The following is a 288,358-nucleotide window of genomic DNA, read 5'->3' as shown; positions in this document are numbered from 1 at the left end:
CTATGTGCTTATATGATCATTTATTTTGAGTTATGATTTCACTCTCAAGTCAGGCAAGCTTAGAAAATAAGCAGCAAAGAAAGAAAAACTTCATAAGCAGAAGCGGTATGGAAAATGAGAAAGCATAAGAGATGTATATGATGATGGTAAGCAAACAGAAAACACATTAAAGCTAATTGATTTCATTTGTTAATTTAAGAATTACTCTGAATATGAAAAGCAAAGCAGTTGGCTATCACATATTCATATTAGTAAAAAAAGTCTTCAAATAGATTAAACTGGGATAAGTGGTTAATTTACTTTTACAAAGATGCAAAATATTTGTCTTTATTTAACATGAAAACCACTATGGTAAAGAAGAATTCTGTCTCTCTCCACCACATACACTATAACAATTCCTGTTCTTTCTTTTTTTTGTTTAGGTTTTTTTTTTTTCCCCTTTTTTTCTTTTTTTGGAAGTGCATAGAAAAAAAAACCCAAACCCTAGGAAGTTATCAGCCAAAGACTGTAGCATCATAGTATTACATTTCTATTCCAGATAAATGCAGGGAGAGTTAGACAGCTATTGTGATATGGCAACCTTTTCAATATTAAAGTTTTAGCCATTTAAAAGTTAAATTATGTTTATTATGTTAAACACACCAATTGCTGTCTTTCTGTTCCTAATTAAATGTAATAGTTTTTCTGTCATTGAAAATGGCCTTTTCAGAGAGGAAAAATAGCAAGGTTATTTTCTGTCCAGACAGGCAACAATGTTGAAAAAGTGTCTAAAGTAACATTTCCTCTGTAAACAGTTCCAAGTATCTTGTAAGCTGTTCCAAGTAGGAGTCTTAATAAAAGAACAAACCTCTTAAATAAAAAAATGTTTAAATTTCTTTAATCTAGAAGACAATATTTCATTACAATTATTTTAAAACAAAATCATAGAATCATAGAATAGTTTGGGTTGGAAGGGACCTTTAAAAGTCATCTAGTCCAATCCCCATGTTTCCAGGTCTTTTCTATTAGAAAATACTACTGAGAGCAGAGACTATCATTACATCTGTTTCAGAATTTCTGAGTAAAAAATTTTGATGTGGAAGTCAAGAGCTCCAAATTTATATACAAATACCTGAAGAAGTATTTGATATTAACAAGGTTTCAACATGGTCTCCCATAGCATCCCTGTACCCAAGTTGGGATGTTACAGTTTAGATGGGTAGACTACAACACAGGTAAAAATTAGCTAGATTGTTTAGCTCAACAGGTAGCATTTAACAGTTCATCATCCTTGTGGATGCAAGAGGAGTTCCTCTAGAGTCTATTCTGGGACCTTTCCTGTTTAATATCTTTATCAACGACCTGGACAAGGAGACGGAATGAGGCCACATCAAGCTTTCAGATGACAGCAAACTGTGTGATGCAATCAATACACTCAAGAGTATGGCTGCCATTCAGGAGGACTGATTGCCAGCCTCTGGAAAGACTAAGGGCATGGGCAAAAAAGAACGTCATGAAATTCAATAAGATCAAAAGCAAAATCCTGTACCTCATACAGACTAATCCACTGCAGGAGTAAATGCTACAGTATGGCTGTGCTAAAAAGGACACGGGAGTCATACTAGAACAGAAGATGTCATTAGTTGCCTGTGTGCCTTCTCAGCAATGAAGGCTAGCAGCACATGGAGCTATAGCAACAGGAACTGAGCCAGCAGAACAAGGGAAAGAGATTATTCTCCTTTACTTGACACTTGTTAGATCACACCAGGAATACTGCATCCCATTTTGGACCCAACTACAACACTGACAGATCTGAGCAAGTCCAGCAGAGGACCATCGAGATGGTCGGGAGGTTAGAGCACACACACTGTGCAAGAGGCTGAGGAAATTGGCTTGTTTAGCCTAAGAAGGCTTGGGGTTGGAGAGGAACCTAACAGCACTTTTCAATACCTGAGAGCAAGTTATCAAAAAGACTAAGCCAGGCTCTCCATCGAGATGCACAATGGGAAAAACAAAAGACAACAGTCAAAAATTGAAACAGGACGTTCCAGATGGACTAGAGGCATAGGAAAACAGGAACCATGAAAAAAAAAAAGTACACTGTGTGAATAATTAAACATTGGAACAGACTACCCAGAGAAGTTGTGGAATTTCCTTCCTTGGAGGTTTTCAAGACCTGAGTGCACAAAGCCTTCAGTAGGATGGTCTTTCTTCACAGCTTACCCTCCTTCGATGAACAGGCTGGGCTAGATGTCTTCCTCAAGTCCCTTCCAACCCAAACGGTGCTAAGATTCTAAGACAACAGGGTGACTTTTGCAGAAAGCATGCATATAAGATATACTCCTGAAACATTAAACTCCCTATGCATTTCTAATGCATACTTGAGTACCAAGAGTTCTTCTGCCTTTTTCATACTCAGAATTTAGTTGCCATGGTAACACATTCTGACTTGGGAGGCTCTCTCCAGTGGTATTCTGATTTCTATACACTGAAAGCAGCTACTACCCTTTTTTCAAAGGCTCACGTATTTACTCTCTCTGATACAAATATATTCAATGGCATATTCATGCCTCTGAACTTAAAAGATGTGTACTTTAATTCCCAATTATTCACTTAGAATCCAAACTCACAGGTCTAATGACTTAGTTTCTGGGGTAGAGCAATTCATGTCATTCTCCAGTCACAGTGTACAGCCAGCCTAAAGAAAATGCTCCAGAAAATTTTTGTCTATTAGATGGGAGGGTGAAGTCAAGGGAGTTTTCAACCAAGGAAACAGCAGGAAAACAGGCAATGAATACAGTTCAATCAGTTGTGGAAAACATTCTGTTCAAAAAAATCTCTTGCTTTCATTAAGATGAAATATTTAGGCTTTTTACTCTAATCTATGTTTATATGCAATTTGATTTCTGTACCAGTCACAGATTTCCTGGTGCTAAATAAAGAGACCATTGTCACCATCTTTAGCATTGCACAGTACAGGACATGTTCTCGACCCTACAGCCAAAGCTGTAGCTGCCACATAGTGAAACCTCATTTCCCCACTCAAAAGGGCATCTTTCCCTTGGGTGCCTATGATCTGCAACAGACATGGCTGCAACTCAAAACACTTGTTTTTCTAGGCAGAATGCAAAAAGGAAAAGATGACATAGTGCTAGAATTTCTGTCTCTAGGTAATGCAGGTAGTCTCCTCTGTCAGAATATACCCTAGACAATGGTGTTTATTATTGTTGTTTTTTAAGGCAAGTTATTCATCTTGTTTGTACTATACATGCAGGAAAGCTGACAAAGAAAGATGAGATTCTGATCCTATACCTGTACAATGAAATACCACATAAATCACTAAATGCCTCTTAGTTTTAAATTATGTAATGTTTGGGGCTTTTTTTAATTTGCTCTACACACTTGCTGATTATACAATTATCATTTCTTCGCAACCAGAAATCTAGTTCACCTAACACACTCTTTAATAATGAGACTTATTAAAAATCTTCTGCTCCAGAATAAACACTACCATAGTATTTAATATAGAAAAGTAATTTTTTTTGCACTGACTTGAAAAGATAGTATGATTCACCAATTGAAAGATAGCAGAAAATCGTAAGATAGGAAGACAGAGACTATGAACTGAGAAACCATGCATTTTAGTTTTATATATTCTTCTCTTACTCCTTCATGTGGCCAAAGCTTCTGCTGCTACCTAAATTTAAGTTTAAAGTGGCATGAAAATGATGCAACTACATTTTCAATTACCTCTTAAGAAATCTGAGTACTGTGTGTTCCTGGTTTTCTACCTGAGATGCAATACTTAATTGAACATTAAAAACACCAAACTCAAAAGCATAAAACATTGAGCATGGAAAGCTGCCAACTATACTTATTCAACTTGCTTCACACAGTGAGAACAATGCTGGACTTGCACTATGCATAACATTTATAGCTAGTATACAGACAAAACAGTACTTTTGTTAGGTTAGAGATTTGCCTAGATGTCTGATTTTAAACTTTATCTTCAAAGTTTTATAACCATATTAGCAATGCCATAAGCCAAAACCAAAGTACACCAAACAGAAATTGGCAGTTATAAAAGAGCTTTCAAGTCTCACGTGCTCATCAGTCAGTTTGAAGAGGCAACTCTTACCAGGCAGATGGCACCAAGCTAGTTCCTAGCAATACGTACATATGTACACTGTCTCTGTTGCAAGCCAGTACCTCACCTGAGGTTTCAACCTTTGCTCACTGGTACTCTAACTTCAGAAACCTTTCTCTTTTTTTCCATTGTCACAGAGAATACAGATTAAGTCACTGACAACATATTCTAAATTTACAAAGAATGGGAAGCCATTTAGACAAGGTTTTGTATGCCTTTTATGAAACCAAAAAAACAATTTACAGTCAGAGAATCTGAAGTTGGCAAGAATAATCTTCACCTGTGAACAATCCCACTCTCCAATCTATTTCCAAAGTTTCTACATTAGCCAAAAGTTTGTTCTTCATATGTATACAGACATTCACTGTAGAAATAGCTTAATGAACTCAAATCCAGATCTGAACACATTCATTAATCCAACACTGTAAAGTAATATTCAGGTTACTGTACCGTTATTATACACTCCATGTTCAAGTAAGAATAGGTACTAATTGTATAGTGAAAAGGAAACCTGGCTTACTCGAGATGATGGCTTTCTTCAATAAATGTTTCTGTTTTCACAATGGGGTGGATATGAGGAACTGCACCTACTTTGACCACAAGTGAGGCTGCAATTAGATTTCTATTTTAATATAAGTATATATCTTTAATCTTACAATTTGACTATTACTATTATTATGCATTTGAAATGTAGCATCTTCTGGAATTACACTGCTGTATCTTGACATATAATTCACACATTTAATTTTTAACATGCCAGTTATACTGAAGTAAGAATCCAAATGACAACTACTAAACTAGCCCCCTAATTACCATCATTTCCAAATGTCATATACTCTAAAGAAAATAACTGTGCTCAGCAAAAGTTTCACTGTTGCCCTTAATTTAGAGAAAAAGAAACCCTCTTACCGTATTGATCCAATCATGTAGGGCTGTGCTAGCTGTACTACAATAGCTCCACTCCCAAGCTGATGGCATGTGTACCCAGAATCCCAATCATAGTTTTTTGTGTCTCCATTCAATAAGGCATTGCGACTGCGACTTACACCCTCAATCACACTGGCACAGTCTGCAATTGTTGCAATGTTTTCAGTGGGAACTGTGAATTAAAAACACAAAGACAACAGACAGTCAGAAAACAGTTCAGATACCAACGGTCTTTAATTCCGGCAAAGAATTGGGAAAAAAAAAAAAAAAAAAAAAAAGGATGAAAGTATAATCAAATATGGAAATATAACTCTTATTTAACATGAACTATGAAGCAGAATCAAGAGGTACAGATAATTTTTATAGCATTGATCCCAGAATAGCTTGGTAAATTAACAGATGGATTTCTGTCTTGGTGATATGAAAGCACTCTTTTAATACAATTGGGGAAAAAGACCTTGTCCAGCAAAACTTCTGAAATTTTCAAACAATTTCTTCCTGTTTTCATGATAAAACCTCACCCCTGCCACTCCCCTACCCCCCCCCCCCCAAAAAAAAAAAAAAAAAAAAGAGAGAGAGAGAAAAATAAGTGGGAAATAGTTTAAAGCACTGATCTGGACTGTGGGAAGTCAGGACTCAAAGTCTTCAAAACCAGGGCTTGAAGTCTTACAGCTCAGGAGGCTATTCTCTACACATACCTGATGGTACTTCTGACAGTCTCTCTGACTGTGATGAGAAATTGCACCCCAGAATTTAGAAAGTGAAAATGCTTTTTAATACTTGCAAACCCCTTCAACACAAGTATTGGACTACAAGATGGAAGGAGACACCAATAGGCCTGCCATACAAATGGAACAGCAAGCGCAGAAGTACTTCTCATTCCGTCAAGAGACAGGAAAAAGGTATGACTGACTGCCACAAAAAATAAATTATAAAATCCCAATAGCAAAAGAAAAGATACTACTTAAAACCCATCCTCTTGAAAAAAGGAAGGCCAAAACACAGGATAATGATTTTCCTCCAGGAGATAGGAATTATACAGTACTTCCCCCCCCCATGTTAATTTCATCAAAGGTATTTGCCAGATAATTCTTTTTTCTATCCTATATGCAGCCATAAAAATGCCAGCATGCAGCAGCCTGCTATGCCCAAGAAAGTCAAAGGTGTTACTGCAGAATATCAAATTCGCCTTCTTTTATTATGCAATATAATGAAATATAATATAATATCATATAATCCTTACATGCAGTTATTTGAATATTACAGGGATAATGAGCAAGTTGGGGAACTCAAAGAACTGTCAAATTAGTAAAAGCATTCCTGGCAAAATCATGACAAGAAGAAGGGAGTTTCAGTAAAAAGAAAAAAAAAAAAGTGAGATTACAATTCTAATTGCACAGGCCAGTGTTAAACCGCTACCTTGTGCTGGAACATCTGTAATGAACTCTTTCTTTCACTTCTACAACCCCTCTTGCAATCAGTGTACATATCCAACACTATGGTCCATGTGCCAGTATCACCTAAATTCAGTTCTTCCTCCTCCCTGATACATCCAAAACTGAATGCTCTAGCTTGGAAACTGCTGTTATAAACCAAATTAGATAAAGCATAATATAACCCTTTAGTAGGCATTTTTAGAAGCAGAGGAACATTACACACTCGGGGGAAAAAAAACCAAAAAAAAGTAGCGTTGGGAGTTGTTATTCTTTAGCAAAGGATGTAACTTTAGTGTTGGTTTCCAGAAAACTTTCTAAGGAGAAGAATGCTCTTCTTGTACTTACATAGTCCTGCTTAATGTGATTTAAATCCAATGCTAAGTAGTTTCCCCCTTCCTTTCAAATCAAACACAATTCATAGTATAGTTAGAACTTGACATAATTTCAGCAATTTCATCAAAAATCAACAACAGCAGCTCATCTGGGAGCACGCTGTAAGAAGGAGGTGTATTTTCTTGTGCATAGAGTACTTTTCCAGCACTGTTTTACAAGTGTTTCAACACTTGTTTTTGGAATTACCTATTATTTCCCTTTGTTAACATTTAATCAAGTATGGTACTTTCTTTCTGTTTGTAATTCAGAGAGAACCCCAAGCTTTTTGAACGTCACCTTCCAGCAAGATGATGGATGAAAAAAAAAAAAAAAAAAAAAGCTATTTAAGACACACTAGTCATGTCCAGCACTTCCCTAAAAAGCTCAGTTTTTAACTAACATCCTCAACTTTTCAAACTCTCCCTATTCTCTCTCTCAATAAAAAAAAGAATATTAACAAGGCTGAAAAATGATGCTCTCTGAACATGTAAAAATCAAGGTTGCCTGTTGAGCCTTTGGTTTTTTGGGGAATGTGTTGAAAGCACTGATTGTTTTATCCAAATGAGAACAAAAATTCTTTCAGCACAGGCTGTATTAAAAAAAAGTTAAGATTTTGTGTGTCAGCCTCTGATAAAAGACAACCGATCTGTGTGGTAATTCAATTTAAAAGAAAGAGGAAAAATAAGTTACCAAAAATTATCTGAATAACAACGATTAACTTAATAAAATTTCCAAATTCACAATATCTCATACCAAAAATTTTTGAAAATCAGAAGAACAACAAACAAGCCAAAACAAAAATGGCACAAAAAAATTGGAAATACAGAAGATGTAAACCCAACACTATTAGAATTTTCACAAAAAACCAAATCATGTATAGTACAGATGTAAATGTACCATTTTAAGCCCTCGGCACACTGATAACTTAATTACATACTTTTAATAGTTGTCTGTAAAATATGTATTTAAAATACTACAACATCTGAAAATGGCTGAAATATAGCTATGTGAAATTTCAGAGCTAATTGTAAGAGTCTCCAGCACCCAAAAAAAGAGAAAATTTTCCACGAAGAGCTAAGATTCTGTGTTTTAAGTGTGCTAGTGGTGTCAGGAGCATAATCTTAAGAAAACCACCAACCAACCAAAACACCATAAAACACACAGCAGAAAAAAAGTGTAAGCTTGTTGCTAAGTAATAGTCCAAGGCAGTGGAAAAGCAATGGTTTCTGAAAAATCTACTGCACTATCAAATGTACTATCACCTCTGCTCAAAAACAGTTGCTAAAACCACCATATTATTATTCTAGAAACCTCTTGATTCCCTACTACTGAAGAGACATTCAGAAATTCCAGATTAGAATCATAGAATCGTTTAGGTTGGAAAAGACCTTTAAGATCATTGAGTCCAACCATCAACCATGCCCACTAAACCACATCCTGAAGTGCCTTGTCTACACGTTTTTGTGAACACGTCCAGGGATGGTGACTACACCACTTCCCTGGGCAGCCTGTTCCAATGCCTGACAACCCTTTCAGTAAAGAAATTTTTTTCTAATACCCAATCTAAACCTCCCCCGGCACAACTCGAGGCCATTTCCTCTTGTCCTATCACTAGTTACTTGACAGAAGAGACCAGCACCCACCTCACTACAACCTCCTTTCAGGTAGTTGTAGAGAGTGATAAGGTCTCCCCTCAGCCTCCTTTTCTCCAGATTCTTATGGAGGAGCAGGTGGTAGATATGAGAAGTACTTCACCAGGAACAATCTGAATAAAGCAAAGACTGACAATGCAAACTAAAAGTACTGGCATCAAAATAAAGTTTGCCTTGGCTTCCTTTTCTTCCCCTCTTCCCTGGTAGTAAGGGAACTTCTCTGAGTACCCATTTTATATAGGCATTAAAGCATCTTCTATATATTGCTGCTTTTTGTAGGAAGAGGAAGCTACTGAAATCTTGGTTAAAAAAAAAAAAGTGAAAGATGAAGTGTCAAAATCAGTGTTCAAGTTGAGGTTCTATCGCATGCTCTGGACACCCTCTGAGCTATGTAAAGGCATTAATTGAACACAGTACAGCTCAGTTCATCCAATATTTTACCTGCATGCCCTCTGAGCATCATCCCACTCCTTCTCACATTTAGATTTCTGCACTAATTGTGACCTCCTAAGAAGATGTTACCTTGATTTGTCAAACTCCTTAACAACCGCACAGGAACTGTCTTAGTGTGTTTTTAATACCATTCTGGTCTTCCCTACAACGGTTAATTAGAAAGTGATTCTAACTAATTGCAGTGTGCAGAAGGTGCCATTCTGTTCCTTCTCTCTAGGAAGCTCTGCCACTCCCTATTTTGAATGTTATCATCTTTTATATCAGCTTGATAAATTTATTAAAAATACCATCTGGTGGGGAGTCTGCTCTGTGCTGTATTTTCAAGTCTTCTGGTTCTCTTCCTTTTTTGTGATAGAATTTCTGCTGCAATTTAGGTCACTTGTTTACAAAAAGATACTGCCAAAACCAACAGTCTTGTTTCTATTTTTTTTTTTTTTTTTTTAATCTGCCAGCTATCCAGCTTTTACAGTAACCCATGTTGTAAGAGAAAACAAAAGAGGGGATTACAAATACAGAAATTCTTTTTTTCCACTGTTCATACAGCAGTTTTGCTCTGACAAATCTGATTTGCTTTTATGGAACAGAAAAGTTGTGTATGCTTTCCTGACGCACATTCTGTAAGCAGACAAAAGATGATCGAGGGCACAGGACAGCTGCATCAAAACATTCATTAAAATGTACTTTCTTGTCTCCTGGTCTTATGCTGCCGTATGGAGCAATGAGCGGCTTGGCAGTATATTTAATTCTAGTAATAGTATTTTTATAAAAGTTTGTCATTTTCAAGGCATGGCCTAAGGGCTATCTATTCTGGCTATACTTAAAGATCAGACAGATATGTTATTCAACTGTTCTTAGATATCCCCCAGGAGAAAAACATACCAGGAGTCTGTAGTAGCCTCAGTCATATATATTTATTATTCCTTAAGGTTTTGGTTGGGTTTTTGTTTGGTTTTGGTTTTCCTGCCCTGCCTTAATTTTTAGCATACTTGACTTTCCATAGGAATTATTTTTTATTCCTGAAGTACTCAGGAAAAAATTAATACAGCCATTATTAACTGGCTTCCATATCCAAGTGTAAAGTACTTTCTTTCATCTCCCAGTCTGGACAGGTCAGATTTTGCTTTCTGCCCATCCACTGTAACTTCACTGCAATTGATAGGCTAACATGGGGGAAAGAAAAGACAGAAAATCCTCAAATAACTCTGTGCAACACAGGAAGGAACAGAACGGAGTGGGCTCCTGCACCAGCTCACAAAACCAGCCATTAACAAACCTTAATTTAGTTACTAAAATAAACATACAGAGAAAGTGCAGATCTACTAAGCAGTCTTATTTTATTGGGAAGTAGTAATTTACAGAATTATGGACTGTTGAATATATTTATACTGCAGTCTAGGCAACAGTCAAGTCAATGGTTCTCAGCTAAGTGTCATCATTGCAATACAACTGTTCATTTTACTGAATTCTCTTAAGACACAAAACCATCACTTTGTGAAGGAACTATAAACAAGACATTATACTAGAAGAAATAAATTTTTGTTTTAGTTAATACAAATAAGTCATTTTTCTGTCATGTTGACATCCATTAACTGCTCAGCTTTCAATTGCTCAATTTTTAATGGTAAAATTGCATTCCTTCTCTACCTGAACATCTACTGAGCTGACAAAAGTTTCCTCACTACGAAGCAACAGTTAGAAAAAAGAAAGCTGAGAGCAAAGGAAAAAAAAAAAAAAAACCCAAACAGAATTAGGGATGTCACTATTATTCCAGGGTTTGATTTTATTGTATTAAATAATTAAAAGCATGTTGGGCATTTTGCTTTCATTATTTTCCACATGCCAAAAGATTTGTTAAGTCTAGTCTTTATTCAGTATATGAATTAGCACTTGTTCACTTGCTACATGGTAGAAAATATTAAGTCTACGGACTTTTCAGTTAATTAGAAGTACAGTCACAAAGTCCTGTCTCCTCTTCCACATACTCTTTCTTATGTTCTTGAGCTGAAACTTGCTGATGACATTGCTACATTTCATTTGAATCTTCAATCAAGAAATCAATCAAGAACTCAAGAAATATCAACTTCAAACAGATACAAACAGCATTTCCACTTGTTTCAGTGAAAAGCTTTCTGCAAGCCATATTTAGCTAGAAAAGAAAACCCCACTAATATTTGTCTATGTCCACCTCTCAGTTTGGATTAGAATAACTTCAGAGAAGGCTGATTTTTCAGTTGATATCTGCTAGAGCTTGTGATTTCTGATCCAAAAATTAGAATAAAAGTATTCAAGTCATTAGAACTGGCCATACTTTTAATTGCCAACCAACTGGCTCACTGTAGGGCTCTTTCCTTAAACATTCTGCCTGAAGAAGGCTTCCAGAAATAGCAATTGTTTCAGAAGAGCCCTAGGAAGTATGCATCCTTCATCGTGGCACCGGAAATGGGAAGAAAAGAACAAGAAAAAAAAAAAGTGTCCTGGTTTCAGCTGGGATAGAGTTAATTGTCTTCCTAGTAGCTGGTACAGCGCTATGTTTTGAGTTCAGTATGCAAGAACTTGGTAATGCTGATGTTTTCAGTTGTTGCTAAGTAACGTTTAGTCTAAAGTCAAGGATTTTTCAGCTTCTCATGCCCAGCCAGCAAGAAAGCTGGAGGGGCACAAGAAGTTGGGAGAGGACACAGCCAGGGCAGCTGACCCAAAGTGGCCAACAGGGTATTCCATACCATGTGACGTCCCATCTAGTATATAAACTGGGGGCAGGGGGAATCACTGCTTGGGGACTAACTGAGTATTGATCGGCAGGTGGTGAGCAATTGCATTGTGCATCAGTTGTAGATTCCAATCCTTTTATCATTACTGTTGTCATTTTATTAGTGTTATCATTATCATTATTAGTTTCTTCTTTTCTGTTCTATTAAACCATTCTTATCTCAACCCACGAGTTTTACTTCTTCTCCCAATTTTCTCCCCCATCCTGCTGGGTGAGGGGGGAGTGAGTGAGCGGCTGCGTGGTGCTTAGTTGCTGGCTGGGGTTAAACTATGACAAAAAGTAACTGGAACCATATGAACAGATCTCTGTTGAAGAATGTGTACCAGTAACTAAACTGACCACGTGGCTGTCCTTTCCTGTAGAAAGGGGGGGGGGGGGGGGGGGAAATCCCTGCAGTATTTAGATCATCTTCAAATTTTCATAATTTCCTAAGGCTATGCTTGCAGCAGAGCTGACTTACATTGCTGGGTAAACCTGCATGGTTTTGAAAGAAGGCTAACCTTTTAAAAAGAGAACAAACAAAATATGATAGCTTTGTGTGAAGTCAACATTAAACTAGACACAAAAATAGCATCTCTCATTGCTTCCTTGGACAGAGAGAGCAATCTTCTACAAAGCTGAACCACACACTAGGAAACTGATATGAGTGGTTTCTCTCTGTTATACATTTAATTTTTAATTTTTTTTAAATAAGTGTCTGAGAGTAAAAGACAATTGAATGATTATTTATTCATTTCATCTTTTCCCCTTTAAAACAAATTCTCCCAAGGCATTGAAGAGCTCACAAATGAAGATTCACAATGATTCATAAGTACTGAACAGCATTCCCCAGAGGGTGACTGTCCTGGGTTCAGCTGGGATAGAGTTAATTTTTACAGGAACCTGGGAGGTGGGTGGGGGCATAGCCGGGGCAGCAGACCTGAACTAGCCAAGGAGCTATTCCATACCATGTGACACCACGCTCAGTATATAAATGGGGAGCGGGCGGAGCTCTCTCGACTTTCGGTGGGGTAAGTGGCAGAGCATCGGGTTCCAGGTGGTGAGCAGTTGCACTGTGCATCACTCCTTTTGTATATTCTTTTATTAGTACTGTTGTTGTTGTTGTAACTTCTCTTTTTTTTGCGTTGTCCCAGTAAACTGCCCTTATCTCAACCCTGGAGGTTCCGTGTTTTTTTTTTTTTTCCCTTTTCTCTACTCCGATTCTCCTCCCTATCCCACCAGAGGGGGAACGGGAAGAGTGAGCAAGTGGCTGCGTGGTCCTTTGTTACCGGTTGGGCTGAAACCACAACAGTGACCAAGGACATTCCAGTGTTTTACGTCCATCTCCTGCTCTTCAGTCATTATTCACTGTTCTCCCTTCTGTGTGTAATGTACAAGTTACAAGATAGTCTGACAGACTGAGACAGACTACAGATAAACACAACTTCATATAAAAGCCTTCTACACTGCACTCCCTATGACCTTAACCAGGCTCAAAATAGGACAGTAGGCTGGTCAAAGCCACCCGCCTGCATAGTCCTTGACTGCCCCTCAGCACTGCATACTGATTAAAGGACTAAGTGAGGTTATAAATTTTTTCCCTTTGAGGCAGAAAAGAGGAATTATTTCCTATATTTAGGTGGAACACCCCCCCCCCCCCAAAACCAAAAGCAGCATTGCATAGAAGCAGCCCCTTACCCACTGTTGTACCTTCTTGCCACTGGGCACATTAAAAGCTTTTACAAAACATCACATCACACCGGGTACCACTTCTGCCTCCAAAGGAGTACGTCTCTTGCTTGTGAAAAATTTCATTTGTTTTGGATTCTAGATTAAATATTAATGACTAAAGACCATCCAAAATTTCAGAAGCGAAGTTCATTAAAAGCAAACACTATGCTTTTGAGATGAAAAAATATTTACATCCTTGTTAAATGAAACAGTTATGTCAGTCTTGTGAATATAATATGTAGAAGTGTTAATTTACTTACACATTGAGAGATAATACTATGCCAAAAGGAAAACTACATCTCAAATCTAACACCTGTGTTAATTTCTGTTACTTACCTCATTTCACAAGACAACAAAGTGTAAACCAACACTAAAACACCAGACAGTGATAGAAAGAGCATTTCCTGCTACTTTTACTTCAAAACTGCTACCAATGGGTTGTGTCAGTACTGCATTCCGTATTGTATAAAGTAACTGTATAAATCATCTTTCATATTAACTTTTAATGTAGTATGTCAAGTTAATAATTTGTCATGAAAACCTTGTAAGTATAAGCACAGCAACATAAAATTGTTGTTATCATGAAACAGTGCTTCATTTTTATTATTTGTTTACCAGCCTTCTACTCTACACTTTACAGTGACAGCCATTACATAGATACTATGTATCAGTAGTAATATATCTGATAAACTACCCTCTTTGTATATACAGCTTTCTGATCAAGTTGAATAGGTCTCAAGAAAATTAAATAAATAATTACTCTTAAATCTCTGTATAAGATCCCTAAACAAATACCTCAGTGGCCTTATATCTTTGGAATGAGGCTTCAAATGACAAACCCTTTGCCTATTATCTTCAGTGTTATTTTGGTAGAAGTAAGGGTCACAAAGTCTTTCTGAAAGGACCATATGGCCTTCAAGGGCTGACCAACATTTTCTTAATAAAACAGGATATAGAAATAGCAGTTGTGTTTGTTCTAACCTAATTTAATACCATACAAGATAAACAATGAACCCAAGAGTATTACCTAATACTGCTTTTCAAGGGTTGAGGATGAAAGCTTCTGTACTCAGTCAAGCTTAAAAGCAACCTACTCTGATTACTGCACTTTCATATATTTTGTGGAGCTTTCCTAACTGCTTTCAGTTCACTTTACCCTATCCAGTCACTGCTGGAATAGAAACAAACATCACAAATACTCATCAGAGCAATAAATAAATCTTTGCCGACTAATCCATTGATAGTCATATAGATTTTTTTTTTACAGAAGTGGAACTGCTTGATCAAGGGAGCCAGACAACACACTACCTTACAGTGACTATCACAGGTATGTAAAACAAAGTACTAAATAGATATAAGGTCACTTTCCTGGGGCACAACTGTTGAGAATATTTTTGAATAAGTAATTTGATGGCCATAAATTCTGGTGGAACAGCCATTGTGCCCCTGCTCCATTTCACAACTGGACTGCTGTCAACTAGTCCCAAAATCTTTCCATTTGTCCCTTTCTCACCATAAATTCTGCAGGGTCATGTATCTGACTTTTGCTGCCTCATTTACAACTGGAAGTTAGTCCACATCCCTCTTCAATTAACTACTCACTGAATTCTTACTCTTTTAATTTTCTATTAATTGTATTGACTACCATCCCTTCAATATGAAAAGCTGTAGAGCCCTACAGGCCTCTCTTTGCTTATTGTAGATCACTTCAAATGACTTACACGTACAACAGTTTGATTGACCCACACTGAATGACAGCATCACTCCACTGATCACCCTGAACAACAATGGATACTTACTATTATGTAGTCCAAACCCTGTTTGCCTGTAAGATTCTGTAACTACAAAAAAAAATTTCATAAATGGATAAATTTTAATCAAGCCATATAAAGTCTCCATCCCCTAGATTATCTTTGAAACTCATGAAATGCTGAAACAGATCTAATAGTTTGCCTCACCAAAATGCTCACTAAACCACAAAACATCATTGAGTATCTGAAAGACAAGTCAATTATGGTACAAGTACACTTCCACTAACACACACAGATTCACTACCTTGCCTGCTGTTACAACCAAAGAATCTCTGAGTTAACACACACACGCAAAAAGCTAATATGTTATTTAAGTCCTAAATTGAGTATTTGCTAAATGACTGATAATCTTCAATCAAATACATACAGATATATACACCACTTGTTTGCACACAATAACTCTGATTTTGTATGAAGTTTTTAAAAATTCATAGCTGGCAGTGCTAAATATGAAATTTAGCTCAAAGGTTATAATCAAACTTGAAATATTTTGTTTCTCTGCTAACTAGATGTTGTGGTTTAACCCCAGTCAGCAACTAAGCACTACGCAGCCACTCACTCACTCCCCCCTCACCCAGCAGGATGGGGGAGAAAAAATCAGGAAAAGAAGTAAAACTCGTGGGTTGAGATAAGAATGGTTTAATAGAACAGAAAAGAAGAAACTAATAATGATAATGATAACACTAATAAAATGACAACAGTAATGATAAAAGGATTGGAATCTACAACTGATGCACAATGCAATTGCTCACCACCTGCCGATCAATACTCAGTTAGTCCCCAAGCAGTGATTCCCCCCGCCCCCAGTCTATATACTAGATGGGACGTCACATGGTATGGAATACCCTGTTGGCCACTTTGGGTCAGCTGCCCTGGCTGTGTCCTCTCCCAACTTCTTGTGCCCCTCCAGCTTTCTTGCTGGCTGGGCATGAGAAGCTGAAAAATCCTTGACTTTAGACTAAACGTTACTTAGCAACAACTGAAAACATCAGCATTACCAAAGTTCTTGCATACTGAACTCAAAACATAGCACTGTACCAGCTACTAGGAAGACAATTAACTCTATCCCAGCTGAAAGCAGGACACTAGATTACTGAAGGTGGATGTTTTCTTTAACCACAGTTCTTCCTTATTCTATTTTCTTGTCAACAACAATTGCAATACTACTTGCAAACTCCCTAAAACAAAGGGTAAACTTTCTATTTGCATTATGGAAGAGCTTGTACATTTTGGGGCTATATAACATAAAAATTAGTAAAGTGTGATTTGTCAGGCTACTTATTCTATGCTTCTAAAAAAACATCATGAAATTACACAGCAAAACTCATGAGATCAGGTGTAACCATGCGACGCCTTTGTGTAACGCATGGGGAATGGGCTGAAGGAGTTGGGCCTCAGTTTTTCACAGCTAAATATTATAGTTTTCACAGAAAAAATTTTAAAAGAAATATGTCTTACTAAAATCTTCCCTCTCATTCTTTCTTGAAATCTGTTTTCCCTTCCATCTATCATAGGTGCATACTTAAAATTTAAATATATGTTTAAAACCAGCATGAACTCATGAAGAATTTTGCTGAAATACTCAATTTTCATGCCAGAAGTAACAAACTGTGGGAAATCCCACCTAGACAACTACTGAAAGCTGCACAAAAGTATTCCCAATGAATTTCAGGATCTCACTCACGTGAGTTTATATGGAAGAAAGCAGAGAAATCACCCTGTTTGAACTATCAAAAAAATCAATATTAAATCTTACTTTGACATATTTTATCATTCAGTATTGTTGGTCTGTTGGGGATTTCTACCTTAAGTAATTCAGAACTATGTAGAAGAACTTAAATCAGTATTATACAAGCTATTGGGAGCTCCAGAGGTAACAGAGCTCCATCAGTACAGTGCTCTGAGAATAAGAGTAGCCAATATAGTGTTCTGCCATGGCTAAACGTGTCTATGGCTCTTTGGGGGAAAATCAACACACGAGAGTTTACCTTGAGCAGTTGGAACTAGGCTGTATAATAGGCCCTAAATGCCCAAATCCATCTTCACTGTAATAAATAGCTCTGGTTACTCCATCCTCATTACAGAATTCAGGCTAACCTACTGGGAAGCAAGTGCAACCATACTATGACATGCAAAGAAGAATTGGATTAGCAGCACTGCTAGCAGTAAAGTTACTCAATTACTGGTATCAGCAGCAGTTGATTTAATTTGAACTTTAGGATTCCTGTAACATCACTAATTAATCCACAGATCTGGAATATCAAAGGAGTCGCAAGGACTAGCCAACTAATTCTATGCTTACAGCATCATTTAACTCAAGTTAGAGATTTCCGTGTGGAAACAGAAATAGAGTAAGAGTGCAATGACGGCCAGTCTTAAAAGGCACATGTTCGCAATAGTTCATATGAAAGGAAAACAGTTTTATCTCTTACCTATCAGGCCTTTCTCAAGAGTAAAGGTTTTGTTTGTGAACATGCATTCAAACGCCACAATATGGAAAACTTTGTTCACTGTGTTGTGGGTCCCAACAATTCGAATATACCTATAGGGAAAAAGAAAAAAAAAAAAAAAGGTAAGTAGCACAAGTTAAGCATGACAAACTTCTATGCACTAAAATATAAATAATTCAGTTGGACTATATTGTGCAGACCTGTAAGAACCAAGCAACTGTTAAAAAAATAAAATAAGAAAAGGAGTAAAAAGAGCATAAATTTCACAGAAAGCTTGCATCTATTCAGGATGCTGGCTCCAGTACAATTTAAAAAAAAAAAAAAAATTTAAAGAGCTGTGAAATCTGTCAAAAATCTTTCTGGACTAATTTGCCGAGAAAAGCAAAATGAGGGACCTTCTGATTCAGAAATGGAGAAATAGCCTGTTAGTGCAAGTGTGTGCTCATGGAAGCTTTAAATAATAATTTAAAAAAATCCCTCTACCAACTACTTTTCACCACAATGAAAGATTTCATACAGCCAGGACAAACGCAACAGATCAGTGAGGCTTCTCTGCAGAAGCCAAACATTAATTCCATTTTAATATGGCTGTTTCTAATTCTAACACTGGGTGTACAGGACACCGCTGTCTTTGTTGGTGTATCTTTTATTAATAACAACAACAACAAAAATATCTGAACAGTCAAATGTTATGAAACAAAGCTAGCTCTGGGTTTCATTCCTGGTTGTATAACTTATACTTCTAGACTCTAATTGAAAAATCAGATAGAGTTGCTCTTGAACACTGTGACCTATTCACCTTCTGTATTACCCTGGAGGCTTCACGGTCTATAAACAGCCATTAACCTTGATTCAGTCTGATTCCTGCATTTTCTGAAGAGATCTGACAGTTCTTACTATAAATTTTGAAAAATCCTAAACGGAATATTGTATACCGTCTCCATAAATGTTGAACAAGCAACACAGAAAACTACCTAAACCAAATACCATTACCCCACAAAACGGGTTACCCACACTGCAGAAAGCTTTGTATTAAGTGAACTCCTTCAATTAAGAAGTATCAGAATGTATGCATCTTAAGCAATATCCTCAGTCTGCGGTACAAAACAATCTTTCACTTATGTAGTATAATTATAGTTCCAGCATAACAGCCGATCACCAACAGCATAATTTTGGCTTGTGTTCTTCATCATGCCAAGTTGAAAAGATACACAGCTTTCAGTCCTGAGATTTTTTTTTTTTTTTTAAGCAATAAAAAAGCCTCATAGCTATTTACCATACTAATGTTCAACCTCCTCCTACACTTCAAGACTTGAGTGCCTTATGAAAGAGCTCTTATAAGCAAGCCTCAATGACTGTTATTACTGATACTCATTTGTCTTTACCACAAATAGAAAAAACCTTCTAAAAAAATAATTTAAAAAAAAATACACCTATTACATGCAAATGACTGCAAGGGACAACTAAGTTACCCGAATATCATGACATCGCTAAATTGCCAAAGTTTTTGACCTCTGCTCCTTTTAGCTTATATAATAGTTTAATTTAAAAAAAAAAAAAACTACTGTAAATTTTGATTAAAATTACAAAACTGATATACGATATGCTCAAAATGTCACTTAAGAAAATTACCTTAACTATCATGACTTGAAACAAAAAAGAATGATATGCTATTCCCTAATTAATATTAACTCACAGATCAATTACTTTTCACAGTAGCAAATTTTCTGCAAGTCATTCTATGTAGAAAAAGTAAAAGTAGCAAAACTGGAAAAAAATTTATTTTCCATAAAGAAGGTGAACCTATATTTTAAGAGTAAAGCAGAACTTAGCCCTCATTGTGCAACTGTGACAAGTGCCTGCAAAGAGCATTGCAGGAATCTTGGTTGACAGTCAGAGAAACAGCAGTTCTTTCCCCAGACCTGCCCATGTGAACCAGTCAGTTACTGCAAGGTGATACACAAAATGCCTTATTTTGGGATTCACATTATGAAGGCAAAACCATATCAGCCTCAGTTTTTCTGAACCTGCTGAGGATAATTTGTGGTGCTTTTGCAAGTGGCACAGTCAGGTACAGCCATAGTAAAAGCACAGCAGACACGCAGGAGCAAGACCCCAAGGTTTCTACTTGCAAAGCTGACTCTGCAAAACTGACACTGAAGATCCACTGAAAAGATTATAATCAAATTATTCAGGGGACTAACAGTTTGCTGTTCAGAGAAAGTTAACCTGAAATTTGAAAGAATCTTTCAGTTTTAGGAGGTCTGGTAGACATCTTCAGTTAAGGGTGTATCTCCTCCTTGAAGTTATAGGCACAGACATATTTGGGCCAGTCCTCTCAGATTATTTTCTTTTTGTCGATTTGTGAGCACAGTATGAACCCTAAATACACAGGCAATGACAACAGTAAGTGTTCTGGTTCTATCCAGCATCAGAAGCACAGAATTTGACTAAACAGAGGAACAATCTTGGAACATTTATAAGTGCACATGGAGGCTGGCTCACCATAGAGACTCCCTCGTCTCTCTCAGGCAAGAAAGGTATTGATTGAGTTGTGCTGCTTAGACAAAACACGCTCCAGGCTAACCAACAGAGCCTTACTAATGGAGATACTTTGACATATTTCTGTTATGCTTCCTTGCTTTAAAGAGTTTAGAGAATAAACAAAGTAACAATATTAATAGGAACACAAGAAGCTGCTTCTTAATTAGCTTTAAAAGCTAATTTATTTAGATTTTGTGGTATGAAATTGTAAAACTAGAGGAAACTTCTTGATTGTTTTTGGCTTTTTTGGTTTTTTGGTTGTGGTTTTTTTTTTTTTTTAATATATCAAGAGGGTAGAAGACACACAAGACTTGAATAGTTTGCCATGGGAAAAGCATCTTTATCATACAGCACACTTAGCTTAAATAACATCTCACTCATTGGTTAGCAAATTTCTCTGCCAACAGGTAGAAAGAAACAAAGCTTATTCTTGTATGCTAAATAGCCTATCGGTTATTTTGAACAATAGGTGACAATGTTTCACATTGCTGGAAAGCTGAAATTTTGTGGTAATATAAAACAAAATCCCATCCATTAAAATAATCATGTATATGTTAATCTTCTAAAGTATATTATTTCAATGTTGCAACGTTATTGCAAGGTAGAACATGATATGACAAACCCCATTCTTTCTCCCCAGTACAATACAAATATTTTATTCTTTCCTTATCTCTCTCAAGGTAAATGATCAGCATGATTTCCTGCCTGAATTTTGCATTCTTCTACTTGGTGGAAATGAAAATAACGCAATCTTCAAACTTACTTTAAACACCCTAACTTCTAAAATCACATTCTCAGATTTTGCATAAAAATTGTAGCTTATTATTCCACTTGATGCAAGATACTAAAGCTGCCATAGCCTAAGACTGTAAAGATAATCTTCCTTCAAACAAGGCAGAATTTATTAGAAATTCCCAGTACTGCTAGGTAAACAAGCTGTATCTGAATTTCAAATATCACCAATGAAGAGCAATATTGAACGTACATAACCTATTTCAGAAGAGTCAGATGAAGATATTGTAAATACTGAAACAGTACATCTTAATGAGAAGAACACTAAACAACAGGCTGAAAACAAAGAGTTGGTTCAGAAATATGATAGTGAGGAAAAACTGCAATGTGGACAACTTCAATACAAGCAACAAAGTCTTAATTCAAAGCATACAGATTTCAGAACTTTAAAATGCCTATTATAGCTTATGGCACACTTGAAAATGTGTAAATTTTCCTAAGCAGTTTTCTACCAGATGGAAATGCAACTGAGCCATGATTAAAAATAAAAGTATCCTTCAGGCAATCAGACCATGTGTACCATCTCATCATTTTCCTGGAGTGATTTGTTAGCTGGAATATAAGAATACATGCAACAAAATTAATATGAACAATTATTCGGCACATGCAACTTTGACAAATGCTTAAAACGCATGGAACGTGTTCTGTGTGATTGCTCACTAAGTTTTTAAAAAATACTGTAGTGGTTTTGGCTGGGATAGAGTTAAATTTCTTCACAGTAGCTTGTAAGGTGCCATTTTGTATTTGTGCTGAAAACAGCGTTAACACTGGGACATTTCAGTTACTGCTGAGCAGTGCTTGCACAGCGTTCAAGGCCTTTTCTGCTTCTCACCCTGTCCTGCTGGGGAATAGGCTGGGGGTGCACAAGAAGTCAGGAGGGGACACAGCTGACCCCAACTGTCAAAAGGGATATTCCCTACAAGGATGAGGGGACATTCAGAGTGATGGTGTTTGCCTTCCCAAGTAACCGCTACGCATGATGGAGCCCTGCTTTCCTGGAGATGGCTGAACACCTGCCTGCTGATGGGAAGTAGCAAGTGAAACCCTTGTTTTATTTGCTTGCGTGCACAGCTTTTGCTTTACCTGTTAAACTGTCTTTATTTCAACCCACAAGTTTTCTCACTTTTACCTTTCTGGTTCTCCACCATCCCACTGTGGGGGAGTGAGCAAGCAGCTATGTGGGGCTGAGCGGCCCACCAGGGTTAGCCCACAACACCATGATACTGCTTTTGGCTCCGAATGGCAGAGCAGCAACAGGTAAGGCTCTCCAGCTTTGTTAAAAGGGCTAAGGTACAGACAACTGAGAATTAAGCACCATAAGATCTAACAGCCTTCTGGTTCCCACAAGCAAATCTGCATCATACCTGCAAGAGTATCATACCTGGAGATAACGAGGTAACATTGACAGAGATGAGATCAGTGAGCAGGCTCTGTATACAACTGTCTACAGCAAACTAGGAAGAAAATGCTCGGGCCAGATGTATGTTTGAAAATCCATCTTTGCCTCCATCAAGTGTAGGAAGATCCTTCTGTCAGCTTGGACGCCAAAGCTGGGACCCTTTTCTGCAGAACCGCTGTGAATACTGGTACTGATAATCCCTCTTTATATAATGATCTGTTCTATATGGCATTTGCTCAGAAAGAGGTTGAAATTCAACTCCTTTTTTTAACAGGACTTCAAACCAAAGGAGAGCTCCCTATCCATGTGACACAATATCCTCTCCCGCTGTGCTATGCACAGCGGACAAGGTGTGAGGCCACTCAGTGAATCAGAGAAAAGTATCCAACAGCTCCTCACTCAGGAACCATAGTTCACATCCTGCCCCCTCCAAAGGCTCTTATTATGAAATCACTATATTATAAGACACCATCAAGAGATCAAAGGATACTTAATTAAGACTGCAGGAGTGAACAATTTCAGTAACCATGTATTTTTCAGAGTCCAACTTTGGAAGTTTAACTGTCCTAACATTTGCTTTCTATTTACATATTTATACAAAAACTATACCCCATAAGAAAACAAATAAATCTTGGTTAACTTAATATTTTCTGTCTTGCAAGTAAGGGAAAAAGAAACAAGCAGTTGCGTAATTGGAAGTGCTGGAGCAAGTTATCTCTCCACTATCTGTACCCTCTGTATGCTATGAGCAATAAATCAACTCATATGGAAATAAAATAAAACCTCTAACTGCATAATAAAAGATTTGATTTGATCTCGATTCTTTTAGATACTTAAGAATAAGGTCAAACTTCGCATAGTTTTGCAATTACTTTTCACCTGTTCAAGTAGCAAGAACAAATACATTCACCTCTAAGATGAGTGGTATTCTCCCACCTCCAACACTACCTGCTTGCAATTATTGTAGTCCTCTAAATCAGAAAAAACAGGAAACAAACTAAAGATCATATTTTTAACAGACAACGTTTCCTGAAATACAAGTATCTTTTGTGCTGATTAAGTCAACATAAGTGTGTATACTAATTATTTTTGATAGCCACACAGAGTCATTCTTCTGTAAGTTCCTGTGCTTGGCAAGCATGTCATTAATTAAAGAGGACCACTGACCAGACTTATGTATGCTGAATTATAAGATAATTTAAAAGCTTTGATTACAACAAGACGGAAGGGGTAAAAAGCAGCAGAAAGCCCAAACCCTAAATGAAGAGAAAAAATTTAGAGCACCTTGTTAGTGGGTGACACAAGCCTGGGCAAACCTGATTAATCTGAGACATAGGAATGATGAAGAATTAACTCTATAATCAAAATCCTAGTGCCAAACTATGAATTCTAATTATATTGCTCACTGAGGAAGAGACATGGCAGACAAAAAAAATGAGGAGGACAGACATTAAAAACACTACAGGCAGTTTTTCCAGTGAAATTAGAAATTGTTCGCTTTCCTGTCAAGAACAAAGCAGCTTTATACAACACAAAGTGATCTATAAATCTTGGTGTGATAGCAGAGTAAAAGAATCACAATTCAAGGGGCTAGACTAGCTCCTCTGTCAATGGAATTTAGACTCAACTGATAGACTGGGGGGAAGACAAAAAGAACCCTGAATCATTCTTTAAAGAAAAAACCTTGATCACTCTGGGGGGGTTAAAAGTACTTCCCTGGCAGGTGAACAGGACTGCAGCATGAGAATTTTGTCCCTTTAGAAGACATTTTATTTTGGTTTCTGGCCCTGTTTGAGAATAATGGATATTCATAGTATTTAAGTGCTGGAAGAGTTCCATCCACATGTCACAGACTTCTCTAGTCACAGTTAGTCATGCTACACTTGGCCCTGAAACTCCCATGACAGGAATACTAGAAAAATCTGTATTATTCTTTCTTTTTGTTTTTCCCCACTAATGAGAAAATTATTTTAACTAGAGGGAAACAGCATGTTCTACTGGATCTTAGTAGAATTTTAAACTACTAAATTTGAATGAACTACCTGGGTTGATTAATTAGGCACCCACATGGCAATGGCCCTCATCCATCCCCTATTTTTCCCAGAGCAATTCTTCACCTTTACATGAAACTATGACTTGGGAACTCTGTTGTGACTACAAATACTCACGTTTCTGAACAAGTACATTATGTTTTACTTCTGCTCTTTACATTTATACAGCTGACACATTTAATTGAGATAACAGCTGCTGCCGAGTGTATCACTGATTCAGCTGTGGATACCCTGGAGGACTACTAATACCAACGCTCAGCTGCCTGCATCAGAACAGTACTTAGGACATATGTGTCAAAGCATAAAAATATGCATACTCTAGGATCCATTTTAATCCTTCATTATAATAAAACCAGTAAGATACAGACAAACTCTAGAATATATTAAGTACAAATTTCAATCCTTGAGCATATTGAGAGAGAAGACTAAGTAAAGAGGTAAAGGAAATTAACTGGTATTTTGCACTGATACCCACTTTAAGTTACTATCAAAGCAAACCAGAACAGGTACAGCGAACTAAAATAAAGAACTAAATCCAATATGTAGAAACCGAGCTCTTAAGAACTTGGAGTTTCATTTTCCTTCGTGGAGCATTTGGCATGAGATACCAGTGCTAGTCCTACATACTCTGTATCTCCTCTAACTGCTTAGAAACCACCAACATTCATATTCTGATCACTGCCACAGAGATGCATGAGATACAGCCCAGCATACAAGGGCATTAGAAGACATTCTGTTTGTCTTTTAGCGGAAAAGGAAACAGTGCTATTCACCACCATCTAAACCCCATTTATTGACAACTCTGTAAAACGTATAATCCGTCAGGCTCATACAGCTGAATCAACAGACTCATGGCAGGAGGACAAAAAAAACCAATGAGGAAAAATTCATTGCCAGAATTAAATCATGTGGAAAAACAGTGGACATAAATACATAAAATAAAGAATTAAGCCAGAACAAACATGGAAAGTATTTCTTTCTTTTCACAGGAGACAAGTTTTCCTGCACTTAGACTAGAAAGTCTAATAGATTCTATTTTATACCAAAGGAAATCCCTGCTTCAAATATAGCAAACAACAGTGACAAATCAAATAAAACACTTACATGAGACAAAATCATTGAACTCTAGTAGGAAAAGCATACATAACACCTGCAAAGCCTGTACGGTAGCAAACACAGCAGTTTCAAAACACAACACATTTCTCTTTGTAATTTGCTAAAATGTGTATCCAGATATTTTATGCTGTGGCATTCAAGTGGCTAAAAATATTGATATACAATAATTACACAGGATATGTAATTGTTTGTGCACTATATATAAGCAGCATATCAACAAAGCAACCATGTTTCTGAACTTATTTAACTGAATTAAAACTGTTGTGCATGGCAACATAAGTTAACATTTGCATGATGTGATAATACATTTTGTATTCCATACATAAGATTAATGACCTTACAAATGGTAAATTTTTCATTATTGGTTTGCAATTTTTATTTTATTTTCTTTCTATTTTTAAACAGAAAACCCCAAATTTGAGGTAAACTTGCTTGAACCTGAATCTTCACATCATGTGCATCTCTAGTTCCATTCAATTTCTCACATTTGAACTTGGGTCTGCAGGTTTTGTTTCGGGTCAGATCTCAACCCAAAACAGTTCTATCTCCCAGAACCTGTCTAGATATGGGCAGGAATCTGTAATTTCACCTGATCTCACAATGGAATTCCAGCACATGAATTCAAAATCTGGTAGGAGAAGATAATAAGATTTTGATACCATGAAATCTGTATTTAAATCCTATCCCTGATTTGACTTTGCAGCCAAACCCAACTTAAATATCACCTTCATTTATGCCATCTCTGTTGAATACATAAAATGGGACCCTAATAAATTAAATTTTATAGAAAAAAATAGTTCTTATAAATAGAGAAGAAAGCATTGTTCCTCAGGAAGTCTGGTTCTAGCACGAAGAGGACATGGGATTTAGATAGCAGACATGAGCTTGCTCTGGATACCTTCCAGACTAGTGCGACACGGAGCCGGATTCTTTCCAAAATGCACATAATCTTCAACAGGACTTGTTTTCTTTGAATCACAGTATATCCTGATGTGGTTTCATGGCTTTGGGTCAATTTAGCTTAGGCTTCATTATATAGATACATTGTAGCCTCCACATTTTTAAACATATTGAATAAAATGGAATACAGAAAGTTCTCTTCCATGAAATCTGAGAATGTTTTCCATTTTCCCCAGCTTCTCATATTCCACCAGCCTATGAATTTAACATGCAGTAATTATTTCTTGCTCCAAGGACACTTCAGTAAGAGCTGTCTAGATCTAGGCTGGAATCAGACTATATATGATATGACAAAGAAAGACTTGAAAAGTATTAGAACGAAGTGATCTAGAAACAAGTGGACCAAAAAAAAAAAAAAAAAAAGAAAAAGAGATATCAACCTGCATCAAGGTAGCTCAACAAAGAAATAATTGTGGTTTTGAACTGCTTTTAATAAAGCAAGGAATTTAGAAATTCTTCCTGTAAAACTGTAGTGAAGGTATATACAGAAAATTGTATTTAGCTCTGGAGTCTCAATATCTGACAGACAGTGGTAAAGAAGGGTGTTTTTTTTTAAAAGAGGATGAAAATTATTAAAAAAAAGGATGGCAATTAATGAAAGAACCCTTTCTACATAACGTTTGTTTGGATGAATCATTGCTAATCAGAAGTACAGCAACTCTAGGTATTCAAGCACATAAGGGGAAGAGAAGAAGAGAAGACCTCCAGGGCTCTCAAAAGGGGGTCATAAAAACACATGAAGAATGAAATGTTAAACTAACTAACTAACTAACTAAGTAACACCCCCCCCTCACAAACACTGTAACTTTTTACTTACTGAGAAATATATCCAAGGATATATGCAAGGAACCCTCCCATTTGTTATGTTAAAATTACACTGGAAAAGTGCTAAGCAGTACTCGAGTGGAATCTGCTAAGTGCTGGTAACATAAAAATGACTGGATACATCTTTTTCACCAATATTTTTATGATTTGAAAATTTGTACCTATGGATACAACTCCTTGTAGTTGGAGGTGGTTAGAAAATTGATGCAAAGTATTGCTGGCTTAATTTATAATTTGCTGTGCAAACAATTTTGTAATGCTGAAATGTGGGGTAATTCATTAAGCTGAGTCTGCCTTATACATTTAAAACATTTACGATAAAGCATTTAGTGTTAATATTCAAATGGTTTAGATCTGAGGCAAGGATGGCTCTGTTAATGGGTTCCTTAAATAAAGCTATGATCATACAGTTACTAAAACCCTTGTACTATGCAGTGATTTACAGATGCCATGCCAACAGCAGCTATGTCATATACAAGAAACATCAACTTAAATTCTTCAACAGTAGGAGCAATGTTTGTAGGAGAAAACCCCCTAAAAAAAAAAAAAAAACAAAAAAAACCCACCCACAAGTAATGCCCTACTTAAACTAGTGGAATGTCAGTTCTGATTGCTTTTGGTGTTCCTTTCTAACATAATTAAAGTGTGCAACACCTCTTCTGCTCCTAACAACACACAGCTTAACCAAACTCTTAACTATGATCATTCTTTACATGCATTTTAGAAATTATTTAGCAAAGACTCAAATTCACATGGAAATACGTATCAGACACTACAAAATGGAAGAGAAGCCTCACTGGAAATTATAAGACATGTTTTTCAGATTGGTGAAAAGAAGTCTGATGTGAGAGAGATCAGTGAAAGTATCAACCAATTATTTCTAAAGTCACCAAGTTCTGTGTTTCATGAGAAAAATCTGACATGGTATCAATTAGCAGTATCACCTGCCACACATATATATGGTTGCTACCTCAATTAATCAGTGTCTCTAATCTGCATGGCTTATACTTTCCACCATATTCAAGACCTAACCGCTAACTACTGCAGGCCTGAACTGAGCTATAAAATAAAGGACAAAAGAAATGTTATTTAGGGGACTGTTCATCAGACATGGACAGTGCAGCAGGTTCAATCTCATAAGCTGCATAGATCTAGCTATTTTTAAACCAAATTGTATTTTACTGGAAATAATAGATAACATGGCAAAAGAAGATCATAAATTTGGATTACAAGTAGGCCTACATTAACCTGCACAAACAGTCCTACACAGCTCAGGAGCAATGAGATGGCAGAAGAGAAGGGCAATGACTTCCAATATCTGAATATGTATAGTAAAATCTCCAGAAACTCAAGTTCCTGTGAGAAGAGTTGAATTATATTTATTTTAAAGACAGATAACTACTTTAATGTAAGTATTTCTTGTTCATCTGCTTCTCTCTTCTTCACTTTCTTTTTATTTTGTGATTTGTTTTAGCTGTAGAGTGGAACCACATGTATTGTATACAATTTGCCACACTTCTGCGGATTTAATAAGCAATCAGGAGAAGAACTGTTTGATTAATTCAGAACAGTACTTCACATCATCTCACCAACTCAACTGATTACAATGGATATTAGCTCACTGAAACACTACCATCAGGCTGGAGCGGTACATTGGGTGCAATAGTCCCAAGAAAATTTTATCATTTTGTTAAAATGCAGTTCTTCGTCTCCTACAATATCAAAATAATTTGTTTGACATGTCTAAGAACTATGCCACTAAAACTTGTGAACAGGTGAGCAGACCTGCAGAAGACAGAAATATTTACTGAGCTACTGAATTCACAGCTCTTCAATTGGTTCTTTAACCAAAGAACAATGTGATTTAATAACCAGTCACATAGTTCCCTTCATATGGTAAAACATCTAAAAATAATAAACTGTTTTAAACCCAATGTCACAAATCCTAAAATCAATTTGGAGGCACTGGAATAAGAAGAGAATAAACGGCAACCAGAAAAATAAAGTAAGACTTTTATTTGCTCAACTTTGAGTGAACTGCAGATAGGTTTCTTCTAGGTGATACTGATCCATCATAATAAATAAGCACTGAAAATTGGCCATGAATTTTCATTCTGTTGAAACATACTTTAAGTCTAACAGCTGAAGTTGCTATGCTTCTAATAAAATTATAAAAACCATTACATTTCTGGAAATCAGTTTGGTTTTGTGCGCTCTTTGGCTCACACCTTATCTTTAAGCTAATCCTGTTTTGTACTGGAATAGTTTGCTGATAATTCCAGCTCAAATGAAAGACGACTGAAGACCTTTACCAATACATGCAGTAAAGCCAAGGTGCAATAAATCAAACTTTTACATGTAATTCTATAGTAATGTAACTCCTTCAAACATTCACCAAAAAGCTTCCACTATTTCTGTCAATATATGCAGCTCAAACAATACAAGACAATCTGGTGCCAGAAGTACCTATAAAAGAGACCTGAATGAAGGAATTACCTTTCATTCTGTCTCAAAACATTAAACAACTTATTTCCACTGAAAAACTAAGAACTTAGGATGTATTTACATTCAAACAATGTTTCACCACAGTTACTGGATTTTTTCAGGAAAATGGAAGAGTTATAGGTTGTCACACATTATCACCTATATCACTGGTAGAAGAAATATCTCACTAGGGTGAATGCAGCAATTTGTCATTTATACAATACTTTCAGGTCACCACAGCTTAATGTAACAAGACACAACAAAATACACTCAGACTGCACTGCAGTGAAGGGCATTACCATTGTGAACACTCCGACTGAATTTTATGAAAGTAACTGAGCACTGATAAAAGAGGATCATAATGCATATTTGTATCAATAACAACAACAAATCTGCCTTGATCTTCCTTTGTAATGCCTTTCAAATGCTTAATAACAGATCCCACAGAACATTGGAAGGACATGAAAAAGTCAGTACCTGCTTGTGCACAAATATTTCCAACAGTTGCAGCATGACTGGTTCTGCAGTGAAATAAATTTTATTGCCATGGAAAAAAACCCAAAGTAATAACTTGCTCTGGTATAAACAAAGAATCTTTTATCTGGGAATCAAACAGAGCTTTGTCTGGATACCTACTTAAAGATAGAATGCATTAAGCCATCATCCTTTTATCTATCTATATATTAAGGAGTGCCAGCGAGAGGTTTCATCAACTGTTTCAAAAAAGTAACAAACTCACTGCCTATAAAAATTGTACTGAAAAATGCTGAAAGTTGCAAATTGATAGGCTTAGAGCCAAGTTATGACAAAATAAAGGCTCCTTAAATAATTTTAATGATCTACCTAGGATCCTCTAATGTAACAAACTTACTGCTGTATAAACCTCTGCCTTTTTCAGTTCAGAAGACATGTAGTACTCAGAAAGGATAAGCCTTCTTTTCCCAGCTTAATGCTGTCACTGAAGTATTTCCATTACTTATAAAGGTATTGTATTAGGCCCCAATTCAAGTAAATCTCCTTGATGTTTTTCCTCTATCATTACATTTGGTACTATGTTCAAGATGAAAACCACTCAAATGTAGCTCTAAATAACATTTTTTTTCTCTCTATAAAAAGAAAACACAAAAGAGATTTTTTAAGTGCTCTGATCCACCTAAACTCTTACCACAATATCCCTGATACCACTTTATAAACTTGGATCCCACATCTGTTTTCACCTTGATAGCAGCTAGAAGAATTCTGCCCGTACAGCACATCTCTAGCACTGACAAACCAGAGCTCCCAAGACAAACCCACCATATTTGGTTTAATGGGAAGTTGTTTTCTTTCACTTCTGTCTGCTTTGGAGTGTTGCTGAATTTACTTAGCTAACACTTTAAAATGTGACTCCTCAATGAAGAAATAAACTACTATACTTGAAGCAAAAAGTCAGAAGTAGGGGCGGGGGTGGGGGGAAGTCTTTTCAGTAGTCCCTATCCTGCCTAGCACGTGAGATGGTGAGAATGAAATTAGTGATTTTAGGATATTAGCTCTAACAATTGTACAGCCTATCAGAAACCTGCAGTTACACATTCGTGTTGGAAAAAAAAGTGCTGAGCTGGTATATTCATATGCTTGTTTCACCATACCTACCCTCAGGATATCTGATAGCTCTCAATTGTTATTACCTTGTATCTGGCCTTCCCAAAGTGGCTATGAGCATACGCAACTCTCATATTTGAAATCCAATTAGATCATTACAATATTACATTGGAACAACTGCCATTGAAAGGCATTAGGTTGTATCGTATCATCTTCAAGAAGATTTTTTTCCTCTAAATGACATGATTCTTGCCTCAGAAGAGATAGCAGTGCTCTATGGTAAAAGGTATCTTTTAAAGGAATCCTACCATGCAGTTCTGTGAATGTTGATTTTGTAGACATAACTTTCATTAGCATATCATTTCAATTTACCTGAATGTGCTGTATTACCTTTTAAACCACCTACTTCCCTTTATTAAGCTGATAATTTGAACTCAGTACTGCATTATTTTGATATGCAGCTAGAAGAGAAGTTTATGTATTTTATTCTAATATATTATGTAGTGAAAACCTGTTTCGGGTGGCAGTTCTTCATTATACTTCAATGTTTTATTCCTAGCTGTAATTGATGTCAGTTATGACTAGGAGGCTATTATCAGGCTAATACTATCTTTTACTCCATAATATTATTATTCGCAGTATAATGACATAAATCTCTGTTTGGAAGTAGAAGCAATCAATACTACTTATTGCTGTATTTTCGTTAACTAGAAATTTACAGGGAATACAGGACTGTGACTTATTTTTGTCCTTTATGTAGTGGAACCTTTGAACTTCAGAATGAAGATTCCCCTGCCACATGCCCCTCTGGCCTTCTTTACCTATGCCCAAAGTGAAATTTTCACACTTCATTTTCAGATCTCTTACTATAATTCCTCATCTCAGCCCATGCCCACTTCCCTTCGCCTTGGCAGCTCACTTAGTGTTAGTGTTTCCCATCTTCCTACTAAGTCACATACCCTGAAATAGATGATATATTTGACACATTCAGAATGAATCTTGATATACTTGGAATACAACCTCCAAATTTTAGTTGAAATCAATAACCTGTGTACTTTTCAGCATAAAATGTTTAAGAACCCTACTGCCTCCATATTTAGCAGGTAATCGTGGTATTGATTTATGTAATGTATGTCCTTTCACGTATACCCTATCCATCTATTTCAATTCTGATCACAGAGCTTTCTTGACTTCCTACAACTCCCAATGGCTCAACTATATCAACCCCAAACTTCCTGATCTTTTTTCTTATTACTTTACATTGCCTTTTTTTTTTTTTTTTTAAATATTACTCCAGAGAACACTGGTCAGCATTTCCACCGAAATACACACAGCTGACTCTCAATATCTCACTTTCAGATTCTTAATGTCAACTCAGGAAAGGGATGGATAAGCCAAAAGAAGTCAATAGTACCAAAATGTTAGTGAAACATTGGTTTATAGAAATCTTTTAAACTGGTTTCAGGGAACAGAGTCTAGCAGCATGCTTACTTAGCAAAAGTGACTGAAGCATAAGGAAACAAAGTCATGGTAATTTTAATGCCACAGTACCATTGGCTTTACATCCTACATTGTGGATTAAAGCACATACAAGTCTTACAAAGAACTCTCGATCTCAGTAGCTGAAATCTGCATCCCTACAATTCACCTGCTATGATTATCCATGGTAGCCAGATTAAAGTAAAAATGTGTCTGCCTAACTCATGTTAGGATCACATTTTCATTTTGTTATACACACAAACCATGGAAACAGGATGTCTACGTGACCAAACTGCATTTAAAAATGATCTCATACTCAGGGATTCTACTATATGTGCTGATTTTCCAGAAATAAATAAATAAAACAAAAATATAGCAGTTGGACATGAACAAATTTCAGCTCTAATAGTTTCATATAGCTGGAATACTAAAAAACATTTGCCCAATGTCTGATTCCATTTCCTATATGTAATGATCAAGTCCATATATTAACCTGTGTGTGAAAATGTTACAATTAGATACTATGTAAAGATGCATGACTGTACATGACAAGCAATTTGGGCAACAAACAGATAACAAAATGCATAATGCTAAGAGAAGATCAACAAGCGTAAGAGATTTCACATCTACTTCTGTTTCAGGAGAGGTATTCAAGACAAACAGAAAAAACAAAACTACAACAACAACAAAACCCTTAATCAACCAAACAACCCCAAAGCATGACTATAACTAAGGAAAGCATAGAAATAGTAGGAAAAACAAGAAAAAGAGAAAAAAAAAAGAAAAAATGCAGTGATGTCCTGGTTTTGAATGGGATAGAGTTAATTTTCTTTCTAGTAGCTGGTACATTGTTTTGTTTTGGATTTAGTATGAGAAGAATGTTGGTAACACACATTTTAGTGTTTAGTTGTTGCTAAGTAACGTTTAGACTAAGTCAAGGATTTTTCAGCTTCTCAAAGCCCAGCCAGCAAGAAGGCTGGAGGGGCACAAGAAGTTGGGAGGGGACACAGCCAGGACAGCTGACCCAGTGGCCAATGGGGTATTCCATACCATGTGATGTCATGCCCAGCATATAAACTGGGGGGAGTTGGCTGGGGGGCAGGGGCGGATCGCTGCTTGGGAACTAACTGGGCATTGGTCAGCAAGTAGTGAGCCATTGCATTGTGCATCACTTGTTTTGTATATTCAAATTCTTTTATTATTATTGTCCTTTTTATTATTGTTGTTATTATTATAATTATTATTTTCTTCCTTTCTGTCCTATTAAACTGTTCTTATCTCAACCCATGAGTTTTACTTTTTTTTTCCCCAATCCTCTCCCCCACCCCACTGGGTGGGGGGGAATGAGTGAGCAGCTGCATGGTGCTTAGTTGCTGGCTGGGATTAAACCACGACAAGTGAAAATTAATAAATAGGCAGTTCCATATTATTCTATACTTATCTCATTCCAACACATCTTTTTAAAGGAACTTGCTTTTAAAGCAATATTTAACCTCAAAGCAAAAAGTAACACCAAAAAAAAAAAGCCTTTCCCCACACAAATGAGATCTGATTTTACTGTGACACCTCCTAACATATTTACCTTCAGACTTTAAAAGAAAATATTCACCATGTTTTGTGAAGGGAGGAGGGGGGGAGCAGGGAGGGAAGAGACTTTTCAGCAGAAAGGCTTACCCCCATAGCCCAACAACCTTGTGTTTGAGTTTACCTATTTGGAAACCACCTGTGCCCCATCAGGCCATTATGCAAAGCATAAAGGGCTATTACTACACTCCTTTTGTTTCTCATCATACAAAACTTTGCTCTCCTGCACAAGTGCAGCATAATTTTGAAAACATCTCATCAGGTGTCCATTGCCAATGTTAATTTGTAAGAATTCAAAGATTATTTTTATTATAAATAATACACTACTATTGTAGAAAGTCAGTATTCTAAAAGGTAAACCCTGTGCATATGCTTTTAGTCCCACACCTACAGCTTTGGTTTTCCACCTCTGTTCAAAGCAGTAATGTTGCACATACATAGACAGAAAAGGACATCTACAATGAATAAATAAAATGCAAAAGTGTGTTTTATTACACTGCAAATGGAAAGCACTGTAGCTGCACCTGTACTATGACTCCAGCCATGTTTGTTCTGCATTAGTGAAGTCTATGAACATGCCTATTCTACACCAAAAAATTCAACCTTGAAATGACTCACATTCTCATAAATACTAATGTTAAAGGCCTGAGACACATTTAAATTAGAACTCAAGCCTTCAAAACTTTTGAAATATTAAACCATCATCATAAAAAATACAATTTTAGAGGTATTACATAAATTTTATGCTGTGATGTTCCTTTCCAGAAAGAGACATTCCAGACCTGCACTTCAATAAAAGGTTTGGACTATAGACCAAACTTTATACAAATAAAAGCCTGAGACTCAAAACCTGGTGAACCCTTTGGCCTGGAAAAAGCAGCCTGGCTTCCACAAGAAACAAACAATTTAAACTACTCATTTTTGAGACTGAGTTCATACATGGCTAATGTACCCCTTCCTTTTAAAACAGAAAGACTACTTGAAATATTCTGTTACCAATTTTCTTCCACATTTATACACATATTATTGTTAGTGCCATAGGATCACAATTAAGCTCTGCACCAGTAGATCAGGATAAGCAAACCTGATTTTCCTTACTGTCAATGGATTAATACTCTTTGGCTCTTCTTTTTTAAAAACTGTCTGTTCAAGACCTCTTTAACATCAGTATTCTCCACAGTACAAAGAATTCACTATACTATTGATAACCAATATAGGCTTACACTCAATGTTCTTACTCTATAATAAATTCAGTCTGAAAATTAATATTAAACCTGTCCCATGCTGTATGAGCATGTAGTTAGCAAAAAAAAAATGAAAACATTTCTGTATCAGTGGAGATCAGAATGATGATACATCCTAAAAGAGGATACAGTCAGGACAGAAGTCATCAGCACTAGCCATCATTAGCACACTCCCTATGCAGAGGGCAGAAATGCACCAATTCTAACAACCACCTTTGAAGTCCCCACCCTTGATATTTTGTTTTAAAGTAGAACATGTACTACATGGTCAACACATTCAAACGGAAAGTTTCTACAATTGTACCTGAAAACTACCTGGTGGAGACTCCTGAAAGGGGAACAATTATGTCAAAAAAGTAGCACATCAAAAAATAGCATCATAAAAATTTCCACTTCTCCCACCCATTATAGAAAACATGATCATATGCACTGACATTCCCTAATGAAAATTAAATGGTGTACACATATGTATACAAACACATATATGTACATATATATACATACACCTAAAATCACTAAAGAATTCAGCACAAAGCCACAGTTAACAGCTAGAATGCTCTTGACATTAGCTCATGACCTTCAGATTTCAAAATAAGAAGTTGATTTAACATAGCACTCAATTACAAAGATACAATACAAATGCTTTAAAAGCTTGAAAGAATAGGATTACGCACCTCATCTGCTCAAGGGCAAGCATAAACTAAAGGATGCTCACGTGAAGGTTAAAATGACAACATGCAATTGATGATTAAAGGAACTTTATATATATTCAGCCTCTCGGATGTTTTTGAGGTAGAAAGAGGGGAAGGTTAACTTCCAGAGAAAAGTGGGTCAATCAAGTAGAACTCAGAATATCAGATACAAAGATAAATCATACTTGAATGTTACTGTTTTGGTATCATACTTCTAAAATATTTTTTCAAGATTTTTGGTTTGCCTGTAGGGTTTTGGTTGGTTGGGGTGTTTTTTTTTTGTTGGTTTGTTTGTTTTTGTTTGTTTTTTTTTTTTTTTTAATAGAAATGTCTTGACTCAAAATGGATGAATCTTACAAAACAATGCATTAGCCTCTTCCAAGCAGGAAAGAGGTATAGAAAGGATTCTGGCATTTAATTTGATATCAACAATACTGCTAGTTAATGTTCACATTCAAATTTGTAAGTTAAAATATGGAGTAGGTAACCACCTAACATTTGATGCAAGTTAGTTCCAACTTGCCAAATATATTGGTTTTGACAATGCCAAAACTCTTACAGGAAACAAATTCATTCCCTTTTAAGGACATCCACACAAGGCAAAAAAAAAGATTTGCCAGAGTCATAAAAACTTCATCTTATTTAAATCTTAAAATATATGACAAACTTCCTAAATCTACCACTTGACAAGAACAATATTATGATTATTTACTAAGGGTTTGGGCTTTTTTTATCCCACCCAACTGAAATGAATCATTTTATGAAGGTACACAGCCTGCAAGTTTAATAGTACAGAATACAACAGACAATGAAGGAGGAAGTTTTCAAGTACCAATATGAAATTTCAAAGCACACTGCCTCCTCCAAATACACACATTACATTGTGCAGAAATCCCCAGTCACAGAAGCAGGACCAGAGATTATCAAATTTAAAGGACAAATGACAACAATCTTGTCATTCCCATTCTCACACAAAAGAGAACATGATAATGATTTAATTCTTTATAACTATATTGGGCTGGGGGAGGGGTGCCAACCTTAAAATATCAGTGTAGCTCTTATTCAATTCAAAGTCTCAGGCCCTTTTTTTTTCTTTATAACCCTTGCTCTGCTGAATTTAATTGCCTTGGCAATGCCAGAACACTGCCTGATCCTAACAGGTCAGCATTGATCACTCTAAACCAATTGCTTCCTTCATCAGAGAGAAAATGAAGTAAAGAGAAAAGGCAGATGTGCTCTTGCACAGTCAGCTGGACTTCAGCTTCTCTTGCCCTTCTTCTCCCTCATTAACTAGCAATGAATCAATCAAGGACCTGCTCAGAACCCACAAAAACTATTCATCACTTCTGACATGGAATGGTTTTAACAGGTCACTAAAATAAAGAATATTTGAGGTATCTATCTTTAGAGCCTTTAGAGCTCATAAGGTTTTTAAACCAACATCCAAGAGAAAGGAAAATTGAAATGTTACACTCCTATATAGTTCTAGTCTAAACCTTGAATCCAAAATAAATTCTCTGTTAGTTATTTGCCCAAGATAAGAATCTGTGGTGTAGGGTACCTAATTTTAATTGTTCTTTATTGTGAAGAACTTAGATAGAAAGGCCACAGCTGGGAGAAAGAGCATAGATAGCCCCAGCCCCTACTTCCAGCTCATTCTCTTCTGCACTTTCATGATCTTTCGTTGAAAATGCTCGTGAATGTTCGTCCTAAAGCTTTACACACCATGTCTACCTCCAACTTTTAAAACAGTTAAACACTGCTTGTATTTCCAACCATTTCACATCACTTTTTCCTAATAGTCCCTTTCCTATCAAGCTCCACACTTCATTTGCCCATATAATTGCAAGAGGACCCTTTTACCTCATTTGCCAAAAGTTACCAACTGTTATCTGTACTGAGTAGCTCTTACTCTAGTCAGTTATTCATATTGTTCTTCTCATTCTCTGATTGTAAACTCTGCAGAATATGCCTCGTCATTATGCTTTGTTCACTAAAATAAGTTTGTAATTTCACATTACTATCACTTCAAAATACTGCTACCAATGCAATTCAGTAGAAGAAATCAAAGACATACTGTAAGAAATATATGCACAGGGAACAAGACATTAGAAAGGGAAAAAAACCACAAACAAAACACCTCAAGAAGAGAACTAAACAGAGCATAAGGGAACATGAAATGAACAAAGGGAAGTGGCAGCAGACAACAAACTGGGTGAAGAAACAAAGGAGAGTGGCACTGCTTTGATTACGTAAAAGAAAATTCCAATGAAAGGTATTGCATAAAAAATTTCACTTACCTCTACTAAAAGACCCAGAAAAGAGAAACAGAGAACCAATATGTCACTTTATGGTACACTGAACGGGAGGAAAAATTTAAGAGGGCAGCAGAACATAGAGGTGTAATCCTTTTATTTGCAAATCAGCATAAGAGCCATTTCTCTACTAGTTATGTCTATCGTCTCACAAATTAGAAGAAAAGGTTTAGATTTTTATTTTGAACAAATCCATGGAAATGAATTGACTGAATCTATAGAACATCATAAGGAAAATCAGGTGTTTCATATGTGTTCTTTGTAACAGAAACATGATGTGACCAGTGAAACTTATTTCAGTTGGGAAAAATTTTATCCATTATATCCTATTCATCCCAGACTATTATAACAATTGTTAATTATACAGTAAAATGGAATTACCAAGGACAAATAAACTAACTAGTTCTTTTGCTAAATGTTTCCTCCCCTATAGTGACATACAGAATCAGCTTGCTTTCTGCTGTTGTTTTTTACCCTCTTTCCCCTACCCCCTTCTCTTTTTAAACCTTTGAAGCAACCATCCTGTGTATCATTCAAAGGCCATGATTTCTGAAAAGATGATATGGCTATTCAGGAACACAATCTCCTGTGAAGCAAATCAATTTACCCATACAGTACATTATATAAAGGCTATTCACATGACCTAAGTTAGCAATTTGGATTGTACCTGAGCTCCAGAGGATGACTCGAGTTCCCCAAGTCTGGCTGGGTTATCCTTTGTCATTGAATCACACACACACATTCATGAGTTGGTATCTAACTTGGACAGAAACTGGATGATTACACCTGCTTTGACTATTTGGGAACACATAAATAGTCATACAGATGTCTAAAAAGAAGTATGAGCATGCTCAACAACTATTTTAAAGACTGTATGATGAGGGAACTTAACTGATCTTTCCCATAAACAGTCAGAAATTGTCTTCTAATGGTAAAAATACATTCCAGTAGATTTGTGACAACCCTAATTTAAAAAAAAAAAAAAAAAAAATTAAAAACTTGACATACTTCTGCAGAAAAAAAATTGAAGGACCATTTTTCCTTTGGCATTTTAAAAATCATTTAAATCAAAGGTTCCCAAATTCTTTGGACAAAATGCCAGTGGCAATCCTCCAAGTTTCTCAGACCTCTGGATACTCTAACAAGTATTTTAAAAAATTATCTTACGAGTACCAGAATAAAATAAGCCTGTTTTTCTACTGATGTGTGTCATAGACTTAATTGGTTTTGACACATGCAAATTAGGTTTCTCCAAAACTGGGGTATTTAAAAAGTTTTTTGCTGCCTCTGTCTTACTCTTTTCTGAAAAGAGATCCTATAATGTCCGACAAGATTTAGGCCTTTTTCCAGTGAAGGTATTAACAGAATCTCTTTCCTATATTTGGTGTCTGTCAGTATAGACTTCATTTCTTTATGGAACATGGTACATACACTATAAAAGAAATTTGCTTCACCATACTATGTCCCCAAAACCAGTAATCAATAAGTCATAGTTTATGTACCATGGAGCTAGATTATCCCACGAATCACTTCCAACTCATGATACACATGCTGACAACCAGAACGCAAAAGAAACATCAGCTTTTAAGAAACAATACTGTACTGGCCTTATGGTTATCACACTGCTTCTACTCAAGCTACCAATTTGAGTCACACATAATCTAGAAATCAGAGTCCAGAAGTCACAGAAAAAAGACTTAAAAGAGAATTTAAGATATCATTTAGCCCATCCCTCCTGTCACACTGTCACAAAGAAAGATCAAATCACATTTATTACACTCCGGGCAGATAAAATATCTAACCCCTTGTTAAAATTCTCCACTTACGAAGCTTTCACAGCCTTCACAGACAACCTGTATTTAGCCAGTGTGACAGTGTTTCTTAGTGCCAAATTCAACTTTTTGTTCCTATAATTCATGCCTATTACTTCTTGTCTTATTCTTTGTGAAGATGAAGAATATGTTTATCTCTTGTTTTGTACAAATTTTTTTACCTCTTGAGAGGTTTTTCATGCCTCACTTCAGACCTCTCTTCTCTAAACCAGTCAGTCACAAGTTTGTCCATCTTTTTTTGTACGTCAAACTGTGTTGGTTCTTGCTGTTCCCTTCTAGACTCTTCCCACGCTTCTTGAAGTATGAAATGGTAATTTCCTCAAGGGTCCAGGATTAGCAATTCAGATATGACAGAACCGAATGAATGATCCTGATTCATATTACAAGTTATACTCATGTTTATATATTCAAGTACTATTTTTTTTCGCAACAGCTGATACTGCAGTCCCATGTCCAGCTTGGCATTCACTAAAAATTGCAGATCCTTGTGGTGCTGAAGTGCTATTCAGCCATTTGCTCCTCACCCTCATTCTTTAAATCGTATTCTCCTGCACATGTACAGATTCTTGTACTTGTTCTCAGGAAATTGCATTCTATTTATTTCAGACTGTGTCTCATATTTGTCAAGATCCTTTCTAACTCTAATTTTTTGCTTTCACATAACTGCATCTCATCTCACAGTTTCATGCTATCCTCAAATTTAAGAAAATATGGTGGGTTTTTTTACCATCCAAATTATTACTCATATACCGAGTAGTATGGAATACAAGAAAGACCCCATAAAAATCACACTTCTTGTATCTTTCCATTTCCATATAACTATGACTACAACAGGTGCTGCTCCAGTTTTATATCTACTTTACTATATTTTTCATTTAGACCACGTTCCCCTTGCTTGCATACCAAATACCACATTAGTGTCAAAAGCTTTACTGAAGACAAAATATAACATGTACTGATTTATTTCTTATCCACGCCCCGTTTTTCTGCCTCAGAAGAAAACTAAATTGACTATCTGTTTCTGACAAATCCAGTTTAGCTGACAGTAATTTCTTTATCTTCTAGTGTCTACAAACAATTTGGTTCAATTACTTGCTCCAATATTTTTCTGCAAACTGAAGCTGTGCTGTATGACAATTTCTCAGCTCCCTTTTTTTGCTCCTTTAAAAAAGATGGGAAAAGAACAAACTTGGTGTCCATTACCTATTTTCCATGAGATCATAAAATCAGTAACTTTTCCAAGCTAATATGTGTAAGTTACAACTACTAGTTCAAAAGCTTTTGCTTTCTGGGGATTAGAAAACAAGTTATATATTTATATAAATAAATAAAATGGGAATTAGAATATAAATGATAGGTACCAGCACAACAACTTTATTTCTTGTTCTACAACTGCTAATGTTAACTGCAACTATTACCACCAAGAAATTGTGGGCTTACATATTGTAAATTTTCAAGGACAATATCTGATAGTTAAAGTTTAGCTTATTAGTCATATTTCCCAATTCGTATAAAATTTTGTGAAAGATAGAACAAGTACTTCCCCTTCCCTAACATGATTATTGCTCCTTACAGCTTCATGGTGAAATAAATATGAAATTTTGGAATTAACATTTGCACGTCATGAAATTATGTATAGTATAAAAGTAAAAAACCTTCAAAATGGAAGAGTAAAGTCATGTCTTACTAAATAATATTCTCTAAGATGTGCAAATCAAGAACATACGAAAAGAGGTGACACAGTGACAACACCTTTTTATAATTTTTTCATTAAAAAAAAAAATCATTTGGAAACACTTAGTTTTAAAGAAAGCCTTTTGGTGAGAATATTCAGCTCTAGAGGTAAAAAGTGAATGTAAGCCATAGATGCCAACTGCTCTGTTCTCTAATTTAATATGACGCAACAGTGTCCTTAGTGATACACCACTGAGGGCCTTCCAGAAACCTCCACTGGAAGGCAGAGGAAGAGGAAAGACCTTCAGTGAGAGACTGTCATATTCTAATGTAACCTTCCTACAAAAAGAACTTAAAAAACTTTCTTCTCCTCCTCCCTCCCCGCTAAGTGAAAGATATAGGTTTCCCCACTATTTACACTACAAAAAAACCCAAGAAGAAATCTCACAGCTTTCTGACTTCTTGAGAAGATTCCACTCAAGAGAAAAACCTCTGCAGGCGAGATCACCTTACCAGAAAACCACAGAAACTACTGGTTTAACACACACCATGATAGAAGTTTTATACCTCTGAAAAACAAGCCCACCTTATTTTTTAATTTAGTGACTGAAATCACTAAAAATGTGATACCTTATCTGCTGGTATCTGCAAAGTGTCCGTAAGGATTACCCATTGTTCTCTACCCAAAACTTTGTTTGAGCACTATGGAAAACTGTCTTTCAAAGTCTGTGGCATCGTACCATATATGGAGGTTAAAATAACATAAATTAAAAAAAATTAAGAGGGGAACTATTTAAAGTATTTTTTTTTCCTAAATGTAAATTGAGTGGTGGGAGGCATAACAAACCGAAGAAAAGGAGTTAGCTCTGTCTTGTTCTTCCACTGCACATAAAAAATAATAATGTTGAAGTAAAATGATGTGGAGTTTGTTTTTATTTATTTGAAATAACTGTTTTATAACATGGCTAAATGGGAAGCAAAGAGGAATAATCTATTGTATTTGTTCGTTTCATGCAAATATCTGCATGTTATTTACACTATTGTTTCAAACTTCAGGGGCCTAAGGTAAGCGAGTAAATAGAAATTCAGCTGTGTCAGTAACAACTCCTTATATGCTTTGCAACAAAGAACTGAGAGCTGCTTTCCCACTTTAAATAAGTGGTTGTCCATTTTAAAGTGTTTTTTACACTTCAGTAACACCAGGATACAGTGTTGGTAACAGATCAGCTTATTTCATGTTGGCATTCTTAGATTATTTAGATGCAGTAATCTTTGGGTAAAAGAACAAAACTCAGAAACCTGTGAGATAAATTCTTATCCTTGTATCCCTGAAAATTATACTCTGATTAGAGAGATACCTACAATCCTGCTGGGACAGCTGAAGTTACTGCCCCCCCAGCCAGAAGTTACAGGCTCTTCATATGAAGCCATTTTCACCTGCATTACAAGAGATGCAGCACATATCATCACATCTCAGTAGAGACACCAACCCTCTACCAGAGGAAGCAGTAAATAAGAAAATGAGAGATTTAGAACAGGAGATAGTTAGACGAGATGATAATGTACATATATACTAAACAAACCTAAGTGTAAAGTAAAAAAAGCTATATTTGCTCCTTTAAACATACTAGTATTTCCTGACAAGAATAGCCTCATGAATAGCAAGAGGCTAGATAAAATCCAATAATACACCTCAGAAGAAAAGCTGAGCACTTTAGTAAGTTTAATTTTCAAAATTGTTATATCATCCTTTGATGACCATAATCAGGTAACAGAAGAATGAGCAGTACTCCACAAGAGAGATTAATTACCAGCTCTGCTTTTTTAAAGCTCAGTTTCCATTTTCTTCCATGGAAACATAAATCTTAAAAGAAATCAACAAAACATACCATGATTTTAAAATAGTATTTCAAAAATTGTCAGTCTGAAAAAAATAGAATGTAAAAATTCATGAAGTTAAAATTGTGGGGAGATTTCTATCTTCTGATCTCATGACCTCAAGGATACCTCAAGTTTTCCTCTTGGCACTGAGTGATGGGCCTGCCACAGAGACATTGCTTGGATATTATTTTCTTTGAAATATTCCAGTCCTCCTAATGAGGAAGGATGTTAGGTGAGACGCAGTAACAGAATGACAGTGTAAGTTTTCAAAGATGACAGGAGGAAAAGGAATAGTTTCCTGTTCCGCTCAAATGAAGTGCATCATCTCAAATTTCAGTAAATATTGTATTTAAATGAAATTATGTACTGATAACTGTGGATCATACTGAACAAGTATTAAGCTAAGTCTTCAAAGAAAAAAATCTTTAAGCACACTTAAGTTCTTACTTTTTGACTATTAGATCCCTCAAAAGCAGTCATAGATAGAAGTTTCTATCAATGCCCATGTATCAAAAAAAAATAGCCAAACACTAAATATTTTCTCTCTTATTACTAAAATACACTACAGCAAACCACAGCTTACATAAAATTATGAAATACATATTCTATGATCTAATTATATGGAATACGAACCTACGTATACACATTTTACTCTCCAACTAGTTTTCCAGTAACCTGATGAACATAGTCAAGAAGGATCAGGAAAACTCCCCGCCAAAACTTAAACAAGCACAGAAACAAGTATTTCTAACTAGGGAACAGAACTTGAATGTAGTGTTTGGAAACCATGGTTTTCTTTATTGAAAGACCAGTGGTATCCTTACTACACAGAAAAGTCATGTTCTTTAAGTAGTTGTATAATTTATATCTTTTTCAGCATAAAAAAAAGCTAAGGAAGCAAGGATATCAGTATCTTTTATTACATTCATTCCCATTTTATCTTTTAGGCAATCACCCCTTACTTGAAAATTTTGCTTGTAGCAGCTATTTGATGTTTCTAATTTAAAGGCATCTATTGTATCTCAAAACACGATTCCAAACATACATATTATAATCAGAAGCAGCAGTACACACTACACTCCAAAGAACATCATAGTGGAAAATGACCAATAGATATTTTGGGCCTAGCCCAGACGCTAGTCATGCTAAAGAACAACTGTTTGCAAAACCTGTCCCAAAACCCAATACTACTACTGGAACCACACTGAATAATGTTATTGCTAACAGAATGACACAAGTTTGATTTTAAACAAAAGAAATGAAGTAAAAAGATTAAAAATCAGAAGTAGTACTCAACTCTCAGTAACTTCTGTTCCCCCTCTTCCACCAAGCAGATTAGCCATATTACAGACTTAAACACTACTAACCCACTTCTACGTGCAGCGTATTGAGCTGAACAAACCACATTAGACTCAAGCACCCCATCACATAAATGCCACTGTACTGCTTGCATATACTTGCATCTTCCTGATATTGAGTCCCAAATGAAAGTCTCAAACCCAGTTCTGCACTCCAGTGTCTTGGCACTGCAATTCAGGAACTGTGGCCAGGAGAAACTACAGTGTGGGAAGAGCAGTACTTCTACGTGGATTTAACTCAAAGTCCATGAAGACTGTTCAGCCCACATCCACGCTAACTTCTGCAGGGCTGCTCAACTGTTTCCCACCCAAGTTTATTATACTGGAACAGGCATAACACTAGTACAGCTATTATAAACAAAGTAAAACAGAAAAAGGAAAGTGACTGACTGCACAGTGGGAGTGGGCATTGTTCTCTACCTGATCAGCTGGACTGAGATGGAACAGAGGGCAGAGGCTCCCAGGCAGGTCTGCAGAAAGCAAGCTGAGCCTGAACAGGGGCTGAGATGGTGCTAATAACCCCCTCTTCCTCTGAGCAGCTCTCAAATATACATCTTGGAGATGTCTCCATTGAACTTTGCAGCAAAAGGAGATAAAAACCAGGCACTAAAGAATGTTATCCATGATATTACTGCCACTCCCATTTTCCTAATTGATAACTGCACTGTAATTTTAAGCCAAAGTAAAGCTATGTTCGAACTCCCACGGCAAAAAATGATGTCTCTTTCTCTGTGCTAGTATACTTTACTTCCCTGTAAGAAATAAAGTCTGCACGTTGTTAAACATAACATCTTTCCTTTGCCAACAGGCTCTTCAAACTGTAATGTTACAGTAACAGTTTTCTAGCTTCAAGGTTTCATCTTCCTTCATTTCAGACAGACTGTTAATAAAGTTTAGTACTAGCATTTCAAAGACTGAAAGTAGCCATACCCCACTGAGGAATTTATGGGATCTATTTCTCATGTCATTATGGAGAATAACACTGAAATGGAAGTCAAGACACTGTTCCATAGTTAAATTTTCATCCTGGGATCATACTTTCTTTTGTAGGAAATCTCTTCGCTATGAATTCAATGAAAACAGCAACACATATCTGTATTGGGTTTGTGTGGCGGGGTTTTGGTAGCAGGGGAGGGGCTACAGGGTTGGCTCCTGTGAGAAGCTGCTAGAAGCTTCCCTGGCTCCAAGTCGGACCCGCCTCTGGCCCAGGCTGAGCCCATTAGCGATGGTGGTAGCACCTCTGGAATAACGTACTTAAGAGGGGAAACCTGCAGCAGAGAGGGGAGTGAGAGGAACACCTATGCAGACCCCAAGGTCAGTGAAGAAGGAGGGGGAGGAGGTGCTCCAGGTGCCGGAGCAGAGATTCCCTTGCAGCCCATGGTAAAGACAATGGTGAGGCAGGCTGTCCCCCTGCAGCCCGTGGAGGTGAGCGGGGGAGCAGACACCCACCTGCAGCCCATGGAGGACCCCACACCGGAGCAGGTGGGTGCCCCTGAAGATGGCCGTGAGTCCATGGGAAAGCCCACACTGGAGCAGCCTGTGACTGAAGATCGGCCTGTGGAAAGGACCCATGCTGGAGAAGTTCGTGGAGAACTGTCTCCCATGGGAGGGACCCCACGCTGGAGCAGGGGAAGAGTGAGAAGTCCTGCCCCTAAGGAGGAAGGAGCAGCAGAGACAAGTGTGATGAACTGACCCCAACCCCCATTCCCTGTCCACCTGTGCCACTGGAGAGGAGGTAGAGAAAACTGGGAGTGGAGTTGAGTTGAGCAAGCAGCTGCGTGATGCTTAGTTACTGGCTGGGGTTAAACCACGACAATATGTCAATCAAAACATGCAAAATACACCAAGGAAAGCATATTTGGAAATGAAAAATATTGAACAACAAATTAACACCTGAGAGCCGTTTTCATGTAAGCTGCTTGACAAAAAGAAGCTTCAAGAACACTAGATCTGTAGCTTTGACACTTTGTAATTTCAAGTAACATAAACAAATTTCAATTTTGACAAAAATATTTTAAGTCCACAATATAAGAATTAGTTATATTTATTTTACTACTCTATTGGGTATATTTCTAAGACTTTCTCTGCTGCTGCTCCCATCACCCACCACCTTCAAAGGGTAGTAGAAAAGACATCGGCAGCAGATTCAGTATTGTTTTGCTAGTTACAATACTGCTCTTTTGTTTGTAACACAGACTCTGGTTTTCGAATAAGAGACCACATAACAATCAGTTCAACCTTTGCCTATCTCAAAGATTAATCTATCCTGCCCATTACAATACTATCTTACTGATAATATGGATGCAAGAATAAAATCAGAGCTAACAAAACTCATTCTGCAGCTTCTAGTCATAGTATTTCATCTCCACAAATACCATTTCCAATTAGTATAATTATTTTTTGTCTGAGACAGTAGGAAAAAAACAGGCGGGCAAATTTTTCCAATCAAACTCGTCCTTCAGTATTAAGACACTTGATACATTTGATGTACTTCCAGACCCATCAAAACATGGTTTCCAAACTCATTCAATGGCACGTTATCATTTTGACTTTCAATATGTTTGTTTTATCTCCAAGAGATAAGGACTCAGAGCTATCACCTCAAATACGTCACTTTCCTTATCATACCATCCTCAGTTGGGGGTCAGTTTTGGTGATGACATAAAAGACCATGCTATAACAGCCTCAGACACTACTGACTCAGCAGAAGTGGCCATGACTTAAACACATCGGCTTCTCAGAGAAAGAAGATAAATGTTAAAAACCAAGATGCAAAGACGACACCAGCATCACTAGCAGACTCAGAGAAGTAAGATAGCTACAAAGCTTGCACACTAAGTGTAAATGCCTAACTTAGCAAATATATTTAAACCAGCTTTATTTTTAAGCTAAAATGGATACCTTCTGGCAAAAGATAGGTACCAAATCTATTTTCATTTAAATTCTATATTCACCACATTGTTTCTGAACCAGGAATGCCACATGGAAAGAATATTTTTCATAGAATACATTTGATTCTGAAAGTATCAATGCCAATTAGAAAGCCAAAAGAAAACCCCTTAAGCCTATAGGAAAAAGGCAGGACTTTGTTAAACAGATTTCTCCTTCTGAAGGAATTGGATATTACAGCAGATACAGCAACAATCTGCAATACACAAAAAAAATCCCAAATTCACCAAATCACAGATTGTTTTATACGTATTTACATTTCTGCTCTCTTAATGTCAGCGATAGAATAAACCAAACTCTTACTATTCAAAGTGGAAAGCTTAAAAGCGTGTTAAAAAATACATCATTATTCACATTGCTAACAAAAAATTCCACTGAAAAATATTTCTAGGAAACCGTACAGGAGAAGTTTTCCATTTACAAGGAATTTAGGAAAATTAAAATTAATCTTCTGCAAGGGAATGAAGTATCCTTTGTTTGCTATCACATTAGCCTGACCAGCAAAATAATACTTAAGAACAAATCTTTTGTATGGCCATGTCAGTATACAGAAAAAATAAAACCAAACCCAAACTACACCTCTGACCAACATGTCTATACCAGGGAAGAACTGTAGAATAGGTGTAACTGCACCAGCAAAATATGGTTAGGAAATTAGTATAATATATAGCAGGAAGACAATAGTTCCTTTACAAAGGTTAGATGGTGGCATATTTATATTGCCAACTCTTAAAGACCCAAAGAAGCCACTAAAATTTAGTTGTGGGGTTAAGCAAGAGCAATCGAAGGCTACTTGATTTCTGCATGACAGAATCATCATGGTGATTTAAGATCTTTAACTACTATATACCACTCTCTCACACTTACATTGCTTTACTCTGCAGTATTCCTGGACCATTCCCATGTCTGTGCAGCCTGGGCAGGAGCTTTTTCCACCCCTCATAAAGGTTACTTTACTACACCGCATCCCACAAAGTATACCAAGTTACACCATATAAAATCTCTGCCAGAAAGAGAAAATGCTGCTTACAAGATACACACTACAGTAGACTGGTACTGCTGAATTTCTACCAGGAAAAAAAAAGAAAAACAATAAAGTGTAGAAATTTGGCTAGATTCCTGAAAGCAAATGTTTTCTTTCCCGTTACATTTGATAGCAATAGCTACCTGTCACTTAACTCAAATTCAGATAATTTTCCAGTGGACCTACGCCCTCTTTTCCTCTTCTCTTGCACAAAAGTGTTGGCAATAGTGGAACCTTCTATTTCTAATATACTGCTCATATTTGCCTGTCATTCATGTTGAGATTTAAATAATGAAGCCTGCAGGTATTAGCAATGTTATGTCATTTTATTTGCAGGTTCTTCTGGCTCAACAGATACACAGTGGGCTCTTCCAATATGGCATGTTTTATGAAAGTTAGGTTTAGCCATGACAAACTTCCAGTCAGTATCTTTATTGTGCAAGTTATGTATAGGCCTGGTCTAAAGCTGTGAAAATATAACTTCTGCTATCCTTAGTACCACCTTAGTCTGCAAATAAAGGTGAACAGAAGCGTTAAATCTCTGCATTGTGCATAAAAATCCTGGAAGTCCTGCATCCTTACCTGAAAAATTCCTGTGCATCTCATTCCCACACACCTCAGCGTATTTAACTAAATTTCCTCCCTATATTCCATGGGCTACATACATTCCAATTTCCCACTCCTGCCCCACCGAGTTACTCATTCACCTTCCTCCATGGAGCCTCAAGTCCTTCCACTTCTTCTCAATGCCCCTCTTCTTCTTAAGACACATGATCCATGTGCTTCAACCATTTACTTCTATGCTAAGACACATAATGCAGTACTCTAAAGGGCAGAGCTCTGAGTTCATCCCCATCTTTTCCCCTACATTTATTGATGTTTATTCCTCTCTAGAAACAGTAAGAGACTGTGTGTGTCTATACATATATATGAAACTTAGGCTCTTAGATGTATAGGCTAGATGGCAGGAATGTTCTAGACCATCGCCTAGGGAATAGGTATTAACTGTTGTTTTAACATGTGTACAAATTTTCACAGAAAAATCCAAGATTGAAATATGGGTGATTCAAGATCCAAGATTGAAATATGGGTGATTCAAGATCCAGAAAACACTCCAGTAGCATAGCCAAAGCTAAGCTAATATTAGCAATCAAACTGTGCCAGTATGATTCTCCCTCACTTACTGCACTTTTAAAAAGCATTTATAGCTCTTCTGAAAAGCTTCAGCTCAACAAGACCAACTAAAATGTCAGTGGGCAACAATTTGAAATCCACAGTGCAAAGACATTAAAGTCACATTTAGTTACATGATTCATTGCTGTTGCTTCAATAAGCAATGAACAAGGCAGCAAATCAGAAAACATGTCTACAATTTTTTCTGCTGATTTTTTTTTCGGAGGAGCTCTACAACAAGAAGAAAAAAAGTTACACCTTTTAGTCCTACTGAAACTTGCAAAACATTTTCAGCAGGGTTTTATCCCTTTTACTAAGTGCCTTATGGGGTAAAAAGGTAATCACGCATCAGTTGTGGGGTTTAGAAACTTGCATGGCATCTGCATAAAATAAAATACCTAAAAAAATACCTAAAGTACTAACAAAATGTTAAAGTTGTAGTTTTAACTGAATGAAGCCTGGAGTATTTAATTTAGAATCCTCTTAGTAAGAGTGACTAATTTCCTTTATATGTACTATTCATTTCATTTATCAAGATATTCCATAAAGCTTTGGGGAGTCATAACATTAGACATACACATGCACACAAAAATCAGTAAATCTCACAGTCTCAACTACACTTTAACTTCAATGTATTTTTAAAATTGCATAGTCTTAAAACCAGTTAAGACTAATGTATTTAATGCTACAAAAAGCAGGATATTTCCCTAGCTGGAAGGAATAATTTGATGCTTGCAATGTGATTTTGAGCCTGCTAAGTTAGCTAAGTTTATCCCCAGAGGATGGCGATTCATTTGTCAGAATGTGATGTACACTCCCTGGTTCCTCAAAGTAAAATATAATACATGTCAGCAAATGATGTACATATACAGTTGGAGCTCAGAAATCAGGCTGGTACATTAAAAACATGTAAGACTAACTGCAGGACACCTGCCCCATTATTGCTGAGGACGAAAGTAGAGTAAAAGATGAACAAGAGTGAAGCAAATAATAAAGGAAAGTTGCATGATTCAGGCATTTGAATGCTGCACTGTTGAACCGGGCACAGTCCCTTCACAGGCTGTAGAGTTCTGATGCGATGCCCAAAACATCAAGTAAAACAGGCTTTTCTCAAGTGCCCATGAAGTGGGGCTCCCCAATATTTGAAGCCTGTGGCTTCACTTTACATTCAGAAATGCAAACTGAGATCAAGAGAAGAATATGAAATGGCAACTACAGTAAACGCAATACTGTATTATAAAACATAGATTTAAGGAGCGAAAGTAAGTTTATATATATATTACCTTGATTTTGGCGTTTCTAAACATCCAATTACTGGATTTGCAACTTTGCAGAGAAAATTTACACTGAAAATTCACACAGAAAATTCAATGGTAATTTCTGAATTTTAAAGCCAATACATCTGTCTATCATATGGTACAATACTTTCATCCACGTAGGTGACAACAACATACACATTCATCATGCAAGCTTGTTAACTAAGTTAACTAAGAGCAATTAAGAACAGCAGCAGATACTCATCCTCCACCCTGATCAGCAGTACAGGTAAATGGGACACTCACAGCAAGTTTCACAGACATTTGCTGCCAACAGAGGAAAACCAACATACTAGAATTCTTGGTGCCATTTTAAAATCAACTGGATGAGGGAGACAGAGAGCAAGTCAGTCAGATGCCTCCTGGGTCTACTCCTACCCAGCCTTTTCCAAACCAGCAGCGCCTTACTTGATTATTAAAGTTCAAGATATTTCACAGTGCTATTAGTTACAAACAGAAACGTTTATTAGCACAATTAGCAGTGCTAGTTTTGATTTTGCTTCTATTTCATTTACTTATGCTCATACACACTCCAGATTTGGAAAGGTGAGATTTTTTTTAGTTTGATTTTTTAAGTTTCCTTTGCATTGAAAATCCTCCTGTTATTTTAAATGAGTATATATGCTTGGGAGGATATCACCAAGATATTTACCATTAAACCAATTATGAATAAAATATACATTATCTACATCGCTAATTTTAAACTGCAAAATAAAGGTTAAAAAATACCACCACCCATGAAGTACAAATATCTGAACTTCGTACTTAACATACTGATATTTTAACTCATTATATCTGCCCATTCTGTTATTAGGCCTATGAATTACTAAGAATCAAAATGAAACAGTAAATGATAATAAATGGTAGGACCAATTCTATTAAAAAGTGCACCTTCATCTGAAAACAAAAGATGAAGTCAGTACAGTTGGAAGGTAAAATATTTTAAGACAAGTAAAAATGAAATACAGCAAGTTTGTTCACACTACCAATGCAAGATATAATGACTTCTAGAAACCTTATGTCATTGTTTAACCCCAGCCAGCAACTAAGCACCATGCAGCTGCTCACTCACTTCCGCCCTCTCCCCGCCCAAGTAGGATGGGGGAGAGAATCAGGAAAAAAGTAAAACTCATGGGTTGAGAGAAGAACAGTTTAATAGAACAGAAAGGAAGAAAATAATAATGATAATAATAACAATAATAAAATTACAATAAAAGAATTGGAATATACAAAACAAGTGATGCACAATGCAATTGCTCACCACTTGTCAACTGATGCCCAGTTAGCTCCTGAGCAGTGATCCACCACCCCAGGGTGATCCGATCCCCCAGTTTATATACTAGGCATGACGTCACATGGTATGGAATATCCCTTTGGCCAGTTTGGGTCAGCTGCCCTGGCTGTGTCCTCTCCCAACTTCTTGTGCCCTTCCAGCCTTCTTGCTGGCTGGGCATGAGAAGCTGAAAAACCCCTGACTTGGTATAAGCACTACTTAGCAACAACTGAAAACATCAGTGTGTTATCAACATTATTCTCATACTAATTCCAAAACATAACAGTATACCAGCTACTAGAAAGAAAATTAACTCTATCCTAGCTGAAACCAGGACACCTTAATAAAATACCCTTTTAAATAATACTGATTAAAATAGGCGAAAGTCTAAGTGCTGTTCACACATCGAAACATATCCTGACCTCTAAGTGATGACAGGAAAAAAATCCAACAAACTATCAGCAGGTGATTGCACAGCTAAATACAGTGTATAGTCTTTGTGTTACCTCCTGATATGTAATTTCTAACCCAGCACTCAGAGACAGGATATTGCCTGGCTAGTCAGGTTACTCTGCAAAGCCAATTACAAAACCCTGTGAAAATATCTCATTCCTCACAGTTTTGCCAAAAGAACAAAGAAAGGGAGGGCAAAAAGGGATCACTAAAGTAAAGTGCTTACAGGCACTACAGACTACAGTTTAACAGCATTTTGGTTGGACAGGTTTGTTCCTAAAAGCAAAATTTTTGGAAAAATACATTTCCAAAGCTTTTCTCCTGTCCCTTCCTCTCTTGTCATCCATGAAAAGATGTCAACACGTCCTGGGAAAAAGAAAGTAGATCCACTAGTGCCATAAAGTTTTGAGATGAACAAGAAGTCAGGCAACTATTATTTAGGGCATTAGTCACAACAACAAAAACCATCAGGGAAGGGAGATGAAGAAAGAAAAGCAAGTTTCAAGTTGAACCAAGTAACACAGAGTAAGCAGAATTTCCTGTATTATCAATCACTCAAGTCACAAGAATCCAAAATGTTCTCCCCTTTATTTCAGGGGGTTCAAGGATGCAATATACAACCTAAGTACCAGCACCTCTAGTATACCTGAAGAAAAACTCTATTTTAACTGACTTCCCACATAAACTATTTCCATTACATTATGCAGCAAGTGACTCAATTTTTCTTCTGGCAATGCATGTGCAATGTTAACCCTTACATTATTATGTAAACATATGAATGCACCTACAATAATGCCAAACTCAGAATATAGTAATGCTGTTGTCATAAAGCAGGCTCATGAGACAAACCCAGACTATACAAAGCAAAAGCAGCTGCACTTCACTTACAAACAGCACAGCAAATGTAAAACCAGATAAGCAGGATGGAAGTACCTGTGACTTGCCTATCCTGAGTGCTTCAGGATCTTGTCCTAGAGACAAATTTTTACTACTGCCATTCTTATGAAGTCACATTGTACTGCAAGATGAGAAAGCAGATAAATAAGGAGGAGAGTATGGTTAATGAAAAGTCCTCTATCAACTTCTCAACCTACAATATTACATGGAAACTAACCAGCAGAACTGCTACTTTCTTAAGAAAAGGCTCTAATGGTAGGCTCTCAGGCAGAGTCGTACCCATGAAACTGGTCCAGGGAAACATCTTGTAGATGTGCACTGGAAGCTTAACTTATAAAAACCTGTATGCAACACTTCCATAGTTCCTGCCAATCACTTAATGAAAAAGAAGAGAGAAAAATGTATATGAAGTAGAGCTGCCACATGTTTGGGGTGGAAAGCCCTTAAATTCAGGGAGTTTGGTGTTTTCCAGGATCACATAAAACAAATTGACAGAGCTCCTCCAAAATAACTCACATGACTCAGGGGTTTCTTTTTTACTTCAATCCTAACATATACGTAATATGATTTTTATCTGACTCCCTCTTGAAGACAATCCTGGGAAGCTAGATTCCTCCTTTCTAACTTTCCTAACTTGCTCCTTCCTCTTCTTCTAATTTCCCCTACATAAAGGTGGTTGATATTTAAGTTACTGCAAATTTTTTTTTCTTCCCCCCCCCCCCCCCCCCCCCCTTTATTACTGAATCCTTTCCTTCAAAGTTTGGGAAACTACATGCCCTCAAACACCAAGAACAGAAGAGAAAGGCAGCAATGAAAACATAAGTTGGCTCATTTCTTCTAGCTTATAGCCAGCAATAACTGAAAAGTTGTCTGACACAAACATGGATTTCAAAATACAAGCTTTCAGTTAAAAGCAGAGAAAACAGTACACTAGACAATGTCCAACAATGACATACATTTCATGTTTCAATTAAAAACAAAACAAACAAAAAAAACCCCAAACAGAAACAAATGCTTCAACAACTAATGGTCAATTCATGTTTACCTGACCAACAAAAGCAAACAGTGAATTTAATTAAGGTACAGTTCCTTGAAAAGGAAATTTCAACTCTGGCTACTCTTTGCTTTTCAGCTACTTCTGTAATACACGTACTGCAGAAAAAGCAAAAGCTGGCATCTTCTCCCAGTCTCTTGGTATTCAACTGTTAAATTTAAGAACAAAGAGCTCTACCTTTCAGCTTGGGGAAAGAAATCAAATTCAAAGACAGAATTAATACAGCAGCCTAATCATCTGATAAACAGTTTGAATAAAGTGACAGGGACCAACAGCTGCAGTGTGGATTCAGTTCTACTGACCACAGATGACTGTACAGTCAAAATACATTCATTTTCAGAACAGTGTTACAGAAACATTTCACAGACAAAGACTTTATTCGAACTTGCTGAAGACCAAATACTCTTTGAACCAAGCATGTTAGATTCATAGGTATTTTCTTTTCCTTACATTCAAATTATCATAATGTGACTATTTGTTATCTCCTAATCAGGTAACTCAACTTTCTACTCCTGACATTCTGAATTAACCTGGTCATTCCCATCACCAATTCTCATCTACTAGCCTCAAAATAAAATTATTAAAAACAGTTGAGCTGGTCTAACAATTTCTCTACCATCTGAAAGGGGAGGTCTCACTCCCTTTTCAATTTTATTTCAAGCTTCCCTACCACTTTTTCTACTTGCAGCCAAGGAGTTCCACCTCTTTACTTGCAATGCTTCTGGTGCTTATCAGACAGTGCTTATTCACTTAATCAACTCAACTCATTAGGAAGTAGAAAACTACCCTGCCATGGATCAGTGAGTTGAAGCTGTTCATGCGGAGGCCAGACATGCACCAGCGCCAGCACAATGGAGAGAGGCAACTATGTTCACCCAATAATGAGGAAAAAGATCTCCCATCCTTTTCAACCTTCTTAATATCCAGCTAAGGATTGTACTTGCACATACGGCTAACCTATCTTATGAACCGATTAGTCTCCTAAATTTCTTCAAAGTAGTAGGAAACAAACATTTCCTCACTACTGAGGAGAATTACTCTAACAGTGGGTATCTCAGGACATTAAGTAAGGAGACACTGTTCACATCACCAACTTTGAGCACTTCTTCTCACAGCATTGCTTTGAACCAGGGAACGAGCAGAATTCATATGGTGAAGCTGGTGTACCGAGGTACCTGAATGATAAATGACGTACTTGAAATCACATAAGGCACGTAAAGCAAAGAACTGTAACCAAGACACTTAACTCCCACATTAGTACTTTTTAAGCAGAATAACCTGGCATCTTCGTAATGAATATGAAAGCAAAGGGTCATCAACTGAGATCTGACAGATGCAACAACATGGCTAACAGAAACCAGGCAGCTGTACTTCCAAAACCACCTTACTCAGGCCACCAGGTCATACTAAGCTGCAGAGCAACTGATCTAGATGGAACATCATATGCATCTTACATGCTTTCCAATATTGAAGCTACCCTAGCTATTTCTAAAATCCCTATAAAGTTGAACCCATATAATCCTAACTAATGAAATTTAATAAAATTATTTACAACTTTGTAAAATCCAAGTAAGCATCAGAATGCTAGACACTAGAACTGTTTTTCAGATATATTTTACTTTCTTTTTCTTAAAAAGGGAACAAAGTAGAAATTTCCTTCCAAAATTGCTAATGTGAGTGTAAGACAAACTGCAACATAAATGTACCTGAAGCAATGAAACACATACAAAACATTAAAATATATTACTAAAGAGATGTTTAACTAAGAAAATTATCCTTTGCCAAAAATTCAGTAGCAACATTCATTAGTTCTTTCCCCAAGACACAACTGTTCTTATTCATGCTATGCCAGTTCAAGTTTGATTAAGATATAAAATCTCTTTAGGAAATGTTAAGACTATATTACACTGCAATTTACAGCTTATCTGTCAAACTGTGATAATGCTGTATTTCTTATCAAACAACCTGTATGTCATCTATTATTATGTATGAAAATTCACCATAAAATATTTTCAGTTGTCAGAGATGATTGTAAAATTAAGGAAGTGCATGGTTCAGTAAGAAATGTATTCAACACATAATTGTAATAGGTTGTACTGAGCTTTATGTCATGTACCTGTTTATGGGAAGACATATGGCAACATTCACTCTTACTTAGGTTGCTCACTCTGTCCTGAGCTTTCTTAAATATTGTCTCTGTATGTGACAAGAAAAACAGAGGCATGTTGAAGTGCCCTGAGCACCTGGAAAATTGGGCCAGGTGGCTGTATCATCACTGCTGCCCCTCACCTAGACTAAAGATTATTAGTGATGACTCCAAAGGGAGCTTCAGTAAAGGCGAGTTGGAAAGAATCCTGATTACAACTTTGAAGGTAATTAAAACCGAAATAATAGACCTTATGTAAAGGCTTATACCAACATTTTGAAAATGGCAAACAAAACAGAGTAACAACAATTAAGATCAGTTTGATGATCTGGTTGAAGACGCTAGATAGGCATTTGATTACTGAGGGAAATGCTTAAGCTGGGGAAAATACAGGAAGTTTGGGCTGACGTACTGTATTTTTAAAAACACGTATCAAACTTTCACTTCAGTAAACCAAGTAACTAGTTCTCATTTTTATTCATGGGCACCCCCAGATGAGGCATCCTAAAGCTACCCAAACTGTAGTGAATAAACACGCCATGATTTCCCCCCATCCCTCTCCATGACCAAATGACCAATTTTTTTTTTGGCTGTACCTTCATTGTCAATTATGAGGTTGAGCAGCATGTTATTTTTAACTGCCATAGCTATGGACTCCTGATAACAAAATACTGTACTAGTGAGTGCTCAGACAATGAAACCTATTGAATTCCAAAGAAGAAAAGCAGCCAAGACTGTTACGGCATTCTAGCAGTTGTCTAATTTCAGTAAATTCAAACCTTTAAAAACTGCATAATAAAGTACTTTTGTACACCTTTATTAGCTGAATCTATACCAAATAGCAAAAACATTCCTGATGGATCTCTGGGCTTGAATGCTGAGGTTTTAACTTCAGCAACAGGAGATAAGAATTCAAGTATTACCACTGTCAGGTAAGTCAACATTTTAGTCCCTTGTTTGGCAGTTACACCAATTGTGTTATCTCAGCAAACACAACATTCACTTCCACTCAACAGAAGAATCATATAGATTAAAAAAGCCTATACAATTGGTCTGAAAAATCAAGATTTAGTAGAAAGAGCATCTACATCAAATCACCACTTGCTTCAAATCTTGTCTGTAAGTCTACTAAAAAAGAAACACAGGAAGAATTATAAAGAATTATAAAACTGAAGAGAAGAAAGAAAAGAATAGATCCATTGAGAAAACACTAATTTTAAAAAAGAGAATCTTCAAAACTATGTTTATCTTCAAACTTTCTTTGCAAGTAACTTCTCATGAACCTGACTGCAAAATAAGAATTAGAAAGTCTTATTTTAGGGGTTTGGGGTAGTTTTTCTGTTGGTTGAAGGGTTGGGTTTTTTAAATTTTTTTACACATGTAATTAACACTAAAAACATCAGCAGCATTTTCTTTTGATCTCATCAAATATGGAATTACATGAACTTGAGTAAATTATAACCTTAAAAATTTAAATAACTTGGAATAAACCATTACTGTCATTCAAACAAATTTCTACAGTTAAAGTCTGCATGTTAACTGTAAATTAATTTTCCATTTGAAGAATATCAATCATTTATCTATTTAATGTGAAGAAGGAAAGATGCAACTGGAGAATTTTTTCGGAAGAGAAAAAAATTTTAGTTATTGCATAGCGCTCTCTAGTGGCAAAAGGTGTTCAAGTCAACTAAGTCTTTGGAACAATTCTATCTGACTAAAGAATCTATCATTTAGGTTACAATATAATTTTATATGACTTAATAGACATCTACATTTCTTACTTTGAAGGAAAAATAGGGTTATTTCAGAAAAGTGCTTGGGTTTGTGGTGTTTTATGGTTTGTGTTGTGGTTGGTTGGTTTTTTTAGCTACTTCACAATATCTCACATGCAACATTTCTCATGGCAATGTTTCGACTATCAGCTTTGTGAAGACTACTGATGCTGAATTTAATAACATTTCAAACTTTCTTTAAATTATGTCTTTTAATTCATATCTTTGTAGGATATTCCACAAACAACAAAACAGAAAGCATGACTCTCCATTTACATTCTCTGACTTCAAGCATAGCCCTTAAATACAAAATACTTTGGACTGCTTGAAAAGAGTTTCTACAGTCTGCATGTATACTTCTTTCTGAAGTGTACTTCCATAAGGTTGATGACACACAGGTTACAAATGTGGATTTGCACACCACACATGTAACCAAGTTGTATTTTATATAATAAATTGTACTTAATGTACATAAACCCAAAGATTTCCATTAACCTGCACAAAAATGACAGGAGCTATAATATTTTATGTTATATTTTTTAAAGTAAGTAATTTTAAGATAAATATTACTTTTGCACATATCAACACAAAATTACTCATCTGTCACCTGGGAAAAAAGGCACGACATGGAAAAAGACAAGGTTTCTTCAGGAAGTGCAGAGGAATTTACTGGTCTTCTAATCAGCTCACTCCCCACCTCTTCTAACAGCAAATTTTCAATGGCATCCTTATGCTCAACAGTGCAGATTTCCCGTTATATTTGTGATACAAGCAAAAAACTTTATATTATTTTTCAAATGCAAGATCAACTCATTTCCATGTTCATTGAATACATTCATCTGAAACTCAACTGTGTTTGAAATGGAACAAACCATGCCTTATTATTTAATGACTTAGGATGTGCTGGTTCCTAAATTCTCATTTTATGCTAGAACTTCAGCTCAAACCTATTTTAGCTTTACTTTCTGGGAACAAGCATCTTTTCTGGCAGATTAGTAAAATACTAGCTTCGTTTTAGCAACAGAACAAGCACAGGTAAGACTGGCTATCCATTTTCATGACAAAATTGTAAATATTCTGTTAATAACTGTCTATAACAATTTTGAGCCATTAAAAGTGAAGTTATATTGTATTAAAAATCATTAAAAATATAAATATTATGAGCATCTGACTTCCAATACACTTTGTTACAAAAGAAACTGCAAAGCAAGACTAAAAACCTGAAGACAGACATGGATTTTTTTTTTTTCTTTTCATTTTTTTTTAAACAAGATGTAAGGATTAGGTTAGAAAGGATTATAGTCAGAGTCTAGGAGCTATAGCAATTTACCACATTTGTTAGTCCCATGTTGTTTAAAGGGCCCACTCTTAAGCATTGATCATCACATGCAAAATTATGCTTTCTAAACAAGATCTTTACACAATAGAAGAAGTTTAAAAGCATTTTAATTAAGTATGTTTGGGCCCACTTTCTATCTCATACCCAGATCTCCAAACACAAAACTAGAACTCTGCTGGTTTGGCATGGCATGTCCCTAGATCAGCTCACCAGGCTTTTTCCATCAGTTAGGAGCAGTGTATTGTAACTGCTGGCAGCAAGGGCTGAGTAGGCTCTGATCAAAGCAAACTCAACGGCCATAGATACAAAAGGCTCTAAGACAGCAGTCCAGAAGGCTTGCTTACATCCAAGGAATCACCTAGTGCTGAAGGCATGTACAACTCACTGGAAACCCTTCAGTTGGGTTAGTAAGGGACAGACATTTGTCTTAAACATTTCTTGGCACAGAAGAAACCACAAGATGCCGGTTTACAGGATAGAGACCTGCACAAGAACCCACAGCCTGGCGACACATCCGCATGTGCAACGGACTGGTGGGGCCAGGAGGAGACTTTGGGACTCGGAGTGTATAAAATGGTGCCATCAGGAGCTAGGGGTAGGAACCCCCACCACCAAGACACCAACAATCAAGAGGACTAACGGGATGCTGCTGGATCCACAGGTGGTGATGTCTCTGCCTCTGCCCTCCTCTCTTTATACATGTGGTATGGGACTTGTTTGTCTACTTGAGTTGTCCAGTTAAGTAGTTGCCATTTAGTTATTGTATCTAACCTCATGCCTTGCATTTTGTATTAATAAATAGTTAAACTGGTTGGCTGGTGTCGTTTTACCTTAATTCAGTCCAGGGGGATCACAAACTTGGTTGTTGGTCCCAAGGGGAGAGAGGTTGTCCTAAATGACTCCTTTCAGGCCACGACAGGATTAGTTTCTTTGCATGCTTAAAACTCATACACGTACAAGCTCTGAAGCATTATTGACTTCTCCTAACTCTCTCCAGCTGATGTTAAGACCCAGAGACTAGCTACAAAAGTCCTGATAAATCAGAATTTCTTAAATTTTTTAATTTTTTTTTTTTTTAAAGATATTTACATTAACTAGGAGTAAGCAACTCCTGTTGGGAATACAGGTTCTCTGAACACCCTTCTGAAGACTCATTGATTTTATTAGAAGTTCCTGTTAGCCTTTTCCAAACTTATTTACTGAAGGTAAAGGTCCATATTTACTGTTTTGAAAAGCTACCCTGGCAGTAAACAGGTACTTCTGGCACATTAGTATCTTAGTTTCACAGCTTCTGTAAAAAAACAAAGATACAAAACCAGACCTGGAGCATACCAGTTTCTAACAGGTACCCAGAATGCCAGAGAACTACCTTGAGCACAGCATAAGGATTTCTTTATGAACTCATTGCTCATGACAGCTTTGAAGTACAGCTTATTCCTTTAACACTGATCCTTGACAATGTGCAAGTTTAAAACATGACCTGTTTCCTCAAAGAACTTTTCCTACTATCTAGTCTCCGATGGAACAGTTTGTATCATTTAGTTTTCATTTTTAACAGAGTAACAACTACACACTGGAGGATCCTACCTCAAAAAAAAAAAAAAAAAAAAGTGGGCTTTTTAATGCTATAAAAAAAAAAAAAATCCATGTTAACCCTCTTTAAAACTTTACAGAAAATATTCTTATTTCAGGCTGTCATACATTTATTCTAAATTAAAAGATTTTCTGAAGCATTTTTGATCTTTGAATTAATTTGAAGTAGTACATAACAATGAACGTGCAGTTGTTTTCAGAAGTGAGAATTTAGGAAAGGAAATTTATCAGTACTTTATTCTGAATTTCTTATTACATTTTAGTTAACGAACAAATTCTAGTTCTTATATATAGCCTTCCAGATAGAAAGAACAATTTTAAGAAGTCTTGTATTATAAAGCATTTGTTTTAAAATATTATTACATGTGGTGTCTAGCTAACTAGACATTCAATATTCCCAGTTTGATCTTAATTGTAATACAACATATAATTCAAAAAGTTGCTTACACGTATAAGCCGAGTATTCCACTAGCATACAATGTGAATTTAAAACAACTATTGATTATATTTGTATAGGACCTTTATTTAATCTTCCTGAGAGTAATCTTAAAATCCTTCTATATAGGTTTCTCTGTGTGTCTTCATGTATATATAGATACATAAATGTGGGTGTGCATGTGTGTGTAAGTGCTTTATACTGCCACTGAAAACACTGTGAAATACCATGAAAATACTAAAGGCACAATCAATTCTACATTCGCTATGCATTATTTTATTACAACACCAGAGAAGAGAGTAAGGGAATCAACCACTTATATAAGAAAACCAGTTTTATTGAACTCCTACTTTATTTTATGTCAGTAAGAAGGCTTTAAATTGGAATTCAGTACCCTATGTGGGGTTAAATAGGTAAGACACACAGTTTTGTTTGCTAGTCAAAGTAAGATGTGACTGTGTACATTTCATGTTAAACCTTGAAATTACTGTAAGGATGGAACAAATAGTTTCTCACAGGCATATTGGCTTTTGCTATGAAAATACACTGTACATACATGATAGTTCTTATATGCTTACTACTCCAATATAGTGTCTTGAACTACTGTGCAGACTAAAAAGCCCAATCTCTTGCTTGCAAGAGGTGCTCTTACAGTATTTTGATAGGAATAGGAATTTGAAGTGTTAGCATGGTGTCTCAGAACTATGACTAAATGGAGTATTTTGCTGGCGTTTTCCTTACCATCAAACAAATGGACATTCTGCATACAAACTGTTAGAACAAAAGTGACTTGAGATTTCCTGCTTACATTCCCATCTCAAAGCTGATCTGCCTCTGCATTGCAAATTTTAGTATAACACTAGAGCTTAAAGAGCAGCAGTTTTTTAATCTGGTATCATCATTTTTATCAACAGGCAAGCAATATAAACCTAACAGTTTTCATCCTCCAGCCCTTGTACTCCTTTCCATGTGAGAATGCAAATGGCCCTAGTTCAACAGAAAAGCATCCAACAGCAGAGACAGAAACTCCTTTTTGGGCCCTTAATGAGGTCTCCAGAGCCCAAGGCAAACCAGTAACAAACTGTACTTTCCGCACACTGGGACATAGGGGCTGTGAGGGAGGAGAGGAAGAAAACCCCGGAGCTTGTCATTTGAAATTAATTGAACTTAGCCATGCCAGGAAAACACTGATAATAAACCCTCCCCATCTAAATTAAGGTTTTACACCATGAAAAAAAATAAACATTTATGGCAGTAATTTCATCTTGGGTTTTTCAAGAAGAGCTTGTTGTTTTTCTTGCACTCAATAGAAAAACCCCAGAGGAGCAACGCAGGCAGCAATAAGGCAGACTTCTAAAAAGATACCACTTAATTTCTCACTCCTTCCCTTGCACTACTGCTCCTCTTCCACTTTTATTTAACTGAATATTAACTCTATCACTCCAATATGCTACCACAAGGTTTCTCATTCTGTAAAGTTAGTAACTCCCATGCTTCACCATCCCCCCGAGAAGCTATTAGATCTCTGCAGGTTCATCACTCATTCCATCATCCTAACAGCAGTCCAGAGATGCTAGACAACTTGGGATTAACAAAATGGCATCAAAGATCAAAACAGAAAAAACTGTAAAATATTAAATTTCAGCTTGGGCCAGAGGACAAACTTTCTGTATAAGAGTAACTGACACTGCACATATTCCCTACATGCCACAGAAACAAAGTGATCTTGGATTTGGCAATTGCTGAATACATGTTTTGCTTCACTGGCTTATGCATCTTATATCCTACTAAAAATCCCACAACTAATATTCATTGCATCTATTTAATATACAGCATCCAAACCCTTCATTCAAGCACTAAAAATAAATCTTTGCAATTTCAGTTTGTTCTGCAAACAAAAGCAGATTAGCCAGTATCTTTTACCTTTTTCTCATCTGCAAAAGGATGATAACTATGAGCTAAAGGAATTTTTAAAAGACGTATATTAAAAAAAAAAAAAAATTATCCATGCCCTCTACAAAACCTAAAGAAATTATCAGTGACATCCTTTATTGCTTTACTCTGTATCACAACAGAAAACAAAAATATCTATACTGCTCACACATATATCTATTGTGTCATTGAACAGCTTACAGAGATGCTTTTGGCACATCAGAAAAATGACCACCAAAGCTCTCCAATCATTTAACAAGTTGAACCTCACACACAGAGCTCTCACACTCTCTAAAACACTCTGTTCAAGCAAACTGAAGCCATGCCTTTAATGGACCTGATGGCCCACAGCTTATGTCTACTACCTCCAAGCTGTTCCCCCATTCTGCACAGCAGTAACTGTGCAAAATCGCATAGGAAAAGCTCTTCCAGAATTCAGTCTTGCAATTACTCTGGCTACACTATTCATTTTTAAGGTCATCTGAAAATGGAAACAGACATAGTCTACGCTGTTGTTGAAGTGTTAGACCTGTCCCTAGCACGATTCCAGCCTAGCCCACCTGGAACTCTCTTCTCAAGCACTGCTTGAGTGAGAGTCCACATGGGCCAGAAGCTATTCCACCCATGGGCAATGAGGATGGTCAATCCGTTCTGGAAGCTGAAAGGAGTTTAATAGGATGGATGTGGCCAGTCTGTGACAGTTCATTACAGGGCTAAAGAATGGACATTGGGACTATTTAGTTCATTAATTTTTAGATGCAGTTGTAAACTACTTGAAAAGGTTTCAAAAGTTTATTACAATGGTTATTAGAAACAAACATACTTTCTAGGCAGAATGATAAATTATGTAAGTTTTTTCAGCATTCCTAAGCATTTCTCTAGGCTCGTCTTCCACAGCCATGTTTCTATGTTTTGCACATGACACTTGCTCCAAATCCTGTCTTCTGTATACAGCTTACTTTGCCCTTTGGCTAATACTCTCAGTTTAAAAGGCTTTTTTTTCACTTCAGAAGCTTATCCTCCTATTCCCCTCTTCTGTCCAGGCTTTCTAAACCTCTCCAATTTCTTCTGAGACTCACAAGCTACACAGTTCTTAAGATCTTACTTAATCCCCCCTGATCAGGCTAATATTGTGTTTTTAAACAAAGTCTGGAGAAAGCCAGCTGTCTTTATCTAGGATGAAATAACCATTTTGTTGTTTCAAGTAAGAGCCATCAATTTGTGATCAAGAAAGAAAATAGTGTAGCATTTGTTTCCCTTTAAATACAGTAATTATCAGGCTGATTTTCTGATAGTAACTTTGAGAATAAATCAGTGACACTGACAAGAACTATATTATCCTGCATTTATGTATTAATCCAATTATCCAAAGATGCACAAAACCGCTTCACAAATAATCCTGACCACCTGCCATACATATCTGCCATTTCATTTGCTGAAACAGTTCCAAATCCTATCTAGCACAAGTATCACATCATTTTCAAATCAACAAAACATCCTTTCTAATTCTGTTGACATCACTTGACCCATTTTACCTTAAGTTAACACAGTACCTACAAGCTGTTGTATCATGGTTGACCACAGAATTCACCTAGCTGTCCAAATTTTTCTAAGCGTCTTCCAACTCAGGACAGTAGTATGCTGCCAGAATAACAGCAGCCAGTTCCAGGGAGGGATTAAGGCCTGTCCTGGGCCAAGTATGAAACTTTTACTCTTCATTCTTGCCTTCCTCTTTCCTACAGTATGACCCAGGTCTCAGTTTTACAGAGATGAATCAATTATGAGCTCTGGTTGTCCTTACCACCTCTGTGTACATGTGAGAGCATGTTTAAGCAATTAAGCTATGCAGGGTAAACTAAAAACAAAGGAAAAGCACAAATGTGAGATAGCTTTGAACTGTTATTATCTGGCATTAGCTCAGCAGAGAATTAAGACCATCAAAAACACAGAAGAAAAAAAGATTGATGTGACAAGATATAGAAACCCTACCAGAAGCAGCAGAGAGAAGGAAGACAGCAGCTGTGCAAAATGAATGCTCAGCCTGCTCCAGTGAATGACAAGACCAGCACTTTCCCGCTTGACTGATGACTGGCCTGCAGACAGTCACTAGGGGACTGTGCTGAGGCGGAGGAGTATATTCACGTTCAGTCTAAGAATGTGCTTTTCTCAGTTAATTACTGTGTGTATTGTGCTGGTTTTGGCTGGGACAGAGTTAATCTTCTTCACAGTAGCTAGTATGGGGCTATGTTTTGGATTTGTGCCGAAAACAGTGTTGATAATGCAGAGATGTTTTCATTACTGCTGAGCAGTGCGTACACAGAGTCAAGGCCTTTTCTGCTTCTCACCCCACCCCACCAGTGAGTAGGCTGGGGGGCACAAGAAGTTGGGAGGCGACACAGCTGGGACAGCTGACCCCAACTGACCAAAGGAATATTCCAGACCATATGACATAATGCTCAGTATATAAAGCTTGGGGAAGAAGGAGGCGGGGAGGACATTCAGAGTGATGGCATTTGTCTTCCCAAGTAACCATTACTTGTGATGGAGCCCTGCTCTCCTGGAGATGGCTGAACACCTGCCTGCCGATGGGAAGTGGTGAATGAATTGCTTGTTTTGCTTTGCTTGCGTGCGCAGCTTTTGCTTTACCTATTAAACTGTCTTTAAACTCAGCTCATGAGTTTTTCCTCACTTTTGCCCTCCTGATTCTCTCCCCCATCCCACTGTGACGGAGGTGAGTGAGTGGCTGTGTGGTGCTTGGTTGCCAGCTGGGGTTAAACCACGATACTTATGAACAAGAACTATTCTTCACTCACAAACTGGATATGATCCTGCTGTCAAGCATCCACAGCCAGAAGAAGATACCTAACAGCGTTCCAAAGATTTGATGACTGCTCCATGTATCTCTACCACTGTGAAGAAAGTGGGGGGAAAAGCGAAAAGGAAGTCTCAAGCTAGATCCTTGCAGCTCCTGCCTATATCTAATTCAGCATATTGTTTTTCTCTCAATAAGAGGCTGGCAGAGTTTCCCATTCACTCAGCATAGGAGTACCAACTTGTCTTAGTTTCAGCTGGGATAGAGTTAACTGTCTTCCTAGTAGCTGGTACGGTGCTATGTTTTGAGTTCAGTATGTGAAGAATGTTGATAACACTGATGTTTTCAGTTGCTGCTAGTAGTGTTTAGACTAATGTCAAGGATTTTTCAGCTTCTCATGCCCAGCCAGCGAGAAAGCTGGAGGGGCACAAGAAGTTGGCACAGGACACAGCCAGGGCACCTGACCCACACTGGCCAACAGGGTATTCCATACCATGTGACGTCCCATCTAGTACAGGAACTGGGAAGTGGGGGCAGGGAATCGCCGCTCAGGGACTAACTGGGTGCTGGTCGGTGGGTGGTGAGCAATTGCACTGCGCATCATTTGTACATTTCAATCCTTTCATTATTGCTGTTGTCATTTTATTAGTGTTATCATTATCATTATTCGTTTCTTCTTTTCTGTTCTATTAAACTGTTCTTACCTCAACCCGTGGGTTTTGCTTCTTTTTCCCCGATTTTCTCCCCCATCCCACTGGGTGGGGGGGGAGTGAGTGAGCAGCTGCGTGGTGCTAAGTTGCTGGCTGGGGTTAAACCACGACATAACTCCCAGTCCAAGCACAAGAAGTTAAGAGAGGAAAGTGAGAGTCTCAGCCTCAAAAATCCCCACCTCAGTGCTAACCTTGAGCTCAGGGCACAGGAGGACCAGCAGGAACGACCCATCAACACCCAATAAGGGCTTCTGAAGGAAGATGAAGTAGTGACTGCATGGCATACTGGAGTTGTGTGTTAGTCACTAGTCCAAGAAACCAGCTGTCTTAACACTTGGTTTTCTGAACCAGAATGAATCACCTTCAATTTAGTCCTGGCCTGAAGAGGAATGTAAAGCATTAAATAAGGAATTAACAGTTTTTCTAACTATAAAGGATCACCAAAAATATAGAGGAGGAACGTGAGCATCAAGACATTGTTAATGTGCAAGTGAACTGCTACATTTAACTTGCTCAGCAGAAATTGCAAAGAGGAAAGCAGAGTGAAAAAGAAAAAAGTCTTCTAGCTGCAGATGATCAAGCATGCCAGAGAGCAGGCACCTGTTCTATTTGTACTTTTTGGAAGTTGTCAGAAACTGTATTCTAGAAAACAGGCCGCAAAAATTACACCAGTGACCCTGGAATAAATTACTATTCGTTAAAACTTTAATGTTACAGTAACTATAAATGACAATTCTTCTAACACTGAATTTTGGCCATAATTCTAAAAAAAGTAAAATTTTCAACTTTATTTTTAAGACGACCCTCCCCTGTGCCTCCAAGTATGGCACAGCATATTCTTTAAGCTCACAGAATTTCTTGCATATTTCCCTTCTACATCTTAAAAATAAAAAAATCTGCTTCTCAAAGTAAAAAGCACAACTGTATTTCAGAATATCCAAATAAGAATTCCCCATTTTTCTTCTTGATATTGGTGCTTATTGCTTTATTTTAGCTACCCATTTTAATTCCTTTATCTTTTAACTCTTATGTAGAATTTTGAAAATATTTACCTATAATTATTATGGAATAAGTCCACTCTAAAGCACCATGTCTGAACACCTGAAACATCATGCACAAGAAAACATAAACCACAAAAAAAATTTCTTTCTTCCTCTACAGTGATGCTAATTTGTACATATTCCTCTTTTACAACAAGCCTTGCATCATTAAGATGAGACACATTAGTCTACTCCATCTTCATGGAACTCTTGCTCGCTCAGTGTGAGAGTATTTTAGCCAACTTTGATGAAACCACTGTATTAACTGGGTAGGAACTTATTAATAACTGAAGAACTGACATGTTTGTACACAACCTTCTTGACCCATAAATCAAGATAACTACAAAGTCAACATAAAAGTTCTCCTTAAAAGACCGGGTGGGTAGGAAAACTCCACAGTACTGTCAAGTCATTTCTTCTAGCCAACATTTGAAGTAACACCAACTGATTCCGAAAACCAGAATTTGGAAGGAGAAGGAGCAAAGTGTGGGAGGAAGCAAACCAAAAGACTTTCAGAAGGCCCCAGCAAAAACTCTTCTCTCCTTTAAAAAGGCCACTAGAAATAGGAAAAACTCTGCAAAGAGACCTACAAAACTAAGTCCTTTCCTATCAGCCTGATCCAATACACCTTATATAAAAGAACTCTCCATTGTTTGTGACTCCTGTGGTGACCTCTGTTTTCTCTTAAGTACTGCAACTACTTCAAGTAATTTCCATGCTAACTGCATACAGTTCCTAATTTTAATACCCCAAACAAATTCTTATCTGAGCAAACGAAATAAAATATATATTTTAGCTCCTTATGCAGACGTAATTCACTAGAAGCTAAAAGGAACAAAGATATTCAAGTTCAGTTATGCCTGAAAAAGAAAAGAACGTAATTTTCCAGTCTTACAGCTGCTTTCAGAATTCTGCCTAAAGGATTACACTCGGCAGTTACTCAGCTGCAAAACATTACTTCTATTCCATAGATTTTTCAATACAAACTATTATATCTATTAGATCCATGAGTAATTCCTCGCACCTGCACTTAAGAAACTGATATAATGACCATAACATTTTCATACTGAAACATTTCCTTTTTAGGTAACAGAGAACAAATATATTCAGCTTTTTAAATTGCATCATGGCAGTTGCATACAATGTAAGCCATGAAGCTACATAATAAAGATTAGATTATGAATTTCACCAAAATGGCAATTTTGAGTAATGTACCACTGAACTTACTTTACAATAAAATGGGATAACGGATGTTCTTCCGTGCCTAGATGCCTCCTTCCCCCCTGCAATTTTTTTTTTTTTTTTTTTTTTAATAATTTGGTGGTTTGTTTCTGAACAGCTCAAATAAACACTGGTCATCCACAGTATAAAATGAGAAAAAATGTCAAGTAAGTTCAAACAGAGTAAATAGTCAGAGAAGATATATTTTAAAATCAGTTATTTTTTAAAGATTTTATAAATGATACACCAGTGAAGTCCTCCAAATACTCAAGAGGCTGGTCAAGAACAGTACTTCCTCCCACTCTCCCCACCTCCCATAAAAAATGTTTAAATGCTATCATCCCTAATTGCACAGAACAATGCATCACAATTTTAACTGAGGTCTAATAGTTGCCAAAGCTAATAGAGGAAACAGGCCAGCCTGGGCAGATGCTCAGTTTGCATTCCATGCATTGCTTTAAGCAATTTTCCTTAGCCTAGGATTTGGAGGATTCTTTAACAATTTTTGGAAGAAATGTGCACTAAACAAGCTTATAGTACAGAATAAAATGTTCAGTCAACTCCCTAGTTGCTAAATGCCTTTTTAGATTAATTTTAGACACAAATTAATATTGTGTCTAAAAATGCATCTTTTGAGAATTCCAACTCAGAAATTTTTATTTAATTCAACAAGCCCAAACATTTTGTTGAAAGTGTGTGATAATTCAGCAGACTTGTAATAAAAAAACCCACAAAAAGAAAAGATCCTCTCCAAAATTCAAGTATCTTATTTCAGTCACCTTATTTCTGATAAGGACAAATACAAAACCACCACATTACAGAAACAAACACCAGTAAAATGTAGACTGTCCATTGCCCCTTGAATAAGAAGTCTAGACTCATCAGCACTTAAAAGATGAATTCCAGAGTCCCATCATCTCCCCAGTTTACCAAACGCAAAGCTAAGAGCTATTCTGTCAAAGCAGTCATGTTTTCTCTTTTACACTTGCCTTATCTAGTGTAGATATTTGATACATAGAAATCCTAGGAGGTTATCTGAGCAGACACGCCATCCCATCACCTCTACCTCCTACCTACATCCTCTCTACTTCATTTGCACCATTTCTTCCCCCTCAAAAGTTTGTGATGCACATCTAATTAAACTCAGAGCACTGTTTCTGAAAATACCTTCCAACAGTAAATTTTTTTCCCCCAATATCAATCAAATAGTCGTTTCCCGAGCCTTACTTGCACCCTGCCCTTGTACTAACGTTCCTCCAAAGAAGTAATAATCTCCTCCATCACATGCATATCTCCATTTCATAGCAGAAACACTCCTAACAAGAAACAATTCCTAAAGGAAAAAGGAATTATTCACATCACTTAGCTGCAGCCATCCAACTTGGGGAGCTACGATGTGGGAATAGTGACCTGAGATTCCCCAGCACCATCAGTGAATATAAAAAGGCTCCTCTAAAAGGCATTCAAAACACCACATTTAGGTTCATGCTCTCTGTCAAGTCCTGGAAGAGGTTCTCCGCTCTCTTTTAATTATATGTGCAATGTAGCGAGATTAGCCTCCTCCGGCATTGTGTTACCTTACATTGGCCTCTAGAATTACTTTGCTGTGAAGTCAGCCAATCTTTATCCTTGTTAGACTAGTTCTTTAAAACGTTATACAGTTCTGTGCTGTAACAAATTTGATAGTAGTGGTCTCCAAACAATTCTTATGTACCAGAAAATTAAATAACTAGCAGCATACTTTTCTGCAGAGCATCTCACATTACATGAAAACTGAAGTGAGCATCTGCACTTCTCCAGCATTCACACTGATGATAAGAAACAGACAGATACACAAGGAAAGCTGGCTTAAGAACAGGCTCCTAAGTTTTCCATTGTAGTAACAGAATTCTTAATTAACCAGTTATGAAAAACATAAAGGAACCAATTTTTGCCAAAGAAGAATGAACTATTGGTATGTATCTTGGCATACTATTACTCTGTAAACCAAACCATGCAAGTTAGAATTGAGAAACACAACTAAAATTTCTAGAAGATAGGCACTTTCTAGTTACTTTGACACACCCATCAGCAAGACAGAAAGATGCGTCTTTTGAATGATAAGAACAGTTTGGCTTCGATTTTCTTTGCATTCATACAGGTGATAGGAAAAGAAAAGTTTTGGTGGCTGCAGATACTTTTCCTGCTAGCTTGCTTGTGTATCATTAGTTACAAACCCCACAAGCTCAACTTGCATATGGTACTGTGAACCTTTCAAGGATGTCTCATTATCTACAAAATGCCAAGAGACTGCCGGTCAGTTGTGGAAACAAAGTATTCTAAATATGCTGCTGACTCCAAACCATATTATTATATTTATTTCCAGACACCTGTGGGAAAGCCCAGTTAGGTGCTAGATGCGATGGTGCCAACACATGCCCATGTGCTAGAGGACAGTAAAGAGCCTTCAGTATCTTCCCAGAAATCAGGTGATGCATAGATGATGCAGACGAGACACAGGTAACTACAAACTTTCCATAATACAAAGGATAAAAAGAGTTGAAGAAGTCTGAAAAAATACATTTTCTAACAGTGAACAGCAGCTTCTGTTAAAATGATGAATTAAACGCTCTTCTGTGTAAATTACCTGAGAGTACGGTGAACCCCTTTTCCTTGACTGTAATTCAGTACTTGTGAATGTGTCTGACTACTGTTGATGATACGAGGAACATTCTCTTATTACTAATCTTCAGTATGTCAATCTGCACCAAGAGGATAAAATACATTTATAGTTTCTAGTTTCACCCAAGAGTGAATTATTTCAATTTCATTCATTTCCACTCCAAAGAAATAATATAGATTTGCCGTATTGAAACAATGTTTCCCTTTCATTTACACACTTATCTATGAAGGCAAGATGAAGTATGACACAAAGTCATCTCTCTTTACAGCTGTTATATATGCTTCATAATTTACTACAAACGGGAATCATCAGCAATAATGTCTCCCAGCCCTTCACCCTATTTTGATCTATCGAAGTTTTAAAATCAAGTTTTCATCTAAATATACATTAAATTCTTCCCTTAAAAAAAAGGGGATGAAATACAACCTGAATGGGAAGAGTGTCTATGCATACACATATACAGTGTTTCACATAGACTTAAGTCTTCCTCCCTATTAACTCAAAATCAAGAATACTCTTGTAAAAAAACAAAGCAAAAATAACCCTCAGCCTCCAAACAAAACATTAACATCAGAAGTTAAACTGAAAAAAAAAAAAAAAAGAAAATTGTCTGACATCAATAAAAGTCTTCATAAATACACAGAAAATTGTCCTGCTACCAATACAGTAATAAAATTTAAAAAAAAATTTAAAAAGCCAAGCTCAGTAATTCTTAGAAGATAATTTCATCTGATAAAAAAACCTTATTAATATGCACTGAAGAACATAACTGGAAACACCCTAAGGCATGGTTAAGATTGATTGTATGCCTTAAAACTATGTACTCATAATTTACTCCTAATTCTTTCAAATGTCCAAACATGTGACATTTAAACTCTTAATTTCTAGACTCTAAAAAACTTGTTACAGAAACAGCAACACATTACTCTCTTTTGAATTAATTGCTCTTTTAAATATTTTTAAACTCCATTATCCAAATTTTGATGGCATAAAAGGAGCGAGGGCATCTGATAAGTTAATGTGGAAATGAACATGTAATGTCAAATCAATTGGAAAGTTGGTATAAATCACACACACACAAATCCTATACATTTGAAAAATCAAGGTCCTCAGAAAAAAAACAAGTTCCTCAGATTCATAAGGGCTTTTCAAGATTTTTCCAATCCAATTTAATTGTAACCGCTTAGAAATAAATCTACAAAACAACCAACAAATTTCCCCCCCTCAACTCTACATAGGAGGACGTGAAAGAAAGTATTATTTTAAGAGAGTGAAACATTCTGAAGTTAAAAGACTATAGTTCTAGTCATTAACCAAAAAAAAAAAAAAAAAAAAAAAAAAAATCCTGCATGTTCATCCTCCCCCCAAAAATAGACATTGCGTAACTTGAGAAAACCCATGGATACATTTAGAGTGAAATTTTTTGAAACAGAAAAAAAACCAAAAAACAACAACAAACAAAACCCCCACATTTGATTTTACCTTCTAAAGTATATCAGAGAATTAATCTTTTTAAACAGTGCATCAACTTCAACCCAAAGAAATACTGCCAAATCTTACTTTTTAAAGGTTTTATATAAGAGTTGAACAAAACTGCAAGTCTCAACTGAGTCACATAGTTAGTCAAAGAACTGTGAAAGCCAAAGAAGTTTTCATTTGCAAAACACTGTCAATATCAAGAAAAGAAAGTAATGAAATCTGTAATCTTGCTTCTAAGTAGCCTGGGAGCTAACAAGCCTAAATTCTTGTTAGTGCAGTCTCCAAATCTGCAGATGAAAGTAAGCTTTTTGGGGTTGTCAAATGCCAGGGGCAGGGGATCACTGAAATACTGCACAACATTGGGAAGGTGCTGAGAACAAAATAGCATTGTGCTGTCACTCTGTAACAGCTTGGTGCACCTGTATCTCATGTGCTGGTGCACAGTTCTGGTCTCCACATCCCAAGGAGTGCACAGTAGAGTCACAGAAGGTACAGAGAAGATCACCTAAAATCATAAAAGCAACACAGTAGATGGAACCAAAGAGGAGATGGTTGAGGGAGCTATGCTTGAAATTGACAAAATCTTAATAAGAGTGGCAAAGGTGAACAGTGTTGTTATTCACCAGATCTCACAATACTGGAACTAGAAGACACAAACTAGTAAAAGAATTGTGTAAATGGATAAAACTACTTTCTTTATGCAGTGGCTAATGAGCTTTTGGAATTTGCTGCCACAAGAAGCTGCAAAAGCTGTTGGTAACAGCCCAATCAGAGAAGAACCTTAGACAAATGAACAGACAAGAAATCTATGAACATATGCTAACAGGATCAGAGCAGTATAAGGCAAACGGAACACAGAGGGTGGCCAGGCTCGCAGGCTCTCCCTGATTCAGCAGCTCCCGCTCTCAGGGTCAGAGACAGGACACAGGGGGAGGTGCCCATGGGGCACTGAAGTTGTTAGTGAGAATGCAGCTGGATTGGCCAACTTTGCAATTTGCTATTAAAAGAGACAGGATAATTGAATTGAACAGGATACAGATTTAGAAATCAATATTTAATACACTGTCCATCACTGCTGTTATTCCCCAATACAAACAACAAAGAAAATGGCACGAAGTAATGAAGCCACTACTTTACTGATCACGAATTATGTTACTTACAGTATCTAAAATTTCCAAGACCTTTATTACATCTCCAGTGAAGTATGGAAATATTTATCCCAATCTTACAAAAGAAAAACAAGCATGAAAGTATAAAGCTGTAAAAATTTTTTTATAGTAAAAACCAAAACCCAAATGCAGAATCTGGTGTTTTACAAAGATCAATCTTTCTCTCTTTTAGAAGACATTACAAATAATAAAATAACGGCTTCCAGGAGCAGCCTGAAAATGATAAATCACACATGGTTTTCCTATAATTATCCCTACTGTAAAAACCACTATCTTTTAAAACATTTTTCAGCTGCACTGATTTTTTTTTCCAAACATATTTTCTCTGTGTGATCTCTCTCTTCCATTGCTTGCTTTCTTTCACTCACCCATTTCTGCCAGTTGAAGATGCTTATGCGCACTTTCACATGTCTTATTTCCTATAAATTTGATTCTCTATAGCACCTAATTTGTTCATTTTTATTTATTGGTCTTTTCCAGCTTGATTTTTCATTTTCAACTGTTTGTGTCCTATATTTTTCCATATTAGGGAGTGAATATTCCTTTTGGGGAACAGAAAACTATTTAAAAGCTGCATCAAATGGAACCAGCCACCTAATCCTCCTCATTGAAACTGAGATGAGAAAGAGCAAGTACAGTCCAAGCTCAAGAAGCTTAAGTTCAACACCAGTTCTACAAGCTTCTTTTGAGGAGAAAAAGGAAACTGAATAAAGCAGTTTACTTTATGGCTTTCCCATTTATACATTGATTTATACCTTTAAAAAATGCTACACAGAAGATAACTTGAGGTTTGTAAACAAAGAACCAAGTTTAACCATAGAAAAATTTCCTTTACTGTAAAATTTTTAATGTCATCCAAATTATTCCACAACTGAGATTGAGACTGGCCTAGTGTTGGCTGACAGGTAGCTTTATAAACTTAGAAACTGAAAAGTGAATCCACATAAGTGTGTTCCTTGGTTTTATGTATACAATTTGAATATTCATAATGTGTAATTTTAAGTGTGGTACAGTGTTTCAGACACACATCAACAAACCATGCCCATTATCTGGTGAGAAATGGGGAAAAAGAAAAATACTTTATACAATGGCATCAAACAACTTCAACAGATGGCCATCACTGATCAACAAACTAAAACAAACCAGAACTCTTACAAATTTGGCAAAACAAAATTTCCTTTTGTAAAAGCCTGTCTTTGTAAATATATATGGCAAGTTTTCACAGTTAATTCTAGCTCTTGGAGCGTAACAAAAATCACAGAAGAGGATTTAAAGAAAAAAAGTGTTGAAGATGTCTTTTAAACACAGATTTGTCTTATGCAACATTAACTTTAAAATACAACTTTCTGTAGAATTATTATGAACAATATGATAATTTAGTGTTTAGATGTATCTTTATGTATCAATGTCAAGCTGAAAAACTGATAATTTTCACCTATGTTAGATCTCTTATGAGGTGAAACAGCTTGAAAACAAACCTAGAAACAATTTACAGTTTAAGAAACTCACAATGAATACATCAAAATTCAGAATACATAAAAATTCTAACCATACTACAAAAAAACCCTGCTTATTATTATGTCAAAGGTGAGAAATATGTAATCTAGATCTCTTAAAAAGTTAATGGCTTCTTCTAAACTAGAAACCAAAACAAATAAGAAAAGAATATACTATACTTCTTTATAATTCATATCCAAATGGATTGGCAGCTGTTCTCTCACATTTCTCAGGTATTTTTATACAAGCCATATTGACCCCTCTGCACACACTTTTTTCAGACAAATATTCATTTTCAGAGGATGAGCCGTCTGGCAGGTTGTCATTGACAGCTTAAATGCACACTAGCTTTTTTGATTTTCCTCAAAGCTGAGTTGGGCTCTTTAGGTTAGGATAACTGAAATTGCTACAGCAGGAGACAGAGAAGGAATCTGAGAAGAAAAAAGCTGCCTTGATAAAGTTCCTGATGAAAAATGTTATTGATTATGCCTGTAGAGAAATGAGCTTCTGCATCACTAGGACCACATTTGGGGCTGAAATTGTAAGTTTAAGCTTAAGATCAAAAGCATACATAACCTGAAATGAAGAAAGGGATCTTTTAAATCAATAAACACTCTGTCCCAGACAAGGCAATAGCTTTCTTGATCCTGTGTCAACGATCTACATTGTTTGAAAAATCTGGGACTATCACCTTATCTTAGGAAAAGAAAAAAAATGCCAGATAGAACACATACCGGGAAAAAAAAAAAAAAAAAATGTTTAAACACTGATAGATAGCAAGATAATCGAGCAGCCACTAAAATAGAGACTTCGGGAAATCATTTCCTTGTATTTCACAAAGTTAAAAAGCAAGGTATTGGAAACATGCCAATAAAGATTCCTCAATATGATCACCTTCTACTAAAAAGAGTGATAAGCTCTTCTCTCCACCCCCCAAAAAAAAGCAAAAAAGAAAACCGCATGCCTCCAGTGAAAATTGATTTGTGAAAATAACGTTAGTGAAAACCCTCAAAGGTCTGGAGTGACATTTCAAAATTGCTTTCTTTTAAGAATATGTTTCTGTAATACAAACTAAGATAATTTTTACTTATCTCTGCACAATACGTTATCACTGTATTACATACAGTATTAGTATTAGGAAAAGATTTTAACATTTCAGTTATCCAGAAATGAAGAAAAGCTAATTTGTATTGTGTAGCAAGGTGGTTTTTTTCCTAAACTCTGAAACATCAGCATATCTATACAGTTAGAAATAAAATATTTACACAACAGTCAATGCTCCCCAAAGCACAGTACAAATAAAATAACTAATCAACACGTTGCCTATGCAACCATTTGTATTTTTCAAGTGCAGTAACTAAGATAAAGATGGTTTCAGTTGCCCAAGTTTTATCATTCCCTTTGCAAGAAGTCCTTTTATAAGGATATTAATGACTTAGCGATGAAAAATTTTTCAAATGCTTTTCAGTCTGACTGAAGGCCTTACCAGAGCTCCTGCCAGCAACTCTTACTCTATGTTTTTCAGTTAGGTCAGTGATGTATTAGGGTTGCATTTTAAGTTAAAATAATGCTCAAAAGCTTCTTTTGGATGTCGGTGTGCTTTTTCTGAACACCATTCTCTACTGGGGGAGGGGAAAGGACACAGAATTACTTGCTTAAAAAAGCCAGTGATAAATTAGAACTGCAGACACTGCTTTCTTCTGTTTATTTCACGTATCTGGGACAGTGCTTCAACTGTTTTTTCCTCAGGACTTAACTTCTCACTTGTTTCAACATGTTCTTAAACTGAACCATATTCGGAATGCCTTTTGGCAAGTTATTACACTAAGTTTCGACCAAGCACAGGAAAACTGCAAAATGGATATCTACTACAGATAAGAATGTGAGACACCTACTGGTAAAGCTGAAAGTGAGACATTGCTGCTTAATCAGTAGCTAATTTCAATGAGTGACTCTCCCAAGTGAAAAGAAAAATAAAATGACTGCACCATCACTAGTATAAAGCACAGGTATCTGAGGCTGCCTGACCAAGAACAGAATTAAAGAAAAAAGCCTTGTCTAGGCTTTCATTTCAAATTATAAATTGGTCTGGTTAGGCAATACTCCCCCCATTAAAACTCAGCATCATCCAATGTCAGATGAAACATGGAAAATTAAATGAGTTTCCTTCTGATTTTTTGTACCACCTCTGTACTTGCTCTCTCTATAGCAAAAACAGCAAACCAGAATGATTCTGTAAATCTGGTAAGTTTAGTACACAAGCACAACAGACACTAGGAATAACTGCTTCACTAAAGAAGTTAAAACATAAAGAAATTAAGTCTTTAAAAAAAAAAAAAAAAACCCACCACTTTTATTATAGTGACACCTTGTGGCTACATTTGATTTATTTTGAGACCTCTCAAAAATTTTTCATATTCTTGTAATTGCTTTAATGAAGTTCTTCAAAACTTGTGGTCTAGGACAATGTAAAAAGATGAAGACACAAAACAAAAATGAAAGGATGAAAAAAGTGAGAAGGATAAACCAGAAACCAGCATTGCCTGTTCAAATATCTTTAGAAGTATTAACATTCACTTAATGTATTTGCACTTTTTTATCCCAAAAAGAGAGCTGTGGCTTAGAATCACAACTCTGACTGCTACCTCAATTTGAAAAACTGCCTTTTTCTTTTTTTTTTTTTTTTTTTTTTTCAAATGAACTATTGTTGCTGACCCATATTCAAACTGATATCCACATAGGATTATGAAAAATACCCAACAAGCAGCTCTTTTATGATTCTTATCACTGATTCCTTGAAACACAACACAATCCAACTTTGTCAGGACTATGGACTAAGTGCTATATAAGAAAGAGTTAACTTTTTAATATAATCAAGAAGGTGGTATTCATTTTTTCAGGTTAATGACAGGGTAAACAGTTGGCTTAATTAATAGCTACATATTAAAGATACTTTGAAATAGAGAAGAAAATATTCATTCAGAAATCAGTAACAAACGACACAAGGAAAACAAACACAGAAGCATTCTCTTCTACATCGCCTAACTACTAAAAGAGGAAGCTGGAATAACTCTGAACCTGACACTTGTTCCTAACTTTGACAGGAACCTGCTTACATGACTATTTTCTATCTCCCGTCTTCCCTCTAAAGAAAGTCTTCAGCTCTACATGAAAATTGCTATGTAAGTGCAAACAATGAAACTAGGACCAAAAGAAATTCTAAAAAAAAAATACAGTACCATATTAAAACAGAAAAAATTACCCTGTAATCCCACTCTCTTATTTGTTTTTTCTGCATAGTATATGGCTGTTAAATTTTTAAAGGTAGTGGAATAATGTCTTCTAAAAGCATTTAAAGCAAAAAATTAAAAGTCTAAAATACAATTATGTCAATAAAAAGCCCAAGTATCATAGCTAGCATTTTCTCTAATTAAAAAAAAAAACCACTCAAAAAACAGCAACACCCTCTCTTACCTGTTATACTAAGCTTTGATGCCTAAGAAATCTTCCTCGTACAAAGTAGCTTGTATACCTAAATCAGGGATTACATCCTACAAATCACAAATAAATCATCTTCTGTGTGTAAGAAAGCATAAACAATCTTCTCATCTCCTTTTCATCACAGAATTTCAGAGTCTTTGGTCACTGCCCTTCCATTTTCCATCTATTAATTTAGACAAAAGGTTATGGCTAGCAGAAGTTATTCTGACCCTAGTAAAACATAGACTGGAGCATACAAGTAAGTAACAGGAAGAAGAAAAAAGTGTAAATAATCTTATCACATTACTTACTTGATTCTGCCTAATCAGTTTGGATAGCTTGGTACAAGCTTTGCCAAGTACAAATTATCTTTCACGGGAAGCACAATAATGCCCCTAACTCTAACACTATTGTGAATATTCCACAATGCTCCATGTATCAAAAAATCAAAGTCATGATAGAGATTACGACATGCATAACACAATAAATGACTTGTAAAGGAGATTGAACTGGCCTTAATTCATTGTGGTATACATTACTTGTTTTAGTTAACAATTAACTGCCAGAAGGTTGCATTTTTTCATCCAGCTGGTATGAAAGAGGCACTGATTGTAGATTTGAAAATGGATAGATTCACTTAAGAGAAAAGTGAAAGGCTTTCAAAAAACAAACAAAAAACCCCCAACCTGCATACAAGCAAACAGAAGATAAACGATCAATTTTTATGCCCATGGAAATGTTTGAATAGCTTCTTAAAACTCAGGTGAACACATTAATTCAGCCTTTGACAGCTCTCACCTTGCATAACCAATATTTATGTGAAAGGTGACTCAAAAAGGCAACTAACCTTGCCTAATGTTACAGTGCTCATATTCTCTTCATAATCTATGTTTGAACAATTGCTCTAGTGTATCAGACACTAACAGGCTGTCCTTCAACAACGTGTACAGAATCTGGCATGTTCTACTCCCCTGCTTTGAAAAAAGGTGTGTAAACAAAAACCACAGTCAATAACCCTAATCTCCAATTCTTTGTTGCTCCACAAAACGTCATCCTAAACAGTGATGCCATAAAGCACTTTGAGCTCAAATAAATTTTTTTAAAATAAAAAACCCCAAGCACCACCTATGTCAAACCTATACCGGTAAGAAACTGCACTGTGAAAGATACTTAGTCCATCATCTTCTGCTGAAAATGCATACAAACCTTTAAAAAAATTGCTGCATGGTTCCCTAAGTGTTTACTTGCAAAGAGATTATTATCTGCATTACTAAGACAAAAATGGGAATAAATATTCAAAGGAAAGACGACACAGCAAAGCATGATGCTTGCAATGCATTCCTCTACTGTTGCCCACGAACAGGAAAATTTTGGCACTGGGTCTTGTCACACCAACTCAAGTATACGACAGAAGCAGTGTTGAGCAATGTGAAAACATAACTAGTTTTGGATTTAAAGAATGTATTGATTAACCTAGTGCTAATAAATGTGAGTGATTTGCTGAGTTACATTAGTCTTCCTTTAAAAATGGGGCAGGCATTTACATCTTCAAATGAAATAAATCAGGGTTTTTTCATTATGAGTTGATAATCTGATAATTTCCATCTAGATAGAGCATATAAAACACTTAAACCGTAACTGCCCTTTGACAAGCATGCAAAACTTACCTGTGAAAACAGAATATCAAATACTAAAGCATACATTCTGACATAATCTCGTATTAGCTCATACTTTAAATCTGTGCTCACAACACTGGAGATCAACTCTTTTTTAGATGACAAAAAACTGCTACATATTTTAGGATTTTTGTTTTGTGTATGTTAGTGTCCTAGAGAAAACTAGTTTAACTCATTTAAGTAAACAAAACTACTTTAAATACATAATTACAAAAACCTGAAATTAGAGACATAAAAAAAAGTTTAGTACTCCTTACTTACTTCTTTCTAAACAGAATATTAATTAAAAGCCAGATAAATAAAAGTCTTGAATACTAATATGTATGTGTACACAGCCTCCCTCACTCAAAGCCTCTCTTCTGGAGGTCATCTGGTCCAAACCCCTGATCAAAGCAGAGCCAACCTTCAAGTTAGACCTAACTATTTATGTCAATACAAATAAATAAATACGAACTTCTTAAAGTGGAACTCCTCAAAAATTTGTCAGCAATTTTAGGTCTCTAAGGACATTTTAAATAGCCTTTTCTTATTTACAAGAAAAAATACATTAAAAAACCAATAAATTATAGCCACAGTACTTCTACTTTTGACTAGCAAATGCACTTACTATAATGTAGGCTTCAATTCACTGATGTAAAGAGAGATTACAGAACAGCCTTATCTAAACTACCCTGAATTATCATGTTGACTCACAACTGAGAACTCGTATTGCCTTAAAGTTACTTCTCCTTAACAATAAATACTCATAAACTTATGCTGCTACATGATTTTCTCTTTAGCTCTTTTGCTTAATCTTCAAAGAAGCTGCACCTCCAGGGAATTCCCCACCACTCTGTGGATATGATAATGAGGAACATGGATTCATAGAAAATAAAAGGTTTACTGGGGATCATGGAACAGAACAGGAAAAATTAGAGGCATGAGGACTATGTGATAAAGAAATCTGTGCTGTAGTTACCTGGACAACTGTATATTTCAAATATCTGCTAAAATAAAACTGCAAGGGGGAGGTTTCCAGGTGTGCTTGTATTTAAGTAGAAAACATATAGCTACATATACAAAAACACCACATGAAATGAATTCCCTCCTGATAATCTGCTCCTCCAATAGAGGGCAAGTCACTTACAGAGGACTAAGAGATCATTGGAGAGCTAAAATGTACAATAGTTCCTTTTGTGCCAAAAAACCGAGTAACATACCACCTGAAACTCTGGAATAATGTTCTCCCCTCCACTCTTCCCTCTCTGCACTTTCAGGCAAGGCCTCAAAGAGCCTTCACCAAAACAGAACAATGATGCTCTCAAAACATAGCATATACACAGATGAAGACAGCTGAGGCAGGACAATGACAAACAGATAAACTTATGTTGAAATAGAAAATCACTTTTGGACAAGTCTTTGGATGGGGCCAAAGAATGACTAGAACCTGGGCCTCTTCTTGGTAACACGATGGAAGCAGAAAAGCTGCCCTTACTAACAATCCGTCCACTTTGCACCAAGTTAAGGTCACACACATGCACACACACACACAAAAATCTCCAGGAAATGTAATCCACCTACAAACTCCATAAGGCATTTCTTCATTGCTAGATGATATATCACAGACACCTTTAAGCAAAAATTTATCAGATACACACACAACCTAAGGGACAACGCCAACCATTTCAGAAAGAGAAAACAGTAAAATTAGAATCATAAAGCTTACAGGGGAAATGTGAGAATGTATTCATTTGTATCAGGAACAGTTAAGATTCAAGTTACATTCAGTAGGAGCTTACTAAAGGACATGGAAGCTGAGAAAGGGTTATCTGAGAAGGAGAGACACGCAAGTGACCCACAGGACTCTTTCCCCATAGACTACAACTGCTTACCAGCAATCCCATGTTGCAGAGCAGTAAAGATCAGAGAAAGAGGTCATTCTTTGGGAAAAAGAAAGCACTTCGCCTTCTTGGGGATTCCAAGAATTGCTGTACTGATTAAACAGTTTGTGTCTACAGAATAATTATTACAATACAGGGCATTTCCTCTTTGGGTCTATGACCCAAAACCTAATCATGATAACATCTTTGGAATCTACAGATTGTGGCCTCTCTACCAATGAGCTCAATTCAGTTTTTGGATAAGACTGCTTCAATGTGATTATAAGCTTTTTCTAGAATTCCCAGCACCTACAGTAAAAAGACAACATCACCTCAATAATGATTAAGCCCATCTAGCTGCTTTGGTTTACACAAAGCATTGCTCAAGCCTCCTTAGCCCTAACTTTCCCCTTTCACTCTTTCAATGCAACAGCAGAAAATATATAAAAATAAACTTCCAAGTTCTATAGCAAGGATGTAAACACATTTTAACCATTTTGGTAGTCAAGGAATGATGTTTACTACTGAGATAAAAAACCCACATCAGCTGCAAGAGGAAAGAGGATAAGTGAGTTATGATTAAAAAAAAAAAAAAAAAAAAAAGGAGAAAGAGATACACAGTTAGAGATGGAAGCACCAGAGTTTTCAAAACAAGATGTCTGCAATTTATGACCTATATTTATATTAAAAAAGCATCCACCAAGATAATTTTTTTTTTTTTTAAGATAGGTGATGAAAGTTGTGTATATCATAATCAGAAATACATCATGCAAGTAGCTAAATTCAGACACTTATTCTGGTGTCTACATTATTTAATGATAGCCATGCAATATTACACTGATGAACTAACCTGCAGACACGGGCAGGAAAATACAGGTTCTGCCAGGACCGACAGAGGTATTTAGAGTGATCGATAACCCGAATCCAGTCTAACTCATCCATGGACACCTCAATGTAGTAGGAATAAGACCTATGGATTGTCAAAACACACTGGTTAGAATACAAGGAGCCACATTTTACATATTAAATTTTACACTTTCTTCTCGATTTTCAGTTGTGCTCCTACCCACAGACTGGTATCTAAGATATCTAAAAGAGATCCCTATTTTCAAACTAGCTTTGAAAATAAATTCACATGCAGTTATATTAAGACAATTTTTCAGAATAACTTAAAACATCCTAACACTCACAATCTGCAGTAATTAGATGAGACCACTGTCCCTCAAAAAAGGCAATAGAGACTTTCAACTCAGTCATAAAAATAATCATTTGTATTCCCTCTGCATGGAATAAATCTAAAACACCAGTGATAGCTATTATTTCTATTGCCTTATCCATAAAGAAAAATTAAAAAAAATTTAGCAGATCAAAAATGTAAATTCAAACCCTTCACTTGAAAAAAGCAAGTTTACTTCACAATCATTTTCTCACTGATGTTGTTCTTCACTTCTGACCCTTTCAGTTGTTTATGATACATTGTTGAGCCTGTCACCACTTACTTACACACCCCAAAATTACCTCATCAAAAATAAAAAAAGTCACCAACAGAATCTGTGTCTTCCTCTTGTTTATCAGTTATGTTTAGCTTACAGTTTGCTGTTAGGAGAAAGCAAACCCAAACTAAAACTTGAAAGCCACAGCTATTTCCATATTATACCTACAACAGCGATACTTAGAATGAAGTAAAAACTCCACTTGTACATCAGCAAATTGTGAAATAAACATTTCAGAATATTTTCTTTCTGTTAATGTACTAGTCTGCAATATTCACAGACATTTCAACAGCACCATGTTAGCACTTACCCTCCTTTCACACTGATTTCTAAAAGAAGAGTTGCTCTTCCAGAGTTCTACATAGACATGTTTTGTTAAACACTAATGCCTTTGTTAATATTTCCAATTTTTTGCTGAGGACTTAGAGGGGTAGACGTCTAAAGTAGTATTGTTTAAAAATTCTTAAAATGTTAGATAACACTGTTAATACCAATTTATGCACTTAGAAAGGTAATGCAGAGTCTGTAAGATGTCAATTGCATAATCAGCTTTCACATTCACACCAACCAGATGTGTAATATTCACAACCCATATAAATACACTGTGTTTTAGCAAAATTATTATTACTAACCTATGCATACGTGACTGAACTAGGCTCCAGCATTTTAGACTTTGAGCAGGGTGGATCCAAAAGTTACTGACTGTCTCTCCTCTATGTGGCAAGAATTTAGGGATTCTCACATCTCCATTACTAGTCTAATGTAAATTTGTAACCAATACACAACACGTTATTTTTTGGTTTCTGAAGGTACAAAGCAAAGAAAAATTATCTCAAAAATACAGTTCCATTATCATATACAACACTATGCCTTTTATTTTTCTTAAGGATAGCATGTTTTTTGCAGAGGTAATTTGGACAGCTAGTCTGCTTAGCACTCCTATATCTAAGATTCATCTGTTAATAACACCTCTAAACTAGAGGTGCAATACACACGTTAGTTTGGTTTTGGTTAAGAATGTACATTATCTATATAAAGATATCCAATAGACTAGAGCTTTACAGGGACAGTTAAAATGAATGAGTAGTTTAAAGAGATGTTCAACAAGAAGCCACCATGTGCTTGTACAGTTGCTAAAACATCTCTTTTGGAGGCGTTATTCATGTATCCCATGAGAAAGATGCAAGTAAGTGGCTGGCAATTCTTAGACTAAAAAAGTACATAGATTGGAAAAGATCTCTAGACAAAGTGAGGACGATCTTAGACCAAGTTCCTTAAGGTCTCAGCTGGTAAAGTTCTGCATACCTCCAAGCGCTGATATCCCTAACCTCTCTGGGCAAACTCTTCCCAAGTGGAACTACCCCATTATGAATTCTTTTTGTAATATTTAAAAGGAATTTATCATGTTGATTGTGTCCACTGCTCTTTGCCCTCTCAGCACACAGCTGTAAGAGGAGTCTGGCCCTGTATTCTCTATATTCTTTCATTAAATAGGCAAAGACAGCAATAAATTCCACCTTCTAAGCCTTCTCCTCTTAAAACAGCAAGTTGTCTCAGCATCTCCTTGTACATCGTGTTCTCCAGCCCTCATCATCTTGGTGTCATGCTGAACTCACTCCAGTACATCAGTATCTTATACTGAGGAGTCCACAACTGCACAAAGTACTCCAAATGCTTCCTTTTCCATTTATCTTAGACAGTTGAGCTACTGGGGGGGAAAAGGCTGACAATTCAGGTACTATACCTAATAAGAAGCAAAAGAAAGTCTAATAGCGAAGTTTTCACAGAAAAACAAAAAATTCAGGATGACACAGAAACCATATCCTAAACCACTGTACCCTCAATATTTTACGAAAACAAAAAACTCTAGAGTAAAGGTCCATCTTGGCCAATATGCTGCCAGCAACAATGGCTTGTTCTACAAACTTCAGAGGAAGGGCATAGGACACCAAGCAACAGATAATTTTTTAGTAAGTTGTCCCAAGGAGAAGGGTTTTTCCCTGAGTTTCAGCAGCTGCCAATTTATGCCTTGCAGACGAGGGGCATCTTGTCAGTTACAAGCTCTCTAAAAAATTGCTAGAGAACTCCTCATTATTAATATATCTCTATTACTTTTTCAAATTTTATAAAATTGGTTGATGATTGGTTTATAAATTTGGCTGACAAGTAGTATAATATCATATGACGCAGTTCATTATACCTTCAAAGTTTTACTTTTCCATCTCTCCAAAAGGAATAGAGGAGAAGCATAAATTTCGGTCGAACTGAATCAGGAGAACTTACTTGAAACAACTGAATAGCTAAAAACTAATGCAGTTTATTTGGAATTATTAATAACTGTAATTCATGTTTAAAAATATTTTCATTTACAAAAAATAAAAATCAATAAAACATTAGTACACCCTGTTCTAAAATAACACGGATTAGTTAAGAAAACAAAATGCAACTGTTTTGCAATTCTAAACTGTTAGTCTGGAAGTAATATAAAATTAATCTTTTATCAGAAAGATAATAATGTGTTAAAAGTATAAGTAGCTTGGTTTATTGTTTTTAATAGAAAACTGCTTATGAATACCTGCATGAGCTGTCTACTAAAAAGTAAAATCTTTGTCAAGGCAAGTTATAAAATTAATATATTTAATTTGTCAGTTAAAGAGAACCTTGCAATTTTCCTACTTAAGCAGTCACTCAGTTGTTCAAATATGCATAATTTTATCTTTCATGCATTCCATAATAATCTAAAGTAACTGAGCATAAATTGGCTAAGGCATCCGTGACAGTTCATACCTCACCAGTCTCACCATGAAGCAGCTTCTAATAACTACTGTAGTTAGTTGGTAATTCACATTCTAAATAAATTTTACTACCTCTGAATTATTGTCAAAGTGTGTTATTTCTTAACAATTTTGACATATTTAAAAAAATCTGAACAAACATTCCTTCAATGTTTGGAATGTAAATATGTAAAAAATACAGTTTCTGCAGAAAAACTAGAATATTGTTTTTCTAACTAAAATAAAAACGGTTGAAAACTAAGTGGCAAATAGAAAACAAAATTTAAATTACATAAACTTTCATTAGCAATATAAACTATTTAATGAAGACATAGAAAATACACTGAAAAATTATGAGGTAGCTTAGTATCACAAAATATGGTCTGGTGTGTAAGTAACCAAAACTGCATTTAAAAAAACAGGGTGTTTTCAAACAAAACTTGTCATCTCAAACACTGTATCATGGTGTTTCTATAAAATATTTAATGAATATTTTGCATTGATATATTATCACCAGTACAAAAAGCACTTTCTTTTTTATGTCAGCTTGGCACCTACCGACTATCTCTGTCCCACAGGAGTATTCGTATGTGGTTGACTATTGACGGCTGGCCTAGTTTAATTTCAATTCCAGAACGGCAGTCATCATCAATGGGGTGTCGAGAGAAGCCATGATCCAAGTCATAGTTCTGAGTATCCCCATCTAACAAAGCAGACTTCAGCTCTCCTTTTACAACCTGCGCTCCATACTTCATTGTTGCAATATTTTCCCCTGGTACTAAGAAGAAAAGGAAATAATTAGTTAATTTTTACAGTCTTATACTGCAAATTAGATGTTCTGAACGTCAACTGTATTAGGTCAGAATAAAGATTTATTGCCAGTATGCTTGCTTGGCCACAAACACATGCTTAAGGGAAAAAAAAAAAAAAAAAGTACAAAAATAGAGGCATTTTAGAAATGTTGCTTCTTCCATTTCATTTGATGCCCCCTAGGTCTTTTACGGTAATAATAAGGAATGATAATGTACTAGTATGTAGTATCTACGTTCTCAGTCCCCTTCTGATTTTAGAGAATTCTATTGCACCTTCCTCATTCAATCATCACTTTCCTCCTGGTTTTAAAGTTTTGGTCTATTTAGTCTCTCCTTGTGATCAGCCTCTCGCCATACCTCTAATAATACTTTTGCCCTTTCTTTCCTATTTTTTTGTTCCAATTTCAACTGTTTGTGTGTTTGTTTTTAAGTGGAAGGAAACTAGAAGTCACATAAAATGTTCAAGATGTGGATGCATTATGAATTTGCAGAATGGTATATAGAGTGGTACAGCTATACAAGCTATTTTGATAGCTACACAAGTTTCCAGTACTCTGCAAAGCTAAACGAACCGGAGTGAAATGGGAAACTTTTGGCTGCTTGGGCTTTGAACCAACACGGTAAAGCAAGTTTTTTTTATCCCAGCATTTCACAGTAATAAACCTGTTATGTCCTAGGAACAGATCTTCCATCAAGATAACTGGGGATAATGATCCCTAACTCCAACTATGAAACAATATATTGAAGAACCATCCTGTTAAAAAGACATTTTTAACAGTCTGGTTTGAGAGAGACCCTAGAAAACATGATCTGAAAGCTAAATGATGAAAAGCTGCCCCTGTACTCTTCAGGCAGGTTGGCAACAGAAGTATGAATTTTAACAGGGTGTTAAGTTTAACAGAATTTGAAGTGGCAAAATTTTAACTGTATTGTAGTACTACTACATAAAAACATCAAATGCACAATCATGAAATTGTAAGTGGTTGTCAATGTTTCCACAGAAAGAGTCCCAAGAGCCTGAACTAGTACTAAAACAACACAGAAATTCAGTTCTCCAAAACCATTTTTGCTTTTGACAAGATTTTGACAAAGCTAGAAATTTTGAGATTAGGAGCATATTATTTTTGAGACATAAATATGCAGAAAAAGAAGTCAGAAAACACCATTTAACTTTTTCAGATTTATCCGCTACACTGTCAAAAGAATGCCTTGCATGACAAGACTTTTACACTATCCTAATATTAAACTCATACATTTCAATATTAATATCTGTAACTTCTAAGAGAGAACAAAGCAGAGATGCAGTTCTGAGAAAGCAGTTATTTTCAGGGCTCATTATGCATGACTGACAGCCTACAGCGCAAGCTCTCAAAGAACATTTAACTTTATTCTTTGCTGTGGGGCAAATACTCCATAAATCACACATTAGTTAGCAAACTAACAGTATCTTTCTAAAGCTCGGTGTTAGATATTCTTGTTGAATTAACAGAGAGCACAGACAAACAGAAGTCAAACAAAAGACTTCTCACACTTTTTAGGCTTCCATTAATACAATTTTGGAAGATTGGTTTATACTATTTGGGCACGCATGTAAAGAGTAAGAGAAAAATCAAAAGTAGTGAAGAAAGGATGAAAATCTTCATGAAGCAGAAAACAAGTAGCCATCAATATAAAACCATTTAAAACTCATATATCCTGCAGTTTTTATTTTTAATGTTTTTGCAAAAGTTTTTCAGTTAAACCAGCACTTTCTTTAGGACAATACACTCTTATTACAACATTAATGTTTGAGCAATATCTGAGATACAAAGCAAGAAAATATGTTTACTAATATTATTTCAGGAATAGAAATGGCAAGAACAGTACATAACAAGATATTTCATATGTAAACCTATTAAAACACATAATAATAGATAAAAACTCAAAGCACAGATTAACCATATCCTCCAGGCAACTATAGTCACTAAACGAGAAAAAAAACAAACAGAAAACCTGACGCTTACTTAACATGCCCCTGTAGTTGAGGTCCATGTCCCGACTCTCGGAACGAATCTTAATGGCATCTAGGATGGCATCAGGTGACAACAATCCTGAAGGTCTTACAACATTTAGTAGTTCTGTTAGACTCATTAGTGGCAAACGTACTGCTTGCATGATTTCAGCATGGTTTTCCTTGGGGTTATGTTTACACCAATTCATCAAAGCTTGGAAAATGTCCTTCTCAGGAGCTGCAAATGAGTCCCTCAGTACAATACTTAGAAGAGCAGCCTGGAAAAGAAAAACAAACAAAATAAACCCCAAATAAACAGAAATAAAATTAAAGGGAAGAAAAAAGTAAATTAAAATAAGGCAAAAATTAATGGGTATTTTAACTTGTAGTTAGTAAAAATAATCTCCAAAGGAGTGACTACCTGAAACTGTAGTTTTAGTTACTTATGCAAGAATTATAGAATCCATCATGTAAATAATAGGTAATATTACAAACCCACTAGGAGAAATAAGTCAGAACTGAAATGTGAACTATTCCCAGTTACCACTTCAAATTTACTTTGGAATATAAGAAGTGATCTGGGGATTTGGTAGTATAGTTCAAAGCATTCCTTTAAACTTAGGTTGGTATAAGAACACTGATGCAAAAAATAAAGTGTGGCTTGGAATCACCTTTTTAAACCATTTCTAACTACTTGGCATTTCTACTACTCCCCCCCCCCCCCCCCCCCCCCCCCCTTTCTCTCTCTCTTTTGGTACCAACTTAGAATCAGCAGGTAAAAACTTCAGCGGTTCTAATTCATGCAGAAAACCCACTGACTGCAAAATGAGAACAAAAAGAACTGAACAGCTTTTTGATTTTCACTTAGCTAGCAGAATATTTAGGAGTTTGCCTAAGAAAAGGATAAATCTCTCATATATACCAGCACTGGGTATGCCAAAGATTTCATAGAGTATGCTCTTCCATATGAATTACATTTGCTGCTTTCTTTATTGATAATATGCTCTCAGAGCTCAGATTTAACAAACTGCATGACAGAGGATAGTAGAGAGAAAAAACCTTTTTTTTTTCCCTACATAACTAGTAAGTTAGTCCACGGAGCAGTGTGTCTTGCACTTATTGAAGGAATAGACCCATCACAGCTTTTCCACTAAAAACACTTAAAAAAAATAATAATTAAACTATCATTCATTCAAGATGCTCTGCTGCTTCATATGAACACCACTTGAAAATACTCTATCATTATTATGTCCAGCTCAAAGACTAATGCAGAGTAAGTGGAAAATTTATACATCATAGAACAGCCTGACCCAGGCACAAATATTTATGCAGCTAACAACAATAACAAAACCAACACACAAAAAACCCAAACCACCCTACACCACCACCATTATTATGCAATTTCAGAACATGATGACAATCAGCAATATAAATCACAGTGAACTCCAGAATGCTTTAGCTTATACAGTAGAAAGTCACCCATCACTGAGGCAGCATATATCAAGAAATTAATAGAATGGAGTATCTTCTGCTACCTCCAAATCTTTACTTTCTATCCCCTGCGGAGCATTCAGAAGCAAAATTATATTATTTCAAGAACAGATGAAAAAAGACAAATTAAGATTAGGTTGCCTGCTCCCACCTTTTAAAATACTCCATCAGATTTACTATATTTAGCTATACTGACTGGTCAAAGTTAAATACCTAAAAAATTCAGAATAGAACACCAGGATTTTCAGTTCAGCTTGGCTTGAACACTTCCAACTGTCACAGTTTCACTAGTATAAAATGATACCTGTTAATTAACATATAAACTCATATTTTATCATGAAGTTGTACACAGATTAAAATTAACATTCCTGGGGGAAAAAGTGCAAACAAAAGATATACCTTAGAAAGTGATAGGAAGCCTTCACTGGAGAGCACCTCTTGGGCATTTCTATCCATGAACATACAGCACATACAAGTTAATTTGGGAAGGGAATAAAGACTGGCAACATCAAATGTCATACAGACATTCTGAATATTAAGTATTGTGCAAAGATACTCAGACGTGGAATCCTCCAGTTCTGGGAACCCATATTTATGTGCTAGGCTTAGGAAGTCTAGGAGAACCTCCTCTTTCTCATCTCGTAGTGTAGCACGACCAGTGTAAATATATTTCAACAGCATGGTAAATGCTTCTGCAGTGGTGTCCTGAAGAGGAATTTCTGCTTCAGGCTGAGATTCTCTCATTCCGCCATACAATAATGCTCTATAAGGAAGACAAAATTTGAGAAGTTTATATGCTGATAAAAACCAGGCAGAAAGTAGAAAGAGAAAGGAATAAATGACTATCTACAGCAAGGGGAATACAAAGGGGATATGGTTTAAGAATCTACAGAAGAAAAACCCTTCTACTTTGCATTTAAAGTGCAGCTCTGCTCTGAAAGCAGCTGCACAAGAATAATATTCTGATGCATCGTGTTTTTATCCTACACAACATTTGCTCCATCTCCACTTTGAACAACAGCTTGCAAAGCAGAAATTAAGATATGATTTCATATCTTCCTTTTTTTTTTTTTTTAAATATAGTGCTATCTGTGAGAAAGAAAAAAAAAAGAAAAATTTTCACAAAGCAAGTGAAACAAACAGTTTGCCACAATATTAGCAGTGGCAGATTAGCAAATCTTGGGATTCTTGATCCTCTATTGCTTACTCTAAATCCAGCACACGGCAACTCCAATGAAATCCTGAATCTTGAGAAAAATCAAAGTACTCACAATTATTTTTTAAAATATGATAGACAGTTTGAACACGATTTGCATTCACATTTTAGTTTAGCTATTAGTTTATCCCTCTGACAAAAGTAACTGGAAGAAGATTATCAGGAAGTTCTATTAATTACGTTTAGAGTGAAAAATGTCCAGCTCTTAAAAAAGCTGGATTAGTATTATTGCTAGTTTTAAAATATATATCCTAACCTGTACCAGCCAGACCTCTCTAAATACTCAATTCCAACACATCAAGATTAAACTTTCTAATTGAGTATATTCCATAGAAGCACACCATCCATACTCTGAGAAATCAAAATGATTTTACAGCAGAACTTTTCTGTTCTGAAGTTATCTTTCTCTTGAATTTGTGAAACCACCTTCAAAATCCAATTTAATGAAGGTCAAAAGAATAACATCATGACATGGTATTTATCTTTTTATATTTGGACACAATGATTCGATGTGCTGGGAAACATTCACACAGAAAAGGTCACACTCAATGGACAGATGATTACACCCTGAAAAGTTCATAGAGAAACACTATTTATCTTATCTGCATGAAAATTTCCTGTGAGTCTGACAAAAAACTCTACTTCACCTGAAATAATGGCACCTAGCAGCCAGGATCACTCTGTGTGCCGGAAAACGTTTCTTTTCTACAATAAAGGTAACGTCACTATATTCTTCCCCATTCATTAGAGCACCGATATGCTCTGACAGAATGTGAACGTGGTCAATCTCACCCACAGCTGTGTAAGGACGAAGTGGATGGCTGTTACTCATCTTGGAGGGATGGTGATATTGGTAGCCTAAAGGGAAAAAGAAAACAACCAGTATTATAAAGGGCACAAATATTAAAAAATGGCAAAGATCAAGCTGCGATTACGAAAAAAGTGACTAGTGTAAGCTACCATATATTACAAGAAAAATGAAGCCAAGAGGTTTTCTATTAAAGTTCATTTACAACAGGACTCGATGTAGTTTGCACCAACAATTCTAGCTGACTCTCTATCTAGAGATAGAGATAGAAATCTAAAATCGAAATCTAGAAAATATTTCAGAGAATTCCATCACCTTGTTGTTCTGTCAATCCATTTACTTAAAATAAAAAGCTTCCAACAAAAGGAATTAAAGATTAAACAATTTTAATTAAAGTTACCATTTAGAAAGCAATTTTATCTGAATTAAAAGGCACATAAATTATAAAGAAATAAATAATTTGACCAATTAAGCATAGTCTTACTCCCAAGTCTCTACTAAAATCAGTGATGAGTAAAGCCATCAGTGTTTTCGCAGAATTCCAATCAACTTTCCAGAAATGGAAGAAAATACACAATTAGGATAACTTTTAATAAATAACAGACAGTCTGTCAAAGAGCAAAACATTACAATGTACAATTCAATTTTGTTACCCTTTCCACTCAGTTTTCTCGACACCTTCATGTTCCCTCATATATGTAAGAAAATAAACCCCCTAATACCTCTCAGTCATAAAAGTGTGAAACTGTCCACTAATGTACAATACAGACTAATGCATTAGTCATATCTTCTATGGAATTATTTTGTTACTTCTTAATTCACAAGAGGTTTTAGTTTGGTTGATTTTGGTTTATCTCAGCAATGGAGGCTTTCTGTAGTCTCAGTGGCAAGAGCATCCACAGGAGAATTTAGGCTAGCCACTTTTCAAAATGGGCACATACTTAGTGCTGAAGAAACATGGTGTACCACAAGAAGCAGGAAAAAGATGAGGCCATACCCTGCACACAGCTAACACAATCTTTCAAGTAAAATATTCATGACATGAATGTATTTTCAAGCTATATTTTTAAAGTATTAGAAGAAGATATGCATCTGTTTCCAGTCATTTCTACCCCAAAAAAGAAAACAAAACACACGCACATGGGGTTAAGTATTATGTAACACCTGGAAATTTTTAACCCAAAATCAAGATACAGTAGAAACACAGTCCCAAAGAACTTTAAACTAAACTAGAAAAAGTGATAGGAACAGAAAATAAGATTTGAGAAAAATACAGCATGCTAAATTGATAATACAGATCACAGCACAAAAGGGAACAAAACCCCAACTTTCCCCAGGCTGCCTCTGCTACTTGAATTAGAAGCTGTGTGCCCATGTAGCCACATGTTACAGTGTGGAAACAGGAATACTGGCCGAGATACCAGAGGCAGCCTAACCATGGGAACACAGAATACTGTACAGTCATTATTCTATCCTGACATGAGAGTAAATGAATTTTTATGGTTTTTCAAAGTAACAGACTGTTTCTTCCATTTGCACTGGTTAATTTACAATTAGGTAAGACAACTCTGCACTGAACAGATTTATGCAACATACACTTCCAGTAACATTTACTTTGTAACACGCAAGATTAACTTAGCTTACATCAGTCCAGTTGCATCTATTTATACTAGCAATAATATTTATCAAGACATAATTGTTTGAGAGTTTATAGACAATAGTAAAATTGAAATGCCCTCAAAATAGAAAACCTTTTATTACACCAAAGGAGTAAACAAAAGGATGCATTGTTACTCAGCTGCAAATCTCAAGTCTCAACACTCCTTCAAGACTTCTGTACCTTACAAGTCTATAATTGCTGTGGTTGATCTTCATTCACAATAGTCAGGCAACCCAACTACATGCGAGCTACATGCACATTATTAAACAACTCTGTACTATCTCTCCTCTGCTAGTTCTGATTTTGATGGATTAGGGAAGTTCATTTATGATACTTCATACATGTACAAGCACAGGCACATTTTGGTTTTAAAATCTATTTTTAATTCCATTTTTTCTACATTCTATTTCTCCATTTCCTTCATCCATTCTTATCGCTAAAAAATAAGAGCAGGTATCGTCTGCATAAAACTAAGAGACTGTAATAGTGGCAAAGATAAAGGAATGCCATCAGCTGCACACTAACTTTGCTTCCAGTAGCTGTGGATGTCATGTGCCAAGAGGGTGAAAAGTTCAAGGGAAAACTGTTTCCATGTCAGGTTAAATAAATAAATAAAATCAAAAGCACACTTTCCTCTCAAGGGTAGATAAACCTCTCTGTACATGAATTCTCTGTACAAGAATCAGCGTATAGAAGAGGGCAAAGTCTGAACTGGGGACACTTGCTAATAAGCCGATGATGCCAGTCCTTATGAACATCAAGACCCTGAACTACAGCAAGCAATGAAAGTAGAAATTTAGAAATCCCTGTGCATAAACTGCAAGACAAATTTGTTTTGATGTTCAATGCTCTCCAAATTGCTGGTAAAATGTACTACTCTAGATTGTCAACCAAGAACATGCCAATCACAGGGAATACAGGACTCGAACGATGGCTACAAGCCTCTGGGTGAGAAGCCTTTCAAATGCTTGAATGACACAAGGTGTTGGAAACTGGCAACTTCATGAAACTATGTATATGCCTTATATGCTTTCTGTGGGTAACACTAGTGTATTGAAGAACACCCAAACTCATTTATTTGTTTACTACAATGCACTTTCAATGCAAGTTTCATCTGTATTGAGGATTTTCCATATAAAGCAGCCCAGTGAGAGCAGTCCTGCCTTCAAAATATAGAACCTAGTAATACATGATTTCAGATCTTCCCAGACTGGATTAATTAATGGTACGAATTCAGTCAAGCCTTGAAGTGATCTGCACATTTCTTGTTTGAGGAAGTAAAACATAATATACTGCTTTAGTTGTGGCAAGTTACTATGAGCTCACAACTTCCCTGTACAGCTAAACCTGTATTTTTCTAGTTGCAACTCAAAGTATTACTTATGATAAAAAAAGACGGATGCTGCCAGGAGCTTGGCAAAACCCTTCCTGAAGATCCCTCTGGCATCTTCTGTCATAAAACAACATCACCCCTTTCAGAGAATACAGGTGTTTACTCTTCCTGGCAGTCAAAGAAGAACACCTAACCAACTTCAGAATAAAAGGCCAAGCCATTTATGAGTCTCTTGCCAGCACCATAACCTATTTCCAGGAGCTATTCAGAGCTAATTAACTGCTTCAGGAGTCAGCTGCTGCAGCAGCTTTGTTCATGCCACAGAAAAGACCACAAAACAGTCTTCTCAGTGAGTTTGAGGCACTATTAAAACTGCAACAACCTCAAAAGGCATCTGTTAAGTCAGAAGGCCTGCAAATCACTTCTGTCTAAGACCCCATTGGAAGACACGCTTCTTTGTGGCCATCTTCAACAGCGAGCATGTGAGAAAAATGCGGCCTAGTATTCATTACATAAGGCAGTATGCAATATTACACAATGTGTGTCACGGCTAGAAAAACAACAACAAAACTCCCAGTTTTCAGCTTGCTATATTTCTTTTTACTAAGTAATCTGTAACACGTTATGGCATACAAAAACGTGATCTAGAAAATACAGCAACAACAGCAAAACCCCAGTGACATCTTTACTAAACAACTCTCAAACCAGAGCTAAAATAAACACCGGTACTCAGGCACTTCCCCCCCTCATTTGGGCTATCACTAAAGAGTCCTCTGAAAAGCAGTGCGGTTTCAATGAAACATGTAAGAGTTGTTTTTATACTAGGCACAGAAGAACCAATTTAAGAAATTGTTCACAAATAATTTGGAAATACTTTTACATAAAATGAGTGAAAAATGTTTACATAACTGATAACCCTATTGAAACTTTAGAAATAAATGCAAGTAAACAGACTATTGCTAGGATTAAGAAGTTTATTTTAATAAGTCTAGATTATAAACACTGAGCAAATAATTTTGTACCCTTGAAAAACTTAATTCCTTCATCATCTAGTTTGTACCTAGCAAGATAATACAGATTTTGTCAGAATTACACAAAGGGCATTTTCTTAAATATAACTCTCTTACGCTGCTATTTTATCTAGAAGCAGGAATTGGTTCTCAGTTGATTGGAAGGGATTTGAGCAGTATTTCAATTTTTTGTAAATTTATTACTTCATAAAATATTTTGCTATGCTTTAAATAAATTCCAGCAAAATATTACTTTCATTACAATTTCTATTACCATAGACTCACAGAACACGGTAAGTGTGACAATAAGGCTACTGTACAAACATACCATTGTTTCAAATCATACGGCTTGGTTTTTTTAATGGATATACACATCTTTTTATACAAAAATATTTCGTTCTCTTAAGTTCTGGTACAATAAGCTAACATCTCAGGAAATATGAATTTTTAGTAAATAGTTCAACATACATAGAGTATAACCCAAGTGAAGACTTTGATTCTGTCAGAACCCTTGCTACAGAAGCTCCTTTGTACTTCTGAATAACAATAACTAAGTTGACTATGAGTAAAATTATAACAGAAAGGAAAAAAAAAACCAAACATGTTCTGATACTTAGTATCCATAATAATAACATAATGCAGTATGAATTTATGGATATAGAATATGAAGGATCAAGTAAATGAAATTCACGGAAATTTTAAGTCTCATCTCCAACCCTTCTGTTGTGAAAGGATTAAAAGAAAAGCAGATGTTAACTCTGGTTAATGGTAAATAACCACACCATTCAATGACTGCATTCTAAACAACAATTTAGTACCAAAATGTTTTGACTCAAAGGATATGGGAACTTATGCACTGCTCATCTGTAAACACATTCCATTATTTAAGTACTGTTTTATGCTCTGCTCGGAGACATACTCATCTGATAGAAGAGCAGGAATAAATTTAGCTAGATACAAAGAAAAATATACTAAGTACAGATTATTTATTAACACACATCTAAAATAGGTATTAATGCACTCAATACAACCTGGTGAAAATGGCATACAACTAAACCCTTAAATTAAAATATCAACAAAATACATTGGTCCACTCACCAGTAAAGCTGTCTGAAGATCTACAGTGGACGTAGCCCATAGGCAGATGACCAACTTCCTGAAAATTAGGGTTCTTCGCCATTCTGAACAACAGATGGATCGAACAGCAAGCTCATAGAAACGCTATTCAGCAACATCCAGCTACACAACAACAACTGTACCATTTCCTGAAACAACGCATGAAATATGTACCATCAGAAACTGGGGGCATGTAGCCTATAGCAGAAGTGAGAGAGATGCATATTTCTCAGTTAAAATTTTTGTGGAAAAAAATCCTTAAAAAATCCCTCCACTCTATGGGAAAACTTCTAATAGTGTTAGAACATAGCATTAGAACTTATTTTTTTGCATCATCATCATTTAATTTTGACCATTCATTTTTTCAACCATCAAAACTGCTGGTAACATATTCATTTGTTCATTATAAGCCACAAAAACTTCATCCTGACATTCTTGGTACATCATTAATGTCCCTGAGAACACCGTTATCCCACATGGGTGTCCCAGTTAAACCAGGTCTATACAAACTGTATCACACACATTTTATTCCCTACACATCCAAAGTTCTCTTAAGTGTTCCTGCCTAGCTAAAGGTTTTGGGGGTTTTGTTTGTGTTTTGGTGGTTGGTTTTTTTACAATACTTAAGCGAGTTGCAGATCTTTCTGCTGTGCAAGCCTTTAATTTTACAAACAGGAAAACAAAACAAAACTGTAGGGTGAAAAAATACAGAGGCTTTATTTGTTTAAAAACATAACCAACATAATGAGCCTCTCTCAACAAGTATAAATTATTGTTATTCTTCCCATCATACCTGCCAGCAGGAAAAATAAACTGTATTTAATTTGCTAAACAGACGATACCTTGATCTATGAATTTTCTTATAAGAGACACTCTAATCTTCTTTAGAGTGTATGTTTAAAGGAGCGAGGGAGGGGAAGGAAGAAAAAATATTTTTAGGTAGTCTCATGAACTGGAAAGTAACCACACCTTAATCCAGCAAATTGAAAACAGGCATTTGACAAAGATGATCTCCTGGTTTGGGGGAATAACATGTAATATGTAAATATTTGTTCCTACAAGTTATGCATATTATCAGATTGGCTTGTATTATCAAAATATATTCAAAAGCCCTTTATGAAAACTCTTGTGTTTTTTCTTTTTTTAGACAAATACGAGTGAACAGACCCCAACAGAACAGTATACCTCAAGCACCTGATTTACAGATTTGTAACAGAAGACACACCACATACACCTGCACTGTTGAGTAGGCTCAAATTAAACCTTAAAACACATAAAAAATTAAGTGATCCCAGCACAGGGCTTTGGGAGGGGGTCTGTATGCTGTGCTTTAAAAACAACGCGAGCAAAGAGCATTGCTGGGCATGCAAGATTACAGGCAGATTGCTAACAAGTTAACATGAAGTTGTTGGGTTTTTTTAAAGTCTGATGACAGCTTCTTCCAAGTCAAAAGTAATTTCAATGAATCACAGCAGCGTGTAAGTTGCAAGAGTAGTTAAGTACTAAGATGCCAGAAGAACCCGTGAAAATATTCTGTGTACTACCAAAGCATCAAAATACTGAACTAATAAAAAAATAAATTAAAAGAAAAAAAAAAAAAAAGCCATGGCAGGGTCTTGCAAAGCGCAGGGGCAGGCAGGCAGAGGGGCGGGCAGACAGGTGAAGTAGGCGCATCACACCCACGAAGAGCGGGCGGCCCAGAGCCACCGACCCGCCCAAGGTCGCGCCCGGGGAAGCCCGGGCCGCCGCCTCACCGGGAGCCGCCTTCCAAGCCGGCAGGCGCCGGGGAGGCGACCCCCGCCTGCTCGGCCGCCCCCCTCCCTCGCCTCCGCGAAAAGGCGCTTCAGAGCCGGAATCCCTCCATCGCCTGACGCGCCCGGCTGCTCCCCGCGGCGGCGCCACCGCCTCCTCGGCCCGCACCCGGTGGGAGCCACCGGCGGCGGCCCGCCAAGGGGCCGGAGCCCACAATGGGGGAGGCCTCGGGAGCCGCCGCCGCCCGGTCGTCACAAACCCGCTCCGCGGTGGGGCGGGGGAGATGCGACCGCCACCGCCCGACCGCAACCCTCCCCGGGACTCACCGGCTCCGACGACGACAAGGCCTCCACCCCCTGCCCCGCCGCCACGTCAACAGGCGCGCTGACGTCACTTAGCAACAGCAGCCGTCCTCCTGCGTGTTGACGTAGGCAAGCACCCTCGGGAACAGCGCGGGAGCAGGCCCCGGTGGCGCCGTGAGCTCGCTTCGGCCTCCGTAGTGCCGTTCGCGCGGCGGCTGGTTTCCTCTTCCGCCCATAGAGCGGAGGCGGCCGGTAGCAGAGCGCCACTCGCCGGGCCGGGGGAAGAACGCTCGGGCCTCGGCCCCCGCGGGGGGGGGGGGCGGGCGGGCGGGTCGCGCTGCCGCTGCCCCCGCTCAGGCGAGCCGCGAGGCCTAGGGCGGCTGGAACTTTTAACTTCCCTACAGGAGTGCCCCAGGTAGGGCTGCCGGGACCTTCCCGGCTGCGTCCTCCTGCTTGCGGGCAACAGCCAACCCGTCCGCGGATGCCCCCATTTGGCAGAAACCGGGCGCTCGCTCAGGCCGCGGGGACGCTTCAATGCCCAGCCCTCAGGAAACAGCAGCTGAGGTTTAACCTTCCCTGTCGTTCTCATCTGCTGTTACTCGGCCGCATTCACAGCACACCTTTCCTTTGCTGAACCGTAAGGGCGTGCTGGCCAGCCCCTTGCCAGTCGGTATGTATTCCGCTTCCCTGAGCAAGGAGAACCTCCTCCTGTCTGTCAGGAGAAGAACGTGGGCTTGTCTCTACGTGACCACTAGATTAATTACTGCTGTACTGCATGAAGCTAAATTTAGGCCCTGCAAGTGGCAAAGCACTACATGCTATTTAATTCCATGCTTTATTTAGCAGAAAAGAAGTGTTGCCTTAGAAGAAATAAAAATAGCATCGTCCGTCATCAGTGAGAACATTAAATAATTTCAAAAATGTTTAGAACCAAGATCTTTGATATCTGTTGCTGGCTAGAAGAATCATAATTAGGTGTTTTTCTTCAGTAGTTTATTCTTGGATTTCCTAACTGAGAACACTGGTTTTAATTAGTTCTCAGTATGGCAAGCAGCAGTAACTTTTTTTGTAAAAAAAAAAAAAAACCCATACCTTGCCCACTTCATGATACTGCTGTAACAAGTTTGTAGATGCCAGTGGTTTTTTTACTAGTTTCCTCTGTATGACCTCATCATCCATCCCATTGTCTACACTTTGTCAGGCACATTAAAAAAACCCAAGGGTCATTCCAAACTTAGCAAACATGCATAGACTTTTATTTGAGTACTAAGCAGAGAACCTTCAGCATAGCCTGCTCCTCGTCATGCAGTTATCTACTGAACTACACATGCACTCCCTTTGACTTACTCATCTGATGTATGAACTATCCTGGTTTTAATTACTGGATTCCATACAATTGGGTCAATAGCTTTTCCAGTCACACCTGTACTTTGAAGTGCAGCGAAACAAGTCTGAAACACTTTATGTTGGTAAAATATGAACCATAAAGTCACACGCTTGTAAAATATTGAGATTTTCCTTGCCAACACCTTGGTCATAAAGTTTTAGGTGATACACCTGTACTGACTGAAATAAAACCTACTTCTAGACAACTTCACCTAGACTACCATTAGTCTAAATTTTTCTACTTGCACCATCTAATGAGAGATTCTGAATGGTAATGAACTACAGTTAGCACTTGTGCTTCAGTGGAGTTTTACTTCATTTTAAGTTCCTATTTCAGAACACCAGCAGCAGAAGGGATGTGTAGGAAAAACACAGTTTAGCCATCACAACCTATGTAAGCTGCAGTCAACTGAGTGCTTTGGCTCATTGCTGTAGCTCTCATGCTTCTTGGCACTATTCTCACCCTACTAACTTCAGAAGATACCCTACTAAGTTACACTACCATAGTCTTCAGATTAAGAGTTCTCTTAATTGCTGCTGTGAGGTATTCTACAATATTGTGTACCTTTTTTTAAAGTAGGGTTAGGTTTCATGAGTCAGCTGAGCCAAACTTTCTGCTAAAACAAACAGCTTTATTTACTCATTCAGGAAACGAAGGAGCCTTGAACTGGCTCCTTATTTCTGGTTAATAAACTTGGCATAAAACTAACTCAGCATTCAAGAAAATCATTGCCACTTTATTAAGCTGAATTAGCCTGCTTTGGGCAGGCGGTGCAATGTCAAAAACCCCACATCTGGGAGGAAGAAGACTGTGAGATCATGTGGTGACGGCTATTAAGAGAGCTCACTTAACTCAGGAGATCTCACTCCAAACAGTTTTAACTATATTATCCCTATCAAAATGGCCTAACATACAGGAGGATAATGAACCGCACAAGGAACAAGACATGGAACAGGCTAGGTATTACTTCTGAAAGTATAGGAAAGCAGAAATAGAGGATGCAACCATGAACCAATAGTGTTTATTGTTGCAGAAAAAAAGGCAACTTGACAAATAACTCAAGAAGGGAAAGAATCTATTGTATATGAATGACACTGATAAGGCACCACCTAAAGACCACAGTAAGACAGGGCAGAGAGTTTCTTTCCTTGTTGGAAGGAACAACAGGATTTCAAAACTTGACATGGTTTACACCATTCGTAACAGCTGCAACAGCACAAAACCAAGTAATTTGTGTAACATACGTAAATGTTACCTGTCTTCCTGCTGTTTACAGGTATTGTTTCAGTAACCGTCACTCATTTTGACAGGGCAGATCAAAATGTCTCCTAGTAGGAAACTGTTGTTTCACATACTCTTTTTCATTAATTTCCTAATGCAGAACGTACAGAGCATTTTATAGTCCCAGACTTTCACTGAAACAAAAATTACAAGCAAGTTCTTTCTAGTGTTGCAAGAGACAAGAAGGATCACTGTGAGTTAGCAACTATGAGACCCCTTATCTTTGCTGTCAATCAGCAGCCAGAAGCTGAAAGACTGAATTCCTTCTGTTGGACTGATTTATTGCCTCCACAAAGCTTCTTGTTCCAGGCAAGGCTGTTTAAGGCTGCTCCTTAAAGAGTTTTGCCTGGCATAATGTAAGTAAGCTTAGGACTTTCATTAACATGCTACTACTCAAGTCAAAGTTAGTCTGACATTTTATTTTCTAGTATACAAGATAGGGCATGAAGCTTTCAGGATCTTCTGACTTCATAAAAAAAATATTCTGAAGTGGTTTTTTTTACTCCTTGTTAAAGCTCATCAGTAGTAACACAGGATTTTTTGTTGTTGTTAGTGAGATGCAGTGAATTTCTGGTCACTTATCTTTTGATAGTGTTTAGTGAAATATTAACATAAACACTGTTCAAGAGGAGAATCTGTGTAGGTGCTCTTCCAAAAAATGGTTGAATATTCCTAATTGGAAACAAATTGCAGTGGTACCACAGGACAAGAAAAAAGGAATTCAAGTACAGTGAGGTCCCAGGGGATAGTTTTAGAGGAGACTCTGAATGCGACTGATTCCTCTCCATTAAGCGAGAATTTCACAAACCCTGTTACAGATTTTCTCCAGGGGACTGATAGTGGGCATCTCCTACATAATATATTTCATTAGAACTAAGTGAGAGTCACCATGTGGTTAGGATTCAAAATTTCAATCCAGTAGCCATCAGGATCCTGAACAAATGCAAGTCCTTTCATTTTACCTATTAGGAAAAAAAAAAAACAAAAAACCAAAACCAAGATAAAGTTAAGACTACATGACTAGTTCTTAATGTCAAATACAACTACTTTTAAAAACATTTTTTCTTTTTTTCCTTTTGCATGAGAATTAGTTCAAATTTAGACAGCTAATTCTGAAAACATCCAGATGAGTTTTTAATCAGCATTAGAACTTTTTATGCTAAATTGTCACTCTTACTCTCAACGAAGCTGTAGTTTAAAGTCACTTTGAAAATCTATCTTTTGTTGATTGAACTTTTCTGCATATGCCCCTATACGTGTTCATCCTCTAAATTCAGAAAAATATCTTTGTGCTCCAGGATGCTTTGACACAATTTATTGAACTTGCTTTGCCAGTATAAAATCCTGTGTTCCTCTGCCCTGTTCATCTCCCATCATTCCTGCCTCCACAATGAAGTTTTATGTTACTGGTTTTTGTTTGGTTTTCCCCCCTGACGTGGTTTACGGTACACATTTGCATCACTTCATAAAAAAAAGAAATGCAGGGCAGGAATGTTTTAAATTTTACTGATGGAAAAAATATTGCTCATTAAAACAGGGTCCCCCAAAGTTGTCTTCAACAGTCGATCAGGATAGCACAGCTTAACATGTTATCTTAAAGTATTAATCACAGACTTTTAATTATACTTCCTCTATTAGGCTATTTACTGTAACAGAACCAACCTAACCAAATATAGTCTAGTTGCAAAAACTTCTGAGGGAATAGTAGATGTTTGATTCAGTTATGTAGGAAAAAAAATAACATCAGGTCTCTCAGCCTGCTCCGCAATGAATGTGAAGTCCAAAACTTTTTTCTCGTCCTTGGCATTTGCTTCATCAATTTTATTTCTTAATGTTAAAAAAGAGCTTTTGCTCTCCCCCCTCCCTTGACTGCTTCAAGACTTCTTTCCTGTGATTTATTCCATTTACAGTCTAAGCTTCCCCTCTTATGTACTTAGAGCTGTGCAGTGATACCGAATCAAAGTCAGGACCTCACTCTTCAACTCTCTCAGGGTTCAACAGGTGCTGAACAGATTAAAAAGGGCTCAGAAACTCTAAAATGCAAAAAATACTAAGTTCAATTCTTAAATCAAGAAATCTTTGTTCAAGTTAAGTTTTCAGCTACACTACTTACATTTGCTTCAGCTGAGAACAGTGAGATGAAAATCACTTAAGTCTCTTTTCAATTATGTGTTCTTATTCCTTTAGCAAGAAATCTAGATCAATTCCAGTATGTGTACACTGAAGCTTCATTTACTAATTTTACCTTCAAACTAAAAAAAACCCCACCGTTGGTACAGGCAACAGTCTAGTTTCTATAGCCAGAAGGAAGAACTATCACAGATTTGTGCATGCTGCTGGTATTAGGTGTCCGTTTTGGAATGCATCAGTCCTAAAACTCTTGTGAGGTCTCTTCATGAAAGAGAATCCAGTTGAAAAATGCAAGACTTCTCTCCATTGATTTCTGCATTTTAGGCTATTTTGACATAGACATTCTTTGTTTATGTACTCTCTAGACATTTGAGCTATACATTACGCATTTTTTACTAAAAGTTATACAACTTAGATATAGACTAATGAGGCTATTTCTACCAAAGCTGACTGTCCTGGTTTCAGCTGGGATAGAGTTAATTGCCTTTCTAGTAGCTGGTACAGTACTATGTTTTGAGTTAGGTATGAGAAGAATGTTGGTAACACTGATGTTTTCAGTTGTTGCCAAGTAATGTTTAGTCTGAAGTCAAGGATTTTTCAGCTTCTCATGCCCAGCTAGGAGAAAGCTGGAGGGACACAAGAAGTTGGGAGGGGACACAGGCAGGACAGCTGACCCAAAGTGGCCAATGGGGTATTCCATACCATGTGACATCACATCTAGTATATAAACTGGGGGGAGTGGCAGCAGGGGGATCGCCACTCGGGGACTAACTGGGTGTCGATTGGCAGGTGACAGGCAATTGCATTGTGCATCATTTGTGTATTCCAATCCTTTTATTATTAGTGCTGTCATTTTATTAGTGTTATCATTATCATTATTAGTTTCTTCTTTTCTGTTCTATTAAACTGTTCTTATCTCAACCCATGAGTTTTACTTCTTTTTCCCAATCTTCTCCCCCATCCCACTGGGTCGGGGGGAAGTGAGTGAGCTGCTGCATGGTACTTAGTTGCTGGCTGGGGTTAAACCACGACACTGACAGAACAGTTAAAATTATAATAGCTAGTAGGTGGCATTAGGTGGATTTACATAAAAATAGCCAGAAAAGTCAAGAATTACTCAGTTTTAATGGGTGGGAGTAATTATGTCTTCTGTGTCATCTTATTTTCATGTGATAAGAATCAAACAGATGTGATATGTGAATTTGATCCATGTTAAAGTAAATTCTGTAATAACTCTGGGCAGTAGTATACATAGTAAACTGGCATCAACAGAGCATGTGAATTTTACTGAAGGTCAGACCACATACCAAAGGCACATAGCTAGACTCGTTAACTATTGTTACCAAGATGGATCTATTGTCAGTTTTGCCCACTGTGTAAGAGGGTGCAGCGGTAACTGGTTCTAGCACCTTCTAAGCAGTGGCAACTACATATTACCCAGCTTTCCAGGAAGATCTACTAGACAGAATATGTTAAAAACAAGGACAAGAATTGACTTTCATTTCTGATCAAGACTTACCATCATCTGGTTTTTTCACAAATTTCACTCCTAGTTCTTCAAACCTCTTACAAGCTTTACTGACATCAGGGACAGCAATTCCAATGTGTCCTGGGCAACAAAGTAAAAAGAGTGAAGTATGCTCTAAGTATTGCTGGGTGTTGTAAGAAAAAGTTTGCTCAGCATTTCATCTTGTGCAAAAAGTTTACATGCTGTAGTTCACAAAAGATATGATTGTATACAAGAAAAACATTGCTTCCTGAAACAAGAGCATTGTGGGTATTAACATTATTCTCCTTCAGAAAGTTGGCTTTTAAAATAGGAACTTTACAGTTTAATTGTTTAGATAAGAATATTATCTAGAGTAGGAAAAAACATGATTTTCAATCAAACTGTTTTATCTGTGTTTCCTTTCTCGAAACATGCCCACATAACAGGATTTTGTTGCATTTGCTCAGTTCAACAGTACAAGTTTATCTTAATGCTGTATTCATAGAGACTAACACTAGCACTATCCAAGGCCTGAGCTTACAAATCAATTCAGAAGCTTTAAATGTCAAGTGGCTAGACTGAGTATGAAACTTATTTCACAAGCCAGTGACCTTTCAAGCGCTCAAAATATCAAATGAAGCCACACAAATACTAGCCTCAATGCTACAGACAAACGGAATTCTCCTAGCTTAAAATGGGTAACCAGTGGATTATAAAATAGAAATCCAAATGTAAATCAGTCTAAACACCGGGATAATCTAATACACAAGGGCAATTACTGTTCTCCATTCAGTAGTTACTATTAGCATGCATTTGCTTGCCAAAGGATTAGATTCTTTATAAAAAGTGTAACTGTGGCTCATTACTGTGAAACACATTTGTTTACCTATTTTCACGATCTTTCACAGCATACATGCTGGAAGAAGAGAGATAAAGGATGGGATGAGATGCAAGTTCCCTTCTTTCCTAGTGCTAGTATGTTTTCGTCAAAGTAACCTACTAGAAATGTCTTTTCATCCATACAAGTTTAAAATATTTTCTCTGCTACTTCTCACAAAAAAAAAAAAAAAGCCTACAGCAATACTTACCCAATAACCTTTGCACAGAATTTATATAGGTGTTTTCTAAAAAACATTTGAAACTCCATTTTTCCCCAATACACAAGGGGGGGAAAAAAATCTAATCACAATAAGCCAAAGCTTAAAAACTACTAACACAAAACTAAAGACCTACCAAATCCTCGGGGTTCTGAATTGCCGTTGTGATAAGACTGATTTTCATCATTTTCAGTGCCCCAGTTGCTGTAAGAAGTAATTATTACATATTGAAGAAAAGCATCAAAATTAACAAATCCTAAATGTTCACTTTCCTCAGGAGGATAAGTTATTTCTCCTAAGAAACTACAGAATTTCAGCTGTTGGCTGCATTCATTAAACTATCAAGATTTTCCCTAGTCACACGTCCTAGGGATAGTCTCTGGGCTAATGCAGTCATGTTCACACCCCTTCACTAGTATTCAGGCTCTACATTTGAATGAGTTGGAGACACTCCTGTCTCATTCAGATTAGAAAGAAGGTTGCACAGCATGAGTCAGTTTATCTACCCGTCACTGGGGAACAAACAGTGAGGGTAGCAGGTCCTGAAGCTAAGCAAGACAGTGGGGTATTTGGGAGATTCTTTCTGCACAATTACAATAATTAGTAGCATTAACCAAATTGTCTTGTTTATGGGAAGTTTATGTTTTGACTTAATACCTCTTCTGAATAGACTCCAAAAGCAATGGTTATCCATTATTAGGATGCTCTGGGGATCCAAAGAAAGTTCTAACCACATTGGGTTTTCCTAAATTCTGTGGCTTCCCTACCCAGATGGCACGCATCCTCAAAATATAGCAAGCATTATTTCATATTTACGTACCACTGTTCACCTAGCAATTTGAAAGAGCTCAGAAAAGAGAAAGATTAAGGTTCCCAAGCATCCAAGATCTCAGTAGTATTTTAAGGCTATATGACAGTGAAGATGTTTCCACAGTAATGATTACATTTTTTATTCAATCCAACAGGATTTACACTCATCCACTTCTGTTTAACCACTGTTAGCTAAATGTCATCTCTCATTATATTAATACTTACTGTGTCAGTTCAAGTGTAGCTTTTCTAGAGAAGGTCCAAGCTGTTCGCTCAGTTTTATCTTTCGGGATATCATTTTTATCTTCATACGCCAGGAAATAGAGCGAGAACTTCATAGTAGGAAAGTCAAATTTTTGAAGCAGTCTAAATGGCAACAATTATTTTGAAATAGTAACTTTAAAAGGTAATCAGGTAGCTTGCAAATAAACCAAGATGCTTTCCCCAAGGAAGAATTATTGCTGTGATTTTTTGCCTTTCTGACTGTAATCCGCATCTTAAAATAGCTACATTTTGAACTATCAAATAGAAACACTCCAGAACACATTACAAACATACAGAAATTAGAAGAATCAGATGCTTAAAAGCCTAACTATCAGTAACTGAATAGCAAAGCCAGTACAAAGGCTCACGTTGAGGTTGCCACTGTGTTACCCGTATTTCCTCAGGAAGATCTTTAAGTTTATCCACTTTAAAGTATCACCAAGGAATAAAAAGATTTACTTTGAAACTTACTTGTTCTGGGAGCTCACTGGCACCAGACAAAGTTTAAGAACACAGCAGGATTAAAAAACAAACATACCTTTAGATTAAGTATTTTTACAATTTCAATAACTAGGTATAATGATAAAATCCATTTCAGATGTGACAATTTAATCAACTAAAAAATACTTGAGGTATGCATTTTTATGTAGGACATTTAACCAGCACAAGTAGGCATGCAAAATGAATCTGATTTCTTTTTCAGAATATTAGGTATTTAGTTTTTATTTTCTCACACCCACACCTTCACTAAAGTGGAAGTAGTTTATTTTACTCTAGTCTGGACTGATTTAAAGATGTTTAAAAATATGCTAGAATTTTGTTTTGAAATAACTCATTTCAAATGTCAAGAATGTGCATAGAGCCTTAGCATAAACATGTTGGGCTACTGCAGGGCATCTGCCTCCCAACAGCCTTCTCCGAAAGACTGAGTTTGGACGTTGTCTCCAGCTTCCGCTGCCTTGGTCTCTTATGACCAGTGGTGGTCATAAGCCACCTCTGAGAACTAGTAGAAAACTTAATTTCAAGATTTATAGCAATGACTCCTGATCATAAGCACTGTCATAAAAGTTACCAGTTAGCTGCAGGCTCAGTGAGGAGGAAGTAAGCAAGTTGTACGCTAATAATTAATGACCTATTTAAGAAAAAAAGAAATTCCTAGTCAAGGCCAGTATTAGTTCACTTGCAGCTTGGGCATTAACTGTGCTGTAGGAGTTCTCAGAGATTGCCAAACTGTCTAACTGGGCATCAGCTGATGGGCCAGCATTGTTTATGTAGTTAGACCAATTAGTATAATTACATCTAAATAACAGAAACTTTTCTTTTCAGAAGAATAGTAGGAAAAAACAAACTTATTGTGGCAGACAACTTCTACTCACGTCATTCCAAGAACTCTTGTATAAAAATCCAGTGACTTCTTAGGATCCTTTACTCTCAACATTGTCTGCTGCAACAAAAAATCCTGGGGGAAAAATCGTTTATTGTTTATGCATCAACCAGAATTTAATTATAGATATTAACAAAAATGCCAGTTAATTATGAATCTAAAACTAGCAGGTTTAGAAGTAACAAATAGAGCACCACAGTAAGTGTAAATAAAACCTTTTGTCCTTATCTTACACATACAGATTTGTGTTAAATAAATAAACCTTTGTAACATAATGTTTTAAAACAAATAAACAAAACCACCACTGGTATCACTCAATATATATTATCAGTGGTATCAAAAGAAGGGTATCATTCTTACCTTTATTATTCTTTTACAGAGCTGTACTGCACATGAACCACTTTGCATGCAAGCACACTAGGTACATGAATATTAGATATCGGGCCTCACTGCAGACACAGAATTTAAACAAAGCTAAACTCCTGAACTCATTATTTTTATCATTCCATTGCACAGGTGTTGAATTTTTGTCAAGCTTGATGATATCTTGGCAGCAAAACCAGCCTGCAATTCTGTAAGGGTATTTGCCTGAAGCCACTGGGTAACTTTATCTACCAAGGGCTAACAACAACTAAGTGGATGAAAAGTGAATGGTAGGCTAGCCTTGATACATGTATTTAAAAAAAAAAACAAACCAACAACAAAAAAACCCAAACAGATGCAGAACAACTGAAATGCAATTACAAGGTTCTCCCCCCAAAAATAAAAATGTTTGGGGGGATTTTTTTTGCAACCCTGGCACGTGCTGGCTGAAGAGCCCCCGGAGTGCCCAGTTACCCCGCGGCCGAGCGCAGAGCGGCCGCTTGCTCTCCTCAGCTCCAGCCTGACCGAGCCCCGGCAGAGGCGCCCACCCGCCCGAGTGCTCCGCGGCTGGCCGGGCCTCGGGGCGGGGCAGGGCAGGACGGGGGCTCACAGCGGCCGGCCCAACAGGCCCGCCCTTCACCACGATCGCGAAACCGAGTCGGGCTGGCCGACGCCGGGCTGCCCCCCCCCCCCCCCCCCCCCCCGCCGGGCCGGTCTCCTCGCATAAAGGGAGCCGAGCAATCCCCAGCCACCCCTTTCCCTCCCCGACACCGAGACTCTTGCCGGCTCCATGCCGCCTCCCATCCACCGCACGTCCGCCCAGCAAAAGAGCGAGAGGGCGAGCGGGGCGGTACCGGTGCTGCCGCAGACCCTCCCTCCGCCAGCAGCCCCGGGGCGCCCTCGTCACCCCCACGCACCCCACCTTCGTGCTGGCATCCGGCTCCGAGCAGGCGCCATAGGCCGCCTCGTCGCTGAGGCCGCTAAGCTCTGCCGGGGCCGCCATGTCAGGAGAGGAGAGGAGGAGGAGGAGGTGGTGGTGACCGCGGGAAGGCGGTGCTCTGCTCCGCCCCGCCTGCGGCCGGGTCGCTGCCTGGCAGAGGCGGCTGCGGAACGTTGCAGGGTTGTGCGGTAAGGTGCAGTGCTGCCTCTTCCTTCCCGTCGGCGTTAACGGGAAGGAGCCTCCTGTCTGTGGAGTTAGTTAGCTGAAGCTTGGAATGAAACCACGGCTGCTCCGCGTTGAGGTGGCGATGCGTCCCTCTAGCTGCCGCTCGCAGGCCGAGGGTACCCTGCAAACGCCTGAGCAGGCGTAGGTACCCGCTCCAATGGCGTGGTGCTTTTTTTTTTTGTAACTCCTTCCGACCGGCGATGCGCTGGGGTGGTATGGAAACCTGGCCCTGCGCCTCCAGCCCTGTTTACAAACACACCCGCGCTGCGCTTGCTGTGGTATGGAGGGGGGTTGGGTTCTGCCGTTGCCTACAGACGCTGGGAGAAGACTTCAAATTTGACACCCGTTGGAGTTACACAGTGACATTTTAGCATAAACAACTATTTCAGCTCCAAAAGAGAAGAATAATCTTTCAAAAACTCGGCACGAAAAACATTTTTTTTTTCCTGGATTGAATACTCAGAAAAAAACTTTCGGTAACTGTGGAAAAAAGCGCATTTTTGCAGTGCAGCATTCCCGCTGCGTTGCGTTACATAGCTTCCCTCGGTACACACCCAGCCCCTGAGCAAGGGAATTTACGGTATTAAGGGTTTTCCACAGCCTGAGCCGCGCACGTCGCCGCGCAAAGCTCTTCGGTGCCCGACAGTCTTTACGATACAATTACGGCTCAGCTCCTGGGGGTCGGATTTTGGCTGGGCCCGCGCGGACCGCAGCGACGAGCACACACCACCGGAAGAGAGCGGCAGCGGTGAGAGCGCCGAGCGCGAGCAGCGCCGCAACCGTTGCGACCGCCCCCTCACGGTCCGTGTCCCATCACGACTCGCCGTCTCCCTCCGCCGGGCTATACAGCCCCAGGAGGCAGGCGGGGCGCGGGGGGGCTGACGCGGAGGAATAGCCGCGCGGCAGACGTTGGAACCGCTTGCTCTTGACTGCTGAAGGGGCAGCGGCCGGCGGTTGCGCCGGGGGGGCTGCCCTTCTTTCCTCGCCTTGTGAGGCATAGCTCCCGCCAGGTTGGTGAGGTCTTTGCATCGCTCTGCCAAAGCTGAAGTGCCGGTTAAAGCACCTCAGCTTCTCAGAAGAGAGCCAGAAGTCGGTACCCCTTGTTCTCTACGCTTGGGAATCCTCCACTTTTCCTTCCATCCTTCACCTCATCCTCTTCCTATCTTCTAAGACCCGTGCTGGAAACCAGACTCACGTTCCTTTTTTTTTTTTTTTTTTTTTTTTTTTTTAACATGAACAGGTACTGTAGCTAAGGTTTAGAGCACCCTGGAGGGGCAGAAAGGAAAGGAAGTTGTAATATAAAAGCACATCAGATGTTACAACTAGGGTAGGTAGCCAGCTGGAGTTCATGCTGGTTTTTGGAAAGTGTGAAAATCTCAGTTGAGCCACGAGACAGCTGTTTGGAGAGTCAAGGAGGATGACAGTATATAATGTAGTCTTTCTAAAGAGAGCTATGACAACCCCACTCCTTTCATCTTGAGTTTTAGGGGAAGGTAACAACTTCACTGTCCAACGTAAAGAGGCCCAGTTAAAAGGCAAGGAAATTAACATCCAACCTATTCCACCTGAGTATCAAGGAGGAAAGTACCACTGCTAACCTTATAGATGACCAATCAGATAAACATGCAGGAAAAGGAAGGAATTAATTAATTTAGATTTTACACTTTCCTTTTTTTTTGTTACTTTCTTGTTTTCTTCTTAGTAGTTTTACTTCAAGAAAGAGACAAACTTTTTCTATAATGGGTGGTTACATACCAAAGTCCACGGAACAGTGGCCACTGCTAATCATGGGCAACAATAAGGAGCTAGTAATGTAGCAACAGGTGTTGCTTTTCATGTGAGCCTCACTTCTGATTTTCTATTTCCTGAACCAGGCAATAGTGTCTAAGAGAGTATATAACACAGTTATACATATAGTTCGCTACCTTAAAGCTTCACAAGAACTACTAGGTAATTCTTGATAGTTATTTTAATCCTTATGATAATAGTACTCTGAGTAGAATGATAATTTCTGTGCTTTTCTTGTTGTCTGTTATTCTGGGTATGATATTAATGATATATCTGAACATTTTTTTTTATAAAATATTCCTCCATTGTAACATCCCTGTGAAACTGAATAAGCTACTTTTACAGGAAAAAATTAGATACAAGGTAAGGACTTTAGGTATAGTTCTACTGATTATTATGGTACCTTAAAACTAGTTGCTCAATCCGTGTGTAGATTTCAGCACACTAAATAAAACATTTAATTCTCTCTATATATTTAAGAGTGTTAAGATCTACAGAATGGGATTGATGGCAGCCAGCAAATGCAAGTGGATGAGTATGCCCCATAATAGGAAAACATGGAGAGAGAGGATTTAGATGCTTTTTTGTAGCTCTGAATTATGGGCTTGGGATTCAGAAACCAAACTTTTCCTAGGCTTATGTGCTAGTAGAGTAGAAAGGGAAAGAAAACAGAAGGAGCCACCTTTGCATAACAGCCTACTGCTCTTCAGTCAGCCATGAATATACTTTGGTTTGACCCATTTTAGAAATCCTCATCTAGGACGATTAACCTGCTAGTCCCTGGTCAGCAGGAGATAGACTGAGAAATTCCTATCTCCTATTGAAGAATGGTATCCATTCCCTATGAACTGCAGTGTTCCAGGGTTTAGGCACAGAATGAAAAGAAAATCTGACTCTGTTGCATTATGCTGAAGATGTCTGATGGTAAACTAAATTTTTTCCACTGAAAAAAATACTATCCACCACCCTCTGTTTTGCATTATTTCTGCAAACACACATGTTAAAAATATTATGCATGATGAGGTATTTGTATAAAAATAATGTGTAAGTATTTATGTGAGCAATGATTTAAGACCTGGTACGGAAGTTTATGCAAGGCTTCTTGTAAGCTCAGTTGCTGAATGTGTGTGTATATTTTGCAAACTAAAAGTTAAACAAATAATTTATATTCTAAATCATTTTTATTTCTCAGTAATCAGATAGTGACAGTATTAATATTTTAAGAATTTTATTTATTATATAGAAAGATGTTTACCCCATTAAATATAAATATATGGTAATTTATTTTTAAAAAATATTTCTGTAATCATCTTCAGCTTGACATTTGTAACCTATCATAAAATGTATATAAATGTCTATTATCTTAAGAACTTGAACAGGACTTGATAAGACTATTAAATGTATATACCTGGGAAGTTGTTTTTGAGATGCTCTCATTTTTTGTGGTTTTATTCCCTACCTTGCTCTTCCTTCCAGTCTTCCTGAAAAGATGGACTTGAAAAATCTGGATTGTTATAAACGCAGATTTTTTTTTTTTTTTTTTTTTTTTTTTTTTTTTTTTTTTTGCAAATTTCAGATTTCAAAATGGAGGGGGTACAAAAAAATAATAAAGAAAGTTCAAACACTGGAGAAGATGCTGGGCCCAGTCTTGCTGCCATAAATAATGCTGGGTCTAATCTCACTGCAGAATGTTCTGTGCCTGCTCCCACTGCACTAGAAGATGCTGTAGCCAGATCTATTCACCATACTCGAGAAATAGCAAGCTTTTCTTCTTCCCAAGAGTCTTTTTCTATTGCAAGCCGAAGGTTGTCTAGGTTCTGCCGGAGCACTAGTGGAGTTCTGTCCTTGCAAGAAGTTTTAAAAGAAAAACAGGTTTAGTATTCAATCTTAGGTCTTGAAATAGATTTCTGGTTCTTTTCTCAGATGATTAAACTCAGTTTATATTAGTTGTTTCTTTTTTTCTTTCTTTCTTTTTTTTTTCTTTCTTTGTTTATACTGAGTTCTTTTATGAAATTTTTCCGGTAGAAAGTGAGTGAGTCTTTGTTTTTAATGTTTGCAGTATTTTAAGATTTTATTTTAAAATAAAGGAAGGAAGCAGGAGATATTAACTGAATAATTTGCACTGAAGCAAAGCTGTACCCAGCTTAGTTCCTGCAAATATTTACCCACTCTAGATACTTTAGTTTTAAATTGATGTTGTGACCTTTCTGTATTGATGTAATAAATTGAAATACTGATTGTGAAAAATAAAACCAGTTAATATGGCACAGAAAGATCTTAAAATCTAGCTGTAATATTTTTGTTTGCTTTTCCTTGAAATATCAGAGTTGACTTTATGTTTTATAATAGTTCTTAATAATTTGTTCTTCTGTTAGCCTCTGAAAATTTAGATTTTTTTAAAGAGTAGGGCTGTTATGTATTCTTATAACACAAGACAGTAGATTTCAGCATTAGTTGCAAGTTACGTAGCAGGTCATTGTTGTGATCGCTTTTTGTATTTTTAGTTTGAAAGACATGCTTAATGTTTTAGGCTCAATACAAAGAAGCAAGAGAATATCGAAGAAAAAAAGTTGATGCTTCATATAAATACATATTTGAAGTTCTCAGTGTCAGGCTAGGTTTAGACTTAACAGCTGTGGAAGAAATGATTTTGGATGCCCCTTCGGTGAGTCTGTTCTGTATGTTTGTTGATTTCAATTTTTAGTCAAAATAGATAGCAGATTGCCCCTTTGATATGAAGTGTTATCCATCATTTAGATTTCTTCCACCAGAAAATGTGGTTAATAAGGCACACAATTAATCTAAAATGATACCTGACTAAATCATTCAGCTTATTTGCAAATCTGCCAGGAAACTATTCCCTGGGGTTTTGATTGTGGCTTTTTCATCTTTCTTACCTCAAGGAAAATACAATAACTGCTGTTATTTTGACCCAAGGGATTCTTGTCACATCCACCAGTTCCATCAAGTTTCATCCCTTTCAGCCTGACATTATTATATTCTAAAGATGGTAGTTTTTATTTGTTAAGCAAGTCCTCACTGAAATGCCAGAGATTCTGCAAAAATATGTGTAACTTCATAGGAACATTTTGAAAATTAAGAGTGTTACTTAGTAATAAGAGAGAAGATTAATCCTGCACCATTTAATTAATGGAATTACATTTTGAAAGACCCATTAAATAATTTCCGGGCTTGAGTGCTTTGTTTATTTTTGGATGTTTAAAAGATGGGATAGTGGGTTTGTAGAGTGAATAGATCCCAAACCTGTGGAACTTCTGAAAGCTCAGTCATTCTTCATGTGTCTTTAGTGTTGTGTCTTTCATAGTGTTTCAAAGTGCTTGAACAAACAGGAGCAACCAGCTAAACTGTTCTTTTAGTAGAGTATCAAAAGTCAGTATGGCTGTATGTGAAAAGATATGACCCTTGCCTTCTCTGATTGCATGATGTTATTTTTGTCTGTTAGAGATATTTCACTTAGCATTCAGAGCTCAGCCAGCTCTGAATTGTCTCCTTTGATCAAATAAATCATTAGAACTTTAGCTGTTCACTTACAAGTCAAATTTAGTCCCAAATTTGTTATTCACTGATATATATTGTAAAATGTACTTAAAAAGTCCTGTATTTTCTGATGCTTATGCAACACAGAGGTGCTTTACACTGTTGTCAATCAGCTAACATTTCCTTTTTTTACAGTTGCTAAGTGGTAGATAGTTTTAGATCATCCTGACTTCATGTAAAACTGCTGATCTATGCTGTGTTTGATTAATCCAGACACTTGAGAACCTTTGTGTTCTTAAGGTGCTTTTTTTAAAGTTTTGGTTTGGTTTGGGGGATTTTTATTTTTTTTTGCTATCACCAGGACCATCTGAAAACTTTCTATTGTCAGAAATCTTCCAGTTTTAGTTTATTCATAAACAGTTTAGGCTGCTGGGGCTGTGTGAACATTGTCCTTTAACAAATTGTCAGTTAATAAATTCCCATATACATATCATTTCTTTGACATCTGCGAGTTAAGTTTTACCCTTTAAAGCATTAGCCTGTATGTGTATTCACACAGTGAGTGTTTGTACCACATGGACTTGAACCAGAAGCTATTTGTAGAAGCAGTACCTACTGGGACAGTTCACATCTTACCTCCTGTGTAAAATAATCCAAGTCCAAAAGTTGCTGTTTGCCTTTCTCTTCCTCTCAGGTTGGAGTGCTTTTTGTGGCAGTGAATCTTCTGATTTTTGTCATTGCCCTTTCAGTACTTTACCATTTTTTATTTCTTTTATTTCACTATTATGGGGGGTATTTTTTCTGTATTTTTCTCAGTTATTCACTAGTGCCTATTAACCAAAGTGAAAGTGCAGCATGCATTTCTAGAGCAGTCTTGATTTTACTTCTTTTATTTTCACACGATGTTGTCTTCTCAAAGGAGTGGGTTTAAATTCTGTCCACCTGGGTGTCGCTCATTTTCCTATCACTGTTCTGATTCAGATTTTATATTTGTTTATTTTGGGGGGGGGGGGGAAATCATGCTCATTAAAAAAAAAAAAAAAAAGTACCACAGCTAGGGGTGTGTATGCTTTGTGCTTGAACAGGTGATGCATCTCCAGACATACTTACTAGCTAAATTTTGTCAAAAAGGGAGGGGGAATGGGAGGAAACGAGCTCTCACTACCAAGGTTGAGCCCTTCACTTGCACAGTTTGAATGCCCAGTTACATCTTGTTGAGTTAGTCATCCTTGCAGGTAACTACAGAGACTGTGAAAGAAGCTGGATTTTGACCAGATCAATCAGTACCTTCTGGTCTCCTCCAAACCTTCTTTCAGTGCTTTTTAGAGCTTTGTTCGCTTTCTGCTAAATCACATATCCTGGTTTTACCAGGATGCACAAATTGCCTAGGGCAGCTTGAAAATTCAGGTTTTGGAAACCTTAGTTATAATTTCAGGCAAGTTCTTCAAAGTGATAATCCATACAAAAACAGTGTTTGTTTCAAAGCTTTGCATCCTTACTATCCAAAGCACCTTGTATAACATGACAAAACCAAAATGGCTATCTAGAGACCTGTAGTGTTTTAGGGTGGCCAGTTTATGGACACGTACAGCAAGCTAATTATGGGGCAACATGGTCTCCCTCAGATGTGATGTCCTTGTCCTTCCAGAGGTCAGCAAAATCTTTGTCATTGTGAAAAGATTTTGGAGCCAACTTGGCCAATTCATGTCTCCAGAATAAAATCCTCATGTGTCATGTTACTCCTCTTTTACAAATTAATCTTTTACATTTAGGGGTAGAGTAGCAATAGCAGGGTATGTCAAGTCATGCAAATCAGCTGTGTATGTTTCTAAGGTTCTTATGATCAGTTACTTCCAGTTGATACTTTAGACTTGCAGGTCTCTGTGAGTGACAGAATATTCTCCAGTGTCTCTGCATTACTGGACAAGACCATAGTTTTATATATATATATATAACTGATATACAGTTATCAGGAGCTAGGCCACCTGTGTGTGCAGGTTCAGTACTTGAAGGCAATATTTGAAATATCTGTTATGTTGTTTTATAACTCCTCACAGTATTTGAGGATAAACATTATGTACCACCAAAACTTTAAGCAGTGGTGTGGTCAAATTATTTTTGCATGTCTTAAAGGCACGTAAAATATTTTGAGTAACAAGTACTTATTTTTTTATTTAACAGTTGGAAGCCTTTGATTCTTTTTTTGCTAAGGGAGGAAGTAAAACACTGAAAGTTTTCTATCAAGAAGGAGAAGCACCAGGAATAGGTAAATTTTTAGCAATATGAATACAGGGAGATATGATAGTGCCTTATATTATTAATTTTGTTTAATGTTTCCCAGAATAAAATCTGGTTTTACTTGTTCATAATTTTGAAGGCTTTTGCTATAAGGACTGAAAATTCATATTTTAAATTCTTGCTTTAAGTCAAATTGTTTAGAAAAATTTCAGTCAATTTTAGCCATTCTTGGACGGAAGGCTATAAAAAGATAAGTTCTTCTGAAATCTTAAATTGGTTGCAACTTTTTCTTACAGGAGTTATGCCCCCAGTTCATTAGAAAGCAATTTCATAAAACCTGTCTGAATTTGCATTTATTATAAATATTTGAAATTTTTTAGTTTTCACATGCTTGGTAGAGAATTAGAATTTAATGTCTAAAATCCCTAATGATTCTCTAAGCACTGAACCTGCTGTTCCCTTACCTATTTATATGAAATCATCAAATTGCATAGGATTATACCCACAGGGGACCTGAGGGTATTTCATATTCTCTGTTTTCTCACTTAGGCATGACATTTTGTTTGATAGGGCGAACGCAAATAAACAAAGTACCTTGGTCACCAGCAAATTAACCCAAAATGAGGGTTCCTCACTATGAAGGTAGTGAGGCACTGGAACAGTTTGCCCAGAGAAGTTGTGGATGCCCCATCCCTGGAAGTGTTCAAGGTCAAGTTGGATGGGACTTTGAGCAATCTCATCTAGTGGAAGATATCCCTGTCCACAGCAGGGGGGTTGGAACTAGATGATGTTTAGGGTCCATTCCAACCCAAAACTTTCTGTGATGGACCTGAGCAAGTTCCCTTTTCAGTGCAGTACAATGTGCCAAAATTGCTTTGTAAGACATATATGTTTGGCGTAGATTTTTAATTGTGTGGTTAATTACAGCCACAAATTCTGCTGGTTTTGATTCTCTTACACACAAAAGAAGAAAATAAATGTTTTCTATGTTGAATTTTATTTCACTATGTTGATTTTAAGCATTTGATAATACCATTCCTTTCAAAAATAGTGACACCTATGAAATTCTTTTCAGAATGTGGTCGGACAATTCCAGGAGTTGTAAAAGGAAGTAAAATGATGCAATTGTATGTGGACAATACACCAGACAAATTCACAGGACTATGCTTATTATTTGTTCGTTGTAAGAATGACAGCCCTTTAAGTGCAAAAACTATGCATGAGGTATTCTCTCATATTTTAAAAACTAAAAACTTTGAAAGTAGTTATTTTTGTTTCATTATTTGTTTCGCTATTGTCACGTAACTAAAGTTGCTGGTAACTGCGTTTTTTGAATGTTAAGCTATATCATGCTCTTTACTTTCCTTTTTGGGTAGACAATGAATAGCTGTATTACTTCAGCAAATACTCAGGATATCTTGTGAATTCAGCATCTTACAGGACTCTTGTTAAAGAAGTCAGCATTTAGATTAATTTCTCATTCTCCTTGCTGTTTTTGAAGAACTTAAAGCCATGAAGTATATTTTAGATGGGATCAAAATCTCTAAACTAGAAGGACTCACTAAGAAGACTTTATTGCAAATACCAGGAGAGGAAAAGTTTACTTGTACCTTTCTCTTTTATGTGTCTTTGAATGTGTGAAATACACTTTTATCCTATGTAAATTATGTAGCATGAGCTTTTCTGCTTTACAAAACAAATTCTTAGATAAGTGTGGGCTTCATTCTCATTTATAGCTACACATCTTAATACATGGGCAGTGCTCAAAGGACTGTAAATTTATAAGAATCAGTCCTATACATATATCTTCTAATTAATATGATTTCAAATTCTTCAGACAGAAAATCCATTATCAATTTATATACTTGATATTATATATTAAAAATATTTTATTCCTTTTGAGAGCTAAGAAGGTGAAGGGGGAAGAGCACTACTAGAAGTAAGATACAAGACCTGTCTTTATCAAGAGTCTCAATATTGGTCATAAATATTACCTTTGCATCAAATTCCTTACTGAAGTGATAAGAAAAGGGAATTTATGTTCTAGGAAGTTAGTTACATGAAATATGCTAATATTTGCTGATTTGAAGGACATTTAAAATGTTGAAATATTAAAAATAGTCAGAACTTAGGAAGTTTAGTTTTGGAGAGTAGACAAAAATTTCATCTGAATCAAAGTAATATACATTCAGTCAAATAATTGCTTCTAATATAGTTTCAGATATGGACATTCAGAGCATTTTTGCTACTTGCGTTTCATTACTTGTCCCCATCTACAATTAGGTACTATGTGGAATATTTTTAATTGTTAGGTACTATTTAAAAATTTCCAAACTTTCTGTATGATAGGGAAATAACTGAAATTAAAAAAAATATAGCCTGGCAGCCTTTTAAAACTGTATTAAATCAGTATTGACTTCTCTTTTTTTATTGAAAACAGTATCTTATGGTCACATTGTAGGATTCAGTATTTTGTAAAGATTTTGTCTCCTTAAATTAAAGTATTCGTTGGCCAATTGGAGTGCCTTTATAAAAAGAATACACTGATTTTATAATACTGTTTCCAGTCTAAGTTACTGCATTACTAACAATCATTCTGTTACAATGCAGGATATATTCTTTGGTGTTTTGGATGCCACTGAAGGACTCCTATGTGGTGTTAGGAATATGATAGAAAAGATTTTTCTCCCTGCTATCCTTGCAACAAATAATTGGGGTGCTTTAAGTCAGACCAAACAGGATACAAAAGACAAACAGAATTTCGTGGAAACAATTAACAGATACCTTTCATTTTTAGAAGGTAATCATTGCATTTAGGAAGCAATCAAACTAGACGTATTCTACTTAAGAATTTATGTTTAAAAGCAGTAGTACATAGGTAAGGAACTTTTCATGTTCTGCAAGGAAAAATAAAATTATCAATTGCTTGCATAATTAATACAGGAGTAGGTTATTTACTTAATACTCTAGTGATATATTACTTTTAAAGAGTGTCGTGGTTTAACCCCAGCCAGCAACTAAGCACCATGCAGCCACTCATTTACTTCCCCCCTGCCCAGTGGGATGGGGAGAGAATCGGGAAAAGAAAAAGTAAAACTCATGGGTTGAGATAAGAACAGTTTCGTAGAACAGAAAGGAAGAAAATAATGCTAATAATAACAATAGTAAAATGACAATAATAAAAGAATTGGAATATACAAAACAAGCGATGCAGGATGCAATTGCTCGCCAATTGATGCCCAGTTAGTTCCTGAGCAGTGATCTGCTTCCTCTGCCAACTTCTCCCAGTTTATATACTGGGCATGATGTCACATGGTATGGAATATCCCTTTGGCCAGTCTGGGTCAGCTGCCCTGGGTGTGTCTCCTCACAGCTTCTTGTGCCCCTCCAGCCTTCTTGCTGGCTGGGCACGAGAAGCTGAAAAATCCTTGACTTGTTGCCAAGTAGTGTTTATACTAACTGAAAACATCAGTGTGTTATCAACATTCTTCTCATACTGAATCCAAAACAAAACAGTATACCAGCTACTAGAAAGAAAATTAACTCTGTCCCAGCTGATACCAGGACAAGGAGGAACACTGGATTTAAAATAAGAATCTTCTGCTTTATGTGACTGCAGTAAAATGGCTATTACATTGAAACAAAACTGACTGCAGACATATATTCCCAAATTTAAATGCTTAAACTGGTAGAAATTAATTTTAGAGTCTTAATTGGTTCTGTATTGTAATTGCTTTTTTTTTTTTCCAGGGGCTATAATAAGCATTGAAGGAACTGTTGAGTTGAAAAAAATAGATTACATTAATTTTTCTAAACTCCAGTCCTTTGAGAAAGTAACTGCAGCAGCTGATAATCCTGACGTGGTTCACCAGCTAGAGGAAGTACTTATGATATGGTATAGACAAATTGAACAGGTAAGTTGTTGTTTTAACACATCAATCCAGCATGAATATGAATAGCTATTTATAAATTATATGAGACTTGCCTGAAGTTAGCTGAAGGCTTCAGCTGCATCTCCACCTGAGTAAGACAAGTGCTTCACTTCTACGCACAAGTTAAGTAGGTAGTCCTTATCCCTAGGAACTTAGTCTAGCAAGAATAAGAGTTTCTGAACAGTTAATGCACAAATAGTAAGAAGGAGAGGACAGAAGGATGCAGGAGTAATAACACTGGTGAGGACCACATGTATATACAGTTAGGTATACTCTATACATTACCTATTAAGTTTCTGCTGCCGGTCATGGTATGAGATGATACTACTCTTTGCAAGATCTTTGACTGAGCCCAGTAGGGCATTTTTGATCCTGTGTAAATCCTACATGGTAAGGTCTCAGTTATCCAAGTAATTGGTGTCTGAGACTTCTGTGATAAAGCACTGAACCCTTTGTCAAAATACAGAATCTGTGTAGGCTGGGACGTACTTTACTTGTAAGGGCATATTATGTTTAGTGTATTTAGCTCATGAGAATAAAAATGTAAAAGACACGTAAAAAGAGCTGACTGCACTTTTACCAACATACAAATGAGTACGTTTATGACTTTACATCTGATATTTCATGTTTTTATTAAAATAGTTCAAGTTTTTACCAGTGAAGTTACATTTGGTGCTTTTCAATCCATAGATTCTGATTAAAGAAAAAAATATGGGTATATGCTGAAATTCACCCAGTTTATGACAGCAGTTGAACATATGTATTGGTTGCCTTCATTTCAGTTTGAGAATATGATTAAATTCAAACTTAGGATGCTTTTCCAAATCAGAACCATTTTCATGTGTCAATAACTGCAAGCTTGTTCCTTTTTAATTTAGTATCCTCAGAGTGTTTCTTCTCTCCTTTATAAGGATTTGTCTATTCTCTATAGTAGATGTTTGGGTTTTTTTCAAATTGGTTGCAGGTTCTGATTGAGAGTAAGCAGATGAGGAAAGAAGCTGATGATTCAGGTCCGCTGACTGAACTAGAGCACTGGAAATGTATGTCTGCTAAATTTAATTTTATTATTGAGCAGATCAAAGGACCAAACTGCAAAGCTGTCATTAACATTCTGAATGTTGGACATTCTAAACTACTAAGGGTAATTATTTTTTTCTTATGTTATTTTTTTACTATAGTAGACAAAGCTTGCGATAATTATTTTGTTTCATTGCATTTAAGAGAGATTTCCTGAGGAGAATTAAGAGAGGAAAATTTAGATATGGTGCTGGTGTGCTTAATCTTTTAAGAGAAAGAACAAGGCGTTTTTAGAGATACAGATAAAAATTATCATAAATGAAATTAACTTTTATTGCCGGCTTTGACAATGCCTTTAAAAAATTAATTTACCAAGGTTTACTTCTGGCACATCAGTGCAAATTAAAGAAATAGTTCACTATGTATAAAGTTTTTCACAATACTGTTTTCCCTCTAGATGTGGCAAGAGTTAGATGCCAGAATCACAGATGCAGCAAATGAATCAAAAGATAATGTGAAATACTTGTGCACACTTGAAAAAGTTTGTCAGCCACTTTACAACTATGATCTTGTAAGTATGCCTTTCATCATTCTTTAAACAAAGTTTAGGTATTTACTTAGAATGCCCAGGGCAAACGAAATCTTCTTTGTATTTGCTCAAAAGTAAATTTTCTAATTTACTCTTCTATTTTTCTGATTTTATTTTTTCCTAAACACCTGTCAAGCTAAATGTTAAAGCATTAATTTATTCTATATTACATAAAATATGTATTTATTGATAAATACATATTATTGCCTAGTAATTCAGTCCTGCTGCCAATATTATATTTAAAATGAGCTAATACAGATACATATTTTATAATAAAAGAATCTTAAAATATGTCTTTCATTGAAAATTCCGTACATGTCAATGAACAATCACACAGCTGTAACCAAAATAACAAAATTTCAGTTATATAGAGAATAATGAAACCTAATGAGGTCCTAAATGGGTAAATTAATATTTTGATATTGAAAACAGTATTAGCTAGTTCTGTTTGCAGAAATACCAGCTAGTCAGAATTTAAATAATTGGTTGTCCTTATAGACTAGTCAGCCCTTGTTCAAGGTAACAGTTATTAGGTTTAATATTAACTACTAATTATTATAACAGGTATATGTTTCTATTCATTGGTGCAGAATAGGGTGGAAGGAGGAAATAGCCTAGGAAAAATTGCTTCTTCTGCTTTGTTTTTTAGTCCCCCTTGTTTTAGTCCTACCTGCCTCCAGTCCTCTGTTAGGAAGAGTTGCATTTCTTTTGAATTGCTGGCAGCTTAGGATCTTACTTCAAAGTTTTAACTGAGGGGAAGAAAAAAGTCTGTGATAATATATGACATAGAACTGGTACTGCATGTCATAGTAGGCGAGAGGAGTATGATAAACAGTATTACCAAGACACTGTTTATCTTCAGCTCTTCAGAGTATCACTAGAGGGTGCCAGATACTGGGCCATAATGACGAGCTGCTTCACATGGGTTATCAAAATAAAATTATTTTTATCTTAAACAAAGAGACATTTGTGGGTGGAAACCCATTAAAGAGTTCATCAGTTTACTAATACAGGATAGTTAACTATAGTTCTTTCTTTAATCTGGAACAATTTGGATAAATCTGAATTTATGTTTCATTTCTTGGAACATCGTTCCAGACATCAGGATAATTTAGGTAGGATTTTTTATGGTATTCAACTTAAAAATAGTGACATCCAGGTTAAATATATCCTGTTTTAAAAAGAAATACATTCTGGATTGAGTTGAATTTAATATCTGATATTGAAAAGTATTTTAAATATTAGTAGATTAGGAATGGAGTACATGCAGATTTAATATGAAATTTAGTGTGTGTGTAAAATATGGCATTTAGTGTATGCAGTATCACACATAGTCACATTTGTAGCTGAAGTGGGTTACTATATGAAAATTTAGACTGAGCGTTTAACTCAGGTTTTGAATCAGAGAAATCTATAGTCCACTATTCAGGGGTTTATTTTTTTGTCAAGGATTAAAAAAGAAAACCAGTAGACTCAGAATCTCCTGATTCCATTTGGGGGGAGGAGCGGGGAGGGGTGATGAACAACATGTGGACACTGACAGTTGTTTTCATACCATATAGCCTTTCTTTCACACTCTTCTGCCAAATGCAAATGCCTGCTATATTTAGCCAGAGTATTAGTGTGTTTACTTTGAGTTTGAAGCCCAAAAGTGGCTTCTCTGTTGAGGAGTGACGGTCAAAATTACTTTTTCTTGATGTTCTGAATTGCAATCTCTGATAAGTCCCTGATAATGTTAATGAATTATCATTTTTTACCTTTTTTCTTTTTTTTCCAAAATACTGTAGATGTGATTGAATTACAGAACACTTGTAATACCACGGTTTGATTTTACTCATATGAACAATGATTTCATGAAACATGTGAAAGATTTAGATGCTTCACATGATGATTGAATGAATTAGGCACTTGTCACAATGTTAATTTCATTGATAATTACTTCATGAGTTTTTTGAAATGTCTGAATGAAATATTTTACATAATGATTGTAATCACAATGTCATTGCACAGACTATATTTAACAGCTGTACCTGAAGGAAAACAAAAGCATTAATCACAACCACTGTCAGCTGCCAGAAGAATATTTTCTTTTTTGCCAAAAAATGCAACTTGTACTTTTTGAATAAATGTTCAATTTTGATCATCAAAATAGCATATTAAAATATTTATATTAATATCTTTAATTTGATTTCTCACCAAATCATCTATGAGTTTTGTTGTTTTTATTAGTTAAGGTTTAAAAATTTATTGAGTATGATTAGATTTTTTATTTTATTTTTTTTTTAGAAGAAACTTTTGTTAACATGCCATGGCATTTTGAAGATTGCTTAATGTGATTTAGGGAAAAATGTAATTTAGAAGTTGTCAATAGAATAGAAATATAGTTGCTAAGAATAGAAAGTAAATTTTTTCTCAAAACTCTGCTTTAAGGTATCAATGATACATGGAATACCAAACTTGATAAATACTATTCGAATGATTCATAATGTTTCAAGATATTATAATAATTCTGAGAGGATGACATCATTGTTTATAAAGGTAAATATATTAAGTAATATTCATTATAAAAACTATGTGATTTTTCAGGAAAAAATTGTTTAAATCAGTAGGACATTTGTTAAAGAATGGTAATAAATAGTGGGTGTCTGCATGGGAAAGGAGGATAAGTCTGTTGATCAGGAGATGATTGAACTTGGCTTAGAGACTTGTCTTCTGGAAGGAACTTTGTTGTTATTTTTGGTTCAGCAAAATTAGTTTTTTCCTTATCTTCTTGATTAATCTCCTGACTTGAATTAATCTGCTCAGTTGTTTCCTGAGTCACTGAATCCACAAAGACTCTGTTATTATCAGCCTTGAATACCTAATTAAGGAGATGGCCATCAGTTTGACTAGGCTATTCCTCCAAAAGGTATGAAAGACAAAAGGTTACCTGTTTTCAGAAGAAAGTCATACTTGAAAATTTAATTGAATATCAGGTCGTAAACTTTTCCACCTTAAACAAAAAATAAAGACCAGCTCAGTAATTATACTAATGTATTTTGCGGAATCTAGGTATTCACTGCAGGAAAACATGGTTTGTGTAATGGTTATAGAACAAAGAAATCCTTTATAACTAAAATACACATCTCCAGTAAGCATATAGGGGAAATTCATAGTAGACCCTTGTTACACCACTTTTTTACTTTTTTTTTTAACACCCCAGGTAAAGTGTACAGTTTTGTTACAATTCAATTTGAACTAGGATATTAAGAAATATGTGCTTTTTTGAGGCTAAATTTATCCATGGCTGTGGCTGTTTTCCACACATCAGATGTTAGGTATGGATTATGCAGCAATGTTTATATTGCCTGTTATGTAATTGGGGTTTTTATATGTTTGTGTATTGACACTTGCTAGTGTCTATTATTTAATGGTCTAAGGGATTGAGCATTTCACTGCAGAGGCTAATAACAAACTGGTTACATGAAGCTGTGCTAAAAATAGCAAGGAACAGTTTTGCAAAACAGGCAGATTTCCTTACAAGCTTGAGACCTACTTGTTTTCATTTGTCTGCGCTAGGTTACAAATCAAATGGTCACGACCTGTAGAGCATATATTACAGATGGTGGCTTGTCTTGTGTCTGGGAGCAGGAGGCATCAACAGTGATTGAAAAAATTAAGGTTTGTATTTTGGTATTTTATTATTTACCTACCAAACCTATTGATTACCTATTGATATGCACAAGGAAGTCCATATCAATATGTATCAAGTACTTCACACCTCTTTACTGTTTTATTTCATCATACTTTGAGTGTTTTCCCATTTCGTAGCCCACTGGCATTTGTTGAAATTAGAATGGCCTCATCTTTGTCAGGGTGGTCCGTCACTGACCTTGGAATTGGCATCTTCACCCTATGTGCGACCAAGGAATCTTGTCATCCTGCATAATCCACATTCTTCCCTCTTGAGGGTATCTGATATGGTACCATCTTCCTCTACCATGGGGAACCTGGTAATTGAACAGACCCCCATTTTGTGACCCCCTCCCCCCACTTTTCACACCATGAAAGTTCAGTGCTAAGAAAGTCTTCCTTTTCTTCAGCTGATGGTGACATATTAACAAATTAAGTATGTGCAATATGCCATGGCAAAATACATCCAGCTGTGGGGTTACTGGTTGCCAATACTGACTTCATTTCCACCTTCTCCTTTATCAGATCTTAGCTACTGACTTCTTATCTTACCCTGAAGGGCATAGGATTTCATAGTCCTTTAAAAATTAGGTCCAGAGGTACAAAAGAAAATGTATTGAATGTATCTTTCCTGACCTGACAGGATGATATGATTATAATAATTCATCTATTTAATTGAGGTCATCTTGTGAGTATTCTACAGCTGACAAGCCCTCATTATTCTATGAGAGAAATATAAACCCAGTTTCTAATCATGGTGATCAGTCTTCATTCTAGTATCTGTATATTCTTGAAGATCTGAACATTCCTTTCAAAGAGGACCTTTTCTCATGTCCTGTAATTCATAGCCAATTGTTGTATATACCTATATATTCAGACAATCTGATGACTGCCAGTATACTGTGATAAAGTGTGCTTTCTGTTCCAAGACCTGACAGAAGATTTTGTATTCCAATGATTATAGACTTTACCTTTCATACCAGTCATTATTTTTACACCTGAAAAGGTCCTAGTATTTTAAGTAAATAATCGACTGAGAGATTATTTTTCAATCTCACTTTAACTCAGACTTGTCAACACACATTCATTTGTATAATGAATTTCCTTTAAGTCCCCTGGCAGTTCCAGATGGACTACCCTGTTATGCCAAATTCTGTCCTTATCTAGAGGACAGTCTGACCATTCTTAAGCAAGCTAATGGCTTTTCTTAATATTCAAATGTCTCCTTTAGAGCAGGAGTCATCACCTGCTTTTCGCTAGGCTCTAAACCACTTTTTACTTTAACAAGAACTAAAACTTTCCTGTTCTTTTTTTGGTGACTCATTTCCCAGTGTTACATCTTTCACTGTACTGTAGTGTTGTATGTTCATATGTTGCAAATATTTGTTACACATAGTGAAAGAAAACCACTGTATGTAAATCATTACTGCTTGTTGACTGAAACTAGATTCAGTGATAATTAACCACTTTAGAATGACAGTAGGTTTGAGTTCTCCAGTCTCTCAGACATAAGCATAGTGTAATGAGTATGGTATTTATTCCTTCACTTTTTAGGACTGCATGTTTCTGTTGAAAGAATATCAGAAATGCTTCCATGAAACAAAGCAAGAGATTTTGGAAACTCTAGGAGAAAAGACATTTGAAGTATCGGAAATGTACATTTTTGGAAAATCTGAAGCTTTTTGTAGGAGATTAGAAAAAGTGAGTATACTGTGTGCTGTTGTTATTGGTAGAAAAGGAGGGCTTTGTAACTCTTTATTGAGAGAAATTAGGCACTTCCACAGAGTAAGTCATCCCAATACTTCAGGCAATTACCTCACAGTGACCTTCAGAATTTGTTAATTTAATTCTGTTAGTGTGGAGAGAAATAATCTAATTGCTCTTGATTTAGATCATTATTTTAGGAGGTTTAAAATTATGTGAAAAATAACACACCTTTGCTTTTTTGAATGGTGTCCTAAGGCATTAAAAATTCTTGTTACTGCCAAACACAGTTCTTCAGATGATTTTGCTGCTTGGTGTGGTCTTAACATTTTGCTTGCTAATGAGATGAAAGAATTTTGAACTAGCATTCATAGAGTTTGTGGGGAAAAGATAATAGGTGCTCCTTGGTGCTGAATAAGGTCAGACAAGGGATAAGAGGGTAATGGGGCAATCATCACAGGGTAGGAATTCTGAGAGTCTGATGTTTTTCTTTATCATGCAGTATATATACTAATCTGTATGGTCAGGTTTTTTTATTCTGTGAATGCATATGTCATGTTTTAACTCTTTTTCCATATTACCCTATTGAATCTAACAGTCAAATATTAAAAAGAAATGCTTTACCATCAAAAAACCCAGAGATGGTTTTACTTTGTATTGGGTTGTGGTGAGAACTGATGTTGAAAACTGAATTAACCATGCTCTGTTGAAGACACTTGACTTCAGAAGCTCAGAAGCAGCACATTTCTGAATGCAGTAGTTAGAGAAGTAGCTATTGTTTATTTTATTTTGCTCAGGTTTTAATTTATTGAGGAAGTAACAATTTGTTATGAGCATGAATATAATGTTTATATTTCAGATTACAGAGATGATAACTGTAGTACAAACTTTTTGTGCACTAAGTCTGCCTACCATTGAAGGAATAGATATTATGGCAGTAAAATTCAAAAATATCTACCAAAGTGTTCAAAAGAAACAATATGACATCCTTGATCCACGAAAAGCAGAATTTGATGTGGATTTTGTGAACTTCATGGCAAAAATTGAAGGTTTAGAGGTAAGTAATATTGCTACCGGTAACTTACTTGGGGAAGAATCTCGTCACTACTTACTCAGTATCTCCTGGAATGTCAGTGAGGCTTTGGACTGTGAATAGGCTATATTGCTCTTCTTCCAAAGAGCATAAAGTTTGTGTTTGTCTCGAGGAAGGCTTTTTCCATTCTTTCTCCTCCTTCCAAAGGAAGCTGTAAAATATATCATATAGTCCTCACTGAAGGTCAGTCACTCTGCAACCAAAATGACAAAAATTATGAGACCTGAGAGAATGATCTACATGGAGGTGGTTTATTAGCCTGGAGACGTGGATAGATTTTGGGCAGAACAAAGCTGCAACTGTTTTCATTACATAATTTGATTCTTTGCTAAAATTGTCTGGCATTTTAAGAGATTACTTGACTGACACTACCTATTTATTGACTATATTAAGCATGGACTGGTGAAGGCTGCTATTTGGTGCTTTAAGCAGTAACAATTTTAAATGCTACTATGTTAAGAAATTATCAGACATCAAAATAGTATTATGTGACTAGAAAAACTATACTAAGTTATATATTCTTTAGGTACAGATACAGACATTTATGCGTACCTGTTTTGGGAGAATTTTGTCTTCACAGCATGCACTTCAGTTACTTCAAAGGTATTGGCAGTTATGTTTTAAAATATTTCAAAGTAACCTCAAATTAGTGTTTAGCACAACTTAAGTACTACAGCTAATTTTAGAACACAGGGCCTAATCAAGAATTTTTCATTATCGGTGTTTTGAACCATGTAATCATAAAAGATGTATTTTAGCTTTCTTGTGGGAATCAATATATTCTGTTTCTTAATTTCATTACAGTTTATTTTGTATATACAAGAAGATACTAAAAGAAAAACCTAAAAAACCACAACCAAAACCCCACCAGGGCAGAACTTTTCACCTTGCTTAAACTTGCTCAAAGCAGAAGAAAATTCCCAGATCCAAAAGCATTTCCTAGATTTGTCCTTCTTTCATTTTATGTAAAGTTCATATATGCCAAAATAAAGTAAAAAAAAAAAATTACTTGTGTTTTTGGAAATATCACTTTGGGTACTCATTTTTAATACAGGTTTCAAAGTCTGAGAATGCCATGCCTTCAAGAAGAAACAGTACGTACAGTTGGTTGTATTCTTCAACATTTTGTAGCAGAACTTGAAGCTACTAAAAAGGTATTTCATTTCTCTGCAATAAATTTTAAACATCATGTTAAAATAAGAGTAAATATTTTAATGTGAATAATTTTTATTTGTTCTGTCTATTTCACTAACTGTCAATGCTCAATTTATCATACTTCTATTTGCCTGTTACAGAAAACAGACCTGAGTGTGTAGGCAAATATGATATACATGCTCTTGCAGGCAAATGTCATCACAATTTTACTTTCTAAATCAAAATCTCTTCTGTCATTCCTTCATCAATAAAAGAAAAAAAAGTATGTTCCTTACTGGCTCTGTACATCATTTGCATATACCATGTGGTTTTGTGTTATATGAAGCCTCTACAGTTTATTTGCATTAATACATGGCTATTATCTAACGCTCTGACAGTATAAAATAGATATAAAATGTAGGTACATTATATTTATGTTCATTATGAAGTAATTTTCCATGATTTGTGTAGTGTACCATGACTGTAGCATAAATGAGAATTAACTTCTGGGGACGGTTCACATCACTTGACTTTAAGCTTTTAGAGAGGGATTCATCTAACCTGACTTTATATGTCTGCAAAATAAACATCAGCATAAGAACTAGACGTCCATATTCCCTTTCTACTCAAGAAAGAAACAAGTATTCTGGACTTAATTCATCTGATCTATTTTACGTGTTAACTTGAAGATTTAAATAAATCCCTTCAAATGGCCATTTTTCTTCAATGAGCATAAAGGGCATCTGGAAAACAAGACTGATGCAAATTTTTTTTTTTTTTTAGAGATGTTTGCATTTTGTCAGCTGAATGTCACATGTTTACATGAGGAGCCAAGTATCTGTAAACTCTGCACTTCCTACAAAATGATTCCTCCAAACAGGGACTTAAAACTGTAGCCTAGCATGGCTGCTGTGAACCGCTCTTTACAGTGTCCTTTCCCTATCTACTCACTGTATATAACACTTCCTGAACCTCTAATTACTGGCTTAATTTGATGAACATATTTTCAGCAGCACTGCCTGCTTAAGAAATCACTGACCCCACCCCTGGCTGCTTTTTCCTAGCCAAAAAAATAGGTACGTTGTCTGAGGGGGTTTCATCCATGTCAGTTCCTCTGAAGTTCACCGTGAAGCTACTTGAATTTCTTTTGTTGGGACTGTGCAGGAAGAGTTATAGGGGTAAGAAGACATGCCAGTAAGTGAAGAGTGGTGTTTGCTTAAGCAGTACAGTTTGTGTTATCACAGCATGAGCTTGCATGCCTGAAGTTGGGTGCATACAAATATTCCTCTTCTGTTGAAGAATATGTCACCAATATACTGGCTAGTTCTAACTATTTATTAGATATTATTGAATTGCTTTTTATCTTTGCCAAGCAAGTTATTTTTCATAAGAACTTTCTCCCACTACAATACTGGTTCTAAAGTCCTTGAATAATTTGTCACTGCAAATGTGGTACGTGATAATTTTAGGCCAAAATTGCCTTGACTATAATGCAGCCATTCAGTGAGCAGGCCCCCCGTCCCTTTATTTTTTTTCTCAGCTTGGGCACAGATATAAGCATGGGCTGTGTACCCAGGGGTCTCTGCATGCATATTGATAAGAAGTTAGTAGAAAAGGGCATATCATGGAATCATAGATTATCCTGTGTTGGAAGGAACCCACAACAATCATCAAGTCCAACTCCTGAAATGTTAGCTATTAGTCAGGTGTACGTGTCTGAAGAACAATGTTGAAGTTTCTATTCAGGTAAGACCTCTCAGTTAGTAATAGAGCTTAGGCCTTTCCTGAGGGCAGTTCCCAAGCAAAGGAGGAAAAGCCCCAACAAGGGTTCTCACAACACTTCCTTACACAGCTTGCTTTCACAGCAGATGGTTCCAAAGTTACACAGCTGCACCTGTCAGGCTTGGCCTTGAATACTGCCTGCTCAGCTCCTAGGTTTGCGATGCCTTTTGGTGTACTCAGGGCTCTGTCATAAGGAAGCACAGCTAAGAAACAGCATGAGATAATGAAGACAGGAGACATACCAACAGTGGTATCAATGTGTGCATCTCAGCAGCGTAGCAAGTGGGGGAAGCAATACATTTTTCTCTCAGTGAACTGTTGTGTGACTCCACACAAATTTAATCTGTTTGGGAGGTGGAAGAAATTGTGGTACCAGAGGAAAAACAGTTTAACATTTCAATAGATTTTTTTAATCCATGTGTTTGATGATATTCTTATTGTAGCTTTACCAAATTCAGAAAGATGACCCTCCTCTTGCTCGAAACATGCCACCTGTTGCAGGAAAGATACTGTGGGTGAGACAGCTATTCAGGAGGATAAATGAACCAATCAACTATTTTCACGTAAGTTGATGTGAGGATAAATTAGGTGTTTTGTGTAACAGTGAAATGTCTTTCTTCAGTAGAGTTACTGTAATGTTTCTGGCTATGATGATGTCATTTCTCATATGCTAGGCAACATGTTTATTTGTATGTGAATATCTAGTTAAAAAAATATGCTCTGCAGTAACCACTGTTGTAGACCCAAGACGTAGGAATAGAATAGACTAAGGTTAGACTAGACTATTTCAGTTAGAAGTGACCTACAACGATCATCAAGTCCAACTGCCTGACCAATTCAGGGCTGACCAAAAGTTAAAACATTAAGGGCACTGTCTAACTGCCTCTTAAACACTGACAGGCTTGGGGCATCAACCACCTCTCTAGGAAGCCTGTTCCACTGTTTGACCACTCTGTCAGTAAAGAAATGCTTCCTAATGTCCAGTCTAAACCTCCCCAGCACGGCTTTGAACCATTCCCATGCATCCTATTACTGGATACCAGAGAGAAGAGCTCAGCACCTCCCTCTCCAGTTGCCCTCCTCAAGAAGCTGTAGAGCACAAAGAAGTCACTCCTCAGCCTCCTTTTCTGCAAACTAGACAAACCCAAAGTCCTTAGCTGCTCTTCATAGGACATTCCTTCCGGCCCTTTCGGCAGCTTTGTTGCCCTCCTCTGAATGTTTTCAAGGACCTTCACATCCTTCTTAAATTGTGGGGCCAGAACTGCACACAGTACTCAAGGTGAGGCCACACTGATGCCGAATACAGCTGGGTAATCACCACTTTTGACCAGCTGGTTATACTGTGTTTAATGCACCCCAGGATGCGGTTTGCCCTCTTGGTTGCCAGGACACACTGTGACTCATATTTAGCCTGCTGTCAACCAGCACTCCCAGATCCCTTTCAGCAGGGTTGCTCTCCAGCTGCTCCTCTCCCAATTTATACTTGTGCCTGGCATTACTCTGTCCTAGGTGCAGAATCTGGCATTTCAACTTGTTAAATTTCATCCCATTAATCATAGCCCAATGCTCCACTCTATCTAGACCCCTGTGCAAGGACCCCTGTCCCTCAAGAGAGTCAACAGCACATCCCAGTTTGGTATCATCAGCAAACCTGCTAATGGTGCATTCAGTTCCTGCATCCAGAGCATTGATAAATACATTGAACAGAACTGGCCCTTGAATTGAACCCTGAGGAACACCACTGGTGACAAGTCACCAGCCAGATGTAGCCCCATTCACTACAATCCTTTGAGCTTTGCCCTTTAGCCAGTTCTTCACCCAGCGCACCATAAACCCACTCATCCCACAGCTGGACTTTTCCAGAAGGATGCTGTGAGGGAAATTATCAGATGCCTTACTAAAATCCAGAAAAACTGTTTCTTTGACTTACCACTGAACTAGCACCTCAAGCTGGAAATATGCACTGAATTGTTCATCTGTCTGTCTTCATATTGCACAAAGAAATATTTCACCGTTCCAGCCAGTAGTGTTTTTCTTCTTTTTGTAATGGAGCAGACCAGGGCTTGTACATAAGACTCATGTCCTGTATTTTAACTGAGTACCCACCTCTTCTGTTCCTCTAGCCCTGTAGTGTTCTCTATGGAGAATCAGGTCTTTTTACCACGCGGCTTCTAGGAGTAACTTAAGGCATAAATGTGGACTGCCTGATATCCTGAAATTGTCTGGTGTATATGTTGTGGTACTACTGAAAAAGCAAGTTTATTGTAAGGACCCACACAATAGCTGCAGTACTGTAACTGAGAATCTGGTCACCAGTTTCACTGCAGGTGATCTCTGAACTAGTCTGGTAACAGGGAATTTCATTACTGAACTTGTCACGCTACTTTTTCTGTACCACTTAACATACAGCTCAAGGTTAGTGCCAGCCACATAAGCTTTAACATTTATAGCCCTTAGGAATGTCCTGATACTGGATTTCCTTCCTTCATTGGATTAGTCAGAATCTTGCTATACTAGGATCCGCTATAGCAATAATATTTCTTGAAATGTTTGAATGATTCTCCTGTAAAGTATCTAGGGTCTCCTGCCAAGTTAACTTCTATGTGAGAGAGGTTTTCACTTTCTTGTTTCCCTTACATAGGAATAATGATCACCTAAATCTGCTCCAAAGAAAACAGACATAAATATCATTACTGATTAAAAAAGGAGATTTTTTTTTAAATCAATTTTTAGTTACTGTTCAATTTTGAGTAGAATCAAGCATCCATTTTACTGTGAATTACAGGTGTTTATCACAGTATAATAAAGTAATTGCTCTTATATTTGTTAAATATTTAGTATTTATTACTTACAAGTTCTTACTGACTTTATTGCCCTATAAATTTGCATCATAAATACTTGATACAGTTTTTAAGAACTCTGTAAGCATACTTTGTAATATTAACTTATATAATGTATAGTTGATAGTTAAATTGAGAAAAACCCAAATAGTATGGTTTTCTTTTGATATGGTTTTAATTTGCATGTACTGTGTTTTAATAGAAAAAGTCAAATATCTTGGCAAGTCCAGAAGGTAAAGCAGTTGTTCGAGTATACAACAGAATTGCCTATGTATTGGTGGAGTTTGAGATAGTCTATCATAATGCATGGATGAAGGAAATTTCACAATTACAATATCGTAAGTAATTAAATATGTAATTGGCTTTTTAAACTGTTATTGAATGCTAAGTTAACACAAATCAAATCAGATAATTTTTTAAGCCTCATTTACCCTTAATATGTGCAAATTAATCATGATCCAATAAGCAGGTCCAATAATACATATCTCTGTCCATTACTGGCCTTGAAACTTGGTTTTGATGCAGAGGATTGCAGATTTGGTACACTGTTTGACAGGTGACTGGAACAGTAGTGAAACAAATTTAAGGCACAGTTGTTCATTTTTGTATGCAAATTCTTTGTGTATGCCATTTAATAATTCTTGCCATTTTCCTTCCACTTTAATAATGTATACAGTTGTATTATCCCAGTCCCTCTCAGGACAAGTATTATCTTATGCCTAGAAAATATGTTTGATAATCAAACTTTATCATTTTAAGATTAAATGAGAGTTGAAGTTAAAAAAAAAAAATTTAGTAGATTTTTCATATAAATTGTAGACAGTCTGTGGGCTTCAAAACTGGGAGTAGATCTATAAGAATAAAATCTCGTCATCACATAGTCAAGAGAGGTTTTTGCGTTGCTGTTTGGGCTTTTATTTTGTTTTGGATTTATGCAATTTCCCTGTATAAGCATTCATCCTCTGGGTTATCAAATTCTTGTAAGATACTGAGCATGTCATAAAGGTGTTTTGTTTCCAGGTCCTTAGAAAATTAATTTGATCATTTTCTAACTCAAGCTAAGAAAAAACATGCCACAAATAAGACTGGGTCTGATGCTTGTTTAGCTTATGAAGAGAAAGGTTATATATGGCAAAAAGCTAATATGGTGAAAGTCAGTTGCGTATCTTCTTTAACTGAAAACAACGTGAAGCTATTTCACAAGTAACCATACATATTTAATCACTATATAGTAATATTAGAAATCTATGTTCCATAATAATTTATATAACAGAAACAATTGTTTGTGTTAGAAACTGATACAAAAATGTCTTTACAGCCTTACAAGCCACAATATTTGCATGTCATCCTAAAACTGGGAAGTTCGTGGTTAATTTCGATCCCCAAATTCCAGAGATTGTCCGAGAGACCAAATGTATGATAAAGTTGGGTCTGGAAGTACCGGAGCAAGCAAAAAAGATAGTAAAAATAGAAAATAACCTGAAGTCAAACAAGTTGCGTTTAGAGGTAAACTTAAAAATTATCATGATTGCTGTTTAAAAAAATAAAAAAGAAAATCTGATTAACCATAGAAATTTTTCTATGGTTAAATAAAGATCAAAGCTGGCTATGAAGTAGTTTAAGGTAAATTTGTGGAATGCACAGGTGAACATAGAGGATATAATTTGAAAAACCTCTACTAACTGCTGTGTGGGCTAGTATATACTTTAATACAAGCATATATATTTCTTATACCCTGTGGCATGTTAAATATGTTCTGGTGATGAAATAATTAAAGCTATCCAAAAAGCGTTCACTCTCTGAAAATCAATAAAACACCGTTTTACAGAGATTTTGAGAAGCAAAGATTGGAATTCTTCTGGATTGGAAGATATGTTGAGCCACAAAAACATCAAGAATTTTGCAGGTTGCCTGCCAGAGAAGTCCGATTTCTGATGCCTGCCGTAGTATTTGCTATTTTTGTAGTATTTAAAGAAGCTTATACCTTGGGGATGAGGTGTACCATACAAGATTTTTGTGTGTGTGTAAGGCACAAGACGAGGATATTTTAAAACTGAGTTTATATGTGACTTTAATTATCTAAAGCATATGATGCTCAGTTTCAAGAGGGTATTGCAAATTACGGTTACTGAAGCTCAAGCTGTCTTTAGGACTAGAGAAAGTTCATACTTTGCCTGGCTTTCTGCGTAAAGAATACTGCTTTCATTCTTCCTTGTGTAGCATGATATGGATTCATTACATTCCGGAAATAATGTGCATGGGTATGTAATGTCTGTAAAATTCCACATTTGTTTTGAAATGTAGTCTTGTACTGCTTTCCATGTTTTTTCTGATGATTTGATTGTATAACAGGTTGTTTGCTTCAGTAAAGAAAGCACTTACTTAAATTATTCTTCTTGATACTACCCTTTCTAATAATTAACAGGGTCTTCTCCAATGCTATGAAGATTTGTGTCAAGAAACACCAATGAATTTTGTAAATCTAATGGCACCAAAAATGAAAAAGGTTAGTATTGCTAAATCTACTGAAGTATACTTCAGACAAAGTTAGAATACCTTAATAATAGTTTATAATTTTAAAATATTTAGATGGCTCTGCATGTTGTGAACTTCATGAATTTTACTAAAGCCTTTAGGACCAAAAATTTTCTCTTTGCATCCCTCATACAGTGCTGAAATAATGTGTATTAGAGTAGAATAATCTTAGTGCCAATGAGATGTAAACCCAGTAGAACAAAGAATATGGACTTTGTGTGTCTATTTATCTACACAAATATGTGTCTTTGACATGGAAGTAAATTATCACTTATTTCAGTTTTAGAGGTTTTCATGGGAAGTTGTGCTTTTCATTTAGCTGAAATAGTAAATGTCATGCATGATTCTTGTCTTTGCTTGGAGAGAATTATTAGCCTTGTGAATTGGGTCAGTCTCTTCAGTGGTGTAGAAAGGTTATATACTACACTAAAGGTAAAGTTTTACTGGAGATGCAGAGTGTCTATCCTACAAGCCATTTTATTTTGCCAGACACTTGCAAGTGTATGTATGTGGTTGTTCTAAGTAACCCTTTCCTTTTGGGTTGTAAATAATAACATCAGAAGGTTGCAGAGTTTGCATAAATTTGTGTAACTACATAGTTGGCATGTACTGAAGTGTGAGAAACAAAAAAGTTGTCCTTGCTCTTAAGAGTTAAATACTAAAAGACAAAGAGGTAAAGTGATGATTGTCTTCACTTTAGTAGTACTACTGTAAATATGATAATATCATAGAGGGAATCATAAGCCTCTATTTTTGAAGAAACAACTGGCAAAAGAGAAGGATGAGTGTTGTACAAACAACAGAAGATGAAAATGTTTTTTGAAGAAGGGAGAGAAGTCGTCAGTCTATAGGAAGAAGAGAGGAAAGCACAAATCCAAAAATGGAATGAGCAAATCTAATCTATGGCTACATTGGTGCCATAATTTGACAGCAACTCATGTAGAGCCTGAAACTGTTTCTAGACTGGCTATGTTGGTTACCAGTAACAGTACCATCCCAGCATTGTAGAGTTAAATATATTCCCCGAAAACATATATTAAGGTGATAGTAATGGCTGTATTTTCGAATAGCTGTGTGTCTGTCTGAGATGAAGTCATTGTTTTAGCTGTGACGTAGACATAGCAAAAAGAAGCATTAGGATGAAGAGAGTGGGTGAAGTCCAGGCAGTGACTTGGTAAATGTCAAGATGAAAGAGCAGATATGATAGGTGGCTATTTAAAATTAAATATGAGTGGAATCAGTTCAAAGGTTCTCAGCAATTAAGCAAAATTAAATTTCTGTCACTTCAAGGATGACGGGGATGGCAAAATTTAAAATTGTGGTGGCTGTATACTGGGAAATTAGTGAGAAATTTTTGAGTACTAGGCAAAAATTTCAGGGGAGCTCTGTGAGAGAGTCTGGAAAATTTGATTTTCATAGCCTGGCGGTAGTATAAGATTTTTCTTTTCCTCAGAGTCCCATCTCCTTTGAAAAGTACAGGTTCTGCAGCGAAGGAAGGATCTTGGTGTAGATCATACAGTGACAGGGAAATGAGCTACATGCTGAACATCTTGGTGACAAATCCAGAAGAAACAGACCATGCAGAACCAAGAATTCAGTAAGGGAAATAGTAGGCAAGAGAGGATTTTCAAAAATAGCATTGAGGCTATAACAAAATTTGGAGAGGATCAGTGTGACTCAAAAAGGGACAAATGAAAAAATGTCATTACATAGATACATGAGGTTGAAAGACAATTATGCTGTTGCGAGCGGTGAAGTTATGTTAAAGGGCAAATTGTAAGATCAATAGTGGACTTGATTTTAATTTTAGAAAGTAGTGGGAACCACTGAAAGACACTATCCAGGAGAACAGGAAGGGCAAGATCGTTGCTGAGAATGTATACTTGACAGTTGTGGACAGAGGCTGTAGTATGCACTACCCTCCCCTTCCCCAATATTGCTTAAATTTCTTTGATATTTTCCTTGAAAGCTTGTAACCTTCCTTGCAAAACTTAGACACAACTCTTTCTTTCATCAGTGACATTAGTGATTCTAATAATAATGGCATTTGTTTAAAATTCTTTTTTTTTTAATCTATGAAATTATATTTTTGTGCTTAGATGGAAGCTGTGTTGAGGCAAGGACTTACCACGTTGACTTGGTCATCTGTGACACTGGAAAGTTTCTTTCAAGAAGCTGATCAAGTTCTGATTATATTTAAACAGTTTTTGAAAAAGGTATACAATTGATCACTATATAAATGAAATGACAGTTTAAATAAATTATTTCCAATACACTGCTCTTCATATTGGAAATTAATCTGTACTTATTTTTGTACCACTTGAAATACATAGAAATCTTGTTTGCTTTTTAAAATATGTTCTTTTTTTTGAAGAATGATACACTCAGTGATTCTCTCACATTGCTCTCAAATGTTTGACCTTTGCTTCCATTCTTGCAGTAGAATATATTTCCACTTGTTGTCCTCAGATTGTGTGACTACCACTCTGATTTTTCAGTCAACCTCTGCTTCTCTTTGAGTGCTCGTTCATGAGTGCAGTTGCACACAAGATACCTCCATGTAAATACTGTCCAGTGGAGAACTTTTTAGCATTAACTGTGTTCATAGTAGGCATGCTGTGAAACTGTCTCCTCTTCATGCAGCCCATAAAATAATGAAGGGGAGCATGCTTTTCCCTCACAGTTCTCTGCATGCTGACCGAGTCTGTGCTTTCTTCCTCTCTTAGTGTTTGCCACATAAATTTCTGAATTCTTTTGATTCCATTAACATGCTTGAGGACCTGTATTGGTTCTTTTTCTTCTCAAGACTTTACCTTGATAGTCAGATCATCCTTCTGGCTTGACAGTTAAACTATTTGGCTATGATGTCTCCTACCGATATCATAAATTTTGTCTCCTTTGGTAGGAGATTGTTGGTCACTCGTGGGTATATCCACTTCTTTTTCTGTATGGCACAAAACCATAATTATGATCAAGTGCTCTGTTTGCCACTGAAACCCAAAGCTGAAAAAAAAGATTGTCTATGTAAGAAATTAACAGTTCTCTGAGCCTGAGCATACCTGAAATAACACTGTCTTGTGTAGATACACTCTATTTTCCTTAAATATGTAGATTGTGTACATTTCTGACTTTTTTACCCCTCCCATATCAATACAAAAAGATGTAAACTTGGTTAGACCCTTGATTACTGTGAATGGGATATTGTAAACAAATAGGGAAAAAGTGATGTTAAACAGAAGCATGAGTGATATTGTGACAAACAAGGTGGGATACCACAGATGCAGAATATTTCAGGTAAAAAATTAAAAATTGGACAGAAGTCAGTTTTATTTGGATTCTGCCATGACAAAGCCACTTCACTATAGTTGACTGCTAATAATGCTATAATTTAGAATAAAAAGCCCAGTGAAAAGCTATGTTGAGTAAAAGGAGGACTGAAGACTAACCCATCAAGCAAGTTACAGCAGGTCCCTCTTGCCTTGCAACTAGACTTGCGGCCGGTAAGATCATGAACAAGAACTCAATCATCTTATGTTAACATAGCTTTTTTGTTACTCTGATTTATTTAATCTGGCAGCAGTGTATCCTGCATAACCAGAATGATCTGGGATTTGACTTACTATTACTGCCTGTCTGCCTAAAACTGCTGTTAAAACAGCAAGGATTCTTCAGGAGTCTAGCATGGATAACATCATGGAGCAAGAGTTCTCTTTTATTCCATCAATTCCTAAACTTTCAGGACAGAAGAAAAACAAGTTTAAAGAATCTACTCTTAGTCTTGGGACCACTTTCTGATGAGGTTCTCGGGGCATAGGAGATAATTCTTTCCATTGTCACTCATTCATCTAATCTCGAAGACTGATCAGCTCAAAGAGCTGTCAAGAGAAGCTCATTCAAAAATTAGATCATTGCTGTTATGGTGCAGAAGTAGTCTTGGCTTATGCTGTCTGTGAATTAATTTCATTTATACAGTGAATTTAAAAATGTGGTACTGATAACCAGAAATCTGTGAAGTAGTAGGTGGAAATGCCAAATTCCTCTAAAGATTTCTCTTTCACAAGGACTCATATGTTTTGGTTTCCCAACATGGAACCAGCAGATACTTAAGAATTACAAGATTTTATTTTTAAAGGACTGCCTGAAATGAAATTGTGCACACTACTGATCTTTTTAGAATTGTGTTATCACACTGTGCAGGATTTAAATACATACACTCTTAGCAATCAAGTTCTTGTTTTCTGTGGCAATAGTAACCATATAATTTCCAATGTTCTTTCATTGGTCATATTCCAGATCATCTGCATTGGAACATGTTAACAAAGGCTAAATTTTCTGTAGGGTACTTGTCTCCCTAATTTCACTGTAGATAATACAGAAAGAGGATAATTTACAGTAAAAGCAGACTATATTTAGCCATTGTAAATATCCCCGAAGTTATCATAACTCATGAGGCATTGCTGTGCTTCCTTTTTTCTCTGCTTCTCTCATCTTGAGGTCTTTTGTGTTGGTGCTTTTACCCCACAGTTTTTTTCTGTTATGATTCACTTTCTTAGAGGATTTTCTACTATGTGAGGCTCATGCATTTTCAGTGGCTAGAGAGATACAATTTTATTTTTCTGCAAAACATTGTATACCTGTTATAACACTCTAAAATAGATATATTACGCTTTAAAGATAAATGTGTGGTATTAATGCAATTTTCTCTTTTTAGGTTAATGATTTAAGTGAAGCATGGATTGATGTAATATTAAAAGAAATATCAAATACTCTTTTAATTGTCTTACCAGTAGATGGTCCTATCAAAGTAGAAAACATGTTGACCTGCAATGAGGTGTGTGCCACTTTACATCTTCGAACTTGAATTCTTGAGCATGTTAGAAACAATGCCTTAGTAAATTAATATAAAACTAGAAAAGAATTCTTCTCACTGTAGAAATACAGAACTTTTTTTTTTTAATTAAAATATTTTATATCAAGATAAAGTTGTTCTTAGGTATTTGAGATACTTAAACTGTAGCATTTCATAGATAATTTTTATTTATTTAACTGCTTCACAATTAGATGAGTTTTTTTTCATATGAAGATACTCTGACATATGGAGCCTTTTTTTTTTTTTTCTCCCTTATTCTTTTCCAAACTGTTTTTTTAAAGGAGAAGGCAAAAATTACTTTCCAACAAGTATATTTGAGAATTTGCAAGTTTTCTTGATTCCAAATGAGGCTAAAAATATATTTATTTGCTAAATTAGTGCAAGCAAATAAAATTGTTAAGGACAGTTGACAGAGTATTTGGGTAATTTCAGATTCAGACTGTGGCCTGCCTTCAATACTCAGGATTTTCTTCTGGCCCTTAAAAATACTGCTGCATTTTAAAAATGGATTTTATTTTTTTTTTTAAAAAGCATGAAAAATATTGTAATAATAGAAGATTTTCATAATTTTGAATACAGATTTTGGGTTTGGTTTCTCAGTTTTCTTTTAAAAATGTTGCTGTGTATTTGAAATAGTGTCAGTCTGAAGAATGCAATATTTGGGGAAATGTTTTCGCTCTCCCTGAAGAGGAACAGTAGTAAGATAATCAGTGATACTAAGATAATTGACTGATATTTTTATTTAACAGGCTTATACTAAAGAATGTGCTGAGTTATTGAACCACAAAAGCAGGCACATTGAAGATGCTGTTCAAGAACTAATATCTGTATTTGAAAAAAATTATGTAATTAAATATTCTAAGAAAACCTCAGAAAAACATGTGTTACCAGGTAGATAATATTGATTATTTAAATAAAAATTTCTGTCCCTAGTTCTGTAGATCTAGTTAGTACATATCAAAACTGAATTGTTTTAGCTAATTTTCTTCAGAATTCTCCCTCCCACTACAGTTTCATCTATGCCACAGTTCTGCCTTCATTTACCATTGTTAAACTAAACCACTAGCCTATGAAATACAGAGGTAGTTGAGTGTTGGTGGAGTTCTAGAATTAAACTCTGTCCTTCTGTTTAGATTACCAAGGTATTTGATCTAGAGAAGAATATTATAATTCCATTTCTCTTAGTCATTATAGCTCCCCCCCCCCCCCCCCCCCCCCCAAGTGAAATACAGTGTTCCTCTCTACTCAGCTATGTCAGGTATTTGGTACTGTCCCTTTCTTTGTGACTTTTCTGCTACAGTAGAATTGTATCTCAAATACCAGTGCATTACTGGCTGGTCAGTTTAAATTAGTACAGTCAATTGATTATCAACTGCTAGCGTATGCAGCTCACAGCTGATCAATATGGCTGGTTCCCACTTCTCTAGGGTGTATTACAAAGATTTTAGGAGGTCCTGTACCATTATAGGAGAAATAGTTTATAGCTGGAGAAAAATATTCTGTTTTAAAGAAAAATGTATTTGAGGCTTAATCAGTAATGGAGCTCCTTTTCTTACACAGGACTTTTTCCTTCTGGGTTCAGTTTCCTCCAGGTATAGAGACATAGTCAGGGTCAATACTCCAGTATATACTTCAGTACAATGCAAGCAGAAAAACCTGATGAAAAGTTGCTTCTCTGTATTTTGTTAAATTGTTTATGTTGATTTTTTTTTTTTTGGACATTTCCAGCTGATATAACCATGTCTACCTACGTATCTTTAATAACATATTTGTAGTGCGTGGTGTTTTTTAGGCTGAGGCTTATAGGCTGGGCTCTTAACCAGATTCCTGTTGTGAAAGAAATGGTGTGAAATAAAACCAGTTATCTGATCCAGGTACTACTAAAATAAAAAGCAATATTGTTTTGCCTGTAAAGAGGGGGCACAGCATGCTTCAAAGCAGAACCAAATATTCAGTTAACAAAAAATACATAGTATTTTTAAATTTACAGTTAAAGAAAAACATATAGTGTTTGGAAATAATGAAGAGGAGAATACTTCTGCAGCTCTTCGTGGTGATTATAGCAAGGACAATGATAAAGAAGATGAGTTTAAAAAGGTATTTTGTGATAAGAAGGGAATTTTTTTCAGACCGATCAGATTAGTAAACTGTCCTGAGTTTTGGTAGCTGGATATCTGTATTACAGAAAGACTTCACGTAGCAAATATCAAATGTCATGTAAAAATGATGAAATAGCTTCCCTACAAACTGAGTTTAAGATGGATTTTAGCTTTCAAAAGCATATTCCATGTTATTCCAGTTATCACCTTTATTAAACAAATTCTTGATATGTGAGTGGTAAGTGTAAAAGTTTGGAGTGAATATTGTGCCTAAGCTGTAACTCAGGCTTTCCTTCTTGGGTGGGCACAAACATTTATCCTTTCTATCCTCTTCTTCCAATTTAACCAAGAAATATCACCTTTGTACTTTTTCCCTGAAAAATACAATCTCTTCATATTCAGCAGAGAAGGGAAGCAGAAGTAGAGAACAAAGACTTGCAAACTTGCAAGCACAAATGCAATAATGTTGCAAGGTTGCATTCTGTTGTTCTGTGCTAGTGATCATTACACATTGCTATATTTTTATGTTCTTCTTAATCCATTACAGTCAGATTTTACTGTATTTGTCTCTTACTTGAAAAGGGTACATATGCGCCAATATTCTTGGATAATTCATGGTGTTTTTTTTTTAATATAGACAGCTTTTCTGAAGGAGTATGAGTCTTCAGCCAGATCTCAGTATTCTGTCTCTGAATAAGACAAATTGAGCTTCCTTAGATGCTAAATTCTCTTTGTGCAGCTTTTACTTGTTTACTTACAAGCTATTTGTCCCCCAACTTTTCCTGTTGTGTTTCTCATGTAGTTTACAGCATAAATTCCTTCAGACAAGAACTAATATGTTTGACTTAAAACCTTTTGAGATAATCTTCAGGTTCCTGTCTGAATACAATACTAAATAATCTATGTTTTATTTATTACAGAAATGTAAAGAGGTGGTTGCCTATTTCAATCACCAGCTGCTAGACAGTCTCCAGAAAGCCACCCGACTGTCTTTGGATAGTCTTAAAAAAAGAATATTCGTTTCAAAGTAAGTTGCAAAAGAAAGATTCCTTCAATAGTATTACCAGAACAAAGTTATTTCTGTGTTAATATAATAATACAAATATACATTCACACGTGTAATGATACATGCACATGTAACATCAGTCAAACAGTTCCAGATCTCTTGGCTCTTTTGGCTCAAGCAAAACCTGGAGAGCATTCAGTTTTTGTTGCAGGGATGCTTTAGGCGCACACTTTTCTTTCATGCTTTAATTCTTTATGTTGTTAGTTACAGTCTTTGCACTTTGTTTTGTGCAGAAAATGAAGTTTGCTTCTAGTGTTGTTTCCCCTCTACCTGCACCCTTTTGTTTTTATTCCCATATCCTTCCCTTTGGACTGCTTTCAAGATGCTGTTAGTATATTTTATTGTGCAACACAAATAACTAGAACTTAAATGGCCATTCTAGGTCATATAAGGCACTATGCCCCTATGTTAATCTCATTTCAGATTATTTCTGCAAGCATGGCTGTGCACTCAGAGTTGTTTCCCATGGGTTAAAGATCATCCATGCACTCTTTATGAATTCTATATGATAATGGCAAGATCCATATGATTTTATCATTCTCCTATATTCAGTATAATTTCATAGATTCCTTCTTCTCTGCTTGAGCAGGCATACACTTCAGAGGCAGAACTGAGTCAGTATAATATATTGTCTATTGAAGAGCCTACTTAGAATTCTATTAAGAGAATTTATTTTAGGCAGGTGAAGTTGATGGTGTTTTGCCATTAATATGTGTTGAAGCTTGAGTTACTTTTCTCTTTCTCTGAGGACATCTTTCATAGAAAATGTGTTGAAATCCTGATCTTATTGAAGTCAATAGGAGTTTATTTGAGTGTCCTCTTTATATTTGTATACGGTATTGTATTGCTGAATCCTCCCTTATTGGTCACCATGTCATGTCATAGCATTTAGAAATTGTAATTTTAACTTTGTTTTTAGTTTGAGTTTTGAGAGGGTTCATGTCATGTATTTATCATTTTGCACTAGCTTGTCATCTTGAAAATTTTTTTCTGTTCTGTTGGATATTTATCTAAAATGTAATGAGGCAACTTTTAGTCTTGATAGGCTGTTGTATGAAATGGTCAGTAAAACCTTCTTATGTACTACTCAAAGCACTGGCGGAGTTCCATCATTCTTAAATTGAGATATTAAAATCCAGAATCAGAAAATATTCTGGATAATAAATTCTGAAAGCAATGGCTGGATCCAAGGTAACCTTTGTCTGAATGGTGGAGCTCTGGCTATTATCCTTTAATAGATAAAGGATAATAAAACAATTATCCTTTAAACAAGAACCTTCCTTTAAACAAGAACCTTCTGTAAGTTTTGTCAAGTAGTAATGTGAAAATTCTCCATGAGGGTTTTCCCAGAAAAGGTAGCTCAAAATTACATATCTAAGATAGTTTTTGGGGGTTTCATGGTGAATTATTTATGACATGTTTCAAAATTATTTTCAGCAAAACTACATTTGGGAGAACAAAGTTTTCTGTTCATCCAAGCAAATCTGAAGAGGTTGCCGCTTTTCTAAAAGCGGAAGTACACCTTGCTGTTCCCAATGTGGTAAGTTATGTGCTGTATGGGTAAGGTAAAATACCTTCAGCAATTATATTGCAGTCTGTTCACCAGTGTTGTCTGCAGTATGATTACAGTTCTCCTTCACATGTAGTAGTTGTATTGCTGGAACAGGTTTTTTCATGTTTTTTATTTTAACTGTGTTGTTCCTTGTGTGATTTAAATCCTTTGTTGAATAAAAATAGTGAACATTATCTTTGCTCAGTTTGGCTTTAGTCATCTCAATAGCAAGTAAGATGACCAGAAGGAGGAACACTGAACAAAAATGAGAAGATTCAAAACCAAGAAAATAGCTGTGGATTTCTGTGTGCAGAGAACAAAAAGATAGCTTGATTGCAAAGAACTAATGAATGCATTTGTTTTCCTTTTTTAGAGTAAGATAACTCTGTGTCAGCAATATATATGGTATTTTATTTTATATATGAGAAAGTAACTTAATATTATCCAATTGTATTATAAATATTAAAAGTTTTATATTTATGAAATTACAGTGAAAGAAAGGTTCTGTTCTAAGGTGATATTCCTTTGCATTGAACCAGTGTTCATACTGGCATTCTGTTGTACATTCACACTGTGTGTGTACGCACAATATAACAGGTCTGTCAAAGTGTAGAACTTTTACCTTGTTGATATTTGTATAAGCATAAAGCCCCAAGCTCCACCACTGCAAAGGGAAGTGCATCTATCTTTCTTTCCAGTCCTCTGAAATGCTTGTCTGATCCAGGGCAGTAATCAAGTAATGCTGGGTAAAATACCACTTTGCTAATGCTAACAGGATTTTGCAAGATCCTTGCTTTTATGCATGCAATGGCTCAGTCTGTGAAACTGATTTATAAAACTGTCCTGGTTTCAGCTGGGATAGAGTTAATTGTCTTCTTAGTAGCTGGTATAGTGCTATGTTTTTGAGTTAGGTATGAGAAGAATGTTGATAGCACTGATGTTTTCAGTTGTTGCTAAGTAATGTTTAGTCTGAAGTCAAGGATTTTTCAGCTTCTCATGCCCAGCCAGCAAGAAGGCTGGAGGGACATAGGAAGTTGGGAGGGGACACAGCCAGGGCAGCTGACCCAAAGTGGCCAATGGGGTATTCCATACCATGGGATGTCACATCTAGTATATAAACTGGGGGGAGTGAGAGTGGGGGGATCGCCACTCGGGGACTAGCTGGGTGTCGGTCAGCGGGTGGTGAGCAATTGCATTGTGCATCACTTGTATATTCCAATCCTTTAATTACTATTGTCATTTATTAGTGTTATCATTATCATTATTAGTTTCTTCTTTTCTGTTCTATTAAACTGTTCTTATCTCAACCTGTGAGTTTTACTTCTTTTCCTGATTCTCTCCCCCATCCCACTGGGTGCGGGGGGAAGTGAGTGAGTGGCTGCATGGTGCTTAGTTGCTGGCTGGGGTTAAACCATGACAAAAACATCAGAGTCACTTTTAAGCAGTTTATATCTCAGTTCTGAACAATCCTGTGGATGATTTAATCATTTCAAAATGATGGCTTGCACATGAAAGCTGTAAGATGATGTTCTAAGGACTATATTTGAGGATTGAGTGTATCACAGGAGTGATATTTCTTCTGAAGTTTTACAAGAAATACTGTTTTTCTGTTCTGTTCTGGATCACTCGGGTAGGTTCTTCTTCCTGCTCAGTATTTTGGAGAAACTGATGTGTGCCTTTACTCCACCTTATCCTACATAGAATTACTTGGGACTTTATAGCTATTTGTGAACTACTAAAGAAAACAGGCTAGAGGCTGTTTTTTGACCTCAGAGTGAGCTGATGTGAAATGGTGTGTATCTACATAGTAAATACTTTTCTTCCTAAATCCAGGAGTTTGCATTCAATTAGGAACAGCCTCTGTCATGTTTTATGCACCAAACTGTGGCCGAATTTTTTCTGGGAGAGTGATTTTTTTGTACCATCCCAAACTCTGCTAAGGGAGCATACTAGCATTTATACAGTGTGGATGATGGCAGACCAGAGCCTGTGTTTTGACCTATTCTGTTTGCTAGTTGTTCTTGATTCAGATCAAGGATCCTTGTTTTCCTTCCAGTTCTTTTTATCATGTACTCTGGTAGTTGGATGTGAGTTCTGTTCCTCTTCTGACGTGGGTATTAGATTGCTCTCAAAATTATGATACAAAATCCTTGCTAAATATACAAGTTGAGATCTTCAGGGCTACTGCATGGAGTTCCTTTAATTCACTACACACTGTGCTCTTGCAAAAGTTTTTGAGGTAATGCTCCCTGTGGGAGAAAAGAAACATTTGGTATTTATTTAACTAGGACCTTTGACGGTTTGATCCATGTGATTTTGTTTGCCTGAAGTTACCCATGGTGTGAATATATGTATAGATAAGCAATTAGAAGGAGAGGTTATATAGGTGTAAATCCTCTTTAAATGAGGTGTCCATACGCATTTTTATGACCATCCCTCTTACAATTCTCTTTCACAGAATTTAGGATCCAGTGGTTAAGAGCAACAGAGAGGAGGATCTTGGCCTGCAATTTTTAATGCTTTATGGTTCTAGAATGCAGGAAACAAGGCTTGTAATGTATTCCCACACACTATAAAAAAATCATATAAAAATGCTGTTTAAAATGTAGGAATTGTAAAACTAATTGTAAAAAACCCAATAAATCTATCTACTTATACGCTTGCTTATCATTTTACCCACAGTATGACTGTACAAATAGATAGTAGGTCAGTAAAGTATGTTTCATTTCTTTAGAGGCAATTCTGAGCCAGAGAAACTGTTACATTTTCCAGCTTCTCTTCTGGGGCAAGTTCCACAATTCACTATTAGTGGAGTAAATCTGAGGTCTTCAAAAATTACTATCAGTTGCATTTATTTCAACAGTATTTCAACTGTTTTGAATAGGTTATGGTTCCCAGTTTAGACGATATACAGCAAGCCATCAATCGCATGATTCAGTTAATACTGGAAGTAAGTCGTGGAGTTGCTCAGTGGGGACAGAGACATTTGCAAAAATCTATTTTAAAAGCAGAATCAGGCACACAGCAAGTATCTTCAGCAGGCTTTGGATCACAAGGAAAAATAGCCAAAAAAGGGGAAAGTAAGTGGTGTTTTTTTTTTTTTCACTTGTTTCTACTTTTTACTTTAATAAAAATGGCATATATAAATATTTGTGAATAAGCTCACTTTTCTTCAGAGGCCAGCTGGGGATTATCTTGAATTAATTTGTTGGGTTTATTTTGATTTAATTAGCTATATTTTTCAGAAATAGCTTTTCAGGCTTACGTAAGCATTAGAACTCTGAGAAGCAATAAGCAAAAAAATCCTAGAGGAATTGCTAGATTCTGAATCTCCTATTTAATTTGAGGCAAAGCTAGCTTGTTAATTTATCTTTTTACCTACTTAGGTATATACGAATGTAGCCATAAAGATATAGTTGAAACCGTAAACGATGATTGTAGAGTAGCTCTCGTTTGAATATAGAGATAGAACAAGACCTAGTTTAATAACTAGACTTCAGTAAATATTTTGATTGCTGGCTATATTCCTAGAATGGATTATAAAACACTTCGTTTGTTCATGTGAATATTTAGACTGTAGATAGACTTGCATCCATTTTAGTCAGATACTTTTTTTCCTTAATGTTATTTTTAAGCATCTCTCCATATGCTTTGCAAGCATCCACAAAAGCCCAAATATATTTTTACCATCAGGTTCTCCTAGCTGCTTGGCTGAGCCAGTGATCTGCAATACAGTTGTATCTTTGTTGTGATTCCTTTGGAAAGCCTTTAACATCTTGGAAAGTTTTTCTTTTTGATAGTCCAGAGCTGGGACTTTATTCTTCTACTGATGTGCTTTGTATGATTTTAACCTCTTTAACGGGCTTCAAGCAGGGTGGCAGGAAACTATCCTCATCAGACAGTCATAGCCTTTTCCTCTGCTGTGACAAAATACATCAGCAAGTAACTGTTTTCATCACCTTTAAACTACTCATCAGCAACAGCTGGGGGCAAATGTTAATGTTCGGCCAGTGAGATCAATGGAGTACACTGGCAAGGATGGATCAATCTGGGACTTTGTTTCCAGTGTCCAGATCCCTGAAAAGGTCTTCAGAGTAAAAGACAATTGGAGTTGCATTAAATCCCTCCCATTAACCAATGTGTGTGGTGGGAAGAGTGGATTTTTTCTTCTCCATTCTTTTAAACCTGCTTCAAAATGCTCAGGCATTGTTATGACAGAAGGGGCTCATTAGATCTCAGGGATATCAGTGTCTATATTGACCCTGATTGTCTCAGCAATTCATCAAAGATGAAGGAGGGACATGATAAATTGCATTTTATTTTCCTTCTATTTGAGCTTACTTGTAGTTCTTAAAGGAGACAGGTCTCCTGTTTCAACATCAACAGTGTAACTGGAGCAGCAGCTACCAGTGTCTAAACTGCCTTTGAAAGCATATTTGGAGGCAAGAGGTTTAGGAAAATCTCTAGATTGTCCTTTTTTTTTTTTTTTTCTTTATTTTTTTTCTTCTTCAGTTCTAACCTCTTTCAGACAAGATTTTGATATTAGCAGTTTGTAAGACAAGTACAGCTCCAAAACATGACAACCTTTATTTCTGTACTCATTAATATGTGACTTAGCAGTCTAGTATCTTTTTCAAAACTGCTAAATAGAATAACAGAAGTTATCTATTTGAAGCATGTTAGAGTTCAAGAAGCTTACACTGTTTTAAGGGGTTTATACAATTAAAAAACTTTATAAACTTAAAAAAAATTAAAAGAACACAGAATGTTTGTAAGGCCTTGTTGTGTTCTAGTTACAATTAAATTACAGTGGAGAAAATGAAATTTGTGAATTAAGATGACTATTTTGGAAACATTCACTGTAGGTTGAACTTGCTGTATAGAGCTGTGTGGCTCTATATGTGGCTGTATAGAGCCTGGCCTGAACTAGCACTTGGTACTTTCATATTAAGCAGTCAGACAGACATTTGAAGAAGGATATTCAGCCTTACTGAAGAGCATCATTGCTTAACTTGGCTTGCATAGGTTTAGAAGAGAATTCTAACCAGACTTTTAACGGTTCATTGATTTACATATAATTTTATTTTACAGAAGTAGTTGAAGATGTTGTGCTTGTCAGAAAGCTAAGAAATTTTTACTCAGGAGTTGCAGAACATGAAGATATTTCTAAATTAGTTGTGTTCCTCTCTTCTTCTGTGAATTATATAAGAGAAGTAGCTAGTGAAGTTCTGCAGGACTTTCAGAAATATAAGGTGCTGTGGACTGAAGATAGAGATGCCAAAATTCAGGTGAGTTTAATGATGATCACCTACAGGACTGTTCTTCATTAATCTTATTTTTTAAAAACAGAAAACATTGAGGAAAAAAATCAAGGAAAAAGATGTAGAAAACACATTAACAGCTGAAATTCTTATTTTGTCTTTCAGTAGTAATAGTAGTGTATTTCCTAAGAAGAAGTAATAGCATGCTACCTAATTTTTGTGTTGGGGTTTGGCTTTTCCTGCTTCTGTGCCATTCCAGATACTAATAATCTGGTCTTAATTTGTTAATTGCTTTAATTTTTGTTTCTGGAGCTCTGGATTTTAGGCCACAAGAAAATACCCCAGTCTGACATGATGTATACTACAATCCACAGAAATTCCCACAGCATCAGTGCTGATAATTGTGCACTTTTCTCTATGGAAAGTGTTCACTTTGAGTTTAATACATATTTTTATTCACCACCCTTCCTGTAGTTATTTTAGGAGGTGAATTCTTCATTCTCTATTCCTAGAAAAATTCTTTACACAATTCTTGGTTGTTTGAACTCAAAGTTGAATCCTCAAGTGTGGTAGAAAAATTTAGCATCTACTACAGCATGAAAAATTTGGTGTCCAGGAATTGGAGGTCGGTGGGACTTTTGCTTCAGAATATTTCACACTGTCCTTCTACAACAGAGTTTTAATTTAGAGTTTGAATTTAGAGGTTCAGTAGAAGAAAGTTGGCTTCCACATCTACTTTATTTAGCCTTGGCTTAGTTGAGTTTTCTATTTTTATCTTTTCTATTTAATAGACTACACTGTATATACATAGATCTGTGAATAGCGCATTACCTTGTTTACTGCAGGAACACTGGTATCTTCTGCGTGTCACAATGCAAGTTGTGCTGTTTATGTGGGCTAAACAACCCACTTTATATGCAGAGCTGAGAATTTACTGTTGGTCTAATTAAAATTTTAAGTCTAATCAAATAAATATTATTAGTTTGATTTAGTTACTACTGAAGAAAAGGATACTGCTACAGAGAAAGCCTCAATAATAATGCAGTTAAGTTTTAGACACACATGCCCTAGTTTCTACATTCATTCTTTAGCACTATGCTAACACTTCCACTGCCTGTCTAGGTACTCTCAGACAAAAGAGTAGAAGTGGGAAACAGCTTTCAGCATTTATTATTTGCCCATGCAATGTAGGCATATTGAATACAGCTATTGTGTAACATTTCTGAAATGCAGCTTTTCAGAATCACAAAACTTTTCTACACTTGAGTTCTGCTTATGGAACTAAGAAAATGTGTTTTATTGTGATTGTTTCACACATAATTGGGCTAATGGTGTAGTCCTTCTGTAAGTGTAGACGTCTTTTTTTTGATCTCTGTTTTGTCACCTGTTTTGACAAAAACAGTAGGCACTTAACATGTCTTGGATATCTGTTTCTCTGTTAAATTTGACTGAAATTTCCCAACGAGCTTGAGAGTTACTGACAGAAATTGATAAATATGAACACCTCATCACATGCGTTTTACTGTGTTAGCAAGGCTACAGAAAGCTAAAAACAGGTATAATATTGGTATACATTTTCAGTAATTCCTGAATAACTGTTGCCACTTGTTTCACCAAAAATATGAAAAAGAACATTTGTTGATTGACATTTTAAAATACACACAGCAATTTTTGGCTAGCTGTCCGTCTCTGACTGAAATTAAAGAAGAAATAGTTCACTATGCTATGTTTGAGCAAGAGGTGGAAGATTTAAAACCCATTATTCTTCTTGGTCCAATTGAATTGCATACAGGTAAGACATTTTCTTATCTCTGTATGTACAGTAAGATAATGATTATAATATGTTTTTTGGTTTATTCTCTGAAATAAATGCTTACAATATGAATAGAAATTACTGAAGAGACCTCCCTGACTGATCAGCCAGGGCTCATTCAGACCTTTCTAAGAAATCTGGCTTGAAAAAACCCTCCATTCCGCTTCCCTTCTCCTCCTTGGAGTGGTGAAATTAAATTCTGTCACAGCTGTGAAGTCATCATGGAGGGTTGCTAAAGAGTTAATGAATGTGTATTGACACTGCTTTGATCATCCCTGGCACTCATCTCTGGCACCAGGTGAGCCGGTGATTATAAAGAGCATTGGAAGCATAAATCACCTTCTTTGGTTTTGGCGCAAGGCTAGCACATAGCTGCATTAGCTTCTTTGTCACTATCAGTGTTTGTTTCAGCAGGAGATATGACTGCTTAGCCATTCCCATGTTTAGCATCCATGGCTCTCAGAATATTATGTGTTTTCCTGTCTACCTCTAGTGTCTTTAAAGGTAGAGAAGATGGCACCAAGACTTGGTGTTGGAATGTGTTCCCTCACACAGCATGTGTTCCCTCAGTTCTATACAGCACTGTGCCTCAGTACCTGGCCTTCTGTGGCCCTGACAACCTGGTACTCGTTGATCATGTTATTCTGAAGAAGTCAGGTGTGGAGAAAAGTGTTCTCTCTGGACAACTGCTTGTTGAAGAATTAAGATGTTTGTGCTATGACAGAGAAGCAAGGATTTCAGTGGCAGTTATTCCTCTTGCCTTGCAGATTATTATGTAGCTAACGCCTTCTCTGGACCAGTGTCACTGTTCGGTTTTTGGGGTTTTTTTTCTTTTTTCTTTTTTTTTTTCTTTCTTTGGCAGAAGTTATCATGGTTGCTATCTAGGGATCCATTTCCAAATATCAGTGTGGCCATGTTTCTAATGAGCAACCTCCATCTTCTGAGAGATTAGATTGGTTAAATTGAGAAATAAATCTCTGTACAATTTGTCTTCCTCTTATATCAAAGAAGACAGAAGCTGCACACTTTGATGACTAGAGTTCCTTTCAGGATCTTGGTGGCATGTCATCCCTAGCTTGCTTTCAGTGAATGTGCAAAATTGTCAGACTGCTGACTGCATATCCGCATCCAGTTCCTGGATGCAACTTCTTAATGAAACCTCTCTGGAGCCAATTAATTCACTCTGGAAAAACTCTTGCTGTCTATTATTCTGTGACCAAGAGTGATAAGAAGCATTGTATCCAAAAGAGTATGGATTTTGTTGATGGTCACACTACTCCCTCATCTGTGACCACTGCATCAGAGGAAGCCAAGTCCTCCAGGTTCAAGAACAAGGATATTAAATGTTTTTTATGATCTGGGGAAGCAGGTATTTTTCTCAGACTCAGTTTAGGGTTGGGAATTGATTTATTATCATTTACATATTATAGTTTCTGGACAGGGTACAGTACTGTTCTTGAATTACCCTTGGCCTTCAGGAATCAGATTTTTAATGCTAATAGCCACATGACTAAAGAAGAAACTATATCTGTGGTAAAAAATTTGTTTTGTGAGCAGAAAGGTTATATGCTGTTAGTATCTTTTGGTTTCTTTCACTACAGTACAAAATGCTGCCTATTAAAATCCTAATTTATTCCAATAATAAGTTAGAGTGCCAATGATTGGCTTTTTTGTCTCTTCGGTGTTGCTTTGGGTTTATATACTAACTGCATATGATATGATGTGACACCTTACAGTTTCAGCTGTGAAGTATTCCAAATCGCAGTATTGAAATCCCAAGATGCCATTTCCTCAACAGGTATAAACCATTTAAATATCACTGACCTTTATGCACTTGGTTAATATATATTCAAAGGTATTCTCTGAAAATCTACATTAATAAGTAGGCATTTCTTCTTTATTCATCTTCTCTATATGTTCTATTAGATAAGCTTACCAATATGTTTTACAGATATAATATACAATAAAACAACAGAAATATATTTAAGTATAGTTGAAATTGTTTTGAAACTTTTAAAGTGCAGTAATTGGATTGCCTGTCTGCTTTTCCTATGTGATGACGTGGGGGATTTTTACAGAAAAAATTAAGATGTAGAGTGAATAATTTTTTTTTTTTTTTTTTTTTAATCAGGACCACTGAAAATAGCTTTAGCAATTGAAGCCAAAGCCTGGAAGATGCTCCTCTGTCGTTATTTAAATGAGGAATATAAAAAGAAAATGACAGACATGATGTCATTCATAAATGAATATTTAAAGAAATTGTCTCGACCTCTGCATGACTTAGATGACGTCAGATTTGCAATGGAAGCTTTATCTATCATACGTGATAATAACATACAAATGGATATGACTGTGGGACCTATTGAAGTAAGATAACTTTTAATTTATCTTGATTAAAATGATATTATATAGTATGAGTCATAAGATAAACTGAGAACCCAAACAATGAGTTTACTGCCCTGAAGGATCATGGCTGAAGATGGGAAACAAAGTAATACTTTGTTGTTATTTTTATTATAAATTATGAATCAGTGTTAGATAATTTGCTAGATACTGTATAAATGCAGAACAGAGAAAAATATTCCCTTTCAAATAAATTACAATATAAATACACTCTAGGAGAAAACATGCAGAAATAAGCAGATGAGAGCACAAGAGAAGGGAGCAATATTCTCCCTTTTGCTGTGTGCTTTCCCATTAGCCTTAATCCTCTTCTTTTCTGTATCTATAAACAAACATCTTGATCATCTAATCCCTTTATAACCAGAATATATTAATGGAGCCACACATCATTGTATGCTGTCAGAAACTTGCAGCATTCTTTTAGTTTTCCCTATAAGAAAGAACCTAAAGGAAGCTCACTGCATTTTATATATACTTAGTATTTATTATCACACACTGAAATAGTAAGCTTAATAGAACACCTTTGATACCGCACCTCGAGTACTGTGTTCAGTTTTGGGCCCCTCACTGCAAGAAAGTCATTGAGTTGCTGGAGCGTGTTCAGAGGAGGGCAACCAAGTTGGTGAGGGGCCTGGAGCACAGGTCTTATGAGGAGCGGCTGAGGGAGCTGGGGCTGTTTAGTCTGGAGAAGAGGAGGCTGAGGGGAGACCTTATCACTCTCTACAACTACCTGAAGGGGGGTTGTAGTGAGGTGGGTGCTGGTCTCTTCTGTCAGGTAGCTGGAGATAGGACGAGAGGAAATGGCCTCAAGTTGAGGCAAGGGAGATTTAGGTTAGGTATTAGGACAAATTTCTTTACTGAGAGGGTTGTCAGACATTGGAATAGGCTGCCCAGGGAAGTGGTGGAGCCACCATCCCTGGAGGTATTCAAAAAGCGAGTAGACGGGGTACTTCAGGACATGGTTTAGTGGGCATGGTTGATGGCTGGACTCGATGATCTTGAAGGTCTTTTCCAACCTAAATGATTCTATGACATCTTCATCCACCTTTTGGAGAAGAAATTGTATTGCTGTATAGTAATATTTTCTTTCTTGAAGACTGTTTCATTAACATGATACCAGAAAGGACTTCCAGTGGGTTGTTGTCACTTTTGCTAGTTTTATGTTAAGAAAGTAGGTTTTTTCTTAGCAATTTATGCAGTGGTTTATAAGTCAGCAATGGTGCAGAGGCTATTTGAAGACAAATATAACCAGTTCTGTGATCCAGAAGAGGTAGAGGTTAAACAAGTAAAGGAAGAACCTGAACAATAAGTTCAACATTTAAAGTAATATTCAAATCTACTAAATGTTATTTCTTAGTCTGACTATCTTCAGCCTGAAGATACAGACATGGTAATCATACTCATAGATGTTAAATAAAACAAGCAAGAGGAACTAACTTCAGCACTGTCTATTTGCTAGATTTTACATGTGTAGGAAACGATGCAAAATTTGTAAATAAATAAATAAAAGGTATACAAGATTATGATGTATTAACATTGTTTGTTTATTTATACCTGCTTCTGGCACTTTGAGATGAATATTAGGATAAAGGTTCTTTCCCAAACCACTTACTGTCTATGTATCATGCAAACATTTCCTCCCTTTCTATATTAACATAATGAGCTCCATTAATATCAGTAGGGCTAGCCATGTTAACAAGTCACTCTTAGATCTTTTTTTCATGAGCTTTCCTTAAATAATGAAAGAATATAGAGCTGATAATATCAAGACATGAATGTAGAACAATGGCAGCTGATCAGTAATTTCAATGTTCTGTCTTGTTTTCTTGGTGGATTTAATTAGAACTTTGTTGATGTGGTGATTAGGCATTATATTTCTTACTAGAACATGATTGAAGGAAAGAAGGCTTGATGTAAGGAAACGTAGGACAGGAAGGGTACTGAGCATAGTCAATGTGGAATTATCAAGGTATAATCATGCCTGACCAACTTGATAGCCTTCTATGATGAGATGACTAGTGAACAAGGGGAGACTAGTGGATATTGTTTATTGTGATGGAAGCAAGGCTTTTGACACTGTCTCCCATAACATCCTCATTGACAAACTGATGAAGCGTGGACTAGATGAGTGGACAGTGAGTTGGATTGAAAACTGTCAGGCTCAAAGGATTGTGATCAGTGGCACAAAATCTAGTTAGAGGCCAGGAAGTAGTGGTATACTCCAGGGGTCCATACTGGGTCCAGTACTGTGTACCTGGAGTATGGGACAAACTGTACCCTCAAGTTTCCAGGTGACACAAAACTGGGAGGAGTGGCTGACACACCAGATGGTTGTACTGCCTTTCAGAGCAACTTTGATGGAGAAATGGGGCTAACAGGAACCACATGAAGTTCAACAAAGGGAGATGCCAAGTCCTGCTCCAGGAGGTAAATAACCCCAGGAAGTCCTGCTCCAGCAGGTGAATAACCCCAGGCACCAGTGCAGACTGGGTAGAAAGTAGCTTTGCAGAAAAAGAGCTGAGTTTCTTGGTGTACACCAGGTTGAACATGAGCCAGCAAAGTGCCCTTGCAGCAAAGAAGGTTAAGGGTATCCTGGGCTGTATTAGAAGTTGTGTTGCCAGCAGTTTGAGGGAGATGATCCCCTCTGCTCTGGGGTATGAGACTTATCTGGAGTGCTGTGTCCAGTTCTGGGCTTTGCAATACAAGAGAGACATGGACATCCTGGAGTGAGTTCAGCAAAAGCTGATTAAGCAATTGGAGACTCTGACACATGAGGAGAGGCTGAGGGAGCTGAGCATATTTATTCTGGAGGAGGAAGCTGCAGGGGGTATTTTATCAATATGTATAATTACCTGATGGGGGCTAAGAAGGAAGAGGGAACCAGGCTCTTCTCAGTGGCAGCCAGTAGCAGAACAAGAGGCAGTGGGCACAAACTGAAATACAGTAAATTCCATTTAAACCTAAGAAAAATTTACTGTGAGGGTCCTCAAACACTGGAACAGATTGCCCAGATGGGTTGTGGACTCTCCATCCTTGAAGATATTCAAAACCTGACTGGACATGGTCCTGGGCAACCTGGGGTAGGTAACCCTGCTCTGAGTGGGTGGGGGGCATTGGACTAGCCAATCTCCAGAGGCGCCTTTCAACCTTGAGGGTCTACTCCTCTCTCAGAAGCTGAACAGGAGAGAATTCTAAGTGTAGATATCTGCATGGAATAAACTACTGTGTTTATCAACCATCACAGACTGCACAGAATACAAGTTGTAGGTCAAAAGGAGAAGCTAAAATAATGCATGCTGCTGTTTGTCTTCATAAGCAAATCTTTTGCCTAACTGTTGGGAAATTATAAAATATGAAAGTAATCTTATTTTTAAGTAATGTCATGTGTGTAGGAGGAGGATAACAAAGGACAAGATATGCAAACAAATTGCAAATGAGAACAAGCAATAAGAAAGGTTCATTCTGTAACAGATACATATGCAGGCATTTGATAGTTTGGCATAGTACTAAATATTTTATAGATGATATGGTGAAATGTTTACAAATGTGTAGTTTAGTGTGCATAGTTATTCAGAGTTAGGAAAAATTAATCAAAGTCTACATTCAGGTGGAATGTAGATCAGTAGAATAAAAATACCATTGAGATGATAAAATGTTATAATTTTTTAATACTAAATTTATTGTGTTTACATATTTTTTCTAGTATTTCATCCAAGACTTCTTTGAAGAAATACTTTTTGCTGTTGTTCCCTAGTTCTTAATTCATCATCTGTATTTAAAAAAAACCAAATAAATATTTTATGCCTAAATTACACAAAAAAATTTTCTTTGAAATGTTTCTTACAAATTAGATCTATGTTCCTGCAAATGAACTTAAAATGCATCATTCCTAAGGTTTTGTTGTTTTTTTTTCATCTAGGAAGCCTATGCCATTTTAAATACATTTGAAATTGAGGTTACAAAAGAGGAATCAGAAGGAGTTGATACACTCAGATATTCTTTTAATAAACTACAGACCAAAGCTGTAAGTATATAAACCTATGTTATCTTCCATTTGACTTCATGTGCTTTTTTCAGACTATGAATGACAATGTGGGACCAATTGTCACTCTGCTCTGTTTTCTCACTCTTGGCCTCAGTTGCACACTAGTGTCTATACCTTTTATTAGTATGTTCATTTTCTAATTTTATTTTTATAGAGCTCTTTAATATGTAAATATTATTGTAGCTTTTAGATACATGCTTAAAACCTGCCAGAAGAATGAGGAATTTATTATGTCTCTGCTCTTCCTGCTTTCCTTCATTTCCAGTTTTGGTGTCATTCTTGTCTGATCAGCAAGATTACTACCCTTAGATTACCTGTTTTTAAGAGGTGCATGCTCTGCCAGTGCCCTTACCCCTAAGTGATGATTGTACATTTACCTTTATTGCTTAGAACAGCCTTATGTCCCTCAAGAGCTCAATTTTTATTGAATATTTTCTGTAGTGTAGAAGGTTAGATGGAAGTATGTAGATATTTTGTTGGAATAATTAAGTTAGATCCTGTCCCACAGATTAGTCACTCTGGAAAGACTCAAGAGCATATTTTACACTTGCATTTCATGCAGCTCTTGGTTCTTTCTCTCAAGCTTTTGAACAAAGAATAAGAAAGTTGTTAAAGAGAAGGGTGAGCCATCCATGAGGAAGAGGACCCTAACGCTTTGGGTTTTAAGAGTTTTTTTGGAGGGAGGGAAGGAAGGAAGAGAATAGGATCTTCCCCCCGACCCTTTTCTGTGTCCTTTTGTTTCTCCCATCCCCATGTAATGAAACATGTTCACTTAAAGGTGGATGGGAGATTCTGTTATGATTTTTGGTTGTTTGTTTGGGGTTTTTTTCTTTTCAGTTTTCAACTCAAAAATTGAACATATAGCACCATAAAAGGAAAAAAAAAGCTATTTATCTTCAAAACATTAATTTTTGTTCAGAATTTTAATACTTTTTTTATAGTTTTGCTTTATATATAACTCAATTATCTGTTCCTGATTTTTAAAGAAATAACTTTGATTTTAATCTTTTGTATGTCAGACCAGAGTTCAAGATGAGTTGGTTCAAGTTCAGCGCAAATTTAAGAGTAATTTGCTAGAATCAGTCACAGTTTTTCAGGAAGATGTGTCAAACTTTGAAATGTCATATGAAACGGTAAATGAATTTAGTAGTTATCTCTAAGACTTCTACTTAGTTTTTCAATATTTTTGGTTTGCAGCATTTGGGTGCCAGATTTTTTTTTGTGCTCAGCTGCTGGATGTTTGATGCCATGGTTGCTAAGCAGTCATCATTGTAGGTTAAACTTTTCAGTATGAAGAAATAACAGTGTACACAACTCTGTAAGGAAAGAAATGAATCCCTGGTGGTACAATTTGCCATGAAATCTTAATTTAGAAATTAATTTAGAAATTGTACTACAAGTTGTGGCATCTTTCCTCACACATCAACATTAAAAAAGAGGTGTCAGGCCACTCACTGGGTATTTTATCTTCAGCAAAAGACCAAAATATGAAAAATGAAAGTCTAGTCCTATTGAGTTTAATTAAGCTAAAGAATTTTCAATTTCATAATAGTTATCTTTTTTTTAGATTTACCATTGTAAGTATTGCATTACCAAGATACATAACTGGATTGGATTTTGACTATCAAAAAAAATATGCTTTTTATGATGACCTGTAAATATACAGTGGCCTTCAGTCACTTTGAGAATTAATATCCAATTTTTGTTAACTGCTTGTTTGAAAGGAAGGACCTATGGTTCCAAGTATTCCACCTCAGGAAGCCAGTAATAGACTACAGATCTTTCAGGTAAGAAAATTAACTGTTGAGTTTCCAAATAATTAAAATTAGATCTGTTATTGCTTATCAAAACAAGTTTAGAAAAAGTCACATCTACAGTATTTGGTAACTATGTCTTGCTGAATATTCTGTGTAGTATTATGTTAACTATACTTTAGTTTCTGTCAGGCAATGTTTTCCTTAATGTGGAAGGATTGATTGATGGATGTGTAACCTTGCTTCACTCTTTGCATTTTGTGAGCAGAGATTATCTACTTGAAGTAATAAAAGTAGTAGAAAAGGGAAGAGTCAAGTATGACAACTCAATAATGACTGAAAAGAAGCCAGGTTGCATAGTCACATGAGCCAATCTTTTAATCTTTTAAAGACCATATTTTCCATTAGATAATTGTCTTTCAACTTGATATTTGTTTGTTATGAATCTTAGTTCATGGGTCCATAACCAGTTTTTCTTCTGTTTTCAATCCTTCTTCCTTTCTCTGCAAGTTATAGTAACTTTAACATTTTTTTCAACACGACTTTTGTCAGTCTCTTACATATTGTATAGACTCTGTAAAAAGTAAATTCAAAGTTTGTGAAAAGCACTAGGTAACTACAGAAGGTGCTTAAACCTAACGAACGTATCTAATATGTACTGAAAATGTAGTGATTTTGGTTGCATTTGCTGTATTTATTATTTTGCCAAGGGAATGCCTTGTACTTATGGTTAGTAACTGCCAAAATATTTATTTCTATTTTTCCATAGGCTGTATATTTTACCATCTGATACAAATATTTTCTTTTTTTTTTCCTTGATAGAATTCATTTCACATCCCATTTTTATAAAATGGTGCTTCAAATTCTTGCTTCTTACATAAACTTTCACTATTTTAATTCAATATATGGATTTGAGTATTACATGAGAACTGTTCAAAATTTTAAATAAAAAATATTTTCAGACTTTTAAATATGCTTCTAACAGAATTATTTTAAGACAAGTTTAGAACTGTTTAATGATTTAATATTAGGCAATTTTAAATGAAAACTTATATTATAAACATATTTTCATTTTGTCTGTATGAATCTGAATTTTATCAGGCTACCTTTGATGAGCTGTGGAGAAAGTTTATCACATACTCATCTGGTGAACAGTTGTTTGGATTGCCTGTCACAGACTATGAAGTTTTGCATAAAGTCAGGTAACTGTGGATATACAGCTGTCTTAAGTGTTTATTAAGTATGTTAGAAAGGCCTAGGGTACACCAAAGAGGGAAATATTAAAATATGGAAGGATCAAATAATAATAAAAAAATCAATGAAAATTTTAGAAGTCTAATGAATTTGCCAATAAAAAATAATTGTATTTATTATGGTAACAGAACCATACCAGATTATTTTACTACATGTAAATACTACATAAAAGAGCAGAATACCATGTCCTAGAAAAAAAAATATCTATATATCCTTATATATAAAAGCAGATGAGTAAATATGGTATTATGTATTAAGATATGGTATGAAAAGCAAATGAGGAAAAGGCAAGGAAAGGTCAGTGTATCATCATATATGAAAAATATAACTAGAGCTTTTATGAAATTCTAAAGGTTTGAGCAGCTGTACAAATGAGGGTCAGATTCTAAAGTTTCTGCACCAGCCATTTCAATGGTTTGATGATGAGTCACACTGGATGAGGATCTGACCCTTTAGGCTGTTTTTAGATCAGCATTTTAGTTCAGATTCAGAGAGTGCTTCTAAAGTGAATTGACTAATTGTCCCGACTTGCCATGCTCTGCTTTGCACTCCAGAGCCAGCTCAGGGTACATAAGCTAGGTTCCTTTTGCATGAATGGAAGTTTTATAGAACTAGACTAAAGCAAAACTTCCCCCAAATATGTTTAGTGTAGATATTAGGTCCTTAGCACCAACTGTCTGCTCTTTCTTTTTGGATTTCATTTATGAAGTGTCCTTTGCTACAGTAAGAAAAATAATCTAATTGAGCTACCTCAATTTTTTGTAGTAATATTACGTATACTATGTATTTAACTATTGTGAGATATCCAAATAGCTGATTGAGATTATCACTAGGATTTTTTTTTTTTTTCCCAGGAAGGAGTTAGGCTTGCTTCAGAAATTGTATGGATTATATGATACTGTAATAAACAATATCAATGGTTATTATGAGATACTTTGGACAGATGTAGATATTGAAAAAATTAATGCTGAACTTCTGGATTTTCAAAACAGGTATGTTCATAGTATGAATTATAACTGATGTTAAATGCATTAAGATTTAGGTGACTTCAGTAACAAAACTTCCATGAATAAAGTTCATCATAAAGTAATAAGATTCTTCAAGGAAAAGTGGAATAACACTGTCATTTTAGTTAACCAGCCTTTTACCTGTAGTTTTGGTAACTGAAGGGCATACAATCAGTTGAAGAGTTGATCTCCTTAGCTAAACAAGCCAAGAGGTTAGGAGAGCTGAAAGTTTACTTGTAAAAGGTAAGTTCTTGAACTAGGAGGATTAGCCCATTGATTTTACGTCCTGAATACAAGAATAAAGTTTGAGTCTTAGAATATTTTATCCTTTTTTAAAAACATTTCTGCCATTTCAAGTACGTTAACAATGCTGAGCATCTTAAATATTATGGGTTTGTAAAACAGTTACAAATATCGCAGTAATGCTGAAAGCTTCAAATGGTTTTGACACTGTTGAGAGGATTAGATGTAATTAGTTTGATTCAGAAGTATTTTCTAACCTTTTAATTTAACTCTATTGTTAATATTTTCAAAAGTACATATATTATTTTGGGAAGAAATATAATATAGAAGACTAGGACAAGGATTATTTTACAACAGAATAACTGCATCATTGAGTGCAGCCCCCAACTCTCCTGCCACCTAATAGAGTTGTGTTATAAGCTTGGCAAGGCCCATTCTAAAACAATTCCAGCTTACTTGGCACTTTCGTTGCACCCCCAGTCCTCTTATTAGAATATTCCAGAATCTTTCATTATTAATTTCCAAAACAAAAGCATGACTAATTGATGTATGTTTGTACTTGTGCCAGTATTTGGTATCTTAGAGTATATCTATACTACAGTTATAGAGCAGTGCAGGCCTGTTAAAACAGCTGTAAATCAATCTTAGGTAATGTTAAAGTCTAATTGCTGAAATACAGAGCTCCACAAGAGCTAAATTTTATATTACTTTCTGAAACTGACATTTGTTTCAAATAGTTCAAGTAGAAGTGTATAAAAGGGCAATTACTTTTGTAACTGCAGTGAAGAGAAAAACCTTCAGTATAAATAGTTCTTTCTTAGGCTGTTAAGTACTCATCCCACCTACTTACCCATCATTTCCTTCTATCCTCCATTTTGTCAATATATCTTACCTCTTGGCATTACTTTGGCTGTTTTTCATGGCTCATCACACTGATGGGTTCAGGTAACCCCAAAATAGTAGCATAACCTTCCTAAACTAGGGGGAGAGGATCTGTACTACAGAATGTGGAATTTTTTATTTGATTGTTTTTTGGGGTTTTTTTTGTTACTGTTTTGTTACTGTTTCTAGTCCAAGGTGTCATGGTAGTCTAGTAAATATATGTTCTCCTGAAGGTTAACTGATTGTCAGGGTTTAAGCCCAGCCAGCAATTAGGCACCACACAGCTGCTCACTCACTCCCCCCACACCCAGTGGGATGGGGAGGAGAATCGGAAAAAAAAGTAAAAACTTGTGGGTTGAGATAAGAATGATTTAATAACTGAAGTAAAATAAAATATAATACTAACAATAATAATAATAAAATATAATAATAATAATTGTAATGAAAAGGAATATAATTAAAAAATAAAAAAGGAAAAAAAACAAGTGATGCACAATATAATTGCTCACCACCTGCTGACCAACGCCTGAGCAGCACTCCGCCCCGCCCAGCCAACTCCCCCCAGTTTATATGCTGAGCATGACATCCTATGGTATGGAATACCCCTTTGGCTAGTTTGGGTCAGCTGTCTTGGCTATGATCCCTCCCAGCTTCTTGTACACCTGTGTGCTGACAGAGCATGGGAAACTGGAAAATCCTTAACTTAGCATAAGCGCTACTTAGCAACAACTAAAACATCAGTGTGTTATCAACATTATTCTCACACTAAATCCAAAACATACTCTACCAGCTACTAAGAGGAAAATTAACTCTAACCCAGCTGAAACCAGGACACTGATATATCAAATATGTCATTATAAGGCATAAAATTGGTAAGTGAATAATTTCCATAGCTTTGAAATTGCTTTTTTGACAGTCGGAGTTGAAGGTTGGGTCTTAGATTTGCATTGTTTCCAAATTTCTAAGTGGGAAACATTAACCAGAAACTAATAAACTTTCAAGGAAATATGTGCCAAAGAGTATTTTTCTTTCCCAAATTTGAGTTTACATATGCTGATAGAATTTCAGGGATTAAAAGTCTCTCAAAGAACCAAGATGTTGACAGACACCTAATTGCAGTATCTTGTTTTTGTGTAAAACAGTATCTCCTCCAGTATCTTCACAAGACTCGATAAGGATAACAGGGCTCCCAGCTCTGGAACCTGCAGCATGTCATTCAAAATTTGCCTCTTCGCTGTGTCTGATTCCTGTCTCCCAAATCACTGAACCTGATATTAAGTCTTTACTAATGAATGAAAAGAATGGCTGCAAACAGTGAAATTTATAAAATATTCAGATGTTTTGCCTGTTTCTAAAGAAAAATGTTATCTGTGATGTTACTGTCTGACCACGTCTGTGCTCCACTTTTTCAGCATTCTTGAATACTTTTTTTTAAAATCTATTGGGTAGTTTCAACTTTCAACAAGGCAGATTTCTCACAAGATAGCCTTAAGTGCCTATGAGTTTTACAAAGGTCAAAACTTCCCAGTAGTCCAAAACCAGACACAAAATACTTTTTCCCCCTCAGGGAAAGGCAGACAGGTATTAAACATTCTGTTTGACAGCAACCAGGGAGCTAATCAACATGAATGTACTGGCAACCATACAGCATCAACATAGCTCTAAATCAGACACAGACTGTTGTATTGTACCTGATTACAGAAAATATGAAATTATATCAGTGGGAGGTAGAGAGATAAGTGACAAAGGATGCAAAACCAAGAGAAATAGGATCCAGGCTTTATAACTTTTCCTGCTAAGGATATACTTTATCATTTACATTAGGACATTCCTGTGGTGGGTCAACTGCTTAATTCTTAGTGTGTAGGCTCTGTAAAAGTGTGGTCAGAGGTGAATATTCGTTTAACTGGGGTTTTGCTGGGGTTTTTCCATGTTAAAAGTATATAATTTTCATTTTCTTAGTGAATAGTTTCAGGACCACTGACCAAAAGTAGAGGAGAAGGTGGTCATATCTTTCTAATTTTCATGTCTATCTCCAAAGTAGTATGTTAATATGTGCCATGTGTTTTACTGGTATTGTAAATCAAAGTAAATATTGTATTTGTACAAGGATTACATATATGAAATTTAACTAATTTTGCGTTAGTTTTTGTTTGACAATAGAGTTTGTGATGATAAGCAGCAGATAAGCTATGTTTTAATGCAAACCACAATATTTCTGTTTATTTGCAAAGAACATATTAATGGTTAAAACTGTTCAATATTATGATTTCCTAGTAGGGCATTTGCATTAGTTTTTCCTAAAAAGGTAGAATAATTGACACAAATTGGAATTTTACATAGAAAATGTTGACCTCAATACAAGCTTCTTTATATGTCCTTGTCTGTTTTTAAAATGTTTAAACAATTCCTATTTTGACAGAAGAGACATTTATTACGTATCAATTTAACTCAACTGCAGGTGCCGTAGACTACCTAAAGGACTCCGACACTGGCAAGCTTTTTTAGATCTCAAGAAAAAAATTGATGATTTTAGTGAGTCTTGTCCTTTGTTGGAAATGATGACCAACAAAGCAATGAAGCAAAGACACTGGAATCGTATTGCTGAAACAACAGGACATCAATTTGATATAGAATCTGATTCCTTTTGCCTTCGAAACATCATGGAAGCGCCAATTCTTAAACATAAAGATGATATTGAGGTAGGTACATACATTTATTTTTTTTCCCCTCCATGTTCATTTTATATTGTCAGCAAAAATAATATGGTTACTTATGAAATTATCACCTTTTTTACATTGTTAAAGTCCTTGACTCTCAATCAGACCACACTAGTTTTAAATAATTTATATTTTATTTAGAAGTTCTTATCCTTGTGAACAAAGACAGAGGTAGCAGCTGGAATCTTTGGAAACTTACTGCTAGATAATCTCTTCTCATTCTTCCTGGCCCTATTTTCTATGATTTTCTTAGTCCTTCTAAAACACGAAAAAACCCAGACAAATCTTCAAATGATCATGGTCTCCTACTTTTTTAACTCTGTGGTGGCTTTAAAGATTTGTAAATAAATCAGAAATTTTACAGGAAGGCTCCATGCTTGTTAATATTTAGTATGAGTACTTTTCTAGATCTTTATGGATTCTTCTGAACCATACAACTTCAAAAGGTCCCCCACATAACCTGAAAAAACTCTCAATGGAGTTTACAAGTTTCACAGGGTAAATATGCGTGCAAAAGCTATTGTTATATCCATACTTCATTTATACAGGAGCATTCCAAGGTGATCTGCTTAATTTTGAGTTAAGCTCTGATTTGAATAGAATGTTGGACTTGATGAGCTTTCCAACCTAAACTATTCTTAGATGCTGTGATTCTATAAATTGAAATGTCATAAGACTGAGAGTTCATCTGGTGATGAGTCTCCATCACTATGCTAAATTTTGTAGAAATGATGATTCAGAAATCTTGTTATGCAGATATAACAAAATGTGAAGCCACAGAAATGGTATATCCATGCATTTCCAAGTGTACATTTTTCAGTTATCCGTACATGTAATTTAAGTAAAATTAGTAGTGTGACCTCTGCATTTGTGTGACACATTTCTGTACTATTTAAAAACAATATATGGAATTTTATAAAATATTCTGTTACCTGATGTGTAATATTAGGAAAGATTTCACTTCTGAAGAATGGAGATTCTAAAAAATGGTTCGTTCTTTGCAGGATATATGCATATCTGCTACAAAGGAAAAGGATATAGAAGCCAAACTATCTCAAATAGCTGACATTTGGGGAAGCCAAATTCTGAGCTTTTCATCATTCAAAGGGAGAGGAGAGTTGCTGTTAAAGGGAAATGAATCATCAGAAATGATAATGTTGATGGAGGACAGTTTAATGATTCTTGGCTCTTTACTGACCAATAGGTACTTTTAAATTGTGTATGGTATTTTCAGAAACACACCAAGATAGCAACTGTACTATTATTAGGCTAAATCAGCAGTAAATTTAAATGGAATACTATTTTTTAATTAAAAAGTATGTTATAATGTCTAATGAAAATCTTCTTCAAGTGGAAGACTTTCATGTATTAGTAACAAACTATTGTCTCAATAGATTTGAATATAATCAAGCTGGTTAAAATTTTCTGCAAGATTCTTCTTCCTCTAAGTGAAACAAGTGTTGTCTGGGGTTTTTTTTCACCATTCTAGAGTATTTATTTTATAATAGCTTTATTTAGCATTAAATAATTTCTGCTTCTCATCCTTTTTTAGATACAATGCACCATTTAAAAAGGAAATTCAGACCTGGATTTATAAACTAAGCAGCTCTACAGACATAATTGAAGAATGGCTGGTTGTGCAGAACCTCTGGATTTATCTTGAAGCTGTTTTTGTAGGGGGAGATATTGCAAAAGAGTTACCCCAGGTAAACTTTACAATGCTTGCCTAAAAGCTATCTGTGTAATAATTTCCAACAGATTGTGCTGTGAAAGTACTTATGTTTTTGCTATATATAGGAAGCAAAGCGTTTTCAGAATATTGACAAATCATGGATAAGAATAATGCAACGAGCTCGGGAAAACCCAAATGTAATTAACTGCTGTGTTGGAGATGAGACTATGGAGCAACTTCTCCCTCATTTACATGAACAGTTGGAATTATGTCAGAAATCACTTACAGGGTATGAATTGTTTAATTTTTAATGCATTATTATTTTGTAAATAGTTTACATGAGTTATAGTAGGAGGAGCACGAAGATGATCAGGGAGGCTGGAGCACCTCCACTATAAGGATAGGCTGTGAGAGTTGAGATGGTTTTGCCTGGAGAAGAGAAGGCTCTGGGGAGACCTTATAGTGGCCTTCCAGTACTTAAAGGGGGCCTACAGGAAAGATGGGGAGGGACTCTTTAACAGGGAGTGTCGTGATAGGACAAGGGGTAACGGTTTTAACTGAAAGAGGATAGATTTACATTGGGTATTAGGAAAAAATTCTTTACTGAGAGAGTGGTGGGGCACTGGAACAGGTTGCCCAGAGAAGTTGTGGATGCCCCATCCCTGGAAGTGTTCAAGGCCAGGCTGGATGGGGCTTTGAGCAACCTGGTCTAGGGGAAGGTGTCCCTACCCATGGCAGTGGGGGTGGAACGAGATGATCTTTAAGGTCCCTTCCAACCCAAACCATTCTATGATTAATAGTATTTCAGTCTTACTTTCATTCTTAGAAAAAATTGAAGAGCTGAAATATTCTAATAGAAATCTTGTTCAATTTAAAAGGTACTTAGAGAAGAAAAGATTACTGTTTCCTAGATTCTTTTTTGTTTCTGATCCTGTCCTACTTGAAATTCTTGGACAAGCAAGTGATTCTCATACAATTCAGGTACAAAATTAGTGATTTTTTTTTTTTCTGCTTATAACAAAAATAAATAAGAGTATGGAAAAGCATTTAATAAATGAAAATGTAACCATTTTCTTATAAGCTTTGCTTGAGAAAAATTTTTGTTTCTTGCTCTTTATTCTTTAAGAAAATACAAAATGGATATCTGTAATTTAAAAAAATCTTCAGAATTCAGAACACTGGAGTGTGGTCCCATCAAGTGATTTGCTGGTGGTTCCTTTCACAACTAAACAGAATGGACCCTGTGAGACTTTCATGCTTTGCATATTGCAAAATTCATTCAGCTAGTCTGGAGTGTTACTGAAGGTTTATAGTCCAACTAGTCTGGATTGTTACTGAGGGTTGACTGGGATAACATAGTTGATCTCATACAATAGCTGATCTCTGGAAACTAAAAAAAAAAAAAAAAAAAAAAACCAAAAAAACCCCACCAGCAAATGAAGATAAAATCCTACATAACCATTTCTCTAATCATTACCTACAGATGGTCTGAAATTCATCTGTAGGTTCAGATGAACATTTACAAGATAACCTTATCTGAGATTTTCTTCTGTTTGCTAATATTATATATTTACATTGAATGACTTCTGAATTATCCTTACAGCCACATCTGCCTTCCATATCTGACAATATAAATGAAGTAGACTTTCACCCAAAGGATTATGATCGCATACTGGCAGTCATATCAAGAGAAGGAGAAAAAATTCCAGTAATTCTCTGAATTTTTTTTTTTCCAGAAATGTTGTTGATAGATAAATCATTCTATTATTGAACATACAAGTATATATTACACTGAATAATTTGAATTTAATTAATTACAAATGAACATTTCTAGGATTTGTGTAACAAAACTATAATATGTCTTCATTAAATAAATTTCTAGTATGTTTATTGAAATTAAATCTGTTGTCTTGAACAGAAATTTAATAACTATTTAGTAACTAACGTTCTTGAACAGAAGTTCAGTAACTATGTTCTATTTTGTACCTTTTACTTTTATTAATTTTTCAGTTGGATACTCTGGTGACTGCAAAAGGACCAGTAGAACTTTGGTTGCAGGATTTATTGTGTGTGCAGCAGAATTCATTGCATGGCATAATTAGGACAGCATATTATCAAATTAGTGACCCAGGATATCAGTTGCTGAATTTTCTTAATCAGTTCCCAGCACAGGTGAGATTACAGGATGTGGATTTGTGTATGGAGTCTGGGTTGGGGGTGGGTGGGGAGATGGGGCGGGATGTAAAGAGCATATAGGATTGTCTATATGAGGAAGTTTTCATAGAGGATACAAGGATAAGGATCTACTCAGTAGAATGCAGTCCTTAATGACTTCAATTTTGGTACCCTAAACATAGCATAATATTTTTCTCGTAATCTACTTCAGAATGACTTTTTTCTTCTCTTGGAGAATAGGAAGTAGAGCTTATATTTTCTGTGATGGATATTGAACCCCTTTCAGATGCAAATAAAATTTCATGTGCAGATTGATTTCTCTCTCATAATTAAGGTTGCAAGAGCTATGATTATGTTATTTATCTCATCATTTACAAGATTTGCCTCATAGTGCATATATTTGTCACTATGATAATGCAGTCCTAGTAGAAACCTATCTTGAAGGATTCTAGTTTGCCTAGAGACTCTTCCATCTTACTGATAATTCATAAATTTCATTAACAAGTAATGAATTGTTTCCTATTCTCTACAAATTCTAACTCTGTAATTTGCTAATCAGTACAGTGCTGGGTGTAATTTTTTTAATAGAAATTCTGCAAATGTTAAAACTGGCCAATACTTTGCCAATTTAAAAAAAAAAATTAAGTACACTTTAATAGAATTATCTTAAAGCTGTATTTATGACATAATTATGTATTATCTCAGCAGTATTTATTTTAAAAAGTCTACTATTTTTCTTTAAACAGATAAGGACTGTCTGTCTTACTTGCATGTCAGATATTTTGAAGTGGCTTTATTACCATCTGCAAAGATCTTCTTTCTCATGTCTTGCTAATCCATATGTTTTTATGTCCAAAGCATTGTTTGTGTTGGCAGGGGGGAGAAGAAGAAATGGTCTTTGGCCAAGAAATTTAAAGTACAGAGAAAGAAAAGCTGTGTTATAGGACAGCAAAGAAATTGGGCAACATACTGACAAATACTTGAAATGTTTTCTTTCCTTCAAACTGCCTTTTTCCTGTCTCAGAAGCTTCTATTACAGGTAGCATGAAAAAGGTCACATCCAAAGATTTTTAATTTTTTTTCCTCTAACTGGTCATTCTAAAATAAATTTGGTTTAGACTCTACTGATGATAGCCTAATGATTCTAAAATGGTGAGATATTTCCTGCTGCACAATCTCTGTAACCACGAACTTACTACAGGTATAGGGAGATAGAAAAGTAGAAAGAATGGGTGAGTCAAATTTTTAACTCTTGGTGCTTTGTGACTGTAGAAATGTGGGGAAAAAAGGTATTGATACAGTTCTCGTTTATTTTGTCATGGGTGTGCTGCTACTGTAAATCAAAATCAGTCTGAGACTGTAGTTTAAACACAACATCCTATAACTCTCTAGATTTATTTGGAAGCAAAATAATGTGCAGTTCAGTGTGCTTTAGCCTGTACTCCAGTCATGACACCATGTTAGAAAGATAGCAATCCATCCCATGTTCAGTAGAAATGCACAGAATTTTTTTTTTTTTTTTGTGTTCTTTAATTAGCTACGAATGGGAAATTTTCAGGACTTCTCCCCACAATTTAAGACCTCTTCATGTTTGTGATATTGGAGTACACTTAGGGATTGTAAGTGAAACTGACTCATTGTTAATTTGTGTCTATCTCAGTATGCGACAAATTTTTGTAAAATTTTAAAAATGTTTTCTCAGGAGTTTCCAGTACCACAGCAAAGCCAACTAACTCAGCACAGTATCCTGGTGAGATAGCATCACACTGGAAGTAATGATAATCTCTACACCATAATTTATTGTTCCTATTACACCTAAGGCTTCTATAATAAAGGTAGTGTTCAACAAGTGATTTTTTTTTTTTTTTCACATATTAAATTTGTAGGTTGGATTACTGGGAATTCAAATGTTGTGGACACGTGATTCAGAAGAAGCTCTACAGAATGCTAAAGAGGACAGAAAAATCATGCAAGTAACCAATGGGAGATTTCTGGAGATTCTGAATATGTTGATTAGCCAGACCACGCATGATCTTTCCAAGTTTGACAGAGTGAAATTTGAAACGCTTATTACCATTCATGTGCATCAGCGTGATATTTTTGATGATTTGGTAAAGTATAGATTTTGATTTCTGACAATTAAATGCATTTTCTGTCATAATAATTTTTCTTATGTGTGGTAGTTAGTTACACGTGTATGCATGTTTTCATAAGACAGAGATACCCATAATCTCACCATAGTAAAACCAGTACATTTTTGCCTAAACTAGAATAAAATCCATCAGTTCTGTCATCTAAATATTTGCTCCAAATTTTTATGCTTTTCTTAAAATATTTCAATTTTCCACTTCTTCCTACAGAATTGTTTTGATAGACAAAAACCTTTTAGTATGTCCTTTCTTTAAGAAACTGTTTCATTACTCTTACTTGCTTAACTAAAAAAGTTGAGTCTGCTGAGGGTGTTGTAGCTTTATCATCATAGATAATTTCCTTATTGCTTGTTACAGAATCTCAGTAGTTGGCACTAGGCTGCACTTTAGCTCCACCTGTTCTAGAGTTACAGCAACATCTTCTATATCTCCTTGTTTCTTCCTTCTGTCTCTCCTATTCCTTTGGACAGTAGGCTACTGCAATTCTCTTTCTGGTTCCTAAGGAGAATACATAGAAGACAAACAAACAAAAAAACCCTACTAAAACCTACAGATAAAGCCAATCCTATACTTAAACTTTGTAGACTGTGGTAAATTGTTGTATTGGCTTTGTGTGGCAAGGTTTTGGTAGCAGGGGGGGTTACAGGGGTGGCTTCTGTAAGAAGCTGCTGGAAGCTTCCCCTGTGTTCGAGAGAGCCAATACCAGCCGGGTCTAAGATGGACCTGCCACCGGCCAAGGCCGAGCCAATCAACGATAGCGGTAACGCCTCTGTGATAACATTTTTAAGAAGGAAAAAAAAGTTGGAACAGATGGAAAACGGCAGCCTGAGAGAGGAGTGAGAACATGTAAGAGAAACAACCCTGCGGACACCAAGGTCAGTGAAGAAGGAGGGGGAGGAGGTGCTCCAGGCGCCGGAGCAGAGATTCCCCTGCAGCCCGTGGGGAAGCCCATGGTGAGGCAGGCTGTCCCCCTGCAGCCCAGGGAGGTCCACGGTGGAGCAGGTATCCACCTGCAGCCCGTGGAGGACCCCACGCCGGAGCAGGTGGGTGCCCGAAGGAGGCTGTGACCCCGTGGGAAGCCCACGCTGGAGCAGGATCCCGGCAGGACCTGCGGATCTGTGGAGAGAACAGCCCATGCTGGAGCAGGTTTTCTGGCAGGACTTGTGACCCCGTGGGGGACCCACACTGCAGCAGTGTGCTCCTGAAGGACTGCACGCCGTGGAAGGGACCCATGCTGGAGCAGTTCGTGAAGAACTGCAGCCCGTGGGAAGGACCCACGTTGGAGAAGTTCGTGGAGGACTGTCTCCCGTGGGAGGGACCCCACACTGGAGCAGGGGAAGAGTGTGATGAGTCCTGCTCCTGAGGAGGATGAAGCGGCAGAAAATAACGTGTGATGAATTGACCGTAAACCCCATTCCCCTTCGCCCTGCGCCGCTGGGGGTTTGGTAGAGAATCCAGGAGTGAAGGTGTGCCTGGGAAGAAGGGAGGGGTCGAGGGAAGGTGTTCTGAGATTTGGTTTTACTTGTCGTTACCTTACTCTGGTTGATTTGTAATAAATTGAGTTAATTTTCCCCAAGCTGAGTCTGTTTTGCCCGTGACAGTAATTGGTGAGTGATCTCTCTTGTCCTTATCTTGACCCACAAGCTCTTTGTTATATTTTCTCTCCCCTGGCCAGCTGAGGAGGGGGAGTGATAGAACAGCTTTGGTGGGCACCTGGCATCCAGCCAGGGCCAACCCATCACATATCAGCAGTAAAAATATGCAAGAGATGTAGTGTTGAGGGATTGCATTTCTCAAAAAATAAAGGAATGTAAACAATTGTATTGGGTCTGGCTGAGATGGAGTTAACTCTCCCCATAGCAGCCCTCGTAGTGCCGTGCTCTGCATCAGTAGCTAGAAAGGTGTTGATAACACACCAGTGTTTTGGCTACTGCTGAGCAGTGCTGGCACAGCATCAAGGCTGTCTCTCCAACATTTTTTTCCCCCCTCAACGGGCAGGCTGGGGCTGGGCAAGATCTTGGGAGGGGACATAACCAGGACAGCTGACCTAAACTAACCAAACAGATATTCCGTACCATATGACGTCAGCTCAGATACAAAAGCTAAGGGAGATGGAGGGGGGGGGGCATTTTTGTCTTCCGGAGCAACCACTACACGTACTGAAGCCCTGCTTCCCAGGAAGTGGCTAGATATTGCCTGCTGATGGGAAGTAGAGAATAACATGATTTGCTTTCTTCTTTCCTTTCGTGCACGACCTTTGCTTTCACTTTATTAAACTGTCCTTATCTTGACCCACGAGCCTTTTGTTATATTTTCTCTGCCCTGTCCAGCTGATGAGGGGGAGTGATAGAGTGGCTTTTGTGGGCATCTGGCACCCACCCAGAGTCAACCCACCACAGTCCTTTTTGGCATCCAACGTGGAACCTCCATTCCACCCTTCGCCTCTGTGCATCACATATTTAAGAATTATCATTAAAATCTATATTCATCACACAAAATCTTCACTCACATCAACAAAAAAGAATTCTCCACACTGAAATTGAAATAATATCATCACACCACCGACAAAAAGCGGACAATTTACACACAATCCACCCCTTGTCCCTTCACCACAATTACAACAACAAAAATTCCCCACTTGTCATGCAGCTCTTCACTGTCTAGCTGTCCATGTTTTGTTCAGTCCATGTTTTGCCCATTACCTCTCTCAGTTACTATCCTTACTCAAATTCTTCACATTCCCCCCGGGCTTCAGCACCAAAAAGACTGTGGTGGGTTGAACCTGGCTGGATGCCAGGTGCCCACCAAAGCTGTTCTATCACTCCCCCTCCTCAGCTGGCCAGGGGAGAGAAAATATAACAAAGAGCTTGTGGGTCAAGATAAGGACAGGAGAGATCACTCACCAATTACTGTCACGGGCAAAACAGACTCAGCTTGGGGAAAATTAACTCAATTTATTACAAATCAACCAGAGTAAGGTAATGGCAAATAAAACCAAATCTCAGAACACCTTCCCTCGACCCCTCCCTTCTTCCCAGGCACACCTTCACTCCTGGATTCTCTACCAAACCCCCAGCGGCGCAGGGCGAAGGGGAATGGGGTTTACGGTCAATTCATCACACGTTATTTTCTGCCGCTTCATCCTCCTCAGGAGCAGGACTCATCACACTCTTCCCCTGCTCCAGTGTGGGGTCCCTCCCACGGGAGACAGTCCTCCACGAACTTCTCCAACGTGGGTCCTTCCCACGGGCTGCAGTTCTTCACGAACTGCTCCAGCATGGGTCCCTTCCACGGCGTGCAGTCCTTCAGGAGCACACTGCTGCAGTGTGGGTCCCCCACGGGGTCACAAGTCCTGCCAGAAAACCTGCTCCAGCATGGGCTGTTCTCTCCACAGATCCGCAGGTCCTGCCGGGATCCTGCTCCAGCGTGGGCTTCCCACGGGGTCACAGCCTCCTTCGGGCACCCACCTGCTCCGGCGTGGGGTCCTCCACGGGCTGCAGGTGGATACCTGCTCCACCGTGGACCTCCCTGGGCTGCAGGGGGACAGCCTGCCTCACCATGGGCTTCCCCACGGGCTGCAGGGGAATCTCTGCTCCGGCGCCTGGAGCACCTCCTCCCCCTCCTTCTTCACTGACCTTGGTGTCCGCAGGGTTGTTTCTCTTACATGTTCTCACTCCTCTCTCAGGCTGCCGTTTTCCATCTGTTCCAACTTTTTTTTCCTTCTTAAAAATGTTATCACAGAGGCGTTACCGCTATCGTTGATTGGCTCGGCCTTGGCCGGTGGCGGGTCCGTCTTAGACCCGGCTGGTATTGGCGCTCTCTCGAACACAGGGGAAGCTTCCAGCAGCTTCTTACAGAAGCCACCCCTGTAACCCCCCCGCTACCAAAACCTTGCCACACAAAGCCAATACATGATGACACAAGCTTATTACATTTTACACAATTTGCCTTCCATGTCTCAGTCGGATCGTCCCTTCGTCATGCCCTTTGTTCCAATGTGTTTGGTGGATTTAGCAGTGTGTTGTTTGCTAATTTCACTTGGGGAGTGAGCTGCACTACCAAAGCAATTTAAGATTTATTTGATTAACACAGATGTTGTGATGATCAGGTTAAGTGATCAGGACATTTTTTAGTATCAGTTTAGCATACATCTGAACGTATTGTGTGATGCTTATGTGTATTTCACTACTTACATAGGAACTTTAACCTGAGTAATCACTCATTATTCTCATACAAATAAGCATTTTATCACAGTTATCAAAGACAATAAATATGGATGCTCAATTATAACATATACATTTGTTTACTTTCTTTTAAGGTAAAAATGCACATCAAATCACCAACTGATTTTGAATGGTTAAAGCAGTCTAGATTCTACTTTAAAGAAGATTTCGATAAAGTCTTGGTATCCATTACAGATGTTGATTTTGTTTACCAAAATGAATTTCTGGGTTGCACTGATCGTCTGGTTATAACACCTCTTACAGACAGGTTAGAAAAACAACTATATAATGAATACTTTAAATATTTATAGTGTTTATTTAACATATATCTTTAAAGAAGTACATACTGAATTAAGTCCTGTGTGGGCTAGGTCATTCATGAAAATTTTGTCTTACATTTGGTTAATCATACTCTTTTAGAAAAGGTAAAATAGAGTCTCAGTAATTTGTACACTTAGTAATTCCTAGAAAAATTTTATCACTGCCTACTCTTAAAAAAGAAAAAGATTTAGTTGCAGAAATGAATAGTTTTAATGTTATATAGTAATGTATAATTTAGTAGTATTTCTATACTGAAGAAAAGATTAGGTCAAATATTTCAAATTCTGTAATAAGGAATTCTTTAAAGATTTTGTGGCTACCAATGTCTTTGAAAGTCCAAGACAACCAGTCAGTGTCTGTTGTCTTATTAGTACTGGGAAACAGTTTAGATTTCTCCATAAGAATCTAGATGTTGACAAAGTCCCAGCTGTATGCACTCACCTGCCATTGTTCTCTAGCCAGGCAAGCAAACAACCATTAATTTTGTTTCAAATGTGGCTTAACAATGAGAACTATTTTTCTTTTTTCCTCTTGGGAATTTCTTGGCTTCTTTTCTTGTCAAAATTTTTCCTCCATTTATTCCTTTCTTGAGATGTCACTTTTGACCAAATTAGAAAATAGAAGGCCAAAAGATACTTCACTTGCAAAAAGATCCCCTCAAGAATCAAAAATAACTTCCAACCTACAATCATTTACTTTGCTACCTATGTGAAGTATGTGTCTGTACAGATTTTTGAACATCTTTATTTTTCCAGAAGAGGTAGGACTGCTATTGTGACAATATGGAAAGTGCACGACATTTCTGCAGTGAACTGTACTGCTCTCAACAATCAAGTATTTTTCATGCAAAATGTTAAATTCTACCCCAAAATTTGCCTTGACTCCAATAAAATGGTAGAATTAAACGCTTATGTCACTAGAAATTTTCTTATTGGTTAGAAAACATCAAGGTCCCTGCAGTGCAAGTTTGGCATAATATATTACAGTGATTCAAGCTAAACTGTAGGAACTAGTTAGTCATTCAATTCTGTTCAATTATGGATTAAAACCAGAAATACTGTAGTTAGAAATGTGTTCAGAGTATGTTGAGTTGATTTGACAGTGAAGTTACCCTATCATTTGTATAGGAACTTTGTCATTTAATTCCTTTAGCGTTACCCTTCCATACCTTACCATGAATGAAAATTGTAATTAAGACTCTCATATAACTAAAACAGTAGTCTAAATTTTTTAAGGCTTAAAAAAAAAAGAAAAAAAAAAAGGGTAATGCTTAGGGTTTTTTTTTTCTTAAAGTTGTAAATTTTTTTTTACCCATAATTGTGGAAGGGGCCATATATCCTTATTCTTTCACACTTGAGGATTTAGACAAAGGTAACCTAACCTAATGAAATGTATACAGATTAGGATGCTGCAGAATATGATGAGGTGGCAGAATTCAACAGTACAATCTGCTCTTTATAGCTGCCAAAAGAGTTAATGACAATTGAATTCCTTTATGTGGTGTGCATTAATTTTTTTTTAGCTTGTCTAATAATCACAGTTTGTAAGAAACTATATTAACACCACATAAAATTTTTTGCTTTTATAAGTAACATTTAAATGCTGTATTTTGTGACTTATACTGCTCTGAACTTCCTGCACTCATGGAACTGCTTTTTGAAGAAGTAATGTTTCAACATAAGAGCTGTAGAATATCACATAACTCATTGTCATATATATACACATATATCTTTCATATGATTTAATGAATTAATATGAATTAACATTTATAGGTGCTATATAACTTTAGCACAGGCTTTGGGAATGAACATGGGAGGAGCTCCAGCAGGACCAGCTGGAACTGGTAAAACAGAAACGACGAAAGACATGGGAAAGGCTCTGGGAAAATACGTAGTAGTCTTTAACTGCTCTGATCAAATGGACTTCAGAGGTTTGGGTAGGATTTTCAAAGGTAAGACTTCATGTAGGATAGAAGAGACCTCCACAGGTCATTTAGCAGGTGCAATTAGAGCAGGTTGCTCAGGACCTTATCATGTTGAGTTTTGAGTACTCCAGGGATGGACATTCCACAACACCTCTAGGCCCCTGTTCAACAGTTTGACCATCCTCATGTTAACATTTTTTTATACTTTCATTGACTTGGAATTTCCCACATTGAAACCTGTGTCCATTGTCTCCTCTCCTTCCATTGCATCTCTGAGAAGAGCCTGGCTCCAGTTTCTCAGTGCCTTCTATTAGCTAGTGTGAACAGCAATAGGTTTTCCCCTTAGCTTTCTCTTCAGGCTCAACAAATTGTGTTCTCTCAGCCTCTGCCTCTGTGTCATGTCCTCCAGCCACTAACCATCCAATGTCTCTCCTCTATTGGTAAGCCCCAAACTGAACACAGTACTCCAGCTGCTATTTCACAAGTGCAGAGTAGAGGCAAACAATGATTTTCCTCAATGTGCTGGCTACACCCTTGCCCAATATGTGGCTGGCTTCTTTTGCTACAAGGGTGTAATTCTGATTCATGTTCAATTAGTTGTTAAGCAGGACACCAGGTAATTGTCTGCAAAACTGCTTTGTAGCCAGTCAGCACTGAAGCTGTACTGCTGGATGGAGTTATTCTGTTCCAGATGAAGGACTTGAACTTCATGAAGTTTCTGTCAGCTCATTTTTCAAAATTATGGTATTGTATGTATTGAGAAACAAGGGGTGGAACTATTAATAATTTTTTTAATGTGGTTTTTTTTTTTAGCAAACAAATAATGTGGCATAAAAGTGCCTAAAACTGTGGGTTTATAAACATATTGCCCCTTTGAAAGTCAATCTATTCAAATTTAAAAAAAATCTTTGAGTACATGACAGAATCCCTTTAAAACGATTTAGCCTTAACTGCATAACAATAATATACCCTGAATAAACTGGATAAATTTTTCACTTTTAAAAAGCTATCTTTCAGTATACATGAAAGAAAACTACTGCCTGCTGGTACATCAATATCATTTGGGAAAAAATGTTGCTACAAATTTTCTCATAAAATGTTGCTAAAGGGACAACAATTTTCTTAGTTGCTACTAAAGACATGTTACTTTTCTAAACTGAAAATAGGCAACTGTGAAATTAATCCTTTATGAAAATGTTATTGTTATTAATATAGTGCTACTAGATCTCTCCTTCCATTTAATTTTATGTCTTCAGCTCTTTCTTTCATAGACAAGTTCACACAGAGCATTGTCCACACTTTGAATGTTAATATCCTGTACCATAACATGAAAAACTCATAGTTTAGTGTGGACTTAGATGGTAATGCTTATGCATAGAGATATATGCTGTAAGATTAATATTTTCTGCCTTGTGAGATTCAGAGTTTTATTTAAACCCCTAGTTAGTGCAAAAATAATTTCAATTTTTAATTTTAACCTTTATGATTTGTAAGAGCCAAGGAAAAAGTAATTTAAAAGCACTGTAAAGGCTGAAAACCCAAATGAAAATTAAAAAACTTGGGGATTTTTTTGTTGTAGCGTTTAGGGTTGGTCTTTTGTAGCTCTGAGTCACTTCTTTTTAGTTTTTTAGATTGACAATACAGCTTTTGGCAAATAATTGAATTGCCCCTTGACAATAAAAGGCTACATTCACAGAAAGATCTGGATGAAAAGATCTGCCAAATGCCGCAAGATATCAAAAGATTTTTTTCTGATTTTGATTCACTTTTAAGCATTTTGTATAAATCAGCTAATATTGATTCAGATTGATATGGAAATAGTCAGGTAGATTGGAGGAAGATAGGCCTTGGCCACAGGGCAATAAATAAAACTAATTTTATTTAATAATTTGAAAGAAAAGTCATCTAGTTCAGATGTCTCAAATATGCATGAAGAACAACAGATAATAAATTTTTCTGTCCCTGTTTTAGGTCTTGCACAGTCTGGATCTTGGGGGTGTTTTGATGAATTCAACCGAATTGAGTTGCCTGTCTTGTCAGTAGCAGCACAACAAATCTATATTATTTTAACAGCAAGAAAAGAAAGAAAAAAGCAGTTCATATTTTCTGATGGAGACTGTGTAGATTTAAATCCAGAGTTTGGAATTTTCCTAACAATGGTAAATGTAGTAATAATTCCAGAGAAGTGATGAATTCTACTATATATAAGTTAATTAAATGGCGAGGTGAAAATAACTGATTTTATTAATTAAGTGATACTGTTGCTATACAATTAGACTAAACTACTGGAGCACATAAATAATCTGATTATTCATGAATTGCATGCCTTCATTTTTACTTTAAGATTATTGAAAAGGTTCATAATTATGTCCATTCATTACTGTATTGCAATTCATTATGTAGACTAAGAGTTTGGCCAAACTTCCAGAATTCTCTGTGCTCACTGAGAGGACTGAAACACTAATATGCTTTACTACCTTAGCTTGAAATACTTTACAGTATTAGTGAGAAAGATACTGTAGGGGAAAAAAAAAAAAAAGAACATTCACTTAAAACAGGAGATACAGGAAGGACATTTTTGAAGGACATATGTCTTGTCTAATGGGTACTTTACATGGATATATAAAAAGAATTCTTCAAGATGATTTACAGAAGACAAGTATGATGATTCTGGAATAAACCACCCTCCTTGTACTGTGGTGACAACAGGTCTTTTCAAAACCTGTGCAAAAAATTATCAGATCCTTTCATTTGTTGATACAGCATGTGTCTAAACTAGTAAATACAATGCTGGATGTCCACTTTTCGCCTTCTGTGGCAAAGGCACCCATTCTGGTCTTGTGCATCAATCCTGGAATCAGCGTGGGCATTATGACAGAACTGTACTTCTTGTATCATGGAGTTTTTATGGGTGGTATTTGAGATACATTGTTCCCTTTCTTATAATGACTACCTGTGAAAAAGACTTGCAGTATATATAGATCAAAGTTAGATCCCACAACTGAATGGATGCTCTGTGCAAAAAAGATATGCAAGACAGTACATGTAATTTTACACCAGTTACCAACCATAACACAAGGGAGAAACACAAATTCCTGGATTTAGAATATTATCTTTCAGAGTATGCTGTCTTGTTGCCACAGGGTTCCTGAGGCTTCATAGCACTAATGCCTGTCATCTCACAGGCAGAAAATTTTACAGTGTATGTTTCCTAATACCAAGGCACATGGCAATCTAAGATGACTTTATGGGAAATAAAAATCTTCATCTGCATGTTCGAGTGCAGGATAATAACTGAGGAGGTCATAAATATCTTTTCACTGCTTCTAGTTTCTTAAATGTCACCTATTTGATGTCAGAGTGATTCCTCATGTTTGCAGCACATTTCCAGAAATCTATTAGTCAAACTTTCTTGGTCATTAAAATTTTCTTTCATACAATTTTGTTGTAAAGTTTTCATGTTTTAATTTTGTTGACTGTGTTATTTTTACTGTTTCATTAGATAGTATTCTCTGCATATTCTTGAGCCATTATTAAAGTCAGATCTGTTACTAAAAGAGAATTATGATTTCTTATATGATTCTTAATTCAGTGGATAGGATTCACTCACAAACTATTAAATGTTCCATGAGATTCTGTACTTTAAGGCTAGCCTTTTAGATACAAGAATTAGAGAAGGTTATCTTAATATTTCTTCACTGTAGACTGCTTCTTATCCTTTTTAAAATTATTATTATTAGTAGTAGTAGTATTAGTATTAGTATTTTGGCTCTTGCTAGACACTGAATTTTTAATATGTTACAAAACCTACCTCCTGCAAAATGGTAATGAAAGCTATTTGCATTGGGAATATACTAGAAGAAATTGACCAAATAGATTGTATTCCATGAAATTTTAAAACTCTGATTGCTGGCTTGTTATGATAAAGAAATTCAGTTATTACTCTGGCAATTATGCATAGGTTATTAAATTCGTAATTATGGTTGAATTTTTTTCTTCACATTTTAATCATTACTAGACAGGAGTTCTAACTCTAAACAGATCTAGGTATTTATGCATAAATTTACTTTTGTTGAACAATAAAAAGGATGTTATTTTGACTGTTGTAAATAATAATGCAGTATGTTTTCTTACATAGAATCCCGGATATGCCGGACGTCAGGAACTACCAGAAAATCTCAAAATTCAGTTTAGAACTGTTGCAATGATGGTTCCAGATAGACAGGTACAATTACTGACTAAACTGAGAGAAAAAATGTATTTTACTTTGCTTTCCTATCTTCAGAAAAACTAACAGGACTTCTAAAAATAATTGTATTTCAGATAATTATAAGAGTTAAGCTTGCAAGTTATGGATTTATTGATAACGTGATCTTGTCTCAAAAATTCTTTGTTCTTTATAAACTTTGTGAAGAACAGCTCACTAAGCAGGTAGTGTTATGTATTCCCTTCCTTTTTGTCTTCATATTTACACAATACAACCCCTTAGGTTTTGGTTTGTGCAGACTGTTTTTGAAGCATCACTTTTATGCTTTTTACAAAATACTGAAGTAGTTTAAATATAATTCAAACAAATATCTCTATAAAATTTTTGAACAAATAACCATGTTAATTCATGTATATGCAGTCACACACATTTGTTTGTTAAAGAAAGATAGTTTGTATTTGTAAGTGCATGAGGTTCTCTGCCTAAACATGGCAGCCACGTAAAAATTAACCTGGTGATGTCATTTTTCTGTAAGTATTATCTAGGGCTAGAGAAAGTAGTTGGAAATTGGAAACCACAGGGGGAATGCCTGAAGTTTGATTTAGGTTGCCTTTCTCCTCATAGCACTACTTTGATTTGATGTCTTGGCTTTAAGCTGCCTCAGTTTGAAAGACCCAGTCTGGAACAGAACTATTATTTTTTTAGAACCTTGCTATACAGAGCTACAAAATAATTGCTATATGGCATTATAAATGGTGAAGTCAATTAAATTTGAATTAGATAAGAAAAACCTTATAACCTCCCCCCCCACCCCTTTCCTGAAAATAACCTTCTTATCCTTCATTTATTTGAATAGAATAATTCCTAAACAACAGCAACAATTCCTATTTTAGCTATCTTTTTCAGGCAGGGCAACTATACTATACAATATGCAAGTAAGGTTTGATATAATGATGAAATAAAGCTAGAGAACTTGTTACTGATGCATAAGCCTTTTTCTACTCTCTAGGTCCATTATGACTTTGGTCTAAGGAATATTCTTTCAGTACTGAGGGCCCTTGGATCTCAAAAGAGGGCCAGGCCAAATGAAAGCGAATTAAGTATTGTTATGAGAGGGCTAAGAGATATGAATCTTTCTAAGCTGGTAAGAATCTAATTTAATATTCTAGCACCATGTAGAGGCAAGTCTACTAGATATTTCATGGGGTTTTGCAAAAGATTAGAAAAAATTTCAAACATCTTTTTTTTTTTTAAATGAAATATGATAATCATCATGTTATCATTAAACAACAATGAGAGTTTATTAGAGTTGTAAACAGTGCTGACAGTGCAAAGGTTCAAATAGGTTAATAGTGGCTTAGCTGTGGGTGTGATATTTTATGTACTGACTTGTGTGCAGACTGTCTACTGTACCACAAGTAAACTGAATAATTTGAGTATCCACTGAATTAGACTCTTAAAGATTTCTTTCCAGATAGGATGTTCTTTCCAATATATGCTGCAAGTGTTATACGAATCAATTTTACAAATAGATTCCAGTCTCTGCTCAGTGGGAAATTTCTTTCAATTTGAATTTTATTTCTTGCATGGCATATGGATGATATTTTTTAAACTGCTATTTTTGTAGTGAGCTGTCCTGTTGGCTAGCTGTGTTTATGAAAATAAGCATCTGTATTTAGAAAATATATTCTTACTGTTTATTATTTTAAAATAGAGATTAGTTTTCATTTGAGAACATTCTTTGGATAACCATGCTTTAAGCACTTAACTTTTTTGTTTCAGATAGATGAAGATGAGCCTTTGTTTCTCAGTCTTATCAATGATCTCTTTCCGGGGTTACAGCTGGACAGTAGTACTTATGCTGAGCTTCAGGCTGCAGTAGCTAATCAGGTTGAAGAAGCAGGATTGATTAACCATCCACCATGGAATCTTAAGCTTGTTCAGGTAACACTTTTTTTCCCAAAACATTCGTAACAAACAGGAGTCAGAACACCATGTTAGTAGTTAAACGCCTGTCTCACTCAAGGACTTGTGCTTCTAATATGGGAAAAAATTAAGGTTGTGTGTACACCACAGTAAGGAAGACCAGTCCAAGGGACTTTAGGTTTTTATTTCTTTAAATTATCCAGAAGAAGAGAAAAAAATACCTTAAAGCATGCTATTAACCCAGCCTTTCCCAGATATAGTAGTGAATCCAAGGTATCTGGATGAAGCAGCAAGGCACCTACATGGGTCTCTAACATGAGTTTCTTAGACTAGAGTAGGGACAGTAGGGCATAAGGAGGTTTGGGAGGCATTTTGAAGGCCAAAGCAGTAAATGAAGAGTGAGAAGAAACATAGCCAGGGCACAACTCCTGCTAAGTAGGAGAGAGCTAAGAGACCTTTATAAGGGCAAAAAAGAATGTAAGAGGTATGTATTTAAATATGTTTCTGTAATGAAGAAGAGTCTTCATGATCAGTTTGAGCAGACATTGTAGTAAAGTTTTTTCTCACGTACGTTTTGAAAACCTATACAATGGTTGGGTAATCATTCAGCTTACCTGTATTGAGTTGAAAGAGTTAAAGTATCAGGATGTATGGAGCATATATGTCTTAGCATATGCTATGACAAGCTTATGGAAACCTATAACAAGGTTAAGCATGCAAGTGAACATGCTTGTAGGTACTATAAAATGAAAGAACCAAAAATAGCATCAGTAACAAGAATGACACTGTCATACAACGCGAATTGTTTCCCTCAAGGACACACATGATTGAAAGACTAAAGGTATAAAGATATTTAGAGGCTTTCTATACTAGGAAGGATGTGAACAAGCCCAGCTACTGTCAATTTCTTTCTGTAGTGCTCAAAGCTAGCATACTTCTGAAGTGCATTAGCCATCTGAATACTGTGGAAAGACCCTGCCTAAGAGGAATATGTATCCCTCCGTTACCTGCATGCAAGAGTTTTAGTAAAAATGAGTAAGAAAATACATAGAATCTGAATGAGAGACTGCAGCAAAATGTTGTTGCAAACAATGTTGTTTACATAATACAAAAACTTGCTTAGTTTTGACATGAAAGACACTTGGATTTTGGCAGTTGAGGAATAGAGAATATAGACCCTGTGCACTGGCAGCTGGCCAGGAGTGCAGTATGTTTTACCTTGTGTTGCAAGGTCTTTAGACCTAGTGTGTGTTCTGATTGAAAAGCAAAAGAGAGAAAATTGTTAGGGTGTTGCAAGAAATTATTTTGACTTCAGAATATTTGTAATATGTTATGTTTAGCAAACTGATGATTTAATGATTGAACTGTAATTTTGTATTATGGTAATTTGTGTTTAATGTGGGATAATCTTTATGACATGTTGTTGATTAATGAATGTGTAGTTATTTAATATGAAGGAAAAAAGGTGCTTATATGGCTTTTTGAACCTATACTCCAACAAAACATTTAAATGGTTGACAGTTGTATTTCTGACATGCAATCATGTTTGAAACTAGCTTTGAATTTATTATTAAAGACAGTTAACTCATGTTCTGATGATCTTTATGCCAACACACTTGCCTATACACATCCTTCTTTAAAGAGCAAACTTAACAAATGCAGCAGACTAACAACTCAAGAAATAAATAATTAGAAAATCACTGAACAATTATAAATTGACAAGCTAGAAAGGTAACTAAAGCATTCTTGCTCTTTTGTCTTTTTGTTCTACTCCTTTTTGAGAACACACTTTAATTATTGATGATGATGTTTTTAAACATTATGACTGTTGGTTTTCTGTGTTCTCTGATTCTTCATTTTTTCTGCATGCAGGCAACAAGATGTGAACACTTTTTCTTGTAGTACCATGCTTTAAACAATCCTTAGCTTTACTTTATTGTGTGTATTACTTATTGAGATTAGCTTGTAGCCTTAATTAGTGATTTTTTTTTAAATTCCATTAATTGATGAAATTGAATTTTGCTTTGTAAAATCTGTCAGCCAGATAAGAATTATGCTGTCGTCTAATTTTCATATTTTACTTATCCCTACTTTTTGGATAATTGTTAAACACTGTAGTGGTTAAGACTAATAACCTTTACCATTTCTAATGGCTGAAAACTATATTGCTCTAGAAGCATTTACTTGTAATTTTGCTGATTGCCAAGCTGAGAGTATAGCTACAACAACTGACACTTAAGAACATTTTACCCTATGGAAATATGTTTGCATCTTCTTGAAGCACAACCTCAAAATAGAGGCTTTCTAAAACTACAGGCCTTGAAGTGCTAGGCTTGTTCATTGGCTGTACAGTCTTAAATTAGAAACTACGTAATTGGCTTTTACAAACTAAGTATCTTAAAGAAGCTAGACGTAAACCAAGAAAGGCATTCTGACCTTTGTGCTTATTACCAGATTTCTGAAAATTTCCAAACTTGTCTAGCTTAAAAAACAAAACTCTCATGTGATTTGTTGAATGAGACCAAAATATACAATGTGTTACAGTATTCTACAAAGTGCAACATTCTGCCTTATGTTACTTCACAGCAACTAGAATACCATGTCTCTGTCATCAAACCAGAGGTATATTTATGGATCTGCTCAAGACTGCACTGAATTTACAGAAGGTTTTGCTCCACATTCTGCAGGTTGGATCCATATTGTCCTTCACACAGCTTCACACTGATGAGCAGCAGAATTTTTGCATGGGAGAAAACACTTTTGACCACCGTGCTTAAAGTCATGTTCACTGTTTTATTCACAGCTTAATATTTCTGGTTGACAAACTGGTCATAGGAAGATTGCTTGTTCCTTAACAAATTCCATCTTCCACTGGGAATAAGAAGTTTGAAATTGTCAAGTTCATGGTGGACTTGATCTTAGTTTAGGTTTGTGGTGCCTGTAGATCTTCCTTCTGGACTGATACAAGCCTTTATTCAGCATGCAGAGGAAGCAGCTATATATGCTTCTCCTTACAAGTTTCTGTCATCCAGAAGGACTGCCACTTTTTTGTTTCTTTTAGTTGCTCCAGAAGGAGATATTTGTGTAGGCAGACCCTGCCACTTCCATATCAAGCCTAAAGCTAATATTAAAAGAAAAATAGAAAATTCAATAAAGAACTCTCCTGAACCTAAACCCATCCACAATCCTGGAGGATGTGCAGTCCCTATGTTTATTTCATATACTCAGGTATTTTAGCACTGTAGTCATTCTTCTGTTGCATTAATGTTTTGCTACTATTTGTTTTTCCTTTTGAATAATACAGAAGATCCTTTTTAAAATCTGGTAAAATTATTTTCAGTTGCTTTGAAAAGTTTAGGCAAGATTTAGTTAAGTAAACTGTTTTATAGTAAACTTGCTTGGTGCTTAGAAGATTAGGATGTGAAGGTATGTATATTCCACAAAACAGTAAAAATCAGCAAATGCATGCTAATTTCAATTCTGAGCATGTAATTTGTATGTCTAATACATTTATAATCACTATCAAATATATTAAATGCAAGAAAAATCTTCCAAAAGCAGGTATTTCTTAAAATATTTTGGTTTTTTTTTAATAGTTGTATGAAACTTCTCTAGTACGTCATGGGTTGATGACACTTGGACCTAGTGGATCTGGAAAAACTATAGTCATAACTATATTAATGAGAGCACTGACAGAATGCGGCCAACCTCATAGAGAAATGCGTATGAACCCCAAAGCTATTACTGCTTCTCAAATGTTTGGAAAACTAGATGCTGCAACTAATGATTGGACAGATGGAATCTTTTCTACATTATGGAGGAAAACACTGAAAGCTAAAAAGGGTATGTAAATACTTTGTATGTGGCATCATAAAAAATACCTCTTGAATGATACGTTGAAAGAAGCATCCTGAATTTGCGAATGTGGTGAAGTTCCCTCTTGAGAGAAATTATAGACAACATAAATGAGGTTACAGTTCACTTCTCAAGAAAGGACAATAGTTTAAAAATTTATTATCTCAGTAGTATATCTACATTAAAAAATTGTTCGTTTCCTTGCCACTTCAGTTCTACAGTGCAGATGTGTTATTTGGAAGCTGATAAGTTATAATTTAGATGTACTTGTACTAGTTACACTAGCTTGAAAATAGTTTTTTTCCATGGTTTTTCATACGTTGATTACCCATATTTATATTCAGTATTTTAGGATTGGAATACTGAAATTCTTTTTCACAGCAATTTGTTTTATATTTATATTAAAGAAAGGGAATTCTTCTAGGGAACCTTCCTAGAAGGAGGTTTTTTTTAAAAGAAAGTTGAATTTTCTATATTGGAAATGTCTCTGTTTTCTCTATTGGAAAATTTTTATATTCAAAACAAAGCCAGAATTTTAAAATTTGATTGCCAAAATTTAGGCATTTTCAGCTATTTTTATGTTTCAAAATAAAAGAAAAATAACTAGATTTTCAGAATTGATGAGTGATGGTAGTTTTAATTAACTTAAATGGGATCTGTGAATATTCAATGCCTTTTGTTTAGTTGCCCAAAGAACCCTTATTTTAGCAACAAAATGCTAAATTTCCATTCCCCCTGTGCTGCTCGGGTGGGGGAGGAGGAAGGAGGAAGAGTTAAATTAGATTGGGAAGGAAGAAGGTGAGAAAGAAAAGGCGGTGGGGGAAACTTGGTTTAGTTTTTTATCTTTGTTTCTCATCATCCAAGTCTATATTCATTTGCAATAAATTAATTTTCCCCAAGTCGAGTCTGTCTTGCCCGTGACCCTAGTTGGTAAGTTATCTCCCTGTCTTTATCTCAACCCACAAGCATTTTCACCTTATTTTTCTCCCTCTGTCCTGTTGAGGAGGGGGATGCAGAGAGTGGCATGGTGTCTGTCTGCCAGCCAGCCAAGGTAATCTCACCACAGGTATTCAACATTATAAAGATATACTTGTGCCCTCATTTGCTACTAATTGTTTCCAAAATAGTTCCTTAACTAAGTATGCTATTTTTACAGTAATGAGCATCCATGGAGATGGCAGAAATTACAATAAATAAAATACCTTTTTATACATTACTTAGTTTTAGACCATCTTTTGTAAACTTATTTTCTTGCTCTTTCATCATAGTGATATGAAATAATCTTTTGATTATTTTTCCAGGTGAAAATATGTTTCTGATTTTAGATGGTCCTGTAGATGCCATCTGGATTGAGAATCTAAATTCAGTTTTAGATGATAACAAGACCCTCACTCTAGCAAACGGAGATCGAATTCCTATGTCTCCTACATGTAAACTGTTATTTGAGGTCCACAACATTGACAATGCCTCTCCAGCAACAGTTTCTCGAATGGGTATGGTCTACATCAGTTCTTCTGCCCTCAGCTGGAGACCAATATTGCAAGTAAGATTATAATTGCTGGCTACTCCTAACTTTGCCTTGTTATACATTTTATACAGAAAAATATTGTGGATGTTTTTCAGGCATGGCTGAAAAAATTTTCTTCTCAAGAAGCTGAAGTTTTACAAAGTTTGTATGATAGAATCTTTGAACCAGCATATACATATATGAAACTAAACCTTAATCCAAAAATGGAGCTTCTAGAATGCAACTACATTATGCAGGTAAAACAGATACTGTGTAAGTCTGTATGAATTGACTGACTAGAGTAAGCATGCAGAAATAGCAAAAAGAACACCTGATAGCAATAAAATTTAATTTTAAAAGATGATTTCTTGACAAAGAAAACCTCAAACTCAATAATTGTTTCTTCAGCAATATATGAGGAACTGTTAGAGATGTGCAAAAGAAAAACTTCTCTTTACTGCTTCATATGTAGGCTAGTCTTCTGTTGACTGGAATTTGCAAGCTTCAGTAAGTTTTCACAAGCATATGTTTAATAAGCTAGTGGTCTCATTCCAGTTCTTTTAATACCAAACAAATTGTGGTACGGGTCAGTCTAACCCTATGGTAGTGTCAGCAGAGAGAGTGAAGAATAATTCTCATTATCTTTCTATCTCCAGATGTAATAGCTGTCGTTCTGTCAGTTAGCTCTTCCAAGGTCAATGTAGTAATTTTTGCCTGTTCCCTCCTATCAACTGGAGTTCTACCTTGAGTGGAGTCAAACTTTATCAGTGATTTATTAATAATAAAATTATGTGTTTAGCAGATTTTGCAAGACTGTCAGTCCTACACTGCATGTCTCCAGCTGCTTTATGAGTCTGTTGTCATTTGCAGATTCTAAGTCTCCAGACTATCCCTTTGCCCATGTAATCTCAGTTTTATATTGACACTTTCATAACAAATTCAGTAGTGCTTTTGAATAAGAGGGTAGACAAGATAATATTTTGGATAACACTTCAATTTATTATTAAACTAGTCAATTTGCACCCAATATCTCTTTACTGTTCATCAGAGATTTAGCTTCAGATTTTCAACAGTTTGAAGTATTTTGCTGCAAATTAATAGCCACAGTAAATGCTGCAAAGATTAACTGTGCAGTATCAAATTGAATTAGGATATCTATAGAATTGTAGTCCACATGCAGAAACTATGTAACTTGCTGATTTATGATGATAAACAAGATGGACATGCTACGCACAAAATTTTTAGAGAGAAAGAATATTTTTTTTCTTCTACATTTGTTATCTGTGAAACCTCTGACTGAATTGATGTTGTCTTCATGGAAGACTTTTCCTGGAACTGGAAGTTTCTATGTTATTTTTGATTAGGGCTTGTTAGGAAGTGTGAGCAAGTCAGTGTTCTATGCATACTGCTTGGTCAGGGAAATATTTCCCTGATTTAACCTGTATTGAATGTTTCTTCCTACGAATGAAAATCTCTAGTAAGTTTCTGTCACAGGTGCAACAGAATAAATAACCCTTAGTGGATCTTCATGCTGGGGTTTATCTAAGAAACAGTGAGACCAGAGCTTTTACCCTACTTGATCATTTCACAGATTCACTTTGTCATTTGCTTCCCCCCTCAAGTGTTACATTCACTTAGTCTTGATTTCTCCTCCTAGCAAGGATTTCATTCTTGGTGTGGGAAGGCAGGGCAAAAAGTCATGTTGGTTTCTGTGATGTGCAGCTCCTTGCAGCTACCAGGATTGGGCATTACTTGATAAGGTTTCTTGGCATCATCCAGCATTTGTCTACATGCATCTCTCTGATCTCCAGGATCTTCCCTGGTTTCCAAGATCTTTCCTCTAACCAGGATCTTTGCCTCCTTCTTTCTGGGACCCTTTTTTTCCAAGACCAACTTCTTTTGGGAACTGTTCTTTTCCTCACTGCCTCTCCTTTCCAAAACCTTAAGATCCTAGTTTTGCCATAAATGGTCTATGTGCAGAAGCACTGTACCTTATCAGCCTCCTGATTGGTGGTTCTGTCTTATGTCTCTTTATTAATTATGGGATTCAGGACATGCCACTTTTATTTACTTCAGGTGTTTTCAAAATTTACAACCATCTCAAAACAGTTACATCTAGCAGATAGCAGACTTGTGCTTGAGTTCTAAACTTCAGTTTGGGATGTTCACCCAAACATGCATGTGTACCCAATTATCTGCCATTTGTTAGCTTTCACGATTTAAGCTTTTTTTTCAGTTACAACAGCTTCATAATGGTTTTATATAAAAAGTGATCTCACCTTTGCTTTACTCCTTGTGATTTCCACTGCCTTTCTAACTGTTTACCATCCTCTGGCCCACCTCATTAGGTAGACAAATATAATTTACCTTAGGAGATTCAACACAGTTTTTGTTTAGAGTTATCCTGCCTTACAAGCCTATTGGAAAAGTTGATAAACTTGTAGCTAAAGGAGATCTGATTTATATGGCCTGCATGAAGGAACAAAAGTGTTCAACAAAGTTCTTTACCAGGTATTTACATGGAAGCTACAGTCATAGCAGAAGATAGGAGGCTCATTTCTATATAAATAACTGATTAGAAGATAGGAAATGTGTGACTGGGAGTATCAGTTCTTAGGAAGGACGGAGGTTAGCACTGATCCCGAGGGTACTTTTGCTGGGGCCAATGCTGTTCAAAATATTCATAAACAATTTGGAAAAGTTTTAGGTGAAGAAGTTTACTGATGATACTAAATTATTCAGGGTAGTAAGGGCAAAACAGCTAACCATGAAGAACTGTAGACAGATGTTATGAGACTGAATAAATAGGTATAAAATGGCAAATGAAATTCAGTGAAGATAAGCATGAAGGGATTCACACAGGGGAAAAAACAAACTGTTCAATGCCGTGAATAGCAGACCTATGGAACATCTTGCCAAAGGGTGTTATAGATGATAAAAGTTTATGTAGGTTCAAGACAAGTCCTGATATTTTCTGGGTGGAAAAATCCAGGGAGGGTTACTAAACCCAGAAAAAGTATATTTGGTTCAGAAAGGCCCAAGCTGAAGAGAGTACCAGTAGGAAGTACCACCCCCAGTATCACCACAAGCCAAGAGAGTTTTTTCTTTGTTTTTACTCTTCTCTAAGTGTTCACTTTTGGTCACTATTGCAGATGAGATGCTGGGCAAGCTGAAGTTTTCATCCAATTTGTTGCAATCATTTGTGTGTTTTTAGAAGTCAGTTTAATTTCTTCTGTTTTCTTTCTTCAAAAACTTGTTATAGAATATTACTAAGACCCAGAGCATCATAGGAAATTTTGAACTCAAGCTTGTATTTGAGGGAACAAAAAGATTTTGTTCAGATAAACTGGGACACAGCCTGTGCTGGAAATAATTAGATAAATCAATTGTCTTCCAAAGAAAAGAAGTGACATTATTTTAATGTTATGTAATTAATACTGATTAATAATTTTTTAAACTGAATTTTAAAGTAATCAAAAGTATTCTGACTATTTATGTCCTTTAGGCTGCATTAAAAGTGTATGTTACTGCATTACTTCCCACTTAAGTATGAGAAACAATGTGTTTGACACTGCCTTGTACAGAAACGGAATATGAGTGATGTTATCTAGGACAGTCAAACATCTGGCTTCATGAACAACGTCACAGAATTGTAGATAGCAAGTTACTAGATTTCTGGAATCTGGAGTCTAGTTCCTTAGAAACAGAGTGAAGAAATCATAAAATAGGATATTTTAATCTATTTTTTTTTTAAAGCACAAAATAGAAGCTAATGTGATAGATGTGTAAATTGACCATAATTGAGATAAATACATTAGGCAGATGCTGAAAATTCTTCCATTCTTAAAGGTGGAAAGAAATGGCTAGGCCCCACCTACTTTTGGAGTTCTGAATGTCCCACTAGGTATTATAAAATCCCTTAAAAAGCTGTTCTGTTACCCTAGCTCTTAAATGACATTTATTATATAGGCATAATTTAAAAGGATAGTTGATGATCAAATTACTTAAGTAATTTTGAAAACTTTATCCAGTTTTATGTAGGTATCTTTAATCTGTTTTCTTGGGTTTATATTTCTGAATTTTATGTTATTCTTTGGTAATCCGTACTGGTTTTCAAATTATGAATTAAAGTTTGAATACATATAAATAATGCATGTGCATATATGTATAAAAATAAAAAAATGATTATGTAATTTTCTTAATGCATAATGTTTTAAAATACTTTCAGTCTATTAATCTTCTGGAGGGTTTGATTCCATCGAAGGAAGAAGGTGGTTTATCAACTATATTTCATCTGCATAAATTGTTCTGCTTTGCAATAATGTGGAGTTTAGGTGCCCTTCTGGAGTTGGACAGTAGAGATAAACTTGAAGCCTTCATTAGAGCCCATGATAACAAATTAGACTTACCAGAAATCTCCCCTGGCACCAGTCAAACGATGTATGAGTTTTATGTTACTGATTATGGTAAGAAAAAGCACTAACATTCTTTTTTATACTGGCATTTTAAAACTGAGTATAGCTTCTTTGAAATTTAAAATTACTCCTTTAGTCCTTATTATACAGTCATATAAGTGGAGATTTTTGATGACAGTGTAGTAGTAACATAGATTCTGTATGCAGTGCCTCTGTGGAGGTGAGACATCAGAAAGAAGAGATAGAGTGCTCATTGGTAACATTTTCTTATTTCTTTTGTTTTTAATGTCATTCTTACAGATTTCTTTTCTATTAATGTAACCAGCCTACAATTTTTAGATAATTTATGCTTAGGCTGGTTTAGTCTAAATTAATTTTATACTTAATTTCCCCACAGCTAGGTTTTTTTTGTTAAAAAATATAATCTGATTTTAATTCCACTTAATCAGTAATAAATCTTACAGTTTATAAAACTGTAAGAATAGTGTGATATTTTTAATATTGTGAATACTGATATTTTGAATAGCATGTTATTTTCCACAACAAATTTAAATAACACACACACAACCAATTTCACAAAGAACTTACTGTTCTTTCAGAGTGTATTCTCACATGAATACATCTATTTTTATTGTATCAAATTCAGGTTTGTTTTTTTTTTGCCAGCAACGTTTATTTAGTGTACACATACACAATCCATATTCTCACATTCTATAATTTTTCACCAGCAGTGTGAGAATGAGTTTCTAGGTAAACATGCTTTTGGGTATTTTATTTAGATAGCTATATATAAATTTAAGAAATCTGTGTATATTTAGTAGGATTGTAGACTAATTAGAGGTCATGACTAAGTATGTCCTTTGTTAGATGTATTTTAGCTAGATTTAAGAAAATTTATCCCTTTTTATACTTTGTAGTGCTTTACCCATAACATCTGGGATTTTTTTTTTTTTTTGTACTAACAAAATATTGAACACGATCAAAATATTGTGAGATATTTTCCTCTTTTTTGTCATTTCAGGTGACTGGGAGCACTGGAGTAAAAAAGTTCAGGAATATATTTATCCAACAGAAAATGTCCCAGACTATGCGTCTATTCTGGTTCCAAATGTTGACAATGTCAGAACTCAGTTTTTGATAAACACAGTAGCAAAACAACAGAAAGTAAGTACAGGATTACTTATTTAAGTATATGCTTACTATATGAAATAAATAGAAACCTACTTATAAAGTAACCAAGGGTTGCAGTCATTCTTCATATTCTCTGTCTCTAGTCATCGTTTGCCAGGTGCGTTGTTGTTTACATATCGCTCTATTTTTATTTTATTAACATGAATCCTCTGTGCTTACTTCTGTGCATGGGTAAAACATTTAAAATATCCTTTTTATCAAATAATTTTTTTTATCATAAATTTTAACTCCAACAACCTATCATTTTTCTTAGAGAAAGACATAAAACCTTGTTCTTAGTCTTTACACCATATTCCTTTTTATGATGTGTGCTTTCTTGAATAGGGAAACAAGGAAAATAAATTTCACAAGGCAGTTCACTAAAAACCTGAAATTCCTAGCCTTTACTCTATTTTTTTTTTCTCTCATTAGGAAAGCTGTAATTAATAACAGTAGCCACAACTATAGAAAATGAGAGAACACTCCTCATACAGCTTTAACCAATAAGGACCAATCTGGTGTCATGGCTTTTGACTCAGGCCACATTAAACAATAGTTATTAAAACATATATAGGCCTATTTTCAAACAGAGGAAGATCTGAAAAATACATATGTTGCTTTAGCACAATGCTTTAAATAACCCTAGCAACTTCCTATGGAAATCTGTGTCAGCTTGTGAAATATAAGTCAATGTACTCCCTTCTTGGTAGCTGGAGCCAATATCAGAGGTACCACAAGTGCATGAGCCAGTGCTGGAACTTGTTTTTTTCTGTAAAATTCTGGGATTTGGACAGAAAACCTGTTGACTGGTTTTGATGGAACTGTTCCAGAAGCCATAATGTGGCTGTGTCTTTGATGTATCTGACACAAATTATGAAAACATGCAAAATCCTTATATTTGGAAACAAATAATTAATCTTTGTACGTTAATGCCTTGGGAGAGATTGATTATATTTCCAGGTACATTCTTTTGGCCATCATTGCAATAGAAATAACAAACATTTAAATCTTCCCAAAAGAGTCTTTGAAACCTGGCATTTTCCACAATTCCATGTTTCTGTGATGTACAGTTTATATCTTCCTCTCTTCACTTGAAAAGTTTTAGCATTCAGTGTGCAATGGGACTTGTCTATGTTTCCCTGTTGAGCAGAATGTTCCCCTCCATGGAAGCAGTCAGCTTGCTTTGTTTTCAAGCATTTTTTTATTTGGTAAGGTTTGATTTAATCACATATTGAACTGTAATAGAGAAATATCTTTTTTTTTTTTTTTTTGTCTTCTCTGGATCAGATTACAGCAGCATGAACTTTCTTTCCAGCTACAGCTGAATTACATGTGCTAGATGAAACCAAAGTAATGTTTTACAGCTCTGACTTCACTTGTTGGTTCTGCAAGTTTACTATCATCTGTGTTATTATGGTCAATTGATCACTTGGATGTTCAAAAACAGGGTGAAGAATGAGACCATGTGGTATCACTGTGGCTATCTGTTGGAGAGCATTGATTTAAAGCAGGAGCAAGTCAGGAGTATTTGGACATTTCCAAATCTCCTGCATGATCAGCTTCAATGTTCACCATCATAAATAAACACTTACTCCCTTTTGCAAACTGATTAAATTCCTTTCATGGAGTGGAGATAATAATGAAGATAATACCATCTGTCAAAAACATAAGTAGGATGAAAATCTGAGCTAGAAAAAAGACCGTGGAGGATTCTTACACGTCTGAAAGAAGAGCAGGGTTCTTGTCTAGCTCACTTTCATGAGATGAAATGAGTGATTTCTATAAAAGGTTTAAGAGAAAGAAGAGAAGTATTAATCCTTTGGTTCGGCAACTTTCTGATTTAGATTCAGATTTTACCAAGATAAGAAGAAAACAAGGAAAGACTTTCTTCTTTCTTGACACATTTATTACTTTTTTTTTTTTGGTGAAATGACACTTAGTGTACAGATTAACCAGAAAATAAGGTTTATGACATTACATATTTTAATATATAATATTAAGAGAAAGCGGAAATAAAATACATGCTATCAAAATATCAGCTTGAAACAAGAATTTTTCTGCACCTTTAATTTGAATGAGCCACCAGAGAAGAGTAAAAATGCTTTGAAAAATAGAAATATATATAGTGAGGCATACATTAAGATGGTATGAGTTTTAAGAGCCCAAAGTGCCATATTAGAAGCATCAAATGCTGCTGTTGTAAATACTGTAGTGATAAGGAGACAGAATAATTATATTCTTGTCCAAAGGGGGTTTGTTTCCAATAATAAAACAATCAGAAAGGAGAATCAAATTTGGGGAAAAATTCTAAGATTTCCTGACCATTCTGTGAACATCCTTGGCCAAAATCTGCATTGTCAAAACTTCATATCCTGACTAAATGATCTAAAGGCCCTATGCAACACCAATCATCCTGTCAAAAGTATTCTGAAAAAAATGCATTGGTTTCATATTCCTCCATGGCTGTTTAGAGAAAGAATCAAGTGTTTCCATGACATACAGTTGATGAAATTCAGGACAAAAAGCCCAGGTCAAGTTTGGTTACAATTCTGAAAAACATACTGCTGTCAGAGGACATGTGGACTCTTTAAGGATCCAGAGGGCCTTTCTTGCTAAGTCAGTTTATGTTATAATTAGGCTGGGGAACCTGGGTAACAGAGTTAAAATTCCAGTTTAGGAGAAGAGAAGGGGTGGATAGGAACCAGTGTTCCTTAAAGGAAGGATAGTGTTCTTTTGAGGAAAGTTGAAGAATAACTGCCTGCTTTGAAAACAGGTGATTTTTCCTTTGTTGCTGTTAAGTAGTAGTTCTCAGTTTCTTTTTGTGAGTGGAGCATAAAACACATTTCAGAGTTTCACTGCTAAATTGCTTCCTCTCCTACCAGTTTTAATGGACTGTCTAACAGGGGACATGAGCACTACAATACTCACTGCAAATCAATTTTGTGTATCTCCTCACACGTTCAGTTTAGAGAAAAAGACTGGATCAGGTATTTTAGACAATATACGGAAATATAAGAGGAGCTTCAAAAAGGACTACATTTCCAGAGTCTTTTATCCATCTAATTGTTTCCCACCTTCACTAACATTTATCACAAAGCCATAGATATTGCTTAGTCAGGTAAGACTGCTGTACACAGTTCAGTGTCTGTTGTTCGTATTTGTAATTATCATTACATCATGTCTTTACAGACCTTTAAAGTATCTCTTTTAGTATATGCTTGAGAGAGAATAAGGCTACATCTAATCTATATTGTATTGTTGGTTTAAGGACAATGCTGAGAAGGAACTATCCTTCTATTACAAACAGGTGTCACAAAGGATACCTACAGAGAAACCAAATAATAATAGAAATTTTACATTCAAATTAGATGTCAGAGACTACTGTCCATTATAAAGAAAGCTTTCTTAGGGTCATCCACTACAAGAGACTGCTGGTGAATGTATTGGAAAGTGGAAGTTAGGCAACTGGAAGAAAAACCTCTAGTGCATTCTTGCTTCATCATTTCTCATTTGACTTTTTGAAAATAATTTTCTTGGAGAATCTGGGTGGGATGAAAAACACATACTGTGTCACTGCATATGGAGACACAGGAAAAACCTACTAGAATAATATATCATTCCAAAGTAGACACAGAAAGAAGCCCTTTCTCTAAAATAGGTCTGTTATGTTATGTATTTAATGAAAAGTTTTGACACTACTTATGTGATTTAAATATCTGTTACAGGCAGTTTTACTCACGGGAGAACAGGGGACTGCAAAGACAGTCATGATTAAGGCATATGTGAAGAAATATGACCCAGAAGAGCATTTGTCAAAATGTTTAAACTTTTCATCTGCCACAGAACCATTTATGTTTCAGGTAAAAATACAGATTCTAAGAAATTCGTGCACATCACTTCCTTGCTAAGTATTTAAAGTATACTTAATTCTGATGATAAAAGGAGTGATTTAGATATAAAGTCTAAAGGATCTTTTCCCTCTAAGTCACTTAAACACTTCAGAAAATTCCATAAAAAATAATTTTTGCAGATCAGAATAAAATATAGTCACTCACATAGAGATACATTTATTCATGATTGCTGTGTGCTTTTTCATTAAGGAATTCTAAGGATCCATTTTTTTGGTGAAGACCTTTCCTTTTCATTTTAGATTAATGAAAATTTTTGGTTATATGTCTTCATTTTTTTTCTGATTCTTTAGTTTTAACTTAAATAAAAATTATAATAAAAAGCAGATTTCAACTTATAGATGCTCTTATTTTTCCTCAGCTCTGGAGTGACTACAGCATCAGAAATCCAGTCTTTAAGGTCCTCTAGCATGGCAACTTTGTAGAGATTTCCTTTTCACAATATAACTGCTAAAAATCCATATAAATAGAAACAAATACTACAGATAGTTTTTTCAAGTGATTGAAAGGATGATTTATACCACTGTGCTATGATTCAGTAGTACTAATTTGCTAGGATGTGATCCTGTAAGTTGAACTGCCTTAATTACTAATTCAAAGTAATTAATTCATGGTGACACACCTCTAGTAGGATAAAGTAGTCATTCTGGAATATTTCTTGATTGAAAAGTCTGCTCATGGAGAAGGTCTTACAAACTCCATCCCAAAATCAAGCGTCTTTTTTTAAGAAGTTAATGTAAATGTTATTAAGAAAATGGTGGAAAGTAATGGCTTAAACATCGATTTTTTGAAATTCCAAACACACAGAATATCTGCTGAGTTTTTCTGTTATGAAGATCTGTGTCCATCGTTTATGTCAAACCATGAGACAGAATAAGGCAGGCATCATGTATGCAAGATTAATTGAGCAGTCAGCATCTCTGTCTCAGTGTCCTTTACTTAGTGTATTAGGGGTCCCTAGGGCATTACTGTCTTGAAAACAAAACCCAGACTTCCTTGTCTCTGGTACAGAGAGTCTGTGAATGGATCTTATCGTTTCTTGTCTCTGCTGCAGTACTGTAGCACCTCAGAAGATATGCTCTTTCTTTTCAGCTAGCTAGGTGAATACATAGCTCACTCTGCTGATTTCCAAGAGAGAGATGTAGCAGAAAAACAGTTGAAATGCTTTCTGTTTCAAAAATACTATTAATACTTCTATCTTTATGACAGCATATGCCACATTACTCATATAGGATGACATTGATGCTTGTAAAACTAAAAAGTTATTTGTCTAATGAAAACATTTGCTACCATCTTGTAAGGTATTTTTTCTGTCATTGTTTATGTTCCAAGTACCTTTAGAAAGATTGTAAAGCTGTAGAACTTTGAAGATATATTTCAATTTTATATCAGTGTCTTATTTGTTTATTACAACCTGCTTCTTATTTAGTTCAAAACTCTGTCTTAAAATATTATTGCCACCAAAACATTAAAATGCTGCATTACTTAGCTTACAAGATATCTGGGAAATGTAAAAGGAATCTAACTTGCCTCTATATGGTCTGCAGTTGTACTGCAAATATAAAACAATTGAGCTTAGTGGGGGGAAATACAAAGCAATCATAATTTTCAGACAGTACGTGGCAAACTCTCTGAAATCAGATTCTGTTCCTCTCCACAGCTACCCTTTGGAAGGGAGATTCTTAAATGTCTTTCTAAAGTCTGGTATTTATGAAAATTATGCTGTAGATAATGAAAATACTATTTCTGCTTGTTGATATTCTAGCTTGCTCACAATTATTATAATTTTGATTAATCCTTCATTTCTCAAATTGTGTGTAACCTGTCTTCCCACTATCTCATACTGATTTGAGAAGCAAGAGAAAAAAAAGATATGCAACAAAACTCACAACTTCTGATCTATTCATTTTCTTTTGTCTTAGCAGTTTCTCTTGCATTAATCTTGGCATGTTTGAAGACTGAAATACAATTCACAAGATGTAATATTTCTTACAGACATAATGTGTCATACTAAATTTAATGTTGTTTTAGTTTGGTGACTTCATGAGAATAATTGACTTCAATGCTGGTTATGAAATAATAATTTCCAAGTTTGAAAACTTTTTAAAAACTTCTCTGGTAGCCGGAGGTGGGTTGCAGGACATAGCCCTAAGGCCAGGGGATTGCATAGGAATGAGTGTGATGAACAGGAGAATAGGGTTCCTTAATGATGAATCAAAGATGAAACTACTAACAAAAAGATGAAATCACTGGATAAGTGCTGTAGCAGAAAGCAGTAACTAATACATTTTTTAATAATACATTTTAAATATTGTTGCTTTAGATGCAAAACAAGAACTTTCTTTAATTTTTAGAGGACAATAGAGAGTTATGTGGACAAACGCATTGGAAGTACTTATGGACCTCCTGGCGGCAGAAAAATGACTGTTTTTATTGATGATATCAATATGCCATTTATCAATGAATGGGGAGATCAGGTAAACTGGTTTTTAACAAATACAACTTATTCTCAAATTGTTGTGATTTTTTTCTTTTTTAACATACATGGGAATTGGTGGACTTCCTCAATATTTTAATTAACTGTTAATTATTAGAAATACTTTCTAATTATGGTACACTGATGAAGAAAAAGAGCAAGTTCAGTTTACTGAAGGGACGTGTAGGATAATAATGTCATATCTTACATTATCACCACTTTCTCATATTTTTGTAAGACTAAAAAAGCATCACTGTACTAAAGTACCATATTATTAATTTCAAGATTGACATCAATTTGAAAGCACTAGTAAACAAACTTTCTGCAAAACAGAAATGTGATACCTTGGAGAAAGTAATAAAGGTTCTGTCCAAATTCAAGGGTAACACATTGACTTGCAAACTGGATTAAAGATTTTTGGCTTTTGATGACCCCATCTACAATTTGGGTGTGTAACATTCATCAGGCAAAAGTCTTACAGTTCCTTTGCATAGTAGGTCTGAAGTATTTCCAGCCCAGCATGCTAGGTCTTCTGGAATTTCTGTTGTAACATAAAGATCAAGAATGCTTACCATGACATTTTTTAATTTGCTCAGAGTAAATAAAAAATGAGAAACATGAGGCCTCTGTGCACTTTTGAATGCTCAGGCTTTCTGGCTTCTGTGAGGCTCACAGTTTGGGTCAGGGCTGCTTGTAGCTTCGAGCTGATTTGTTAACAGTGTGGGTAGTAGGTGTGGTTGTGACAGTGGGCTTGGGCAGGTATTTAAGTGTCAGTATGGATATAAGTCTATGTAGACTGAATAGTTCCTCCACTTTAGAAAGCTGTTTTTGTCAAAATTAAATCCAAGCATGTGTTTTTAGTGTCTCTGAAGTGGAACCTGGCCTTCTACTTTGTATTGGGTTTGTGTGGCAAGGTTTTGGTAGCAGGGGGGCTACAGGGATGGCTTCTGTGAGAAGCTGCTAGAAGCTTCCCCCATGTTCAACAGAGCTAATGCCAGCTGGCTCCAAGATGGACCCACTGCTGGCCAAGGCTGAGCCCATCAGCGACAGTGGTAGTGCCTCTGGGATAACACATTTAAGAAGGGGAAAAAGACTCTGTGCAATTGCAGCCGGAGAGAGGAGTGAGAATATGTCAGAGAAACAACCCTGCAGACCCCAAGGTCAGTGAAGAAGGAGGGGGAGGAGGTGCTCCAGGTGCCGGAGCAGAGATTCCCCTGCAGCCCGTGGGGAAGCCCATGGTGAGGCAGGCTGTCCCCCTGCAGCCCATGGAGGTCCACGGTGGAGCAGATATCCACCTGCAGCCCGTGGAGGACCCCACGCCAGAGCAGGTGGGTGCCCTATCCTTAGGGCTGTGAACCCCTGGGAAGCCCACGCTGGAGCAGGCTCCCAGAAGGACCTGCAGACCCGTGGAGAGAGGAGCCCATGCTGGAGCAGGTTTGCTGGCAGGACTTGTGACCCCACAGGGGACCCATGCTAAAGCAGTCTGCTCCTGAAGGACAGCACACCATGGAAGGGATCCACGCTGGAGCAGTTCGTGAAGATCTGCAGCCCATGGAAAGGACTCATGTTGGAGAAGTTCGTGGAGGACTGTCTCCCGTGGGAGGGACCTCACGCTGGCGCAGGGGAAGACTGCGAAGTGTCCTCCCCCTGAGGAGGATGGAGCGGCAGAAACAATGTGTGATGAACTGACCACAACCCCCATTCCCAGTCACTCTGCACCGCTGGCGGGGGAGGAGGTAGAGAATCCAGGAGTGAAGCTGTGCCAGGGAAGAAGGGAGGGGTGGGGGGAAGGTGTTTCAAGATTTGGTTTTATCTCTCATTACCCTACTCTGGTTTGATTGGCAATAAATTAAGTTAATTTTCCCCAAGTCGAGTCTGTTTTGCCTGTGATGGTAATTGGTGAGAGATCTCTCCCTGTCCTTATCTTGACCCACAAGCCTTTTGCTACTTTTTCTCTCCCCGGCTGAGTGGGGGAGCAATAGAGCAGCTGCATGGTGCTTAGTTGCTTGCTGTGGTTAAACCATGACATACCTAAATGCCAATACATACCAGTTCTTTGGTTTGCATCATTTGCTCTTACTTGAGAGAACTTTAATCTGTTTAAAAATTGAAACTAGCGTTGAATAACCCACAATGTTGAGCTGCTTGACTGTAGTCTAGAACATAGGTGGTTGTGTTTGAGGAAAAGCTCTCACAGACCCAGAGAGTGTTCAGTAATGGGAAGGATCTCCATTATGGAGGGACCTCTACTAGGTCTTCCATTATGGCCCCAAGACATTGCTGAAATATTTTTGTGGTGGTTTGTGATCAGTGCCCTGCTGCATATCATGTGGCTTTGCTGCAGTACGTGAGCACATAAGGCTTGCTGAATATTATTGGAGCAGTTGCTATGGGGGCAAACTCTGGTGCCTCCTGATCCGTATAGGTGCTGTAGAGTGGCATGTGGAGTGAATAACCTTTTCACAATGAACAGCTTCCTATTTCAAAAAAGAATTATTTGTTTTGCTTCAAAAGAGGCCCAAGGGAGAACTGAAAAGCATAGTCTGAACATCTGGAGCTTGAATGTACAGCAGCAAAATATGGAACCAAACAATTTTTTTCCAGTTCATTGACTTTATTTGGTTAAAAGGAATACAAACACATTTTGTTGATACTAGATGGTAGTACAGCTCTGAAAGAGTTTTTCTGCTGTTTAAAATCATCTAAACAAGATCTCCTGTATGACTAGGTAAGATAGTTTAATCTGAGTTTAGATTAAAGTGAAAACCTTTCTCTAGGGATTAATGGTAGATATACAAGAAGAAATTAAATTATCAGGGTACATTTTCTTTTCTTGTTTGAATTTCTAATTTATACAAGTTCCATTAACTTACAGGTTACAAATGAAATTGTTCGTCAGATGATGGAAATGAAAGGAATGTACAGCTTGGATAAACCTGGAGACTTCACTACAATTGTAGATGTGCAATTAGTAGCAGCAATGATACATCCTGGAGGAGGCCGTAATGATATTCCCCAGCGTTTAAAAAGACAGTTTTGTGTATTCAATTGTACATTGCCATCCAATGCATCCATTGACAAAATTTTTGGTACTTCTTTCTCTTGTTTCAGTATAAATTCTTTTTTCATAATTGACTTAAAATGTGTAAAAGTATGTTCTCTTTCTCACTTTCATTGTGCAAATTCAGACTACTACCAGTGAAACAACTGAAGCTGTATTACAGCAAAAATAGTGCTGTGGAAGAGAAATCAACCCTTTTAAATGCTTGTCTTTCTAATTTTGGACAAGCAAAATAATTAATAAGGAAGTAATGGCATTTCGTGGAAGAACATGAGCACTGTTATTACTATGTAGGTTACCATTCCACTTCTGCACTATCTGAAATGCCCTCTGTTGCTAAAGTTCTCAATTCTGTTAACTTTGTCAATACAGTATATTGTTAAAAGCCAGCACTTACTGCCAGTTGTTTCTACACTTGTTCAGAAAAGCCATGGACAAAAGAGAAAAAAATATTTCATCTGTAATTTAAAAGCAAATTAATGTTTTAAATAAGTACTTATATGCCTTGCTCACAAGCTACCTTATTATATCCTACAACTTGAGATTAATGCTATATTGCATTTTATCTTTTCAGGTATTATTGGCTGTGGATACTTTCATTCCTGTAGAAAATTCAACCTTGAAGTATGTGATATGGTGAAAAAATTGGTCCCAACAGGCAGAATATTGTGGCAGTGGACAAAGGTGTAAATTACAGGGAAAATTTTATCACAATCAGTCTGAATAGAGTGTCTATTAGTGCAATTTAGGCACATATTCCTTAAGAACATATCTGTAACAAGAAAAAAACAGGAGAAAGATGGGCTAAAAAAGTTTTGGAGATACATCTGGAAAATATCAAATTTCAGTATAGAAGACAGATGAATGGAAATACCAGTCCATTCATTCCTATAGTTTTATTTATGTTACCCAAAGCTTTAATCAGTATAAGGAATAAGGAGTGAAAGTCTTTATAAATTATAATTTTTAATTTATAAAGCCCAGAGCAACATATGAAATAATTACATGTTAAAAGAATTGGGGTTCTACATTTAGTGCTAGATCCTGCTTCCAAACAAATAAAATGTTTTTGGTGACTTCTTAGAAAGAGTTTTCCCACAGTATTATGTGTGAAAATTAGTAGGTTTATTATTTTTATATTTTATGTGTTATTAATTATAAATTTATGATTTATATTATTCTTGCTTCCTTCTAAATGTTACTGATTTTGAATATTAACAATATTTTTCTTTAGACAAAGATGCTGCCTACACCATCTAAATTCCACTATATCTTCAACCTTCGAGACCTTTCTAGAATTTGGCAAGGAATGTTAACTATAAAGGCAGAAGAATGCAACAACAGTACTGTCCTCCTAACACTTTTTAAACATGAATGTACAAGAGTAATTGCTGACAGGTATAATAACTAGCATTTTATATTTAGTAGGTTTAACCATTTACTTCATTTATGCTCATACTTCTGTAAAACTTCTTAATATGATAAACCTTATTAGGCCAATATGAAAAAATTTAGCTTGTTTTACATGCACTCTGCATTGGGGTATTATCCCATCAAATGTCATGCTACGTACTGATAGATTATCTCAGTAATTAGATGGACAACTCCAAAATATATACATACTCTGTGTTTTAACCTACATTTTATTGCACTTATCTTTGGCTACACTCAGCCAGTTCCTCTGTAAAAAAAAGGACTGTATGGTGTCCTAAATTCATACACAGAGAATAATTTAAAATTGCTTTGATCTCCTCAAAGAAAAAAACATCACATGCCTATGATTAAAAAATGGCCCATCTCCTCTAAATCTCCTTTAAAATATTCATAAAACAGATACATTTATGAGCTGTAAGTGTTAAAGATCCAGTAATATTTTTGTACATACAGTGTTTCAATTTCTTGTGAAATTCTAGATGTAGTACTGTAGCTGCCAGTAAAAACTTGACATATGCCCACCTCTACTGTGGATTTTAACGAATATAATTTCTTATTCTGGTGTCCTGAGGAAGGGCCTTCATAATTTTAATGAAATTAATGCTTTAATTATAAAGCATTAAAGTTAACTGTTGACTCTTAAAAATAGATATGTGTATTTTATTACACTGCATTTACTTTATAAAGCTATCACAAAGTGAAAGGAATGAAAAATGTTTTGCCATGGACACAAGAGGGTATATTATATTGCTCTTGATTTTAATTAGACTTAAACACCTTGAACTGGCAAGTGCTTAGGGGTTACCTTCCATGACCAGAATTTTTTCAATAGTCAATGTAGTTGCAGAAGTCTAAAATGGAATTTATCTATTTTGAGATGCCGACTACATAAATGCAGTCTGGTGCAGATGATTTGGCATGGTAGCAAGCAAGATGTATACATAATGATTGCATTGTATTCAAGCACAGTCAGGCTTAATCACTATTATTCTAGTAACTTGTCAACATAAAGGAAAGAGCAAAGGTGTAAAAGAATTCTAAGGAGTTCCATCTCTGTTTCCAAAAGATAAGAAGGACAAAGTGAAATCATCCTAAGTATATATTGGTATGTGGACTTTAGCATGTACTCAGTCAAAACAGAAACAAAACAAGATACGTAAAACTTAGAGATGAATTACAAATTGCCAAAACTGGTGGATGAAACAGCTGCCCTCCATTTCAGGTTGTCATGGTTTAACCCCAGCCACCAACTAAACAACACGTAGTTGCTCACTCACTCCTCCCTTCCACCCCTGGTGGGATGGGGAGAAGAATTGAAAACAAGTAAAACTCATGGGCTGAGATAATAACAGTTTAATAATTGAAATAAAATAAATTATAATAATAATAGTAATAACTGTAATGAAGATAACAAAAAAGAGAGCAAAATGTAACCCAAGAAAGACAAGTGATGCACAATGCCATTGCTCACCACCCACTGACCAATGCTCAGCCAGTCCCTGAGCATTGATCCGCCCCTCCTGGCCAACTCCCCCTGGTTTATATACTGGACAAGACATCATATGGTATGGGATATTCCTTTGACCAGTTTGGGTCAGCTGTGCTGGCTGTGTCCCCTCCCAAATTCTTGTGCCCCTCCAGCCTTCTCACTGGCAGGGCAGGAGAGGCTGAAAAGTCCTTGACTTAGTATAAACACTACTTAGCAATAACTAAAACCATCAGTGTGTTATCCACATTATTCTCACACTAAATCCAAAACGCAGCACTATACCAGCTACTAGGAAGAAAACTAACTCTATCCAAGCCAAAACCAGGTGTTAGAAACAGTTCCAAACAAAACATAGACCATTGTCAACCCACTTGTATCTTCTAGAATCCCTCATTTTCTTCCCTGAGAGCTCTGAATCAGCTGGCTGATGTCTTCTCATTTTCCCCAGGAAGGTGCATTAACAAACTTGAGTTAAGAGCCAAGGAAGTAAGATTGCTATTTTGACCAGTTCTAATATCCCAGAGGAACTCTAATTTGAAAATCCTCCTCGCTTTCTCCTCTCTCCTTAGATACATATGCTGAGTTCAGAAAATGCATGCAGGAAATCTAAAAGGAAATCTTATCCATCAGTTGTCAGGAATATAAAAATGAAGGCCAGAGCTTTCTGCTGGCTTTAATAGTTATTTCTCTCTAATCTGAGAAAGCCTACTCAGTGTAAATCCACTACAAAGTCTAACGGTGCTGGTGTTTCTAAGTGCCTGAACTACCGTATATTATACAAACTTATAAATTACCTGAAACTGATGTGCAATATATGTGCAAGAGTGCTGTTGGTGTAAAAAGGGGGGAAAATGTTCAATTTGAAGTTAGGATCATACATACTAATGCAGAAGTGTCATACAGCTTTGAGTGTATTATTTTCTGCTCTAAAGTTAGGAGCAATATCACTGATGTGTCCTGAAATGTTCTTACATTTTTTTATTTGTTGTGGGGAATTTAAAAAGACATGGAAGATACATATTTATACAGATATGTTATATATTAGAGAGACTGTAGTCATGCAGTTTCTTCTTCTATGCTGCTTTTAGATTCCATAGTGGTTAGTATTATGTCATCACTAAGGAACTCTAACAGTAATGAAGTATGTAATGTATATCAAAGCTGTCTATACCACAGTTCTTCAGTATTCTTTGTCTTAATTGAAAACTCAGAGCACTGTGTACAGCTTTTCCATGTTTGTCCTTTTTTCCTCTCAGTTGTATCACTGAAAAGGAAAAGAAGTAAAGATGATTTTTTTTTTTTTTCCTGTAGTGAGCATTCCCCTTTTCTGGAATTGAGGTGGTTCATGCCTTTTGTTTACTAGTTACTACTGAGTACCACTCTTGATTGCGTCTCAGATAATCACAGCCACAGATAATCACAGTAGTCAAAGATCTTGACCTGTATTAAAACCATCTTGAACCTATCAAGGGAAGCAGATACAGTTGTTTAAACAATGAAATGTAGTCACCAGTATTTGTGTTTGCAGACTGTTTTATTTCAATCTTCTACTTCCCATCCCAATGTATATCCCTCTTTGTTAATTACAGATTTTGGTGCAAGAAGGATTGAGAATAAAGTCAGGTTGTAGTGACATATACTATCTTCCTTTCACTATTCCGTATCTCATTGCAGTTTCATAGGCAGTACTATAATAATATAAATTATGCTGTTCTGCTGCAGGTTGAAAGATGATATGGGTCACTTACCAATGGTTATTTCAGAAATCATTCAACCTTTTTCATCCTTTTTCGTCTGACAAATTAAATGGTCTGTCACTGCCTAGTTCTAGGTGAAAGTTGGAAAGTCAAGTTGGTTTTGTGTTTTATGTGATTGACTATTATACTTTAGAGTATGGAAGCATGTAATTTCTGTGATTATTGCCTAATCTATTGTCTAATATGTATTGCCTAATATGTATTTTCCCTTGAAATTTTACAGGTTTTTTTTTAGTATTTAATTATCTGTTTTTCTCCCTATATAACTAGAAATCATTTTTTTAAATTGTACTAATCTATGATTTTTAGATTTATTACTCCTGAAGATACAGCCTGGTTTGATAAAACTATTACTAAAGCAATTGAGGAATATGTGGATACAGACTTAACAGAAGTTCTCCAAGCTGAACCATATTTTGCAGATTTTTTACGGGAGATGCCTGAACCAACTGGTGATGAACCAGAAGATTTTGTGTTTGAACCACCAAAAATTTATGAGGAGGTATTTCATTTTACACTTAAAGTACTAGGCACTTAATTTTTCCTTTAATTGTTTAGTATGTTATATTGCTGAACTCATATCATACAGAAAGTTTTGTTGAATACCTACTATGTTTTTTGTGAAGATATATATAGATTTTTCTGGCTTTAGTGATGTTAAAGTTAATAATGCCATAAAAATGTAGTTTATTCATTCCTATTCTCCATGCTCCTTTTTTTCCCCACCATTAGCAGAAAATTTCTGCTTAAACACAACTACAGTCACTACAATGAATTAAAACAATATAATCTCATTATTTGTGGCCAATAAATGAACTCAGGTTTGTGTAAAAATGTCAGTGCAGTTTTAAATTCTGAAGGGCCATGCTAGTACAGTTACTGATTTTTTTTTTTTTCCCCCAGATTCCCAGCTTTGAATTTCTTTGTGAAAAATTGCAAATGTATCAGAGACAATACAATGAATGTATTAGAGGATCATTTCTTGATTTGGTGTTTTTTAAAGATGCAATGACACATCTTATTAAGGTTTGGGGTTTGTTACTTTTTTACTAGTTTAACTGTTCCAACAAGCTATGCTTAGAAGGCACATTCTGAAAAGCTACTCTTAATCCCTAAACTTGCTTGTCATCTTTGCTAGTGATTTTCAAGAACTAGGAAAGAGCTACAGTCATTTTACCTGTTTGCATGTTTTGTAATAAATACCTTATTTTATGTATTTGTTTAACCTTCTATGTATTCAGAGGTATGAAGATTTTCCTCGATAGGAAAGGTGTGGTCATAAAGAGCCATGTTTATATTTTCTATATAGAATGATTTTTAATCATTAAGAATTCAGAGAACACTTCAAAGGTATCTACCTGACAAGTGACCAAAACAACGTGAGGTAGAATCTGATTGGATGAGAGACATGAAAAGAAATAAAAATCAGGGCTGTAGTAAAATCAGAAAAAAAATTTCCTCAAAATGAGGAAAGCCTCAGTTTAGAACCAGCTGAACCTCTATTCAGAAAGGCAGATATAAGGAAAAAATTAATCCAAAATCAGAATCTGATTCATGGGGGAAAAACAAGGCTAGGCATGAGATTTGTTTGAAGCACTGTGCCTCAGATTTAGGAAGTTGTGTTTGTTATCTCGGGAATTACTTTAACTTGATGATCTGTTTACTGAAAGATACATAGAAGCCACAGTGAAACCAAAACAGGAGATGTTTGGTTCTTCTCTAGTTGACCTCAAGTGAAGTAAATTATTTTGTTTGCTTTGCATTTAAACAGAAGAAAATAATTTTATTTTTAAATACAGTTCATGTGATGCTAGGTGAATTTCAGAAGACTTTGAGAATCTCTGATACTCCATTTGCATTGGCAAGTTCCAATCAGAACATCTAGGATATGCATTTAGGTAGTAGGAAGCAGCCCGCCTGTCACTATGGTGACAATAAATGTAGTCACCCTCATAATTTCACATTTAGACTTCTATTTTAATATAGTTATCTGGATAAGCTCAGAGGGAACTGTGCATAAAACCAAAACTTCTTTGAAGGAAAAAATGAATAGAATTCAAAGGCTTGGTGTAGATGCCAATCTTTTGCATTTTGTACATAATTTACATGAGGAGCAAAGCAAACTGGAGCATCTTTAAAGTAATAGAGCACTAACATATAATAAATCCAAGGAGGGTGTGATGTATATACAGGAGATGTGTAAAAAAGCAGTAACTTAGTAAATTTGTAATCCAGCTTTTATATCTGGGAGACTGCTTAAGAAAACTATCTCAAAGGGAATGTTGAAGGCAGATAAAATAGAAGATAACACTAAATGGTAGTTTAAATGTGTCCAAGTCTTTCAGACTCTTAAAATTAGGAATGTAGTATGTTTGTTCTTCTAGCTAAAGTTTTTTTATTGATATTTTTAAACAGATTCAGGATGAGACCTTCAACATAAAGTGGAGCTCAAAATGTCTCCCCTTATGTATTTAAATCCTATGTGTAACTGATTGTAACCATCCTATATTCTTACATACAGCTTTTTCATTAGCTACACAAAATTCCTAAAGAATGTACAAGTGTTCTTTTGAGAGGAAAAATTTTCTGCAAGTATCATTTTAATAATCTTTACATTATACTCCAGTAAATAAAGTGTAGAGTATAAGGTTTTTTTGAATTTTGTTAATATTTTAATTTAAATTTGTTAATGAGCTTTTCTTCCATTTTTTCCTATATAGATTTCCCGGATAATTCGGACAGCATATGGGAATGCTTTACTTGTTGGAGTTGGTGGTTCTGGAAAACAAAGTCTTTCAAGGTTGGCTTCCTTTATTGCTGGCTATAAAATATTTCAGATCACTTTAACCAGGTAAGAAATGCAAGAAATATATAAATCCAATTTATGCTATTGCTTTCTCTTTACATAGTCATAACCTTATGTTTTTAACACCCCCCCCCCCCCCCCCTTTTTTTTTCTTTTCATTTTGTCACCATTTAAAAATGTGGAAAACAATAAATTCTTATCTGGTTTGTATACGACACTGGATTGTTTGAGCTGAAAAAGCTGGACCATTTGTTAGCTATTCCTGAGGCAAAATATGTGTGTTTACAAAGGATGGTTGCACTAGCGCTTATAAAACACTGTAATCTGAAAATAGCAGTATTCTGAGTTGTCTTGAATTAACAGGTAATGTTTATTATTCCTCCTAGATCCTATAATGTAAGCAATCTGTCAGAAGATTTAAAATTGTTGTATAGAACAGCTGGAGTAGAAGGAGAAGGCATCACTTTTATTTTCACTGATAATGAAATAAAAGAGGAGTCATTTTTGGAATATGTAAATAATCTGCTGTCTTCAGGTGAGGTAAGAGTCTCAATGTGACAGGCAATGTACTTTAGAAGCAGGAAACTGCAGAATTTGTTCCCACTAGTTTATTTCTATTTATTTTGGTAATAAATCATAGAATTAATAATGATTAAGTCAAAAATATCTCAACTTTTAAAATAAGAAGTGCTCTTGATATGGAGTTCCTTTATCTCTATTTCAGTGTAAGCCAGGAAAAGGTAAGGAGCTGTGATGTGTAGTTCAGTAGCCTTTATTAAATGAGGATTCACTGGCCAGTCAAGGTCTGTACTCTTCCTGAGTTAGACTTCCTAGTTTTTAATGGAGTTACATATGTCTAAATCAGGGACAAATTTGGTTTTTAATCTAAACTGTATATATGCAGAGAGAGAGATATGATGTAAACAGAAAAATATTTATAAACTCTATAATAATTAGATCCATGCAATTTATATTCTTATCAATTTTAATTTTATAAAAAGATTTCTAATTTGTTTGCTCGGGATGAATTGGATGAAATCACCCAAGGATTAATACCTGTGATGAAAAAAGAGATGCCTTGGTGTCCTCCTACCTTTGATAATCTTTATGAATATTTTTTAACTCGGGCAAAGAAGAACTTGCATGTTGTCCTCTGCTTTTCTCCAGTAAGTTTTTTCTCATATCTGTCTTCCTTACTTCCATTAGCAAACTATCCTATAAGGTGTGACAGGATTATTCAAGCTTTATATTTTCAAGGAGATTTAAAGATGCATAAAAAGATTACTGAAGTCTGATTATAATTGCTGAGATAATAAAAGTAATAGTACAGTTGTCAGAACTTAAAAGCAAAATACTTAACAATTAAATAATTCCTTACATGTTAAAGTAATTTTTATTTTTTCCTCCTGGCATATTCTTTCCTAATATAAATCAATGAATATATCTTTGTGAAATTCTTGCTTGTTACTTGAAAACAAGAATCTAATGGAATTTCAAATAAGTTAACTGAAGTTTTAAAATATTAAGAAACATTTATATTTGTGATGAAATTTTTTCTTCACTTTTCATAAAATATTGAATGTTGGAAATTTAGCAAAGTACTTATATAAAAGAAAAAACTGTGCAGGCTGTTCTAAGCAGAAAATTAGTAAGAAAAAAATAGACTATTTAGGTTTTTATATGAATTAAACATTTTGATCAACCTAATTAAGTATATTGTAAATTGACAGTGTTACTCTCTTTAGGTTGGTGAGAAGTTCCGTGCACGTTCTTTGAAATTTCCTGGTCTCATATCAGGGTGCACCATGGATTGGTTCAGTCGATGGCCCAAAGAAGCTCTTGTAGCTGTAGCCAGTTACTTTCTTTCAGAATTTGATATGGTCTGCTCTGCATCAGTTAAAACACAAGTAGTGGAAACCATGGGTCTCTTTCATGATATAGTTTCAGAAAGCTGTGAGAATTATTTCCAAAGGTAATATTTTATACAAATGCAATAAATAATCCCCAAAGTGTTGCTACTGATAGTGTTTTTTGAATTCATTTTGTTATATGAATCAATAAGTGTCTTTTTAAGGCTAATACAAAAATAAATCTGCTATATCAATGTATGTAAAGGCCATGAAAACTAATTACTATTGTGGTGCAAATTCATTATCTTCATTCCCACTATTCAACAGTCTTTCACATCGCTTATGTGGATGAAAACAATGTAATTGGAAATAAGGGTTTGCATTATGAAGAAATTTGATTTTGACTGAATTAAAGACTTGTTTTATATAACCTGTTTCATTGGAAATAATCAAATGACTGTACACATCAAAAATATGTACTAAGTTGATGTTGCCAATATATTATGTTTTAGGTATCGAAGAAGAGCTTATGTAACACCAAAATCCTATCTGTCTTTCATCAATGGCTACAAAGAAGTTTATACTGAAAAGTTAGAGAGTATTAATGAACAAGCTGAACGTATGCAAATAGGTAAGCAATATAAGGATAAACATATATTTCCAGGTAAGGTCTCAAATGATCTGTGTTTTTAATATTAGACTTCTTATTCACTGATCACTTAAAATCAGTTCTGCTGGATCACAGTCCAAAACTGGTAGCATATGAGGACCATTTCCAAGCACTCCAGCTATCACCAACTCACAATGATTCTCTTACAAAAATGCCTCAAAGAAGCTGCCAGCTTAATCATTCATCTCAGCATTATATTAAACTGTAATATTTCCAATTTCGCATTTGTAATAGAAAGTAGAACCTGAAAGTGGCCAGAGAGAGCATGTGATGTAGTAGTGTAGAGAGAGGTAGCTCTAAATACCTAATAGCTCTAATAGTTAATTTACTCTGGACTTGTCTATGGAAATTCTTGCTATACAATTTGAGCACTTCACAGTTGATTTATTTCAGATTTCTGCCGTAAAATAAGTAGCTGTTACTTGTGGTCATTTTATAACTAGGGATCTAAAATACAGAAAAGTATGATTGAAATGTCCTTCTAATGTTGGATATCTGTTTGAAATAACCTTAATTTTTGGCATTAGATTAATACTTAATGGGTTCAGAATACATTTCCAGTTTTCTCCAGTTTGCATCTAGACATGCTTTTGTAAATCTACAAAGGCAACTGAACAGCTTAGGAAACTTGGTCTATATGGGAAAAGATATCGTATATCAATCTAACAGAATAGAGAAGTCTACATTATAAGATTTTTCATACAAAGGTAAAAGGACATCACATTTAGACAATGATTAATAATGCAACTGTTTTACATAAAGCAACACTTTACATAAAGAAAAGAATAGAATAAGAATGTGTAGATCACAAACTGTTTGCTGAATTAGTGGACTGCAGAGGAGTAAGTGATCCTCAACATTTTCACATTATGCAAATTTCCCTGTATGGATCTGTTGCCATTTCTTGAAATCAGAACTTATCATTAGTCCTGCTTGACATGGTGATAAAGTCGGAGAACCTTGAAGATTTCTGAGGGGTGTGTGTGTGTGTGTGTGTGTGTGTATTCTTTCTCCAGTTCTTCTATTTTAAAAAAGAATTTAAAAGAAGCAACCTAAGTAGCTTCAGCACTGTCAAGAAAATTTCACGTGTAGATTTTCCTAGCCTCTCACATGTTAACGCTAATTCCTTACATGGTCTTCAAAACAAAATGATCATGTACAGGTAACCATGGACATGTACATCTTCTTCTGCTGCATCTTTGATGCTCAGAAAATCATGTCTGTCAGCTTATGGTCATTACTCATGCCAGTTAGAGTATTTTCTAAATACTTTCACTTGCATAGAAAAGATGTATTACAAAACAACAAAAATACTGGTCACCTCTGACTCCAAACATGCTCCACTGTTTATTGCATCCTAAGGAACTTTCTCAAAAAGTTAGTTATGAATTCTTTAGTTACTATCTCACACATCCATCCTTTAATCCTTAGTCTTTCATCACTTAATGTCAAAAAGATTTAGAAGGTTAGAAACATTAACATTGACAGTTGTTTCGGTTTGTTAGGAGATTATCCTGATAAGGGATTTAAATTTTATGTTATTAAAATCAGCTGAGATAATGTTGCTCTTTTCATCTCCTTGTTGAAATGTTTTTCCTGTATGTAATGATGTCTGGGCCAATTCAAGATGCTTGTAAAGCAGCAAAATTGTAAGAAATACCTTGATCAGTACTAATTTCTAGAAAAGTCCCTGGCTTGAGCACACTGAAAATGTGCTTGTCAGCAGTGTAGTATCTATGTGAGCAACATAGTTTGAAAGATATAAGTAATGTCTTTTCCGCTTTGTCACTTTGGGTGAAAAATCTTGTAAGACAGATGAGGAAAAAACTGAGATCCAATGACAATTACAATTATTTCTGAATGCTTAACGTCATGTGTCTTCTCTCAGAATCCATCTGGGGAATACTTGGTAGAGCACCACATGTGTAGATAATGTCTTTTCATATAGAACTGTGGTTCTACAAGAAGACCTCAGTTTAGCTTTGACAAATTGGGCATGTCATCCCTTTGAGCAACTTATTGCTAGATTTTCTGCTAATTAAAAGTGACAGAAACTACATCCTCGAGGTGCTAAGAGTACTGTGGCTTAGTATCTTAATAAAGATTTTTATAATTTTTCTATATTCTCTACTTTTCTGCAGTCATCATTCAGACAAGTTAAAAAATACATTGACAAGAGATAAAGATTACTTCAATTCTCTCTATAGGATCAAAATATGTGGTGCCTTTTTAACTTGCTTTAGAAAAGTTGTAGCTGGTATCAGTAAGGTTCTTACATGGAGTTCTAAATATCCCTCTGAAAAATACTATTCCTGTTTCTAATGCCTAAATCAGGCATTCATTTATGACTACAAGCACTAAAAAAAAAAAAAAAATTATCTGCTGGCATGGTACTGTTGTAATGTTTCTTGTGATTGGAAGTATGTAGGGGACCTGAAGAAGCTATAAAGATTTCTTGTTTATAACAGAAACTCTTTGGTTCTTCTTGTTCTGCATATTCCCATTCTTTGTCCATCTTTCTTTTTTCTCACTCTAGGATTGTAGCAGGGAAAGCTAATGCAGCAAAGGGTATCACTTTCCCTTTCATAGCTTCTCTTTCAGAACCTTTTTTTAACAGTGAAGTGAAATTACAACCATTTTGGAAATTGCTGTCAGAGGAGTGGGAGGTGGGGGTGGAATGTTAATGTGTATGTACCTCTATCCCTCAGAGTATTTTAGGAAGTGGCATATGTCTGGGAAAAGGAAACATTCTAAAATATCTCTCCTGTCTCCCAGTCAACATATTTCAGTGAATATACCTTTGAACTTCATTGTTGAGAGTGGCAAAATAACCTGTCTTTTAGTGAGGAATAATAAAGAGTCTCTAGAATGGCAATAGCCTGATCATGAGGCAGCTGTGTCAGAACAAGAAATGTACTAGGAGAGAATGCTTGTCTGTGTGAAATGTGGTAACAGAAAAGTGGAGAGACATCACAGAGAAACATCACACATCAAATGTATAACTTGCAAGTGTGCTCTGACTCTAGCCCTTAGGTAGAGAGGGAGATAATGGGAATGCTTCCAGGCAAGTTTTAAGATTTTAAGATTCAGCAATGAAGAGAGGAAAGGCAAGAGAGGCTTCAGCATGCAATGTGGAGCTCAGGAATAGCCAAAAATCTATGCTCAAATCTATGAGCAAGAGAGGAGAGGAAAAAAAGAATGCATGAATATGTGGGAAAGACTGAATATATAATAATTATAGAGGGAGAAAACTCATCTCTTTCTGGGCAACTGTTAGTGTAAGGCTGAATGACCTCTATGGATGATTGCTTCAGCACATATAAGAGCTATGATGGGACTGGCCCTAAGCCAGGTGAGCACAGATGCTTCTCTGTTTTTCTGCACTCTCTGTCACCAGGGACAAGAGAGGGTAAACTCAATATGCAGGAGCTGGAGGTCGTAATCTTGCTGTGACTTTTGGGTCCACTTTTGGTGACTCCACTTCTTCTCACCTCTTCCTAGAAAGAGCTCCCTATTGGAAGGCAGTTATGGATCCTAATATTTATGTAATCTCCTCATGTGATGATACAAATGTAGTATCAGTCTGATTTTCTGATTGTCCTGTGACTTTATGACACAACATATCCTTGACATACCCCCCGCTTTTTCTTTTAAGTTTATATAGTGAGCATACAGATATATTTTATTGTAGGTAATATCCCACCTATACACCTTTAGGTACTGTTCACAGCTATAACAAACTAAAACTAAGAAGTATGGATTTCTTTTCTGAAGAATCAAACTTGTTTATAATCATTTTGCACCTTGTGAAATTATTTATATCCATGAAAAGTGAATAGTAGGCACAATCATGATAGTATGACTGTTTACACCCACTTTCTCTCCTTTACACAAATTTAAATGAGAACACAAGGTACAAGGCATTTGGGATCTAGACCTAGATTGTATTATCTAACTAGGAAAAAATAGTTTTCATTTTTCTGAATTTTATCTTTTACTTAATAGGTTTGTCTAAGCTGATGGAGGCCAGTGAATCAGTTGCTAAACTCTCTCAGGAGTTGGCCATTAAGGAGAAAGAACTGGCCTTAGCATCTATTAAGGCAGATAAAGTAAGTACTTGAGTGTTTAAATAGTAAAAGGCAGTGGATAGCACCAGGATATATAGTGGGGTAAAGCGCTGTTGCAGAATCTTCTCATAATTTGTACAAGCCAAAAAATGTGCATCATGGTCTAAAATGAGGTTTCGCTCCTCTCTCTGTAGCATCTTGATTCAGCATTTGCTTCTGAAAGTGAAGCGCCTTAAGACTGCAATGGAGGTTGACCGACTTCCTTGTTCTCCTCCCAATCCTTACCCACTCCTATAAGCATAAGGTTTCATTTTTTGTTTCATGGTTTGATTGACATTTATTAAACTTGGGGTTATATGTGCACTTATTTGCAGATAAGTTAACAGATGATAACGGGACTTTACTATTTCAAAATTGCTTAGAAAAAAGTTCATTGCAGTTCAGTTTCATATTTTATCTTTTACATTAACAAGGTGTCCATGTGTTCATGAGATTGGTGGTCTGGTAGAAATCTAGTTTCCAAAATGACTGTCTGGAAAGATATGTTAGGGAATGTCTTAATATAGGCATTCTGTTTCCTGAAAGATACCATAATGCTATGATGGTGCATATTTAATATGCACTGGAGAGCAAACTTTTGGCCAGTGACTGCATGCATTCTTCAACGCCTTTAATCTCATAAGAGAGAGAATTATGGCAGAAAGGGATGAAATTACACTTCTCACATTTCAGGATTATGACAGATAGGCTGGTAGAGTTCACTTTGTTCAATATTTATATTTGATATACATTTTGAAATAGCTCTCTGGCAACCATTCACATAGCTCTCTTAGTTGTCAACTTTTTCAATAGGGCACTACTTATGAGTCGTCAGAAGTAGAAGATGTATGGACAAATAATAAAAGAACAGACACTTATTTAAACTACATGTAATATTGTTCATAATCTGTATATTTTTTACTTTCCATTAGTACTGAGCCCTATAGAAATCAGAATTGGATTTTGAAAAAAAAAAAAAAATTGAGAGATTTGGGTATTTTATTTGTCTTTTTTTTTTGTTTTCTCTCAGTATTTGAGAGCATTGTTTATGTTCTTGTAAATGCTTACAGAGTGCCAGTCTTGACCATATACCTGATACTGGTCAAAAAACATTCTGACACCAATTGGATGTCACACATGCACAAGAGAATTAAAAATACATGTACTGAGGAACCAGACACAAATGGATAACTTCATTCAGTGAATTCACATGGGGCTGTTCTTTGAATAGACTAATTAAGTGTGAGTCTTCTTAGACTAAAGGAGTAAAAGAGAGGCTGACCATTGGTGCAAATGGTTTGCCATGTTCCATTAGTTATATTAGCTACACTATTTTTATTTTTATCTGCAGAATTGTAGTGGAAAAAAAGCAAATACTTATTGTATTGAAAAAGCATAGATTCAAATAGGATATAAATCCATCATAGGATGAAAAAAGGTCTTCTATCCATTACAAAAATAATTCAATTTTTACTGTCCAAGTCCTCATATGATATTTCTTTGTGGGGATTCTGCAAATTGTATTAATTTTTATTCCATAGTTATATAATGCCATATATAGTTAGGGTTAGCTTATATTTTCTGTATACTTGCTTTACATATCTGTTTTCTTTTGTGTCTGATGACTTAATCACTAGTTCCACCATTTTGATTTATACATTTTATATATTTATTACCAATTCCAGGTACTAGCAGAAGTCACGGAAAGTGCCGAAGCTGCAGCTAAAGTAAAAAATGAAGTCCAAGGTGTGAAAGATAAAGCACAAAAAATTGTAGATGAAATTGATTTAGAAAAAGTGAAAGCAGAGACTAAACTGGAGGCAGCTAAACCAGCATTAGAAGAAGCAGAAGCTGCACTGAATGTGAATAAAATTCTTACATTTTGATTAGTTTAGTACTATTTGAGTCACCTGTGAGAGAAAGGCTAGAGCCACCAACATGCAGTTGTCACTTGATTTTGACTGCTATCACCAGCTGTTCACAATTAGTGGTCATGTCTTGGATGGATATTTATGGAGCTCACTTTTTCCCTTAAACACATAGAGATTATTTTATAGTATTTGTTCTTCTTCCACCCTAACACTTGATCATCATGAAGGTGCAAATCTTTCAAAAAATTAACAGGTATTCTAAAGGCATATGTATTCTGAATTCAAGAGAATACTTGTGCTGAAAGAATTTTTTTTCTTCATACTTAGCTAGTTGTGTCTTTCTTTTAAGACAAATAAAAGTCTGTCTTTTCCTTCACCAAAAAAATGTTTAAATTGGAGAGAAACAGGAAACCAAGGGGATTCAGGGTGATCAGAATCAGGGTTAAGAAATTTGGAGACATTGCTGTGCTACTTAGTTTCATTATTCTGCTCTGAACAATTAAAAAGTAAAGAACTCTGGAATCAGAAATCAATGATGTATTATATTTTTAAGGCCTTCTGTTCCAGTTACCAGAATTTATGTGACAAAAAATATAGAGTGGAAAAAGCCAGAAAAGAAGCATTGTTTGCTCTTACACTGACATTTAGATAATGAGATAAACGAAACTTCAAAAAATGGTCACAAAAATCACTTATAAAATGTGTGGACTCATACATTATCCTGTGGTTTCTATAATGTGTCTGTACTTCTTCTAGACAGGTAGTTGCATGCATGTATTTTGTAGACACAATATATTAGTTTTGAAGTTTGCAATCACTTATTATTTTTTATTGGTTATTGAACTAAGCAAAGTGTCAGTGATATTACTAGAAAACAAAGTAAAAAAGTAGTATCTCATACCTATAATAACTTAAAAACCAACAAAAATAACCAAATCCATCTCAGAATAAATGATGACACTTAACCCTTAAAAATATAAATTACTATTTTACCAAGGAAACTGCTTTTAATTAAGTCCTGTGCAATTTTAGAATATACTTTTCTTCAGTCACTTAGACTGACAAGTTAAGTTAATGCTGCTGTTCCATGTATATAAATTTGATTTTTGAGTGATGTCTTTAGCATTGGAAAAATATTCTTGTCTAATATATATTCATTAAGATTATTGAAGTTTCATGAACTATGGAATTTATTAAAGTAATCCCAGTTACTTGCTTTCTTTGTATGTATTTAGTACAAAATTGCCTCAGAGAAAAGTATGGCAAACAAACATTAAAATCAAGATATTGAATGGGAAAATAGAATAATGGTATTGATGCAGGATTCTGTTACATTTTTCTTCAAATAGACCATCAAACCAGTGGATATTGCTACTGTTAGAAAACTTGCAAAACCTCCTCACCTAATTATGAGAGTCATGGACTGTTGTCTTCTACTATTCCAAAAGCAAGTAGATGCAGTTACCATGGATCCAGAAAAGCCTTGCTGCAAGCCATCGTGGGGAGAATCATTAAAAGTAAGTAGAGTTTTCAAACGGTGTTTCTTGAATATCAGAAATAGCAAGTGCATATCAGAGAATTTATGATGCTGTTTACTCAAAACAGGACAGAATTTTGTAAAAAGGCAAACAGATGGTTTTAAGGTAGGTATAGTATATAAATGGAGTTTATTTGGTAGCAAGTAGTAGGTGAATTGCTTACAGACTTTTGCAGTAGGAGCTTTAGATTTTCCTTGTCCTGTTCCTGGCATATGACCTGGTGGCAAATAAATAAACCATACCAATCACGTTAACCATACATGAGATAAGGGTGTTCTGGAAAACCCCTCTTTCTCTTTGGGAACTTGTAGGTTCACATTTAAACAGTCTTTTCTGATCCTCCCAGGCTCCTTGATTGTTTGAAAGATTATTTGACTAACAGATAGTAGCTTTTCCCATTCTGCATTTCAATATTCCTGGCCCAAATTCCTTGGTCAGACAGCCATCTCTTCCTTCTGGACTTTGATCTTCTCTCAGGATACTCTTTTATTTCCATGTTTTTTCCTGCCATTCTTTAATTTCTGTCCTACCTCTATTAGTGTATTAATTTGCCAATATTATTGCCTCAGGTTTTTCATCATGCAAATGAAGAAAAATTACATGCTTTTTATTTAAGCTTTACCAGCAATTAAGAAATCTTCAAAACTTCTTATTTTTCACTGACATAATGAAATGGGATAAGCAGTTATTCTATAAGTTGCCTTTAACATGTTAAACATTTATTGGAAAAAAGTTAAACCCAATTATTTCCCTTTCCAGAATAATTTAGATCACATTTCACAAATACATAAGCATTTTTTTTGCATTCTTTAGATAAGTTACAAATATATTTCTGAGGCTTTAACTTCAAATTTTTTTATGAAATGCTGCTTCTTAAATGCTCTTTAAATGGCAGCACAGGAATATGGAAGATGGAAAGTACATCAATAACTTTCAAACCTAGTTACTGGAGTGTAACTGTTAAAACTAAAATAATTGAAGGCTTGTGGGAGGAGTTACAACTGAATAGCACAGTTTTTAACTATATGAATTATCTCTTTTTACAGAAGAATTTTAGGAACACTTTTTTAACATACTCACCTATGAACAAGCTTTTGAATGTAAAAGGTGTAAATAGCTTATAAATCTCCTGTGTTGTTTTTTGCAGCTTATGAGTGGCCCATTCTTGCAGAGTCTACAGCAGTTTCCTAAGGATTCAATCAATGAAGAGACAGTAGAATTACTCCAGCCTTACTTTAACATGGAAGACTATACACTGGAATATGGTAAAAAGGTGTGTGGTAATGTGGCAGGACTCCTGTCTTGGACACAAGCCATGGCAATATTTTATGCTGTTAACAGAGAAGTCTTGCCTCTTAAGGTAATACATCATCTCTTGCTTTGTGTTTGCTTTCCATGTAATTTAATTTCATTTACTTTAATAGTAGTAGGATTTAAAAAATATATTTAGATAACTTTATTCAGACATAATTGCCTGTAGACTGTAGTGGCTAAGGATGATAAGAGCAGAAAAACCCCATATCTTTTTCTTGATTTTAGACAGAACACAGAACAAAAAATTAGCCTAGATTAAATTTATGTGCTCTGGTTTACTGTGTACAGTGAAAGGGGTTTTCAGTCTTTGTTTTTATTATGTTATAATTACTTTATAATTGTTTTAAAAAAGTTGTACCAGGATCTTCATTGCTTTTCTAAAGAGTCCTGGAAACAGAGGTTTGCAGCTATTTTACCTTCTTTGCTTTCATACGATAACTTGGAGGGAGTGAAGGGCTGATATCTTGCACAAATATTGGCATTCTGAAGAGATTCAGGGCTCACATCAATAAAGGAGTTATGTTGCAATAGTGGCAGCCAAACTCAGTAAAACATTTTTAGGAGTCATTTTTACTTTAGTGTGGGTGTTCTTTTTGATGTTTGTGAACATCTGAATTAAACCAACTTTATCAGTGGTAAAAACCATATAGAAACTTGAAGGCAGTGATTCTTGCTTTTTGGATTCTAAACCAAGTATTTAATCCCTACACGTAACACAGTTTGCAAAAAAAAAAAAAAAAAAAAGTAGTAGAAGGGGAAAGCATCTGAACGGTGATTCCACATCTTTTCCATGCTTTTTGCCACTGGTAGTAGTGTTATTTACAAAAGTAAAAGTAATGCAGGTGGAAGATTAAAAAAAGTTAGTTAATGAATTTCCTGTGTTCGGCATTAATATCAGTTTAGGGGCAATGGGAAGATTCACTGTTTTAGGACCATGGTTTTCTAGCGGGTAAAAGCTGTATTGTTAGCTGATAAAGTACCAGTCTCCTGTTGTTATGATTGTTGATCACTACAGAATGTACCAATAAAAAAGAAATAATAAAGCATATAATCAAGTAAGAACATTGAGTGAGTGTTCCTCTAGCCTAATCAGTATGTACAGATCAGAAACCTTACTTCCTTAACCAGCTTCTTTAAATGTAAATTTTTAAAAAAGAAATAGAGTTAACAATACATAGTAGGAACCTTGAGTACTACATTGTTATGTGACAAAAAAAATCATATCTGCAGTATATATGTGAAACAGTTTTCAGACTGAATATTTTTAATATTTCTATAAATATTAATATAAAATTTATTTTGATGTATTGTTGTCTCATGATTACCAGCTTAGCAGGCTTAAAATAATTCATCGAAGTATATTCAAATCTTGCATGATTATTGTTTTAATATTTCTTCTCTTTGCAGGCTAATTTGGCAAAACAGGAGGGCCGCCTGAAAATAGCTAATGCAGAATTAGCAAAGACTCAGGAAGCATTAGGTGAAAAGCAAGCTGAACTGGATAAAGTGCAGGCAAAGTTTGATGCAGCGATGAAGGAGAAAATGGTAAGATAAAAGTATTGTAGTATTATGAAAAATGCTTGCATACAATACTGTTATGTAATTGGGATTTGATACAAACATGCGTTTAGGGCCTGCTACCTTGAATGACATGGATGAGGTTCAGGTATAAAAATAAGGATTTAAATCTATGTTCTCTCATATTTCCTTCTTTCTGTGAATAAGAACATGTTAGACAATAGATACACTTAGCGTTCTCAAGAATGAGTTTTAAACAAATAAAATAGTCATAATTAATATAAGAGGATGAAAAAACGTATAAAATAACTTTAAATTTTTGCTTTCTACTATTAAATTATGTAGGACATTTTTTCAATTTTAGGAGTTACTGAATGATGCAGAAACATGCAGAAGAAAGATGCAAGCAGCCTCTGTGCTTATAGATGGACTGAGTGAAGAGAAAGTTAGGTGGACTCAGCAAAGCAAAGAATTTAAATCTCAGATTAACAGGTATCAAATTCATCAGAGAAAAAATACCAACAAAACACAAGTGAAAACTGAAGAGCTAGTAAGCCATTTAGTAGCTCTAATAGTTGTACTTCATTTTCCTCCTGGAAATCTTAATATAGTTACACAATTAAGTGAACTATCCTGGAATTTGAATTTTCCTCCCATAAGTGAATACCTGAGTGCTAAGTGCTTGTGTTTCAGTTCAGAACAATACCTCCAATTTTGGAATTTATTTCCAAAGGGATTATTTCTAGTGCAGTTATGTGCCTGTAGTACAGCTGCCTCTCCTGTCACCCTAGCACTGCACCTCGATCCAATGTTACTGGGGAAGTGAAATCTTCAGATAGGTGGGAGGTAGGGATGATCTAAGGCTGACACTGAGAAGGAAAAAGGAAGACTTCCTAGCCTAATGCTGGATAGGAAAAGAAGCATCCCTTTTGATACTAGTTATGACATATTTGAATAAAAGAAGGAGGCCTAGAGACCAGACAGTAACCCTTGTCATATAGTCTGTGTGTTGAAACACATGGGACAGTAGGCCTATTCTGAGAAACTTGGAAACTTGGGAGTTCCCATTGTGATGCTGTCCAAATGACAAAATGTTGAGCAGCCTAGGAGCCAGAGATCCTGGCTGTCTAGAAAACAGGAAACCTGTCAAAATGGTTGCTAAAAGGTAAAGAGCCTGAAAGTTTAGGCTCAGCTTCTGTGGAATGCTTCTGTTTCCATAAATTTCCTATGGGGAAATCGGGCATTTCTGGTGAGGTCTGCTCATTCCAAGAGAATTAAGTTTGTAGCTTTTGATAAATATTGTTTTGCAGACATATTTTTAAGAGATACACCAAATTCTTGCTTCAGTTATGAAAGAAAGAATAGTTGTCATCAGGGCTTTATTACTTTGTAGGGGTAAAGATAATGTTTTCATATGATACTACTCAAGTTTTGCCACAAAAATATTTTGGAAAAACAAAGAAACTATTTGTTGTTCTCAAAGAGCAACATTTCTCTCCTTAAATTGTCCTCAGAACAGAAATCTTCTTATGTTTCAGAAGCTGGTTGTCTAAAAGAATAGAAATTGAAATTGTACATCACCTTTTGATTATTATTTTGTTCCTTTTCTAGACTTGTGGGAGATGTACTGCTCTGGACAGGTTTTCTTTCATACTGTGGACCTTTTAATCAAAACTTCAGGAAGCTTTTGATTAAAGATTTATGGGAAGCAGAGATGAGAGCCCATAAAATCCCCTTTTCTGAAAATCTGAACCTGATTTCTATGTTGGTAGATCCGCCAACAGTAAGTTCTTGATGCTTGGTGGGTTTCATTTTAATTTCAATTAACATATTCTGTGACTGTTAACAAGCATTATGCTTGCTTAGAACAGAACTATAATCCCTAATATTGCTGTGCAGTATAGTTCTGTGGTTTCCAAATGTTCTTGGAAATATCTACTAACCATCTGAGTACTGAGCAATGTTTAGAAAGATAAACAAGTTATGTATTATAAACAAGTGATATATACAATTAGACAATTGCCAGTAAGATAGTGCACTTTCAAGTATCTTATTTTGAGAACCCATCACCACAGCTGTAGATCACATATCTACTAAAACAGTGCGTTTCGTTGTTAGCTTTTGGTTTTATCAATATTATCTGGGTTTGGTTTCAAAAATAAATTTTATATCAGAGAACATTTAAAAAAGAACATATAAAGTCTTTTCATTCAATGTGAATGTATGCGAAATCAGAAGACAATGCCAGAATCTTCAAGTTTCCTTCAGTAAATATTAATCCCCAAAAGTGCTCTCAGACTGTTTTTTTCTTAATTGATCCTAATGTTTAATTTGGCTGTCAAGCTGCCTTTTGACTTTCTTACACTTTATAAATATATTTTTTATCATTCTATATAGTTAAAGACATCCATAAAATAAACTCCTGGAAATATATTTCCATCTGCATTCATCATTTTTCAGCAGGTTCAGATATGCATCCCCTTTGGCTTGATGTCCCCATTATTTCTTAGAACAATAGTAACTGAAGGTTAATTCCATTGAGATTTTATTCCAAACTACTTTTTTTTTTTTTTTTCTTTCTTCAGATTAGTGAGTGGAATCTTCAAGGACTGCCTGGAGATGATCTCTCAATTCAGAATGGTATCATTGTCACTAAGGCAACTAGATACCCGCTTTTGGTAGACCCACAAACTCAAGGAAAATCATGGATTAAAAAGAAAGAACAGGATAATGAATTACAGGTGAACAGTATTTTAAAGGAATAATGTTCTGTGTTATATTCCTTCAAACATTATTGCTTTAGGGTGTGTCTGCATTTGAGTCAGTGTAACTCATACACACATATTGAGATAACTTTAACTTGTATGGAGACTGACAATTATGTAGAGGGATCAGCAGGCAAGTTGACAAGAGCTGTAAATCCCATTCAAGGACTTGAAAAAGATTGTATTTTAAGTAAATACTGGTACGAAATCTAGCAAGGAGTATGAAAGAGAAGGACATAGCCTCGTGTTCAGAATTGGTATGTCCCCTATACAGAGGGCAAAGTGGTGAAAAGTATAGCAAAAGAGTATAATATGAAATTATTAAATGAGAATAAATTGGGCAACTATTAGTAAGATTACAGACAAAAGCAGGATAACTTATAGCTTTGAAAATGTAGGCAAAGTACTTGAACTGATGCGGTCCAGAATTTAGAACCCGAGGTAGAATTCATATATGAAGTTATTGCTATAAAAGCAAATTGAGGACAACCAGTTAAAACCAAATCCAAGACAAATTTGTGCATCCTAATGTTACTGCAGTTTTAATAGCTCTTTTATAGCTTCAGGCAATAGGGTTAAATGTCTGCTCATAATATAATACAAAGATGTTCACGTGTCACCTGTAGCCTGCATCACAAATAATTTTTTCACAAATGAAGTAGCATGGGGAAAAGGAGCCTGCATTTTAAAACCCTTAACCTGAATGTTGCAAAATCTCATATGTCCTCCTGAATCTCAATAAATTTTCAGGGTTTTAGGATCTCTAGATTTTGAAGATTTTAAGTCTTGGAAGTAAAGTGAATGTGAAGTTCTTGCTTAGCATTTTATCATTAATAAAGCAAACTGTCAGAACCACAGAAAAGTTGAGGTTGGAAGGGATCTCTGAAGATCATCTAGTCCAGCCTCCCTGCTCAGAGCAGGATCTTCTAAAGCAGGTTCCCCAGGACTGCATCCAGTCGGGTTTTGAATACCTCCAAGGATGGAGACTTCAGCACCTCTCTGGGCAACCTGTTTTAGTGTTCAACCACCATCACAATAAAGTTTTGGGTTTTTTTCTTACGTTTAAATGGCATCACCTATATTTCAGTTTGTGCCCATTACATCTTGTCCTGTTACTGTGTGTCACTAAGAGGGGTCTGTCTCCCTGTTCTTCATTCTCACCCACTAGGTGTTTATATACATAGGTAAATACCATTGTGAGCCTTCTTGAGGCTAAATAATACCAGCTCTCTCAGCCTTCCTCATATGTCAAGTGCTCCAATCCCTTAATAATCTTAGTGGTCCTTTGCTGGACTCACTTCAGTGTCTCTCTTATACTGGGGAGCCCAGAACTAGACAGAGGACTCCAGATATGTGTCTCCAGTATGGAGCAGAGGGGAAGGATTGCCTTCCTCAATCTGCTGGTAATGTTTTTCCTAATGCAGCCCAGAATGCTGTTGACCCTTGCTGCAAAGGCAGATTGCTGGCTAATGCTGAACTTGTCCACCAGGACATTTCAGTAGAATGGCCCTATTTCATACCTGCAGAGAAAAATCTTGAAAATAATATGAGAACTTTCTGAAAATCAAAATCTAGGCAGCAATACAAAATGAGTGTTTTATTTACTTACTTACGTTTTTTAATGGTTTCGTATATTATGAATCCCATTTCATAATATTTCGAAGATCTGAGTTCATAATATTGTAACAACAATTCATTTGTTAGACTGAATTCAGGTTTCCAGAAAGAATTTCTCAAGGTTTCAAAGCTAAAATTATAAAAGCTAGTCCTCAGGACATAGAATAGAATATTAAAAGACGTTAGGTGTCTCTGATTTCAAAAATATATGTAACATCTTCAATTCCCAATAATCTGTACCATTTTTATTTGGTACATTATTATTCTCATAATGAAATTTTGTGGAATCCATTACAGCCAATCTTTTAATTCACCTTTCTATGGTATTTTTCATTGTATACACAGGAAGTATTTCTGCATAAATTGCTGCATGGTCAATGTTTATTACTTTCTTTAAAATGCAACTAACAAAAACAATGAAAAAAGTGTTCATAATTTCATAGTTAGATCTGTGGTTTTCATATAAGACTTTGCAGAAATGTTTTTATCCTTATATCAATTTATAATTTACGTTTTGAGGTAACGACTTTGAATGACAAGTATTTCCGTACACACCTAGAAGATAGTCTTTCACTAGGACGATCACTCATGATTGAAGATATAGGTGAAGAGTTGGATCCAGTCCTTGATAATATATTAGAAAAGAATTTCATGAAATCTGGAACTTCTTTTAAGGTTAGTAATCAAACAAAAGACCTGGAATAAGTAGTTGGCTTTGTGATGAATGATATTTTACCCTTTTATTCCAAACGTCTGCTGAATCAGGTAAACTTTGTATTCAGTAGGGTAATGTGAAGAATCAAATTGAACTAATAAAATATAGGAGACAGAGCCTCAACTGAATAGTAAGTTCATGAGTCTAAAATTTGAGTTTAACTACTGAAGTTACTACTGAAGATTCAAAACTGGAACCAGTTATGTCTATTGTATTGAATGCTTACAATACTTTCTATTGATTTTCAAGCAATTTCATGTTACACCTTTTAGCAGAATTAATGGAATTGAAAAAGTCTCTCTCTCTTCCTAGTGTGGAGCACTGATTATGGCAACTGCAGAATCTTTAGTCTGGAATAGAGCTGTTTTCTGATGGAACAAGCGAAAAAGCACAAAGTTTTAATAATATTAAGTATATTCCCAACCTTGAAAAATCATGAGTCTTTCTGACCTTCATTAGATGAAGAAATCACTCCCAAATTTTAAAAGCAACCTCCCTTCAAACATTCTGCAATAAAGTGACTGCACATGCTGTATAATTCCATGTGTATTTTTCTCAAATAATCTTAATTAACTGGCTGGGATATGAGAGAGATGGTAGACCAGATTATTAATGATAATGAAAATAAAATGATTGCTATTTTTGTGAACTAGTTTTACTTTGAATGTCAGAGCAAACAATATGCTTAAGGGAGTGGTTGGTCCTACTCTTTCTTAAGCCAGGTATTTGAAATGGCCTTAGAGGGTCCTACACAGTGATCAGATTTCCTTGTGCACATGCAGCTTTCAAGTTAGACAACTGATTCGGAGTATCTTAACTTCTGTAAAAATTTCTGTGAAAAACTCTGAATGAATTTATAGTATATAAATTTATAGTATGTAAATTTATATTCTTTATGATCCACTTACTTTTAATAAATATAGAACTAATTTCCAATAATTAATGTTCCATTGTTGGATCAAATATTTTTTTTTCCCTGAACACAAGAGAACAATGATTTCTCCAAAGGTCAGTAGTTTATATCGTTTTCATCTGAGATGTGATTAGAAGCACAAAACCTAAATCAAACGGTTCTGAAGCCACTAATTAGAACCCACAGTGGAAGTAATCCCTGTATTTACCTGGAGGGGAATGCTACTTTTATAATATACCCTAACTGCTACCTTTGGTCATCAATTGTTATTTTCATGACAAATTTGAATTGTGAAATAAACTTCCTCTCTTTGGCATTTCAAATAATGTATTTTTTTTTATGGTCAATATTATTGAGTTGAATAAAGTTAATTTTCCTCTGCTTAATACTATTCTAACTTACTCCACAGGTGAAAGTTGGCGATAAGGAAGTAGATGTTATGAGTTCATTTAGACTGTACATTACTACAAAGCTACCAAATCCTGCTTTCACGCCTGAAATTAATGCAAAAACATCAATTATTGATTTTACTGTTACAGTGAAAGGACTTGAGAATCAGTTACTAAGAAGAGTAATTCTTACTGAAAAACAGGTAACCTAACAGTACACACAAACCATAGTGATGCTTACACTTTTTTTTTATTTAACTGTTTTCAGGATGTAGCAAAAAAGAAATGTTCAAATGGAAAAAAGACATCGGCCATTTCCTAAAATTTTATTCAGATTCAGTGTAGAAATTTCCAAATAACAAAAATACACCTTGAGGATCTTCCACATATGACTGTCAGTATGACACAAAAATTAAGTACAAGCATTTGGCATTAATAAGTTACTGAATAAGGTACTGAATAAACACTGCTTTAAAAAAAAAAAAAAGAAAAAAAAAAAAAAAGATGTTATAAAAACACATTTTAGATGCCTGAAAATGTAAAATGTCTATTTCATGACTGGATCCAACTTTTCACCCATATCTTCAATCACACTTCATGAGCTTGAAAAAACAGCAAATAAATTTTAAGTATGACTTCTAGTTACAGTCCCTAAAGTATCATGCTGTTTTGTTGTTTTTTAATAATAGGAACTAGAGGCAGAACGGATTAAACTCATGGAAGATGTAACTTTTAATAAGAGGAAGATGAAAGAACTGGAAGACAATCTTCTGTACAAATTAAGTGCAACCAGAGGTTCTGTATCAAAGGATTAAGCAGATTAGGCAGATTAAGCTGATTCACATTAGAACCTTTCCATACAGAAATTGATTTATCCATCCAAGATATAGTAAGAGAACATCCAATGGTAGAAATTTGAAGTATGGTGATTTACAGGAGTATGAGGGATTTGGTACTGTAGCATGCCACTATATACAACCCTAGACACTAAGTATTTTTAACACCTAAACAAGTTTTGTGAAACAAATCAATTTCTTGAGAGCTTTCTGCCCCTCCAATGAGATAAGGTATCTGATCATGGGCAAATCCTTAACCCATTCAAAATGCAAAATAAAATGGGCTAGCTTAAATGGTGTTGAAAGTCTTCTGCAGTATATTAGGAGGCTGTACATGATCAATTACTATCTCTCTGGTGGAAAAAAAAAGATGGTAACTTCCAGAAAATCAATCAGTAAGTACTTGAGATACATGAATACTGTTGTGCGACCATTGCCTTTAGGACCTTAAGTCTTTCTGACTTTGAGTGTACCAATCAACAGACTTTAAAATAATTGCACTGTGTATGAATCCGTATGTTATGTGCATAAGAAAGCTGACTTCTCTAGTACATGCTGTAAAGCTGTTGGTATAGATACATTCATATTGACATAGGTTGAATGCATTTGTTTAGCATGTTGAATATAAAAATAATTTTTAGTAATACATATCCTGTTTGGTCTCCTTTTTAAAAGTTTTCTGCAATTCAGTAAATCGTTTCCATGTTATAAATAATTCCTGTAATTTGGCCTTTTGATTTTTACATACATGAAGTGAAAAAATTATTACTAAAATGTTCTAAACATCCAATATTTGAATTTTTAGGTTCACTAGTAGATGATGAATCCTTGATTGGTGTTCTGCAAACAACGAAGCAAACAGCTGCTGAAGTAGCTGAAAAGTTGTCTGTGGCAGCAGAAACTGAGGTGAAGATCAACACTGCTCAGGAGGAATATCGACCTGCTGCTACACGTGGAAGCGTTCTTTATTTTCTTATTACAGAAATGAGCATGGTCAATAATATGTATCAAACTTCACTGGCTCAGTTCTTGAAGTTATTTGATCAATCCATGGCCAAGTAGGAAGACACAGATTTTTCTACTATTTAGATATTTGTCTTTCCAAAGTATTTGCTGCTGTCAACATGCTTTCTTTGTGCTTTGTTTTCATGACTCAGATCTAAGAAATCTCCTTTACCTCAGAAAAGAATCTCAAATATTATTGAGTATCTTACCTTTGAAATTTACTCATATTCTATTAGAGGCTTGCATGAAAACCACAAATTCCTCTTTACACTCCTCCTGACATTAAAAATTGATCTTGAGAGAGGACACGTGAAAAACAGAGAGTTCCAGGTACTCATTAGAGGTAAGTTTAAAAAAATTATGTTATATATAGAGCTAATTTCAACTTTCTAAACTTTTATACCATTTCAAAGTGTGTTTTATTTTTTTTTGGCTGCGTGGTTTCTACCAATAGTTCTGTGGGAGCTGCCTCTGTCCTTAACCCTGCTGTGGTCCAGTGAAGTTAGATGCAGTTCCCCATCTCAGTTCTATTGCTGCCATTTACCCAGGCTGTGTTCTATCCTGAGATCAAGATGATAGTTCTGCTTGTCTCCATCAATTGGTTTAATAATTGTATATTTTTGTATTATATTTGTATCCTTATTTTTATAAATTAGGTGACTTCTTGCTCCTTTGCTTCTCAGCTTTGATGGAGCTGAATGAAGCTATCTTCTAAGTTGCCAGAACAGCTCCATATAAATTCCAGCAGGTGCTACAGTCTTTTTATCAGTTTCAGCTTAAGTTTTCTCTGACTTTTGCCAACCAGTTAACACTGACTTTCAGAGAACATAATGTGTTTCTGTGGCCGAATTGGCCAGGTCTGCCTCCTCTGTGCTCTGTGAATTTGTGCCTCTGCTGAAAAATGTGATCAGGATTGCTTATGCCAAGGTCTGTCTAAAACCTGTTTGAATTTTACAGTGTTCAAATGAATCTTGCAAAGGTCTAATGTCAAAGTAGTGAACCTATATTTGAAGATTAATATCTGCCTTTAATGAACAAAATGGATAGGAAACAAGACTAAATTCACTTTCTGTTTTGCTTTCCAGTTTGTCATAATGGTTTTATCCTTTGAGAATGGTATCCAGCTACCAATTTACCACTGATGTCAGGCAGGGCATGCTTGGATATGCTTTCAAAATGAAAATGTCTGCTTTAGTAAAGCATTAGACATGGAACCATATTTCTTGGCTTCTCAGCTCATGGATTCTTGTTTTGCCAGAGGAAAATATACCTTGGGCATGTGAAACAGAAAGTGGTCACTTACCCATTTTTAACTAATGAGAAGTCTGTAATAAAGTACAGGAGTACTTTTAGCAATTTATGTAGAACATATGATTGCAGTTTCCTGCCTAGCTTTACCACAGGTGATTTAATAGTGAGAAATTCTTCTGGTATATAAAATGACACCAAGGTAACAATAGATTTTCTATAATTATTCACATGATATTAAATAAAATTGGAAAGTGGGCAGATGCCTAGCCAAATTGTCCTGGATTCTTAGGTATCTTCTGCAATGAATTAATTGTTCAATTTTCCTCCTTGGTTGAGCAGTTCTTGGTGCGAAATGAATGCCATGTTACCAAACATCATCGGGCAGCTGAAGAAAGGATTTATTTGAAAAATAAATCTCTCTTCCTCTTCTTTCCATGTCTTTTCCAGGAGAGCTTTCATGGCTTATCATCAGCAATGTTATCAGGGGATGTCTCAGTGAAATAAGCATTGCTATTTGAAATGAAAAAGTCTCTAGAACTCATTATTCAGCTAATCTCAGGAGATTATCAACTCTAAATCTTTCCTTCTGCTAAAGTACATAAATTTAAATTCATTCTATTTACTGTATTCCAGTAAAGCCAAACACTAGGCCTTTCCTGAATATTTTAATGCTATAGCTTAAATGTAACCTTAAGTCAGCAAAACAGAGAAAGCAGGTACCCAAATCATAGGAAAATATCCTCCCATGATGGTGGCATAGAATTTTTATTAAAACTGTAGAAAGAAATAAAATCGAAAAGATAGGAGAAAATCTAAGGAGTTAATTGACTATTTTGTAGGTATCTTGACACTTAGGTAGGCTGTGTCCTTTACCTGTAGAAAGTGAAGGACTGGCACAAATTAAGAATATGATCTTCTCTAGCAGAAAATATATTTTACTAAGAAGCTCCATAAATATTAGAGAGCATGTTAAAGAGGAATTACAAAACATCTTTGGCTTTGTTGACTTAAATAAAAGACATAAATATTGCCAAGTATGCTATTTTCTGGACAATTAATGGTTACATCTTAAAATTAAGAAAAGTATTTTTGGCTAAAGTGATTGTGATTCCCTTACAGAATTCAATAATCTGCAAAAATATTCCTGTTGGCCTAATGTATTAAATTTGGGAAAGATGCGATTCTGGAACAGGGTATCATTTTGTAATAAAAATGCTAATAACGGATTACAGATTTATGTAACCACTTTTTGTTATCCTCTCTTTGATTTCCATTATTTCAGTTTGCAGAGACTAAGAGGAAGTTCTGGGATCCATAAATGGATCCCAGGCAGTTATTTCAATCTTTGTATCACAGTGCCAAAGACATAAGAGGATGCTTTAAGGGAACTTTAACAGGAAGTTACAGGAAATACAAGAAAATCAGTATTTGCACCTCAGATTTTATGAAGCAGCCCTTTCTTTCTGTGAGGTTACTGAAGCTTGTCATCTGTGGGGTAAAGGGAAGGAGAAGAAGTGCAACAGTAGGAAAACTTAGTAATAAAAGCAAATGAAATATCTTTATGTTTTTGCATTACAGAAATAATTTGCATTTGTACATAGGAACTTCACATTCTTGAACAACAGTTTGCCCCTTAATTGACCCTTCAGTAGTTCATGAAAACTTTGAAATCATATATTAATGATATCTAATTCTGTTTCTTGATTATATCTAAGTGTATCCATGTGTGGAGGAAAGCATTGCACAAATTATTCTAGATACTGGAATTTTTCACATATGCCTGTGAATGACAAAATGAAAACTGATAAAAGGAAAGACTTTTTTAGGCATTGCATATTTTACTTATTCACATAACAAATGGCTAACCACAAGAACTTAGCAGGATTTATCAATTATTAGGTATGTATATTAATAGCAAGAATATCAAGTATTACAATGAGAAACATATTGTTTACACTTTTGTAATTCTCATTCTTCATTTAATGAGTTTGCCTCAAAAAATTAAGGTTTAAAATTTCCCCAAAAGCCAAAACTTCCCTAAGAACTGTTTACTGCTCACTTATTGAAACTTTTACTTTTTTTTAATGTTAATTGTTCCCATTGGCATACTAAGGTCCAGATTCAGCAAGGTGATTCTTGTGGTTATACTTAAGGATATTCAGTTAGCTAGGAAAATATTTAGTCTTTCTGAATCATGTGTTTATTCTTTTAAAAGAAGCAGAGCTGCTGTTTCCTGAAAATCATCACTGATATAAATATAAATAAAATTCTTGCATCCTGGAAGTCTGCAGGAAAACATCTCAAAAAATCAAATCTTTCCCTGTAAAGTCTATAATGTAAGCAGAAGAGACTTCAGGAAAATAAGAATTTCTTGCATTATAGCATTTGCAGCACCATAAACTCTTTCCTATAATGTGTCAGAACTTTAAAGTAAGCCTTAGTTCTTTAGCTGCTACAAAAATACTATATATAATGTCTTCCCAACAATTTCTTAAATAACAAAATTTGTGCTTTATTTTAGAAATTAATATTCTAATCTCCTTTTCACTCCAATGATGTTTTTCTTCTGTTCTTGCTTTCATAATTCATTTTCTCTACAATCACATTCATGAAGAATTTGAGGATGAGGTGGGTGCAGAATAAGAAAAAAGGTCTCTATGTTAAAACTTCTTGATATTCTATGGAATAATTAGACACAGCTTGTAAAAGTATTAATATATTAATTGAAATGGAACTACATCTATATTTATGTATGTAGGTTTTGGTAAGCATGTATGTATAATTGGAAAGTATTGAAATAATTTTAGCTCATATATATAGACTGTAGATACACACACATACATGCTCACATACATATAGGTGCTTAAAAATAATAGTTATTATTCCAAGGTGGTTTTTCAGTCTGTGTGTAATAAGTTGGTGAAATTCATTATACCAGTGACCTAAATGAATAAATTATCTTAGTTCTGGAGACCACTGGAATACCACCCTCTAGTTTTCCCAAGAAGTGGCATTAATTAATTTGTGGAAGACTGGGGAAGAGGCAGCTACAACAAGAAGAAAATTATGATAAAAAGTGAAAAGCTAGTCTGTTTAAAATTGGATTGCAGTCTTATTCCAGAGGTGTTCCTTTGTATTTCCTCTTCAATTGCATACCAGAGGATGTGAAATGTGTATTATCTAGTGGCTATCTGGCCTTATATATGCTATTTAAAATGAATTGTGCTTGTTAGGCTGGTCTAGGATTGATTGATTCCATCAGTCCAGAGTTTGTTTCTTCTTTTGTTGTGTTTGGGTTTTTTTCCAACGATCCCAGGAGACTACTTTGCTAACATGTGTAACGTTCTTTAGATATTATAACTATGCATTTCATTAGAGTAGAGGTAGAAGTTTACAGTTGAGAAAATAAGACTTTCTTTTCAATTTCTTGTCTTTTTAGGAATAGTAGGATAAAATATAGACTGTCTAAGAGAAGGTCTTCAGAGGAATATTTTTATCTTTCAGACAAATATAAAATTATTTTTACTGTATTATCAGCACAGATTAAAAGATATTATAAAAAAAGTTCCCATATTTCAAATATAATCAGTATCATTGTATAAACTTATAACTACAAACCCTATGGAGCACATGATCTAAGATGAGAGGCTGAGAGAACTGGGCTTGTTCAGCTTGGCAAACAGAAGACTTAGGGGAGACCCAATAGTAGCCTTCCAACACCTATGAGGCCATTAAGAAAACAGCCTGGCTCTTCACCATGGTGCACAGTAGGAAGATGAGAGACAACAGAAATAAACTGAAAAAAAGAGGTTCAGAGTGAATGTAAGGGAAACTTTTTTCATTATGAGGACAGACAAGCATTAGAACACATTGTCTAGAAAGATTGTACCATTTCCACCCTTGGAGATTTTCAAGACCAGACAGGATAAAGACCAGATTTTATCCCATAGTGGACCCTGCTTTGAACAGGTTGGACTAGAGACCTCCTGAGGTCCCTTCCAGACTAAATTATCCTATGATCTTATGAAATAAGTGATAAGTACACAAGAGTGCAATTAGTACCCCAGTGAAAATTACATGGGCCAGAAAACATAATTTAAAAAGAAATATCAAATATATCTTGACCCCTGGAGTGCCATGTGTATTTCATCAGAATGTTTTTATGTACAGGAGGTGCAGCATTGGATCTACAGGCTTGCCCACCCAAACCATTCCGCTGGATTCTTGACATGATGTGGCTAAACCTAGTGGAATTGAGCAAAATTCCACAGTTTGCAGAAATTTTGAATCAGGTGATATCTACTAATTATCTTTTTAATGTTAATAACCAGTTTCCCAATCATAATTGTGCTCCCATATTTTACATTTGGAATGCACAAGAGATGTAGTTAGGAACAAGGCCAGAGAAAATACAGAATAAAGGCATAGAAATGAACAGTTAGGTAGCATGAATGGGAGTATATTTATTTGCTCTAAATTTTTTTTAATCTGCTTTATTGTATTTTGTATTATAGTCATTGAGGTAGAAGGAGAAGAGAACAGGAGCAAACAACTAGTAAAAAAGGGAGTCAATGAAAGAGGCAGAAATAAGGAGAAAGGATAAAATAGTAGAGGTATCAAAAAGCTTCAGAAAGTTAATCTATGAGTGTCAGGTTTTAAGTTACAATGTTTTATGTCTGAGTCTGATAGATTTTTACAAGTAAATTGCTTGCTGCTTGTTTTTAAATACTCATTTCCATTCCATGGTTAACATGTTATTCAGATATGATGAGCTAGCTGTAACAGTACTGTTTATTTTATTGAGACATACATGAACTTATATGCACATATAAGCTTGTGACGTGTTTATCAGTTATTTTCTTTACTGTGGTAAATTTATCTTTTTTTTTAGTGTAGTTAAAACACTCCCTAAGCATTTCTTTTTCTGTGCCTTCTTAGCACTCCTTGTTAATCAGACTGATAGCCAGGACACTAAGTTCTTCGTGCTGTTACAGCATTGGTCAGCCAAGTCCATTTAGTGATGGCATTTAGTGCCCTGAAGGGTAGCAGAGATTTTATCTAAATGGTGTACCTGGAAGTGGTCTTGGCTGTTTCCCAACGCTGTATCAAAGCAAGATATGGACACATACCAGCCTATTTCCTCCAGGTTTTGGTTTCTGGAGGTATCAAAACAGGATATTGAGTTACAAGAAAGTTGGAGGAATTCTAGTTAGGTCTTCACTGTGCATTGTTAGGGCACCAGAACCCAAAATGCATGCCACTGCACACTGGCTAACATTATTTAAATTTAGCCATGGGGTTATGAATTATGTATTTTCCTTTTAATTTGTAGATTGTAATGGTTCTGTTATAGGACTTTTCTAGAATTGGTGCAAACAAAATTTTAGACTCCAAAATACTTAGGCAACCATGTTACCTGAAAAGGCCTCTTTTTTAAACTAATCTTTTAGCACTAACTTAAAATTGCTGTAAATTTACAAGTTGAAAAGTGACAATTAGGTGATTTTAGTAAGAGAGATGGGATCTGGGAGGGTGCCAACTAGGATATCAATAAAAAAATGCAAATATGGAAATAACACCTTTTTAATACTTATTTGCATCCATTAGATAGGATGTTCTATTTGGGTCATCACATTAAATACAACTGTATCATTATTCATTTAGGTACAAACAAAATTATTTAAAGTAAGAAAAAAAAAAGTTTGAAAATGGTATGCTCAGTTCTCAAGAGGTTCCTGTGTTTTTCTTTTTTTCTTGCCAGTTACAGATCTTTTTCTCCTCTAAAATTCAAGTCCTCCAGTCCCAGATGCCTAACTTAATTTAATAAAGACATATTCTTCTTTAAACATTTAGATGACCCTGTTCCTTTTCACACCTACTACTTCCAGCTATGGTTGAGTGAGAGATCGTACAAAGAAATATGTAATGAAAGCTTAATGATTTTACTGAGTCAACTAAAGTCCCTTTAGCTCAGTAACCTATCTCTGGCTGTGGCCTAGCTTTAAGAAGGTACCTCCTCTGCATACTCTCCTAGCATGTGCTCAGGTTGATGTCAGTTAATGTAGAACTGAGCTATTTGCTTATAAAGTGGTTTTTTTTTTCATCAGACTTGGGTTATAGTTCAGAAATGGACATTTGGTGTTTATGAATCTCTCTGAATGAGTTCCATTGTAGGAAATATGTGGTTGGAAGAGGTCCCTGTATGTTCATTTCTCATACCTCTCCCAGTCCATTCTTGATGTATGTTGTTCTGAAACTACTTCTATTTGAAACCAAGTCAGTCAACTGGACAGGGCTCCTTGGTTTATAATAGACATATGGAACAGATGGTATCAGTGTGTTCCTTGTTCTCTTCCCAGTGATCTGAGAATGTTGCGGTAGTTGACTCTTCTCAGTCACTGCATTAAAGGCTCAACTGCATAGCAATATTCACTATGTTCTGTCTACCAGTATCCCTTGTCCTATTAGATCATGGGTTCTAAGAGGTGCCTAGGTAATGATCATATTTGTAGTCAGATTTATTCTTTCTCAAGTCAAAAGCTTACTAGAGTCTGTTATTTTTAATTTGTCATTCTTTGGCTGACTGGACTGTACTTGGACAGATTTTTCTGTTCCTCTTAGTACTTTGTGATCAGAAGGAATAAATTAATCACGGTATGTACCTTTTGTTGTATAGAATCCTTCTGCTAATTACTCTTTTTTCTTAAGTAGCTGCATGTGTTTGGGAGTGGAATCCATGGATAACTGATTAGCTTAAGAGCCTGCATCTTAATACTAAAATTTCTATTTGTAGGATCTTAATAGCAATTCACATGACGTATATCTTAAATGCTATAGACTCTTAATGTTACACGTAATATATCCTAATATAATAACAGACTCTTATTAAAATACATTTACAAGGGGGTTTTACTACAGCTGAAATATATTTATATGTGTGTTAATGTAATAAATTTAGATAGCCCATAATGAAAAAGGATGGAAAAGTTGGTTTGATAAAGATGCTCCTGAGGATGAAATTATACCTGATGGATATAATGATTCACTTGATACCTTCCGCAAGCTTTTACTCATCAGGTGAGCATCTTCAGAAATTCAAGAAATAACATACATGGCTGCATCACATGTCTCAGTCTATCGATATGCTATTATCATAATAGCATGATTTTAATTTCTGGGAGACATGAAATATAATTTAATTCACTCACATGAAATATGATTTAATTCACTCACTTCAGAGCTATCCTCTGAAGAGTCTAAAAAAGTTATTACTTCTAGAAAATATTTTTTTATAACTTTGCTTTTGTGTCATGACAAATGGAAACGCAATCATGTTGCAGCCTTCTCCAAAAAGCCACTGAAAAAGTGGAATCATTCAGATAGTTTTCGAAATGATTTCTTTTTCATTTCTTTTAAAATGAACTATTTTAAATAACTTTAAGTAATAATAATAAAAAAAATGTAGAAAGGTAAAACAGGTATTCAAAAGCCCCATGTGAAAAGTGTGCTACAAATGATTTTATTGCATCAGCTAAGATCTCTGTGGCATGGCTTGGGATAGAATGGATTTCCCCAAAGCAGCGTTCAGCTGCTTTATGCATGAGATAATATCTTCCTATGTTCATTGTATAATTTCCAAGCGCTGCAACAAATAAATCAGAGACGCTACAAAAAAACAACATTAATTACTAGACCATGATTTGTCTTTGGAGCAGATTCAATCTGTGTAGTAAAAAAGGCCAGAATCTGATGGAAGAAGTACTATATTGTTATATGCTATACACCCCGAAGGGGGAAGGGAACATCTGAGTCCTAAGCCTTTAGATAATAAACCTATAAATTGAAGTTTTGCAAAGTCATATCTCTTATCCAAAAGTAGTTGTTTGGGTTGGTTTTTTTTCCATCAGAAAATAAAGACTTATCCCCAGCACAAATGCAATCCAGTGCAGAAGAGTTGAGTCTGTACCCTAAAAGACTAACAGACCCAATGAAACATCTGCAGAATTTTACTAAAGGGCAAAAACAATCTTACATTTCCCTACTTGTGTTCTCAGATACAAAAGCTTTGTTTAAAATGAAGGATGTCCCAACATGATAAAGGTACCCAGAACAGAAAATTCCAGTGCAAATAGTTTAATTAAGGCAAAATTGTAAGCAACCAAAAAGTATTGAACAGTCATAAGTAGAGGGAAGACTACCAGCTCTGTCTATTATTATATCTGTAAAGACAAACCTACAAACATATATATGAATGTATGTATGTATATACACATATGCATATTATGAAGCAAAAATCTCTATTTCATAAAAATAGAATTTCTAATTTAAGTCTATTCTTTGCAACAGGAAGAGGCAGTGAATTTGTGTCTTGGTATATATTTTAATTTCTAGGTCTTGGTGTCCAGACCGAACACTTTCCCAAGCCAGGAAATATATTGCAAATTCCTTGGATGAGAAATATACAGAACCAGTCATTTTGAATTTAGAAAAAACTTGGGAGGAAAGTGACACACGAACACCTCTCATCTGTTTCTTGTCTGTGGGATCTGACCCAACTATTCAGATTGATTCCTTGGCTAGGAAGCTTAAATTGGGTATGAAAGTAATTATTCGTTGTCATGTGTTGAGATACAGAAGGGTAATCTAAGTAATTTCAGAGATTTTTTTTCTGAAAAGTATTTCTTAAATAAAAGATGGTATGCTGAGAATCATTCTGTGTGCAGTTGGACAGTAACACTTTCAGTTCCTTTTTAATAAATTGTTAACATCCTTCCCAGTGGTGATACTTTTTAAATCCCTATCTGTTAGACAATATTTACTTTTTTTTTTTTTTTTTTTTAAATTCTGGCATGGTGACAATACTGCTTTCTTGTTTTAACTCTTAACTGCAAGCAATGTAAAAATCAGCAATCTGCTTACAAGATTACATCGTAACAAAAATATCCACAAGATCTGCATTTTTATACTCTGGACGTTATGTCTACATTATATGGAAATTTTGAAAAATTGGGCATATAAACTGAGTTGGAAGTAGATACATATATTCACAGGCTGCCCAGGGAAGTGGTTGAGTTGCCATCCCTGGAGATATTTAAAAGATGTGTAGATGTGGCACTTAGGGACATGGTTTAGTGGTGGACTTGGAAGTGCTACATTAATGGTTGGACTTGATGATCTTAAAGGTCTTTTCCAACCTAAATGATTCTATGATTCTGTGATATTAGTCACATTAATATGTTCACTAATGCAATTTTACAGTTATGCATTGTGCTCATTTATATGGCTTCATTATCTACACTTAAAGAAAAATCTAGGTTCATATTTCAAATGCTGTGGCTTACTTCATTAAAATTTGGCACAAATTCCCATTGACAATAATAATGTTAGTCACAGTCTTTCACTTCTACAAACACTGTAAATATTGTGGATGTATATTTTAATGTTATTTTACAAAGTTTCGATGTTTAGAAAAATTATACATAGTAGCATAATATGGTGAAGGGATTCTACTTTCATAAGTATATATTTTTGCATAAAAATGTCCTTAATTATGCTGTATTTATATCACTGTTTTTTTGGACTGAATTGGAATTCTTACTTTTTCTCAAGAATGTAAATTCATTAATCATATATTGTCAAATATGTTGTAGAATGTTGGACCATCTCTATGGGTCAAGGACAAGAAGTTCATGCACGCAAAATCATACAGATGTCAATGCAACAGGTGGGGAAAAAACCACTGCAATATAAGTTGATTGTCTGTTTTAGTATTCTTTTACACCTCTTTTGCATGCAATCTTTAATATTTTGCACTTTCACCTTACTATCAGGCATATGTCAGGGTAGACAAGTCTCCTTGAGTGCCTGAGCTTAAAAACATTCCACTGTGGGACATGCATGTGCCAGCGGAGTCCAAGTAAATACTTCTGGCAGCAGTGATATTAAGCAGCTTTGCAAAGGTAGCACATTCCCTTCTTATCACTATGCTGTTAACCAAGGGTAAAAGGACATCATGTCCTAGTTCTATCCTGCAGGACTTACAGGTCCCACCTCTTTACTGGAAATTTTTTTATTATTATTGTTTTCCCCTCGATGAGAGCTACCTCGATGTTGCATAATTTCTACTAGATAAAATGGTGAGTAATGCACATACAGCTGAAAGCTGTAGATGTAGAAGGATGTGCTGGCTCCTAATACGGCCTCACATTTTCCTCACATCTGTGCTAGTGAGAGGGTCTCTTGCTCACCAGCAATTGTTTTGGGTTCTTTGTTTCTTTAATTGCCAATCCTTTTGGCTTTGAGTCCCAAGGATGTCTAAGAATTTCAAAACAATATTTAAGAATTTTTCTTTTAAATATTGTAGTGTATTTTGTTATGGCAGATGATATTCTCAAACAGTAAACACATGAGAAGTCTAAGTAGCAGCTACAGAAAGATGGTAGTTGAAACCTCAAATACAACAGAAAAGTTACAGTGTAAAGGTAGCACAGTTTCATCAGCTGAACACTTCAGAGTTGTGGACAGTGTTGCAAATGAAGACATACTGCCATAGTTGCCTGTAAACTCAAAATACCAGGAATTAGTCTTATGCCAGTATTCTGAAGGCCTAGAATATCTCCAATAACAGAGAGAGCAGAAGACTGCAAGAACTATATTAATAAATGAAACATATTTTTCACATGACCATAACCAACAGCTAGTCCTTACTAAACCAGGAGTACAGCACCACTTGTAATATTCACCTAAATAAACCTGAGCTAACTTGTGTTCAGTAAAAGTTTTGATTGGTATGATATTACCTGTTTGTTAACCAGTGTATGCTTTCATACTGGTTGAGTGGGGAGTATTCACCAAAAGTTAGATAAAAAGTTAAAGATGGATTCATTATGAGATTTAAAACTTAAGTCCTCAGAATATATGACATCCGTTAGATTCCCTGGGTCTCTGTCCTCACCCATTAGAGTTCTGGAAGCACAGTGAAAATGAGATCACAACGTAGAATACTCTGCAAGAGCAAATGTATTTTTGAGACTGTTGCAGGTCCATGATCAAGATCATTTCAGATTTCCATCTGAACTAAACAGTTCTTTTGTCACCTTATTCACTACTGTTTAATCATAAGGAGATGAGGAAATGCTTTTTTAGACTTCTGCAAAGTCCTGTCCTCTTAATCTGATAGACTGAAGTGCTTCAGAGCCTTTCCAGGTCTTCCTGTCTTTCATGCAAGAAAAAAAAAAAGTCAGGCAATATCAGTTCAGGGAATTCCAATTGTATTGTAGAATCAGAGAATCATAGAATAATTTGGGTTGGACAGGACCTTTAAAAGTCATCTAGTCCAACCCCCCTGCAATGAGCGGGCACATCTTCAACTAGAACGTTGCCTGCTATCTGTGAGATATCTTCATTTGAGGCAAAAAAAAAAAAAAACAACAAACCTCGTCAGATGATATTTATTCATTTGACCATAGTATAGTCTGCTTTATTTGTGTTTTTCTATTATGGACATACATAATACTTGTATATGGCCTTTACTGCACACTTTCTAGACATTACTGTAATAATACAAGGTTCTCTAGCTAATGCAGCCTTAGTTATGGAAGGTTCTCTATACCGTATCCCAGTAACATCTCAAGTCCTACCAAATGTTGTGACACCAGTGATAGAATATAGATGTACACCACTTTGGAAAAAAAGAAAAAAGACATCTCTTTATAGCAGGTGGCATCTTTTACGATGTGCAAATGCACGCATACATCTCTCATACATCTTTGTGTTCATATATCTAGAATGGTCATCATCAACTTCCAGTTCATTGGAATGGTGAAAATAGGGCATCCCTGCCTTTATTTTGCCCTCAGTTAAAAGCACAAGGATACTCAAAACAGCATTCCAGGAGAGCTGCTAGTAACAATTTCTGAACTAAATGCCTTGGTGTTGTACACATTTTACACAGGGAGTGATATGCGAACATCAGATTTGAAAGAACGAAACAGAATTAGTGAATGTGAAGTCATATCTGGGTTTTTTCCTATCTCTGGCCAGAGTATATAATATGGTTAAAACTGCTATGCTGTGTTACAGGTAGATAATTTTCAAAAACTGACCCTCATTCATCTGGAAATGTGACAAATTGATTAAAGATCTTTCTCAAAAAAGTGGTTCCCCACAAAAGAAACAAAAAACCTCCTTCACTGAATCTTTTTTTTTTAATATCTATCAGTTCACCATAAATATTTCAATTATATTTTGTCACCAAATGTTATTTATTTCTTTTTAAATGAGTGAAAACAAAATTGCCAAAATTAATTTACAACCTGTAATGAAATCCACACATCACTGTTTAGAACTGATTAAATAATGTCCCATTTTAATATCAGGCTTCTGATTCACCAGCCTTCTAAAGTTATGCTACAAAAACTGATTGAATTTAAATTCATAAGCAGAAGTGCATCGAGATAATAGTCAAAATAGAGCTTTCATGCAATGAATAACATCAAAATTAATATGTCGAGGTTGAATGTTATACAAATGCATTTATTGCAGATAAATTAACTGCAGTTGAAAAGTTTTAGAGTCTTGTTACCACGTCTTTACACTTACTTTAGATTATGTTATTAACAAATAAGTTTTAAAAAAGATAAATTCCTTAGATTTCAGCGGTTACTTTTCCACTCACATTCTTTTGGATCTGATGGCAGGATTGCTTATCACTGGCGTTTTACTGGGAGAGCACAGGAATTACTTCTTTTTGCCACTAGGTAGCACTGATACTTTACTTAGAATATTGGCTCTGGTTATGTTATTTTCATTGTGAAGTGTAGGATGTGGAAATAACTTTTGCACTAACTTTTCCTATTTGCTTTAACTGTGCCAATATCATACCAAGTCAAATGATAATACATATTCAGGAACAGACCGAAAGTCAATAAAATAAAATTTAAAAAAAAAAAATTACATGCAAGACCAAATTTGATTCTAATATAGACAGTCGGTTTTAGCATTATGAATAACTTATTCTAAATTGTATATGGTAATGGTCGATATTCTTATTTAGGGAGGCTGGGTGTTACTTCAGAATTGTCATCTTGGACTGGATTTCATGGATGAACTGCTGCAGACACTTCTTACTGCTGAGATACAGGATGAGACATTTCGAGTTTGGATAACTACTGAACCACATCCTAAATTCCCAATTACGCTGCTACAGGTTTGTTCAACTATTTAATTCAGGTACCTCATGCCATCAAAATTATTCAAAATAAGTGTGTAAAGGGAAATTAAATAAATGGGGAAAAATACCCAAAACCCCAGACAAAATGAACTTAACCTTACAATGCAAATACCACTTTAAACAGAAAGGTTACTTACCAGTAACTGAAAGTTCTCGAAAATGCCTTATGTATGTGTGAGTTCACACTAATTCTGTGCACAGAAACACTTGAATCAAAACTATCAGGCTTTCTCTGTATCCCTTTTTGCCCAACCAGATGCCTTGTGAACAGAGTAATGCCCGCAACTGCTCTTAGACTCTTCCAGATTTCCCTATCTGAAATAAAGGATAAAGGGGACAGAACACACAGGGACAGCACATCTCAAAGAACATCATCTACCAAGAAGTAACCTGTTTTTCTTTGGATAAAGTCTAAATGGTTGTTCTGTAGATCTCAAGGAGACATTTTTCATCAGTACAAGGAAAATTGCCTAAACTCTTACAAAGTACATTTAAGTCACTTATGATGGTTCCTAGCACTCTCACAGCGGGTCATAATGTTAGTTAATATCTAGTGTAATAGGTGTTTGTTGACACTTCTGTGTTCATAGACCCCTTTCCTCTTAAAAACAGTGGGAATCTCCTTAGTGGTTCTCATTCTCTCTAAATAAAAATAGATATATAGGATGTAAAGTGGGGGAAGGCTTCCTTTCTCAAATCAATCTAGGAGACAACCTTCAGTAGGAAGGGTATGTCACCATAGAAAAACACTGTGTATGGAAAGCTAGCTCTATGGACCTACATTCTCTTGTATTCTCTCAACAGAAGATGAAGTCATTCTGCATCTTCAAGGGGTTTATGAATAGTGAGGTGTATAAACATACAGTTTTGCTAAAAGTGAGAATAAAGAACGGAGAGGGTTGCTAAATGAATCTTCACTGCATTTATCTTAAATGTTTCACATGTGATTTCCCAGTCTGTAGTGTCACATTACCTGTTAAAATATTAACATATTCAGGGATTCCAGAAAATGAATAACTGACAAACCAAAGGTCAGCTCCTTCTCAGAAGAAAGGAGAAAATAATTTGCTTCTTTTTTTATGCAGAAAATTCATCAAAAACTGAACAAGATATCCTCTGAAATGTGGAAAGACTGGTTAGCAAGTGTTCCCATTCAGTCCAACACTCTAGTGTGTTCATGTGCAGATAGGTCCTTGCAGAAAACTGGAGCTCATCTCTGAGACAGCTTGCCTGGGCCCTGCAGCCCAGAAATAAATTTGTGAGACTGAAGTTGAAAAGTCATTCCTTAAAAATAATTGAAATTCTTTACCACAAATATGGAGATAGTAAAACTGCCAGGTGAAGTACATATTCATGAGTGTCTTCCGTTAAGCATCTTTCAGAAGTAGAAACAGTTCAGAGCCATGCTTGCATTCAGCCCATGGGCAGCCTGGCATTTACTGTTCTTTCAATACATGCTACCATGTTACCCAAGCCAGCCGGACAACTACTTACTGTTGGAGCAGAAAAATACTTAGTTTTTATTTGGGTTCCTCTAGCACTTGAAAGTGTTTCAAGGAACAGAGATTCTGGTAAGGCCAGTCTGTGTCTGAACTAATAATAGATTCAAGTGTGCCCCATGAACATTACCCAGCACTAAAATGCAATAGTCCATAGGAGTAAGTAGTTACAACATCCTCTGACATGAAAACCTGTGCTAACTAGCACTCTTCAAAATAATTTTCAGGTATGGTTTGACAATTAAAATTTGGTAGCAACTATTCCCATTAGGCAGTTCGCATGAAATTAAGGGGCTGTATTCTAAGGGGCTGTGGCAGTTTACTACTAGAAATGCAGATTCCATGCCTGCTGACCAGAGTACCCAGGAACATACTCAGGTAAATCTAATTTACTGCTGAAGACATAGTCACAGAGTTCAGAGTAGCCACTGTGAACACAAAGATCTGATCTGAGGAGAGGTGAGATTTCTTTGTATTTACTGTCAAGTCCTGGGACCAGAAATACAACAGAGTTCTTGTCATCTACTCTGGAGAGTTCTCTTCCATCATTCAGTCATTGAATTAGGGATTGAGAACCATATGATGCCTTCTGAAAAGCATGAAAACTGCTTCCACGTTGTAGATGAAAATTCTTAGATCCCTGGACAAGTGTCAGCGATAGTTCTGACCAACATAAACTGAAGGTCTATGTTCAAAATCTTTTGTGGCCCTACATATCAAGTTTGTATCTACAATGCTTCAGCTATTTACATTTTATTTATAACTAATAGTTGTGACATTTTCGCATGTTGCTGTTTTTTGTTTAGGTAAACAAATCCAATTCTTTTATCTTTTTCACATGACAGATTGCTATAAAGTTCACAAATGAACCTCCCCAAGGTATACGTGCTGGATTGAAAAGAACATTTTCTGGAATTAATCAGGATCTGTTAGATGTTAGCAATATGCCTATGTGGAAACCTTTGCTTTACACTGTAGCTTTCCTGCATTCTACTGTTCAGGTATTTCTTATAAGGTTTGCAAATAGTGTTATAATATATGGAGTCACTTTAACAGAGGTTCCTGAAAATACACATTCTGATATTTACTGTAGCATCATGTTGTAGGGCTGAAGCTTTAATTTCTATAATCTGTATTTCAAGGTTCCTTATTCTCTTAATTGTTTTACAAATTTTACACAATTTCCATACTGTGGGCATCTAGAATGAGTTTTTTTCTCATCTAACCTTAGGTGTCCAAAAGTTAGTTGCCTGGTGTAAGTGAAAAAGCTCTCTCTGTAGTCATTAGAAATAGATAAGCACCCTGAAAAAGAAAATCAGCTTATTTGTCTTAGCCATCTCTCTATAAAAGAGTGAATCATTGTCTAGAGATGTATCACTCTTTCTGTCCATTGATTTTAAAGGCAACCCAGATGCCTAGCTTAGAGTAGCTGTCTGCTTTATAGATGGCTAAAATTAAATAAAATCCATCATTTAGCACCTTGGTTTTCTCTATTTTATCTGTGTCTATGTGTTTTCTACGTTAATTCCAATGCCAGTACAATGATATCTATACTTTGTACTTTAAAGATATATGTTTTGAGATCACAATAAATACCAACATTTTGAGCTCTCTGAATACACCATCTTGTCATCAAGGATCTCAAAATAGTTAAAACACTATTTACGCCTTAGGTTCTATTGAGCTGCTTTTATTTGCACTGTAGCAAAGATGGAGAGAGAAGGACAGTTTGTTGGAGGTCCCTATTTAGATACAGTATTCTGCATTATTTTCCTCCTTCTACCTTTTTATAAACAGCGAGAAAGTTGTTCTGTGTACTGCCTCAGGATTACACTGTTCGTGTGGAACTAGAAGATCTGAGCTTATTCAACCATCAGTACTTTTAAAAACTATTATAGCTATTCATCTGTTCAGAAAATTTATTTATGGATTGCCAATCAGCAAGCAATATATACATTTCCCTGCCTTTAAACTGACCAATTCCTAATATCCTTTGGTGACAAGATCGCTATGATAAATGTAGCTTAAGAAGTAATTCAGAGAATTTGGTAGAAAACCATTGTACTTTTCTACCAGGGTGTTATTGGTTAATGTTCTCATCTGCTTATAAACAATACTTAATTTTCAAAAGATAAAAGGTTTATTTTCAATTCCAGTTCTTTTTAAATATTGTAGCTAAAGTACCTAAATGTTACTTACCTAGATGTCAAAGACTGTCAGTCATTGTTGACCTGGTGATTTAAACTCTAATAAACATGTTATCACTTAGTTAATTTTAGAATGTCAGTATTACGCTGTTTATTCATTTAATGAATGTCAGCACTATTCAACAATTTAATTCTTAAGTTCTTGGATTAATTTGTTAGATGTTCTGAAAAAAATCATTGAGCAATGTAGCTGCAGTGGCTGAAACAAAATTGTCAGAAATCTAATAGTGTTGAATATTTAAAATATTTGGGCTGCAGATTATATTCTCTTTTGTAGTCAACCGTTTTTCTGTTACTGCAAGTGTTACCATTTTATTTTCAAATATGTATGCAATAATAAATTTGAATAATTTTATTATTTATAAGGTGGCAGCCTTATAGTGAAGTTGTGAATTTTGAAAAAGGTATATTGAAGCAATACAGTGAAACAATAAGACAAAAGGGGCAACCTGGAAGCCTTTGGATAACTAAGCATTAATACAGGAAGTTGAAAAAGTGAAACTATCATTAGTAGACAGTATATGTAGGAAAAAAAAAAGAAAAACTGTAGAACTTGGAATTGTTGAGTGTGCTGAGAATGCAGAGATTTGGCAATCCTTTCAATTAACTACTAAATATAAAAATCTAATCATCCACACAGACATGGGACATTTCAAACCTGTGATTGATCCATTGATTAGTAAAGGTAGCAATAAATTATTCTGTTGCTTTTTCTATAAATATTTATCCCTCATGGTGTAACTTAACAATAAACTTTATTACTGATGTGTACGAGGCATGTAGCAGTTTCCTAGGCTAGCTTTCTTCTTCAGTTCAATTCTTTACTCCATTATTACTATTATTACTGAACTTTAATAATGAAACAAAATTATATGTCTTTGCATAAACATACTTGGTTTTAATTGTATTCCTAAGGAACGACGCAAGTTTGGGCCTTTGGGTTGGAATATTCCCTATGAATTTAACTCAGCAGACTTTACAGCCAGTGTTCAGTTTATACAAAATCACCTAGATGAATGTGACATCAAGAAGGTGAATACTAAAATTTGCATATGGTATATTTAATTGCTTTGTACAACATCTGTAATTGTTTTTTCTTCATGTTACTATTTATAATAGTTTATTCATTGCTATTCTTTCAGTGCAGCTTCTAACAATCAAAGTTCCAGATTCTCTGTAAGACAGTCAAGCTGAAATATTTTGTGTTCTATCATCCATGTCAAAATATGTAATAGTTAAGAACTTCAGAATTTCATCTTGGTTTCTTTCAGTACCTTATCTAAAATATTAACAGGTCTATACAATATCTGTTTTGGAAAGGGAGCTAAAATATTTACAGAGTTTGGCAGAGCCAAACTTCTCTATGGCTGCCATTTGGTCTTCTACTATTTATCAGGGAATAATGTAATAGAATAGCTATTCCTTGCAAAGCAGCACTTTGCCAATAGAAAGATAAGAAACTGGGGGAAGGGGAAACAAAAGAAGAAAGAGGAGAGGCAGTAGCAGGTGAGAGTGATTTCAGGTCAACCAAGAAATAATGAGATACATTTCTAATAGCAGGATCAAGCTCAACTCTACTGTAAAATTGTAGGGCTGAGCTCAGAAAATACTTTAGAAACAAAGTATTATTTTTTTCTTCCAACAATGATCTTTTCAGCTTACATTGCAGAGCCTTATGAACTTCAGATGATATTGAAATTACAGGCTGGATACCTTCTTCTTACATGTTGTAACTACAGTCTCATTTACTTTACTTGCATCCAGGGGATATCATGGAACACAGTACGCTACATGATTGGAGAAGTACAATATGGAGGCCGAGTCACAGATGACTTTGATAAGCGTCTTCTTAATTGCTTTGCAAGGGTAGGAGATCTTGAAAACACAGTTATTTATCATTTTTATTGGCAGCTGCAATACAGATATCAGAAGACCTTCTTTCTGCTGAATATGCACTTCTCCACCAGTTAGTTCATAAGACTCTTCAGAGTAAAATTAATTTTTCAAGACATCTTTCTTTGGCAGTGAGGTTCTTCCCCTTGGTTTCTCTCTAGTGAGGAGCAAAAACTATTAAAAAGACTTAGCTGGAACTCAAACTTAGAACACATAACTCTTAATGATTTACTCGTGTATTCAAGTGACATTAGATATAGTAGCTAAAATAAGAACCCTAATGCTTCAAGAATAAAAATGAGATAAAAAAACTCTAAGTAGCAAAGTAATTGTGGTTTTTTCCCCTCTGGATTTTTCACAGGTGTGGTTTAATGAAAAGATGTTTGACAGCACTTTCTGTTTTTACACTGGGTATAAAATTCCAGTGTGCAAAACTGTAGAACAGTATTTTGAATACATCCAGTCACTCCCTGCCATGGACAGCCCAAAGGTCTTTGGTCTCCATCCTAATGCTGATATTATGTAAGTAGGTCTCCACATATTGAAAACAGAGACCCTTTCTTTTAGTATTTGGAAATACATCCGTATGAAATGCTTAGGTAAAGTATATTTTCCACAGGAAACCTAGGATTCATGTGAATTTCACTATTGAAGTGGAACACCTGATGTGCATGGTTATGAATGCAGTATCTACAGCTACATTTTACATATTCTTTTAAAGCAGTTGGAATTCTTATTACTTACTCTTTGTGGGTTTAGAATTTTTTTTTAAATTTGAAAGCATTGTAAAACTTTTATATGAACATGATACAAGTTCTACACAGTTCAACTAGAGAAAGTTTCTAATGTTTGCATTCTGTTCCAAGTAGTACATTATTTTTCTGTGCACACTCATTAAATGATTCTCTTGATTGTCATTTGGTTTACAAGCATGCCTTTGGATGTAACTACAATCTTTTGTTGCCATCAGTCCTGCCATTTCAATTATTTAAAAGAGGCTTTTTAACTGCACCATGTACTAACTCCATTTAAAATTTTATCTTTGACTTAATTCACTTTTTCATTCCAAATAATGTGTGTAACAGCTTGGCTTTTATTTCCTTCAAATGTTATATGCCCTGTGAAAGGATATGAGTCATCATCATATTTTTTTCACTGAAGTTCTTAATAATTCTGCCATAAATTATTGCATTTTCATTATGTCCATATTCATTGTTTCTTAACAGCTTTTTGTATTTTTTAAACAAAACAGATGTTATTCAAATGCCCAACTGCTGTGGAAACCTACTATCTTCTAACATTTTTGGACAAAACAATAATTTCCCACAATTTTTCATTCTCAAATTTGAGAGGCTGATACCATATCAAAAGCCCGGTTTTCTAAGCATGCTGTGAGAACAGTACAGTTTTATTGTCAACTCTGCCTAGCACCTACCATTGTAAATATATACTTCTGAAGAAAAGAACCTAAGACTAGATTCTGTTTCAAGTCATTTTCTGATACTTGCAAGACATCCGTTCCAGAACTGATTAAAGAAGAGCCAAGATTTAACAGAGAACTAAAAGTCCCGAGGAGAGACATGCTTTGGATCCAAAATGAGGCTTGCAGGAGGGCTAATTTAGAGGAGGAAACTTGAAACTAACCATGTTGGGGGAGCTTTAGTGAGTAGCAACAGCTCTTTAATTTCTCTGTTGTACTGAGTTTTTCTTCCACTTGGTACATCAGCATATTCTTGCTACTTTAGTCCTTCTTCTGGAGATTTTCCTTTGTAGGTATTTCTTTGGAGTTTGGGGAAAATGTTCAACAGCTTCATACTTTTTTCCATGACTTATCACAGTCTGTTATAGGCAATTATGCACATATATCGTCTGTCTGAATTTCATCTTTGACACAGACCAAATAGATTAGCATCTCATACAATATAAAAAGTTGCATTCAAATTCTCCTTAAAATATCCTATCAAGTTATCTCAGAGTATGCAGAAGGCTGACTGCTAGAATTGGAATCTTGAGACAGCCAGGACCTCTCCATGTTACTATTACTGAGGACAAGAAAGACCTTATCTCTCACTAATTTAGTGGGACAGTTTTCCAGTTCAGCCAAAAGCTCAATCCGTTGGTTCCAACTGAATGTCAATACTTTCATCCACTTGGGATTAACACCTGAAGTCATTGTGATTGATTTTAACTTGCTCTGTGAATCTTAGGCTCAGCAAAGGCAACATAGTTAACAAGTACCTGAGCAGGCAAGGAATATTCTCACAATCTTCTGTCACAACCTTTTCTCCAATTGGTTTCATACTGAAGCCTTAAATCTAACTAGATTTTTGTAAAGCTGCTTCAAACTGTTATTAACCAACTGAAGATAGAGCAGAATCTCCCATTGTCCCTTGGTGAATGTAAGGTTTTGAATACCATGTTGCAATAGATATTGCTGTTTCCTACACAAAGCCAAGGTAATGTTTCTCTCAAACTGCATTTATTTTTAGTTTTAACTTCCAGTACAGAAAATTCCTGATGGCACAGACTTCAGCTATCAAACTATGATAGGTTGTTGAATCCAAACTCTGTGTAAGAAAATATTCTTAATAATACTTTTCTGAGCAAATCAAAATCCATAGAAAATTCCTTCTTTTTTTTCTTCTTATTACACAATTTGCTTTGCAATACTGCTTCAGGAAAAACCATATAAACAGATATAAAGTGCTTTATCTTACATACTCACTTTTGGGCAACATTGACACTGTAAATGAGATTCATTTAATGTTGCTTTAGCTTCCTTTATGGTTATCCAAGACTTCCTTTACTGTGATAGAGAAAAATAGATCCTTGTAAAGTGCAATTTCTCTGATCACAAAGCAGGCGTCTAAAATACATGAGCTGAATCATGCTTCTTTGCATTACCCATAAGGGCAATCTAGACAAACAGCTGTATGTAGGCATCTACACTTACATGTCTAAATGTGATCAGGGACACTCCATTGTGTATATCTGATTTCCTTCCCAGGAACATGGTACTTCCTCTACAAACCTGTGCAATCTTTTTTTCATTATTGTTTGCATCTGTACTTCAACATTTTATTTGCAATGTAAAGGAAAGTCAGGTTTTGCAAAGCCTAGAAAAATTTTGTTTCAGGGTGTCTTTTACATGCCCTGTGTCCAACTGTTATGTGAATGAAATTTCTTGTTTCTATTTTCTCCTCACTTCCACACTGGAATATTATTTTTAATTATGTACACATCAAAATGCATCTTTTGTCTATTTTTATTTACAACAAAAGTCGTTTTGTTCAAACTGCTATTGCTATTCATGTTTACTTCTTTATACAAGATTCAGATGATAATTTCTCCTCTCCAGAAGATTCCTAGCTTGTGTCATTGAAGAAGGGAATATTACTTACCTTTTATTCTGCTCCTTTGAGGTTATTTTTCAAAAACTGTTCTCTGCTTTTCCCCAAAGTTTACATATTGCCTTCTTTTTTGAATTGTTTCTATTTTTGTTTACATTTGGAGAAAGACCATTCATCTTGATAATTCTGTAATATTTTATAATTTAACTGATGTAATAATCATGGGACCTATTCCTTCCACATAGAATAGTCTGACAACAGCATTGGAAAAACAGTACTTCCAGTGTGAAGAAGAAGGTTCACTTCTCTCTTATCACTAGTTGTTAGATCAGCGAGACCCAGAGTAAGGGTTACAACCATGAGTATGTCATCCAAATGAGGAATGAAGCCGTGAGTCCAAGAGAAATTTGATTTTATCCAACTTTTCTGCTCATATGTGGTCTTGAATAAATCTGTCATTCCTTAAATGGGGTCATAAATGGAAAAAAGCTTGAGAGTTTTGAATCTAAAGTCAAGAGTTTTTAAAAACAATGAAAAGTCCCACCATTCTTAGATTCAGAAGCAGAAATTATATCCTCTGAGAAGCAAACTGCCAGTAGGATTTCTTCTGTTTTTCTGATTTATAGTCTTTATAATTGCATCCACAAACAGTTTATGTTGAAATGCTGCAGTATCTAGCTTCTGTAGTCTTGCAATACCATCTCCAAAGCTTAGGTGCTTTAGGAGTTCATGTGTTCTAGCCTGTGGCACAATCCTTGGTTTCATGTCTTATGTAGTTATGTATGACAAAGTAATAGAAGGAGATGGGTGTTGTATGAAGGTTGAAATGTAAAAATGACATGCAAAGTTATGCTTTGAGTCAGTATAAGTTTATGTTCTGTGTCAGACTGATGCTGTATATTCCTTATGTAGCTGATTCCATAAGGTAAAAGTAGGCAAAGCCAGCACTGCAGTACCAACACATACACTGTTATGTTTTCTTTCTTACTGCCTCTCATAGCTCTATGCCACTAGATAGCATTGTAACAAAAGTACTCCTATAATTCTGCTTGTGTTGAAGGACTGACGTGGTCTACTATCTTTTACCATCAAATGCCACATGAATTTAATTCACTTTTTTATATTGACTCAGAACATAAATTTACATTAGTACTGCCCATGCTGTACTATGGAATAGAAGGTTTTAATCTCCAACATTGTAAATCTAGCAGCTTTTGTCATTAGTGCTGAAATACCTCAAAGCAGAATGAATTTACTTATCAATAAAGGGGCAGCTTGCAGAGTTATGCCTCCACCTTTTCGTTCTTCTGCATTCCACTTTTAAGAAGTAACTAACTGAGGGAAATATTCTTCCTTGTTACAAAACTTCTGTTGCTTCTTCCCAGCAAATAGCTGGTTAGAAGTCCTTATCAGGCATATGCCATTTTCTTCCCTTTCCTCAGAATCGCTAGAAATCGTATGATAGGTTTTTCTGCCACCTCACATTCTCAGCTTGCAGAACTCCTTCTAAGCCCTGAATTAGAAAAACAGCAAGTGTAGAGGTAACAGGGTGTGTAGAGGGAATTTCATATTCTTTACAACCATGGAAAACCAAATGTTGTTCACAATCAGTGTGTTCAGCTTGGTGCAGGATGCAAAGGAAAACAATTTCTGTTGGGAGTTTTGATTTAACCTGATGACACAGTATGTTTTTTCTCAACTTTCAAGATGTGTGTTCTACAAAGTATCATTTAACTATTAAAAAATCCTATGTAATTTATAACATATTTCCTATCCTCTCAGATACCAAAGTAATACAGCAGCTGATGTTCTAGATACTATTACCAATATTCAGCCTAAAGAAAGTGATGCAGGACCTGGAGAAACTCGTGAAGCAATTGTTTATCGTTTAGCTGAAGACATGCTAGAGAAACTTCCTCCAGATTACATACATCATGAGGCAAGCTAATCTTATTTGTTTTCTTACTGTTCTCTCTGTTGAGTTTTCACATAAGACATTCCAAAAAAGAAACCCTGAACTGTAAAGAAAGTTCATATAGCTTGTAGCAGATTTAAGCAAGAACCAACATCTTTATCGCTATCAGTGTGAATCAATATGAGGCTTTTTTATTTAAAATAAAGACATCTAACAATTGATCATGGAGATATGTCATGGAGACTATGCTTGGATTTCCAAAGCTGCATGTGAAAACACAGAAAAACATTAGCCTTGACTTTTTGTGACAGCAGTCTCCTGTGCCTTCTGGGTGAAGTCCTATTCTAGCAAAATCATGAGTAATTAGGTAGCATCAGACAAAAAATAAAAGTAAAAATAAAAACTGCAACAGTTTTAAGGGGATAAATGTTAGTTAAATAATGTGAAGTACAAGTCTGCTATTTACTTTTCTGAACACAAGATATCGTATATGATAACATTTCAACAATTCAGATTTAACTAAATTCCTTCTGTGTTCCTATATTTTAGGTAAAAGCTCGTTTAATTAAAATGGGACTACTTAATTCTATGAATATTTTTCTTCGGCAAGAAATTGACCGAATGCAAAAGGTGATCACAATACTTCGCAACAGTTTGAATGATCTTAAATTAGCCATAGAAGGAACTATTGTTATGAGTGAGGCAAGTAAAGCATATTTACTATGTATGGAATACTATATTTTAAAATATTACCTTGATTGCTTTAGTTCATGTATTATAATTTCATTCCTTCAGAATTTGAGACATGCACTTGATAATATGTATGATGCTCGAATTCCTCAAGAATGGAAAAGAGTATCTTGGGATTCTTCAACACTTGGCTTCTGGTTTACTGAACTTTTGGAAAGAAATACTCAATTCTCTACCTGGATATATGAAGGAAGACCAAATGTGTTTTGGATGACCGGATTCTTTAATCCACAAGGTAAGGGTACTGAAAAGACTTGAGTAATAAAGTATTTAATCATCATTTAATGGTTTTTACTACATATTTAATTTAATATTACACCTAGAAAAGATGTTTTCATCGCTATCACAATATGTCATAGAATTCAAGATGATAAATGGCTTCAAAAAAAAGATTAAAGTCATGTGAAACAGGTCCAATGGTAGCAATAAACATGACTGTCCAAACTTAACCTTCAAGTTGAGAGGTCCCTAAACTCCAGATGACGAGAATCCAGAAGAACATAGATGGGAAAGAATTTATGTGTCATTTTGCCTGTTGTAATATTATTTCATTAAGCATCCGCTTTTGTCTAGTGTCAGAGACAGGATGCTTGTACAGATGGTCTTTTAGTCTGACCCATAAACACAGGTTTTATATTACAAGAAGGAAAACATGTAGTTAACAAAAAAAAATGCTTTATCTGGTTGACATATTGTAGCATGATATGATACAGCTGCTAAAGAAAATACACTTAATGGTAATGATACAGATTTTAAAGAAAATATTCTTTTCCTGTGGTTTCAAACTGTTTAACTCATTCCAAACTATAAAACTGCAAGTATGGAAGAGCTTTAATCTAGAGCAAGATATTATTTATATGCTGTACAGTAGCAACAGAAAACCTTTTTTTTACAGTAAGAGCAATGATTCACTAGAACAACCTCCCAGGGACATGGTAGAGTCCCTGTTGCTGGAGGTTTTCAAGCTGCAATTGGACAGGGTGCTAGATAATCTCATCTAGGCTCCCCTTCCCAGAAAGGTTGGACCAGGTGATCTTTTGAGCTCTCTTCCAACCTGGGCTGTTCTATGATTCTATGAACATGCAACCATATCAGAATTTATAGCAGTTACCTATCTTTCACAGAGAATCACCAAACTGTAGTTTTCACAGTGTTTCTATTTCACAGGTTATTTAATGAACAGTTTGTTCAAATTCATGAAAGATATACTGCAAAGTACAAGTAAACATTATCTATCATTATCTGTTATAGCTCGATATTTTTATCATTCATAGGAAAGAAGAAGAAAAACAAACTGTAACCATCTCCAAGAGTAACAAAACCTGTTACCTTATTAGATGCATGTTCATAGAAGAATCTCATTTAGCCTACACAACTGCCCATACAAAATTCTCATGGGAAACTTCTATGTAATGTAAGCTAGGAGGTGTTTTTTTTCATTAGGATTAACCTCTGAAATAATTGAATATTTTATGAGTTATCTTCACTTTGTGATGCTTCTATTCTTACTGGCCTTTCTGTGACCAGGACTGTAAAAAGTACTAATGTCAAAGTCTTTTTTGGAGTTGCTCTTACAAACAGCTGAGGTGCCTGGACCACATCCAAATTATCATTAAAAGATGGTATTGAGATGCCAGTCAAAACATCATTCCATTTGTATCATAAATGGCACAGCTGGTAAGCATACTGATCTCTGGTGATTGAAGAGCAGCACTCATGGTGGTGTAGAAGATGATAATGGACCAGATTCTTTTGACCAACGAAAATATTTAGCCTAATAGCAAACAAACCTGAGACACAGATGGTCTTGAACTTGATTGCTTCAACCTCTGTGTTCCAAAAAAAATAGTCCTGTAGATGGAGAAAGAAGTCTGCTAAGCGCAAAAGTTGTGCTACGGCTAGGGGTGAGGTAAGTATAGTTACTGTATTCATAATACTGCTCACCAGGAAATGCTAGGTACATCAAATCATACAGTAAAATTTAAAAATTGACTGGTGTGAGGCAAATCAGAAATTGGACTATGCTGTGCTGCCATTGCAGGAAAATCTAGACTGATTGCATTGGTGAATAAAGCTTTAAATCTACCAGCATTGGCAAATATGTTATAATGTTAAAACATGAGGAGTGTATTTTATCGGTTTAGTGGAAAAAACTATTTATAATACTAAAAGTATCACCAATAATTGCATTTAAACCTGTTGTGATTTTTTAGCATTACCAGTGTTTGTCTTCTATAAATTATCATTATTAAGGGACAATGTATGTTAATGGTGGTACAATATTCCATTCAGTAGACATGGTACTTGGAATGAACAGGCTTATGAAAAACCAAATATCATATTATAGAGATATAATTCATTTTTAGAAAAATTTAGAAGCCTAAATAACACTGTTTTATTTTTATCAGAATATATAGTATTTGAGAAATGAATACATGTTCATTTCAAGTACTACATTAACTGTATTTACATCACCTATGAATATTTTAGCTGTGACAAATATCTTAGCTTCTAATTGTCTTTGGCCTAATTAGCATGTTAAACCACTTCTTAAATCTAAAAATGCTGTCTTCTACTGCATGCCTATGTACTTTCATGATTTCCCCCCTGGCTGGTCAGTATTTCATTTGGCGGTTTCTCCTCCTTGTAGATACTTTGACAGCCCACAAAACGCTAGTCATCTTTTCCTTTATGCCCTATGAAGAAGGAACTGATGCCTTTTCATCTTTAAGTCTTTACAGTAATCACTCTTAAGTATGCAGTTCTCTATTGTTAAATTTTCTGTCTTCTCCTCAATCTCTTTGACAACTCCAAGTAGTTCTTCATCCGGTAGCATAAAATAGCAGCTATTGGGTTTTTGGTGACTGCATTGTCATCTTCTGAGACACACAGAAGCAACCAGGTATTTGCTACAAGTGTTTCATTTTTGTAGCTTTTTCCTTTGTAACATAACCAAACCTCTTGGCTGCCCAGATGTTTGTTGTCTTGTGCTTGTGCTGTTCAGCCCTTTACCTCTCAAACCTTTTTTATTGGAAATCTCTGTAAAGTCTGTTCAAAACAATACTCAAAATATCACCTAACTTGCTCCTTGATTGTGTCATCCTCTACCTTCATTTCTGTCTAGGACTCCATTTTCTTCACTAACAAAACATACATTTTCCATCCTTTGTAGGCACTGCCTTCTCTAGATTCTTCTTTTTTTTTTTTTTTATTATCACATTCAGACACACCTTTTCTGCTTTCCATCAGTGAAATGTATTTTATTTTGCTACTTCTTTCATTAAAAAAAAAAAAAAATTGCCTTTTTCCTACATTGCCTTTACATCAATACCAGCTCACAAAATTGATACCTTGTCTGTGTTCAAATTCCTTCTTGAAACACACCTCTACCATGGATCCTGTAGTTGATTGCCTAATGATAATTTGTAAGTCAGTATCCTGAGCAAACATTTGTTAACTGAATACATCAGTAGCAAAAAACCCTGTATATAATTTTATGTACTGTTTAAAAATATTTTTCTCAGTGTAATGCATTCTGTGCCGCTTCTGTCATTTGTTCCTATTTTGGCCCAAAGCAAAGTTTGCTATCATTAGTCAGGGGCTCATTTTCAATAGAACTCTGAATATCTGTCTATAACATTCAGTGCAGAACCATGCAGATAACCGAGCAAGATGTTTTTTGTCATGTGAGATAGATACTAAATCTCGGGCTTAATTTCTCAAGGATTCCTGACAGCAATGAGACAAGAAGCAACTCGAGCACATAAAGGCTGGGCTTTAGATACAGTTACAATACATAATGAAGTGCTGAAGCAAAGCAAAGAAGAAATCACAGCACCTCCTTCTGTATGTATGACATGCAAAGATATTTCAGTATTTATATTGTGCTAGAGGAAGAAGTTACTATTGTCTTCACCTCACTGTTTTTGCTCAGCGTAGAAGATAAATAACAATAAGTATGAAGATTTTATTTTTTTTTTATTTTGCAGTTACAAAAATATTTTATTAAAAGAACCGTTTCATTGTACCACCTCTTGATTTTTGGAATTTATAGTAAACTTTAGATCAAATTTTATAGTGTACAGACTTTATTAAACAACTTTTATTGCCATCCCTTTCAGTAGCATTATCTTCTGAAAAAGGGTGATATTATAGTTTAAAACTAAATAGTTTGAAAAGATTCAATGTCAGATACAAATCATACATTCTTTTTAATGTTTTAAGCTATTTCCTCATTTTACAAAACAGGTGCTTTATTTTGTGTGATGTATCTGCTTACTCTCCACACAGGAAGGAGTATATATCTATGGGTTATACTTGGAAGGTGCAGGCTGGGACAGACGAAATAGCAAACTCATTGAATCTACACCAAAGATTCTTTTTGTCCAGCTGCCTGTGGTGCATATATTTGCTGTTAATACAACCAGTCCTAAGGATCCCAAGCTCTATGTTTGTCCTCTTTACAAGAAGCCCAAGAGAACAGATCTGAACTATATTACAGTGATCTATTTAAGGACAGTAGTGTCTCCAGACCACTGGATATTGAGAGGAGTGGCTCTCCTGTGTGACATCAAGTAAATTGCTTTTCATAGCATAACAGAAAGAGAATATATGGCATATGTAACCAATCACATGTGTAATTCTTCTACTGCTTTTTATTTAGTGGCCATTGATCATTATACTAGAACTTTCATTTCAGTCTTGGCTTAATGATTTTTTTCTCTGCTTCCAGTAAATTCAGTTTGTCATGGCTATTTGGTGATTTTTTTAAAGTAAAGTTTTCAAAATAAGTTCACTGATTGTAGTCTTTGATGTTTCCATTATATTACTTTAAAAAAGGAATATTTACTTTAATAATAGAATTAATGTAAAATAAAATGTTGTTAAACCTTAAAAAAAGAAGCCAGCCTTTTCACATTCTTTTTCTCATATACAGCTTTTAGGTTGCGTTTCAGTGACATATGATGACAACAGAAGACAATATAGAACATAATAAAATTTAAGTTCTCCTAGATACACGTTCTAAAATATTCTTGGATTCTGCATGATACATACATTATTTTCTTTGACTCTGCAGGAAAAGTTTAAGACAGAAGAGTATATTTCATCCATATTTTTTGCTTGGGGTTTCTCAGGGTTCATTTGTTCTTGTTAAACTACATACATTAAGCAAAACTACACTAGGAATGTTTCTGTCTGGAATACCTGACAGAGACCAGTACATTCTCTGTGCAGTTCAGCTGCATAGGAACATACCTACAGAAGTAGAACAGTGCCAATTACTTAATATGGATGGTTTTGTAATTAAAATAGAGAACCAGATTATCCACAAGTACAATTATTTTCCTGCATCTCATCTTAGCTCTAAAATATAGGCTGGAATCCTTGGAGTGGCTATCACAGCATTATTCTGTGATAAATCTGATAAACATCCATGAATTTTCCAGACATAATTAGTATTAAACTAATTCTATGCATGTCATACTAAACAAGATATGCAGTCTACACTATCTCTTTAATAAGCTGCTGTCGTGGTTTCAGCCCAGCCGGTAACAAAGGACCACGCAGCCGCTCGCTCACTCCTCCCGCCCCCTCCGGTGGGATAGGGGGGAGACGGAGGAGAGAAAAGAAAAAAAACTGGAACCTCGAGGGTTGGGATAAGGGCAGTTTACTGGGACAACGCAAAAAAGTTACAACAACAACGACGGTACTAATGAAAGAGTATACAGAAAAGAGTGATGCACAGTGCAACTGCTCACCACCCGGGACCCGACGCTCCGCCACTTCCCCCACCGAAAGTCGAGAGAAGGAGAGCCCTCCCCCCGGCCCACTCCCCATGTATATACTGAGCATGATGTCACATGGTATGGAATAGCTCCTTGGCTAGTTCAGGTCAGCTGCCCCGGCTATGCCCCCCCACCTCCCAGGTTCCTGTAAAAATTAACTCTATCCCAGCTGAACCCAGGACATTATCCACCCCTTATTCTATACCATTTACATCATGCCCAGATCCTACATTTTCCAATCAACCGCTACCACTTTCCTTGTCTTATATATAGATATATATGTATATGGACACCCCCCCCCCCACACACACACACATACAAATAGTATTCCCTTAGTCAATGGGTTATCCCTCCAATGTGTCCATCAATTTTATTTAGTCCATGACTTTGAGGCTCCATCTGTTGTAACACTTCTTCAGGATAAGAGAGATGGTGTGAGGTGTTGGGTTGTTGTATGCTGTCTCTGGAACTTCTGGCTGGTACATTTGATGCAACCCACACCCTTGGTCTGCAGGTCGAAGATGTTGATCTTGAGGAAATTGCTGGGCGCCAGTTCAAGTTCTATCACTGTTGTTCTTGGCTCAGTTTCAAAGTCCATTCTTCAGTCATTTGGGTAATTCTTACAGTAATACCCTTGATATGGCATATAGACACTATAGATACAATGACATACATTGGCAGGTTATTTAGCAGTTAAATATCATACAGCCTAGTTCACTGGCTATTCTCTCCCAAAATCAAATCTCCCTGAGGTACACATCGAACTTCCCCATCCTTCTGCATCACCCACCAGGTGTACCCAGGTCCCTGAGCAAAAACCACCCCTTGGATGGGTTTGTCTCTGCGTGAGGGAGGACTAACCCAGACTGTCTTTCCTAACATACTCCTCATGCGCACTACAGGAACTTTATCCCCTTCTACAGTATGTGGAAGTCTTGGTTGGGCGGGGCCCGCCCGATTGGTGGATCCTCTAGTATTAACTAACCAGGTGGCTTTTGTTAAATGTGTATCCCAATGTTTGAAAGTTCCACCCCCCATTGCTCTCAATGTAGTTTTCAGCAGTCCATTGTATCGTTCGATTTTTCCGGAGGCTGGTGCGTGATAAGGGATGTGATATACCCACTCAATGCCATGTTCTTTGGCCCAGGTGTCTATGAGGTTGTTTCGGAAGTGAGTCCCGTTGTCTGACTCGATTCTTTCTGGGGTACCGTGTTGCCATAAGACTTTCTCTTCAAGGCCCAGGATAGTGTTCTGGGCAGTGGCGTGGGACACAGGATATGTTTCCAGCCATCCAGTGGTTGCTTCCACCATTGTAAGCACATGGCACTTGCCTTGGCGGGTTCGTGGGAGTGTGATATAGTCAATCTGCCAGGCCTCCCACTGTTTATATTTCAGCCATCGCCCTCCATACGACAGGGGTTTCAGTCGCTTGGCTTGCTTAATTGCAGCACATGTTTCACATTCATGGATAACCTGTGCAATAGTGTCCATGGTTAAGTCCACCCCTCGATCGCGAGCCCATCTATATGTTGCATCTCTTCCCTGATGGCCCGAGGTATCATGGGCCCACTGAGCCATAAATAGCTCACCCCTACGTTGCCAGTCCAGGTCCACCTGAGACACTTCAATCTTGGCGGCCTGATCTGCCTGCTGGTTGTTTTGATGTTCTTCAGTGGCCCGACTCTTGGGTACATGAGCATCTACGTGGCGTACTTTTACCACTAGCTTCTCTATCCGAACAGCAATATCTTGCCACAGTGCGGCAGCCCAGATGAGTTTACCTCTGCGCTGCCAATTGCTCTTCTTCCATTGCTGTAGCCACCCCCATAGGGCATTTGCCACCATCCATGAGTCGGTATAGAGATAGAGCACTGGCCACTTTTCTCTTTCAGCAATGTCTAACGCTAGCTGGATGGCTTTCACCTCTGCAAACTGACTCGATTCACCTTCTCCTTCAGCAGTTTCTGCGACTAGTCGTGTAGGACTCCATACAGCAGCCTTCCACCTCCGATGTTTTCCCACAATGCGACAGGACCCATCAGTGAACAGAGCATATTGCCTCTCATTTTCTGGCAGTTTATTATACAGCGGGGCCTCTTCAGCCCGTGTCACCTCCTCCTCTGGCGACATTCCAAAATTTTTGCCTTCTGGCCAGTCCATGATCACTTCCACAATTCCTGGGCGACTGGGGTTTCCTATGCGAGCCGGTTGTGTGATCAGTGCGGCCCACTTACTCCACGTGGCATCAGTTGCATGATGTGTAGAGGAGGCCTTCCCTTTGAACATCCAGCCCAGCACTGGCAGTAGGGGTGCTAAGAGGAGCTGTGTTTCAGTACCAACTACTTCTGAGGCGGCTCGAACTCCTTCATATGCTGCCAATATCTCTTTTTCAGTTGGAGTACAGCGAGCCTCGGATCCTCTGTATCCCCGACTCCAAAACCCCAGGGGTCGACCTCGGGTCTCCCCAGGTGCTTTCTGCCAGAGGCTCCAGGTAGGGCCATTCTCCCCAGCTGCAGTGTAGAGCACATTTATAACATCTTGTCCTGCCCGGACTGGCCCAAGAGCTACTGCATGAACAATCTCCCGCTTAATTTGTTCAAAAGCTTGTCGTTGCTCAGGCCCCCATTTAAAATCATTCTTCTTCCGGGTAACTTGGTAGAGAGGACTTACAATTTGACTGTAATTTGGAATATGCATTCTCCAAAAGCCCACAACACCTAAGAAAGCTTGTGTTTCCTTTTTATTAGTTGGTGGGGACATAGCTGCTATTTTGTTGATCACATCCATAGGGATCTGACGACGCCCGTCTTGCCATTTTACTCCTAAGAACTGGATCTCCTGTGCAGGTCCCTTGACCTTACTTTCTTTTATGGCAAAACCAGCCATCAAAAGGATTTGGATTATTTTCTTCCCTTTCTCAAAAACTTCTTCTGCCGTGTTGCCCCATACGATGATGTCATCAATGTATTGCAGGTGCTCTGGAGCTTCACCTTTTTCCAGTGCAGCCTGGATCAGTCCATGGCAAATAGTGGGGCTGTGTTTCCACCCCTGGGGCAGTCGATTCCAGGTGTACTGGACACCCCTCCAAGTAAAGGCAAACTGTGGCCTGCACTCCGCTGCCAAAGGGATGGAAAAAAATGCATTAGCAATGTCAATTGTGGCATACCACTTAGCTGCCTTTGATTCCAGTTCATATTGAAGCTCTAACATATCTGGCACAGCAGCGCTCAGCGGTGGCGTGACTTCATTCAGCCCACGATAGTCTACTGTTAGTCTCCATTCCCCATTAGATTTCCGCACGGGCCATATGGGACTATTAAAGGGTGAGTGAGTCTTGCTGATCACTCCTTGACTCTCCAATTGGCAAATCAGCTTATGGATGGGGATCGGGGAATCTCGGTTGGTGCGATATTGCCGCCGGTGCACCGTCGTGGTAGCAATTGGCACCTGTTGTTCTTCAACCTTCAGCAACCCCACGACCGAAGGGTCTTGAGAGAGACCAGGCAGGGTAGACAGCTGTTCAATCTCCTCCGTCTCCAATGCAGCTATACCAAAAGCCCAACGGTACCCTTTTGGGTCCTTGAAATATCCCCTCCTGAGATAATCTACACCAAGGATGCACGGGGCCTCTGGGCCAGTTGCAATGGGGTGTTTATGCCAGTCATTCCCGGTTAGACTCATTTCAGCTTCTAATACGGTTAGCTCTTGGGATCCCCCTGTCACACCAGAGATACAGATGGGTTCTGCCCCTTTATAACTTGATGGCATTAGGGTGCATTGTGCACCAGTGTCTACTAGAGCCTTATATTCCTGTGGGTCTGATGTGCCAGGCCATCGAATCCACACTGTCCAGTAGACTCGGTTGTCCCTCTCCTCCACCTGGCTGGAGGCAGGGCCCCTCTAATCCTGGTTAGAATATTCGTTACTCACTTTTCGCACCCGTGAATCAGAAGTCCCTTCAAGAGGATCCGAAATGTGATCAGCCCATCTACTGCATCTGGGGGACTCCTCACAGGAAACTGGAGCAGCAGTTTTCCAAGAAGAATCCTCTTTCCTGGTTGCTTTTTCTCGCAACTCCCGTACCCGTGCATCCAGGACTGAGGTAGGTTTTCCATCCCACTTCCTCATGTCCTCTCCATGGTCGCGCAGGTAAAACCACAGGTTAGCCCGTCGTGTGTACTTTCTCTCTCCTCTCTCTTGGGCAGAGGAATGCTTACTCCCAATAGCTGCGATGCGGGCCTGTACAGGTGGGGAGGAAGACATATCCACTTTGAATTGCTGGAACTCTCGGGACAATTCCTCTACAGCCGAGACACAGGCCCGTAGGGAGGAAGAGAGACTTCCTTCGTATTGCCGGAGTTGGACAGCCAATTCATCCACCGTTTGTCCATGGCCTTCTTTCCAGGACATTACTGCCAATGAGTTGGCATAGGTTGGTGGTGCACTTCGTAGAAACTTCCGCCACATGGGTTGTGTGCATTGGACATCATCTGGGTCTATGGGTGACTGCGCATTTTCTGGATCATTATAAATCACCTCCAGCACGGCTAATTCCCTCAGGTACTGGATGCCTCTCTCCGTGGTGGTCCACTTGCCTTGGTGACATGTAACTTCATCCTTGAAGGGGTATCTTTCCTTTACACCTAACAGAAGTCGCCTCCAGAGGCTGAGGACTTGTGTTTTTCTCCCAATCGCCTTGTCGATGCCCCCTTCCCTAGACAGAGATCCCAACTGCTTGGCTTCCTTACCCTCTAATTCCACACTACTAGCCCCATTATCCCAGCATCGGAGCAGCCAGGTAACAATGTGCTCACCTGGGTGGCGGCTAAAATCTTTTCGCATGTCACGCAACTCACTCAGGGATAGAGATCGGGTGATTATTTCAGGTTCTGCCTCTTCCTCCTGTTCTCGTGATGACCCTGGTTCATCTTCATCTCTCACTGAGCGAACTGATTTCTTTGTGTGTTTCTTTTTCTGTACAGGGGCGACTGATACTGGCACAGGTTGGTTCTCTGGTTTAGCTGCAGTATCTGTCACTGCGGTTGGGGTAGCCGCGCTGCCTGTTGCCGGGGCAGGGGTAGCCACGGTGCGTGTTGCCGGGGCAGGGGTAGCCACGGTGCCTGTTGCCGGGGTAGGGGTAGCCACGGTGCCTGTTGCCGGGGTAGGGGTAGCCACGGTGCCTGTTGCCGGGGTAGGGGTAGCCACGGTGCCTGCTGCCCTGTTTTCCATCTTTTCCCCCTTTTCTCCCTGAGGGTGCTGCCTAATATCAAGCAGTGTTTGGTAGATACTGGCCAGGGCCCAGCACAGTGCAGCGAGTTGTACGTCTTTGGAATAGCCACAGCATTTTTCTTTCAAATATTCTACCACTTCATGAGGATTCTGTAGTTGTTCAGGAGTGAACTTCCAAGCCACTGGGGGTGAGAAGTTCTCTAGATACCTGCCCATATCCTCCCACATGCCGTGCCACCCATGAATATCCAGCTTTGGGGCAGATCTCTGGGTGGTACTCTTAAAGAGCCTTTTTGTAGCCCTAAACAAGACCTGAAACATATTCAGGAGGCATAGCACTAACAGCACAGTGGCTTGTGCATCCCAAGGATATTCAAAGTTCTCAAAAGCTGTTGTAATTAGTCGGAAGGAGAAAAGGGAGGCGAACGGACGGGGGGAAGTATCCCCCCCTAACTCCCCCATGGATTGGCTGTAATTACCAATAAAATCCGATAGAAGGTGCCCAAAGTATGGAAATGATATCACTGCCTCATACAGATACCAGCTTAACCTCATGACCAGTGATGTAATCATTTCACAAGTCGACATTGCCCAGTACAGCAAAATGATAATCCCAATCACTCTCCCAGAGGTGAGAAACGTAACTACAGGCAATACATAGAGCATATAAGGACCTACAAAACGCCACCATGTAAACAAATTAATCAACATTGTGACTAACATCTATTTATCTAATATAAGGAATGCGTATGACAAATTTGTTTCAACACGCTCTGGCCAGATCTGTCGTTATCTCAACCCTTCGTGCCCCACGTTGGGCGCCAGAAAAGGACTGTCGTGGTTTCAGCCCAGCCGGTAACAAAGGACCACGCAGCCGCTCGCTCACTCCTCCCGCCCCCTCTGGTGGGATAGGGGGGAGACGGAGGAGAGAAAAGGAAAAAAAACTGGAACCTCGAGGGTTGGGATAAGGGCAGTTTACTGGGACAACGCAAAAAAGTTACAACAACAACGACGGTACTAATGAAAGAGTATACAGAAAAGAGTGATGCACAGTGCAACTGCTCACCACCCGGGACCCGACGCTCCGCCACTTCCCCCACCGAAAGTCGAGAGAAGGAGAGCCCTCCCCCCGGCCCACTCCCCATGTATATACTGAGCATGATGTCACATGGTATGGAATAGCTCCTTGGCTAGTTCAGGTCAGCTGCCCCGGCTATGCCCCCCCCACCTCCCAGGTTCCTGTAAAAATTAACTCTATCCCAGCTGAACCCAGGACAGCTGCATAAAATTTGTTCTTCCTTCAGATAACTTTATTTGGCAACCCAGGTTTTCACTTACACCCCATGACTGGCCTATGTTCTTCCTTCTGCAGTTTAAGAGTGATCAAATGCATCTGTTGTGGCAAAGTGCAGCTACTACTTGATGAAGTCCTGGAGGATCTGATGGGATGGTAAAAGGCCCTTCCTTGAGTGAGAATCCTACAGCTTTCTGTTGGAAGTCACCGTCCCAGGATATTCTCTTGCAGAAACGCTGTGGCATATAGGAAATAACAATACATAGACACAAAATGATGAGCAGAGTAATGAAAAGGAAGATCTCCAAATGCAACTAAGTAAAACTTTTCTTCTGTCTCTCCTCTGCGCACTTTGTTAGATCCAAATAAAACAAACCAGCTAAGGTGTTAGATAAAAATACACAGAAATTGTAAAAGTTAAAAGTTGTACCACAGAACTACATTTGCAAAGGAGGAAAAAAAAAAAATCTGACTGTGCAATTGCAAGAGATTTTGCTCCAAGTAATCAAAAAAATAACAGTACTTGTGGTGGGTGGAACCTGACCAGCAGCTAAGTACCTGCCCAGTTGCTTGTTCACTCTCCCCTGTGCCAGCAGAATGGGGGAAAGAATTGGAAGAGCAGAAGCTGAAAACACAGGGGTTGAGGTGAAGACAGTTTAATAAGTGAAGCAAAGCTGCACACACAAGCAAAGCAAATTAAGGAGTTTATTTACTGCTTCCCACTCGCAGGCAGATGTTTAGCCTCTTCCTGAGAAGAAGGGCCTCAGCACGCATAACGATTACTTGGGAAGGCAAATGCAATAAGCCCAAATGTCCCCCTTCCTTCTCTTTCCCCAAGCCTTTGGTGCTGAACATGGCATCATATGGTATGGAATATCCCTTTGGACAGTTTGGGTCAGCTGTCCTGGCTTTTTCCCCTCCCACGTTCTTGCACACTCCTAGTCTACTTGCTGCAGGGGCAGAGGGGGAAAAAGTTCATATCCAAAAAAACAGCGCAACAACTATAGTGTATTCATTCCTAAAGTTCTTTTCCTGGTCTGGCCTTTCAGCTTAATTACAATGGGGAAACAACATGTAACCCTGTGAATGCCTCCACAGGTGGAAGATGTGCATTGCCACATTTACAAGTGAAAGTCTCTACGGGAAAAAACAGGGAAAGCACAAATTAATAATGTGTTGAGCCACATAACTTACACTGAAGAGGATTTTATTCTCCATCCTGCATAATATCAAGAATAGAGATGAATAGTATAGAATCATAGAATCATTTAGGTTGGAAAAGACCTTCAAGATCATCGAGTCCAACCATCAAGCATGCCCACTAAACCATGTCCTGCAGTGCCTTGTCTACATGCTTTTTGAATACCTCCAGGGATGGTGACTCCACCACTTCCCCGGCAGCCTGTTCCAATGCCTGACAACCCTTTCAGTAAAGAAATTTTTCCTAATATCCAACCTAAACCTCCCCTGCTGCAACTTGAGGCCATTTCCTCTTGTCCTATTGCCAGCCACCTCACTACAACCTCCCTTCAGGTAGTTGTAGACAGCGATAAGGTCTCCCCTCAGCCTCCTTTTCTCCAGACTAAACAACCCCAGTTCCCTCAGCCGCTCCTCATAAGACTTGTGCTCCAGGCCCCTCACCAACTCGATTGCCCTTCTCTGGACACGCTCCAGCACCTCAATGTCTTTCCTGTAGTGAGTGGCCCAAAACTGAACACAGTACTCGAGGTGCGGCCTCACCAGTGCTGAGTACAGGGGAACAACCACCTCCTGCTCCTGCTGGCCACACTAGTTCTGATGCAGGCCAGGATGCCGTTGGCCTTGGCCACCTGGGCACACTCCTGGCTCATATTCAGCTGGCTGTCAACCAGCATCTCCAGATCTTTTTCTGCCGGGCAGCTTTCCAGCCACTCTTCCCCAAGCCTGTAGTGCTGCATGGGGTTGTTGTGACCAAAGTGTAGGACCCGGCTCTTGGCCTTGTTGAACTTCATACAATTGGCCTCGGCCCATCGATCCAGCCTGTCCAGATCCCTCTGTAGAGCCTTCCTAACCTCGAGCAGATCAACCCTCCCTCCCAACTTGGAGTTATCCGCAAACTTGCTGAGGGTGCACTCCATCCCCTTGTCCAGATCACTGATAAAGATATTAAACAGAACTGGTCCCAATACTGAGCCCTGTGGAACACCACTTGTGACCTGCCGCCAACTGGATTTAACTCCCTTCACCACAACCCTCTGGGCTCGTCCATCCAGCCAGTTTTTTACCCAGTGAAGAGTACACTTGTCTAAGCCATGAGCTGCCAGCTTCTCAAGGAGTATGCCATGAGAGACAGTGTCAAAGGCCTTGCTGAAGTCAAGGAAGATAACATCCACAGCCTTTCCCTCATCCACTAGGCGGGTCACCTGGTCATAGAAGGAGATCAGGTTGGTCAAGCAGGACCTGCCTTTCGTAAACCCATGCTGACTGGGCCTGATCCCCTTCTTATCCTGGACTTGCCATGTGAGTGCTCTCAAGACAAATTGTTCCATAATCTTCCCCGGTACCGAGGTCAGGCTGACAGGCCTGTAGTTCCCCGGATCCTCCCTCCGACCCTTCTTGTAAATGGGCGTCACATTGTCAAGCCTCCAGTCCTCTGGGAGCTCCCCTGTTGACCAGGATTGCTGATAAATGATGGAGAGTGGCTTGGCAAGCTCCTCCGCCAGCTCCCTCAGTACTGTTGGAAGGATCCCATCTGGTCCCATAGACTTGTGAGTGTCCAAATGGCGTAGGAGGTCGCTATTTCCTCCTGGATTAAGGGGTGTATATTCTGCTCTCCGTCCTTGCCTTCCAGCTCAGGGGGCAGAGTACCCTGAGGATAACTGGTCTCCCTATTAAAGACTGAGGCAAAGAAGGCATTAAGTACCTCAGCCTTTTCCTCATCTCTGGTGGCAATGTTCCCTCTGTATCCAATAAAGGATAGATATTCTCCTTGGCTCTCTTTTTATTAACATATTTGTAAAAACATTTTTTGTTGTCCCTTACAATAGTGGCCAGATTGAGTTCTAGCTGAGGTTTTGCCTTTCTAATTTCCTCTCTGCATGACCTAACAAGATCCCTGTACTCTTCCTGAGTTGCCTGCCCTTTCTTCCAAAGATGGTAAACAAAGATGGTATATTGTTGATCTCAACTATTTCATATACGCATCAGATTCTTGAGAGCACCACTTTCTTCTGTTTTTCAGAGTCAGAGTCCAATCACCATTTCCCATCTTCTCTAAGCCTGTCTAGGGGTTTGTTCCATTCTGTTTCCTCAATACCATGGATTAGCTCATTACTTCCAGGTTACAATGTATGTTAATTTCCATACAGTTTTTCAGTTAGTTTGTGGAAATCTATGTTTTGTGACCACAACAATCTACTATGTATTCATAAGGCTCCTCTACTATGTATTCATAAGGTTCCTTTTTTCTCTCTGCATGCTTTAAGAATATTCATGAAGTATTTTTCTGTCCTAGTCATATGTGGGATAGTATTCTTACACTTAATTTGTTTACAGACAGCTCTTCAAACATCTAATGAGGTGCAGTTAATTGTTTGAATCACCACAAATTGTTCCTCCCAACTGCCGTAATCTATAGGAATTCAAGACTTCAGTTCAAGACCTTTCACTCCCCGGAATGCTCTATACATCCAGCATATTGTAACAAGCATTCAAATTCCTACATTAACTCTAACATAGTTTTTTTCAAGTTACTTCCTGAATCTTTTTATGCTCATTTGACATTCAAGATACTGCTGTTCAAGTTGTGAGACAGTATTGTGGGGCCTGAATTGACAAAGACAAGAATGCTGTGTCAGCAAAACACAACTATTTAATGGATTACCAAAAAAAGACAAATGCTTGAAATATGACATTTAACTAGTCTCTCTGATAGCAGGGGCCTAACTCATGAAGATCTGTGTTTGAGAATGTAAAGAACATGTCCAGAATTAGATTAGAAGGGTGCATTCATAGTCTGTATTATTCATTCCTCACTCTTTGGAACTGTCACCCAGAAGGATTTTCCTACCCACTTCCTCTGATTTTCAGAGGTAAGTTCAAGCAGGTGAGACAAAGGAGGGCACACTCTTTCCCACTGCTTTAAGAGAGTACACATTAATTGGGAGTGATTGATCTGCCAGTATGTCAAGATACTCACTTTTCACTTTTCGAGTGATTGTTCTTAGGTGGTGATTCATGAGAAGTCTGGAGCATGGCTGTATGATGAGCTTTTATATATATATTATATATATAATGGGTAGAATGGGTAGAGTTAATAAAAACTATGGAAAAGAGCTTGCAAATGGGTGGGGCGGGGGGTGTGGCACGTGGAGGGATGGATTTGTTTTCTGGTCAGGTTGTTAAATCTCACAAAACCACTGATTGGAATGAGCTTGTTCCAAGAAGATAACATTTCAGCTAAACTTTAACTTAAAAGATTTGTTAATTCCACAGAATAATTTTCTTCATCCACACCCTCTGTTTCTGTCTCTAGATTCTGGTTGATTGTAACTAAAGTTTGTTCAGCAGAGATTCAGAATATTCATATGTTATGGAAAGACCTACAGTTTTCTTGTTCAGTAATCTCATTCACTGACCATATCTATTCTTAGTATTTAAACTAATTCATTATTTTTTGATAGTCTGGAAGAACATTTGGCAGGAGTATGTAAGTGTAATTCTGTTGATACAAGTACTGAAAATCAAATGTATGGAATATGCAAGCTGCAGTTTTAAGTATATTGATGTTTCTGCTGATTTTTAAATATTTGAGTGTAATTGCACAGCTATAACAAGTCTTTTGATCAGATTTCTTCAGAAGCCACTGCTATTATTTATACTTCTAGGGCAGATATCACACATACTAAGCTGAATGTTGTAAGATGTGGTACCTGTATCTGCACAACACAAGCAGGGTATACCTGAGGCAAATCTAGTTGTATAAAAGCCAAAAGAGATGCCTTTTCCAGTGGTTAATATGGCCTTCAGAGCACAAAAGAAACATGCATAGATTAACTTAGAAATTCAGGAAAACTTTCTTTTTTTAACTTAGCAACAGTCCACAATAAAGGTCAAATCCAGAAACAGACTTTGGAAATAGAAATACCACATGATTCTTATATAGCAGAGATTAGGATGGGGAAATAAACAACTGCTAACATGTATGACTTATTTTTATGCTTCTTTATTTCCATTACTATTTCTAATTTATTAGATATAAATATATGCTAATAAGGTCATTGGAGATATCTGAACAGTCTCTTCAACTATTTAATAAAGGAATGACTCAACCAAGATATTAGTTAGTTAGATGACTAGTAATTAAAGGATATCCAGGAATGCATGATCCGACTTATCCAACTTCCACTGTCTTCACATTCCCAAATGTCTAAAAGGATTAGTGGTTGTGTTCTGCCAGTTAGAAAGTCCATTTTGGGGGACTTTAACTTAATTCTTATCTTGCTGATAGACCTATCATTTGCCTTGTATTTTTGTATTCTTTATTATTAATCAAGATATTCTTCACAGCATTCAGGTGAGGTTCAATCTTTAGCAAAATTATTTTATCATTTTTCATAAATACTGAGATCTCACCCAAAATTTATCCTTAATGTTAGTTCCAACATTTACCTTAATTAACATACAGTTATCAGTATTTTTCCCCCCTAAACCTCATTCAGGTCCAGGGAAATGTGATTCCACTCTCTGGATAATAGGATAACACTACCTTTTACTCTTTCTAGGACAAAATGACACACCTGAAGTTAAAGAACATCCTCTCTGACACCTTGCCTTTCCCCCCGCCCCTGCCCCAGCTCCTGGACTTTCTTTGTGGATCTCCAGCTTCTGATGTCTTACACTATCAACAGGTTGACTCCTCCAATACACCTTACACTTCATTTTTTCCCAAGCAACCTTGGCAGCATGTCTTAACAGATAAACTGTCTGCAACTTGCTGCATATATTCACTAATCAGTAATTCCTCCTACCAGTGTTTATATTTGATTTTTAGATTAGTCAAGTGGTTGTTCAAGAGGCTAGCTCATTAAAACTCCTAATATTAATTTCTCAAAATCTGCTGGCTAATCACCAAAGTGGGATTTCTGTGAACAGATACTCAAGGGCCTTACAGACATGGTAATTCAGAGAACTGCATTAAACATATAATTGCCCTTTGTCCTTGCAGCTTCAGATGACTTATGAGCAGGCTGCTGTATAGTGATGGAAATAAATGATGGTTAGGGTTACCCTCTTTTTGGGGGGGGATGTTTATGATGTGAAAAGCTATGGCCTCAAAAGACACTGTGATTAACAGTTTGTGATCTCCTTCTCACTGGACACATGAGCACAGAAAGGTAAAATTACTGTGAGGTAAATGGCCATGTAAATGGAAAGAATTCAACCTGCATATTTACAATCTAGACAATTTAATCCAAACAGTACCTTTCTCTCCCTCTTTAGTCATAGTCATGATAGCATATGGGAAACCCATGAAACAGGTTCCCCATCTCACTCATTCATCCAGGGAATATTTTTTGATACAAAATACTAGACTATAAAATATCACCTCTTTCTCAAGAGACACATCCTGTCCCTCTTCAAAGGATATTTTTCTCAAAACCCCACCAGATGCTGCAGTCAAGCAACTAAATGTGTGTCTGGGCATTTGGGAAGCCTTTTACTGAGGGAATCCAGGTCCTACCTACTAGGCATCTAACAGCAGAGTAGACAGAAATCATCTCTGTCTCTCTGGAAAAGATCAGCATTATGTTCATTGCACAAGACTTATATCGAACTGCACAAGGCAGTTTTCCTTTTCTGTATCAAGGTTTCCCTTGGTGAGAAGATATTGAATGGAGTGATTTCCAAATAATTTCCTCACAGAAAAAAAGCTACCACTACAGAAGAGGGAGAAAGGAGAGTCATATTTCTGTCAATTTTACTTAACAATTTGACTTGACTCTTTCCTTCCTTTGTTCTGTGATTCATAGCTTCCTACTTTCTTCTTGTGAAAAACAATGAGAGAAATTGAATGCTTTACTGAGTATTCTTACCATCATTTCCTTTGTGCTAGCATCTTTTCATTTTGTTCATCCTAACAGCCTTCTATAGTCCAAAATACAATTCTTAATAAAGCATTCTTGAACAGGGGATTTTTAATTAGGAAATTTGAATTAGGAGTCAGGGATTGTGGTAAGAAATTCAAACTGTAATAAAAAAAGTTGTTTCCTATTATATTACATGACTGTAAATAACCTTTACATTTCTATACTTCTAAGATTTTTAAATATAGGAATGTCTGAGTCAGATTCACAAATGACTCTGCACAGGGTCATATGAATCTTTCAACAACATTTTACAGAAAAGATTTAAAACAATTTCTTCTTTATAAGACAGAGAATGTAAGCTTTGTATTGAAATTAAATACCTATCCGAATCATTCCCTCCGTACAATCATTATAGAGAATAAATTCCACAAGACAGCTAGACCCCAAAAGTAGATACAGCTATTACAGTTCCTTATGTAGTTTACAAAACTTTAGTTAAAAAAAAAATCTTTGCACTCATTTCTTTCTTGTCATCAAGAAATATATAGCCCAAAGTGTACAAGCCATACTGACAGCTGAAAAATGGAGCTGTCCATTTTGCTTAAGCACTACTTATTTTTTTTGTATATTTACATACAACCAGGCCCTTACATCTGGAACTGCAAACTAGCAACAACTTATGTTCATTCATTCTTAGTCTGCATCTATAATACTACACATTATAGAAAACTGGGTGATTTCAACCCCTGCACGCCAGCACTGCATAGCTACCATGAGACATTTCATGTACTGAGCACATTCTCCGACATGTGAGCAAGTAACTTAAGTAACAGAACAATTAGCGCTTATAAACACTAAATTAAAAATAATGAGATTTAATGCATAAATGTGTACTATGGCCTGTAACCAGAAGAAGCTCTCCTCCTTCCTAACGCACTACACTTCTAAAAGTTTTCTACATTGATCTGTCACATAAGTATTTGCTGTAGCCATGTTCTGCTACAGAATACTGTAAGATCATTTTAAGCATTACTAAGATGTGTAAATTACCCACTTCCCAAAGTCCAGGTTTCAAGGTACAATTCAGATGGTTTAGTTTCTCCAAAGATATTGAAGTATATAGCTCCAAGACAAGATGATCTCCCTACTAAACACTAATGTGCTCGTAATCACAGTTGTAGCTTATGTGTTTGTAACTCTCATTTGCATAATACTGCTCAGAACTACCTTTTTTTTTTCTCCAGGAGGTCTACAGAAGGATTCAGCTTAGATGAACTTTTATTTCAGTTAAGTAGGTATCTATATAAATTAAAATTCTACAAACACCATCCACATTCAATGATTCAATGCTAAAATTCTTCTGCTTCCTTTCCTAAACACATATTTCAAATTTCTAAGTGATTTATTTGAGTAACGTCATAGGTGCTGATCCTCAACTCAGACACTTTAACTTTTATTGAGCATGGAAAGATCTTTACTGACAGTTCCTCTTGGCCTTGTAAAGAAAAAAATGAGCCAAAACATATTCACTGCTGTGGCACACTACAATTACAAAACACAAGAGTAAATAGCTAACAGCCTTTTAGGCACATGGGAAACTCTTATACAGTTACTGTACAGGGCAGCAACTCCCTCCATTTTTCACATAAATCCTGAGTTTAGGTAAAACACTTCATTCTCCAAATCTCAGCAACCCTGTACCCTGCAACTTCAAATATACATATACAAGGTAGAAAGGAATAAAACTTCACTAAGAGTTTAGATCTATTTGCAGTGTGGTTGTTTCCAAGAATTGTATGTCTTTATCCCATAAACAAACTTATTATAAAAGACGATGTTAATAAAAGCAAATAATTAATGGTCATGGAGAAGCACGAAGTGCGTAACTTGCACTGAAAACTGATAACATGCTTTAGGATACTGCCTAAGGCAGCTTAGGCAAATGTCTGTTACTCAGCAAATGTCACAGCAGAAACACACAGTTTCTCCAGGAAACATATTTTTCTCTTTAGAAAGTTTCAAAGACAAAGCATTCAGTCTCATGTGGGACAGGGGTGTTACTTTCTGCATATATGAGGCTAGTGGTCATAGTCTTCAGGTAGCAGAGCGCCCAAACCCTTGCAAAGGCTTTGTCTCTCACCCATGGGAACATCCCATAGCAAGCCACAGGCTACACTGTTTCTGCAGAAAAGGATTATCAGGGGAAGTTATTAAAAGAGACCCTGAGCTTTTTCAAAATGCCATTTTGCCCTCAAAATATAGTAAACTGCATTAATAATGCTCAACAGTCATTGGAGTACAATAGTCCCTGTGTTGCAGTGTAACTGCAAGGTACCTTCTCCTTAACACATCTGAGAGGCTTGGTCCAGCCTCAAGGTAAAGGAACAAGAAAGAAGTTACAAAGTCCTGCATTTTAAATAGCATTTGCAGTCCTTCAGCTACAGAAAAAGAGGTGGTTGCCTCAACAAACCAAATTCTTAAGTCAAACAAAGCTTCTTCAACTCATTGCATTGTATTTTTCAAACTGAAAGGGCCCCATCTCCTTTCAAATTTGGATAGTGTCATTTTAATGCTTCACTTGGCTATTTTCAAACTGTTCTTTTCTTACATTAACACTGATTAAAAATCAAGTTAAATTTTAGTATTAATAAAGCCATGAATATCTATAACAAAAATCCAGCAGCCCCAAGTTTTAGAGACAACTTTAATCAGTATTTTCCCTCCAAAAAGATTTTAATTTTTTGGACAAATACCTTTCCATCTCTAGGAGAATGACCTCTCTTTTATTACAGTCATTTAAGTCAACAGGATTTGTTCAGTCTTCTGAAATTTGATAATAGCTTCTTAACAGGCACAATGAAAATGTGCCCTTTTAGAGTTTACTCTGATCCATGTTTTTTCCCCTCCA

The 288,358-nt window shown here is 36.3% G+C and overlaps 3 protein-coding genes across 8 annotated transcripts in view; 1 reads left to right on the top strand and 2 right to left on the bottom strand.

The window, feature by feature from the left end:
- The window catches only part of BTBD9 (BTB domain containing 9), a 144,066-nt gene extending 41,697 nt beyond the window's left edge, over window positions 1–102,369 (bottom strand). For 3 of the 5 annotated variants that reach the window (XM_030036174.2, XM_030036177.2, XM_030036178.2), the window contains exons 1-9: window positions 102,259–102,366; window positions 100,163–100,329; window positions 94,901–95,111; window positions 93,437–93,800; window positions 91,560–91,824; window positions 89,303–89,522; window positions 85,328–85,447; window positions 17,687–17,796; window positions 5,036–5,225 (exon numbers count right to left, since the gene is read on the bottom strand). In XM_030036174.2, coding sequence (XP_029892034.1) covers window positions 5,036–5,225; window positions 17,687–17,796; window positions 85,328–85,447; window positions 89,303–89,522; window positions 91,560–91,824; window positions 93,437–93,800; window positions 94,901–95,111; window positions 100,163–100,244 — 1,562 coding nt within the window. In that variant the 5' untranslated portion in view covers window positions 100,245–100,329; window positions 102,259–102,366. Of the gene's footprint in view, window positions 1–5,035; window positions 5,226–17,686; window positions 17,797–85,327; window positions 85,448–89,302; window positions 89,523–91,559; window positions 91,825–93,436; window positions 93,801–94,900; window positions 95,112–100,162; window positions 100,330–102,258 lie in introns of all 5 variants that reach the window. The other 2 variants (XM_030036175.2, XM_030036173.2) reach the window with 2 other exon arrangements.
- A 2,244-nt stretch (window positions 102,370–104,613) lies between these two features.
- Window positions 104,614–113,515, bottom strand: GLO1 (glyoxalase I). 2 transcript variants are annotated; one of them, XM_030036179.2, is made up of 6 exons: window positions 113,362–113,515; window positions 112,069–112,151; window positions 110,654–110,794; window positions 109,755–109,822; window positions 108,552–108,641; window positions 104,614–105,864 (listed from the first exon to the last, which is right to left on the bottom strand). In XM_030036179.2, the coding sequence occupies exons 1-6, from the start codon at window positions 113,440–113,442 to the stop codon at window positions 105,776–105,778; spliced, it is 552 nt and encodes a 183-aa protein (XP_029892039.1). In that variant the 5' UTR covers window positions 113,443–113,515; the 3' UTR covers window positions 104,614–105,775. The 2 variants fall into 2 exon arrangements, with proteins under 2 accessions (XP_029892039.1, XP_029892040.1); XM_030036180.2 differs by lacking the exon at window positions 113,362–113,515 and adding an exon at window positions 112,437–112,544.
- An 8,653-nt stretch (window positions 113,516–122,168) lies between these two features.
- DNAH8 (dynein axonemal heavy chain 8) lies at window positions 122,169–270,865 on the top strand. The gene is made up of 90 exons (XM_030036172.1): window positions 122,169–122,352; window positions 123,739–123,928; window positions 124,879–125,042; window positions 126,025–126,201; window positions 126,535–126,648; window positions 129,097–129,204; window positions 130,225–130,326; window positions 131,893–132,039; window positions 132,902–133,099; window positions 133,662–133,738; window positions 134,190–134,289; window positions 136,495–136,614; window positions 139,094–139,229; window positions 140,210–140,397; window positions 141,317–141,397; window positions 143,526–143,642; window positions 146,138–146,257; window positions 147,046–147,179; window positions 147,903–147,907; window positions 148,293–148,393; window positions 149,316–149,422; window positions 150,941–151,001; window positions 153,898–154,093; window positions 156,105–156,301; window positions 157,940–158,066; window positions 160,219–160,454; window positions 164,410–164,514; window positions 165,555–165,668; window positions 166,260–166,322; window positions 167,391–167,491; window positions 168,398–168,535; window positions 172,137–172,377; window positions 173,400–173,599; window positions 173,948–174,101; window positions 174,193–174,356; window positions 174,946–175,048; window positions 175,671–175,775; window positions 176,078–176,239; window positions 178,129–178,353; window positions 182,711–182,883; window positions 184,709–184,887; window positions 186,832–187,019; window positions 188,999–189,085; window positions 189,184–189,291; window positions 190,077–190,211; window positions 190,850–191,011; window positions 194,590–194,836; window positions 196,150–196,391; window positions 196,472–196,612; window positions 200,584–200,821; window positions 201,792–201,934; window positions 205,666–205,800; window positions 208,203–208,325; window positions 211,200–211,413; window positions 211,960–212,069; window positions 212,620–212,783; window positions 216,375–216,567; window positions 216,969–217,091; window positions 218,786–218,916; window positions 219,258–219,411; window positions 219,873–220,037; window positions 220,617–220,843; window positions 221,234–221,352; window positions 225,397–225,500; window positions 227,183–227,359; window positions 228,718–228,885; window positions 230,054–230,266; window positions 231,628–231,765; window positions 232,103–232,230; window positions 233,350–233,521; window positions 234,324–234,479; window positions 236,640–236,795; window positions 238,158–238,340; window positions 238,827–238,932; window positions 239,779–240,031; window positions 240,131–240,321; window positions 245,400–245,521; window positions 248,188–248,306; window positions 249,621–249,823; window positions 250,880–250,953; window positions 254,284–254,436; window positions 256,805–256,960; window positions 259,082–259,198; window positions 259,931–260,032; window positions 260,421–260,581; window positions 265,192–265,348; window positions 265,874–266,026; window positions 266,120–266,309; window positions 269,799–269,920; window positions 270,365–270,865. Exons 1-90 carry the CDS (start codon window positions 122,188–122,190, stop codon window positions 270,650–270,652), a joined length of 13,506 nt encoding a protein of 4,501 aa, XP_029892032.1. The 5' UTR covers window positions 122,169–122,187; the 3' UTR covers window positions 270,653–270,865.
- Window positions 270,866–288,358: the final 17,493 nt, after the last annotated feature.

Source organism: Aquila chrysaetos, chromosome 13 (assembly GCF_900496995.4).
Source record: "Aquila chrysaetos chrysaetos chromosome 13, bAquChr1.4, whole genome shotgun sequence".
Taxonomy (NCBI): Eukaryota; Metazoa; Chordata; class Aves; order Accipitriformes; family Accipitridae; genus Aquila; species Aquila chrysaetos.
The sequence above is the reverse complement of the archived record's forward strand: the minus strand, read 5'-3'. Positions and strand labels throughout refer to the sequence as shown.

What these genes read in the sequence shown, in the direction of transcription:
- GLO1 (XM_030036179.2), bottom strand. Translation starts at nt 113,442, where the DNA reads ATGGCGGCCCCGGCAGAGCTTAGCGGCCTCAGCGACGAGGCGGCCTAT. An exon ending in ACAAGAGTTCTTGGAATGAC is followed by an intron (nt 110,795 to 112,068) that starts GTGAGTAGAAGT and finishes GTTGCCATTTAG; the next exon opens with ACTGCTTCAAAAATTTGACT. An exon ending in TTCAGAACCCCGAGGATTTG is followed by an intron (nt 108,642 to 109,754) that starts GTAGGTCTTTAG and finishes TTTGTTGCCCAG; the next exon opens with GACACATTGGAATTGCTGTC.
- DNAH8 (XM_030036172.1), top strand. Translation starts at nt 122,188, where the DNA reads ATGAAATTCTTTTCAGAATGTGGTCGGACAATTCCAGGAGTTGTAAAA. An exon ending in GTGCAAAAACTATGCATGAG is followed by an intron (nt 122,353 to 123,738) that starts GTATTCTCTCAT and finishes GTTACAATGCAG; the next exon opens with GATATATTCTTTGGTGTTTT. An exon ending in TGTGAGAATTATTTCCAAAG is followed by an intron (nt 220,844 to 221,233) that starts GTAATATTTTAT and finishes ATTATGTTTTAG; the next exon opens with GTATCGAAGAAGAGCTTATG.